The sequence below is a fragment of the Anomaloglossus baeobatrachus genome, chromosome 2 (genome assembly GCF_048569485.1).
Source record: "Anomaloglossus baeobatrachus isolate aAnoBae1 chromosome 2, aAnoBae1.hap1, whole genome shotgun sequence".
Lineage (NCBI taxonomy): Eukaryota > Metazoa > Chordata > Amphibia > Anura > Aromobatidae > Anomaloglossus > Anomaloglossus baeobatrachus.
In genome coordinates, this window is record NC_134354.1 from 353,174,660 (window position 1) to 353,463,017 (window position 288,358).

General features: G+C 45.2%; 1 protein-coding gene and 2 non-coding genes across 3 annotated transcripts; 2 read left to right on the forward strand and 1 right to left on the reverse strand.

Moving 5' to 3' along the window:
- Positions 1-21,057: 21,057 nt before the first annotated feature.
- SDC3 (syndecan 3) lies at positions 21,058-181,175 on the reverse strand. The gene is made up of 5 exons (XM_075336004.1): positions 180,818-181,175; positions 56,218-56,338; positions 36,258-36,784; positions 28,968-29,262; positions 21,058-23,706 (listed from the first exon to the last, which is right to left on the reverse strand). The coding sequence occupies exons 1-5, from the start codon at positions 180,881-180,883 to the stop codon at positions 23,540-23,542; spliced, it is 1,176 nt and encodes a 391-aa protein (XP_075192119.1). The 5' UTR covers positions 180,884-181,175; the 3' UTR covers positions 21,058-23,539.
- A 58,340-nt stretch (positions 181,176-239,515) lies between these two features.
- Positions 239,516-239,588, forward strand: TRNAD-AUC (transfer RNA aspartic acid (anticodon AUC)). The gene has a single exon. It is a non-coding gene; the product is annotated as a tRNA-Asp (tRNA).
- A 21,968-nt stretch (positions 239,589-261,556) lies between these two features.
- On the forward strand, positions 261,557-261,629 carry TRNAV-CAC (transfer RNA valine (anticodon CAC)). Its single transcript has one exon. It is a non-coding gene; the product is annotated as a tRNA-Val (tRNA).
- The last annotated feature ends 26,729 nt before the right edge of the window (positions 261,630-288,358 follow it).

Below are 288,358 nucleotides of genomic sequence, written 5' to 3' on the forward strand. Positions count from 1 at the left end.
GATTGACAAAAGCATTTATCAGGTTAACAGCTTGCTCCACTCACGGCTGTTAGACGCAGATGACGGCTGAATAATAGCCATCATCTGTTGGCGAAGATATGGGCTCACTTCTTGAAGCCACATCAGAGAACGGAACCAATATACAGTGTGTCCACCCATATCCTGTCCACCGCCATTAACTTGAGAACGGCGGCAGCTATATGCATAGAAGTGGTGTCTAGGTATTGTACAGTAGCCATGCGCTACGCAATGAAACCACCTATAGCGTCACCTGGTGGACAACAACGGAGTTAGCGGAAAAAAAGTTAATTAAAAAATTGTAGGGCATCATCAATTCAATACGAATCGACACCTTGAATACAGAAATGCTATGATATGAAACCCATGACCCTTCCAAAACATTGAATTCTGGTCACGCATATGGCACACATTTAACTTTGATTCTCAAAGTGGCCACCGTCAGCTGCAATGCACATCTGGACTCTGGACAGCATACTGTATCTTGCTGCACATTGTGCAATATGGTAGGTGACACGTTTTCCCAAGCATCTGTGATACGTCGTCGTAGGTCCTGCAATGTTGGTGGAATGGTCGCATACACCTGCTGTTTGATGTGACCTCACAGAAAGAAGTCCAATGGGGTCAAGTCAGGTGAGCGTGGAGGCCACTCCATGCAGCCACCAACACCCAATGACTTGTAGGAAGGTCTCCATGAGGTATCGCTTCACGTCTGCAGCCTTGTAAGTTTTACACATTCTAATCATAGCATTTCTGTATGCAAGGTATTGATTCGCATTGAATTGATGATGCCCTACAGCTTTGTAATTCACTATTTTTCTCTCTCTCGTTCCGTTTTTAAGTTACAAATGCTAACTCCGTTGTTTTCCACCAGGTGGCGCAATACACTGTGTGCAGAATTATTAGGCAAATGAGTATTTTATATATATATATATATATATATATATATATAATATATATATATATATATATATATATATATATATATATATATATATATCATTTTTATACTTGTCCTACTCCAAGCTGTATAGGCTTGAGAGCCAACTACCAATTAAGTAAATCAGGTGATGTGCATCCCTGTAATGAGGAGGGGTGTGGTGTAATGACATCAACACCCTATATAAGGTGTGCTTAATTATTAGGCAACTTCCTTTCCTTTGGTAAAATGGGTCAGAAGAGAGATTTGACGGGCTCTGAAAAGTCCAAAATTGTGAGATGTCTTGCAGTGGAATGCAGCAGTCTTGAAATTGCCAAACTTTTGAAGCATGATCACCGAACAATCAAGCGTTTCATGGCAAATAGCCAACAGGGTCGCAAAAAGTGTGTTGGGCAAAAAAGGCTCAAAATAACTGCCCATGAATTGAGGAAAATCAAGTGTGAAGCTGCCAAGATGCCCTTTGCCACCAGTTTGGCCATATTTCAGAGCTGCAATGTTACTGGAGTATCAAAAAGCACAAGGTGTGTCATACTCAGGGACATGGCCAAGGTAAGGAAGGCTGAAAAACGACCACCTTTGAACAAGAAGCAGAAGAAAAAATATATAGACTGGGCCAAGAAATATCTTAAGACTGATTTTTCAAAGATTTTATGGACTGATGAAATGAGAGTGACTCTTGAAGGGCTGGATCATTAAAGGGCAGAGAGCTCCACTCCGACTCAGACGCCAGCAAGGTGGAGGTGGGGTACTGGTATGGGCTGGTATCATCAAAGATGAACTTGTGGGACCTTTTCGGGTTGAGGATGGAGCGAAGCTCAACTCCCAGAACTACTGCCAGTTTCTGGAAGACAACTTCTTCAAGCAGTGGTACAGGAAGCAAGTCGGTATCGTTAAAAAAAACCCCATGATTTTCATGCAGGACAATGCTCCATCACATGCATCAAACTACTCCACAGCGTGGCTGGCCAGTAAAGGTCTAAAAGATGAAAAAATAATGATATGACCCTTTTGTTCACGTGATCTGAACCCCATAGAGAACCTGTGGTCCCTCATAAAATGTAAAATCTACAGGGAGGGAAAACAGTACACCTCTTGGAACAGTGTCTGGGAGGCTGTGGTGGCTGCTGCACGCAATGTTGATCGTAAACAGATCAAGCAGCTGACAGAATCTATGGATGGAAGGCTGTTGAGTGTCATCATAAAGAAAGGTGGCTATATTGGTCACTATTTTTTTGAAATTTTGTTTTTGCATGTCAGAAATGTTTATATCTAAATTTTGTGCAGTTATATTTGGTTTACCTGGTGAAAATAAACAAGTGAGATGGGAATATATTTATTTTTTATTAAGTTGCCTAATAATTCTGCACAGTAATAGTTACCTGCACGAACAGATATCTTCTTAAGATAGCCAAATCTAAAAAAAACCCCACTCCAACTTCCAAAAATAGTAAGCTTTGATATTTATGAGTCTTTTGGGTTGATTGAGAACATAGTTGTTGATCAATAATAAAAAAAATCCTCTAAAATACAACTTTGCTAATAATTCTGCACACAGTGTAGGTGGTTTCATTGCGTAGCGCATGGCTACTTTACTATACCTAGACACCACTTCTATGCCTATAGCTGCCGCCGTTCTCAAGTTAATGGTGGTGGACAGGATATGGGTGGACACACTGTATAACATGCCATCACGTCTTATGTCAGTAAGGGGTTAATTTTTATGTGTCTATATTTGGGGCATGGTAACATAAGGCTGCTTACACACATGAGGTTTTTGCTGTGTGGCACAATCCGGCGCTTTGCGGGAAAAACGCATCCGGTTTCTTTTGCCGCCGGGTGCGTTTTTTCCTCATAGACTTTTATTAGCGCCGGATTGTGCCGCATGTACTTGCGTTTTATCCGTTTTTTGCCGGTTGCGGCAAAAATCGTCACTCCGGCGGCCGCACAGGACGCAGAAAGGAACTTTTTTGCCAGCGGCAAAAAACTGCATAGCAATGCATGCGGCGCTGTGCGGCATGGTGCATAATGAAAGTCTATGCACGCTGAATCCGGTGGCATGCATCAAACGCCGGAAGCATGTACCGGATTAGTTTTTTACTTCTGAGCATGCCCAGAAGTGATATAAATTAATTGCTTGTCAGAAAATCAATCACTCATACTCTCTCTCACACATTCACTCACTCTGATTCTCTCTCTCTGACACTCTTACCCAATCACGGGTGCGGCGCTGCACGGCTGTCACACTGCTCCGGCGGCTTCTCCTGATTTCAAAATGCCCAATCCCATTATTCAATCTCATATTCATTGCTTTCCCCGCCCACCGGCGCCCATGATTGGTTGCAGTCAGACACGCCCCAACGCTGAATGACAGCTGTCTCACTGCAACCAATCACAGCCGCCGGTGGGCGTGTCTATATCATGTCTATATCGTGCAGTAAAATAAATAAATAAATTTAAAAAAAAAACGGCGTGCGGTCCCCCCCTATTTTGATACCAGCCAAGATAAAGCCACACGGCTGAAGGCTGGTATTCTCAGGATGGGGAGCTCCACATTATGGGGAGTCCCCCAGCCTAAAAATATCAGCCAGCAGACGCCCGGAATTGTCCATTAGATGCGACAGTCCCGGGACTCTACCCAGCTTATCCCGAATTGCCCTGGTGCGGTGGCAATCGGGGTAATAAGGGGTTAATCATAGCAGGCGTCTATGACACCCCCCCAATGATTAACCTGTAAGTGAAAGTAAATAAACACACACACACGAAAAAATACTTTATTTGGAAAAAAAGACAAAAAAACACCTTCTTTTACCATTTTATTAAAATCCCCAAATACCCCTGCAGGTCCGACGTTAACCACAGAGGTCCCGCAATGCATCCAGCTCTGCTACATGAAGCTGACAGGAGCGGCAGTAGAACAACGCCGCTCCTGGGAGCTTCACGCAGCAACTGAAGGGAGCCGCGCTGTCAGCGGAGACGTCACTGAGGTAGTGCCGGGGCATGTGCGGTGATGATGGCGGTTGTAGTTCCGGGGTGTGTGCGGGAATGATGCGTGCGGTAGTGCCAGGGCATCTGCGGGAATGATGCGTGCAGTAGTGTCTGCGTGTGCGGTGGTGATGCGTGCAGTAGTGCCTGCGTGTGCGGAGATGATGCGTGCGGTAGTGCCTGCGTGTGCGGTGATGATGCGTGCGGCAGTGCAGGGGTGTGCGGGGATGATGCATGCGGTAGTGCAGGGGTGTGCAGAGATGATGCGTACGGTAGTGCAGGGGTGTGCGGTGATGGTGGGGGCGGTAGTGCCGGTGTTTGTGCGGTGATGCTGGGGTCTCTCTCTCTCTCAGTATAAAAAAAAACAAACAGATCCGTTTTTTACCGGATCCGTCGCATCAGTTTTTACACAATTAGAGATGGATCCGTTGCATCAGGCACAAACCGGATTGTGCCTGATTGCAAAAAACTGATGTGTGAAAGTAGCATAACAGAAAATATATATTCATACTTTTACCACACGGGGGTTTTGTTTTAGTGACCATTTTACCGAGTATAGCATATTAAAGTCATGGCCGAAAGTGTTGGCACCATTGCAATTGTTCCAGAATATGAAGTACACTGACGAGAAAATTAATAATGTTTTGAATATTTGACTTTCAGGGTCCATATCTTCATTTTATAGACAATCATCTTGGCCATCTCATACAGAAATTTGACTTGCAACTATTTAGCATATGATTAGTTATCCAGATTTTTGTCCTGCCACTGCATTCTTTTTATTTTTATTATTTTTTAAGTATTTTATAAATCCATCTTTGGCTTGCAACACTGCCTGAATCCTTCTGGACATGCTCTCGACCAAATTCAAGCATGTCTCAACCAAAATCTGATCCCAGGTGTCTTCTACACGTTCCCAATGTTGGTGTATACTGGTCGACCCACTTGGATGTGTATACAGCTTTTTCTTCAACTCTACCCATAAGTGTTCAATTAGGTTGTCTGAGAGCTGTGAGGGCAATTCAGTACTTTTTCTTTATTTTCACTGATTTTCAGCATATGCTTCGGGTCATTGTCCTGCTGGAACACTATGTTGCACTTTTCACACCCATAGTACTTGAGTGTACAAAGTAGCTCGTCTTGTAGTATACTCACATATAGCTCAGTATTGAGACCACCATTCATCCTGATCTAGTATCCAACGCATTTGGCTGTGAAACAACCCCATATCATCAGACTTCCTCTTTCGAACTTGACAGTTCCTTAAATTTCTCGATCTGTTAGCCCTTTTTCCCTTCTTTCTTCCAGACCCATTTGCACCCATCAGAGCCTTGTCTATTGACTTTTGTTTCATTGCTCCAAATCCATCTGTTTCCAATATTCTACGGTCCACTTTTGTACTATTTTGCAAAAACGGGCAGATGCTTCTCATGACAATATTGAAGTTGAGGCTTATTCACCTTTTTTAGGGCCACCATTCCAGACTTGTGTACTGTGCATCATACAGTGCTTGCATTGACATCTTTTACCTTACTATTACAAAGCAAACAAACCCCCTCCACAGCCATGTTTGGTGCGCCAGTACTGATAAACCTTGTGATTAGCCAACTTGTTGACTCCGATATTTTGCCTGGATGTCCACCTCTTGGCTTTTGGATGAATGGACTTCATTTTGTATTCTTCCAATGGTCATTGCACTGACATTATGCAATTAGTTTATTTCTTGGCCGACAAACCGCTATTAATGAGCTGGATTATGCAGTTTCCTTTTTCTTGTGAAATATTCTTCGTGCTGCTCCTTGATTCGAACCAGTGACCTTTAGCTTTAGAATCAACCTAATAACACACTGAACTATTAGGGAATGTGAGAACATGTTGTAATTTGTAGTACAGAAGAAGAAAAAGATTTTTCCACCACTAGGAGCAAAATAGTAACAATGCAGTAACAACAATCTGCATAACTAATCATATGCTAAATAGTTGGAAGTCAAATTTATGTATGAGATAGCCAAGATTGTCTATAAAATGATAGTATTTTCACGGTCAAAGCTGTAGTGAATGGGGAGATATGGAGTCCACCATTTACCGAAAACAGAATGAGGCCTACAAAGAGAACAACACAGTACCTACAGTGAAATATTTTGGCAGTTCAAAGATGTTTTGGGGCTGTTTTGCTCCCCTGGCACTGGATGCCTTGACTGTGTGCAAGGCATCATGAAATTTGAAGATTACCAAACAATTTTGGGTCGCAATGTAGTGCCCAGTGTCAGAATGCTGGGTTTGCTTCCTAAGCCATAGGGTCTTCCAGCAGGACAATAACCCCAAACATACTACAAGAAGCCTCCAGAAATGGATGGAAACAAAGTGCTGGAGACTTCTGATGTGGCCAGCAATGATTCCGGATCTAAATCCCAATTGAACACCTGTGGAGAGTTCTTAAAATTGCTGTTGGGAGAAGGCACCCTTCAAATATGAGAGACCTGAAGCAGTTTACAAAAGAAGAGTCCAAAATTCCAGTTGAGGGGTGTAAGAAGCTTTATCATAGTTATAGGAAGCGATTGATTGCAGTTATTTATTCCAAAGATGTGCAATCAAATATTAAGTTGAGTGTGCTAACAATTTTGTTCAGCCATTTTTGGAGTTTTGTGTGCCTTTTTTTTTATGCTGTTCCAATACAAAGGAAATAAATATGTGTATGATAAAACGTGTAACTGCAACAATTTTAGATATTGTTGATTCTCTTGGTCCTGAAGAAGGGGTCTGGATCCCAGAAACGCATCGACCTATGGAATAAAGATATTATCATTAATCAACAATTTTTTCCTTATTGGCAATAGCGCGGCGTTAAACCCCATTCTTCTCCCCAGCACTGAATATTAACCGATGTGGGGCTGCGGCAGCTGCCATTATCTCTTATACCTTCATAGGGAGTTGTGCCTTTCCACAACCCTGCCAGGTGAGTGTTTTCCTTCACACACCACTATTTTTAATCTGGTAAAACCCTATTGTGCTCTCTCCTTTTTAGCTAGAATTACATTTTTAGTTGCTGCAACATTGTATTAAAATGCATACCAGGTAATAAAAAGATCACATCTTTCCAAAAATAGTATAATTAAAAACGTTAGCTCAAGATGCACAAAATAAGCCATCACTGAGCCCCAGATCCCGAAAAATGAGAATTCTACGGGTCTCGGAAAATGGCGACAAAAGCGCTATTATTTTTTTTACAAGTTTCTACTATTTTTTTCACTACTTAGATAAAAGCAAAACTATACATGTTTGGTTTCTAAGAACTCGAGCCGACCTGGAGAATGAGACTGCCAGGTCAGTTTTACTGGATAGTGAACACGGTAAAATAAAACAATAAATAATAATCGTGGTATGCAGCTTTTTTGCAATTTCACTGCACTTGTAATTTTTTTCCCGTTTTGCAGTACAATATGGGGCAGAATGAATGGTGTCATTCACAAGTACAACTCATACTGCAAAGAACAAGCCCTTATATGGCTATACTGACGGAAAAATAAAAAACAATTATGGCTCTTGGAAGAAAGAGAGGAAAAAACAAAAAAATGGAAAAATGCCCGAAGGTGAATAATATGTTTGACAGTTTTTTAATGTGGTCTTTTTTATCTACTTTTATGACTTGTGTGAAAATCTGATGTCACTGTAGGCTCACAAACTTATACTAATATCACAAGAAGTAAAGCATGGAGCACAGCATTATAAAAAATCTCACAAGCTAACACCAGAGGGAGCTCTGTATATATTTAACTAGAGATGTAAAAGCACATCTGTCACCAGATTTCACACTACAAGCTCTACATCTAACTAGATCTCTTGGACCTGATAAGATAGGTGTATTAACTGAAAATCCCCGTCAGGATGGATCTGTATTATTGATTTGATATTAAGATCTTCTAGGCACAGTGCCTTGCGAAAGTATTTGGCCCCCTTGCATTTTTCAACCTTTTCCCACATTTCAGGCTTAAAACATACAGATAAAAATTTTAATGTTATCGTGAAGAATCAACAACAAGTGGGACACAATTGTGAAGTTGAACGATATTTATTGCTTATTTTAAACTTTTATAAACAATAAGCTGAAAATTGGGGCGTGCAATATTATTCGTTCCCTTTACTTTCAGTGCAGCAAACTCATTCCAGAAGTTCATTGAGGATCTCTGAATGATTCAATGTTGTCCTAAATGACTGATGATGATAAATATAAGCCACCTGTGTGTAATAAAGTCTCCGTATAAATGCACCTGCTCTTTGATAGTCTCAGTGTTCTGTTTAAAGCACAGATAGCATCATGAAGACCAAGGAACACAACAGGCAGGCCCGAGATACTGTTGTGGAGAAGTTTAAAGCCGGATTTGGTTACAAAAAGATTTCCTCAACTTTAAACATCCCAAGAAGCACTGTGCAAGCGATCATATTGAAATGGAAGGACTATCATACCACTGCAAATCTACCAAGACTCGGCCGTCCCTCAAAAATGTCATCTCAAACAAGGAGAAGACTGATCAGAGATGCAGCCAAGAGGCCCATGATCACTTTGGATGAACTGCAGAGATCTACAGCTGAGGTGGGAGAGTCTGTCCATAGGACAACAATCAGTCGTGCACTGCACAAATCTGGCTTTTATGGAAGAGTGGCAAGGATTAAGCCAGTTCTCAAAGATATCCATAAAAAGTGTTTAAAGTTTGCCACAAGCCACCTGGGAGACACACTAAACATGTGGAAGAAGGTGCTCTGGTCAGATGAAACCAAAATCGAACTATTTGGGCACGATGTGTTTGGCGTAAAAGCAACACAGCTCATCACCCTGAACACACCATCCTCACTGTCAAACATAGTGGTGGTAGCATCATGGTTTGGGCTGCTTTTCTTCAGCAGGGACAGTGAAGATGGTTAAAATTGATGGGAAGATGGATGGAGCCAAATACAGCATCATTCTTGAAGAAAACCTGTTGGAGTCTGCAAAAGACCTGAGACTGGGACGGAGATTTGTCTTCCAACTAGACAATGATCCCAAACATAAAGCAAAATCTACAATGGAATTCACAAATAAACGTATCCAGGTGTTAGAATGGCCAAGTCAAAGCCAAGACCTGAATGCAATCGAGAATCTGTGGAAAGAACTGAAAACTGCTGTTCATAAATGCTCTACATCCAACCTCACTTAGCTCGAGCTGTTTGCAAAGGAAGAATCGGCAAGAATTTCAGTCTGTTGATGTGCAAAACTGATAGAGACATACCCCAAGCGACTTGCAGATGTAATCGCAGCAAAAGGTGGCGCTACAAAGTATTAACTTAAAGGGGACGAATAATATTGCATGCCCCAATTTTCAGTTTATTATTTTTTATAAAAGTTTAAAATAAGCAATAAATATCGTTCAACTTCACAATTGTGTGCCACTTGTTCATTCTTCACCATAAAATTTAAATATTTTATCTTTATTTTTGAAGCCTGAAATGTGGGAAGAGGTTGAAAAATTCAAAGGGGCTGAATACTCTCACAAGGCACTGTATAGAATGAAAATGTTATGGGTCCAGCCTGTAACTTGCATTGAGCAGTGTGAGCTCTCAGCAGCAAGGAGGAGGGATATTGAGGAGCTATCAATCAGGCTGGGTTGAAACTGAATTAAACATTCATAAAGAATAATTCAGCTATTCTAAGATGAATTTTAGTAAGATCTACTTGGTAATGTATGCAGCTTGACTTATGAAATCTGGTGACAGATTCACCATCATGAATGTGTTGTATTGTGTTATCAGATTCTGACTATGAGACTGACCTTTGTAAATGGCAATAAGCTTACTGAGTATTATTAATGCATACACTGAGTACTGTTATATGGCATCAGTCACAGTTTATGCATAACACCACAATATATAAGAAAAACAAGAAAACACAAGATTGCGGTGCTATCAACATGGTCGTGAGCGGCTTATACACCACTCTCGAGTGGACATAGACAGAAAAAAGGGCCTTATGCAAGAACAATACAGTCATGGCCAAAAGTGTTGGCCCCCTTGAAATTGTTTCAGAAAATGAAGTATTTCACGTTTTGTTAGACACATGCTTAGTTTCTTTGTGTGTATTGCAACACAAAAAAAACTGAAAAAAAGGCAAATTGGACATAAAACACCAAATATAGGTCAAACAAAATTGTTGGCACCTTCAACTTAATATTTGGTTGCACACCCTTTGGAATAAACAACTGGACTCAATCGCTTCCTGTAACCATCTAAAAGCTTCTTACACTGTTCATCTGGAAGTTTGGACTACTCTTCTTTTGCAAACGGCTCCAGGTCTCTCATATTTGAAAGTGCCTTCTCCCAACAGCAATTTTAAGATTTCTCCACAGGTGTTCAATGGGATTTGCATCTGAACTAATTTCTGGCCACTTCAGGACTCTCCAGCATTCTGTTTCCATCCTTTTCTTGAAGTATGTTTGGGGTTATGGTCCTGCTGGAAGACCCATGATCTTTGACATTAACCCAGCTTTCTGACACTGGGCTCTACATTGCGACCGAAAATCTTTTGGTAATCTTCAGATTTCATGATGCCTTGCACAGTCAAGGCACCTAGTGCCAGACACAGCAAAACAATCCAAACACATCTTTGAATTTTTTTTAGAACTTAATTGGGGCTAGTTATTCACCATTCGGACTATCCTGCGTTGTAACCTGCCATCATTTTTTTTGTCTGCCGTCTACATTCAGAGATATTAGCTTTGGTGATGGACTTGTAATGTTGAGATTGGTGATATTTTTCAAGAATTTTGGTTGTTACACTAGCGAGTGTGGACCGAGTCTACCCTGGAGGGACATGACGAAGTGCCTACTTGGTTTTCACAAGACCCTCTGATAAACAATAGGAGTTGCACACCAGTCACAATGTATAGCTGAATGAAAAGCAAAAATGCTATGGGAATACTAGACTGAAAAATACAATGGACTATCTGAAAAAAGTGAAAAACATGAAAAAGGTATCTGCATAACTGCTATGAATAATAGGAATGAGAGATATTTAGCCATTGTATTGATCAATGCAAAGGAGCCCTAAAACCAAACGCCAAGGTAATCTCTATTTTTGGGGTCCCTAACCTATGTGTAACATCACCTGCAGTTAAAAAACTTGCTCTGTATGGGAAGCAAAGGACCAAGCTATATATATATATATATATATATATATATATATATATATATATATATATATATATATATATTGGATATATATATCCAATTCAAACTACTAGCCCTGACCTACAAAGCTATCCATAATCTGTCTCCTCCATATATCTCTGAACTAATCTCTCGCTACACTCCAAAACGTAACCTCCGGTCCTCCCAAGATCTCCTTCTCTCCTCCTCTCTCATTCGCTCCTCATGCAACCGACTCCAAGACTTCTCCCGAGCATCCCCAGTCTCCTGGAACTCGCTGCCTCAACACGTCAGACTATCTACTACACTTGCAAACTTCAAACGGACCCTGAAAACTCATCTGTTCAGAAATGCCTATAATCTACAATGACCTCACTGCCCCACCACCGTGCGGAGCTGCCGCCCCACCACCGTGCGGAGCTGCCGCCCCACCACCGTGCGGAGCTGCCGCCCCACCACCGTCGGAGCTCCCGCCCCACCACCGTGCGGAGCTGCCGCCCCACCACCGTGCGGAGCTCCCGCCCCACCACCGTGCGGAGCTGCCGCCCCACCACCATGCGGAGCTGCCGCCCAACCTACACCCCACCTACTGTCTCCTCCCCAAAATCCTTTAGGATGTAAGCCCGCAAGGGCAGGGCCCTCTTCCCTCTGTGATAGTCTGTCTATTGTAACGTGTATATGTATTCTGTATGTAACCCCCTCATGTACAGCACCATGGAATCAATGGTGCTCTATAAATAAACAATAATAATAATAATATATGTGAAATGAGACATGGCTATAGGTGGGGCAGGGTTCTCAGACAGAAAATGCATACTAATTAAAGAATGTACGCCTGGAACACCATGGTGTGTGAACAGGGTGCAAGACTCAAAAATATACAATTAAACAATAGGATAAAGACTTGCACACCAGTCACAATGTATAGGGGAATAATGAAAAGCAAAACTGCTATGGGAATACTAGACTGAAAAATACAATGGACTATCTGAAAAAAGTGAAAAACATGAAAATGGTATCTGCATAACTGCTATGAATAATAGGAATGAGAGATATTTAGCCATTGTATTGATCAATGCAAAGGAGCCCCAAAACCAAACGCCAAGGTAATCTCTATTTTTGGGGTCCCTAACCTATGTGTAACATCACCTGCAGTTAAAAAACTTGCTCTGTATGGGAAGCAAAGGACCAAGCTATATATGTGAAATGAGACATGGCTATGGGCGGGGCAGGGTTCTCAGACAGAAAATGCATACTAATTAAAGAATGTACACCTGGAACACCATGGTGTGTGAACAGGGTGCAAGACTCAAAAATATACAACTAAACAATAGGATAAAGACTTGCACACCAGTCACAATGTATAGGGGAATAATGAAAAGCAAAACTGCTATGGGAATACTAGACTGAAAAATACAATGGACTATCTGAAAAAAGTGAAAAACATGAAAATGGTATCTGCATAACTGCTATGAATAATAGGAATGAGATATTTAGCCATTGTATTGATCAATGCAAAGGAGCCCCAAAACCAAACGCAAAGGTAATCTCTATTTTTGGGGTCCCTAACCTATGTGTAACCTCACCTGCAGTTAAGTGCAGTTTTCTGTCTGAGAACCCTGCCCCACCCATAGCCATGTCTCATTTCACATATATAGCTTGGTCCTTTGCTTCCCATACAGAGCAAGTTTTTTAACTGCAGTTGAGGTTACATATAAGTTAGGGACCCCAAAAATAGAGAGTTGCCAGGAGACGATGTGCATAGGCCATGGAGAATGGAGACCAGACCAGGGAATAAGCAGGGCAATGAGTATGTCTGTATCCCTACCAGGTAAAGGATATAAGACAGTACAGGGACGCCAATATTACAAATTCTCAAGTCCACAGACAGATCTCTTCTTTTCTTTCTGTTCTCCTTGCTTAGTGTTGCACAAACAGGCACACAATGCAAAGATTGAGTCAATTTGTCCCTTTTTTATCTGGTTTCAGGTGTCATTTTCATATTGCCCACACCTGTTACTTGTCACAGGTGAGCTTGAACGTGCATCACATGGTTGAAACAAAGTTGTTTTCCCACATTTTCTTAAAAGGTACCAACTATGTTGTCCGACTCATTTGGAGGTTGTGTGTGAAATTATGTCCACCGAGCCTTTTTTCCCTCTGTTTTTTGTGTTGTTCCAAAACTCACAAAGGAAATAAATATGTGCTCATCATAATGCACATTCCACCTGCTTTGGAGGCGAGAGTCGGCCTCTTACCACTTGGGTGCCCCAATGGCATGCCTGTCATTGACTCTCGTAAAGTATGTTCTGCCAATCTAGGCTTGACAGCCTTTTCACAGAAAAATACAGTGTGAGCATTATTGTCTCAGATGAACTGTGGATCATGTATTGTGTATAGTGGTTCATACTTTGCAATATTCTGCTATTGGATCTATTACTTCAGTTCTGGTTTTATGCATAATAAAAGCAATTATAAAGTTATACAATGAAGAACCAACGAGTGTTGACTCCTGTGCAGAAGCACCTTCTTTGGATAATTTTTGTATCATATTTTACACCAATGGTCACAGTTTAAACTCCTGTATCTCTAAACACAGTGACCTCGGCACAGGCCAGTAAGCATGCCCACAAAACAGCAACAGAAGACACCTCCTGATACCGATTGTTAAAGTCCATGTGGCTGCTGTATAACAAATTTCTGAACAAAGCAGTAGCTTCGGCAAGATGGCTCCCTCCCATTATTATGTATAGAAAATCTACAAACCCGAGAAAAAACGATAACAAAAACAAGTGTTCTCCATTGTAGTTTTAGTTAATAATAAAAAAATCTAGGAGACGCCTTTTTTGTAGAAGATTGAAAAAGCAGACATTTAAATATTCATAAAGTTGCTCTGAATGAGAAGGAAGCCGCGCTGCTATCTACATGCTGAATGTCTGCAGACTTCAAATGAACGTTCCCTAAAATATAATCATGTGGAGTGACTTCACAATTATAGTGAATGGGCCTGCTGCAGACAATCGACACTATCTATACTGATACTGAATAAGGTTTATTTTCTCTTCAAATCGTCTTGTGGTAATTTTCCAAACCAGTTAATTAGCCCCTGGCAGGCTGACATGCCGCTAATTGCATGAGCTGTTAATTAGCTCTCAGCCTTATTTCCCAGTAAATGGTACTGCAACTCCTGTAAGAAAACTAGGCAATGATGATATAGATAAGTATGCAGCTCCAGTTATTTTCTTACATTCTCATTGTGATCTAGCTTTATCGGCAGCGAATACGGCAATCATCAGATCCCTTTCTTACAAGACACAAGTCTTCCATTACTTACCCAAAAAGAAACAAGTAAGGAGCTTTAGCTTCCTAATATGCAGAATTTACAACAAATGCACTGATACAAGAAAATTACTCATTTTGAATACAAATAATTCTTTATAATACTCTTAAAGTGATTTCCCTACATAAGCCAGTTATAGCATAATACTAAGATGCCAGTGGGTGGTGTCTCATACTCTCCCGAGAACATATTTTTCTTATACAGAGCTGTGCTGATGGCCGAATGCTATGGGGAGAAAGTCTCCACTCCTGACATCTTCTGTCTGTATTGTGGCCTTCTCAAGCCTTCTATGGCTAGGTTCACACCACATTTAGCCAGTCCACATCTAGAAATAAAACAAAAAGTACATATTGTTTTAGAGCAACCGACATTATACAAATGCCATGCTTATTACAGTCTACAGAAAGTGTTGAAGTACTGACCACCCCTCCTCCCACCGCCTAGAAACCAAGGAGTGAGAGATAAGACTTGTACAGAGCCTTTTAGGTATGTATACTATTGCTTTCCCGAATAACCCAGCCCTTCAACTGTAAAACAGAGCTGTCATTAAATCCTCTTGCCTTTAATGATGATGAGTTGACTCCATTATTTCCCAGCTAACACAACAAAATTAACAATTACAGATGTGTGAACCCTTAGGCCTCATGTTTCACGTACGTGTTAGAAGAACAAGTGCTGATTCCATTTTTAGGGTATTTTCTACTGTCTAGTTTTGTTTTGTTGTCTACTAATAATGCACAAAAAAGAGACTGTTTTTGCATATAGAAAAAACGGGTCAATGTGTCAATTTTTACCATCCACATCATTACTGATGAAAATCCAATCTAGAACAATGATAAAAATTGTTCTGTCGATTAGTAAACGAGAAAAAACAATCTGACGTGTGAATGTGGCCTTACGTTTTTTTTTATTTACTTCAAGGGAATCTGTCAGCAGGTTTTTGCTTTGTAAGTTGTAGACAGCATGCTGCAAGGGTTTACACAGAATGTTCAGGCATGTGTGTTTTGTCACAGTCCGATCTTTTGTTTATTTGCTATGTTTGTGTAAGTAGCAGGACCCTTATTACAGGACTAGAAACTCACTGTAACACCCATACCGGCGTCCCTGTACTTTCCTGACCCCATCCCCTGGCGTGGACGTCGGCTCTCTCACCTGTCTAGCTGTCCCATCCCGGGTTCATGCTGCTGTCTCCCAGAGGCTGCGCACACCTCACAGGCCTCCTGGAACTGCCCGTAGCATGCACGCAGGGACTCACCCCTTTTCCTAAACGGCCAGTGCACCCCGACCCGAAAGTGACCTCTCAGCTCTGCCGAGGGTTACAGATATTTAAGGCACTTTCCACTTAAGGGAAGTTCATGGGCAACGTGTCAGATACGTTGCTATTTCTCAGGTCCATTGCTAGTTCTCAGGTCCTATAGCACTGTTGCTGCTGTCTTTACTGCTGCTGATCTGTGTCTGTGTTTCAGTGTTATGCTGTAATCCCAAGTCCACCGCTGCTGCTACAAGCTGTAACGCCGGCCACCTACCATGTTACCCCCTGTTGCAAGTACCCTTACCGGACGCTGCTACTACACCCATCCATCCTGGCTGGAACCTCTACACCTGCTGTTGATACTCACCATCAGAGACTGTCCTAACCATACCCCTGGGGCAAGCTGTAGCAGCATCAGTCTTCTCAAGTGGCACCTGTCTCACACCTGCAGCGTAACATCATCCCCATTAGAGGCTCTGGTGAGAAACAGGTGTGGTTCTGCAGTCAAGGCCCTCAGGGTTTTCTGTGCTGTAGCCCAGTGGGCCCACTTGTCCCCTGCTCGCCCAGTGAGCATAACACTCACCTACAGGGTAGTCCAATGCACCTCCTGCTGTGATTGAAAGCTCACAGTCAATGCACAATCTCTATTGAGAGCCTGGTGTGGGTGAGACACCTCCCTGAGCTAAGCTATATGACTAAATCTAAAAATTCAGATTGTGTAAGAACGGTTGCAGCCAGTAATCCATGAGATACACCACTGGATTCAGAATCTATTTGTCTACATCATGCTGCTCTCAGATCAGGTAGCAAAAACTTGATGACAGATTCCCTTTAAGAACAATAATTTCCTACTAAATAAACTTAAGACTCAATCAGATGAGCTTATAAAATCAAACCTTTTGTAATATCAGCCCATGACCAATTATAGCTAGGGCACATGGCTGATTTTCTACAGGGACTGATTGGCTGCATGAAAAAAACTGTAGCGTAAACTGGTGTATTTTTTGTAAAGGTATTGTTGGCACAGGGACAAGCAGCTGCACACATAGCCGATCACATCTACAATTAGGGAACACATCTAGCTCATTGCAGGAGTCTGAACCTGGCCTTATACAATAACATGGCATGGTAGTAAAAAATTTATCAGGCTGCAGAACAGATCACAACTACTGGGTACCCACGTATAACATAGACATAGAGAGTAAAACAAACCTTTTATAATTCACCAGCATGTAAGGTAATCATTAAAAACAATGTAGCAAAAAATGACAATAAAATAAAAAGTTCAAATGTTTTAAGTTTTATTTCCTTAATGGATACAGCACAGAGATAATTATAAAATTATTAAGATACATTAACTGCAACATTGCGTAAGATCATTGGCAAAGTTATAGTTTTCTTTTTAAGTGAACCATTTTTGTTTGCTTGTTGCTCATGTTGCCTTAGCTTTTGGCTTTAAAGTCTGTGCTATGAGACACATTCAGAACAGACTTTAAGAAGCAAATTTTTAATGCTAAAATCCTAGTGAATTACATACTGTACATACAAAAAATGCTCTATTACAGTAGAACCCCAGTAACCAACCCCTTCTAGAAATTATTTCACCACTTACAACATATGTTTTGTAAGAAATGAACCCACTTTGTAATTACAGGTAGACTGGCAACATAATGTACAAAATGAATATATCCCAAGTCTTGATATGGACCAGTCAAGAAAGTTTCTAAGAAAGGAGTGCTTCATGTTATTGAGAGTTACAACAGGGTTGCCGTAAAGACACTCCTTGGTAAGTTACATTCGGTCTCCAAAGGGAAAATAACAAATACATAGACTGCCACAGAAATGACATTCAGCTTGCTTGAGAGAAACTCTACTTTGGACGAGATTATCATCTCATAATTCCTTTTTAATGTCCTAATCCTAAAAGTGTTTAGTCATTTTATCAGTTATAGTTATGATGAAATATCTTCTTTAACCTCAAAGCCAACGTATCACCCCACTGTCAGTAGCCTGTGTGAAACCCTCCAACCCAAAGTTTCTGGGAAAAGGACTAAGGCCTCATTTTTCCCTTCTTTGGTGCTCCATTTCATTTACTTAGAGGTGAACAGCAGATAGAAAATAACCTTTAGATCTTTCTGAAAAGTATGAGACAGTAGAAAGGAAAAAATATAATCAAGGAATATGAAAGCATGAAAGAAAAAGATATTTTATTCCTAAAATGTAATCCTTTAGCCAATTGTTGTTGTAAAACTGGGCCTCCCAACATGTCCTGACAACATGTGGCTGGAGGCCTACCAGTTGCAGACCACTACTTTATGTTTTTATCTTCCCAAGTCAGTGTGATCCAGTGATGGCATATCACCAGGGTATATACAGTATAATCATTGGGATTGTGACCTCTAAGGATGAGTGACTTCACAGCTACAGTGACGAGCAAAAGGGTAACAATGTTTTGAACTTTTACCTTTCAGACTCCATATCTCTTCATCCACTACAGCTTTCAGTGTGAGACTACCATCATTTTATAGACAATCATCTTGGCTAGCTTATATATAAATTTGACTTGCAACAATTTATCATTTGATCAGTTAATCAGATTCTTGTCATATCACTGTATTATTACTGTTTTGCTCCAGGTGTTTCCCAAAACTTATTCTTCCTGTATACTACAAATTACAACCTGGTCTCACATTCCTTAATAGCTCAGTAGATTCCCAAGAGACCTTGCTGGTTCAAATCGAGGAGCAGCCATGAACAAGAAAAGAAAAAGACCATCATCATCCAGCTCATCGATAGCGGTGTCTCAGCCAAGAAGATGGCCAAACTGCATCATGTGAGTGCAATAACAGGTGGGAGAATACGAAATGAAGTCCGTCCCTCCATTCAAAAAACAAGAGGTGGACATCAAGGCAAAATATCGGGGTCAACAAGATGACTCATCACATGGTCTATCAGTTCTGGAGAGACAAACCCGGTAGTGGAGGTGGCTCATATGCTTTGTAATAGTGAGATCACAGATGTCCATGCAAGAACCATGCAATGTACATTATACAAATCTGGAATGGTGGCCCGAAAAAGGTGAAGAAGCATCGGCTCAAGTTTGCAAAGAAATACGAAAAGTCGGCAGTAGAAGATTGGAAATGGGTGATTTGGAGCAATTAAATGAAAGTCAATAGACTAGACTAATTTGTGCAAATGGGTGTGGAAGAAACTAGGAAAAAGGGGCTGGAGAATCGAGAAATTGAAGGAACTGTCAAGTTCGGTAGAGGAAACGTGATCATTTGGGGTTGTTTCGCAATGAAAGGCACTGGACACTTGACTAGGATTAATGGTGGTCTCAATGCTGAGCTATATGTGAGTATCTTACAAGACAAATATCTTTGTATACTTGAGTTCTATGGGTATGAAGATATCGACATAGCTTCAAGCATGACAATGTCGAGAAGCAAACGTAGACATTGGTGAAGAAATGGTTCAATGACAATGAAAAAGAAGTACTGGATTAGCCCCCACAGTCCCCAGTCCTCAACCCAAACTCTTGTAGGTACAGTTGAAGAAAAAGATGTATACATACCCAAGTGAGTCTACCAACATGCACCAACATTGGGGATGTGTAGAAGAGACATGGGATCAGATATTGGTTGAGTCATGCTTGAATCTGATACAGTATGCCCTGAAGAATTCAGGCAATGATGAAAGTCAAAGGTGGCTTTACAAAATACTAACAAAATAATAAAAATTTAAATTTTTAGGCGCAAACAGTAACAATGCAGTGACATGACTATAATCTGCATAACTAATCATATGCTAAATAGTTGAAAGTCAAATTTATGTATGAGATAGCCAAGATGACTGTCTAGAAAATGAAGGTAGTTCCATGCTGACAGCTGTAGTGGACGGTGAGATATGGAGCCTGAAAGTCAAAGTTCAAAACAATGTTACCCTTTTCCTTGACAGCATACTTTAATGCTGTATTCATTTGACCGTTTTTCCTTGTACATTAGTAAAGAGAACTTGGATCCTTTTCTTAAATTGCAATGTATTACTGCTCTGGTGACAGGTACTGTGCAGTAAATGTGGCAGGAAGCTGGAATACTCGCTGTGGTGACAGGTACTGTGCAGTAAATGCAGCAGGAAGCTGGGATAATCGCTCTGGTGACAGGTACTGTGCAGTAAATGCAGCAGGAAGCTGAGATAATCGCTCTGGTGACAGGTACTGTGCAGTAAATGCAGCAGGAAGCTGGGATAATCGCTCTGGTGACAGGTACTGTGCAGTAAATGTGGCAGGAAGCTGGGATACTCGCTGTGGTGACAGGTACTGTGCAGTAAATGCAGCAGGAAGCTGGGATAATCACTCTGGTGACAGGTACTGTGCAGTAAATGCAGCAGGAAGCTGAGATAATCGCTCTGGTGACAGGTACTGTGCAGTAAATGCAGCAGGAAGCTGGGATAATCGCTCTGGTGACAGGTACTGTGCAGTAAATGCAGCAGTAAGCTGGGATAATCGCTCTGGTGACAGGTACTGTGCAGTAAATGCAGCAGTAAGCTGGGATAATCGCTCTGGTGACAGGTACTGTGCAGTAAATGCAGCAGGAAGCTGGAATAATAATCACTCTGGTGACACGTACTGTGCAGTAAATGCAGCAGGAATGTGGAATAATAATCGCTCCGGTGACAGGTACTGTGCAGCAAATGTGGCAGGAAGCTAGGATAATCGCTCTGGTGACAGGTACTGTGCAGTAAATGCAACAGGAAGCTGAGATAATCGCTCTGGTGACAGGTACTGTGCAGGAAATGCAGCAGGAAGCTGGAATAATCACTCTGGTGACAGGTACTGTGCAATAAATGCAGCAGGAAGCTGGGATAATCACTCTGGTGACAGGTACTGTGCAGTAAATTCAGCAGGAAGCTGGAATAATCGCTCTGGTGATAGATAATGTGCAGTAAATTCAGCAGGAAGCTGGGATAATCGCTCTGGTGACAGGTACTGTGCAGTAAATGCAGCAGGAAGCTGGAATAATAATCGCTCTGGTGAGAGGTAATGTGCAGTAAATGCAGCAGGAAGCTGGGATTATCACTCTGGGGAACGGTACTGTGCAGTAAATGCAGCAGGATTCTAATTATTCAGTGGAACCTTGGTTTATGAGTAATGTGGTGTGTGAAAATTTCGCAATACGAGCAAAGCATACACCGCACACACTTCCGGTTCCGTACTTTCACCGCACTCTGACCCGCTCTTGCAGTCCGCACAAACACACACACACACACATTATGCTTACCTACCCTCCGCTCTCTTGGCGGCCTCTAACCTGGATCTTGTAGTCCGCAGGTATGTGTATCCGGTAACCATTGCGACCGATGCAGGAGCTTCCGCTGTCAGCGTTTCACAAAGGCAGATCAGAGGCAAGTGGCTCATGCGTATGTCATCCGCTGCTGAAGCGCTGACGGCAGAAGCTCCTGCATCGTGCGCGATGGTTACTGGATACACATACCTGCGGACTACAAGAACCAGGTTAGAGGCCGCCGAGGGAATTGGGGGTAGGTGAGCATAATATGTGTGTGTGTGTGTGTGTTTGTGCATGTGTGGAATGGCACAATAGGGGACCAGGATGGGACATTGCACAAGTTGTGGAACGAATTGTCTGAGTTTCAATTATTTCCTATGGGAAATTTTGCTTTGCTAGAAGAGTAACTTGGTTTACAAGCAGACTCACAGAACGGATTGTTCTCGTAAACCAAGGTTCAAGTGCATAAGCTTCCTGCTGCATGTGTTACACAGTACCATCCAACACAGTATTTTTTACTGTTAATCACTGCACTTCTTTATTGCATTCTGATTACCTCCTATAGTCAGATGCTTGAAAAAAATAAGTTATCTAACCAATATGTCATGTTTTTGCATTGCCTAACAATAAACAGAGCAACTATGCTTTGCAATTTGGTAAAGAGATCAGATTTCTTTTTACTGAATAAGGGCTGGGACCCTATTTAAGCGCCTTGTATTGGGATTGGAGTGCAACGCTCCCTCCTACACTGGCCCCACAGCCACCGGCTGTGCAGGGAAAATGTAGAAACTCACGCAGTGTGAAATTTTTCAATCTCAGATTATTGGCATTCCAAAAGCATGTGCCGTTTCACCGATCCTATTTAGAAGGTCCTTTTTAAACCCAGCAAACTGATTGCTGAGATCAAAATATTTGGAATGGTTTACAAACCTAAAAAGTAATTAAAGGTTTCTGGCAGAATAAGACCTGTGATAAACTAGAAGGAGAACTGCTGTTTAAACTCTGTTGTTGACGGACAAACAACTCAGATTTTCATCCAGGTTCAAAATAGCTTCCAATTAGCTGTGCACCCATCTGCATAAAAATATCCCGAATCCTTGGCTGAGGCCAAATTGATGCATCACAAAGGCATTTTTTTGATTTAGTAAAACAAGCATATTGTTGGTTGAACTGTGCTCTTTATAGTTTGTGTTTCATTAGACTTTATTGCGCCTCTAAGTAAATAAAGCAGAGGTTATAGTGTAAAGAGGGCTTTACACGCAACGACATAGCTAACGAGATGTCGTTGGGGTCACGGAATTCGTGACGCACATCCGGCCTCGTTAGCGTCATCGTTGCGTGTGAAACGCAGGAACGACCGATAACGATCGAAATTACTTACCTAATCGTTGATCGTTGACACGTCGTTCCTTTCCCGAATATCGTTGCTGTTGCAGGACGCAGATTGTTCGTCGTTCCTGCGGCAGCACACATCGCTATGTGTGACGCCGCAGGAATGAGGAACATCACCGTACCTGCGGTCGCCCGCAATGAGGAAGGAAGGAGGTGGGCGGGATGTTTGGCCCGCTCATCTCCGCCCCTCCGCTTCTATTGGGCGGCCGCATAGTGACGCCGCTGTGACGCCGAAAAAACAGCCCCCTTAGAAAGGAGGCGGTTCGCCGGCCACAGCAACGTTGCTAGGCAGGTAAGCCCGCTTTAGAACTGATGGGGACAAGAGTAACCATTGCAAAATGAAAATTGCACCTTGTGAGGTTGGAGCAAAAACATTTCAACCAAATCCCTTTTTATGGCACTACATTTACCCACCACACTAATCTCATCCCTTCACAACCACAGTACCATTTCAGTAATAAAGATGTATCCCTATTTTAGTCTTGATTTCCACATAAGTACATTTGCTGGAGAATGTTTTGTCTAAATCTTTAAAAAAGTTCTTTTTTTCCAATAAGACTCCCTAAAATTTCTTAATTTACACCAGATCATATTTACAGCTTAATGGCAGAGCCTGTGGTCGGATTAGAAATTCATTTCTATAGGTCTAATAGGAAGATAAATAGGATTTCTGTACAACATTCCTAATTCCCATTAGCATGTACATAAACTTCTTACTTTGGAAATATTATTAAAAGCAGATGGCGACCTGGGGCTGCAGAACATATTTCCTAGTATATGCCAATACTGCAATATAAGGTGATCTAAAAGGCATCACTTGTGCTTTTGTGGGTCCTGAATCTGCCACGTGATGGCCACAACAGCATTATCAGTCAAACATGGCAAAAGTACCCTCAAGGAAGCACCGCGAGTTGTGGCCCTTTTCAGTGTACAAACGCAAAGAGGAATTGATGGAGTAGAAATCCCACTACAAGAGTGGTGACATATCCTGATCTGATTTCATGTGGCCGCACTTCAGGTAGTTGTGATGTAAAAATGAAGAAAGAGCCCACATCCAGGATCATTGAACATGGGAGCCATTAAAGGAAGATCCGTCCACAGGCCCATTGATCATCATAACTGGAAAAAGAGAGAGAAGGGCACATTCCTCTCTACTATGCGTAGAATTCCTCATGATTGTCCGGTTTTTGATAGGAAACGCTAGCTGGTTTGGGCTCTTCCAGAGCATAACTTCCTTCATCTTTCTTTTTCATGCGGTAAATCAACAGCATCACTAAAAATGCAGCAAATAGGGCTCCGACCACTCCTCCTACTATCACCGCTAGAAAAGAAGACAAAGTTCATTAGAATTGGGTTATGATTGCTATGAAAACATCATCTACTTAAAAGGAATCTGTAAGAAGGTTTTGGCTATGCAATCTGAGAGCACCATAATGAAGGAGCAATGATGATGATTGATTACATCGATGGGTCACTTACTGGGCTGTGTTTTGCTGTTTCAATACACTCTGTGATTTATCAGCAGGAGATTATCATTACAAGACAACTGACCTCATGTACTCTGGTCCAACCACGCCACCAGGACTGTTTAGCAGCTCTTTGTTAGTAAACAATGTAAACAAAGAGCTGTGATATGGGGGTGTATACACAGCCCAACAACTAAGCTCTATCATAACTGCTGCATCCAGTATACTAAAGGGTCTCTGTCTCTACCCCATGGTGCTGTCAGATTATACAGCAAAAGCCTGCTGACAGATTCCCTTGAAAGACAAATGCATAACAACTGAAATCAGAATAGAAAACTAAGATCCTTAAAGAAGCTCTGCCATAAAGGGTTTTTTCATTAAATTTATGAATATGTGCTTGTAGTTTAGTATTTGTGTGTGTGTTAATATATTCATCTACTGCCACTTTTTCTGGGATCCACGGCCGTTCTGCTCCTCTTCTCAGTGATGTAACAGCTCTTCAGATTCTCCATGTTACACTGCGTTTACGTAATCTGGAAGTGGCTGTTACAATGAAAACCTATGAAGCATTAGAACGAGACTCTATAGGTTTACTTTCTGAGAGACTTCTGACTTACACATAGAGCATATAGTGAACCGAAGATTCTGAGGAGCGGTGATGTCACTGAGAAGAGGAGCAGAACGGCTGTGAATACTGGAGAAATGTGAGTATATTAATACACTCGCACTACACTACAGATAGAATGAAAAAAATCTTCATGAAACTGTTTCCTTAATGTAACTAGGACATCATAATTCAAGGCTATTACATGTAAAGGGAAGATGCTGATCATATGTAATACATACAAGGCTTAAAGGGAATTTCCCATGAAAAAGTTGATTTTAATCAATAAATCTTGACATAATAGCTAGTTCCACAATTGGATGTGTTATACAAAATGTTCCTGTGCTGAGATAATGTTATATACTTGTCCCTGCTATGTACTGTAGAACAGGTGCAAAACTGAACATGATATATAATAACAAAAAAAGACAGTTGCACTCTGAAATGCTAAAGCATGTAAACTATGAATGAATGAATATGTATTACTGCTTAAGGAAATCTAGGAAAATTTTAGTTATTTGGCATACAAAAATGGCCATTTCTATATCTGCCCAGTTGCCACGTCACAGCATATCTCGTTACTGGGAACCTACACTAAACTGAAGCCTCTCTCTGGGTTACAAACCTCCATGTGTATGTACATGTAGGAACCTGCCATCCTTAATTCTGCTGCCCGACTGATCTACCTCTCGCCTCAATACCACCCCACTTCTCCTCTCTGCAAGTCCCTCCACTGGCTCCCAATCTTCCACCGTATCCAATTCGAACTACTGACCTACAAAGCCGTCCATAATCTGTCTCCTCCGTATATCTCTGAACTAATCTCCCACTATACCCCAACACGCCACCTCCGGTCCTCCCAAGATCTCCTTCTCTCCTCCTCTCTCATTCGCTCCTCATGCAACCGACTCCAAGACTTCTTCCGAGCATCCCCAGTCTTTTGGAACTCACTGCCTCAACACGTCAGATTATCTGCTACCCTTGCAAGCTTCAAACGGAACCTGAAAACTCATCTGTTCAGAAATGCCTATAATCTACGACCTCACTGCTTCACCACCGTGCGGAGCTGCCTCCCCACCACCGTGCGGAGCTGCCGCCCGACCACCGTGCGGAGCTGCCGCCCGACCACCGTGCGGAGCTGCCGCCCGACCACTGTGCGGAGCTGCCGCCCGACCACCGTGCGGAGCTGCCCTCCGACCTAAACCCCACCTACTGTCTCCTCCCCAAAATCCTATAGAATGTAAGCCCGCAAGGGCAGGGCCCTCTTCTCTCTGTACTAGTCTGTCTACTGTAACTTGTATATGTGTTCTGCATGTAACCCCTTCTCATATACAGCACCATGGAATTAATGGTGCTATATAAATAAATAATAATTATAATAATAATTTCATTTGAGTACTGGTGAGATAAGCAATGATAGGATAAGTGGGTATGAGTCCTTTTACATAGGAAAAGTTACCTGCAGTGAGCGCTGCTCGATGGCATGAAAGTCAGATACCGCTAGTTTACTTTTACTGACATTACTGATAGCAGTACAAGCCATATTTACATGAGGGGATGTTCTGCCGACCAAAATTAATTTGTATGAATGAATAAGGCTACTTTCACACTTGCGTTGAACGGTATCCGTTGCATTGCGTTGTGTAACGGATGCAACGGATGTGTTGCATATAGTGACACAACGGATGCAACGGATGCTGCAAAACAACGCAATTCGTTTTGATTTTTTTTTTTTTTTTTTCCCGGTTTTACCAGCGGCAGACTATAGTGAACGATCAGCTGATCGTTCCCTGCAGCCGGCCGCTGGGTGATCAGCTGATTGCTCCCAGTAGCCGGCCGCCGGGTGATCAGCTGATCGCTCCCGGCTGCCGGGTGATCAGCTGATCGCTCCCTGCAGCCGGCTGCCGGGTGATCAGCTGATCGCTCCCGGCCGCCGGGTGATCAGCTGATCGCTCCCGGCCGCCGGGTGATCAGCTGATCGCTCCCTGCAGCCGGCCGCCGGGTGATCAGCTGATCGCTCCCTGCAGCCGGCCGCCGGGTGATCAGCTGATCGCTCCCTGCAGCCGGCCGCCGGGTGATCAGCTGATCGCTCCCTGCAGCCGGCCGCCGGGTGATCAGCTGATCGCTCCCTGCAGCCGGCCGCCGGGTGATCAGCTGATCGCTCCCTGCAGCCGGCCGCCGGGTGATCAGCTGATCGCTCCCTGCAGCCGGCCGCCGGGTGATCAGCTGATCGCTGTCACTTGCCGGCGCCCGGGCATGCCGGCGGGCGGGCGCTCAGCTGAGCGCTGTGACTTGCCGGCGGCCGGGCATGCTGGTGGCCGGTCATTCAGCTGAGCGCTGTCGCTTGCCGGCAGCCGGGCGCTCAGCTGAACGTTCGGCCACCGCGAGCCAAAATAAAGTTTGATTTAAAAAAAAAAAAAAAAAAAAAAAAAAAAAAAAGAGCATGCGCAGTGAAATCCAGAGGATTCCGCTGCTCAAAATAACGTTACATGCTGCGTTGCTCCCGCTGGGCGGAAGCAACGGAGCGTCGCCCAGCGGAAGCAACGCAGCTCCTTTTGGTACAATCCGTCACCCATACAAGTCTATGGGAAACAGCGGAATCCGTTAACGGATTCCGCTGTTTCCCAAAAGGGCGGATTGTAACGGAAGGAAAATAACGCAAGTGTGAAAGTACCCTAAAAGGGATGTCCAGTTTATGAAGTGACACTAGACTGCCCAATTTAGTTTGCTTTCACACTTACGTCTTTTTGTATCAGTCAAAATCCGTCGCCTTCAGTATATACGGTATCCTGCAAAATATTTTGCAGGATTCAGTTTTTTCCCCATAGAATTCTATTAACGACGGATTGAGACTGATGGCCCTGTGTTGCATTTGCTGTGCGACGAATCAGTCGTGGAGTGACTGACCGTCAGGCGAAAGCAATGCAGACTGTAACGCTTTTTTTTTGTGCAGCGAAAATACTGACAGCGACGGATGCGTTGGCGTCCGTCGTGTGTTATAATGGAAGCCTGTGGGCGTCGGAATCCGTCAAATGACGGATTTCGGTGATGGTTCCGTCTTTTAGCAACCGAGCATGCTCAGATGTGTAAATTCCTTTCTGGTTAGAAAATCTCTCTCGGGATGGCGATCCATTGCATCACTTTTACAACAATCTGCCACGCATCCGTCCCATCAGTCCCAAAACGGATTGTGACTAATGCAAAAAAACGGAAGTGTGAATGTCCCCACACACAGGGTATACAGGGAAATTGTGATATTGTGCACATCGCACACTATAATTCGTAAGTCTGCAGTCACAGAGAGTGCTCCAATTTGTAATGGGGATAAAACTGCCCTATCAGGAATAAAAACTGCTGATTCTGCCTATAGGTGTGGGACCCAGAGGTCAGACCTCCATCAATCAATAAAGTATCTCTTTAAGGATGTGGTAGCTTTTTGTTAGTGCAAACAGCAAAATCTTAAGATAACATGTAAGATATCACATTATTACTGCAAAAAGGGCCATGGAGGGTTGACCGATCCCGTTATACCTGGTGAGATCTCACAACCTGGAAATTCTGAGCTGATGACTGCTAGACACTCGGACATTTTTTTAGGAGGCATTAGGGATCCTTTTGGATACCTTTTTAAATAATTCAGATATTCACCAGTCTAGGTACTTTAAAAACACTATCCTGTCCTGGTGATGTGCAATTTATCTTACAGTAAGTTGTATATACAGTACATTGTACAAATGCAGACAGCTTGGTATAAAAATAAATAAAATATTTGGTGTAGGGTCCCCTCATATTATGAAACCCAGCAGATAAAGCCTACAGCTACAGGCTGCAGCACCCAGCCGTCCTCTTATCCTGGCTGTGTATCAATATAGGAGGTACCGCATGCTGCCTTTTTTAAAATTATTTAAATAAATAATTTAAAAAAACAACATGCAGTCCCCCCCCACTTTTGATACCCAGTCATGATAAAGCCTGACAGCTGGGGGCTGGTATTCTCAGGCTGCGGAGACCCATGCTTATTGGGCCACCCACAGCATAAAAATAGCAGCCTGAAGCCACCCACTACATGCGACAGTCCCGGCACTTCCCAATTGCCCTGGTGCGATAGACTTCCCAATTGCCCTGGTGCGATGGCAATTGGGGTAATAAGGGGTTACTTTTGCATGATTTTAAACTGTTTACTTATTAGTTGTACCAAAAATATTAATACTATTGCAATTTTGAATTCTTTTTAATCATATTACATTAACTATTAAATATCTCAGAAACTAGAGCCAACCTGGTAAAACTGAAGTAATTTTTAATTAGCACCATAAACTTAATATAAAACCGTTCAGACATTGTTGTCACCAAAATCAGTGTATATGAATGTAATAAGTGTGGGATCAGTGAGGTCCAAATACTGGGATACCCACCAATCAGAAGAATGGGAGTCTGTGAGCATTGGCCGTGTGCGCATGCAATTTGCTAGGAAAATAAACCTGTGAGTGCAGATCAATAGCAAGCACTTACCTATTAACACTTCTCTTCTCTCCAGAATATTCTTTTGAGGCATCTGTGCCAGGGTATTCCCAGAATCTATAGTGTTATCAATGAGACCAGTGTCTAATTTCCTTCCTCGACCATGATCAGTGGGTGGTGTGCCAGGTGGTAACACTTCATTGCCTAGATCAAAAACTGTGGTTGGCTGTGTCTTAGATGTTTCTTCTTCCTCTTGGATCTCAAAGTCACCACTTGGGCCTCCGATCACAGGCACCTCTACATCACCCTCATGAGTAGTAGCTATGGTCACCACCCAGCTGTCTGTCTGTCAACGAAACAAGAGAAAGTATGGATTACTGAGGTGGTCGAATACTTCTTCAAAATGAAACATTTGGCAAAAAATTAAACACTTTTCTCTTCCATTACTTACATTATTATTATTTATTATATCATCGCTATTTATTCCATGACAATTTACATGTAAAAAGGGGTGTGGTATACTGTACATAAAATAAAGTACAATATTCATGAACAATACAAGGAACAGACTGGTACAGGAGAAAAGAGGACCCTGCCCGCGAGGGCTCACAATCTACAGGGGATGGGGGAGAATACAGTAGCTGAGGGTAAAGCTGGTCATGCAGCAGTTTAGTGAAATGAAAGTTATTGCAGGTTGTAGGCTTGTTGGAAAAGATAGGTCTTCAGGTTCCTTTTGAAGGTTTCCACAACAGGCTAAAATCTGATATGTTGGGGTAGAGAGTTCAATAGTATGGGGGTTGAGTAGGAGAAATCTTGTATGCGATTATGGGAAGAAGAGATAAGATGGGAGGTGAGAAGGAGATTTTGTGAGGATCGGAGGTTGCATGCAGGTAAGTACTGGGAGACTTAAGGGTACTTTACACGCCGCGATATCGGTAACAATATATCGCCGGGGTCACGTCGGTAGTGACGCATTTCCGGCGCCGTTACCGGCATCGCAGCATGTAACACCAATGAGCGACGATCAACGAGCACAAAAACGTAACAAATCGTTGTTTGTTGACACGTCGCTCGTTTCCTTAATGTCGTTGCTGCTGCCGGTACGATGTTGTTTGTCGTTCTTGCGGCAGCACACAACGCTGTGTGTGACACCGCAGGAGCGACGAACATCTCCTTACCTGCCTCCACCGGCAATGCAGAAGGAAGGAGGTGGGCGGGAGGTTACATCCCGCTCATCTCCGCCCCTCCACTTTTATTGGATGCCTGCCGTGTGGCGTCGCTGTGACGCCGCACGAACCACCCCCCTTAGAAAGGAGGCGGTTCGCCGGCCAGAGCGACGTCGCAGGGCAGGTAATTCCGTGTGACGGGGACTAACAAGGTTGTGTGCCACGGGCAGCGATTTGCCCGTGTCGCACAAACGACGGGGGCGGGTACGCTCGCTTGCGATCTCGCTAGTGAGATCGCAGCATGTAAAGTACCCTTTAGTCACAGATGTATGGAGGAGACAGGCTGGCTTTGTATATCATTTTTAGGTTTTGAACTGAAGTCTTTGGGCAATGGGAAAACATTGAAGGGATTGGCAAAGAGAAGAAGGCGGGGAATAGCGGGGGGCAGATGGATTAGTTGGGCAGCAGAGTTTAGGATAGAATTGAGAGGTGCAAGAGTCTTAGAAGACTACAGAGCAGGAAGTGTAGTAGTCAAGGCAGAAGATGATGAGGTATGTATGGATACGAGAAATATTTTTTGAGCTGGCAACGGTAGAAGGTAGAAAGAGCTTGGATATGTGGCTTGAAGTAGGTAGCAGAGTCAAGGGTTACCCTGAGGCACCGAGATTGAGGGACTGGGGAGAATGAGCAGCCATTGATTATGATGGATAGGTCTGTTGGGTTGATTGATTGAGATGGAGGAAAGATGATGAGTTCTGTTTTGTCCACATTAAGCTTTAGAAATTGAGCAGAGAAAAAGGATGAAATAGCAGGCATATAACTGTTTTTTTGTTTAGTAATGAGGTGATATTAGATCCAAAGAGGTAGATCTGTGTATAATCAGCATAAAGATGATACTGAGAGCTGTAGGACTCTCTGAGCTGTTACAGTCCGAATGTGTAGATGGAAAAGAGAAGGGGTCCAAAGATGAAACTTTGGGAAATACTGACAGATAAGGAGTGAAATGAGGAGGTAGTTTGAGAGTGGAGGATACTGTATGTCCTATTGGTTAGATAAGAAGAGATCCAAGATAGGGCCAAGTCTGTGATGCCAATAGAAGAGAGGATCTGCAGTAGGAGGGAATGGTCCATGGTGTCGAAGGTGGAGGACAGGTCCAGGAGGAGGAAGACAGAGTAGTGTCGTTTGGCTTTGGCGGTTAGTAGGTCATTGGTGACTTTAGTTAGAGCATTTTCAGTTGAATGATGTGGTCAGAAGCCAGATTTAAACAGTCAAAGAGGGAGCAGGAGGAGAAGTGGGAGGACAGTTCAAGAAGGACATGCTGTTCCAGTAGCTTTTAGGCGCAGAAGAGAAGTGATATGGAGAGGCTGGGTCAAGTGAAGGTTTTTTGAGGATAAGTGTGATCGAAGCGCATTTAAAGCATGAAGGGAAGACACCAGTTTTAGTGATTGCTTGAAGAGATGGGTTAGAGTTGAGATGAAGACTGTGGTGAGGTTGGGGATGAGGTGGGATGGGATTGGGTCAAGTGCACAGGTGGTGACATATAATTTGGACAGTAGAGAGGATAGTTTATCCTGTCATGGTGGAGAAGCTGGTTTTGGAGGAAGAGGGCGGAAAATTTATGAGGAGGTGCTGTAGGGACTGTAGAGCAAAGCTTTCTCTGATGTTGTTAATCTTCTGCTTGAAGAATGAGGTAAAGTCTTCAGCTGCGATGAGAGGAGAAGGAGGAAGTGCAGGAGTACAGAAGAGAGTATTGAAGGTGTTGAATAGATGTTTAGGGTTGTGAGTGTTATGTTTAGGGTTGGCGGCTTAGAGGGAGAGGATGCTTCAATACCACTCTAAGCGAATCCCGGGGTCCACCATGCTATGGATATAGCTGCTAAGAGCTCAAAGAGCTGGACAGACAACGTCCGACTACAGTATTACTGGGTTTATAAAAGAAAGGCACAAAACGGTCAGTGTTATTTGCACACAAACACTACAGTAAACGACAGTGAGGTCAAGATGACCACACAACGGTGGAGAACCTAGCGCCAATTAGTGAACAGAATTGCAAATGCAGTAGAACCACTATATACGCACCTGCGCAGTAGCACCTGCTATAAATAATAAAGTTCAGGACAGCAGTCCGCTTAACCAGCGCTGCTGCCTGCTAACGTAAAGGCAATTAAAGGCATTTGGATAACAGTACGCTAAACCTGTGCTGTTACACAGATAAAGGTGAGGCAGGCTAGAGATAGCAGTGGTTTCCCCAGCACTATCACTGCTTTTATATACAGTATATATATATATATATCTATATATATATATATATAATTGCCTTATTCTGTCTGTCTGTCTGTCTTGCTCCAAAATTGTGTCCTTACCGTGACATGCCCTTACGGTGACAAACAGCTGATTGGCCGCTGGCCTCGCCATGGCCCCGCCCCCCGCACGGATTGGCCGCTCGGCTTCACGGATTCGCCATGGCCCCGCCCCCCCGCAAGGATTGGCCGCTCGCCTTGGCTCTGCCCCCTGCACGGATTGGCCGCTCGCCCAGGCTCCGCCCCCCACACGGAATGGCCTCTCGCCCCGAGGTGAGCGCATCAAGGTCCTGCAGCGGCGGACACACACACACACACACACACTTTTGGGAGTGCGCAGCACGGGGGATAGAGCACGATGGGGAGTGCGCAGCATGGGGGATGGAGCACGTTTGGGAGTAAGCAGCATGGGGGATGGAGCACGTTTGGGAGTAAGCAGCATGGGGGATGGAGCACGATGGGGAATGCGCAGCATGGGGGATGGAGTACAATGGGGAGTGCGCAGCATGGGGGATGGAGCACAATGGGGGGTTCGCAGCATGGGGGATAGAGCACGATGGGGAGTGCGCAGCATGGGGGATGGAGCACGATGGGGAGTGCGCAGCATGGGGGATGGAGCACGATGGGGAGTGCGCAGCATGGGGGATGGAGCACGATGGGAAGTGCGCAGCATGGGGGATGGAGCACGTTTGGGAGTGCGCAGCATGGGGGATGGAGCACGATGGGGAATGCGCAGCATGGGGGATGGAGCACGATGGGGAATGCGCAGCATGGGGGATGGAGCACGATGGGGAGTGGGGATGGAGCACGATGGGGGGTGCGCAGCATGGGGGATGGAGCACGATGGGGGGTGCACACCTCCCCCCAAAACACACACACAGCCACACACGCACTGCACAACACACCACACACACACTGGGAAACACAAACACTGCCCTACACAGACACCCACACACACAGACAACGCCGCACACACACAACACCCAACACACAAATACCGCGGCACACACAAATATACGCACATACCGCACAACACACACATTGCACAAAACATACCTCCCCCCAAAAAACACACCCCACACCCACACAAACCGCGCAACACACATACACAACGATACAGACACACAGCGCTCCACAAATAACGACACAACGCAACACACAAACACCGCTCTCACCCCCCGCCACACCCAGACAACACCCAGAACATGTACAGCCCCTACACAAACACTTGGTAACTACAGACAACAACATATATATATATATATATATATATATATATATATAAAACAAAAATCATACATTAACTACACAATACGTAAATTCTAGAATACCCGATGCGTAGAATCGGGCCACCTTCTAGTATATATATATATATATATATATATATGTATATATATATACATATATATATATATATATATATATATATATATATATATATATATAAATAAAGAGGACTGTGGTAACCTGTACGCCTGGCAGAAGCTGTTAACAGCTAAGATTTTTCAGTAGCAGGATTAGTATAGAGAGCCCGATAAAATAATTGCATGGTGGAAAGGTGAAGAGACCTGCCTAACTAAACCTCACGCCACATGGCAAGAAAAGACTGAGCATCGTCCGACGACGGCGGTATACATATATAACATAAGAACCGCCTAGTCTCAGCTAACGCCCTATCAGCATAGCTGACGTCCAACGGCCAATCCCGAGAAGCCATGTCATCAGGGTAGCTGACGTCCAACCCAAATATGCCAAGTCACGAGTATGTGCATTGGCCAAAGAGTAAGACTTAGAAAAAGACTCAGCCCGTGGATGCGCACTCGCCCAATTTCCACACTTAGACTCTGGCGGCTGAACAGTCACCAGTAACATAGCACAGGATTAGGCCAAATGTCGAGATCGGCGCCGAAGGCGGAGAAGAACCCACAGAGTGAGTCTTGGGCAACGAAGAGACAGGACGCACCCAAGAAGGAGGACGCCTTTGGCGTATAGCCGTGACAGTGAGGATATGAGAAATACCAGTGAGTGTGGACTTGAAAGTGGTGAGGGACTGTTTGTATATGATGAAGTGTTCTGTGCTCAGCAACTCTGGAAACCTGTCTTAGTTCTTTTGTCAGGCTGGTGTGCCAGGGTTGGTGGTTGATGTTGTGCAGCTCTTGGTATGTGAGTGGGGCGATTTATTTGAGAGCTGCAGCTATTGTGGTATTATATAAAGTGGAAGCAGCATCTGCATCGTGTATGGAACCTATGTCTACAAGAAGGAGAAGGGACTCAGAAAGTGAGTGTAAATCAAGATGTTTGTGATTTCTGCTAGGATTTATACGTTTGTGTGGTGGGGAGTCTGCACTTGGAAAGGAGAGTGAAAAGAATGTGAGTAGGTTGTAGTCAGACAGGGGAAGAGAAAGGGGAAGAGATGAGTTAGAGAGGTTAGCTAGGGATCAGAGGCAGGTGAAGATGAGGTCCAGTGTGTGGCCATTTTTGTGGGTGGCTGAGGAGAACCATTGGACAAGGCTGAAGGAGGAAGTGAGCATTACAGGCTTAGAGACAGCTGAGTGGCTTATATGCCTCTTTTGCTTCTGAGTTGTCTCCATTTCCTTGTAATTACATTACCTATGCTCTAATTGTAAAATATATTGGGTGTGCACAACCCTATGCTTCAAAGGCCACATGCGGCCTAGGATGCCATTCCATGCAGTCCTTGACCATCTGGTCAGAAATTCTTGTCTGTGTCTGTGGACATGTAGGATTCTTGCCAGACAGAAGAGGAGAGCGTATATTGCAGTATATCAACTACAGAAGAAAGTAAAAGTGATTCCTTATTTTTGTGACAGGTGAGTGTCCAGGAACTGGAACTTATAAATATTTGACATTTATGGATTTTAATTACAATATTCTATAAAATGTCTCAGATCATTTTATTGTAGTTTTTGTAATGGGTCCAATCTGGCAATATGGTAATTGGAGAAGAAATTGTGGTGCACACTTCATTTACACTGAAGCCTTATTCTATCAGCAGACAATCAAGCAGTGGTTTAAATACTTGCTCTGAGCATCTGACAGACAGTACCATAGGAACAATCATTGGGGAAACCTATGAAAAGTCTGGGATGCAGAACAATCAAAGGAAGAATAAAACCATTGATTCTGGCCCTCGAAATGCTTCCCTCAAATCCTTATGATCCACTTTCTTTAACTCCAGTTTTTAAACTCACAAATTCACTGGATGAATAATAGAGCACTATTTTGCCATCAATCCGATGGATACTGAAGCAGAACTTAGCAGACTGCACAAGTCAACGGAGTTGTACCCATTTCCCACTGAGCAACATGCACCTGTATTGTGTTGTCGTCCTAGTTCATGACAGAAACTCCAACATAGATTCAAAAAGAACCTAAATCTAAAGATCCATTCATCTAAACTTCTGTTGTTCCCTTCTAAAAGCCAACACATTTGAAAGGCATAAAATCTAATATACATTTAGCACAAAGATTTAAACCCTTAAAGGGAACCTGTCACCGGATGTTCATAATACTTACCTAACTGTCGTTGCAGAGCTGGGCAAATAAAAGTGCGCCTGCGAAGGACCTCACTGTCGGCTAGTGTAGATGATGTAGAACACGTCATCCACACTAGCTTCAGAAGGAGGACAAAGATGGCCAAAAGAGGAGGCGCGGGACCCAGAGAAGGGAGATGCCCATCCGACCTGTCTGCTCTGCACTGACCGTTAGGTAAGTATTATAAACATCGGGTGACAGATTCCCTTTAAATGAGTTTTCCCAAAATCACTTAATTATACTATAAAATATATATTATACTCTACAAAAATCTACTTCCATACCGTGCAGACTCTATTTCTGGCGGCCTGAATCCTCACCTGGGGTTGCTGAGTTGGAGACACTTCTTCCAAGTCCTTTATGTCAATATCATCTGCAGTTGTCGGTACTGTTCTGTAATCTTGAGTAGACCACTGCATGCTGCTTCCCTGGTCTGGAATGGTCCCAATGCTTTCAGTAATATCATCCCATTCATTTGCCTCTTCCTCTGTAGTAGTAGGCATCAGTGTTGTTAATGTGGAAACTATAATCACAGGCTGTAACCGGCGAACCTCGGTTGTCCTAGCTGTTGCCTGTGTTACAGCAGCAGGAGTTGCTGCTTCTTTGGTAGGTATAGTTGGTGTAGGTGCAGGAGTTATTGATGGCGTTTCTGGGGCTTCAGGAAGAACCCATGGGTGGTGTCGATGTACTAATGTTGCTTGTGTTGTTGGAGGAAGCCAAGTTGTCTGTACAGGAGGAATAGGGTATACTGTAGGTGCAGGTTTTAATGCTGTGGCTGTGGGAGGAGCAATGGGTGTTTCTGTAGTGAATCTGACACCAAAATCCAGCCGGGACTCCATCTCAAAATCTAAAAGCAGATAAACAGAACAATTTATTTCTTCACTGAGCAAGAACAAATGGTTTTATAAAAGTATAAAATTTATCAGATTACTGACATTACTTAAGAAAATTAGCCTAGTAGTCCATTGACCTACCGGTGGCACGATACAACCACAGATCAGTGAACATTTGCCGATCGGTGGCCTGTTTTATAGTTCTTTGCAGTGTGAGTACCGTTTACACTGGATGATGCACCACTGTGAGCGACGGATTGTTGGGCTGAAAAAGCTCAATTCTCCCAATGACTCTCTCATTCACTGAGTCATTGGCGTTTTTAACAACACTTACTCACGATTATCTAGGCGTGTAAATGCACCTTACCTGAAATGTGGATATTGGATAAAAATAAGTTACTTTTGGTATCTTAATACATGCAGACCGTTGATTTCATTGAAAAGATTGCAGGTAAGGTTTTCTTCTCACTCTTATATGTGCGCAAATGATTCCATAAGAAACAACACCAACAGGATCAGGGCACTACCAAGAGATAGTTTTCTCTTCATCTTCCAGATGTAAAATAACATATTTTAAGTAGCGCTCCAGCAATGTTTTGCATATATAATGTGGATTCCCAATTAATATTAAGGCTGTTCCCTAATAATGAGATAGAATGGCATCCCTGGTAACATTTAAACTGCAGCCCATCCTAGGCAAGTGTCAGTATCGGCGGTAGATTGAAAATATATGGCTCCCAAGACCTGAGAAGCTGTATAGCACATACGGTACTTCTGTCAGGCTGTCATATGGGAAGAAATATTAATTCCTTACTGAGAACAATCCACGTTCTCTCCAGGATCATTCTCACCAATGTGAATTTGTTTTCCAGTTGGGCGCAGTCAGTCTCTGTGCCCTGATAGAAAGCTGTCAGACTGACAGAGAAGGGGGATGGAGCTGGAGATCTCCTTGTGAAGCACGACATGGGTTAAAATATTTATTCACAAATCACAGTCAGCAGCTGACGGAGGTATGTGACAAAGCTGATGAGTTGAGAAACAGGAGCTGTATATCTTCGGTCTGCAGCCCGTGCTAGCATATGACTAGGAAAGGCGACAGAATGATATAAGGAACGCCATTTTATCTCATTCTCAGAGAATCCCTTTAATTGCATTTACAAATTTATTGTGGACAGCTGAGACATGTGACCTCCAGTCTGACAACAAAACAAGTACATGATGTCATGTGCAGACAGGTCAGTCTCTAACCTCGTATGTACTAGTGACATCACCTACAGAAGGACAAATCCCTGCTGACATCTCCCCACCCTATCCAGCTACACCTTTCTTGCGCCTTTGTATGTCCTCAGCAACTGAAGATATCATTTCAGCTTTATTGAGCGCTGATCTAGTCAGTGAGTTCCTATAATGATCAGCTGCAGTTCTAAAAGTGCTTGACTCACACTGTCTGGCTATATTATCTATAGGGGATTTGTATAGAATCTCCAGTGCATGTTATGAGATACAGTTTCACCCACAGGAGGACTTTTTCATCAGTGCAAGGCAGAGGTGACATACAAGTGCATCTCAATAAATTAGAAAATCATTCAAAAGTTAATTTATTTTTCAGTAATTCAATACAAAAAGGTAAACGCATATATTATATAACGTTATTACAAACAGAGGGATCTATTTCAAGTGTTTATTTCTGTTAATGTTGATGATTATGGCTTACAGCCAATGAAAGCCCAAATCCATTATCTCAGAAAATTAGAATATTATATAAGACCCAACTGAAAAAATGATTTCAAACTCAGAAATGATGGCGTCTACTGAAAAGTCTGTACAGTAAATGCCCTCAATACTTGGTCGGGCTCCTTTTGCATGAATTATTGCATCAACGCGGCGTGGCATGGAGGTGAGCAGCCTGTGGCACTGCTGAGGTAATATGGAAGCCCAGGTTGCTTTGATAGCAGCCTTCAGCTTGTCTGCATTGTTTGGTCTGAGGTCTCTCATCTCTCTCTTGACAATATCCCATAGATTCTCTATGGGGTTTAGATCAGGCGGTTTGCTGGCCAATCAAGCACAGTGATACTGTGGTTATTAAACTAAGTATTGGCAGTTTTGGCAGTGTGGACAGGTGCAAAGTCCTGCTGGAAAATTAAATTTCCATCTCCAAAAAGTTTCTCAGCAGAGGGAAGCATAAAGAGCTCTAAAATTTCCTTGTAGACGGCTGCGCTGACTTTGGTCTTGATAAAACACAGTGGACCTACATCAGTAGATGACATGGCTCCCCAAATCATCACTGATTGTGGCAACTTCACACTAGACCTCAAGCAGCTTGGATTGTGGCCTCTTCACTCATCCTCCAGACTCTGGGACCGTGATTTCCAAATGAAATGCAAAATTTACTTTCATCTGCAAACAACACCTTGGACCACTGAACAACAGTCTAGTTTTTTTCCTAGTTGGCCCAGGTAAGATGCTTCTGGTGTTGTCTATTGGTCATGAGTGGCTTGACACAAGGAATGTAACACTTGTAGCCCATGTCCTGGATACATCTGTGTGTGGTGGCTCTTGCAGCACTGACTCCAGCAGCAGTCCACTCCTTGTAAACCTCCTCCAAATTTTTGAGTGGCCTTTTCTTAACAATCCTATCAAGGCTGCAGTTATCCCGGTTGCTTGTGTACCATTTTCTACCAAACATTTTCCTTCCACTCAACTTTCCATTAATATGCTTGGATACAGCACTCTGTGAACAGCCAGCTTCTTTAGCAATGACCTTTTGTGGCTTACCCTCCTTGTGGAGTGTGTCAATGACTGCCTTCTGGATATCTGTCAAGTAAGCAGTCTTCCCCGTGATTGTGTAGCCTACTGAACCAGACTAAGGGACAATTTTAAACGCTTAGGAAGCCTTTGCAAGTGTTTTGTGGTAATTATTCTAATTTTCTGAGATAATGACTTTTGGGTTTCATTGGCTGTAAGCCATAATCATCAACATTAACAGAAATAAACACTTGAAATAGATCATTCTGTTTGTAATGAGTCTATATAAAATATGTGCTTCCCTTTTTGTATTGAATTACTGAAATAAATTAACTTTTTGATGATATTCTAATTTATTGAGATGCACTTCTATTTCAGCTGTATCACATAGGAGGAAACTCACCTGTATACATCACTGGACAGCACTTATCTAACAAACTGCAAGCACACGCCATTAGAGGATATTTACAGCTTTCCTCTGCTCTGCCAGCATTTATCATTTGTTTTGATTTTCGGTGTTAGCACAAACACCTGACAGGCTCTGGTGCGAAAGGGTAAAACCTGCTGACACCTTCCTGACCAGGACAATTTTTACAATTCTGACCAGTGTCACTTTATGAAGTAATAACTCTGGAACGCTTCAATGGATCCCAGTGATTCTGAGATTGTTTTTTCAGGACATAATGTACTTCATAACTGCAATACAGTAGTACATACAACCACACTCTAGAATCCTAACAATGAATAAGGGAACTCTGGTATTTTATTACTGCTATAGGAATATTTGAAAAAAGAGATACTTAACTTATGTCGTGGTTACCAGGCTCACATGCATCGGCAACACAGTACATAAGCTAAATATCTCTGCTTTGAAATATTCCTATAGCAGTAATCGAAAACCAGAGTTCCCTTATTCATTGTTAGCATTTTAGTGTGTAGCTGTATGTGTTTTTGTATTTATATTGTTTTCAGCTCACACCTGTTCAGACCTGTTGGATGTGCAGTTCAGTCTTTTTTGATATATTGTACTTCATGTTAGTGGTAAATTTTGGTAAATACAATTTGCGTAAAAAAAAAAGAAAAAACAACATTTTTTGAAAATTTTGCAGTTTTCTAACTTTTTAATTTGTATGCCCTTAAACCAGATAGTTATAACACAAAATTATTAATAACATTTTCCACAAGTCTACTACATTAGGACAATTTTCAAACATAGTTTTTTTTGTTAGGAACTTAGAAGGTTTAACAGTCCATGTGCCAGAAAATACCCAAAAGTGACACCAGTCTATAGACTGTACCCCTCAAACCCACATTCAAGAAGTTTATTAAACTTTAGGTACTTCACAGGAATTAAAACTATGTGGAAGGAAAAAAATTATAATATTTTTTCCAATAAAAATAAATGCATTTTCACAAGAGTACGGTAACTGGAAAAATTGCAGAACAAATTGAACGGTGCATTTTCTCTTGAGGACGCTGATACCCCTTATGTGGTGGTAAACTAAGTTTTGGGTGTGCGACAGGGCTCGGAAGGGAAGGAGAGCCATTTGACTTTTGGAGCACAAAATTGTCTGAAATTGTTAGCGGACGCCGTGATACGTTTGCAGAGCTCATGAAGTGCTTAAACAGTGGAAACCGCCCCACAAATGACCCTATTTTGGAAACTACACCCCTCAAAAAATGTATCTAGATGTTTGGTGCGCATCTTGAACCAACAAGTGCTTCACTGAATTTCATAATGCTGAGCCGTGGAAATGAGAAGACATTTTTTGTCACAAACATCTGGTTTTAATCCCATACTTTTTGTTTTCACAAGGGTAATAGGAGAAAATGAACAGTATAATTTGTTGTGGAATTTCTCCCAATACTCCATATCTGGTGGCAAACTAATGTTTGGGCAAACGGTAGGGCTCAGAAGGGAAGGAGCGCCATCTTGAGTGAAATAGAGATTGCGGACGCCATGTCACATATGAAGAGCCCCTGACATGCCAAATAGCATAAACCCCCACAAGTGACCAAGTGACCTCAGTTTGGAAAATACACCTCTCGAGGAGTTAATTAAGGGGAGTAGTGAGCATTTTTAAACCCCAGATGGTTCACAAAATTGTATAACACTGGGCTGAGTAAATGTAAAATTATCATGTTTTAATTTTCAAAAGGGTTAATAGAAGGAAAAGTAGAATGGTACAATTTGTACACCAATACCCCATATGTGGTCAAAAACTACTTTTGATGCAAAGTACACAGTGAAGAAGAGAAGGAGTGCCACACTGCAGTTCAGATTTTGCTGGAATGGTTTGAGGGTGCCATGACACATTTACAGAGCTCCTGAGATGCCAGAACAGCAGAGCCCCCCAAAAGTTATGTCATTTTACACACTACACCCTTCAATGAATTCATCTAGGGGTGCAGTGAGCAAATTAACACCACAGGTGATTCACAGAATTTTATACCATTTGGTAGTAGAGAAAAAATAATTACATTTTTTTCACCCAAATGTTTTAGCGCCACGTTTTTAATTTTTAAAAGGGCTAATAGGAAAAAATGAACCTTAGAGTTTGTTTTACAATTTCTCTTGTGTATAACAGTACCACACATGTGGTCAGAAACTACAGTACTTTTCAGGCACAGTGCAAACACAAAAGGGGAAGAGCGCCAAATTATAGAATAGATTTTGCTGTTATAGCTTGAAGGTGCCATGTCACATTGGCAGAGCCCCTTAAGTGCCAGAACAGCAGAAATCCCCCACAAATTACCCCATTTTACAAACTGCACCCCTCAATGAATTGATCTAGGAGTGCAGTGAGTATATTGATATCACAGGTTCTTCACAGAATTTTAAGCCATTGGGCAGTAAAGAAAACAATTACATTTTTGGCACTTAAATTTTGTTTTAGCCCAAGATTTTACATCTTCACTAGAGGTAATAGGTAAAAATGGCACCAAAATTTGTTAAGACATTTTCTGCTGAACCTAGCAATACCCCATATATGCCTATATAGTACTGTTTGGCCACACTGCAGGATTCAGGAGGGAAGGAGCACTATTTGAATTTTGGAGAGCAGATTTTCCTAGAAAAGTTTGTAGACTCCATTTACAGAGCCCCTACATGCCAGAAGATAAGAATTCCCCTCAAATGAATCCATTTTGGAAATCACCCCCCTACGGGTGTAGTGACTATTTTCACTCCGTGGGTGATTTCCAGAAACGAGCAGAGGATTTTGCAGAATGAAGATTGTAAATATGCCATTGTAGTGCCCGTAAAATGTAATGTCCATACATTGTGCCTAGTTTGTGCTTCTGGAGAAATGTACCCAGTAATTATGTGGTCTCTTCTCGCTACTATACTGAGAAACATGTTGACGCCAACTGTGGGGTAAAGAAGGAGGGGGGGCACTTTGAATTTGGGAAAGCAGATTTGGCTGGATTTCTTTTGGGGGTTGGAGAAAGATAAGCTATGGCATCTTCCAGAGCCTTTCGGCTACAAGTAGTGTTGAAACCCCTGTATTTTTTGTTAACAGATGACAAAGCGGGTGTTACGGAGGGCTGTCTGATATTAAAACCTACAGGAATATCAGACAGTCAGGGTCCACCGTGCAAAGACTCTGCTGCAGACTATGGCAGAGTGCAATACCTCTGTTAAACTCACAGATTTATATAATTAGTAAATAAGGCAATTCCTCCCTTACTTGGAGGGTGTGTGGAATGATCTCTGTTAATGATCACAGAGACAAAAGCAGTGAGTGTGAAATGGCACCTACCTAGGTCCGCTCTTCTAGTGGTGCAAAAGAGACGGACAGCAGCGTAAGCTGCACAAAGCTCCTACCTGCGTTCGCTCCACTAGTGTGCGAGGACACGAACCACTAGATATGGCACCTGCCTAGGTCCGCTCTTCTAGTGGTGCAAAAGAGACGGACAGCAGCATAAGCCGCACAAAGCTCCTACCTCTGTTCGCTCCCCTAGTGTGCGAGGATACGAACAACTGCCAGACGCAGTATAAGGAACGTTACCCTAGCGGCAACGTCCATCTACGAGTAGAATCACAAGGCCCAGCCGGACCATGTGCCTCAGGCACCTGCCTATGTCCGCTCCACTAAAATGTAAGGATACGGACTCCAGCCGAAGCTGTAAGGTATAAGAACGCTACCCTGCCGGTAGCGCTCACCTAACATAGACAGAGAGATGCCTAGAGGGACGTGCACAGGGTGTCTACCCTCATGCATGAACCAAGAGGACTGAGCGCCGGGCGGCGTGCGTCAGGGTCTTATATAGACTTTGTGCCTCATCCAAGATGGAGGACACCAGAGCCAATCCGCTGCCAGAACGACAGGAATGACATCACGCTGGCCTATCACCGAGCAAAGCGTCACAAGCACATGACCAGCGGCCAATCAGCTTAGAAGGTGTCAGAGACATGTGACCTCGTGTCAGCGATGATGTCACCCGCACATGTGCAATGGCTCCAAGATAGGACTTAGTCTCCAGCGCTTGCACATGTGCAGTAGCAAGAAATCCGAAGATAGTCTCCAGAGCCACAGCAACTGTAACAGCGGGGACTTGCTGTATTTTTGTAGAATGAGTTGAAGCTTTACTGAGAACATTTTACATTATATTTTGGATCAAAATTATCCTGTGCTCTACACTGAGCACTTATATTGGGGTTTATATCCACATTTCTGAATGATGTGATACAGATGAACCCCACAATGGATCCAGTCACTATAATGAGGCAGCAGGGTTACATTGGACTTTGAACTCAGTTCAACTGTCTTTTTTTTCAGAAGTGCACAACAATGTGGCTGACCGCACTTATAAAAAGACAGACAAGGTCAAACCATAGGCCAGAGAACGTCCAAAATTACTTCCTCTTCCTCATTATAGTGAATGTTCCATTCATGATTCGTCTGAATCAAGTATTTCACAGATTTACATGTAAACCCTGCTGTAAGTGCTCGGCATAGAGCGCAAGATAAATGTGAGCCACGTATTACCGCGATCTTTGGGAGGAAGTATGAACAATTCAACAGCAGTCAAGAATTGCATTTATTTATTTTTTACACCGTTTCACCATGCGGTATCAGTGATAAGACGGCTGTGATGATAGTCACTACACGGACCCATCCAAGAGATAGACAAGTCGAAGGCTCCGAGGTCAGGTACCAGGACAGCACGTCAAGATAAAGGGAATAGATGCGGGGGTAGTCAGGTCACAGTCCGGAGTCAGAATATCTGCAGGGTAGCAGATCAGAGCAAAAAAACAAGGCAAAAGGTCAAAATCAGAGGTCTGGCAGCAAATTATCAATCCACAGGGCACAGATAACTGAGAACAACAAGCCTGACTGAACAGAAGGCTAACGCTGGTTTCACATTAGTGGTATTCTTCTGCACTGCCGGATCCGGCACAAGTGCAGTACAGTTTAATACAGTTCATAGGCATCGCGGCAAGCTCCGGTCACATGCTGTCACATGCTCCGCTCACATGTGACCGGAGCTTGCCAGTGAACTGTATTGAACTGTACTGCACTTATGCCGGATCCGGCAGCGCGGCAGAATACTGCTAATGTGAAACCAGCGTAAGACTGGCAGTGATCTGGGATAAACTGCTCAGCTATATAGCTGGCCAGTAATCGGGAACTGAGAACACCTGCAAAAGCCCAGAACCTCCCAGTATGAAATGGATGACAGAATTGTCACTCACCCAACTGACAGCACAGCAAGACCTGATCACTGAAAAGAGGAATTGTGACAACAGCTTTATTAGAGTCAGTATCGGTATGATTATAGTGATACCAGATTTTATATGGGGTTTTTATGTTTGACAACTATCACATACTAAAACAACAACTTAAAAAAACTTTTTGCATCGCCATATTTTGAGAGCTATAATTTTCCTATATTCCTACTGACATGTGACTCATGTGAAGGCTTGCTTTTTGAAGAGTTGCTGTTTATATTTGTATAATTTTAAGGCACATAACATTTTTTTTTTATTGTTTTCTATGATGATTTTTGGGAGGAAGAATGAACAAAAACCAGCAATTCAAAAAATGCTCTTTGTTTTTTTTTTACGCTGTTCACAGTGTGGTATAAGTAATAAGACAGCTTTATTCTTCGGCTCAGTACGATTACATTGATATCACAATTATATCATTTATGTTTTGCTGCTTTTACACAATGAAAACAATTTTATAGAAGAAAGAATTGTTTTTGCATCGTTACAGTGGTGTGAAAACGTGTTTGCCCCTTCCTGATTTCTTATTCTTTTCCATGTTTGTCAAACTTAAATGTTTCAGATCACCAAACTAATGTAAATATTAGACAAAGATAACACAAGTGAACACAAAATGCAGTTTATAAATGAATGTCTTTATATTAAGGGAAAACGAAAGCCAAACCCGACAAGGCCCTGTGCGAAAAAGTTATTGATCTGTAAACTTAATAACTGGTTGGGCCAACCTTAGCAGCAACAACTGCAAACAAGCATTTTAAATATCTGGCAATGACTCTTTTACAATGCTCTTAAAGAAGTTTGGCTAACACATCTCGCAGAATTGTTGCAATTCAGCCACTTTGGATCGTTTCCAAGAATGAACCGCCTTTTTAAGGTTATGCCCCAGGATCTCAATCCTGATTAAGGTAAGGACTTTTACTGTCAGGCGTGCATATTGCTAATCCCTGCCTTGCCTAGCAGTCCCAGTACATAGTAGCACAGATAAAGAGATCTTTAGAAAAAGTATTTCTAAAGATCCTTCATTATATGCTAATGAGGCCTGCGACTAGTCGCAAGGGCGTTAGTTCCCTTGGCTAGCTGGCCCTTTAAGCATGTAAGCACGCCCCATGTGCCAACATGCTAATGAATGCACAGATTCAGAGGCATGGTCACGCTCACTTCTGATGCCACACTGGATTTCGGTTCAGTGTGCATGATCCCCGGACTTCCGATCAAATTAGTGTAGTGCGCATGACCGGAAGTGATGGGGACTGCTGATCATGCAGACTGACCTTATGGGCGTGCATATCATAGAAGATCTTAAGAAAAACTTTTTCTAAAGATCTCTTTATGTGTGCTACTAGATACAGGGATTAGAAATATGCACCCAGAACTGCTTGTGGTTCTGAGTGCATATTGCACTTAAATATGCACCCAGAACTGCTTGTGGTTCTGAGTGCATATTGCACTTGACAGGTTCCCTTTAATTTTGTTTTTCTTAAGCCATTCAGAGGTGGACTTGCTGTTGTGTTTTGTATCACTGTCCTACTCCATATTCCAGGTGCGCTTCAGCTTGAGGTTACAAAAAGATGGCCAGACATTCTTCTTCAGGATTTTTTGGAGGACAACAGAATTCATGGTTTCATTTACCACAGAAAGTCTTGAAAGTCCTGAAGCAGCAAAACAGCCACAGACCTTCACACTACCACCGCATTTTACTGTTGGTATGATGTTCCTTTTCTGAAATTCTTTGTTATTTCTACACCAGATATAATGGGACATACACCTTCCAAAAAGTTGAATTTTTGTCTCGTCAGTCCACAGAATATTGGGATCATCAAGATATTTTCTGGCAAATCTGAGATGTGCCTTTATTTTATTATTGATCAGCAGTGGTTTTAGTCTTGGAACTCTGCCATGCAGGCCATTTTTGTCTCTTTCTTATGTTGGAGTCATGAACACTGACCTTAACTGAGGCAAGTGAGGCCATCAGTTCTTTGGATGTTGTTGTGGGGTCTTTTGTGACCTAATTGATGTGTCATCACTGCACTCTTGGGGTAATTTTGGTTGGCCGGCTACTCCTGGGAAGGTTCACCATGATTCCTTGTTTTCGCCATTTGTGGATAATGGCTCTCACTGTGGTTGCTGGTGTCCCAAAGCTTCAAAAATGGCTTTATAACCTTATTCAGATTGATAGATTTCATTTTGTTCTTGATTTTCTTTGGATCACAGTATGATGTTTAGTTTATAAATCTCTTTTGGTCTACTTCACTTTGTCAGTCAGGTCCTATTTAAGTGATTTCCTTATTGACAACAGGTGTGGCAGTAAACAGGCTTGGATGTGGCTAGGAAAATTGATCTCAGCTTCCCAAAGACGTGATAAACCTCAGGTAATTTATGTTTGGGCGGGGGGAGGGGCTTGCAATCACTTTTTCACACAGCACCCTGTATGTATGGATTTCTTTTTCTTTTAATAATAAAGAACTTAATTTATAAGCTGCATTTTGTGAGTGCACTGAATGACAGCTTCTTTTTTTAAGAAAAACGCAACAAAAAAAGAGAAATAAAAGCAGCTATTTGCTGCGTTTTATACTAACAATTTTTGTTACGAAGAGTGAAGGTTTTGACAGAAAGAAAAACAAAAGCTAAAAAAATGCCACATGTGAACATAGGCTTAGAATATCTCACACGTTAAATATTTGCGGCAGATTTTTCAACTATAAATACTGGATTGTTGGCAGAACAACTCTGCTTAAGATATATACATTTATGCATTTTTTTCATTCATTTGAATAAGCAATAAATGCTACAAAAATGCTGAACAATTGACATGCAACTAGAGTTGAACGAGCACCTAACTATTCGTACTTGCTACGAATAGTAGCGGGGAATAATCGCAATGTAACTAGAAACCTCAATGCCGTACTATTCACTACTCGCACAAATAGTACAGCATTCGGGTTACTCGTTACTTTGCGAGTATTCCCTATTGACTTGCATTGCACATTATTTGAAATGAATACGCGAGTATTAGACAGCACTCGTTATGAGTATAGCAAGTACGAATGGTTAGATACTCAACTCTACATGTAACGTTGAAAATACGCTTTGACGGCTTAAATCTGCAAAAAAAAGCAGCATGAGATTTGAGAAATCTCACCCATTTTGCCAACACCATAAAAGACTGCGTTTTTTTCATTGCAAGAATGTGTGAAAAAAAACTGAACAAAGCCCCTAAAGAGGTTGCCTCGTCAAATAAAATGTACAGTAAATGCACGGTTGTGGCCAAATGTGTGATGCTTCTATTTGGCTTCAGTGATGATAGTGAAGAAAGCTTATCGCATTTGTGGGATTTGCAGAGAGCTGGCAATGACCGCGGCTCTCTGCAAATCATGTTATCACGCCCACAGGGCGGAAATGGCAGACAAGTTTGGAGAACTAACGCCCCATTGACTAGTCAAAGGGTTAATTTGCATATGAAAAGGATTTTATAAAGACTTTTTTTCCCTTTTTTCAATATGTGTTTAAGTGTCAGGCTGTATAAATGGCTGTATAAATACAAGAGAACAAGAGTCTCAAAGTGCAACAAAATTTATTACGTGCAAAAAAACAGTGATATGTTTGTTATTTAAGGACTGATATCTTCAGAGGCGGGGCACGGCGATGGGCGCAGCCTGGGCGCCTTCGTACGCCAACCTCTTCCTGGGTTACTGGGAGAGGTTGTTTTTTGGTGACGGAGGGGCTGGGGCTAGCGCCCATGTGCAGTGTTGGCTAAGATATATCGATGACGTTTTCATTTTTTGACAGGGCACGGTGGAGCAACTTGAGACATTCATGGGGGAATTGAACAATACAATTTTTAACATCATATTGACGTTCAAGCATAGCAACAGTTATGTTGACTTCTTGGACATTAAAATATCAGTAGGTCCCGAGCGGGTCATACAAACCGATGTCTTATGAAAAGATACATCTGTCAACACACTGCTGCATGCTTCATCTGCTCATACCCCCTCCACTATCCAAGACATACCGACTGGACAATTTTTAAGGATGAAGCGGATCTGCTCGTCAGATACCACCTTTGAGCATCAATCGGCCGACCTTAAGCGTCATTTCCAGGACCATGGTTACAGCAATTGTACCATCAGGGGGTTACTTAAGGGCTAAGAGGACACATAGATCTCAGTTGCTCTGTTACACATCTAGATGGATATCTCCGGAGCCTGAAGTACGATTTATAGGTACATACAATCACGAGTGGGGCACTATGAGGGAGGTCCTAAACAAACACTGGCCAGTACTTTTGTCTGACCCGGTGTTGTCGAATCTCCTATCAGAAGCCCCACTCGTGACGGAACGTCGTGCCAGAAATTTGAAGGATATCTTGGTGGAGAGCCACTACGTCCCCCAGTCCAGAACCCTTTCTGTACTAGAGGCCCGATGGTGGGCTGCTTTAAATGCGGTTATTGCATCGCATGTAGGAACATAGTCCGTAGTAAGAATTTCTCTTCCTCTGATGGACTCAGAACATTTGACATCAGGAAATACATCATATGCAATACTACACATGTGGTGTATTATGCGAAATGTACATGCTCTCTGGTCTATGTGGGGCTCACTTCCCGTGACCTCCGCATTAGGGTCAGGGAACATTGAGGCAGCGAGTTCAATTACGGACATTACATTATTCAAGACACTGCCTCGACATTTCAAGGCCTCTCATAAATGTGATTTATTATTGCTTGAGGTGCGGGGTATCGATAGTGTCAATTGTGGATTCAGAGGTGGAAACGTCAGGAAGAAATTAGCCCAATGTGAGGCACACTGGATCCACACTTTGGACACATTGGTCCCGAAAGGACTTCATGAAAGTTTAAGTTTTGGTCTGTTCCTCTAGCAATCCTTTAATCGTTGGAGTGCGTCTTTTCTTAATTTATTTTGCGCGGTTAATTTTTAGTTTTTGTATACTATTCTCTTACTTCCCCCTTTCTTTTCCGCTCTGTGCCACTTTATGCTCGATTATTATAATATTGATGCATATCAACTGTGTTATCCTTAGTTACTATCTGTCTGTTTGCATATTATAATGCATTTTTATATATCTATTACACCCAGAATTACATAAAAACAATGAACAACCACCAGCCATTATCCTAGGGTCATTATCCTTATGACAGAATGTTATCCATGGACTATATTGCTACAGGACAAGAAACAATAAGAAAGGGAAAAATAGAAATTTCTATGGTGGAAAAGAAATGTGTTACTATGCATACTGCATGTCCTGTTTGGGGAACATGTCTTGTCATATATTATTGCTCTAGGTTCTATGTATTTTCCATACAATTGTACTGTCCCTTTATGGTTTGTTTGGGCACATGACGTCCCACGTGTAGAGATTGCTATGGTTACCTACATACACTTCTCTGTACGCACAACGCGTCCGCGCCTTCTTGCCGCCGGCACGCTCGCCGCCAATATGGCGGCCGTGCATGCGCAGGAGTGGGATGACTCGTTCCTGCTCTCAAGCGTGCGCGGTCCCGCCTGATGGCTCGCCTGCCCGCGTCATGACATCAGTGGACGTGCGCATACGTCGTTCAGGAGAGTGACGCAGGTGGAAACACTACGAGTTACCATTTAAATACCAGGCGGCACGGAGCGTGGGTACACTCTTCTCCCTCCCTGAAAAAGCTGAATGTGGGTATATTTACCACAAGGCGAAACGTACGTCGGTGGATGATGGGGGAGTATTTCATTCTTTTTGCAAACAGAACTGATGCACGGGTCAGTTTAGTTAGCACCTGGCACTTTACTATCTTGCTTTCCCATGGGGTTATTATATGTAGGCTTTATGTATAGATTACATGGCCATTGTAAATTAGCAAAACAACTTTTGCACTATGCACTTTTTTGAGCCTTTGTACTGCCTCATATAATTTATATATGACTGTTTTCATCCCAATGTTTAACTGTTTTATATCTGGATGAACATCACCATGCCAAATTACTTTTGTGCTGCTACTCTTGTTCTGTTTTTATAACTTTGTTCACTCTTTTATCAACATATCACTGATTTTTTTGCACGTAATAAATTCTGTTGCACTTTGAGACTCTTGTTCTCTTGTATTTATGCTTATTTATGAGTCTGTGCTGATGGTCATGTGACCTCTTCAGCCAATAGCCTGTGATTATGTCATACATCGCTATTCGGGGCTTTTTGCTTATAACTTGTATAAATGGCTAGACAGGGTATTTAGTAGTAAAGCTCTGTTTATCTTTTTTAACCCCATAACTAGCTTGCAATTTTCCGGGGGGGGGGGGGGGGGCTTGTTTTCCTCCCCTTCTTCAAAGAGCCAGAACTTTCTTAATTTTAGCTGTGCGAGAGCTTGTTTTTTGAGGAACGCTTTTTACTTTTGAATTACATTATTTATTTTATCATGTGATGTGCTGGAAAGCAAGAAAAAAAATCCAAGTGTGTTGATATTGAAAATAAAGTGCAATTTCACAATTATTTTGTTTTCTTTACCATGTTCATTATATGGTAAAACTGATATGGCAATATGATTCCCCAGGTCAGTATGAGTTCACAGATACTAAATGTGTATGATTTTTTTGTCTATTTAAAGTGGTGGAAAAAAATGGAAATTTGTAAGAAAAAACATTCTGCTTGTGTGGCCACTTTCTGAGTCCTGTAATGTTTTCATTTTTCGGGATCTGAGGCTGTGCGAGAGCCTATGTTTTTGCCCTCAGTAGACATCTTTACAGGTACCATTTTGAAAGCGATACAACGTTTTAATCACCACTTTTCATTGCAATGTTGTGGCAGGAATAAAATTGTGATTCTGGTGTTTTGATTTTTTTTTCTTGTTACATTGTTTACGGATTAATTTATTGTATATTTTGATAAACAAGACATTTACGAATGCAGCAATACCAAATATATATTTTTTGTACTGTTTTATTTTTAATGGGGAAAAAGGAAAGTGATTTGAACTTGTTTTTACGAGTACAAACATGAAAAAAAACCTTTTTTTTCTCTCTTTTTACAGTCTTCGACTTGAAGCTGCAATCGTCCGATTGCTTGTACTGTACATAGCAGTGCATTAGCACTGCTATGTATAGCTAAAATCACGATCTCTAGGGCCCTGCATTCAGAGGAGAATAATATGGCAGACACGTGGCTGTCATGGCATCCCACCAACGCACCGCGATACCGTCACGTTACAGCGTGGAATGACGCGCTAGTCTGCCAGTACGTGTTAAATGCCACTGTCAGAGATTGATTTATCAGGTTAACAGTAGTGGACAGAGCTCTGATCCAACCACGGCTGTTAGAGGCACATGATGGCTGATTAAATCACCCATCTTGTGCAGAGAAAAATGCAGGCTTGGAGTTGAACCCTCCTCGTGAAGGAGTTAACAGATAAATGGACAGACACAATTAGGATCCTCTGAATTCCAGGTTCAAATGCAAGCAGGGACCCCATTGATTTAAATGGGTCTAGCTTGATTATATTTGTTGTTTATTTTTACAACAGAAGAAAAAGTTTGACGTGCTGGACTTTTTCTTCCTTTTTAAAAAAGGAACATCAAACGGGAACCAGACAGACCTCATGTCGGTCAATGAGGTGCCTATGCTTCCATTTGAAACAGGAATGCAACAGATTTCAAATCCGTTGGTCTGTTCTAAATGGAGGGGATAAACAAAAAGTATAACTGGATCCGTGAACAGATCCTCATTCCCAAACAACAAATTGATAATGCTCTTGTTTTTAGATCCCAATTTCAAGGTGCTTCATGTAATTTTGAGAGTATTCTGAGTAGAGAGGGTAAAATATATGAACACATGCTTAAATGCATGCATTTTTGCAATTGGATTTCACTAAAATATATGCACTGTTTTTTATTATTATTATTATTATTATTATTATTTATTATTATTATTGCGCCATTAATTCCATGGCGCTATACAAGTGAAAAAGGGTATACATAAAAACTAGTACAACAATCATTAACAGTACAAAACATACTGGTACAGGAGGAGAGAGGACCCTGCCCTCGAGGGCTCACAGTCTACAGGGAATGGGTGAGTGTACAATAGGTGAGGACAGAGCTGGTTGCGCAGTGGTGTACTGGACTGAGGGTTATTGTAGGTTGTAGGCTTGTCAGAAGAGGTGGCTCTTCAGATTCCTCTTGAAGCTTTTATGGTAGGAGAGAGTATGATATGCTGGGGTAGAGCGTTCCAGAGTATGGGGAGGCACGGGAGAAATCTTGTATGCAGTTGTGGGAAAAGGAGATAAGAAAGGAGTAGAGAAGGAGCTCTTGTGAGGATCTGAGGTTGCGTGCAGGTAGGTATCGGGAGAGTAGGTCACAGATGTAAGGAGGAGACAGGTTGTGGATGGCTTTGTAGGTCATGGTTAATGTTTTGAACTGGAGTCTTTGGGCAATGAGAAGCCAGTGAAGGGATTGGCAGATTGGTGAGGCTAGGGAATAGCAAGCGGAGAGGTGGATTAAGCGGGTTGCAGAGTTCAGGATAGATTGGAGGGGTGCAAGACTGTTGGAAGGGAGGCCAGAGAGCAGGAGGTTGCAGTAGTCAAGGCAGGAGATGATGAGGGCATGTACTAATGTTTTTGCTGATTCTTGGTTAAGGAAGGCACGGATCCGGGAGATATTTTTGAGTTTTAGTCGTCAGGAGGCGAAGAGCGCTTAAATGTGCGGCTGGAAGGATAGAGCAGAGTCGAGGGTTACTCCAAGGTAACGAGCTTGTGAGACTGGGGAGAGTGAGCAGCCATCAACTTTGATGGATAGGCTTGGCGGAGGAGTTGAATGAGAAGGAGGAAAGACAATGAATTCTGTTTTGTCCATGTTAAGCTTAGTAATGAGGTAACATCAGGTCCAGAGAGGTAGATCTGATTATCATCAGCATAGAGATGATACTGAAAGCCGTGGGACTCTATGAGCTGTCCCAGGCCGAAGGTGTAGATGGAGAACAGCAGGGGTCCAAGAACTGAACCTTGGGGAACACCAACAGATAGAGGGTGGGATGAGGAGGTGGTGTGAGAGTGGGAGACGCTGAAAGTTCGGTCGGTTAGGTATGAAGAGATCCAAGATAGGGCCAAGTCTGTGATGCCCAGAGAGGAGAGAATCTGTAATAGGAGGGAGTGGTCTACTGTGTCGATGGCAGAGGACAGGTCCAGGAGGAGAAGGACAGAGTAGTGTCGCTTGGCTTTGGCAGTTAGTAGGTAGTAGTGACTTTAGTTAGGGCAGTTTCAGTAGAGTGATGCGGTCGGAAGCCAGATTGTAGCTGGTCAAAGAGGAAGCAAGAGGAGAGGTATAAGGACCGTTCAAAATGGATATGCTGTTCCAGTAGTTTTGAGGCATAGGGGAGAAGGGATATGGGGCGGTAGCTAGACACAGAGGAAGGGTCAAGAGAGGGCTTTTTAAGGATGGGTGTGATCGAAGCATGTTTAAAGCATGAAGGGAATACACCAGTTGATCGTGATAGGTTGAAGAGATGGGTTAGGGCTTGGATGAGGACTGCGGTGATGTTGGGGATGAGGTGCGACGGGAGCGGGTCAAGTGCACAGGTAGTTAGATGTGATCTGGAGAGTAGAGTGGAAAGATGATCTTCTGTCATGGGGAGAAACTGGATTTGGAGGAAAAGGGCTGAGTAGCTATGATGAGGGGCTGTGGGGATTGTGGGCCAAAGCTTGCTCTGATGTTGTCAATCTTCTGCTTGAAGAAAGAGGCAAAGTCTTCAACTGAGATGAGAGGAGAGGGAGGTGGTGCTGAGAGACAGAGGAGAGAATTGAAAGTGTTGAATAGCTGTTTAGGGTTCTGAGATAGAGAGGATATGAGGGATGAGAAGTAGGTTTGTTTTGCCGCAGTGAGTGCAGACTTGAAAGTGGTGAGGGACTCTTTATATGCACCGAAGTGCTCAGTGGAATGAGACCTCTTCCATCTGCATTCAGCAATTCTGGAAGCCCGTCTCAGTTCTTTAGTATGGCTCGTGTACCAAAGTTGCCTGTTGATTTTGCGAGTTTTGGTATGTGTGAGCGGGGCGGCCAATTCAAGAGCTGCAGAGATTGTAGTTTTATATAAAGTGGCTGCAGCATTTGCATCATGTAAGGAAGCAATGTCTGCGAGAGCGAGAAGGGACTGAGAAAGGGAGTGTAAATCAAGGTGATTGAGATTTCTGCGAGGGTGCGAAAGTTTTTGAAGGGGGGAATTGTGTATTTGGAGAAGAGAGGGAAGAGAATATGAGTGGGTTGTTGTAGCTGTTTTCCATTTATAGCCTCTGTTTTATTGCTGGCTATAGAATGAGTAACTGAGAATCCGTCAGTGAGCTTTTTAGTTCTGAGTTACGACAGTTGGTTTTTACTCTTGAGAAAGAAGCCAATCAGAAGTGGAAATGCATTGTGAAATAAAACACACTTCATTATAATACTGGATCAAAGATTCTCAATCTCGGTTAGAACAGTCCAAAACCATGATTTCTTCTGAGCTCCAGCAGATTTGGGGCCACATGAAAGTTGAGCTGAACTTTGTCTTCATAAATCACCTTCTAAATCACACATGAATTATAAACGCCAAATGGGCTGAATGACGGATTCTCAGATAAATAATTCTGCAGCCAGCAACAGACAGTGCATATAGAGGATATAGAAGGCAAAGTGATAATTTCAGCCAAGACTACATGGATAATGAAATAAATGCCCCAAAGTGACATTTTCTTTTAATATCCTGTGGTCTGGAAGCTTGAGAGGCACAATAGATATCTGAACATTACCAAAGCTGGAAGAAAGAAGCTCTTTTATAACATGTACAAGATTAATGAAGAGGCTCTCTGACATGCTTCTCTAAATAACGCGGCCACATTTTTACATCTATTACATGAGCATGAGCCGAATGTACTTTCAGTGTATGACATCTGTACTAAATATAGAGTATAAAAATGTAGGTGGAAGTGTATATTGTCCTAACGTTTACCTCCAGATCCTGATCCAGAATAAACATCGTCTGTATCATCCTCATCAAGGAAATCGTCATCTCCAGAACTTTCCAGATCAAATGGTTTTTCATCTTCAAATTCCTTGCGCCATCGTTGACCCTAAAAGAAGTAAAGAAATACTATTACATCTACAGGTAACAAATAATTGGACATTATGACAGGGGTTCAACCACTTTGGAGACTTTTGTGATATTCAGCTTATAGGAGAGCATTTAAGTCTAATAGCACATGCTAAATATACAAGTCCAGCTGGAATGTAAAGTGATGTGAATTCATTAAAATATCACTTTCATCCATACTGTAAAATACTATCCATAAAAAGCTGTTCCTTTTATTATAAGATCATGTCATATTATCCAGGCGGGTAGGTAGCAGCTTGGTTATTCATCATTTCTCTACAGCAATTATGGGAATGGCCGGTGTCCCCCCTTAGTTTAGCTCAGCCAGTGATAGTGTTTTCTCTTGCTGTCAATAACACAGGGATAATGGAGTCATTCTATAAGTACAAGAAAAATTCACTCTTTAAGAATACATGATGGGGGAATTAGGTAATTATATGGGGGGGGGGTTGTAGGAAAAGGTGTGCTAGAATTGAAATATTTTAAGAATAGAACTCACTTGTTAAATCAGTCCATTAGTGCTGCTACATTCAGCATGTACAATATATCACAAAGGTGAGTACACCCCTCACATTTTTTGTAAATATTTTATGATATATTTTCATGGGATAACACTGAAGATATGATACTTTGATACAATATAATGTAGTCAGTGTACAGCTTGTATAACAGTGTAAATTTGGTGTGCCCTCTAAATAACACAACACACAGCCATTAATGTCTAAACCGCCGGTAACAAAGGTGAGTTTACCCCTAAGTGACAATGGCCAAATTGTGCCCAAAGTGTGAATATTTTGTGTGGACACCATTATGTTCAAGCATTGTCTTAACTCTCTTGGGCATGGAGTTCACTAAAGCTTTACAGGAGCCACTGAATCCTCTTCCACTCCTTTACGATGACAGCATTGAGCTTGTGGGTGTTAGACCTTGCGTTCCTCTACTTTCCATTAGAGGAAGCTCCACAGATGGTCAATAAGGTGTTGGTCTGAGACATGCTTGGCCAGTCTAGCACCTTTGCCCTCAATTTCTTTAGAAAAGCAATGGTGGTCTTCAAGGTGTGTTTGGGGTCATTATCATATTTGAATATGAAGGGAGGGGATCATGCTCTGCTTCAGTTTGTCACAATACATGTTGACATTCATGGTTCCCTAAATGAACTGCAGCTTCTCACAGCCGGCAGCATTCATGCAGCCTCAAACCATGACACTTCCACCACCAGTGGCGTACCGTCAATAGAGGAAGACCACGCCGCTGCTATGGGGCCCGTGAGCTGGAGGCAGGAGGGGGGGCCCGCAGCTAACAGCCCAGGCTCCTTCCCTTTCATCCCTCAGCTCACCGGGCCCCAGGGGGCGGGGCCGCCATCAGGGCAATGAGGGGGCCCGAGTCGCTCATAGAGAGCTGCCCTCTCTCTTCCTGCACTGATCTATTTGATCGGTACCGTGCAGGACAGGAAATGTACTATGGAGGCTGCGGTGAAGGACCGGTCATCTAACTAATCATGTGCCTGATCACATGACCAGTGAACATGCAGGTCCTGCTGTTCAGCAGCTGCAGCCTCTGTGCAAGTCCCCGTGGTTTCTCTCCTGCTCTTCATTGATCAGAAACTGCAAGATGAGGTAATGTGTAGTGTGTGTAACTGTGCATGTAGTCTGTGTCTCTCTCATTCCCTGTCTGTCTCTGTTTCTCTCTCTCTCTCATTCCCTATCTGTCTGTCTCTCTCTCTCATTCCCTGTCTGTCTGTCTCTATCTCTCTGTCTCTCTCATTCCCTATCTGTCTGTCTCTCTCTCTCTCTCTCAATCCCTGTCTCTGTCACTTTCTCTCTCTCATTCCCTGTCTGTCTGTCTCTGTCTGTCTCTCTCATTTTCTGTCTGTCTGTCTCTGTCTCTCTCATTCCCTATCTGTCTGTCTGTCTCTCTCTCTCTCTCATTCCCTGTCTGTCTCTCTATCCGTCTCCCCACCAATATCATATTACCTCACACATAAAGGGCACGTTACACGCTACGATATATCAAACGATATGTCGTCGGTGTCACGTCGTAAGTGAAGCACATCCGACGCCGTTTGACATATCGTAGCGTGTGACAGCTATGAGTGTCTGTTAACGAGCAAAAATACTCACCTTATCGTTGCTCGTTGACACGTCGCTCATTTTCTAAAAATTGCACGTCCTTCTGCGCGCCGGTTGTTCATCGTTCCTGGGGCAGCACACATCGCTCCGTGTGACACTCCGGGAACGACGAACACAGTTTACCTGCATCCCGCCGGCAATGCGGAAGGAAGGAGGTGGGCGGGATGTTTACGTCCCGCTCATCTCCGCCCCTCCGCTACTATTGGCCAGCCGCTGTGTGAGGTCGCTGTGACACCGAATGTCCCTCCCCCTTCAGGAAGAGGATGTTCGCCACCCACAGCGAGGTTGTTTGGAAGGTAAGTACGTGTGACAGTGGGTTTACGGCTTTGTGCGACACGGGCAACAAATGCAATCGCAGGAGAAATTGATACGTGTAAAGCAGGCTTAAGCTTCTTACACTAGCAATGTCCTTTGTTGCCCATAATAATCCTCACCTCCTAGCTCCATTGACTTTAATGAAAGGAATTTTTTTGGAGAGTAACTGTAAGGCTTAAGCCACACGGCATGATAATCCTGCACTCGCAGTACACCGGTGTACCGAGTGCAGTGCGAGAATGGCAATAGCCAGCTATGGAGGAGAGAGGGAAATAAATCCCTCCCTCCCCTCCTGAGTGCCAACCCGTTCCCCACAGCTGAGGTCCGATCGCATGATCGGACCTCAGTCGCAGTGACACTCGGCTCTTGCTGTGCTTCCAGCATGAGCAGAGTGTCATGCGAGGATCGCACTAGTGCCCTGTGTGGCCCCAGCCTAAAGCGTGGGGTTAAATTTTCTCTTCAAAAAATAGTCTATGACTTTCCCTGAGTCACATGAGGTATCTGTGCAAAATATCATGATTGTAAATGAGACGGTGCAAATTCCTATAGCGGACACACATATACATATACATATATATATATATATATATATATATATATATATATATATATACACACACATGCACACCTTTATATATTAGATATACACATATGCCTGACGATTCTGTCTGGGGTTCGTCATTTTAATGACCCAAAAAATGGTGCATTCAGCTTTTTTCGGGCTGTCAAGATGACGACTAGCGGTTAATGTTTGATTGGTGAGGACTGTAGAATTGGAGATTTATAAAGAGTGATGGAGGGACTGTGAAAGGTTGGAAATCAGTATGCAAAGGAGGAGCTCAGCTCCCCCAGTAAAGGCATCACCTGGGTCCTCTCTCTGAGGCCTGCAACACACATCCGTAGAAAACGTGCGTGTTTGGTCCGTTTCCGTATATACCGGAGACACGGCCAAACGTGCACCAATGTTATTTAATGTTTGAGGACACATGTGCGTTTTTCATTAAGGTCCGTGTGCGTGCTACGTTTGTGTCTCCGTTTTGCACGGAAGCATGTCCGTTTTCAGCACACAACACGCAGCACGGACCCAATGAAAGTCAATGGGTCTGTGTGCACGTCCGAGTGACATGGACGCATCTCTGTTTGTTCCCTGTACGTTTTGTGCTTTTTTCATGTGATGTTGGTCTTTTTTCTTTTTCTGTTTCGTTCTCTCCCTCAGTCCGTCGGTCGGTCGGTCTTTCTCTATGTCTGTCGGTCGGTCTCTCTGTCTTATCTGTCCCTCTCGCTGTCTGTCGGTCAGTTCCCCCTCTCTCTCATACTTACCGTTCCCCGATCTCCGATGCGGCGCTGAACTGCTGTTATAAAAGCTCCCCGACTTCATTGTCATGCCGTGGCTCTGTCTGTGTGCTGTGTACTGATTAGCGGTCACCCGTGAAGGACTCACCGGTGACCGCTAATCCCCCGAGTGACTGAAGTGAGCAGCCCTCTCTCATACTCACTGCTCCCCGATCCCCGGCGCGGCTCTGCACTGCTCTTATAAAAGCTCCGGCGGCTTTTACTATTTTGAAAAAGCCGGCTGCTCATTAATCAATCTCGTATTCCCTGCTTTACCCGCCCACAGGCGCCTGTGATTGGTTGCAGTCACACACGCCCACCACGCTGAGTGACAGCTGTCTCACTGCACCCAATCACAGCAGCCGGTGGGCGTGCCTATACTGTGCAGTAAAATAAATAAATAAATAATTAAAAAAAACGGCGTGCGGTCCCCCCCAATTTTAATACCAGCCAGATAAAGCCATACGGCTGAAGGCTGGTATTCTCAGGATGGGGAGCCCCACGTTATGGGGAGCCCCCCAGCCTAACAATATCAGTCAGCAGCCACTCAGAATTGCCGCATACATTATATGCGACAGTTCTGGGACTGTACCCGGCTCTTCCCGATTTTCCCTGGTGCGTTGGCAAATCGGGGTAATAAGGAGTTAATGGCAGCCCATAGCTGCCACTAAATCCTAGATTAATCATGTCAGGCGTCTCCCCGAGATACCTTCCATGATTAATCTGTAAATTACAGTTAAAAAACACACACACCCGAACAATCCTTTATTAGAAATAAAAAACACTAACAAAGTCCCTCATCACCAATTTATTAACCCAGACAAAGCCCTCCATGTCCGGCGTAATCCACGGACCTCCAGCGTCGCATCCAGCACTGCTGCATGCAGGTGACAGGAGCAGCAGAAGACACCGCGGCTCCTGTCACCTCCACGCAACAAATGAGGTGAGTAGCGCGATCAGCTGTGCTGTCACTGAGGTTACTGGATCCAGCGGTGGCCGCGATTAACCTCAGTGACAGCAGCTGATCACGCTCACCTCATTTGTTGCGTGGAGGTGACAGGAGCGGCGGTGTCTTCTGCTGCTCCTGTCACCTGCATGCAGCAGAGCTGGATGCGACGCTGGAGGTCCGTGGATTACGCCGGACATGGAGGGCTTTGTCGGGGTTAATAAATTGGTGATGAGGGACTTTGTTAGTGTTTTTTATTTCTAATAAAGGATTGTTCGGGTGTGTGTGTTTTTTAACTGTAATTTACAGATTAATCATGGAAGGTATCTCGGGGAGACACCTGACATGATTAATCTAGGATTTAGTGGCAGCTATGGGCTGCCATTAACTCCCTATTACCCCGATTTGACAACGCACCAGGGCAAATCGGGAAGAGCCGGGTACAGTCCCAGAACTGTCGCATATAATGTATGCGGCAGTTCTGGGTGGCTGATGACTGATATTGTTAGGCTGGGGGGCTCCCCATAACGTGGGGCTCCCCATCCTGAGAATACCAGCCTTCAGCCGTATGGCTTTATCTGGCTGGTATTAAAATTGGGGGGGACCGCACGCCGTTTTTTTTAATTATTTATTTATTTATTTTACTGCACAGTATAGACACGCCCACCGGCTGCTGTGATTGGGTGCAGTGAGACAGCTGTCACTCAGCGTGGTGGGCGTGTGTGACTGCAACCAATCACAGGCGCCTGTGGGCGGGTAAAGCAGGGAATACGAGATTGATTAATGAGCGGCCGGCTTTTTCAAAATAGTAAAAGCCGCCTGAGCTTTTATAAGAGCAGTGCAGAGCCGCGCCGGGGATCGGGGAGCAGTGAGTATGAGAGAGGGCTGCTCACTTCAGTCACTCGGGGGATTAGCGGTCACCGGTGAGTCCTTCACGGGTGACCGCTAATCAGTACACAGCACACAGACAGAGCCACGGCATGACAATGAAGTCGGGTGAAGTTCACCCGAGTTCATTCTCATCGCGCAACTCTGTCTGCTGTCTGCCGACATGTATCAACGACATTGTGCATCACACACACACACACACACACACACACACGGAACATTTCACACGGACAACACACACACGTCAGTTATTTCACTCACGCACACACGGACATTCCACACGCACATACGGCTAGCATACGGGATACACACGCAGGCCACACATACCATAAAAACGGACCTAAAAAACGGAAAACGGACCCGAAAAACGGCCCGTTTTACACGGACGTGGTTTTAACGGATGTGTGTTTTCAGCCTGAGGGACGGTGCAGGGAGGTCAGCTCCGTGTTCAAAGAGGCAAAGTCCAGCAATAGAAAAAAGTTGTTTCTAGCATCACGTCCAAGAAATAAGGTTAAAAAACAATTTTATTCCATAACTTACTTGTGCAGATCTAGCAGGATATACCTGAGACTAAGAACCTCCGTTAGGTGTGAAACGTGTAAGCCATTGTTTTATACTTCATGGACGTCCATCCGGCCTAGTGTTGGTTTTAACCTTATGGAATAAAATTGTTTTTTAACCTTTTCTTGGACGTGATGCTGGAAACAACTTTTTTCTATTGCCAAAGGTTCGAGGGGTAGAGGTGGAGCGGTGGTGGAGTCTGAAGGGGGCCCGAAAATTTTGTCAGTATCGGGCCCGGAAATTCCTGGTGGCAGCCCTTGCTGGAGGGGCCCGGGGCGGCTGCCCATGGTGTGTGTGTTTTCACTTTCATGCATCATGCCCCCGGGGCCGTCACCAAGCAGCTGATTAATGCCGCTGGGAGCCGAAACTGTTTGTATAACTGCAGACTAGCCAACGCAGAGATTCACACTCGCCCACACTGCACACTGTGCACGGACTGTGCTGAAGAGGAGGGAATGGCCAGGCAGCAGCTTCTTCTAGTAAGAGATGCCAGGAGGAGAACAGCCAATCAGGAGAGGGGGTGGAGCTTGTTCAGTACAGCCGCGGGAGAATGAAATGATGAAAAGAAAAACAGTGCAGGAGTGAAGAAGGAGTAGAGACCACAGAAAAGAGAGAAAAGCAAACAGAGAGCAGAAAAACAGTGAGAAGCGGAGAACAGAAGGAATAGAAAGAAAAAGCAGAGGACAGGAGGAGCAGTCAGGAAGACTCACAGGACGTGCAGCAGGGAGGCCTGAGCCACTATCATCATCTCTCACAGCACAGGAGCAGGTGAATATTATAATATACAAACATCTGCCTGTAACACTACAGAAAAACTGCCCTGTGCTGTGCCATCACTCTGTGTGTGTGTATGTGTGTGTGTGTGTGTGTGTGTGTGTGTGTTGCCCCTGTGCCAATACTGTGTGTTTGTTGCTCCTGTGCTGTGCAATCACTGTGTGTGTGTTGCCCCTGTGCCAATGCTGTGTGTGTTGCCCCTGTGCTGTGCCATCACTGTGTGCGTTGCTCCTGTGCTGTGCCATCACTGTGTGTGTGTGTGTTGCCCCTGTGCCAATGTTGTGTGTGTGTTGCCCCGGTTCTGTGCCATCACTGTGTGTGTTGCCCCTGTGCTGTGCCATCAGTGTGTGTGTGTGTGTGTGTATTATCCCTGTACTTTGCAGAGTTTTACTATAGATCCTAAAGCTGTGAAGAGGGTCATAATCATTACCATTAAATGGGGGGAGACAGATGTGAAAATTTATATGGTGTGTAGTGAGGGGCACGAAGAAGGACATCCCTACTTTAAGCCAAGTTCACATATTGCAGATTTTTTAGGGATTTGCGGTGTGAATCCACTGGTCTTGGTGCAGTGGCCTTTGCTCAGTAACAGGATGGTGGTTATATTCAGACTCTGTGGTGATATTTGGTCATGGTGTGGCGGCATTATTTTGCAATATAATAATACATTGCAAACCTTTATATGGTAGGTGTTGTTCAGTAACACTATGTAGTAGTATGTGTTATTTCTGACTATAAGCCGCCCCCAGTAACGCATGCCGGCCCCCAGTAACATGTATAATGATTATTATGATAATATTTTGTTTGTTTTTTTATCGGTGGGGGGACCCCATTCAGACTTTTGCTATGGGGCCCCATGATTTCTATGTACGCCCCTGTCCACCACCATGCTTGACTGTAGGCAAGACACACTTGTCTTTGTATTCCTCACCTGGTTGCCGGCACTCATACTTAGCACCATCTGAACCAAAGAAGTTTATCTTGGTCTCAGCAGACCACAGGACAGGGTTTCCATTAATTCATGTCCTTACTCTGTACACGTAGCATAAATGCTGCATTTTTTTCTGCAGGTGTCTGCAGCCCGCAACACAATAACAATCTTCTCTGATTATCGTGTATTTGCTGTGTTTTTTATGCGATTTCCATGACATTTGATACATGTTTTATGCAGATGTGAATCTGGGTTTTTAATATTACAGAAAAGCTTTGATTTTGCGTTTAAAAATGAAACGCACTTTTTTCGCTTCCATTTTTTTTCAGGCTCCACAAAGAAGCTTATAGAGAAAAAAAACACCAAGACCGCACAGTTCAGCGGTGTCTTTATGCGCACCGAGGGCGGAGAGTTCATGACGTCTCATCCACTTTACTTGGACACTTAGTCCGTGTTCACATGTAGTGTAAATGTTGCCTTTTTTTCTGCTGCTTTTTTGCACATATATTCTGCTGTGTTTAAATGTCCAAGCAAAGTGGATGTGATTCCATGAAAAGACGCCGCTGAACTCTGAGGTTTTGGTGATTTCTTTTTCTCTAGAGGTTTCTATGTGGAGGTTAAAAAATGCATTTTCTGTACAATAAAAACACTTAAAAACACAGATTCTCATCTGCACCAAAAACGCACAAAATAATTGCGAAAAAGCATAAAAATGCAGCAAAGATTCAATAATCAGAGAAGATTGTTATTGTATAATTTGGTGCAGACACCAACAGAAAACATAAAACACCGGATTTATACAACATGTGAACACCGCCTTATAGACACAAAAAAGCAATGTCATATAGTGACGCTTATATAAATATGATAAAGTTCTCGCTGCTATGAATGAATGAACAGTCTGCAGTCTGCGTCTGTTGAACCTCTCTCACTGCCAAATGGGTGTGGTTTGAGGTGTGGCTAGGGGCGTGACCATAATTTGCCACAGCGCGCTGCGGGCCACATGCTTTGTCCCGCTTTCTCTTCTTCAAAAGTTGGGAGGTATGATGTATCAAATGTAGTATATTAAACTAGTACTTTAACATATTAATCAAAATGATATTGTAAATAATTGACATGACTTTACCTTCCTCGTTCCCTATTCTTAATTTAAGACTTGTTACTGGCTGTAGTGGCGTGATCTGTAATTAGATTGCCCTGAGAGTACTGCATATATTTGGTTAAACCCCAAGTTCACACAAACCAATAATCAATCTAGCACAGACATCCATTATAATAATAGAACACGATCTTCTGCCAATAGCTGTTGGGTCGATGTCTCTTTTCCTGTCTCCTCGGCACAAGCCCCTCGATAGTAGTGCGCGTGGGTCAATGTCAGCAGGTCAGTGCTCCGTCTGTGGCTGCTCACCTCTGATTATATGAAGCTGCTCACATCTGAAACACCTTCCCCAAGCGAGCAGCTTCCTCATCAGCTCCACTTGTCTTGTTTCCTATTTTGAATTGCAACCGAAATGCTTCCTGACACTGTCATTAATCCCTTCTGGCCTGGCCTGTATCTATCTTATCCTGTTGATTGAACTCTTGCCAGCCATAACTCGGATTTGCAAGACCAGGTTTATGTTTATGTATTGGTCCCCTGCTTTGGAGACACAATCTGCAATCTGTTAGCGGTTTTGGAAATGATCCTCTGCATAAAATCCTCTTGACTCCTCCCTGTTTAGTAGTGACATTTACATAAGGAAGCATTAGCGCTGATGTAAACAGAGCCTTAGGCGCCAGTAGCCCCTTTTCTGTCACTCCTGGGTTTTCCCAGCCCTGTACTAGTCAGCGGGAAAATAGATATTTGGAGCCTGATGATATGCGGTTATCAGTGCAATTCAATCTAAGGTAGGTAAACAAGATGGACATTCCTTAATGGAGTTTTCCAACATGGGCTAAGGAGCAGCTTTCACTATGATGAACTTGGACACCCACTCAACTGTATGGATACTGTGTAATATTGTTGTCTAATCCACCCCTTTTCTGTGAAATAATATCCCCTTAAAAGCACCACTCCAGTATTTTCTTTTGTTCAGTGTTGGAGTGGTAATAGTAATATACTCACCCTCCAGGGTCTTCACCTTTTTTGGGCGTTGATCCAGTCCAGTCCAACGGCATCATCTTGTGACTGCAACTTCTGAGTGGCTGGAAGTCATAAGTTATGTCACAAGCTCCCAATCCAACTCTATGAGAGCCAGAACAAGGCTCTCATAGATTTGTATTGAGTTGTGACCTTCGGTGCTCCATGAAACACTGAAGCTGCTGGCAGAACAAAAAAAAAACTGCAGAAGACCCGCTGGAGCAACACTGATAACAGGTGAAGACACTGGAGGTTGAGTATTGAGTAGTACTTTAAAAAAAAGTTACATCATCGTTTAGAACTAAATTTGAAAATCATAAGATACCCATTTCTGATCAATTCTCATTAAGGAATAGGTTTCCAGCATTTAGCTGCCTAGAATATTCAGTAATTAGAAGGATGTTAATATTACTAAAGAGTATAACCCATTCACTGACATCCCGAGCTGTGTAAATTACATTAGGCTGAAGTGATTCAGCAGTTCCATATTGCTCTTATAAAGCAGTGGTAGAATAAGGATATGCAGATAATTAGGCTAATAACAGCGTGAGATCATTTCCAAGTGAATATTGTGTAGCTGAGGCTTTAGATGATAGTCTCAGAATACTCTGACATCTAGTCTACTAACCCAATTAGACACTCACAGCATACAAAAATCAGTTTATCCCACACATTCACATGTACACGATCTTTCATCATATCCTATGTCTGTTCTCTCTCTCTTTTTTATTTTTTAATTTAAAGATGTTGTCCACTACTTTAACATTGATGGCCTATCCTTGGGATGGTAATCAATGTTAGATCGGTCAGGGGGCCAACATGCCCGCTGGTCAACCGTGCTCGGTGCTGGCAGCAGGCAGGCGGAAATGCTCAGTTCTGGAGCTGCCCCGTCAATTGATTGTTGCTGCGGCCGGGTATTGCACATCTGCCTCCTATTCAAATTAAAGAGACAAATGTGCAGTACCTGCCACGTACGCTATCAGAAGATGGGCCAGCTCCAGAACTGAGCATTTCTCGCCACCTGCTGCCGAGAAGAGCTGAAGATGGCCACCCAATTCCATGAAGAGTGTAATGGAAAGTCTAAACCACACCTCTCCTGGTTTTCCTGTGCTGTGGGATAGGAAGGCAGGGCTGGCATGTTTTAAACTGTCCACTGCACTCCCCAAGCCACTATGGCATTCACTTGTAAGCAGACTCAGAGTAATGGATCAAAGCAGAAGAAGAGGCAGCAGGAGGCAAATGGAGGCCACCAGTTAGGGTAAGTGTAGATGAGAAATATATGGTCATGTTTCTGTCTTAGCTCATACACATTAGACTAAGGTCGGCCGAGCATGGCGGCATCAACAGATGTGACTGACAGTCTAATGTGTAAGACAGCTAGACAGATGATGTCAGGGAAAATAAGCATCAGTCATGTCTGATTCCGGACTGCCAACGCTTTTGTTCTCTAAAGCCGGTGTCACACTTGCGATTGCCTCACGTGTATCTCATGCGAGTCTCGCGTTGCATCACCCGGCACGGACTCACCCTCTCCTCACAGGAGTGGGTCAATTGCATGCATCTCTTTGCAGCTAAGACGCTCCTGTGAGCAGAGTGTGAGTCCGTGCCGGGTGATGCAACGCGAGACTCGCATGAGATACACGTGAGGCAATCGCAAGAGTGACACGGGCCTAAAGGTCCAGTCACACTAAGCAACTTACCAGCGATCCCAACAACGATAGGGATCGCTGGTAAGTTGCTAGGAGGTTGATGGTGAGATGTCACACTGCGACGCTCCAGCGATCCCACCAGCAACCTGACCTGGCAGGGATCGCTGGAGCGTGGCTACACGAGTTGCTGGTGAGCTCACCAGCAACCAGTGACCAGCCCCCAGCGCCGCGTGGAAGATGCTGCGCTTGGTAACTAAGGTAAATATCGGGTAACCAACCCGATATTTACCTTGGTTACCAGCACACGGAGCTACACGTGCAGAGAACAGGGAGCAGCGCACACTGAGCGCTGGCTCCCTGCTCTCCTAGTTACAGCACACATCGGGTTAATTACCCGATGTGTGCTGCAGCTAAATGTGCACAGAGCAGGGAGCAGCGCACACTGCTTAGCGCTGGCTCCCTGCTCTCCTGGCTACAGCACACATCGGGTTAATTAACCCGATGTGTCCTGCAGCTACATGTGCACAGAGCAGGAGCCGGCACTGACAGTGAGAGCGGCGGAGGCTGGTATCAAAGGTAAATATCGGGTAACCAAGGACAGGGCTTCTTGGTTACCCGATGTTTACATTGGTTACCAGCCTCCGCAGAAGCCGGCTCCTGCTGCCTGCACATTTAGTTGTTGCTGTCTCGCTGTCACACACAGCGATCTGTGCTTCACAGCTGGACAGCAACAACTAAAAAATGGCCCAGGACATTCAGCAACAACCAACGACCTCACAGCAGGGGCCAGGTTGTTGCTGGATGTCACACACAGCAACATCGCTAGCAACGTCACAAAAGTTGTTCGTTAGCAGCGATGTTGCTAGCGATGTTGCTTAGTGTGACGGGGCCTTTAGAGATAAACTGCCACCAAAGATGTCAGCCATAGAGAATACAGGGACAATCGGCAGAGTAAGCACTCAAGTCAGGTGAGATAGCTGCCAGACAATGATTAGCCAAACCATGGCCAACACTAATCAAAATGTATGGGGTGCTACACTGTCACAATGCAAGCTTATGTTACTTGAAAAAGAATTTACGAATAGTTGTCACCTTCCATTTGCTATGTCATACAGGAGATGTCCTCTATCCCTACATATATTACATGATCCACTATTCACTTGAAAGGCTGCCATTTAACACTACATGCACCAGGGTTTTGAGGCTGGACCTGTGACAATGTGTTGATCCTGAACCTAAATTTTAAAAAGGCTTTGTCTTCCTGAGATAACCACTTTAAATGTTCCCTATTGTAATGAACAGAAATGTTGTAGAATAACATTTACTGAACATTTAAAGCTACGATTTACTCACTTAATACACAGAATATTGAAAACCAAGCTGTGACTCCACATAGATTCCAAAGTAAATATCAAGCCTTCTCTTATGTGCACAGCATCCAGAACTAATCCGGTGTCAAATAATCCTGCACCGGATTCTTAGCTATTCCGCTTTATTTTCCTTCACATGTCTTTTACATGTACAATAATATTCTTTGTGCCTAGCCATAAATGATAGATATTTTCTTGAATACATTTATTTTCAGTGGATTCATATGGAATGCAATAACAAATACCTTTGTATTAAATTAAAGGTATAAGAACGTACAATAGAGGCGTTATGCACCTCTGTGACAAACCTATTATGGCTTTAAACAAAACAGGCACGATATGAAAGCAGTGTACATTGTTGAATATGGTGACAGATCCTCTTAACCTTACCCATCAGCCACCAGCTCAGTTCTGATGCTTGCCGGACTCCTAATCTCTGCACTACCCCACAGCTGTCCACGTGCTGTCTAGCGGATCACTGGTTGGCTGCAGCAGTGACATGACTACATATGCGTGATCAGGTACTGGAACTGTAGAGACTTCTCGTGCCATGAAGTAATTGGCTGCAGCAGTCACATGGCTATATAATACGTGATCAGATACAGGAACTGTAGAGACTTCACGTGCCATCAAGTAATTGGCTGCAGCAGTCATATGACTATATAACACGTGATCAGATACAGGAACTGTAGAGACTTCACGTGCCATCAGGTAATTGGCAGCAGCAGTCATATGACTATATAATGCGTGATCAGCTACAGTAGGAACTACAGAAAGTTAACGTGCCATCAAGAAATTGGCTGCAGCAGTCACATGACGAATAGTGCGTGATCAGCTACATGAACTGCAGAGACTTCACATGCCATCAAGTAATTGGCTGCAGCAGTCACATGACTAAATAGTGTGTGATCAGCCACAGGTACTGCAGAGTCTTCACGTACCAACAAGTAATTGGCTGCAGCAGTCACATGACTATATGGCACGTGATCTGCTACAGGAACTGCAGAGATTTCACGTGCCATCAAGTAATTGGCTCCAGCAGTCACATGACTATATGACATGTGATTAGCTTCTGGGGGAGGAAACAGGAGGCACCGGCACCGGACACGCAGGCAATTGTTGCTTCTGATTGATTTTTTTCATTTTATAACATTCTAAGCTGTAGTCGGACAAAAACTTACTTTAACCAGGTTTCTTAATAAATAAGACTACAGTTTCATACAGAGGAAGACAGTTAAGATTTCCTTTCCTTAGATACACATTTAATCCAGATCTTCCACAGCAGCCACATGTGCAGCAGCAGCCCTTCTGTAAAGCCTCATTCACATGGCCGTATTATGCCCCATAGGATGTTGCATAAATATATGATACAGACAGTGCTGCACAGCATTCTGCATTACTGAGGTAGCCTCATGTAATCACCAAGTGGCAGCAAAAGACATTCCACTGACTGCCCAAATAGTATTCTCATAGGTTACAGCCAAACAGCAACTCTAATCACCTACCTAACCATTCTGACAATAATTAGTCAAGAAACATATGGAGGCAGAGAAGTCCGCACTATTGCAAAATGTGGAATTTAATAGATTCATTTTTCAAGAGTTGATGAAAAACATTTACAAAAAAAGGTAATGCTAATAATACAAAAAAGATACACACAAAGGAAATTCTAAAAGCATAAAGAGTTAATACAGGTATGGAAGGCTTAATAGAAAGCTCAGTAGGACCGCCATGATTTCCTGGTGTTTAATCATTTCCAGATTCTTTCTTCCCTCTGCAATTGCAACCAGATGGGAGGCAGAGACCCACACTCACATTTTATGTCCCATACATTTCTAAGAAAGTGCAGCGACTTCCCAAGACTATTCCCAAGTATCCCAGCACTGAAGGCGTTAAGCAGATTAATTCTCACATGGCAAGACAGAAATCTAATCCCATCAACAGCGGGTGCCATATAGAAGCGGCAGAGTACAGCAAATGGAATTAGCGTACAAGGTGCGGTAATACATTCAGCCGAGTGTCTGGAAGCTGGAGAGGCCGCTGCCAGGGCACGAACAAGAGTGCTGGGGTAAATGTGTGACGGAACACTGAGTACACGAGTCACAAGCCTACAACCTGCCGTAACCCTCAGGCTGATGCAGCGCCGCACGACCAGCTCTACCCTTACCTACTGTATCCTCACCCATCCTCTGCAGACTGTGAGCCCTCGCGGGCAGGGACCTCCATCCTCCTGTACCTGTCTGTGTCTTGTACTGTTTATGATTATTGTACCTGTCCCTATTATGTATACCCCTTTCATATGTAAAGCGCCATGGAATTGATGGCGCTATAATAAATAATAATTATTAGCATCGGGAGCAGAATACTACTTGTAAGCAGATAGCAGCATATTCCTTACTGCAGATGTTTTCCTGTGGATTAGCCAGAACATCATTTCAATGTCATATACTGAAATGGTTGTCAAATCCACAGCAGAAAGAAGAGCAGTTATATGAATGGAGGTAGTTAGTACATGCTGTTAAATATTGCTTCCCAAAAATAATACAGGGCATTATATTATTCTTTGTTCTGAAAGATGCGCTGGGACTTATTTTCAGGGGATGTCTTATATTTCACCATGAACAACAATCCATATCTATTCTTGAACAAAAAAAAAATCAACATTTATTCAAATATAGTCATATCACATTCTTGAACATCAACTTTTTGTGTTAATCCTATTACTGGGTCAGATGCACATTTTCTGATCTGCTATTCTCATGGTGCAGAACTAGTCCTATAGTGGTGGGTAGATACCATATTTACAATGGTTTTAATTACCTGCTTACATTTGTTATTCTCTATATACTGCTAGGTTTACCCTCAAGAAAAAGTAGACACCCCCTAAAAGAATTATACTTACCAGACCCCAAACAATTAGAGGTGGCAAGTGAATAGGCTCTCACATACAAATCTGAATCACTGTCAGGTCCCCATGCGATCTACAGCAGCTGGCTCCCGCAGGTGACTGGTGGCAGTATCACTCGAGAGAAGTGATACTGGTACCCGATCTGTTTGTGAGAGCTGCAGTGCAATGCAGCTGGAACAGCGAGGACCTGACAGCAACGCAGATCTCTGTGTGAGAGCCCATCTACCATCGGCACTTGCCAACTGTAATTGTTTGGGGTAAGGTTAGTGAAATTTCTTTGGGGGGGCGAGGGGTTTGCTTTCTGTTGGGGATGTCTGCATTCTTTTTAGGATGTCTGCTTTCTTTGATGAAGAGTCCTGCTGTATTCTTTAAGTCTTTTAGCTGCTTGTATACTTCCTTATGGAACTGCAGCTAGGGCTTATTTTGGAGTAAAGCTTATATTTTAAGCATACTAAAACAAAATAACAAAATCCTACTGGGGCTTATATCCAGGGTAGCTCTTATTTTCAGGGTATGATCACACAAAAGCACTCTTTTGTATCTTTTCTGTTTTTATACTTTTTTTGCAGCCTTTTGACTTGACGGTGTGAAGCTTGGAGCAGATTCTGCAAGAAATCCGACTTAAAGAAGTGACATTTCATTTTTTTTTTCAGTAGTGAGGTTTAGAAAGCATCACGGAAAATAAAAAAAATGAACAGTAATTTTCTATTGAAATCAATAGGAAGACTATTCAAAATCTATTTAAAGTGTTTTTTTATGTGAATTTTGAAGCAAATTTTTAAAAAAATTCTCCTCAAATATCTTCTTGTGAGCATATCCTTATTCTAGGATTAATCACTATTTCCAAAGACTCAAGAGTTTGCAGGATATTTGCCTTACCAAGGGTTAAATCTGCAATAAAATCGACATATAAGGCTACTGAAGTTTTCTGGATGCAATCCGCTCAGAAAAAAAAAACACACCACAAAAATCACTTAAAAATGCTTGAAAAACTCCTGCTATTCATTTCAATGTTAATCCATATACAGGGGAACCTTGGATTAAGAGTAACTTGGTTTGAGAGCGTTTTGCAAGACAAGCAAAGCTTTTTACAAATTTGTAACTTGGTTTAAGAGCAATGCTTTGCAATAAGAGCAAATACTCACCATACACACGTCTGGTTCCGTCCTTTCACCGCGCTCTGAAGGTAAATTTCTGTACAAATACTGTATACAGTATACCATTGCACATTACTGTATATACTATATAGCATGTCTACGAATTTTCATTTGTGGATACAGTACTGTACTTTCTTTCTGCTAACCAGTACAGCACATTGCTTGTACTGTAATTTGCCTGGACAGTATTCCTCCTACCCCACATTTGGCTTAGCTCTGCCCTTATTTTGGGGAGAATAGATTTGGGGGGTGTTTTCTTGTCTATTGTACTAGAATAAAGATTGTCATATTTATACATCATTTTTCCTCTCTATTGTACACCTCTCGCACACCAACAATTTTATTGTAAGATAATGTCCAGTTTGATCTATTTTATATGTTCTTTACTGTACAGTATTTTATACTAGTGTACTGTAATAATTTTATATGAATACAGAACATTATTTTGTATTACTGTAATAAATTTTTATAAATACAGTAAATATTTTTGGGTTGTGGAACGAATTGTCTGCCTTTCAATTATTTCCTATGGGAAAATTTGCTTTGATATAAGAGTAACTTGGTTAAAGAGCACCGTCCCAGAACCAATTATGCTCGTAATCCAAGGTTCCACTGTATAGACAAATACTGCAAAAACGCTGAAAGAATGAACATGCTGCAGATATGAATCAGCTTCAAATCTGCAAGGAAAAAATAGGCAACATGAACATGAAACTCCAGCAATGCCATTCACTTTGCCGGTACTGTAAAATGCTGCGTTTTTTCCATAATAAGAAAAACTAATCAAAAATGGATGGTGTGCACCCCCTAATGTTACAGCTATGATTTGAAAATCCAAATAACCTGATATTCTGTGACATTTGGCCAAATTGCAGGGAAATAGGGAAGGGATTGTTAGGGAAGGCATGCAATATCAGGCTGTACATAACAGTGGATGAGATCATGCTTCATACTAATACATGCAGTGTAAATGCAGTGATCTTGTGTTATCAAGAGAGTGATTTTCTGCATTAATACAGCGAGGTGCAGCTCACTGCAGGGAGGATAGAGAGGAATGAGAAGGCGCAGGCGGGGGTGCGGATATCCATGATGCTGTTCACGGGGGTCATTTCCTCAGTGATACATAATCTGCTGAGGCTGCATATATAGAAAGCGCTGAAAGCAGCACATAATGAAGCGATCTGCAGAGGAAGCCATGGAGAATGAGCAGTAATAAAGACATCTTCTGCCAGGTCATGGTTTGCGTGCATCATCATATACATTGGAGGAACTCATCTAACCTGTGAAAAGCATTTGCATCATAAATTACTGCTTATGTTTATATTTACTAAGTGAATATTATATAAAGAACAACAAAAAAAACACTGCACACGGGCATACAGAAAAGGTCTTATATCGCCCCATGGGATCCATTTCTCCACTGCCTCCTCCTCTCAGGTGCCATTTCTATCTCTAGATTACAAGTTGAACATCCTTTTCTAGGCCTAGGTCCCTAGTGCCGTTTCCATAGTGACCATAACCATGGCAACCGCCTACTGCATCCTAGGAGTATGTGTGTAATGGGGGAGATGCTCTTTAACTGTTTGCTTTCCATTCTACCTGCCCATTACTTAGTGATACCTTACGGAAGGAGGACAGTGATGCCAGGGAAGGACAAATCCCTGTCTGAGACAAGAAGTCATCAAAATGGTTAATGCTCTGTCCAGCTAACAATGACAAGAGATGTTAGCTGAAAATATCCTCCAGAGTAAGATGAGACACCCTTGGCATTGGTACGCATTGTCTAAGGTGTGCGGTAAGGCAATGTTACCATTCAGAAAAGAAGGGAAATTCTATATGTAAAAGTCGTATGGATGTGATGGCAGAAGGCTACATTGGTAAGCCAGAGCCATGGCGAGCAACACAAAGGATTCTCAATCGGGCCCAGCTGGAGATACACAGAGGGCCTGACTCATTACACCTGACTTTTCTCCAGTTTTTAGTGTTTCAGTAGAAAGGTTTAATGCACACGCTCAAAATGATGCAAACATGAAGTGATTTACTCAGATGAGGAGGAGTCATGTAGGTTCATAAGTTTTAAGGTAAAAAGTCCAATGAGTTCAATAGCCTAACATAGAGGAAGCCAAAAACTCCATGGGGCAGAGGCTTATTGGCCCGTATTAGGGGAAACATTCATGACTCCACATACAGCAATCAGACAAGATCTCTGGATCAATGTCCCATACATTTCTCAAGAAAGGCCTTGGTGGGTGAGACCCCAGTGCCACCATGCTGCCCCATGAAGATATCTCAATGACATATTAGAACATTCATTTTATGTTTCGACCCTTCCAAGTCTTTGTCAAGATGTTGTTGCCCTGATGTGGAAAGAAAGAATGTGGAGGTGGAAGCAGGGGGCTATACAGTGCCAGGTGGTAGCAGAGAAACCGCTTCTCTCAGCCCTTCTCTCTTCTTCACAAAGCCCTGGGAGGGTCGAAACAGAAGAATGTTACAAGAATCGCTGTATTTTCTAAGATGTCGGTAAGATATCCTCATATGACGCTTCATGTTTACATCATTCTGAGTGTGTGCAGTGAAGTTTTCTACTTGAGAAAAGGGTTCATACCCAGGTCTACGTGCACATCTCCTCCAACATAAGGGCACTACATTTTTTTTTTACTTTTTTAAATCTATTTTATATGTGTTTGCCTGATTGTTTACTTTTTCTTTGTTTACTTTTTCTGATTAATCAATTGTGACATGTTAAAAAGTTGCACAATTTGTTGCAAATGTACTCCAGTCCCCCCAACACTGTGGAGAAATTTCAGGTACACCAGAATTGTTTAAGCAAATTTTGTGAAATGTGTGACTTTTCACTAAAAAAAAGGAAAAACTGATCGACAGATAAAAAGTCATTGACCATTAATTGACTGTGTGTGCCACTTTCATGAATGAAAAAGAAAAAAAACAGCACAAGAAAAAAAAGTGACTTAAAGGGAACAATCACCAGGATTTTTGTAGACAACCTAAAGCCAGTGCTATACTGGCACTATCAGGCTGATTCTATACATACCTGTTGTGGACAGCTCGGATGTTTAGGTATTGAAATCCAAAAAAGTTAAGTTTATAAAATCATCAGATTCTTGAGTGACAGCAGCTGAGGATCAGATAATATCTGGGGGGTATTCATAGTTATCACCTCCCCCTGTTAGAATTAACATAAGTATTATACAAATAATTCACTTTTTCCCTTGCAGGACCTGTGTGAGGTCATACCCATGTGACCAAAAGGGGCGGGGCCTCATCCAACAAAGCTGATACCAGGAAGCAACATTTTTGTATGTTGAGGCCCCTTCTGGTCACATGGGTATAACCTCACACAGGTCCGGGTAGTGAAAAGTTAAATTGATTGTATAATACTTATGCTAATTGTAAGAGGGGGAGGGGATAACTATGAATACCCCCAGATATTATCTGATCCTCAGCTGCTGTCACTCAAGAAGCTGCTGATTTTATAAACCTTACTTTCTTGGATTAAACCCTAAACATCCGAGCTGACCACTATAGGTATGTATAGAATCAGCCTGATAGTGCCACTATAGCACTGGCTTTAGCTTATATAGGAAAATCCTGGTGATTGGTTCCCTTTAAAAAAATCCTGAATTGGGGTGATAGATTCTGTACAGGCTACTACTGTGTAGCTCAATGTATGGACTGTGACTGCTGCATTTATACACCATAGAATAAATAGCACTATAATAATAAATAAAGCAGGGCACCCCTAGATCAGTTCTTAGACAAAAGGAAAAAGAAATGCCGTTAGCAGTTTCTGCATTCAAATCTAGGAGAAAACTGAGTTCCTTTCCAAATATTTGGCTCCATTTAGTTTATATAATCTTGTAAAGTGCTGCTGCTCTCTTTTGGAGATAATCAGCGTCATCCTGCTATCATGACACTTCACATATTAGCTCTAAAGGCTCCGAGACCAATTGGTTTATGCCGACCAAACTGTCCGACTTTCCACAGGACAAGCTGACCATCTCAATGTGTATGGGGTGTGTTGGGGAAGGGTGGGGAATGCTGAGCACCCAATCCTTTGGTTTCTGTGGGAGGTCACAGCCACCAGACGTAGACTGACCACGACTTCCTCTGCTCTCCAACAACACACGTGCACACTCAACAAAATCCAGTAAAAGGGAAATTTGGGTAGATTTCTTCTCTGTAGTGTTAGAAATTGTTGATGAAACATAAAACTTTATGAAATAGTCATATATTCACTGCCCACGGAGTGGGATAAGAAAGTAAAATAAATATTTTGTTGGTATAAATTAAAACTTTGAATAAAGTTCCTATGCTATTCCCATTTTTCCTAGTTAATGTGCGATAGAGCTGGCACACTGGTGGCATATGTCTTTGGAGTATTTAAGCACATCGGTGCAAACAAATGCACGAATTTTTACCCTTCTCAATCTATTCAAGGAGCCTTTTCTAATCCATCCGTCTGGTGGTATATATGCGTGACTGGTCATATTACAAGTATTCATAAAGGCTAGCTTGAACTAAAGCAAAAACTTTGGTGGGCTTCACGAGTGTACATCTAGGGGTGTACATCTATGATCATCACAAGTTTTGGTTGAACTGTAAATTTAATGGCCCAAACTAAAAGCAGATACTTTATTTGCAAAACAGTGTAAAGGCCGCTTTACACGCTGCGACATCGCTCAAACGATCTCGTTGGGGTCACGGAATTTGTGACGCACATCCGGCCGCTGTAGCGATGCCGTTGCGTGTGACATCTTTGAGCGATTTTGCATCGTTGCAAAAACGTGCAAAATCGCTCATCGGTGACATGGGGATCCATTCTCTAATATCGTTGCTGCTGCAGTAACGATGTTGTTTGTCATTCCTGCGGCAGCACACATCGGTACGTGTGACACCGCAGGAACGAGGAGCCTCTCCTTACCTGCGGCCGCCCGCAATGCGGAAGGAAAGAGGTGGGTGGGATGTTCGTCTCGCTCATCTCTGCCCCTCCGCTTCTATTGGGCGGCGGTTCAGTGACGCAGCTGTGACATCGCTGTGACGCTGAACGAACCGCCCCCTTAGAAAGGAGGCCTTTCGCCGGTCACAGCGACGTTGCAGGGCAGGTAAGTAGTGTGACAGGACTGGGCGATGTTGTGTGCCACGGGCAGCGATTTGCCCATGTCGCACAACCAATGGGGGGGGTACGCCCGCTAGCGATATTGGTTACGATATCACAGTGTGTAAAGCGGCCTTTAGGCCTTATGCACACAGAGAAGTTGGTATACAAATTCTTGCAATTCATCAGGCACTCCCTGTGCCATAAGGCACCTCTGTTACAGTGTAATAGTATGACAGATAATGTCACAGTTTTACTTCTCATAGAATTTGTACAAGTTTGTGACAATAGTCCTGTGTGCTTCTGTTTGAAATCACATGCATATGGAAGTAGACTATGGCCCCACGTCAAATATGTAGAGATCCTTAAATGGAACCTACTATGTCTCCAAACGGTATTAACCTGGAGGTATAGGGTTAATCTACTTTAAGCTGCCCAGCCGCAGCTCTGAAAGCAGGGCTATCCGGATGACAGAACTTTATTCCTCTTGGCAGCTTCCGGCTTTCAGTCATAACAGCGTGGCTTCAATCACCGCTAAGCACATAGTGAGCTGTGGCTGTGCCAATACCCCGGCACCAATTGACAGCCATGTCTGTCATGATTAACTGCTGAGCCACCTGTCAGTCAGTGTCAAGGACACAATTACAACCGCTGCTCCCTATATACTGAATGATGACTGAAACCTCGCCTGTATAACTGAAAGCCAGGGGAATTATGGTAATATTCTCCCCGGTAAGTAGTCAACCAGTGCAGCGGTTAGACAGCTTTAGAACCTTATTGGCCTGCAGGTTAACCCCATATCTGCAGGTTAATAGTGTTTTTGCTGTGTTTTTTGCTGCGTTTTTACCTTGTTTTTGTGCTGAAAACGCTGTGACATTGCTTCCCCAGCAATGTCTATGGGTTTTCAGAAGGGCTGTCCGCACACAGCGTTTTTTTATAGCTGCGTTTTTGTGGTGACCACAAAAACGCAGCATATCAATTATTTCTGCGTTTTTCACTCATTGAATGCAGTGCACAAAAACTCAGCCAAAAACGCAGTTTTTTGCGCTTTTGTGTGTTTTTTGCGGACAAAACGCACAAAAAACGCTGCGTGAAAAAAACGCCCAGTGTGCACATAGTCTTTAACAACAACGTGCATGAATCTGAAGTACTGTGCTTATAACATGTTTGAAATTCTTAGGCTGTGTGCCCACGATCAGGGTTCACAGTGTTTTGGATGCAGCATGTTTCAGCGTTCACCACAGGGAGAACAGAAGAGAGACCCCGCAGCTGCCCAAACACTGATCGTGGGCACGGGTAGCTGTGGTCTCCTGCGGAGAAGACTCGCAGCCCAGGTCAGGACTCAACGTGTCCAGGTCTTGATCTAGGGCATGTACCCTAACAGTCTTACAAAGGCAGTAAAAAATGCATACAAAAATTCTAATTTTACTCTAAATTTACTCTAAAACTGTGCAAACGATTTTGACAGAAGAAACAATTCTACAGCTCCTCAACCACCACTGTTACCAAAATGTACATTATAATAAATATCCATGAAACGCCACATTTTATGCCAACGACTCCCAAATGTCAAACACGCACAGTTCATTCAATGTGGCGTTAATTGGCTAACTTGGTCACAGAGGGTTGATTTACGAAATTAATTTGTAAAAGCAGCTCTATCAAATCAAATACTCTTTTGCTTTTATAAGAAACAAGCTTCAGTAGAATCACTATTTGGGGCAGTGGTTACCAAAACAATTGGCAGAGAGCCTAAAAACAGCATTTATCCATTAATGGACCTGTCTACATAAAGTAGGCATGGCTGAAGGAAAGTGAGCTTTCTAATGGATACTGATGACTGCTGACCTCAGCAGATGAAATCTATGGGAGAAATGATAGCCTTAAAGATGTTAGTTTATGGCAGATATATATATACACGGTCTTAATATTTCATGATGTACAATAAGAAGTGAGGAAGTGCATGGCCTAAGACAAGCGTTGTATCTAAAGCAGTTGTGTCAGCAGGCAGACAGAAGCCACATTGTATCTATAAACTTGTGAGGCCGTGGAATAGACTGGACTGTGTTCAGCAATTTTGTGTCCCATGACCTACACAATGATCAGCCCACATTTCTAAAGAAGCCCCAAACTGTTCTATTTTCAATAAAGTGAATGGAGTGAAAATGTATGCAGAAAATCCTCAAGTGCCTCAATTTCATTTCATGTTCCTGATTTCATAGATTAGTAGAAGTAGGTTACTAACCAAGTATCAAATCTGGTACCAATCAGTCTTTCTTCATGGATCTGACCGGCAATAAAGACTCTAAAGGGATCCAGATCAACCATTTGACAGCTTTGCTTAAGAACCCTATATTCTGTGCGCTTTGTGTAAGATAAAAAAAGAAATGGAAGCCATATACAGAAACTAAGATTTCAAGAATGGTGGGAAACTCTGGACCTCCATTAATGGATGATCATACCATAAATACACACAATGTTTATAGTCTTCCAATGATTCCAACGTACCCAGAGAGCTTAGGCAAATGAATACCGAAAAGGTAATCTGGCAGCCACCACTCTCCCCTTCCCACATACAAATAACATGTTTGCCTACTACAGCTAACTTCACATCACTCATCATTTCCAGGTTTTTGCTCATTTATGGGAACAGAAAACTGATGATAGGGAGTACAATAACGTCACGCGATACATTCCCCAACAAGTCCCAGTGTCCACCCAAGGTCTGATGGATTCTGTTATGGTATCAGTCACTTTCACAGAAAGAATAGTGGTGCAATGGAGACTCCTAAGCTAAACAGGCTTGTTAATAGGAGAGTCGAGAGAGTTGAAAGCTGAAAGATTATTCTTCTTACAGTTAACTTATCTCTTTTACCAACCAAAAAAATAAAATAAAGAGAAGCAGGAGAAGTTCTTCAAAGCAATTCAGCCAGAATTCTGGTGTAACTTTCTTTGAAAAGTCGCATAATGTTGGCGCAGCTTGGAGTTGGCTTGGAGCAGCTTCTCCCAGCTCCACTAAAATGGGCACAGCTGGGGTAGGAGGTGACGTCACAGCTCGTCAAAATTCATGATGAGTTTCCACAGGTCCTATATTTCAGAGGAGAAGCAGTAGGACGGGCCACTGAATAACATCTGCTTGAGACAAACATCGGGTGACTGCAGTGGCCTGTCAGGCATCGTGAACGCACATTCCTCTGTTCAGTCCACCTGACAGGACACCAAGTTGAGTCGACTAGAGGAGAAGATAAACACCTCAGCTGACTGATAGTGAACATCCATCTCAGGCAACCTTTTTTTAGTGCTTCTGTTTCTGTCTTCATGCAGTCTAGGACGGCTGCACACTGCTAGATGGAAGTTGCCATCTTTAAAATCCTGACAGCGTGCACTAGATAAAGCATACCATTTTTCTAAAAAAGGTATTTACAGTGCCTAGCGAAAGTATTCGGCCCCCTTGAATTTTTCAACCTTTTCCCACATTAAAGGCTTCAAACATAAAGATAAAAATTTTAATGTTATGGTGAAGAGTAGTACAGGAAAAGCACTATGGAGCTCAGCTTTATAGTTTTTAAGGTAATGGCCATTATAAGAATTTCTGCATCTCCCTGAAGTACTTTGACACATGTATATATGCTTTGATCTAAACCATTCCATTGTAGCTCTGGCAGTATGTTTAGGATCCTTCTTACAGGATTGTCCTGTATTTTAGCTCCATCCATCATCCCATCATCTCTGACCAACTTCTCTGTATCTACGTAGTTTTTTTTAAATTATTTAAATAATAATAATAAAACAAAAAAAACGCCATGTGTCCACCCTTACTTTTGATAACCAGCCAAGGTAAAGCAGACAGCTGGGGGCTGGTATTATGCTGGGAAGGCCCAAGGCCCATGGTTATATGGCCCTTCCCAGCCTAAAAATAGCAGCCTACAGCCACTTCATAAGCCACTTCATTAGATATGCCAATTCTAGAAATTTGCTCTTCTTGATTGCCCTGGTTGAGTGGCAAATCAGGGTAATACTTTTGAGGTTATGTCAGCTGTGAATTGACAGCTGGCATCAAGCCCAAGGGTTAGCAATGGAGAGGCATCTATCAGACACCCCCATTACTAAGCAGGCAAATGTTCAGTTAAAAAACAAAGGAAAAAAATAGTTTATTTGAATAAAGACTCTCCACACTCCCTTGTTTCTCAACAATTTATTAATAAAAAAAATCCTCTAAGTTTTTACTTAATCAAGTGGTGAATAAAGACAGCCATGCTCTGTCCTTGCGTGCTGTGAATATGCAATGTGCACAATGACAGTGTGGTCAATGCTACTGGTTTAGATCAGCTATAATGAGCCGGCAACAGAGCAGAGTAGCCAGTCAGGGCGCGTTGTCAGTTTACCGGTGGCGCTCGGAGATCAGCGCCATCCCTGCAAGTGATATCACTTGCGGGGGCGACACTGGTCTCTGAAAGCCAGGGATACTGTCAATGTGCTCTGTCTGCTTTGTTGCTGGCAACAGAGTGCACTGATATTGTGCACATGGCACAATGACAGCGTGCAAGGAAAGAGCAGGGACTAGATCCACCCTTTAAACAAGCAACACTGATAATGCTTTGTTTGATGGGGCAGGGGCTGTGGCAGCCCCCTAATGATGCTTCGCTTGAGAATCCCAGCATGCACTGGGATTCTCAAATGAAGCATCATCAGACAGGAAATAGGAAAAAAAAAAATCAGTAACAATTGGTGTAGTTAGTGAACAGTAGGACATTTTTAATGCAACCAGATTAGAAATTAGTTTAGATTACCCCAATAGATAAATAGTAACAGGTAAAATATTCCAGCGAAGGATCATGTTGAAATATAAGATAAAAATTCCCCTTTTATTATAAATATAGAAGTAATCCTGACAATACGCTCTTTAAACCATAACGCATTATCTGATTTGTCCACCATGGACTGCATTTAACGTATTGCCAGGATTACTTCAGTACTTTTGTTTTTTAAATATATTTATAATAAAATGAATTTTTGTCTTCTATTTCAATGTGATCCCTGGCTGGAATCTTTTTCCTGCTGTGTGGTGGCTGCTGCCTCTTCCGAGCGTGGATTACTGAAGACTAAAGATTTCCATCCAAACGACTTGAACTGGTGAGCTGAATATATTTTTTAATAAATAAATAGGGATTTGGCTGATATTTGTTTAGCCTTCGGACCACCCCTTTAATTGTTAAGTTCTGTAATCACAAATTCTAATGAAATAACAAACATGAAAATAGGAAATGTGCTAATGGGGAGCCTGGGGATGGCAGCAGTAGGACATAAGGAGGTGCACTTTATTAAAAGCTCTTGACCTTCACTTTCACACTTTCCGTTATAATACCATTGATATATTTTTGTTCCCTGTGTGAATGATCTATTAACCGAGTGGTCCTCTGCCTGTTTGTGATAACAAACTGTGCTTGTTGCTGTGCAGTGGCAATGAGGAAGTTAAAAACGAGCATGCAATCATTTTTTGTACACTCAGAGGAAGAGGACACAGGGCAGCTCTGTCGTCTCAAGTGACTTTGTCACTCTTAGTAACAATGGTACGGAACAAAGACTGCATTCACGCTCTGTGTTTGAAGATGGCAAAGAGAATGAGGGGGAGAGAAGACATGGGAAAATTTGCACTCCATGCTCATATTTGCAGAAGGGCACTGTATAGAGAAGTCGACTTGTTTATTATGATCTGGTGATACAGTGATCCAAAGTCAAAAATCTCAATCATGATCTCTCCAGAAGTATATAAACTTGTGTGAATATACACTGCTCCAAAAAGTGAAGGGAACACCTGCACAACACAGCCCATGACAATTAATCTGTAATGATATCAATGTGTCCAGTTAGGCCCCTTTCCCCAGGGCTGTGGAGTCGGTAAGCCAAACCTGCGACTCAGACTCCTCAATTTCCCTTGCTCCGACTCCGACTCCCACATATATTGCTTATATTTAAATGAAAAATGTATTGTAGTGCAATGTGAACATCAGACATTTAATCATTTTTATGATACAATAATTAAAATATTTGGATAGAACATAAAATATATTTATTGGAATACAACTTTAGAACACAAAAAAAACTAATAAAAATTGTAAATACCATTTGTGCAGTCTATGAATTTGTTGTAAGATCTTCCTTCGCAGATGACCTAAAATCTGACCTAATAATTTTAAGGATGGAGAACAACCTCTCTACAGTAACTTGGGTTGGAGGCAAAGCCATAACATGGGCAACATCTCTAACAATTTCCAAGTATAAAGGAATTGCCTCATGCACAGTCAGTTTTGATGAACGGTTGCATTTTTCTATTTCTTTGAGAGCAAGTGAAAAATTTTGCTGAAATCTGGTCAATCTGCTGCTATAGGAGACGGAGTGAAATCTTTTTCCTTGCGGCAACACTTTGCCTGCTCCATGTCATCCAAATACTTGTCAAAAGTTAAACTCCTCATTGATGAGGATGAAGATATGGCAGCAGTAGCACTGTCAGGACCCAAGTCCTCTTGCGCCTGGTAGTCCTGTAGGCCGCTCATCCTAACTGCTGCCTCAGTCAGAGCTTCTTTTCCTTTAGTAAGCTGTTGATCATCAAGCAGTATACAATGACTTGGGTCCACATAAACAGCTGCAAGTAGAATTTTATTTTCCAATAGCTGTGTCTCTCTCCGTTTCATTGAAGCAGAAATGCCATCTGCAATTAGACTTCCTCTTTGGGACAGGCAAAATAGCAAGTTCTTCCACTCCCTTATGAAAATGCCATGAGTTAAATCCTCAGTTTGTAATTTTTTAGTCACGGTAAATGGGTGATTAAGCAATTCCTTCAGTTCAGCCACCTGTGTCCATTGACCTTCATTTAGGATTACCTGAGGGTTCACCATATCTATTAGAAATGGTTTTAGTTCAATCATTAAATAAGGTCTTCCCCACCGAGTGACTTAATTGACAATTGCCCCTTTCCCAGCACCTCTCTTCAAGATGGAATCAATTTTAGGGGCTCTGGCGGCAATAACCAATTTCCTTACTTTTCCAATTAGATTTCCAGCATGTCCCTTTTGCAGACTATCTCTTCTTGCCAGCTGCAGCGTGTGCACAACACAGCGCATGTGATGAATATGAAAGGGTTTTGAAGCAGCTTCAACAAGATAATCTAATTCTAAAGTATCATTTTGCTGCTCTTCTGTTGTAATATCTGTTTGTTCCTCAGTTACATGAACAGCACTGTGGCTCCATCTCTAACATACTGAATCCTAAATGTTCTTCTAGCTGTTGTTCATTACTCTCATTCATCAGTTTAATTGTACTTATCATGTTTGAAGCATTGTCCGTTATTTTTCTAATCTGCTTTTGCTATTGAAAACATTATCTATGAGCTCAACAATCATTCAGGTGATGCGGTTTTTTTAAAAGCTGATCTGCTTTTGCAGCTGAAAAACGTATCCTCAAAAAACGCAGCAAAAACGCTGTGTGTGAATGAAGCCTTAGATCAGGAATAGAGCAGCCATTTATAGGACATTTCATAACTTTCCCAAATTCCTATGAAAAAATATTAAGCACATTCTGCATTGAAGTACTGTACCCAATTTATTATATATTTTAGGAGTCGATCCATTTTATACCGACTCCGACTCCACCAAAATGAGCACCGACTCCACGACTCCGACTCCACAGCCCTGCCTTTCACACATCAGTTTTTTGCCATCAGTCACAATCCGTTTTCTCAACGGATCCGTCGCAGATTGTGGCTAAACTGATGCGACGAATCCTTTTCTCGATAGATCCGACTAGCTGGGGGCTAAATAATAAATTGAATTCTGTCATTTGACGGATTACGACAGATTTTGCGCCCATAGCCTTCCATTCTACCAAAGGACGGACGGCGACAGATCCGTCGCTGTTTGTTTTTTCGACGTACACAAAAAATGTTCCTGTGGCCATCTTCTCCGTCCGACGGACAAACATTTTTCGACGGATCCGTTGAAGGACGGATGAAACGTGAGGCCATCTGTCGCAATCCGTCGCTAATACAAGTCGATGAGAAAAATACGAATCCAGCGGCATCAGTCGCCGGGTCCATTTTTTTCAAAATTCGACGGATTGTGACTGACGGCAAAAAACTGATGTGTGAAAGGGGCCTTAGGAGGCATAAGTGATTGCTAATCAACTTTACCTGCTTTGATGAAAATAAGTGACTGCAGCTGCAATGGTGAGGCAAGAGAGGTCTCAGAAAGGGAATGGCTTTACAGGTGGTGACCACAGACAATTATTCTCTCTTTATTCTCCCTGCCTATTTTTTAGGGTCCTTGTCACTACTGGTAGCATGAGGCAGGTCCCTGGTGGCTTCCCCCTGCCCACTACCAATGACAGACAGGTCAAACATACCTGGAGAAAATCACAGAGGCAGTGTCAATACATACTGCCCGAACCATGGCAGCATTTATCAAACAGTCAGGTTCTCTTTAATATTTTGAGCAGTATACTGTAGTATATAAAGAATGCTGGAAAGAAAACTAAAAATAACCACCAAATGTTACTGATTGACGTTGCCTTTCACAACTACTTTTTTCTTCTGTTGTTGCTACTAAAACGTCCAAGCAAGTATCATTTCTCTAACAGAATCAATGTCAAAATGGACCTGAAAATACCAGGCTCCACAAAGACAAGATGTTCAGAGCCGCAGAAAACCCTATATTCAAAAGGAATTTTGGCATTAGTAGAGCCTTTCAGAAAAAAAAGGTCAAAGTACTCAACAAATTTATGGATCATTGGTATTTGATGTTATTCTGTCATCTAATATAAAGTTCATGTAATCTATAATTTCCATACGAACAAGAAGCAGCACTGCAATATCTACTTGTGAGAAAAAGCTGTGGACCAAGTGGAAAGGATGAACTCTCCTTTATCTCTCTAGTCCTGCTCTTTTTGAAGGTGAGCAAAAATGCACATAAACACAAGAGAAAACTGCTCTTTGTGAAGCTAGACTAACACAATTTTTATATCTGTAATTTACAAGAACACTCCAGATAAAACTGATGTGAAAACTTGTACAGGGCCTGATGGGGCAGAGCAGGATTTTCTCTATTTTGTCTTAAGTATAAGAATGCCAAGGTTATACGCTGTGCATGCTGAATATTAAAAATAATGCTACTAATCGTAAAAATGCTGCTATAGGACTACAAAACAAAGTGTGCTGTGTGGCGCATGTTTTAAATCTTAATCCCCTGGTCACTGAATGCTGCTGAAAGGGGTGTGCACAATCTGCCATACACATACTGTACTGTGATGTATATGTTCCAGCATCTCCTGTGATGTATATACCCCAATGTTTCCTGTGATGTATATACCCCAGCCTCACCACTGATGTATATGCCCTAACATCTCCTGTGGTATATATACCCCACCTTCACCACTGATGTATATACCCCAGCCTCCCCAGTGATGTATATGCCCCAGCCTCCCCACTGATTTATATACCCCAGCCTCCACAGTGATGTATATGCCCCAGTGTCTCCTGTGATGTATATAACTCAGTGTCTCCTGTGATGTATATACCCCAGCCTCACCACTGATGTATATGCCCTAACATCTCCTGTGGTGTATATACCCCACCTTCACCACTGATGTACAGTATATACCCCAGCCTCTCCAGTGATGTATATGCCCCAGCCTCCCCAGTGATGTATATGCCCCATTGTCTCCTGTGATGTATGTGCTTCAGTGTCTCCAGTGATATATATGCCCCAGCATCTCCTGTGATGTACATGCACCAGTCTCCTCAGTGATGTATATGCCCCAATGACTCCTGTGATGTATATGCTTTAGTCTTACTAGTGATGTACAGTATATGCCCAAGCCATCACAGTGACTTATATGCCCCAGCCTTACCACTGATGTATATACCCCTATTGTATCTTGTGATGTACACGGAAAAGCAAAAGGGTAACAATGTTTTGAACTTTTGAATTTCAGTCTCCATATCTCACCACCCACTGTAGCTTCAAACATGAAACTACCTTCATTTATTAGACAAACATCTTGGCTATTTCATGCATAAATTTGACTAGCAGCTGTTTAGCATATGATTAGTTATGCAAATTCTTGTCATATCACTGCACTGTTTTGCTCCTGGTGGTGGAAAAAAAAAATCTTCCTGTTTACTACAAATTATAACCTGTTCTCACATTCCTTAATATCTCAGTCTGCCATTAGGTTGATTGACAAGCGAAAGATCACTGGTTAGGATCAAGGAACTGCCAAGAAGAAGATTTCGCAAGAAAAGAGAACTGGCATCGTCCAGTTCATCGATAGCGGTTTCTCACCCAAGAAAAATGCTAAGCTGCATCATGTGAGTGCCATGACAGTTGGAAGAATATGAAAACAAATTCTTCCATCCATTCAAAAGCCAAGAGGTGAATGTCCAGACAAAATATCAGAGTCAACAAGTCGGCTCATCTCAAGGTCTATCAGTTCTGGTGCGACAAACACTGCAGTGGAGGTGGCTTTTATGCTTCGTAATAGTGAAATCATAGACATCCATGCAAGCACCGTACAATGCACATTACACAAGTCTGGAATGGGGGCCCGAAAAAAGGTGAAGAAGCCTGGACTTCAATATTGTTAAACGAAGCGTCGGCTCAAGTTTGCTCAAAAGTGGACAGTAGAAGATTGAAACGAGTAATTTGGAGCGATGAGGCAAAAGTCAATAGACTAGACTGATGGGTGCAAATGGGTCTGGAAGAAAAAAGATAAAAAGGGGCTAACAGATCGAGAAATTGAAGGAACTGTCAAGCTCAGTGGAGGAAACCTGATGATATGGGGTTGTTTCACAGTCAAAGACGGCTACTTCACCAGGATCGATGGTGGTTTCAATGTTTTGCTATATGTGAGTATACTACAAGACGAATAACTTTGTACACTCGAGTACTATGGGTATAAAAAGGACTACATAGTGTTCCAGTAGAGCAGCGACCCGAAGCATACGTCGAGATTGGTGAAGAAATGGTTCAAAGGCAATGAAGTAGAGGTGCTGGATTGGCCCCCACAGCCTCCAGACCTCAACCCAATCGAATACTTGTGGATAGAGTTGAAGAAAAAGTTATATACATATCCAAATGAGTCAACCAGCATGCATCAACCTTGGAAATGTGTAGAAGGAACCTAGGATCAGATTTTGGTCGAGACATTCTTGAATCTGATCGAGAGCATGCCCAGAATGATTTAGCCAGTGTTGAAAGCCAAAATTGGATTTACAAAATACTAACAAAATAGTAAAAATGTATATTTTTAGGCGCAAAACACTAACAATGCAGTGAAATGACAAGAATGTGCATAACTAATCATATGCTAATTAGCTGCAAGTCAAATTTAGATATGAGATAGCCAAAATAATTGTCTGAAAAATTAAGGTAGTCTCACAATCGAAGCGGTGGTGGATGGTGACATATGGAACTTGAAAGTAAAAAGTTCAAAACATTTATATCCTTTTGCTCGTCAGGGTACATGCCCCAGCGTCATCATTGATGTATATGCTGCAGCCTCAGCATCTCATGTGATGTATATGGTCCATCACATTATGGGTAAGATAACTGTTTGACCAAATATACTACTAACAAAAAGGTAAGGATATTTGACTTTCAGGTGAAATTTCAGGATGGTCCTAAAATGCCCTCTAACCTTTTCAGGTTAACTTAATATGACCTTCTCTAAACTTTTCAATGTACATATCAAACTTTTCAATATTTCAGGACTTTTTTCACATCTTGCTTTTCTCTAACAAAGAGCTAAATGGTAAAATTCACAATAGGTGTTTGATCCATGAATCACCCAAAAATGGCAGGTTCATAAAGAATTGGTATTTAAACAGTCCTCATCATGCTTTTCACATTTTAACATCATGAGGCCAAGACACCTAACAATTGAACAACAGTACCTCGCCATTGCGAGGCTTCAAGCAGGATGTTCTCAGAAAGAAGTGGCCACTGAGTTTAGAGTGTCACACAGTGTCATCAGCAGGTTCCACCACAGATACAGAGAGACTGGAAGAGCCACACACAGTCATAGAAGTGGACGTTATTTGTTCACATCACACACTGATGACTGCTTCATAGTTAACAATGTCACTTGGAACCTGATGATAAATGCCACAAAACTCCAGGCACATTTAAAAAAGGTGAGAGGCACCCAAGCGTCACATCAGACCATTCAAAACCATTTACAACAGCGTGGTCTGTGTGCTAGATGACCTTCCATAGTACCTGACTACACCATTAGGCACAGGGAGCATCTACGTTGGATGAGGAAACAGTGATCCTCAGTGCTGTTCACTGATAAGTCAATTCATGCTGAGCAGAAATGATAGCCATTAAGGAGACATCAAGGAGAATGCTATGCATCAGCCACTGTGGCAGGTGTGTCTAGTCAATACACAACTGCCCTACCCTTTCTGAATGGTACAATGACAAGAACCTACTACTTGATTAACATTATTAATCCAGTCATTGTGTCTCTGTATGAATAACACCGGCCTAATTTCATCTTCATGGACAACAATGCTCCAGCTCATCGAGGTTGCATCATTAGGAAACAGCTGGTGAAGACTGGGATACCTCAAATGGAGCGGCCTGCACTTTGTCCAGACTTGAATTCCATAAAAAACCTAGGGAAATCAGTTGAGTCGCCGTGTAGAGGCTCCTAACTCTGTACCCCAGAACCTCAATGACCTGAGGGCCACCCTTTAAGAAGAGTGGGATGCCATGCCTCAGCAGACAATAATTTGCCTTGTGAATAGCATGAGACATCATTGTCAAGCTGTAATTGATGGCCAAGGCCACATGACAAGGTATTAACATTTTGGGGGGAATACCCACCACTATTGTTGGCTTTTGTTTCAATAAATTGCTTGAGATGAGGATATCATCATTGCATGCTTCTACTTAAATGCCCTACCTCATGATAAAATATCACTGCAGTGTAAACTTTTTATGATTTCCATTAATTTTACCAGAAAGCCAAATATCCCTAACTTTGTGAATAGTGTATAGTAGGGTAATTTTCAAGTTGAGCATTTTGTGCGGCCTTCAAATGACTGTATAAATATCCAAATGGCTCTTAGCAGGAAAAAGTTCCCCACCCCTCAAGTAGATGGCGACTGCAGTTTAGACACATTATAAGACCTGAAGAGATGGGAATTTGGGAATGCACAGTTAATTGGATATTTTATGTGAAAAGTCATGTCGCATTTCCCGAACGTGTGTGCGACCAGTAATGTGGAAGCCCTTTATTTTTCCTTTGACAGTTGCAGGAATAAGAAGTGCATTGTTTTTGCGAGATGCATTGACGTTTCTATTGGTACCATTTTTAAGTACAGAATATTTTAGAATCATTTTTTATGCCGAATTTTTTTTTTAATATGCAGAAGGAACTAAACCCAACAATACAGGAATTTTTGTTTTTTACATCACTGTGATAAAAATGATAGACGCCTGCCAATACCAATCTAAGGCTTAGTGCCAGCTGTGATCTGAAATTAACCCCTTATTACTCCGATTGCCAACACACCAGGGCAATCGAGAAGAGCTGGGTAAAGTGCTGGTGTTATCGCATCTAATGGATGCAACGATCCTGGGTGGATGCAGGCTGATATTTTTAGGCTGGGTGGGCTCCCAATAACATGGGTCTCCCCAGCTTGAGAATGCCAGCCCCCAGCTGTCTTGCTTTATCTTGCCTGGTTATCAAAATTGGGGGGACAACACACCGTTTTTTAAATTTGTTTGTTTTTACTGTACGCTATAGACCCGCACACTGCGTCTGTCATTGAAAGCTACAGACAGGCTGTCCCACAGTGTGTGGGGCGCGTCTTTCTTCAACCAATCACAGACGCTGGTGGGCAGGGGAAACAGTGACTATGTATGAGCCTAATAAGCGAATGAGAATGACAAGAATGAGAGGCCACGGGACCGGTGATTCTGTAAGTATTAAGCGCTTGCTCCTACCCCCTTTGCACTTCTGGTCCCCATAGATTGTATGGGGATCGGCTTCCGGCCTGATACCGGGGATTAATCCCCCGCCAACCCCGAGTTGGCAGGGGATTGGTCTGCGAATCCTCCCATCACTAGTGAAAAATGCTGGGACAAAACACAAAAAAATAGAACATGCTGCATTTTTTGTCAGAAGTTTGTGACAAATAAACTGCAGACAAAAAAACTGCACCATGCGCACAGCAAATCTGAATTCTCAGACTTTGCTGGGATGTCAAAAGTCAGAACAAAATGGCACTAATAAAACGCGACAAAAAACGCAGCGTGCGCATACAGACTAAGGGTTTCTGCCCCTAGGTGATTTTATATACGCTAATGTGAGCACACCCTAAAAAGAAGTATCGGCAGTCGTCATGGGGTTAATATTAATAAACTTAAAATATCAAAATAACAACAGAATACCATGGAACAAGTGTTGTTTCTATGTCTGAAAGATTTATACGAATCCATCAAAAGAAAACTACTATGGCTTTGTATGCCTCGGATTTGCACAAGTCAAAGCAGATTTCCAGCTGTTTCCTTCCATTTAAAAAGTCATTACTTATGTTTACCTGTGATGTATTTCCTTCAGTGTTTGCTACCTTAGGCTTTTAAGCTCGGCTTTATTAACACACAGCTAATGGGAGTTGAAGGTGTCCTTGCCTCCAGATTACTGGAATCATAGGAGCCCGGTAATTATTTAATAGACTGCAAAACTACAGTATTGCAGTGTATTGTATAGGCAATCAAGCCATGACAGGCTCTAGTCCCCTGGCGAGACTAATAAAAAAATTGTAAAAACAAACAAGCAAATAGAAATAACAAAAAAATCTGTCTTTAAAATAACCAGATTAGTTTGCTCACTGTTTTGCGTCTTTTTTTAACTCCTTATCGATATCTGCTTTTCATATATGGCACAAGTCAAAAATGGGTGTATAGAGCCGAAGCTCAGGGGCTGGGCCCGCACCATACCTGGCACATAGTGGCTGTGGCACAATGATAGGATCTGCTGCTAACAGTCACCGGTGGAGCGGAGCTCCTCCGCGGCTGCTAACCTTCCTAATGCTGCTGTTAATCTGTGACAGTGACATTTACATACGCCAGCGAGGGGGGCTGCAACTCAATTATGGATCGCCAATTGGTTGCTATGGCAGCCATGGGTGTGCTGAAGACCCCCATGACTGCCATCACAACACTCTGTCGAAAACCAGCCTGTGCTGAGCTTCAAAAGGAGACTGTGATTTTCTCTATAAAAAGCAATAATGAAGAATAAGTGCAAGCGTTCGGATGATCAATGTCCCAAGAGAGAACTAACATACAGTAAAATAAATAAACATGAACATTCAAATCACCCTGTTTTCCCTCCATTAAAAAAAAGAAAAAAGTATTAAAAAGATTAAAAAATACACAAATTTTCAATCATATCCATAAAAGTCTAATATATCAACATGTAAAATTAATTAAACTGACCAGGAAACAATGTAAACAGAAAAAATTAACAATTTAATTTTAAAACTGCAATGATTTTTGGGCATTGCAAAAAAAATGAATAAGCAATTAGTGATGATGCACTCGTATGGGCATGAATCATGTACCAAGTATAATGGAAGTCTATGGGGAACTCAAGCATTTTCTGAGAGTTCAAGATCACCATTGACTTCCATATACTTGGGTACTCAAGTCGCGCCCATCCGAGAATCCGACTGCTTATTACAAGTGCCGAAATTCCGAGCATGGTAGTGCACACTCATCACTGGTTACGAGTACTGAACACCCGAGCATGGTAGTGCACACTCATCACTGGTTACCAGTACTGAGCACCCGAGCATGGTAGTGCTCACTCATCACTAGTTACGAGTACTGAGCACCTGAGCATGGTAGTGCTCACTCATCACTAGTTACGAGTACTGAGCACCCGAGCATGGTAGTGCTCACTCATCACTAGTTACGAGTACTGAGCACCTGAGCATGGTAGTGCTCACTCATCACTAGTTACGAGTACTGAGCACCCGAGCATGGTAGTGCTCACTCATCACTAGTTACGAGTACTGAGCACCCGAGCATGGTAGTGCTCGCTCATCACTAGTTACGAGTACTGAGCACCCGAGCATGGTAGTGCTCGCTCATCACTAGTTACGAGTACTGAGCACCCGAGCATGGTAGTGCTCACTCATCACTAGTTCCGAGTACTGAGCACCCGAGCATGGTAGTGCTCGCTCATCACTAGTTACGAGTACTGAGCACCCGAGCATGGTAGTGCTCACTCATCACTAGTTACGAGTACTGAACACCCGAGCATGGTAGTGCTCACTCATCACTAGTTACGAGTACTGAGCACCCGAGCATGGTAGTGCTCACTCATCACTAGTTACCAGTACTGAGCACCCGAGCATAGTAGTTCTCACTCATCACTAGTTACGAGTACTGAGTACCCGAGCATGGTAGTGCCCGCTCATCACTAGTTACCAGTACCGAGCACCTGAGCATGGTAGTGCTCACTCATCACTAGTTACGAGTACTGAGCTTCCGAGCATGGTAGTGCTTACTCATCACTAGTTACGAGTACTGAGCACCTGAGCATGGTAGTGCTCACTCATCACTAGTTACGAGTACTGAGCTTTCGAGCATGGTAGTGCTTACTCATCACTAGTTATGAGTACTGAACACCCGAGCATGGTAGTGCTCACTCGTCACTGGTTACGAGTACTGAACACCCAAGCATGGTAGTGCCCGCTCATCACTAGTTACGAATACTGAGCACCTGAGCATGGTAGTGCCCGCTCATCACTAGTTATGAGTACTGAGCTTCCGAGCATGGTAGTGGTCGCTCATCACTAGTTACGAGTACTGAGCACCCGAGCATGGTAGTGCTTACTCATCACTAGTTACGAGTACTGAGCACCCGAGCATGGTAGTGCTCACTCATCACTAGTTACGAGTACTGAGCACCCGAGCATGGTAGTGCTTACTCATCACTAGTTACGAGTACTGAGCACCCGAGCATAGTAGTGCTCGCTCATCACTACAAATTGAAAAAATGAAGGAACGCCAAATTAGAGTTCAGATTTAGTTGGAATGGTTTGTGGGTGCCATGTTACATTGGTAGAGCCTTTGAGGTGCCAGAACAGCAGAAATCCCAAACAAGTGACCTTTTTTTACATAATGCACCCCTCGATAAATTCATCTACCTGTACAATTAACATATTGACACTAGAGGTGTGTCACAAACTTTTATGCTACTCAGTAGTAAAGAAAAAATAGTTACATTTTTACCACTAAAATGTTGCTTTAGCCCCAGATTTCCAATTTTCACAAGGGGAATAGGTAAAAAAAACCTCATAATGTTACACAATTTCTCCTGAATGGGGCAATATCCCACATGTGACTGTACAGTAATGTTTGGCCACATGGCAGGGCCTAGGTGGGAAGGAGCCAGTTGACTTTTGGAGCACAGATTTTCCTAGAAACGTTTGCAGACTCCATTTGCAGAGTCTCTAAGTGCCAGAACAGAAGAAATCCCCCTCAGGTGACCACATTTTGGAAATTACAATAGCCCCCTCTGGGAATTCATCTATGTGTGTAGCAATGATTTTGCTTCTGGAAAACACCCATGGAGTCAAACACAGTGATTGTTGCAGAATTAAAAATTGCAAATAAGTCCTTATTGTGCTGAGTAAATTGTAGTGCCCGTACATTGTGCAAAACTCATGCTTCTGAAGACACACACCCCATAATGTAATGCAGTCTTTCCTGGTTACAACAATGCCAAACATGTGGATGATAACTGTAGTTAGGCATACTGTGGGGCTCAGAAGGGAAGGGGGCATTTGGATTTGGGAGTGCAGATTTTGCTGGATTTCTTTTTGAGGGGGGAGCCATAGCACTTCTCCAGAGCTTTTGTGCAGCCAATAACGTGGAAGCCCTCGTCAATTAACAAATGACTAACCTGAGTGGGGACTTGTGTTTTTGTGTGTTGAGCTGAATGCTATTTGGTGGCAATTTAGGTACAGAACATTTTGGATCAGTTTCCATTTATCCTGTGCTCTATGCTGAGCACTTACATTAGGGTTTCCATTCCAACTACATCTCCGAAATACATTATTCAGGTGAAATCCTCAAGGGATCCATTCAATAAAATGACACAGCAGAATTACTCCGGACTTCTTTTACCCTCTGTTTAGCGGTATCCTTCTTTTCTAAAGGTTCACAAAAATTTTGTGCACACCTAAAAAGACGTGTAAAAAGATGGAAAACCCTGGACTACAGGCGAGAGGGAAATTCAAAGTGAAGGAATTTTGTTGAACCACATTTTTCAGAGATTTACACATAATCCCCGATGTAAGCGCTCAGCATAGAGCACAGGATAAATGTGAGCCGAGCTTTAGTGTGATCTTTGGGAGGAAGAATGAACAAAAACAGCAGTTAAAGAATTGACTTTATTACTATTTTTTACGCCATTCACCTTACAGTATAAGTGATTAGGCGGCTTTATTCCACAATTCAATGGGATTACATGGATACCAGATTTATATAGATTGTTTTAGGTTTGGCTGCTATCACGCTAAAAGATGACACTTTTTTTTACAAAATAAGGGGTTTGTTTGCATCACCGTTTCTTCAAGGCTATAGTTTTTTTTATCTACAGTCATAGTCGTGTAAGGGCTGTTTTTTTGCAGGATGGGTTGGAGTTTTTATTAGTACCATTTTAGGCCACATCATATTTTTTGATTGCTTTCTATTCCACTTATTGTGAGGCAGGAGCAAGTAGAAACAGCAATGCAGGAATTATTTCTTTGTTTTCTTTTGCTGTTCACATTGTTGTAAAAGTGATAAGACAACTTGCTGTGCCGCTTTTATACCATAAAAACAATTTTTTAGATCTATAGCTTTCTTATTGTTTCTCTGATGGAGCTGTATGGTGGCTTGTGTTTTATGGGAGTAGATTACGTTTTGAGAGGTACCATTTTTATTTACATATTTCTTTATTTAGTTTTATTCCACTTCATCAGCTGTATCATGAAAAGACATAGTTTTTGCTAAGTTTTTGGTTTTTCATGGTGTTCACTTAAGGGGTTAACCAGTGTGACAGTTTTATAGACGGGTTGTTCCGGAGGCACTCGCTCTCCCAGTCCCCTAACTTATATCGATTGCGACATTTAGAGGATTAAAGAGCCAGAGACAGCACGGGGACTGACCCTGGCTGCCACAGCCCTGACTCGGCTGTCATGTAAGCCGAGTTCCCACCGACAGTCGTGTGGGCACAACTCCTGTGCCCACACAATCACCAGGACATACCGCTACGTCCCGGACAAATAGGACGTACCGGTACGTCAAGAGTTGTGAAGGGATTAAAGAGAATCTGTCAGCAGGCTTTTGCTATGTAATCTGAGAGTACCATAATGTAGGAGCAGAGTCCCTAAGCGATGTGTCATTTACTGGGCCGTGTTTTGCTGTTTCAATGCAATCTGCATTTTATCAGCAGGAGACTATCATTACAGGGCAACTTGGCATATGCAGGACAGTCAAATAGCACACTCAGCAGCTCTCTGCCACTGTACAATGCAAACAAAGCTGTGGTGTGGGGTTATATACAGATCAACAACTGAGCTTTATTATAAATGCTGCATCCAGTATACTAAGTGATACATCGCTGGAATCTGGGTCAGGGTATCTTATATCCAGCCTATATAGAGTTGGCTCTATATGTATTTGCACAGTGATGGAAGTACAGTGGATTTAATAGACATTTGACTAATAAAACATTTCATGTTCTGGGGTGAGACGTTACATAATTGTTTCACAGCAAATTACAGATATAAAAAGGTATGAAGTTAATGCTAAATTTAGAATGTGCATTTGGTAGCTGCTCATGGGAACTTTCAATATCTGATCCAAATATGAAAGAGGCCCTCATTAGGCTGAAAGGAAAATTACTTTCAAGGAACTTTTCAAAATAACTTGTCTTATGTGTGTACATGAGGAATAACACTCTGCAAGGAGTTTGTATGTTCTCCCCAAGTTTGGGTTTCCTCCAGGTTCTCCGGCTTCCACACTCCAAAGACATAAAGATAGGGAACTTACATTGTGGAATTAATAGTGCTATATAAGTGAGTAAAATGAATTATATGACATGCGCTCCTGTGTTCTCTAGGAGAGAGTCATTGCCAGAATCATCCAGCAGTGGCTTATCTCCATTAAAAACAAAAGGTTCAGCAGTTGAAATTCAACAGGTTGGATCCATTTCCCCCTTGAAATCATCTCCTGTGGGAGAGTCGTGAGATCTCTAAACACATTAGTTGGTAGGGTATCCAATTCAAACCACTAACACTGACCTACAAAGCCGTCCATAATCTGTCTCCTCCGTATACAGTATCTCCGAAATAATCTCCCGCTACACTCTAACACGTAATCTCCGGTCCTCCCAAGACCTCCTTCTCTCCTCCGCACTCATTCGCTCCTCAAGCAACCGCCTCCAAGACGTCTCCCAGGCATCCCCTGTTTTCTGGAATTCACTGCCTCAACATGTCAGATTATCTGCTACACTTGCAGGCTTCAAACGGAGCTTGAAAACTCATCTGTTCAGAAATGCCTATAATCTACAATGACCTCACTGCTTCACCACCACCACCGTGCAGAGCTGACGTCTCAACACCGTGCGGAGCTGCCGCCTCCCCACCATGAGGAGCTGCCGCCCAACCACCGTGCGGAGCTGCCGCCTCACCACCGTGCTGGAACTGCCGCCTCACCACCGTGCTGGAACTGCCACCTAACCAACACCCCACCTACTGTCTCCTCCCCAATATCCAATAGAATGTACGCCCACAAGGGAAGGGTCGTCTGTATATTGTAACTTGCATATGTACTCTGTATCTAACCCCTTCTAATGGAATCAATGGTGCTCTATAAATAAATATTAATAATAATAATAGGAGGATTCTGCCAAAATTAGTGGATTCCACCAACTTTTATCTTAAAGGGAACCGGTCACCAGATTTGGTGACTATAAGCTGCGGCCACCACCAGTGAGCTCTTATATACAGTATTCCAGAATGCTGTATATAAGAGCCCAAGCCGCTGTGTAGAACGGAAAAATCACTTTTATTATACTCACCTAGAGGGAGGTCTGGTCTGATGGTGTGGATAACGTAGGCTGTGTTATGCACTCAGGCCTCAGAAGAAGGAGGATGAAGATCACTGCAGAGAGGAGGCGCTGGACCCACCCATCGGACCGGACCGTCCCCTAGATGAGTATAATAAAAGTGATTTTTATGTTATACCAGCCTGGGCTCTTATATACAGTATTCTAGAAAGCCGTATATAAAGGTTCACTGGTGGTGGCTGCCAATTAAAGGGGACACGCTTTAAATGTTGAGGTGTGCTATGGTGTTAACATAATATGCCTGTGCAATTTGTGGATTAATACTTTGCATTGCCGGGGGAGTAATATGAGAATTGTGTATGAACATTCGCAGTGCCTAACAAGAGTTTGACTGCTACAGTTTGTATAGGCCGGGGCCACACGGGGCACTAGTGCGATCCTCGCATGACACTCGGCTCCTGCTGGCAGCACAGCGGGAGCCGAGTGTCAAGCAAGTGTCCCTGCAACTGAGGTCCGACTGTGCGAGCGGACCTCAGCTGCAGGGGGCTCCTCCGTAGCCGGCTATTGCGATTCTCGCCCTGCACTCGTGGTAAACCGGTGCACCGCAAGTGCAGTGCGATTTTTCTTTTGCCCCATTCACTTGAATAGGTGTGAGAGAAAGAGTTTTGCATTGCACCCGCAGCATGCTGCGACTATTTTCTCGGTCCGATTAGGGCTGAGAAAAAAATCGCTCATGTGTGCTGGCACATAGGCTAATATTGGTCCGAGGGGAATGCGATGTTTTATCACACTCCACTCGCACCGTTTTTCTCGCCATGTGGCTTAGGCCATATCTGTACATTCAGCTCAGTCCAAAGCTGCAAAACTGATAGAATGGTGCTTCATACTACAGATGGATGATGACCATGGAAGTATACACATGATATATGTACAGTTAGTGTGTGTATACTGTATATTGTTTGTGTCAGTCCACGGGCAAATGTGTTTAATGCAAAAAGACAAACCATGAGAGTGATGTGTGAATACAGGCTTGTGTAAACACTTTCAATAAAACAGAAACATGGCCGCATGACTGAAAGTGAAAGATAAAAGAAATGTGCTGTGCTAAATCCATAAAAAAGGGAAAAATATGATGGAATGAAATGAGATCCCAAACTCCCCCCTCACAGGCACCCTCTCCAATATCCAGCAATCACTTCCAGATGGGAGGCCGGGTCTGCAGACAGAGGGTGAGGGTCTCTCCCAGCCACAGATTAGGGCTGTGTGAGGAAGAAAAGACGAGAGCGAAGGCTACAACATGGCAGGGAGAAGTAAACAGACAGGAGAGGAAGAATGGAGGCCAAAGTAACGGAAAGGACGCAAACAAGTGAAGAGGAGGGGGAAAAGGGCAACTAACTACTAGAAATGAAAGGGCGGGGGGAGGGGAGGGAATGTAAACAAAAAGCCGCTTTATTCTGCAATATGTCCAAGAAATGCCGAGGGCTCCCTCTGTAGCTATACTAGACCAGGGCAGGGAGGATCCGTACAAATCCTATAAGAAAGTTTGGAAAGCGTTATACAAGTTATGTTCTCCTCTGTGATCTGCTAATAGCAGAAATCACACTGACTACTTGTGTATTTCCTTGTCTGAATATGAAAACCCAGTGTGTCCTGAAATCTGCAGCATGTCAATTCTTTCCGTTTCTGCAATATCTTTTCACTCATAGAAAGCAGTGAGAAAGTGGAAATACACTGCAAAAGAACGGCATTTTTTGCTGCGTTTTTGGTGAATAAAATGAACTTTATTATACGTACTATAGACAAAGTAAACTTATTCTGCACCCAAAAAATGCCGCAAGAACCCAAACAAGAAAAATGGAGCAAAAATGATGAAAAATGGGTGTTTTGAATGCATTTTTACTGCTATGACAACAGGTTTTGGCTGCAGAAAAAAATGCATCAAAAACAGTGTGTGAACATAGCCTAAGACATATAGAAATAAGGTATATCAGTGGCATGATAAGCAACATCAGGTAACAGGAGAGGGCACGTCATACACACCATAGCTTACAAAATAATACTATGTATTAGATTTAGCTCACAATCGTCTTGTCATAAATGCATCCTCTGGAAAACTCACCTTTTGGGAGTATGTGGGTATGTGCCAATCCCATCAAAACAAATTCTCCATACACTTATATAATACTTATCAACTCCATTGGCCGTGAGGGTGGCTACTGGTAACATCGAGTTGGCAAGTCTCAACATTTCCAAATATATACATGTTCTCAAGATGCAAACACAGCTGAAAACTATGGTGGATCAGAGGGCCACTGCCTCTCTGCCTCACCACTTTAGGCCTCTTTCACATGTCCTTGTCGTCGGCACGTGTTTGGTCCTTTTCCTCACGTATCGGAGACACGGGCACACGTAGACCCATTAAAATCAATGGGTCTGCGCTCACGTGCGTGTTCTGCCATGGACCGTGTGTACGTGTAGAGCATATGTGTGTCCGTGTGCTCCACACGACATGTCCGTTTTTCTCCGGCATCGCGGGTGTCACACGGAACACAAACGGACCACACGGAGGTGTTCCGTGTGACACGTGCCGGAGAAAACACACGTGTTTGAGAGAAAAAAAAAAACTTTACTCACCCTCTCCAGCGCTGCTATCTCTGCCGCTGCTGTCACTTTCTTCCGACCGCCGCTCATTATGCTCATTGAATATTCACTTCACTGTGGCCGGAAGCTGCAGCAGCGGGGAGTCGGGAGGACCAGAGACCGAAGATCAGCACCACGGACAGCGACGCAGAAAGTTCCCGTTCTCCGTGTGTTATCACGGATAACACACGGAGAACACACGTAGGCCATAAACACGGCTCACGGAGGGCAAAACGCACCTCTGACACGTCCGTGAAAAATGTGCGTCATGAAAGAGGCCTAACTACTATTGCTTTTTTCTCCTATTTCCTGTGATGACGCTTTGTTTGAGAATCCCACTGCATGCTGGGATACTCAAAGCGCCATCAGGTGGCAGAGGCTGTGGTCACTGCAACAGCCTCCACCTCTGGCTGAAATGAAGTGTCATCAGGCATGTTTCCAAAATGTGGAGACTTGTGTGGAGGTTTCCACTGTTTCTGCACATCAGGGGCTCTCCAATCATGACATGGCGTCAGCTATTGATTCTAGCCAATTTTTCACTCCAAAAATCAAATGATGCTCCTTCCATTCTAAAGGCCACTTTACACGCTGCGATATCGGTACCAATATCGCTAGCGTGGGTACCCGCCCCCATCGGTTGTGCGACACGGGCAAATCGCTGCCCGTGGCGCACAACATCGCCTGGACCCATCACACTACTTACCTGCTCTGCGATGTCGCTGTGACCGGCGAAAAAAGGAGGCGGAGGAGGAAAGGAGGCGGTCCTTGCGGAGTCGGAGGAGGCGGAGGAGGAAAGTAGGCCTTAGAAAGGAGGCGGTCCGTGCGGCGTGACAGCGACGTCACTAAGCGGCCGCCCAATCAAAGCGGAGGGGCGGAGATGAGCGAGACGTAACATCCCGCCCACCTTCTTCCTTCCGCATTGCGGGCGGTGGCAGGTAAGGTGAGGTTGCTCGTTCCTGCGGCATCACACGGAGCGATGTGTGCTGCCGCAGGAGCGACGAACTACATCGTACACGCTGCAGCAGTGATATTTGAGAAGTGACCCCCATGTCACCGATGAGCGATTTTGAACGTTTTTGCGACGATTCAAAATCGCTCATAGGTGTCACACGCAACGACATCGCTAATGCGGCCGGATGTGCGTCACAAATTCTGTGACCCCCAACGACATCGCATTAGCGATCTCGTAGCGTGTAAAGCGGCCTTTAGGCTATGTGCGCACTACAAAGTGCCTTTTTCTCAAAAAAATCTGGACCCTCTTAAAGAATCCCGTACCCTCGGTAAAAAAACGCACCAAAACCGCAACGAAATCAGCATGCAGTTTTGCCATGGTTTGTTGAGGTTTTTTTGCGGATTTGCCGCAGATTTACTACGGATTTTCTGCAGGTTGGTCCCTGCAGATTTTTACCATTATCTATGGCAAAAACTGCAGGTACCTGTGGAAAAGAAGTGACGTGCTCATTAATTCCGCAGCGGAAAATCCGCGGGTAAATCCGCGGGTATGAAGAAACGCAGTGTGTGCACAGCATTTTTTTTTAAAACCCATAGGATTTGCTGAGGAATGACTGCAGCAATGTTAGACACATTTTCTGCAGCAAATCCGTGGTAAATCCGCAGCGTGCGCACAAGGCCTAAACCCTGCCATGAGCCCAAACAGTAGTTTTCCACCACATATGAGGTATCGGCATACTCAGGAGAAATTGCACAACAAATTGTATGGTCTATGCTCTCTTGTTACCTTTCTGAAACTGCAAAATTTGGGGTTAAAGTAACATTTTTGTTGGAAAAAGTACAATTTACATTTTTTCCTTACACGATGCTTTAATTCCTGTGAAGCACCTGAAGGGTTAATAAATGTATTGATTGTGGTTTTGAGCATTTTGAGGGGTGCAGTTTTTAGAAAGGTGTCACTTTTGGGTATTTTCTGTCACATAGGCTTCTCAAACTCACTTCAAATGTGATATGGCCCCCCCAAAAAAATGTTTTTTTAAATGTTGTTGGAAAAGTGAGACATTGCTGATAAATTTTTAATTCTTCTAACAATAAAAAATATGTTTCAAAAATGGTGCTTATGTAAAGTACCCATGTGACCAGAAGGAGCGGGGCCTCAGCCAACATAGCTGATACCAGGAAGCAACATTATTTTTCTGTTGGCTGAGGCCCCGCCCCTTCTGGTCACATTGGTCTCACATCAGCACAGGTCCATCTAGTAAAACGCTTATATTATAGAATTAGCATAAATAACAGACAGGGGGAGGACGGACAGGCAGGGGGGCAGGAATTACTATGAAAACCCACCCCAGCTATCAGCTGATTGGTAGCTGCTATCATTAAAAAAGCTGCTCATTTTACAAACTTTACTTGTGTTTCAAAACCTAAACATCCGAGCGGACACCTACAGGTACAGCCTGATAGTGCCAGTATAGCACAGGCTTTAGCTTATATACAAAAATCCTGGCGATTGTTCCCTTTAATATAAAGTACCAAGGATCTCTTCCTTCCTTCTACTGTCACTAACATCACGTCCTTCTATCTGAATCTGAATCTCTCCAAAACTGAACTTGTGTTTCCTGCATCTACTAACCTACCTATATCCAAAATTGCAATTTCCTTGGGTGATTCAACCATGACTCCCAAGCAGCACACTCACTGTCTTGAGGTCATATTTAAAGGGAACATGTGGTAATTTATGTGTTCTAACCTAGTAGCAGTGTGATGTGTGTCCTAGTAACCCCTTCCTACCCATCCCTGTGTTGTTATATTGTGCAATGTGCATGTATAGAAATATGTTTTATTACTTACGCATCCTACGTCATGCACACGCACCGGCATTGAGGTCCTACACAGCCGCACTTTGATTTGCCCTGAGCAGGGCAAATCAAACTATTAAGCTATGTGCGCACTGGAAAATGGAATTTTCTCAAGAAAATTCCGCAGGCATTCAAAGATTACCGCACCCGCGGTAAAAAACCGCGGCAAACCACACCCGAAAACCGCATGCGGTTTGCCGCGGTTTCCTGCGGTTTTACCGCGGTATTGTTCGCGGTATTGCCGCGTGCGGGTTGGTACATGTGCTTTATTGCATTCAATGCAATAAAGCACATTGAAAAAAAAAAAAATAAATAATTTCCTTCTGAGATAGATAGTAGATAGATAGATAAATAGATAGAAGAATAGATAGAGGGATAGATAGATAGAGGGATAGATAGATCGTTGCATTTCTCACGGTCGGCAGTGAGTTCACATTACCGGCCGTGGGAAATGCCCTGTGGTTACCTCTGCTGTCTCGCTGCGAGGCTGCATTCAGCGCTGTGTGTCAGTCATGGCTGAATGTAAGCAGGAAGAGCTGGGGACACTCCGGTTCTGTCGCATAATGGATACGACAGTCCCGGGGCAGCTGCGGCTGATATTCTCGGCTGCGGGAGGTGGGAGGGAGGCGGGGGACATTAACCCTGCCCCTCTCCCTCCCCAGCCTGAGAATACCGGGCCGCCGCTGTGTGCTTACCTCGGCTGGACGGTAAATATACAGCGGAGCCCACGTGTTTTGTTTTCTATATTTCTGTTTGCTTTCTATGTGTGTTCTATGTGTCTGCGTCTATGTGTTCTATGTCTGTGATGTCTGTGTGTGTCTGTGATCTGTGTGGGTTTACTCTCTGTTCCGCTTCCTCTTCTTGTCATAATGACATCACTTCCCTGCAAAACCGCAAGCAGCGATGTACATTACCGCAGGTAAACCGCGAAATACCGCAGGGAATAACGCAGGAAAACGTGGTGAACCACAAAAAATTTGCTGCCTGCGTTACTCCCTGCGGGATTTCACGATTACATGGCAGTCAATGGAGTGAAATCCCACAGCGACGTGCGGAAAAGAAGTGACATGCAATTGTTTTTGCTGCGGGATTCCCGCAGCAAAACATGCAGCTGTCAAATTCCGCTTAGTGCGCACAGGATTTTTTTTTCCCATAGGTTTTGCTGGTGAATCACTGCAGAGATGTTATGAACATTTTCTGCAGCGAAACATGCAGCAAAACCGCAGAAAATCTGCGGCAAAATCCGGTAAGTGCGCACAGGGCCTTATAGTGTGCCTGTGTAGGACCTCAATGCTGGCCTGTGTGCATGATGTAGGACGCGTCATGCACCCTGGCTTCAGAAGAAGGAGGACAAAGATGGCCGAAAGAGGAGGCACCGCACCCGGAGAACGGAAACACCTATTTAAACTATCTGCACCACACCGACGGTTTAGGTAAATATTATAAAGTGATTTTTCCATTCTACACAGTGGCCTGGGCTCTTATATACAGCATGTTAGAATGCTGTATATAAGATCCCCCTGGTGGTGGCCGCAGCTTATAGGCCCCAAATCTGGTGACAGGTTCCCTTTAAGCATGCTTAAAAAAATCCATCACTTTAGACAGGCCTGTCACATCATTAATCTAACTCTTCGATGTTCACCATTTCTAAATTTTCCTCATAATCTGGTCACTCCTAATGATCTGTCTCCGCACTCTCCACCAACCCAATAGCAATAGCCAATCCATGGCTGGGACTTGGTCGCTTTGTGTGGCCTTGCCCAGTACTTAATTGATTGTCTGGGCAAACAAAACAGGATGCTTTGTGATTTGTGTAGAGATAGGAAGTGTTGATGTCACCGTTCAACCATCCTCCTGGGATATGATGCTGACTAATGTGACTGAGCAGATGAATTATGATGACGTGATAGTCAAGTCACCTGATGGCTGCACCACTCATAGGCTGCAGCGAGCCAGCAGTTAGGAACTGGTGACATCATAGGTCCCACTATCTCTACAAAGACCATGGAGCGGCCTCCATGTGGCTGCTGGTCAATTACAGAATTTGCTATATTCTACATCAGGGGTCTCAAACACGCGGCCCGCGGGCCGCATGCGGCCCGTCAGGCTGATTCGTGCGGCCCCCAGGCTCGGGACCCTGTTACTATCGCGGCCGGTGCAGGGGTCGCAGCCACTGTCTGCACTTTGTTAGATGAATGTTTTGCCGGCGCTGATCTGAGTCAAGGACTCTGCGCTCTCGCGCCGGCAATACAATCATCTGACAGAAATCACTGACAGGGGCTGCGGCCCCTGCAGCGGCCGCGATAGTAACAGGGGCACGGGTTTGGGGGCCGCACGAAGCAGAGATGACGAGCCGAGGGAGCGCGGGACAGGTGAGAAGAATGGTGTGTGTGTGTGTGTGTCTGTGTGTGTGTGTGTCTGTGTGTCTGTGTCGTTAACCCCTTAGCAACCTATGCGCACTGGGTATATCATGGCTCCCTGGTACTTAAGGACCCATGACGTACCCAGTATGTCATGGCGAGATCACAGCCCCGGAGCCCCGGTGGCTGCGATCGCTTTGCATTGCAAATACCTTAGATTCGGGGAGGAGGGGACCTCAGGAGGGGTGGTGTCTCCTCCCCGGACCTACGGAGGCTGTGATTGGCTGACGAACGCCGCTCAGCCAATCACAGCCACTAATGTTTCAGCCATTGAAAACGGCTGAAACATTGAAATCCAGTCAAGATTAGTGCAGCTGTAGCCCTGATCATTGCCTGGAGCTGGGTGACCTCAGTTTCACCCGCCCTCAGCTCTGATTGGAGAGACCGGCCTTGTGACCGATCTCTCCAATCACTGTGGATCTGGGGCCAGAGACCGCCCCCTCAGCTTCACTCAGGAATCTGTGGAAGCTGAGAGTGATCGGTAAGTTAGCCACTGCCCCTGCCCACTTTCAGCCACCGCCGCCACCCATTACTACAGGATGGGCACATGGCTATAGGATGGGGACAAGGTGGGCACATGACTATAGGATGGGGAGAAGGTGGGCACATGACTACAGGATGGGGAGAAGGTGGGCACATGACTATAGGATGGGGACAAGGTGGTCACATCACTATAGGATGGGGAGAAGGTGGGCACATGACTATAGGATAGGGAGAAGGTGGGCACATGACTATAGGATAGGGAGAAGGTGGGCACGTGTCTATAGGATAGGGAGAAGGTGGGCACATGACTATAGGATGGGGAGAAGGTGGGCACATGACTATAGGATAGGGAGAAGGTGGGCACATGACTATAGGATAGGGAGAAGGTGGGCACATGACTATAGGATAGGGAGAAGGTGGGCACATGACTATAGGATGGGGAGAAGGTGGGCACATGACTATAGGATAGGGAGAAGGTGGGCACATGACCATAGGATAGGGACAAGGTGGGCACATGACTATAGGATAGGGACAAGGTGGGCACATGACTATAGGATAGGGACAAGGTGGGCACATGACTATAGGATGGGGAGAAGGTGGGCACATGACTATAGGATGGGGACAAGGTGGGCACATGACTATAGGATGGGGAGAAGGTGGGCACATGACTACAGGATGGGGACAAGGTGGGCACATGACTATAGGATGGGGAGAAGGTGGGCACGTGTCTATAGGATAGGGAGAAGGTGGGCACATGACTATAGGATGGGGAGAAGGTGGGCACATGACTATAGGATAGGGAGAAGGTGGGCACATGACTATAGGATAGGGAGAAGGTGGGCACATGACTATAGGATAGGGAGAAGGTGGGCACATGACTATAGGATGGGGACAAGGTGGGCACATGACTATAGGATAGGGACAAGGTGGGCACATGACTATAGGATGGGGAGAAGGTGGGCACATGACTATAGGATGGGGAGAAGGTGGGCACATGACTATAGGATGGGGAGAAGGTGGGCACATGACTATAGGATGGGGACAAGGTGGGCACATGACTATAGGATGGGGAGAAGGTGGGCACATGACTACAGGATGGGGACAAGGTGGGCACATGATTATAGAATAGGGACAAGGTGGGCACATGACTATAGGATGGGGACAAGGTGGGCACATGATTATAGGATGGGGAGAAGGTGGGCACATGATTATAGAATAAGGTCAAGGTGGGCACATGACTACAGGATGGGGACAAGGTGGGCACATGACTATAGGATAGGGACAAGGTGGACACATTACTAAAGGATGGGGACATTACAAGGATGGGCATAATACTATTGGATGGGGACATTACTATAGGATGGGCACAGTACTACAGCATAGGGACATTACTACAAGGGAACAAGGATGAGAAACTTTACTATAGGATAGGGATAAGGCTGGGCACATTACTATAGGATAGGGACATTACTGTAGGATGGGCACATTACTATAGAATGGGACAACTATATGATGGGGACAGTAGTACAGGATAGGGAGACTGCTACAAGGGGACAAAGATGGGGAACATTACTATAAGATGGGGGGCAAGGCTGGACACATTACTACAGGATGGGCACATTACAACAAGATGGGGAACATTACTAAAAGATGTTGGCCAAAATTTCTATATAGTGATAATTGTAACACTAGTTACAAGAAAGGAATAAAATGTAAAAGAAAAAAAATAAGGCATGACTTTTTTTCACCATCACAATTTTTTATATATATATATATATATATATATATATAAATATATATATATTTATTTTTTTTAAACAAAGAATGTGCACATTTATTATAATAAGTGAAAAATGTTCAAAATCAGTGATCCACAGGAGTGTAAAAAAAAAAAATATATGGTACCAATAAATATGTCACTTTGTCCTGCAAAGAATACGGCCCCCCCAAATTATTTTTCTCCTCTGTGCGGCCCATACACCCAGCCGAGTTTGAGACCCCTGTTCTACATAGTCAGTCTCCTCTGTAAAGTTTTCTTTTGCTCGGAAAACCCCTTACTTGTGCATCAGAGGGAAAACTATTATCATCTAGCTGCTTTTTATGATGTAATTGCAATAGAGGAAGAGCTGGATCCACTGTTACTCATCATTCAAGGAGAAAGCCCCTTCACCATGTCATATGCTGTTGTCTTCTTATGTATAGCTTCCCCTTAGTCTCAATGTTTCAGTTCACTAAAAGCATAAACAATGCATCAGCAGGTTCAGGATATTCTCTCCTGGGCAGCGTTTGATGAGTAGTACATAAGGGGTATGTTCACACGCAGCGTTTTTTGCCAGTTTCTTTTTTTAATGCAATTACAAAGTGTGCGTCACAGTACCAGTAAGAAACATGAGCGTTCAGAAATCCCACATACACGCTTATTTACGGTAATTTTTCCTGACTCATTGAGCACTGCAGCCTTATTGAAATCTGAAACGTTACTAATTTCAGTCGGTGCTGCATTTTTACACCCATTAAAAGCAATGAGAATCCAAAAACACTGCAAAATAACTGCAGACAGGTTTTGCTGTATTTGTTTGCTGCATATTTGGTGAATAAAACTAACTTTATTAAAGATGTACTGTGGACAAAACACACAAGTAACCCGCACAAAAAAATGCTGCATGTGAACAGATTTATGCTCCAGATGAGGTATTTTAGAATAGCAAAATCAGCAAGTGAACATACAGTATGTTACCATTTCTGTCTAATAGTCCGATATCCCTAAATAAAGTCCTGAGTAACCAGTTGCCTCCACAAGTCACATAATTAGTAAATTAGGTCCACCTGTTTGTAATATTTTCTCAATATAACTACAGCTGTTGTATGAAAGCCTCAGGGTTTTATTTGAGAACATTAGAAATCACAACATCATGAAAATCAAGGAACACATCAGACAGGTCAGGGATAAAGTTGTGGAGAACAGTAAATCAGAGTTAGGTTATAAAAAAATAGCTCAAGCTCTGAACATCTCACCGAGCACTGTTCAATCCATGATCCAAAACTGGAAGGCATATATCTCAACTGCAAACCTCCCCAAATGTAGCTTCCCACCTAAACTGACATCCCAAGCAAGGAGAGCATTAATTAGAGAAGCAGCTAAGAGGTATATGGTCACTCTGGAGGAGCTGCAGAGATAAACAGCTCAGGTGGAAGAATCTAGCCACAGGACAACTATTAGGGCTCCCTCACACCAGCGTAAAACACGGACGAATGTTATCCAATATTTTATCAGATAGCACTTGCTCCAGTGTTATACTATGGAGCAGTGTCGATCAGCGTGAGAAAAAAAATCCCTACATGCTGTGACTGATTGTGTATCTCGTCAGCACACACCCATATAAGTCTATGAGTGAGTGTGAAACATCAGACTGCACTGATGACATCCGAATGCAGTATATGTAATGCAATATACACGTACAATGGAGAAGAGGGAGAGATCAATCTCTCCTCCTCACATACGAGAGAATTCAATAACAGTAGATGACTTGGATCCTGCTCACAGCAGAATATGAGCCAAGTGTAATTAGCATACAACATCCAATTCTTTCCCATCTGATGCTATATGCCAGTGTGACTCCGTCACATATCACGCCTTTAAGGAAGAGTGACAAGAAGAAAGCCATTTTTGAAAGCAAGCCATAAGACGTCCTGTTTTAGTTTGCAAAAAAGCCATGTAGGGGACACAGCTAGCATGTAAAGAAGGTGCACTGCTTAGATAAGCCAAAGAAGGGCTAATTGCAAAATGCTATATGTAGCGCAAAGCTAACACCGCACATGACACTGAAAACACCACCCCCACCGTCAAACATGGTGGTGGCAGCATCATGCTGTGGGGATGCTTCTCTCCAACAGGGATATAAAAGCTGGTCAGAGTTGATGGGAAAATGGATGGAGCTAAATAGAGGGGAATTCTGGGAAAAAAAGCCTATTAGAGGCTGCAAAAGTCTTGAGTCTGGGGCATACATTCACCTACCAACAGGACGCCGGCCCTAAACATACTGCCAGAGCAAAAAAAAATTGTTTAGATCAAAGTTTATTCTTGGCCCAGTCAAAGTCCAGACCTAAATCTTGTTAAGAATCTGTGGCAAGACTGTTCACAGGCGTTCTCCATCCGGTCTCACTGAGTTACAACTATTTTGCAAAAGAAGAGTGGTCAAACATTTCAGCCTCTAGATGTGGAAAGCTGGTAGAGACGTACCCAACAGACTTGCATCATTAATTGCAGTGAAAGGTGGTCCTACAAAGTATTGACTTGGGGTGGGGAGTTGGGGGGGGGACTGAATACAAATACAAATTCCAATTTTAAGATCAATATTTTTAAAATATTTAGAAAAACGTATTATTTCCTTTACACTTCACAAATACATTTGGAAACGTTCACAGGGCATGAATACTTTTTAGGGTACTGTATATAGTAAATGGATATGGCTGTTTAGATCATACATGTTTGCGGTGCTATAAAACGATCTATACCAATAAATATCCCCTGACACGCATTTGATTTTTATATCACAATATATTACTTTAACCCATATCAGGATATATACACACAGTGAAACCTCTCTAAGAGACCTCTTTGAGAAGACCTCTCCTTATTTCCACTAGATTTCCACTCACAGGTTTTAAGTTGCCTCATAAACAGCGAAACGTCCTAGAAACAAATTGCCATTGAAAAGCGGGGTGTGAACGTGTTCCGTATGCATAATATTTGGAAAAATTCAGAATGTCATATGAAATCTAGGGTGGATATGGGGTGATCTTCTCAGCCGTTTGGAGAGGTTTTACTGTACAGTATAATGCAAACTGGCCCCCAACCACGCCGTGAGCATTTGTCATGACCTCCAGACTTCTGATGGAATAGGCAGGGGAAGTATCTAACATCATCAATTGCAGATTCAGATTGAATGGTAAGAGGAACCAATGTCTAACACACCCTGTTTCTGTTTTTCAAAAACTGATAGAATCTGCAGAGAAGACGCAATAAAATATTTGATTCATCAGAAATCAGCATTTTTTGCCTATGGGGCAGTTGTTCATATTGTGATTTCTGCAGTGTATACGGGTGATTCTGTCTCAATACTCCTAAAAATGGGATCTGGGGACCAATAGACTGCAATGACATGAACGGAATTTCTGAATGTGTGCTATGCTTCCATGCCTGTCTGAACAAACACACAGAACACTTCAGAACTCCGTTCATGTCATAACAGTCTATGGCGCCGTTGGGAGTCCGTCTGTTTTTAGGGGGATTCAGGTAGACCCACCTGAACCGCCCTGTAGAAATGCAGCATGAACCGGTGACAACTGGGCTCCCTATTAACACAGAGATGATATTCACATTAAGAAAAAATAATTGGAACGCCTTTTAAAGTCAATGACAAGTTATACAATTTTCCATTATACTAACCATTTAGTGACATATAGGGTTCATGCACACCCATTCTCTGTTCTGTAAAACCCTCACACATTTTTCCCTCAATACTATCTTCTCACACTGTTCCCCTCAATAGTGTTCTAACACATTCCCCCTCCATACTGTCTCCTCACATATTTACCCGCTTCACTCTTCATACTATTTCCTCATCTCACACATCCACCTGTTCCCCATATTTTTTTCAGCACCCATTTCCCTTACTCCCTTTTCTCATACTCTTTCCTAACACATTCCCCAAACTATCTCCTTATACATTTCCCTCTCCGCTTACCATATTTTGTCCCCTCACACAAGCTCCCCGGCACACTCTCCATATTGTCTCCTCATACTTCCCCCATACTGTTTCCACACCCATGTTTCCCTTCTCCTTAAGCTGTTTCCTTACACATTGCATACTCCCCATACAGTCTCCTCACATATTCTTCCTACCACTTTCCATATTGTTTCCTTGTATATCCCTCCATACTGTTTCTGCACCCATTTCCCACCTCACTCCTCATACAGTTTCCTCATATATTCCCCCCTCGCTTTTCATACTCAGTCCACATCCATTCACTCCCTCTCCATACTGTTTCCAAAAATATTCCCCCCTTGATTCGCATCTATTTCCCCATCTATTACCCTCCCTGCTCCCCATTTATTTCTCCATCTATTACCCCCTCTGCGACCCATACTGTTTCTTCACAAATTCTCTCCATACTGTCTCCTCAAATTTCCCTCCCAATGACAAGAAATCTTTGTTATTTTTTTCAGCTACGTTGGAGCGTTTACCATACCAACATTCTTCGCACCTGTGCTGTACCAGAGGGTGACGTCAACAGTGTGATCAGATAACCTCATCATGCTGCTGACATTGTTCTGACACTGGAGTGCCAACAGTCAGGGCTTCAATTGTATTCCGCTTGGAAAACACGAGTGCAATTGATTGTTGTGAGCTGGTGTCCTACACCTTATCAGAACGGCTGAATCCCATTACGGGGGTGATAGGGTGTGGGCGACAAAATGCAGCAGCTAGAGAGGCACCTTGGACTGCTGCATCAGGTATCCGATTGCCGCATGTCACCCATAGATATACCACTGAAGTTGGTGCTTATAAGATTCCATGAAGAGGGAAGGTTGAGGGGGGAGGAACAGAAGACAGACACAGACAATGTTCTGCAAGCTCTCCTGAAACAAATACAATTTTCCATAGAATGTTATGAGTACCGTCAGTAAGGGGAAAATCTGTTTTCAGTGAAGACAAATTTTACCCATTGTGATGTAACTGTCTTGTGGTGTTGGTCTGTTTGTGGCACACAAAGATGATTCTGGAAGTAGCAATGCTTTTAAGGCTCGCTCACACTGCTGTATAATATGGAGGAGTGCAATGAAGCCAGTGTCACACTTGTGATTGCCTCGCGGGTATCTCGCGCGAGTTTCGCGGTGCATCACCCGTCACGGACTCACACTCTCCTCACAGGAGTGGGCTGGCTGCATAGAGATGCATGCAACCGACCTGCTCCTGTGAGGAGAGTGTGAGTCCGTGACGGGTGATGCACCGCGAAACTCGCGCGAGACAATCGCAAGTGTGACACCGGCCTGAGAGAAAATCTAGCATTACTCTCTGACCAATGTTAGTCAATGATGCAGGTCAGATCTGCAATTGTCAGCATGTCTTGGATCACGCGTATCCATACAAGTGTATAGGTGTGAAACATTGGACTGCACTCGGGTGTCATCTGTGACAGTTTTATTTTTTCTGTGCTGTGCAGCCAGTGAAATAAAACTATAAACACAAAATTACTAGCCTTGTCCAGGCACTAACTAAACAGTATAAAACCCTGAAGCACGGCTTGTCTAGTTCCAGTTCAGGCACAAAAAACAATTGTTGTATATTTGCAGTTTTTAAACACATGGCCTGCGTAGTCACCTTATGGCTTTTTGATGCGATTGTTTTTTTTTTCATTGCCTGCAATGGTGAAAAACGCAAGCAAAAATGCTGAAAGAATTTGCATGCTGTAAATTGTTTTCTGCATCAAATCTGCAAGAAAAAAAACTCAACATGTGAGCTAGACTTCAGGTTTCTCATGGACTTTGCTGGCATAAGGATTTGGTTGCAGCAGTTTAGTGACAAAAGCGCACTAGAAAAGGCATAAAAAACACAATAAAAACGCACTGTGTGCAGACATCCATTACTAACACCTGGGTTTGATGCCAGCTGATAATTCACCATTGAGATCAACTTAAAAAGTATTACCCCAATTGCCACCATACCAGAGCAATCGAGCAAAGCGCCAGAATTGGTGCATCTAATGGCTGTGGGCTGCTATTTTTAGGCTAGGAGGGACCAAGTAACCATGGGCCTTCCCACCCATATAATACCAGCCCCAAGCTGTCTGCTTTACCTTGGTTGGTAATCAAAAAAAAGGGGACCTCACACTGTTTTTAAAATAATTTAAATAAATAATTTAAAATAAAAACCGTGTGGGGTCCCCTTTATTTTTATAACCAGCCAAGGTAAAGCAGACAGCTGAGGGTTACTTGTCTGCTTTTCCTGTGCTGGTTATCAAAAATAGGGGTGACCCCACATAATTTTTTTTATTTATTCCCTATTCGCATATGTTTAAAGTGTAATGTCGTCCCCCCACCCCCCGTTTTGCTTTCTTCTGCAGCCCCCTAGCCCTTACTACGACCATATGGTATTTGGGTCAAGTTTGGGTTCTGAACTAACAAGACAAAGTTGGGTGCCGGCTCACCCTTGGAAGTGTAGTGGAGAGGAATCACCAAGTCCGCACGAATCACATCCTAGCTTAGGGCGCAGCTTCAGAAGAAACAAAAAAATGGTTCTAGTGGCGAAGGCAGCAATAAAATCTTCAGGCTTTATTAGAATATATTAAAAAAGAATAACAGTGGCACTGGCACTCACAAGACCACTTAGGGAGCATGTCTAACACGTTTCGACACAGGTAGGATCTTATTCATAGATATCATATGGAATAAAGCTGGAACCATTTATTTGTTTCTTCTGAAACTTTTAACTAAAGTCTGGCCAAACCCAACTTTTAGGGGTCCGCTCATCCATGATCATGCTCTTTATTTGTACTTTAAACCGGTTGTCCCGAACTTAACTGATGGCCTATCCTTAGCTAGGTACGCTGAAAGCAGCTATTAGCTGATTGGTGTTGGTGTGCGACCGCCACCGATCTGACATTGATTGCCTATCCTAAAAATAGGCCGTTAATTGAAAATCCACGACAACCCTTTTATTGTCTAATATCATGATATTTATTAAAATCAGATGTATGTTTTTCAAATCTTTTAAAGGAAGACTATATCTAGGCTAAAAAAGTGAATCCTTTAGTAAGATGCTATTTTAATGTACACATGGGATATTAATGTTTTTGCAGATTTTCAAAACTGGATATATGTAAAATCTAGTATTGTCTGAAGAATGAGCTTTAGCATTATCCATGTCTTGATGTATGTCTCTCCTTCACAGTATGGAGCATGGTATAGCACCACGGTTACTTACGATGGTATATTCCATATTTGAAAAGAGAACAAAAGGCCAATAGAAGAGCATAGAACAGTTTATAAAAACCTCAGTCTCAGCTCACAGTTCTCTCGTAAAACACATACCAATCCCGGTTTTATCACAGAACACCCTTCTTCTCATCTGGACTGCCTCCCAGGCTGCAAACATATGATTTAAAAGTCCTGAAGTAAACTACCCGCTCTTCAAATATTATGGTAACACAAATGTGAATATAGAAATCACAGTGGACTGCCAAATGCTTCATTTTAATGCAGTAAAAGTAGTATGGCTTTGTTCGCAAGCAGCATTTTTCTGAGTTTTTTAACCGTAGCAGATGGCAATCCATCGACGCCCCATGATGACGTCATAAGCGCGCAGATGGGAGCGAGAGTCATGCGTCTGTCTGCCGGCGCGTGGTAAATGCCGCTACCAGAGATTGGCAGAGGCACTGAACAGGTTAAGAGCTGCGGGCGAAGCTCCAATCCACCGACACATGATAATTGATTAAATCAGTCATGTGCAGGGAAAGATGCGGGCATGGCGTTTGAGCCCGCATCAAAGGCAGGGACACTACATTTGACGTACATGTAAGTCAAGGTAGTGAAAGGGTTAAAAGACATGCTGCAGTTCTCAAATTCCATCAGGAAAAAACAAGCAGGTGCAAGAGATTGCTGAATGCTCATAGCTTTTGCTGGTACTGTAAATGGCAGCTTTAAATCTGTATTAAAAAAGCTTGTCGGATGAAATGATTTCTATAGGGAATTTGCCACAGACTTTTGCCACCTAATCTAATTGATTTTATCAAAATGATAGTAAGCAGTGCCCTTATTGTCCTAAAGGTACCGTCTCACTAAGCGACGCAACCAGCGATGCCACCAGCGATCTGACCTGGCAGGGATTGTTGGTGCGTCGCTACATGGTCACTGGTGAGCTGTCAATAAGGCAGATCTCCACAGCAATCAGAGATCAGCCACCAGCCACTAGCGACCTGTGTAACGACATTCTGCTTCGTATCTATGGTACATATCGGGGTACTAAGCAAAGCGCCTTGCTTGGATACCCGATATGTACCTTGGTTACCAGCTTACTGCAAGCTGCCAGAAGCCGGCTCCCTGCTCCTTGCACATTCAGATCGTTGGCTCCCGCTGTCAAACACAGCGATGTGTGCTTCACAGCGGGAGAGCAACGTCAAAAATGGTCCAGGACATTCAGCAACGACCGACGACCTCACAGCAGGGGCCAGGTCATTGCTGGATGTCACACACAGCGACATCACTAGCAAGATCGCTGTGGCGTCATAAAAACTGTGACTCAGCAGCGAGTCATGGCCTTTAGAGCTAGTGTCAGATGGGGCAGTAAAAACCTGATGGCAAATTCCCTTTTAAGTAGGTTTATCCCTCCTATGCTGTCTCTATGTGCAATATTACAGAGAAATCCATATTTTTCCTAATATGTAAATTAGCTGTTAAGATGCATGCGTCGGACAAAGATCTCCCTGAGAATATGCCTGCGGTGTTTATTTTATATGAATGGCGTTGTTAACAAGTGTAGGACTTGTAGCTCAGGAAAGAACGGACTGTCAGTCATTACATGTCTCATAAATAGTAACACCCCTGTTCATTTAAAATAAGCTCTGGAGGCAAATTCTCAGCGAGATCTATGTCCGGCCCATAGTTCTTAAAGGGGTTGCCAAGTCTACAATAAAATGTCTGCAGTCACTCTGTATGACTGCAGACTTGTGAATCCCCATAGGGAAGGCAGTCTGTGCGGTGAGGATTCGCTGGTGTCTGTGCTGGGAATGGCGGTCATGTATGCGATATGCAGACTCCTGGCCAGGAGTCAACTAGTCAGCGCGACCTCACTCAATACAACTGTTTCTATATAACTCCTTAAACAGCTCATTTACATATTAAGAGAAATGTTGATTCCTCTGGAATAAGACATCAAATCACATATATTTTTATATCATTTTAATCAACTTTCTATGACCTGTATGCCAATAAAGACAGCTCAGGACGGTTGATCCTACTGATATATTCCTTTTAGGAGAATCTGTCACCAGGTTTTTGCCACCTCATCTTAGAGAAGCATGATATAGGCAGAGAGACCCTGAATCCAATAATGCATTACTTACTTTACTGGATGCAGTGGTTCTGTCATAATAAGAGTTTTTAGATTTCTCATGCAGCAGAGGATAATCCCCACAGGAGATGTGTTGGACTACCAGGCACAAGGCAATGTAGTCTAAGCAATGATAAGGTCCTGGTACTAAAACAATCATTGCAGGTAAACAACAGCACGTAGCTTGATAAGAGATGCATTGCTGAAATCTATGTTTCAACCCTTACAGCATGCTGTCCTCAGATTACATAGCAAAAATCTGCTCACTTAAAAGTCTTCCTGTGTAAACAAGACCATGTGCTGCCGAGAATAATGGCAGTCTATGCGGACAAAAAAAAAACATTACCACTCGTTCTGTGAAAATCAAAAGCACTTTTGGCCTGTCTAAAAAGGCTTCTAAACAGCTGTTGTTTAGCAAACGTATATCCGATGGTCAGTCGATTTTGGCTGCAATGTAAACAGCCTTTAGGATGAATTTACATTACCCAACCTGCGGCCAACTGGCTACATGTTTCACAGCCTGCTTAGACAGGCCAACCACATTTCCATACACAAAACGGTGGCTAATAGATTGTTCTGTGCACAACAGTCATTTTTCTTGGCAGCATATGTTCTGTATATGGGACAATGTACTGCCGAGGGCCTAAAAGTAATTTTGTCTGACGAATGAGTGTTTTGCGTGTTCACTGAGTGATTAACAGCCTTTTAGCCTCGAATGCTTATTATTGGGAAACAAGCCTTCCAATTACTTGTTACACAGAGATCTCCGACTAGGATCTCCACAGATTACACACTGATCTATTATGAAGATAGGACAGTGTTTGAAAGAGTTTCTATGCTGAGTACCTCTAGCGGGAATAAATGGCATCAAAGACCTCCCAGAACTGTGACTATAAGGGCCTGTACGCACTAGAAAATTGAATTTTCTTAAGAAAATTCCCGTACCTGCAGTAAAAAACCGCACCAAAATCCGCATGTCCATTTGCCGTGGCTTGGTGCGGCTTTGGTGCGGAGTTGCCGCGGTTTTTCCGCGGGTTGGTCCCTGCGGGTTTTCTATTATTATCCATGGCAAAAACCGCAGGTTCCTGCGGAAATTAAGTGACATGCACATTAATTCCGCAGCGGAAATTCCACGGCAAAACCCGCAGGGACAAAAAAACGCAGTGTGCGCACAGCATTTTTTAATCCCCATAGGTTTTGCTGGAGAAGGACTGCAGAAATGTTATAAACATTTTCTGCAGCATTCCTTCAGCGAAATCCACAGCAATTCCGCGGGTAAATCCGCAGCGTGCACACAGGGCCTAAAGGGGGCGGCATATTTACATCACAGTATTACGGTAGGAGTGCAAGGACTATTTACAGACATGGCATGTACCTCCTGGTGTGCAAGGCCCTTGGGGACAAACAATCAACACTTTATTCATAGAACATCTAATCGATCACTGAAAACTTACTGTAGAATAGCCGGCAAAAAGAGTTTTCTTCTACTAATTCTACATTTCTTTAAAGGAACTCTGTCCGCAAAAAAATGACTGTTCAAACCAAGCACAGCATCATGTAAGAAAATTGGATTATTGGTGTCCAAAACCAACTGCGTTTGCCAGAAATCTTATTTTAATTCATTTTCTTGGGGCATCCTGAGCTTGGTCATGCAGGGACGTACTCCTTCACCCCTCTTCCTTGATTGACAGCTCTGGTTTTCTGTTAAGAGGAGGACGGAGATGGAAGTTAAACTGTTAAGTAGGAAGCTGCACTGAACTGCTTCCCCACGCCCAGAGCACTGAAAACCTTAGTAGTATAGCTGAACAAAGAACACATTCTGGGAGATGAAGAAACAGATTTGCATGGCGTATAAGTGTCCTGACACTGGCATGTCATTCTACACAAGAAAAGGCATTACTCCTTAGTGCCCAATCAGAAGCCTCACACACGGGGGAGGGGAAACACCCTGAAACACGTGTCTGCAAATAGACATTCTTGTTTGGCTTTTATCCTAAGTCAGCTGGCAAAGCTAGTTAAAGCGTCGATAGAGACTAGTAGGATTACTATTTCCACCTGTATGGTGCAGTGCTTGGTTTGAACAGTCATTTTGTGCTGAATCCCATCAACATGCCTAAAATGTGATAAAAACAAATGATACTTGGCTTATTAATGTAATGTGATTCCGGTCCACCTATAAATAGACCTTCGGTTCCCGTGTATGCTATACTATGCCCAAATGACAAGGTCACTATTACTATTTCTATAGGGTGTTAATTCATGTTATCTCACTATTTGGGGTGTTGAATGGGGCTGTACTTTTTTAAAGGTGAGATAAATTGACAAATACAGGAGCCATTGGGAAAAAGGATGTAAATACTTTTCCACGGCACCGTAGGTCAGACACAGATGACAGGTGTGAATTGGGTTAGACAATAAGGGGCATAGGTCCGCCAGCACACACCTGTGATTTCCTCAACTTTGAAAGACTGTGGAAATGAATCCCATAAAGCAGGGAATGTATATCTGCATTCTATAAATACATGACATGGTCACCTGAATCCGGCAACCTCCATACAGACAAAAAGCTGGCAGAATTCCTGCAAGTCATGCTCTAATGTCTTGTCATGGCCGGCAGCTTGGCAGAAAACTGCAAAGATTCTCACTGAAATGGAGAGCACGTCAGTTAGACCCTGGAGGGAAACATGTCCTGATGAACGGCCAATGTCCATGCCTGCTTTCTAACCTTTCCAGGTGCTGCGTGAGATAACACCATGTAGAACGTTCATTTTCCAGTTTTTGATGAAAGGAATTATTTCATCCCAGCTAGCTATGATAGAGACCAGCCCTGGAAAGTCACAGCATTTTTCAACCGCACATTTTTTCCCATGTAACATAAACCAGTCGCTGTCAGCTTGTACTGCTCTGGTGGCGGGGAAAGAACGCACGCTGTGGGGTCTACTGGAAACGCTAATTGGCTGCATATTTATCAGCATGACATAAAACGTGTAAGATTACATATAAGGCTGTGTTCACACACTGCGTTTTTTACCTGCGTTTTTGGTCCGTTTTTGGTCCGTTTTTGCTGCAGAAATTTCTTGAGAAATTCTTGTAACCTTTCTGCAGACATTCCCCAGCAAAACCTATGGCAAAAAAAATTAGCTGTGCACACACTGCGTTTTTTTCTTAAGAAAATTCTTTCAGTAGATTTTCTTAAGAAAAAGAATGAGCATGTCACTTCTTTTCTGCAGCTAACTGCGTTTTTTGCCATAGATAATTGGCACAATAACGCAGGGAACAACCAGCGGTAAAAACGCACCAAAAACGGACCGAAAACGCACCAAAAACGCACCGAAAACGCGGCAAAAACGCAGGTGCGTTTTTGGTGCGTTTTTTTAACACAGGTGCACTCTTAAGAAATTTCTTAAGAAATTTCTTAAGAAAAATCATTTTTCTAGTGTGAACATAGCCTTAACCCCTTCACGACCGCGGGCCGTAAAATTACGTCCTATTTTAACGTGACTTAACGACCAGGGACGTAATTTTACGGCCTAAACTTCATTTGATTGCCGTGGCCATAGCAACGGCTTTCAAATGATGTCCCCTGCTGTTTCTTACAGCAGGGGACCTTTGCTTGACCCCAGGGGGGGTGGCATCGCCACCCCCTATCGACGATCGATGTGATTGGCTGTTCAAATCTGAACCGCCAACCACATCGATCGCACTAATTTCGGCAAAAATAATGCCCGAATTAGTGCGATCCTGTGAGATCCAGCTATGAGATGCCGCAGCTGCAGCAGCATATCATAGATGGACCTCAAACATGCCGCCCCCAGCCCCTGCAGCACTGATTGGAGCGATCGTGCTATGACGCGCAATCGCTCCAATCAGTGTGCAGTGGGGCGGTCTGATCTGCCGGTGGCCGCCCTCCCCAGGCCTGTGCTGGCCTGTGAGCCCTCCCCCAACATGTCTGCAGCGTGGAGTGGCTGGTACTTTTGGTACCACGCCACCGCTGCTGCTGCCGCCGCCGCCTCTGATGTCTCTGCCGCTGGTAATTATTCCGCTCCCTGCGCGCTCCCGTGAAGGCCCCTGCGCGCTCCCGTGAAGGCCCCTGCCCGTGCCCCCCCCGATCTGCCCCCCTACGCCCCGATCTGCCCCCCTACGCCCCGATCTGCCCCCCGGCATCCCGATCTGCTACCACCGCTGCTGCTGAGGTCACCGCTGCTGCTGCAAAGTGAGTACTGTGCTCACTTTGCAGCCCGTGCGCGCTCCCGTGGTGCCCCTGCGCGCTGCCGTGATAGCCCCTGCCGTGCCCCCCCCCGCGATCTGCTCCCCCCAACCCCCCCCCCCCCCGACATCCCGATCCGCTCCCCCCGCGATCTGACTGCCTCCCCCATTATTTCTATTCTGCTTCTGCAGCTCCCTCTCCGGTCTCCCCCTCTGCTCTTCCCCCTCCCCCTCTGCTCTCAACCCCCCCTCTGCTCTCACCCCCCCCCTCTGCTCTCAACCCCCCCTCTCCCCCTCTGCTCTCCCCCGACGTCCTCTTACCTGTCTTCACCGGCCTGATCACATCTGCGTCCATCGCTGGGTCCTTCCTGGGCATTCTGCTGATCTGCCTGCTGCTCCTGTAAAGCTGTCCATCTCTCTGCCATCTGTTCCTCTGCAGCTCTTCTGGTCAGTGATCCTCCTGCTAGTCCTATGGGTACTGTGAGTATAACTTTTTTTTTTTTTTTTTCCGTATCCCCTGTCCATTTTTACACCTCATCCGTCCGTGCGTCCCGCCAAGCGCTGATCAGGGATGCAGATAACGGATCGGCATCCCTGCTCAATTTTTGGCGTGACTTTTTTTTCCGTATCCCCGACGCTTTTTGTATCGCATCCGTCCGTGCGTCCCGCCAAGCGCTGATCAGGGATGCAGATAACGGATCGGCATCCCTGCTCAATTTTTGGCGTGACTTTTTTTTCCGTATTCACGACGCTTTTTGTATCGCATCCGTCCGTGCGTCCCGCCAAGCGCTGATCAGGGATGCAGATAACGGATCGGCATCCCTGCTCAATTTTTGGCGTGACTTTTTTTTCCGTATCCCCGACGCTTTTTGTATCGCATCCGTCCGTGCGTCCCGCCAAGCGCTGATCAGGAATGCAGATAACGGATCGGCATCCCTGCTCAATTTTTGGCGTGACTTTTTTTTCCGTATCCCCGACGCTTTTTGTATCGCATCCGTCCGTGCGTCCCGCCAAGCGCTGATCAGGGATGCAGATAACGGATCGGCATCCCTGCTCAATTTTTGGCGTGACTTTTTTTTCCGTATTCATGACGCTTTTTGTATCGCATCCGTCCGTGCGTCCCGCCAAGTGCTGATCAGGGATGCACATAACGAATCTGCATCCATGGTCAATTTTTAGCGTGACTTTTTTCCGTATTTGCGACGCTTTTTGTATCGCATCCGTCCGTGCGTCCCGCCAAGCGCTGATCAGGGATGCAGATAACAGATCGGCATCCCTGCTCAATTTTTGGCGTGACTTTTTTTTTTTACGTATCCCCGACGCTTTTTTTTATCGCATCCGACCGTGCGTCCTGCAGCGGCCGATCAGTGCACTGCGTCTGTGCGTTTGAAAAGTCAAATGGCGCTCCTTCTCTTCTGAGCCCTGCCATGCGCTCAAACAATTACTTTCCACCACATATGAGGTATCTGCGTACTCAGGAGAAATTGCACAATACATTTTATGGTGCATTTTTTCCTGATACCCTTGTGAAAAAAAAAGCTACCTAGTTGAAGCAACCGTTTTGTGGTAAAAAAAAATTTTTTTCTTTTCACGGCTCAACGCTATAAACTTCTGTGAAGCCCCCAGGTGTTCAAAGTGCTCACCAAACATCTAGAACAATTATTTGAGGTCTCTAGTTTCCAAAATGGTGTCACTTGTGGGGGAGCTCCACTGTTTAGGCACCATAGGGGGTCTCCAAACGTGACATGGCGTCCGCTAATGATTCCAACCAATTTTGCTGTCAAATGGCGCTCCTTCTCTTCTGAGCCCCGCCATGCGCCCAAACAATTACTTTCCACCACATATGAGGTATCTGCGTACTCAGGAGAAAATGCACAATACATTTTATGGTGCATTTTTTCCTGATAGCCTTGTGAAAAAAAAAGCTACCTAGTTGAAGCAACCGTTTTGTGGTAAAAAAAATTTTTTTTCTTTTCACGGCTCAACGCTATAAACTTCTGTGAAGCCCCCAGGTGTTCAAAGTGCTCACCAAACATCTAGAACAATTATTTGAGGGCTCTAGTTTCCAAAATGGGGTCACTTGTGGGGGAGCTCCATTGTTTAGGCACCTCAGGGGGTCTTCAAACCCGACATGGCGTCCGCTAACAGGTGCAGCTAATTTTGCACTCAAAAATTCAAATGGCGCTCCTTGCCTTCCGAGCACTGCTGTGTGTCCAAACATTTGATTTCCACCACATATGAGGTATCTGCGTACTCAGGAGAAAATGCACAATACATTTTATGGTGCATTTTTTCCTGTTACCCTTGTGAAAAAAAAAGCTACCTAGTTGAAGCAACCGTTTTGTGGTAAAAAAGTTTTTTTTTCTTTTCACGGCTCAACGCTATAAACTTTTGTGAAGCCCCCAGGGGTTCAAAGTGCTCACCAAACATCTAGAAAAATTATTTGAGGCCTCTAGTTTCCAAAATGGGGTCACTTGTGGGGGAGCTCCATTGTTTAGGCACCTCAGGGGGTCTTCAAACCCGACATGGCGTCCGCTAACAGGTGCAGCTAATTTTGCACTCAAAAATTCAAATGGCGCTCCTTGCCTTCTGAGCACTGCTGTGTGTCCAAACATTTGATTTCCACCACATATGAGGTATCTGCGTACTCAGGAGAAAATGCACAATACATTTTATGGTGCATTTTTTCCTGTTACCCTTGTGAAAAAAAAAGCTACCTAGTTGAAGCAACTGTTTTGTGGTAAAAAAATTTTTTTTTCTTTTCACGGCTCAACGCTATAAACTTTTGTGAAGCCCCCAGGGGTTCAAAGTGCTCACCAAACATCTAGAAAAATTATTTGAGGCCTCTAGTTTCCAAAATGGGGTCACTTGTGGGAGAGCTCCATTGTTTAGGCACCTCAGGGGGTCTTCAAACCCGACATGGCGTCCGCTAATGAGTGCAGCTAATTTTGCGTTCAAAAATTCAAATGGCGCTCCTTCCCTTCCGAGCTCTGCCGTGCGCCCAAACAATTGATTTTTACCACATATGGGGTATCAGCGTACTCAGGAGAACATGCACAATAAATTGTATTGTGTACTTTCTCTTTTCTCCCTTGTAAAAATGAAAATTTTATGGCTAAAGTAACATTTTTGTGTTAAAAAGTAAAATTTTCATTTTTTCCTTCCACATTGCTTTGGTTCCTGTGAAGCACCTAAAGGGTTAATAAACTACTTGGATGTGGTTTTGAGCAGTGTGAGGGGTGTAGTTTTTAGAATGGGGTCACTTTTGGGTATTTTCTGTCACCTAGGCCTCTCAAAGTCACCTCAAATGTAATGTGGTCCCTAAAAAAATTATTTTGTAAATTTTGTTGGAAAAATGAGAATTTGCTGATGACCTTTGACCCCTTCTAACTTCCTAACGGAAAAAAAATTTGTTTCGAAAATTGCGCTGATGTAAAGTAGACAAGTGGGAAATGTTATTTAGTAACTATTTTGTGTGACATATCTCTCAGATTTATGGGCATAAATTTTCAAAGTTTGAAATTTGCGAAATTTTCAAAATTTTCGCCAAATTTCCTAAATTTTCACAAATAAACGCAAAACATATCGGCCTAAATTTACCACTGACATGAAGTACAATATGTCACGAAAAAACAATCTCAGAATCGCCAGGATCCGTTGAAGCGTTCCAGAGTTATAACCTGTCAAAGTGACACTGGTCAGAATTGCAAAAAATGGCCCGGTCATTAGGGTGTTTTAGTGGCCGGGGGTGAAGGGGTTAAGGTACAAAAAAGGTGTAAGCAGTAACTCGTGCAATCAAGTGCATTACATGCAGATTTACATAGAAGGGGCAGAATTCAGTGTAACATTTCATGCCATTTCTGTAACATTACGAGAATGCTGTGAAAACCCATCCATAGGTATTGTAATAGAATTTGCTGAATTGTAATCTCCAAAATCTTAACACCCCGTAAAGCGCACCAATCACCAGGATTTTCCTATATAAGCTAAAGCCAATGTTGTACTTGCACTATCAGGCTGATTCTATACATACCTGTTGTGGTCAGCACGGATGTTTAAGTTTTGAAATCCAAGAAAGTAAAGTTTATAAAATCGGCAGCTTCTTGAGTGACAGCAGCTGAGGGTCAGATAAAATCTGAGGGGTATTCATAGTCATCCCCTCCCCCTGTTAGAATGAGCGTAAGTATTATACAATCGATTCACTTTTTCATTAGCAGGACCTGTGTGAGATCATACCCATGTGACAAGAAGGGGCGGGGCCTCAGCCAACAGAAAAATGTTGCTTTCTGGTATCAGCGTTGTTGGCTGAGGACCCGCCCTTTCTGGTCACATGGGTATGACCTCACACATGTCCTGCAAGTCAAAAATTAAATCAATTATATAATACTTCTGCTAATTCTAATAGGGAGGGAATAAATATGAATACCCCCCACATATTATCTGATCCTCAGCTACTGTCACTGAAGAATCTGGTGATTTTATGAACTTTAGATTCTTGGATTTCAAAACCTAAACATCTGAGCTGACCACTACAGGTATGTATAGAATCAGCCTGATAGTGCCAGTATAGCACTGCATTTAGCTTATATACAAAAATCCTGTGATTGGTTCCCTTTAAACAGGACCAACCACCAGGATTTTCCTATATAAACTAAAGCCAGTGCTTTACTAATGCTATCATGCTAATTCTATACATACCTTTAGTTTTAAGATTGGATGTATAATTTTTTTAAATACAGGCAAGTAAAGTTAGTGAAATGCACTGGTATTTGATGATAGGTGCAACAAAATAACTAATAGGTGGGTTGGGTTTTGCTAATTGTTTTGCTAGATATTCCTGCCCCTGACTGCCTTGCTCTCCCTGTCCTTCCCCCCCCCCCCCCCGTAATAACAGAGACAGGGAAGGAAGGAAAGGCTGGCAGACAGGGGCGGGAATAAGTAGCAAAACCCAACCCGCTTATTACATATTACGTTGCACCTATCATCAAATAACAGGGCATTTCACAAACTATACTTGCCTATATTTCAGAAAGTAAACATCCAATCTCACAACTAAAGGTATGTTTAGAATCAGCCTGATAGCGCCAGTATAGCGCTGGATTTAGTTTATATAGGAAAATACTGGTGGTCGAGATTGGCTACGCCAGTCACGCAAGTCAGGCTGGTAGTGCACTGGGGATTGTGCAATGCACATGTAATGCTTCTCCCAAACACATTCACATGCTCTCGCTGCAGCTTCAGCCTGATTTCAATATGGATTCTGTACCAGAAATGTGTGCTCCAACCATATAAGTAACGATATTTACCATGTGAATGTAATGAGTTAATCGGGTGTATTCAGATATCTCCACCCAGAATAGCAGAGAAATATATCAGTACATCAGGCTTTCATCCATGATGCTCTCATATTTAAACACATCTGATTCCCCTGTGTGAGATGTAAATCCTCTAAATCTCCTTAGAAGAGTCCCTCCCTCCAGCCTCACCCTGAGCTCGCAGCATGCACCCACCGCCATGAGGTGCTGGGAGGTCTGATACATTCAGCGTAAGTGGAAAAATCTCCATCGCACGCTGCTGCCAAATCACACATCTACTGTTAATACAGCTCGAATAATAAAGCGCTTATCAGCATAGAGGAGCTGTAATTGCAGTTCTGCTTCTGTTGTGTAATTAGACATGGGAGGAATATCTACGGTAAATAGCAGTAATAATAGGAAGAGGGTTGATGTCCACGATACTGATATAAAGGCACATGGTAGAGCTGAGTGCAGGAGGATCACAATACCATATTGTGGATGAATCGGATGAAGCATGGCCACAATCTCTACATGTATTCATAAGAAATCAGATGTACATGATTCAGTACAATTCAGTGATTATACAGAGCCATTATCCGGCTGAGCACAGGATCAGCATCACTAGTTACACGTCTCAAGGTGCATTTAAGGTGCACTTACACTGAAAGATTACTGTGAAGGAGCGATCTTGAGCATGCTTGTTTACTGATAATCCTTCAGTGTAAACAGGCGGGCAGAACAAAGGTCCTCAGCAACGCATTGTCCACCGTAAACAGGATTGGTGCTCTCGAGAACAATGGCAGCGTGTGTGCTTGATCTGTGCTTGATCTGTTACAGATTGGTAAATATTTACTGACCGGCGGTCATTTAGTGTCCAGGTCACCACAACCTGCTCTGTGAATTGCTCCTCTATGTATCTATATCACTCACATTCATCTATACACAATTTCAGTACGGCAGCCGGGAGAAGAGTAGATTTCACATATGTATGTATTATCACAAGGCTGATACTAAGAAAATAACAGTGAGGAACGTCATGTACAGTACCGAGAAATGCTACATATGTGGTAGGACCATGGCAATATATCAACAATCGGCTTAGGTTATAGACTTCCCTTCTATGAATAAATTAGGTTTGGAGACAATAGGAAAAGGAATAATTCTATATGGATCCATATGCCTTAAAATAATATGCCTCGATAAAAGAAATGAATGACTTATCCTCTAAATCAGCGTAGGTGGAAGCAGAATGGGATGACACGGTATTCTCGTGTGCGTGCTGTAACATCATTTTGTTCGACAACAGAGAATTATGCTATTATCTGGCTTTTCAGAAAATCTGCACAAATCCTGCAGAGCAAGAGAAAGCCATGGAGATGATCACAATCCGACTGTTTTCCATCCATCAAAGCCTTTCCTCATAGCTAAGAGAAAGCACATCTATTAGGAATGTAGGAAAGAGGATCCGTCCACCAACTCCCAGGAGTCTTGGTGAATTGTGGGGCACTCCGGAAGAACGGCAAGACAGTAGGAAGGTCACAGTAGTACAGTATAATAGGACGGCAGGAAAAGGTGCTTATCCTGAGAGGTAACATAATGCATAAATGTGGCCAGAGAAAACCACATCAGGCAGTAATAGCAAGTAGGTGGCAACCGACCATGGCGGACACACTACTGAGGCAGTGGTCTAAGAGGTAGGGGCCATTATCACCTCCAAAGCAGGGGGAACTGGCATTTATTAGACTACAAAGGCCCCACATATTGTTCTTGTACAGGGATCTAAGAGGTAGCGGCTATTATCCCCTCCAAAGCAGGGGTGTAACGCCTGCCTGGATCAACAGACTCAGGGGGGGATGTAATGGACAGACTAGAGGGAAGTCACTCACCAAGCAGGACCCCCAGAACCCTGAAACCCTTTAACCCCTATACAGGGATTTGGAATTACACAGGGCCCTGGAGATCACTACCTGAGGAAGGCTCCAGTCCGATGAGAGTAGTTGTCAGGCAGGGTCAAACCAGGAATAGCAGAACAGGGACAGAATCGGCAGACAAGGACGTAATCAGAAAACGGAGCAGAGGTTAAATCCGGATCGGGCAGCGAGGTACAAAAGCAGCAGGCAGAAGGGTAGTCAGAAAACACGCAGAAGTCAGCACACAGGAATCACAAAACAGAATAGGGCGGATCAGGAGCCAGGAAATCAAAACTATCTCTGGCAGTGGTCATGTGACAGGAGGGGGAATAAGAAGGGTGTGGTGTCTTCCCATTGGCTGTAGCTGAACGCTGGCAACTTCAGCTGGAAGACACACGCCACCCACAATCAGCCAGCGGTACTGCAGATCCCAAGATAACTCAGCCCAGTGGATGATCGAAGCCTGCGCCCACCGGTGCCGCTGGCATCGACTCCTCTCCCATCACTAGCACCATCCACGGCAGGAACACGGCATCGCCTGGCGATCGGAGCAGAAGTCGCTGGAGCAGACTCCGGCGGTGACGTAACAAGGGGGAATTGGCATTTATTAGACTGCAAAGGGCCCATATATTGTTCTTGCACAGAGGTGTAAGAGGTAGGGGGCTATTATCCCCTCCAAAGGAGGGAGAATTGGCATATATTAGACTGCAATGGGCCCATATATTGTTCTTGCACAGAGGTGTAAGAGGTAGGGGGCTATTATCCCCTCCAAAGCAGGGAGAATTGGCATATATTAGACTGCAATGGGCCCATATATTGTTCTTGTACAGGGGCCCTCTTCTGTCTCTGTCCACTTGAGAGACTTTATGCACAGTGGTATTTGATACTTATATGCTTAATAATCCGTAAATTCCATATACAAAATGCAGTCACAGGACAATTATTAAGACAGAACTGTAAGATGCATGCATTTAGAAGCTGGCACAAATCCCCCTCGAACTCAACAGCTTGCTAGCCATGTTAGGCACATTTCTGCCCTTATAATGATGGATGGCTAGCATACACCAATATCTTTCAACAAAGAAACTCTTAAAGCGCACCAATCACCAGGATTTTCCTATATAACCTAAATCCAGTGCTATATTGGCACAATCAGGCTGATTCTATACATACCTGCAGTGGTCAGATCGGATGTATAGTTTCTGAAATACAGGCAAGTAAAGTTACAGAAATGTACAGCTTTTGATTGTCAGCAGCTGCAGAATAGGTAATAAGTGGGTTGGGTTTTGCTATCTATTCCCGCCCCGTCTGCTGCCTGGCCTCTGTAGATCCTACACTGTATGGGCTGCATTTCTAACAAGCCCCTATCACGTGACAGAAATGAATTATACCTGGAAGGAGCCCATACAGTGTAGCATCTACAGAGGCCAGGCAGCAGACGGAGCAGGAATAGATAGCAATACCCAACCCATATATTAGATATTCTGTAGCTGCTGCCAATCAGAAAGCTGTACATTTCTGTTACTTTACTTGCCTGTATTTCAGAAAGTATACATCCGATCTCACAACTAGAGGTATGTATAGAATCAGCATGATAGTGCCAGTATAGCACTGGATTTAGTTGATATAGGAAAATCCTGGTGAATTGTGTGCTTTAAATGTAGGGCACCTTCTAACCACTCTTAGCCATACCTGACATTTCTTTAATAGCCTGTAAGACACATAATAAACTTAACGCGTGCCATGTACCCATTTTTCATCCACAGATTATCTTAGTAAATCTTCTCATTTATGGTCCCTTTAAACTGTTAAATGAACGGCCATGATACAATAGCCTGTACTTTGGTTCACCTTTGGTTAAAGCTTCAGTAATATATTAGGGTTTTGCATTATTACTCACATTCCAAGAATACAACAGACAAGCCTGGGGACGGCATTTCCTCTGGTAGAAGATTTGCAGGAGAGCAGCGGGGTATTTGAAAAGGCGTGCTGTCTGCATCTTATTATCAGAATGGTCCTGCTGCCAAGGCAAAGGAATTCCAATAATAAGTCTACATCAAAGATAAATGCCATTTATGCAGTTTGCTATTATTTTACTCCAGGGTCACTAAAAACTAAAGCTACACATTATATATCCAGATTATTACACTGTAACAGCGGTACAAGAGGTGAGGCCATGTACAGACCTCAGAATAATGTGCGGTGTACTCTTAGGTATGAACATTGTGTTACAATGTAACACAATAGTAAAAATTAGGAAGACACCCAGTGAATACACAGCAGCTGTCAATGAAAATCACTGGTGTAGAACAAAAGGCAGTTATCAGGAGGCTAGTCCTTACCTGACTGCGTCAGATTTTGCTCCCACTTTGTGATCCCTGCCTTTCATTTAACATTGAGAAGTGATATGTGGAATGCTAATGCCGCACCAGTTATTTCCCCTGATATGTATTCGGATACTACACAACTCAACTCCAGTCAATTCCCTAGTTTAATCTGAAGAAAAACTGCCGCATTCTGCAGTCTTCTGCCAGGGCTATTGTGCTGGTGAAGCCTTTATTTCAGCACTTCAGATCATTTACAGAATAGAAAAATGGAAAGCTACAAGGAAAAGATTATTGGTGACAAGCAGACAGTCATGGGGTCAATCAGCGATGCCCTGACTGCACCTCTGTGTTTAAGACTATATACACACTGATCATTTTTGGGATTGATGATCACGTTTCCCCTCCTGGAAAAGCGGGTACTACAATAATATAATATTAGGACACTGTAAACTAACTCTACAGTTTATTATATACTAGCGGTAATATCCAGCGTTGCCCGGGACAGTAAGTGTCTCTCTCCCACTCGCCCTCTTTCACTTTCTCACTCTCCCTCTCTGTCTGCTTGTCCCTCTCTGTCTGTCTCCCTCTCTGTCTGTCTGTTTGTCCCTCTCTGTCTGTTTGTCCCTCTCTGTCTGTTTGTCCCTCTCTGTCTGTCTCCCTCTCTGTCTGTTTGTCCCTCTCTGTCTGTTTGTCCCTCTCTGTCTGTCTCCCTCTCTGTCTGTTTGTCCCTCTCTGTCTGTTTGTCCCTCTCTGTCTGTTTGTCCCTCTCTGTCTGTCTCCCTCTCTGTCTGTTTGTCCCTCTCTGTCTGTTTGTCCCTCTCTGTCTGTCTCCCTCTCTGTCTGTTTGTCCCTCTCTGTCTGTTTGTCCCTCTCTGTCTGTTTGTCCCTCTCTGTCTGTCTCCCTCTCTGTCTGTTTGTCCCTCTCTGTCTGTTTGTCCCTCTCTGTCTGTCTCCCTCTCTGTCTGTTTGTCCCTCTCTGTCTGTTTGTCCCTCTCTGTCTGTTTGTCCCTCTCTGTCTGTTTGTCCCTCTCTGTCTGTTTGTCCCTCTCTGTCTGTCTCCCTCTCTGTCTGTTTTTTCTCCCTCTGTCTCTCTCTCTTTCTGTCTGTCTCCCTCTCTGTCTGTTTGTCTCCCTCTGTCTCTCTTTCTGTCTGTCTGTCTCCCTCTCTGTCTGTCTGTCTCCCTCTGTCTCTCTTTCTGTCTGTCTGTCTCCCTCTCTGTCTGTCTGTCTCCCTCTGTCTGTCTGTCTCCCTCTGTCTCTCTGTCTCCCTCTCTGTCTGTCTGTGTCCCTCTCTGTCTGTTTCCCTCTCGGTCTCCCTCTCTAAATGTCTGTCTCTCTGTCTATCCGTGTTTCTGTCGATTCATCTCCATCTCTGTTTGCCTCGGTTTGCCTCTCTCTGTCTCGATCTCTCTCTATATTTATCTGTCTGTCTGTCTCTATCCGTCTCTCTCTATCCATCCTGTCTCTCTGTCTTCCTGTCTGCCTCCCTGTCTGCCTCTCTGTCTCTCTGCCTGTCTCTGTCTACCTGTCTCTGTCTGTCTCTCTCTAGCTCTCTATCCATCTCTCAACCGATATCCTATTACCTCACACATAAGATGTCTTATACTAAGAAAGTCCTTCGCTGCCTATAGCAACCAATCAGAGCTCCTATTAATGACCTGTAACTCCCAGCTCCATTGACTTTAATGGAGGCACGTTTTTTGGAGAGTAAGGCTGTGTGCGCGCGTTGCGTAATTTCATGTGTTTATGCTGCATATGGCACTGCAGCATAAACTTATGCGTCCTGCATCCTCAGCACAATCTATGAAGAGTGTGCATAATCCATCCGCACGTTGCGTTTGAGAGCGCAGCGATTTGCATGCTGAAATTTTGATCCAAATCGCTGCGCTCAAAAAAGCAACATGTCGCTTATTTGGTGCGCTTTGGATGCAGCTCCCACTCTGTCTATGGTGGGGGCAGCATCCCGAGAGCATGAAAATCGGCATCTATTCTGCAGACACTGCATCCATTATGCAGTGTTTCTGCAGTGATTTGAAGAGCACATGCGCTGCCAAATTGCGGCAGAATATTTGTCATGGCAGTACGCAACATGAGCACACAGCCTAACTGTAAAGCGTGGGGTTAAATTTTCAGGTCAAACATAGTCTATGATGTTCCCTGAGTCACATGGGGTGTCTGTGCAAAATGTTTTGATTGTAAATGCGACGGTGCGGATTCTTTTAGTGGGGACACACACACATACTGTAAATACTGTATATTCATACATACACACACATATATACACACATACATATATTCATACATATACACACACACACACACACATACATACATACACACATATACTCATACACACACACGCACACATATGTACATATATGTATACACATGCAGTATACTCATACACACACATACAGCTTTATAAATGAGATCAAATATTTCAGCCTAAAGATATTGATAGCCTTTAAACTGCTGCAAAAAATAAGTGTATTTTCCTGAGGTTTGCTCTGGTATGGTAATGTAACACTGTCAGGGCGCTGCCTGAATACCTTGTGTTGAATTTTTCGATGCTTTGCAAAAATCCCCAAGCTTGTGAAAATCTGCAAATGCGAGCTCTAAAAGTGGTTCTGCCCAGTTTACATGCGTCCAAACAGATGGCACAGGCGAGCTTGATTGGAGCCGGTCAAATCCTCGCTGCGTGGAAAACCTTCCAATCGGGTTTGCATAGATGAGATGAAAATTTCAGATGAGATAAACGAAAAGCTATCAGAAAGTAAAGTGTTAAAAAGCTTTCTAAGCCTCTGGGACTCAATCAAATCAGGGGGAAAGCTATTATCTCCAAATGGAAACTTGGAATAGTGGTGATTCGACCTATCAGTTTGCTGCCTGACCAAGAAAAACCATCCCAAAAGGACATCCAAAGAACGGCAGAACTCTATAGCTGAATGCAAAGTCAGTGGAGAGCAGAAAAACACTGTTAGGCTATGTGCACACAGTGCGTTTTTCGGGTGCGTTTTTGGGCTCAAAACTGCATGACTGCTTCCCCAGCAAAGTCTATGAGTTTTCATTTTTGCTGTTCGCACACAACTTTTTTTTTTTAAGCTGTGTTTTTGAGTTTAAAAAAAATGGACATGTCAATTCTTTCCTGCGTTTTTCTGCGTTTCCCCCCCCCATTCAATGCATTGGAAAAACGCTGCAAAACGCATAGATCCAAAACGCAGTTAAAACATGGTAAAACCGATGCGTTTTTTTTGTGCGTTTTTGCCGTGGGTGCGTTTTTTTTCATGTACGGTATTTTCTTTGTTCCCGGCATTTTTCCCAAACAGATCATACCCTAGGTATAACATTTTTTCCCATAAATGTCCTACAGACATCTCTGTAGCAATGAAAAAAACAATAACACATGTATGTATAAAAAAAAATTTGCTACATAAAAGATTTGCAAAAAATGTATGAAAATCAAGGTACGTGAAAGAAGCCTAAATGTGGCTGTATCTGAATCCTGGTGAAAATGAAGACCGGTTTCACACGAGCAGATATTGGACGCATTTGTGGACCGTATTATGGATGTAAAGCCCAGGCAGACGTAGGTGTGTCCCCAATATTCTGCGTCTGAACCTGTCATTATTTAGGACAAGGAAAATACGGTAACTGTTTTGGGGCAATGTATGTTAATTGTGCTTGTAAACTATAGTACACTGGATGTGAATAACGATTCTTTGGGTATATGCACACATTTTTTAGCAGGTTTTGAAGCAGAAACAATGTGGAAACTGAGCTCTCCCGATCCTCTTCTCAAAGTCTTGGCAGGTCCTGCACTGTTCCTGTTCTGAAACCTCAGTAAAGACACTCCATGTGCACATACTCTGACGCTATGTGCAAATGGGTTCTTTTTTTGCAGTTTTTGCAGCAGAACCTACATTCAGGGTAAATTGACACAACGTCAATGATACACTGATGCAGACATTTTTTCTGGTGAAGCTGCTTCAATGAAACGCTGGTGGTCATTTTCCACAGGCATCTTCGCCGGAGACTTTATCGTTGCCATTGTGGCAGCTTTTATCCTATACTATTAAACATAGAGAATGGGTGACTGTCACGGGTGGGTCACTGGCAACTGACAGTCCTGTGGTGTCCTGCTATAGAAGGTCGCAGCGCTTGAATGCGTACACTACTCCCTGACCTTCTATTTTTCTCCTCCTTGATGTATATGGTATCTCATGTATCGCGTCTGGTTAGGGTTGATCCCTTTCCCGTTAGGGCCCTGCAGAGTTCCTCACCCTTTCAGCTGTTTCCAACAGCACTTCCATTTGTGTCCTTAAAATCCTTCATTCCCTTCTGGTCTGTGCTGGTGATAACTCTAATGATTGCCGGCTTGCAATCATCTGGAGTAACTTTTTGCATTTTGCAGTCCCTCTCCCTGAATCTTCTTGGAGATAATTTGTTATTTTCCCTTGTTTGTTTTCCCTGTGTGTCCTTTAGCTCCTAGTGGGGTTGACGAAGAGCTCATCCCATCTGTTCCTTACCTAGGGCCCAGATCAGGGTCGGCCTAGGGCCAGGTATTCTGCTTGGCGCATAGGAGGTGTGTAACCTATTTAAGGCAGTGAGGGAAGCCAGGGCTTAAATGTAGGCTTTGTCAGGGGTCATCAACTCTCCCTTCCCTAAACACAGGATCTCCCTTCCCTTTCGCCGTTCGCTGGGTACTTCCCAGTAAATAGCGTGACTTCCCATCAAAGCCGCACAAAGAATGACCATGTCACTTCTATACACCGCTTTGGGAAGTGACATAGGGTGGAACAAAATGACATTGCTGTGCATTATGATGATTTTATTGGCCATTTTTGTGGTGCTTTTTCAAGGGGATTTCAAGCAAAATTAGGCTGCAAAAAACATCATGGCCACATACCCTAGAGACTTTCCACTCAGTTTCTGCTCCAAAAGACTCTGCATACCCTAAGGCTATGTGCGCACGTTGCGTACAGTTCACTGCAGAAATTTCTGCAGCGATCTGAAGAGCACATGTGCGCTTTAGATCGCTGCAGAAATGTCCGTAGTGAGCGCCGATTCCATGCGCTCTGCCTGCAGCTCCTGCCATAGACAGAGCAGGAGCTGCCGGCAAAGCGCAGGAAAGAAGTGACATGTCACTTCTTTTTGCGCAGCGCTTCGGCAGTAGCCGAAGCGCTGCGCTCTTAGACGCCACGTGCGCACGGCCCCTGCACAATCTCCATAGACTGTGCAGGGGCCGCAGGACGCATGCAGTTACGCTGCGCTACAAAGCGCAGCGTAACTGCATGTTTTTACGCAACGTGCGCACATAGCCTTAGGGGGACTTTGGTAAAATAAAAGTTGTGAAACTGGCCTAAAAATCTGCATGTGTTACAAATGGATACGGTTCTGGACTTGGCTTTTTATTTGATCCACAGAAAAATCTACAATATATGAAGCAGGCTCTGTAAATAGCTGCCACATACCATACATTTTCTACATAACAGCTTAGGAATGAGTTTTATTAAAAGTCTATTCACTTACATAGTCCTGTATTTTTTACCAGGTTTTGGTGTGGATACCGCTACTGAAATTTTGAACTACATATGAACCGATATGAGGGCCTATTTGTCTTACAACTTGTTAGATGAGATGAATCTTGAATCTTGGACATTTTTGTTCTTTAAATGGGTCATCTCGTTACACATTTGCACCATAAATCTTGAAGTACTGTTAATAGTAACTTTAATTTAATTTGGTTCAAGCAAAAAAAAAAAAACCCTTTCATTTTTGAGCTACATATGTCCTCTCCGGTCGTGTAGACTCTGAAGTGAAGCAATCTCCTTCCCTCTCTGGCAGTGACAAGAGTCCATCCTTATTTCACGTGTCATTTTACTGTCCTCTTACATTTATGAATCACTACTTTACACTTACATTTAGTAAGTAAATGTCATCACTATACAATGGATCATTTTTCTAGCAGCAAGGAAATGGAAAACATTGTTAATTTTTATGCTATGTGCAAAGCTCCACTATTGTCATTAGAAATATGAAGATAATGGTGGCATTTTAAATAACAGGAATAAAAAGATAAACACTGTTTTCTTCTATTCTCCTTGCCTGATATTTTTACCCAGTAACTACAATATGAGAAATCAATAGTTCTACAGTCAAACTGATTCAGAAATGAAAACACTTGAGCGTAAATAATTGTGTGGTGCTGAAAACTAATAGGATGCTTACATTTGCTCATTACCTCTAATTTTCATGATCAAGAGGAGGTTATAATTACTTATGACACCTTTCATGCAGGTTTTATAGAAAAATTGTGTGCTTATTTCATCATCATCATCATTATTACATTGTTAGTAGCTAGTCTATTACAGCATCTATTTAGTCTATTGAGCCTTCAGTTTTCTATAATCTTAGTGTGACCAATCAAAGACCCCGAACTCAGGTCCAATGATGTAATCATCACCTACATTCATAAATGCTCTTTGTGTAAAGTATAAAGTTTTGGGATTTCTTAGCTTTGTTTTTTAGCATAATGAAATGTTCCGATATGTTTTTCCATATATGCCGCCTTGTTCTTGCATTAACAAAGCTAATAGTTTTTGCTACTAATCTGGAGAAGTCACTTTTGCGTCACAAAGGCGAAACTTGACTACCATGATAAGGAAAGCCTACAACCTGTATTTGGGCTGCAGAATAGGAAATCAGGACTAAAGTTGTGCTCAACACATATACTGCAATAGATGTGCACCACATCTTACCCAGTGGTTACATGGGAAGAGCCAATCTATGCTTATTGCAGTCCCAATGATCTGGCGAGAGCCAACTGATCACACCACCTATTGCTATTTCTGCATGATGCCCCCATTATGAAAGGAGTTTCAATGAAGAAGTGGACTTTAGGCTATGTGCCCACGTTGTGTTCTATTACGCAGCGTGTAAGTCACTGCATGTGCGTCTCAGAACGCATCCGAAAAGCTGCGTTCTGAGATGCATTATAAGTGAAGAATTCCTGTAGAATTCATGCGTTCTGGATGCTTGCTCTGCCATGGGCAAAGCATGCAGAACGCACATTTTTGACATTGCGGTCCCAGTCGGCTCTGCTGAATCCCCATAGACTTGCAGCAGAGCCGAGTGGGACCGCACTGTCAAAAAGAGCATGGCTGGCTGCAAGACAGAGCCGCGCGATCAGAATGAACTCGGATGAACTTCACCCGACTTCATTGTGATCGCGCGGCTCTGTGCGTGTGCCGCGGCTTAATTTGCGGTCACAGGTGAAGGACTCACCGTAGACCACAAATCTCCTGAGTGACTGAAGTGACCCGCGCCCACAGGTCTCTCACTCAGGTTACCCGCGGCCACAGTTCTCGAGTGGAAGACTCGAGCTGGCCACGGGTAACCTGAGTGACGTCTCCACTGACAGTGCGACTCACTTCAGTTGCTGCGTGGAGCTCACAGGAGCGGTGGTGTTCTAAGGCCGCTCCTGTCAGCTTCATGTAGCAGAGCTGGATGCGTCATGAGACCTCGTGAAGATTATGCCAGACATGTGTTGTTTTGTCTTTTATTTCAAATAAAAGATTTTTTGGGTGTATGTGTTTATTTACTTTCACTTACAGGTTAATCATTGGGGGTGTCTCATAGACGCCGGCAATGATTAACGTAGGACTTAGTGGCAGCTATGGGCTGCCATTAACTCCTTATTATCCCGATTGCCACCGCACCAGGTCAGTTCTGGATGAGCCGGGTAGAGTCCCGGGACTGTCGCATCTAATCGATGCGGCAATTCCGGGCGGCTGCTGGCTGATATTTTTAGGCTGGGGGACTCCCCATAACGTGGGGCTCCCCATCCTGAGAATACCAGCCTTCAGCCGTGTGGCTTTATCTTGGCTCGTATCAAAATTGGGGGGGACCGCACGCCGTTTTTTTTAATTATTTATTTATTTATTTAACTGCACTACTTAGACTCGCCCACCGGCGGCTGTGATTGGTTGGAGTGAGACAGCTGTCACTCAGCATGGGGGAGCGTCTGACTGCAAGTAATCATAGGCGCCGGTGGGCGGGAGAAGCAGTGAATACGAGACGGAATAATGAGCGGACGGCATTTTCAAAAGCTGGAGAAGCCGCCGCAGTGTGATAGACGTGCAGCGCCGCGCCGGTGTTCGGTCAGTGATCGTTGCGTATGACAGAGGGGGGAGAGGGATAGACCGACAAAGAGAGAGACTGACCGACAGACAGACAGAGAGAGAGACCGACATTGAAACCAAAACGCACAAAAGAAGTGACATGTTGCTTTTTAGAATGCAGCGTCTTAGCAGCAGCCGAAACGCTGGATGGAATTTGCAATCTTCATAGATTGTGCTGGGGACACAGGACGCATGCAGTGCAATACGCAGCATAACTGCATGCAAATACGCAACGTGGGCACACAGCCTTACAGTATCCAAACATTCCATCTGCAATACACCCAGTACCACATACAAACGAACTACTGGTTCCAGAAGCACCAGAAACATTTTCACTCTAGTCAAGTGAGGAAGAAGAAGGCACTTGGTGTCCTCTCATGACCCAGAATTAAGGCCCAGTCACACACAACGACTTAGCAGTGATCCCGAAAACGATGCAACCTGATAGGGATCGCTGGTAAGTCGCTGGGAGGTCGCTAATGAGATGTCACATAGTCAGACTTCACCAACGATGCAGGAACAATACAGGTCGCAGTAGCGACCTGTATAACGATCTCAGCAGTCACTGTGACCCTGTCACACAGTGTCAAACACAGCGATGTGTCCTGCCCAGCAGGACGTCGCCTTTGAAGAAAATGGCCTGGACCATTCTGCAACGACTAGCGACCTCACAGCAGGGGCCTGATCGCTGGTAGATGTCATACATAACAAGATCGCTAACAGGATCGCTACTGCGTCACAGAAACCGACTCAGCAGCGATCTCGCTAGCAATCTCGTTATGTGTGACGGTACCTTTACAGTCAGCAACCTCAACTGAACCACATCTTGTAACACAAAGTGAATTGAACCATCTTTTTATAAATTTGGATAAGCCCAAGAGTGAGGATGAGGTCTTTTTAACCCCTTCACGACCGGCCGATTTTTCGCTTTCCGTTTTTTTTTTCGCCATTCTTTTTCTGAGAGACGTAACTTTTTTATTTTTCAGTCAATATGGTCATGTGAGGGCTCATTTTTTGCGGAACGAGCTGTACTTTTAAATGAAACCATCAGTTTTACCATATAGTGTACTAGAAAACGGCAAAAAAATTCCAAATGCTGAAAAATTGCAAAAAAAGTGCGATAGCACTATGGTTTTTGAGATATTTTATTCACTGTGTTCACTACATGGTAAAACTGATGTGTGGGTGTGATGCCTCAGGTCAGTGCGAGTTCATAGACACCAAACATGTATAGGTTTACTTTTATATAAGGGGTTAAAAAAAATCGGAAGTTTATCCGAAAAAAGTGGTGCACGTTTTACGCCATATTCCGTGACCCGTAGCGTTCTCATTTTTCGGGATCTATGGCTCAATGACAGCTTATTTTTTGCGTCTCGAGCTGACGTTTTTAACGGTACAATTTTTGCGCAGATGCTACGTTTTGATCGCCTCTTATTGCATTTTGCGCAAAAGTTGTGGCGACAAAAAAACATCGTTTTGGCGTTTGGAAATTTTTTGCCGCTACGCCGTATACTGATCAGATTAATTGATTTTATATTTTGATAGATCGGGCGTTTCTGAACGCGGCGATACCAAATGTGTGTATATTTTTTATTTTTTTAACCCTTTAATTTTCAATGGGGTGAATGGGGGGTGATTTGAACTTTTAGGTTTTTTTGTTTTTTTTTAATTTTTTAAAACTTTTTTTTAACGTTTTTTTTTTATTTTACTAGTCCCCCTAGGGAGCTATTGCGATCAGCATTCCGATCGCTCTGCAGTATCTGCTGATCACAGCTACAAGGCTGTAAACAGCAGATACGCTCTCTTTCTCTTTTGCTGTGCCGCTGGCACAGCGAAAGTGAAAGCAAGTCAAGTGTAGTACAGGAGTCATCACATGACCCTGTGCTACCATGACAACTATCGGGAGTCACGTGATCGCGTCACGTGACTTCCGGTTCCGGGCGGTAAGGAAATGTTTACCGCGATCGCGCTTATAATGGCGCTGTCACATATTGACAGCGCCATATAAGGGTTTAAACGGCACGAGCAGAAAACGATTCTGCTCGTGCCTAGCAGGCACACATCTCAGCTGTGAAAATCAGCTAAGATGTGGGCCGATCGCAGCATGATGCTGCCAGCAGACCGCGGGCAGTAACATTATGACATTTAGGACGTAATTTTACTGCCCGGGGTTAAGGTACCGTCACACATAACGAGATCGCTAGCGAGATCGCTGATGAGGCACGGTTTCTGTGACGCAGTAGCGATCCCGTTAGCGATCTTGTTATGTGTGACATCTACCAGCGATCAGGCCCCTGCTGTGAGATCTCTAGTCGTTGCAGAATGGTCCAGGCCATTTTCTTCAAAGGCGATGTCCTGCTGGGCAGGACCCATCGCTGTGTTTGACACTGTGTGACAGGGTCACAGTGACTGCTGAGATTGTTATAAAGGTCGCTACTGCGACCTGTATTGTTCCTGCATCATTCGTAAGGTCTGACCGTGTGACATCTCACCAGCGACTTACCAGCGATTCCTATCAGGTCGCATCGTTTTCGGGATCGCTGGTAAGCTGTTGTGTGTGACTGGGCCTTTAGGTTCCACGGTGAGACATTTTAGCAAGATATTGCGACTATAGAGGAAAGATATCAAGGAAAATGAAATCAATCAATGCTTGCAGATTACTGTTGGACAATTGTAAGAGATGATCCGATGCAGGAGCACAAGAGACAAGAAAAAAAGTCACTGAACGAGGAGAACATTTTGTAGTGTAATTTCTGTAACTGTTTATAATTCACAATAATGTTTAGACAGGTTTCAGTTATATGAATTGTTACTACGTTTCTTCTAAATATATATCAGAAAATTGACATAAATATTCTGCAACTTTATATTTGCAAAAATAATAATGTTTCAAAGTACTGATAGTTTGATGCATGAATTATATGTAGCAGTAAAAGGAAAACTCTATTCAATGTCAGATTTGAATTCAGAAATGAATCATTTCATATGTAGAACAGTTCCCTTTATAATTAAAGGGAACCTGTCATCGGATAACAGTATTTACTTGCAGTCATAGTGTTAATCTACAAGTAAATACCATTCCAAACATATTTGGCTGTCTAACCTAATGCTTGGCTGCAGGGAAAATATTAAGTTATAGTCTCCCTGCAACCACTTGCTTTCAGCAAACACGGTGGCACCTGTGGCAGTTAGCAGTTAAAGCTTGGTATACAGTTAGGTCCAGAAATATTTGGACAGTGACACAAGTTTTGTTATTTTAGCTGTTTACAAAAACATGTTCAGAAATACAATTATATATATATAATATGGGCTGAAAGTGCACACTCCCAGCTGCAATATGAGAGTTTTCACATCCAAATCGGAGAAAGGGTTTAGGAATCATAGCTCTGTAATGCATAGCCTCCTCTTTTTCAAGGGACCAAAAGTAATTGGACAAGGGACTCTAAGGGCTGCAATTAACTCTGAAGGCGTCTCCCTCGTTAACCTGTAATCAATGAAGTAGTTAAAAGGTCTGGGGTTGATTACAGGTGTGTGGTTTTGCATTTGGAAGCTGTTGCTGTGACCAGACAACATGCGGGCTAAGGAACTCTCAATTGAGGTGAAGCAGAACATCCTGAGGCTGAAAAAAAAGAAAAAATCCATCAGAGAGATAGCAGACATGCTTGGAGTAGCAAAATCCACAGTCGGGTACATTCTGAGAAAAAAGGAATTGACTGGTGAGCTTGGGAACTCAAAAAGGCCTGGGTGTCCATGGATGACAACAGTGGTGGATGATCGCCGCATACTTTCTTTGGTGAAGAAGAACCCGTTCACAACATCAACTGAAGTCCAGAACACTCTCAGTGAAGTAGGTGTATCTGTCTCTAAGTCAACAGTAAAGAGAAGACTCCATGAAAGTAAATACAAAGGGTTCACATCTAGATGCAAACCATTCATCAATTCCAAAAATAGACAAGCCAGAGTTAAATTTGCTGAAAAACACCTCATGAAGCCAGCTCAGTTCTGGAAAAGTATTCTATGGACAGATGAGACCAAGATCAACCTGTACCAGAATGATGGGAAGAAAAAAGTTTGGAGAAGAAAGGGAACGGCACATGATCCAAGGCACACCACATCCTCTGTAAAACATGGTGGAGGCAACGTGATGGCATGGGCATGCATGGCTTTCAATGGCACTGGGTCACTTATGTTTATTGATGACATAACAGCAGACAAGAGTAGCCGGATGAATTCTGAAGTGTACCGGAATATACTTTCAGCCCAGATTCAGCCAAATGCCGCAAAGTTGATCGGACGGCGCTTCATAGTACAGATGGACAATGACCCCAAGCATACAGCCAAAGCTACCCAGGAGTTCATGAGTGCAAAAAAGTGGAACATTCTGCAATAGCCAAGTCAATCACCAGATCTTAACCCAATTGAGCATGCATTTCACTTGCTCAAATCCAGACTTAAGACGGAAAGACCCACAAACAAGCAAGACCTGAAGGCTGCGGCTGTAAAGGCCTGGCAAAGCATTAAGAAGGAGGAAACCCAGCGTTTGGTGATGTCCATGGGTTCCAGACTTAAGGCAGTGATTGCCTCCAAAGGATTCGCAACAAAATATTGAAAATAAAAATATTTTTTTTGGGTTTGATTTATTTGTCCAATTACTTTTGACCTCCTAAAATGTGGAGTGTTTGTAAAGAAATGTGTACAATTCCTACAATTTCTATCAGATATTTTTGTTCAAACCTTCAAATAAACGTTACAATCTGCACTTGAACTCTGTTGTAGAGGTTTCATTTCAAATCCAATGTGGTGGCATGCAGAGCCCAACTCGCGAAAATTGTGTCACTGTCCAAATATTTCTGGACCTAACTGTATATAGTGAGCGCACACTAATCTTTGAATGACATCCTGATCAGTACATACACTGTGGAGCAGGATGGTGGTCAAGAAGGAAGGGGAGTGATTACAGCGCTATCACTGTAGAGAGTGGGGTGGCTGCTCAATGCCGCTGGCGCTGTCCTATGCTGACTGAAAGCGAATACTTATCTACCTACAGCCGAACATCAGGTTAGACTGCCAAATAGGTCTGGAACGGTATCAGCACCATGGCTGCAGATAAATGCTGTTTTCCTAATGACAGGTTCCTTTTAAACACTGAAGACTGGAGACAGATTAAGCAGTCTAAACTGTCCACACAACAGGTGCTACGTACATGCTGTGTGTAGGTGTCACAAACATATTTTTCTTTACTTTCCTCATTTAACTCTATATAGATGATATCACTCTCGCTGGAGGTAGATCACGTATGTGATGTGGGTGGAAAATAAAAGGTTCCAGCGAAAATGTCTTTTATGCCTCAATTCTAGTTTCTGATAGGCAACTGAGAGCACTGTACAGCCAGACGACTGTTGTACAAGAGACAGGCCAGGCGTCATGTGTGACATTTCAGGGAATATGTATAAGCAATAAATAGCACACATATATGAATGTAAGCGAAGAAAGATGTGTGTCTGAAGAAATGGGGATGTTACAAAAATGTTACATGTTACCAATGCTAAGAAACTAATCAGAGTCTAGTTTTTATCAGCACAGGAACTGAACTGATTGATCTGACAGGTTCCTCAATTTAGTATCTAGTGTATTCCTACAATTATATGAAAACTCTAAGGGCCGGCGTTTTACATGCCAATCTTAATAAAGCCACCGCTGAAGTAAGATGAGCCTAATTCAATAAGACTGCTGTGCGTCTCCGCCAGAAATGTTACTTCTTTGGATTTCTGATGTTCTTTATGCCACTAAAGTGGTATAAATGTTGATCAATCCGCGAGGCGGCCTTGCCCATTTGGGTGGAGCTGGTCCGGACTAGTGTAAAAACGGTATACGTAACAACATTATATGCACAACTTCGAGTTACACAACTATTTTGTGACATTTCCAGCTGCTTTATGTCAGAAAACTGGTATATTCACCTTAATGAATCGGACGCCAAATGTTTCTCTTTGCCAAATACCTGGCAGAAAGGAATGATCCTCATCCCCAGCACATAATATAAATATATACTGTAGAAAGTACGTTCCTACAAATCAGCATTATGCTCAGAACCTAGTATGCTCTATAAAACGAGAGCTAATGCCAACATATTTCAGCTTCTATCTCTGGACTTGACATTCCGGGCAGTTCATCACCACAGGGATGACTGTTGACTTGTATATAACACTATGTTACAGTATGATTTATATTATATTGTATTGCTGACCTCGGGCTACAGATATTCTCCTTTGTACAGAAGTAAAATATTCTCCTTCTAAATAATTCATACAAATAGGTCGGTTTTCTTCACATACGCAACTATCAACAGATCAAGATGTAGAGCAGGTAAGCTTAGAGACTAAAAATGGATCCAAACACAGAGAACGTGGAAAAGATAAGAAATATGAAAGGATTGATATAAAATTCATCTCCCCATGTACAGTGACAATCCTGACGTGTCCAACAAGTCAGTATTAGAGTAAACATTTCCGGCTAGCACCGTGCTCTCCGTAGGTTGGCGTGTGCTGCATTGATGTTCGCTATATTGAAGATCTGGTGGACAGACGACAATTATTATCTATATATATTTCTAAAGTGAGAGAACAAAGAAGTCAATAATTAAAGCCTTGAATTTCTGTTAGAAGGCACATGAGAAATGAATTTATCAAACCTTACCAATCATTCAATTCCAACATTTGTACATCCATTACTTATTGAAATAAGTGCACAGAAGCAAAGTCTCTTATTCCCAGCAATAGCTGGTGCCACTTATGTACAAGATTGGCGCAGTTTCTGGAGTGGGGGGGAGGGGACAAACAGTCTGAAGGCAAGAGTTGGGTTGATACACACAGCACTTCTGAGGTGGTGCTCAAGTAGGGTCCAAAACCGTCTCAAGTAGATGTAGAAACTTGGCACTCAAGAGGGTCCTCAGAAAGTATAGCAACTCTGCACGCACACTGATGAAGGTCTTTGACCGAAACGTCTGTGCTTGTGCTGGTCCTACAAGTTCTTCTCAATAAAAAACACTATTCACATTGATCTTGAGTGCCAAGCTTCTACATCTACTTGTGAAGGCAAGAGTTGTCACAAAATACGTGCATGTGCTGCCCAAAAGAAACCAGATTCCAGTTTTTAAGAGCACAGAATGTAACTGTCATTTCCTACACATCGTATCGTCAGTATTTCTACAATTTCTATTGGATTCATCGCTGAAAATACCACAAATACTTTCACTCTGAGCTTTTGCTAGCAGTTGGTAAAAAAAACACCTTAGCCATGGAGATTAATCAATCTACAAAGCTGGTTCTTCATCATTGACTTTAAGATTGCTAAGAGATTAAGGCCCTGATTCATAAAAGCAATTTCGCCAGAATTCTGACATAAATTGCATTGAAACATTGCAAAATTTGGCGCAACCTTGTCTTATGCAAAAAATATTTATATTTTCACGCAAGTTTCTCAAAGATATGCCAAAATGGGCCAAGTAGGCGTATGACGGTGGCGCTGCAAACCGTGGTGTTTCTTATGACCAAAATCTTACTTCACTTAAAGACTCGTGTAAGATTCTTTGGAGTGGCACACAGAGGTGCATGTCATTCAGACGCTCCAGAATCATGAAGAGGCGTGCACCTGATTCCACAACCCCTCTCTCAACAAGACCAACGAGAAAATCACTGGTTTTGATGAACCAAGGCCTAAAACTTTAACTTAAGATGTCCATCATAATCTCACGTTTTACTTCAGACTGGTAATCAAAATCCTTGGTCACGTTTAGGCACAGTTGAACAAATATGTAATGTCCATGAGAAGTAATGCTGCCATTATTTATCTATTCATCTGTTTATTATTATTGTGCTTCTTTGACTTACTAACATGCCCAGTCTAAACCTGGTCCATTTGGTTCAATTTGGCTCAACCTGGTTACACTCAAGGAGAAGCAGTATGAAGAACTGATCGGCTATAGTTTCTAAAGCCAAAATAAGGAGAGAAACCCCTTTTAATTAGTTACCGTATTTTTCAGACAATAAGACGCATATTTGCCCCCCAAATTTGGGAGGAAATTGGGGGGAGCGTCTTATAGTGTGACAGTGGCTGACTTGCTGTAGGGGGAGAGGAGTCGGTGGTGGAGCAGGGTCACACTGCAGGAAGCCATGACTGGGGCAAAGACGTGTACCTGCTATTAAAGAAAATGAATATTCACCGTTTCCCATGCCCATAATCTTGCACAGCTATCAGCACTGAAACCAGCACTAAGAGGTGGCCAGGAGCAGTGAATATTCATTTTGGATTAGCCGGTATCTGACGTTGGCATGTAACTGGGGGTGCATGGCAGTGACGTCATTCGCTGGCTGTCACTTACACGCTGAATCAGTTGCGGGCATCAGAAGAGGACAACGCACATAGGTGGAGCGGAGGGAAGGTGAGTGGAATTGTTTATTTTTTTACGTGTGCGGAATAACGGGTGTCATACATACCAAGATGGGCCCATGATGGGGATCATATATATTCCAGGATGGGTCATATATATACCAGGATGGGGGACATATACCAGGATGGGTCACATATATACCAAGATGGGGGACATACATACCTAGAAGGGGTTGAGGATGGGGCATATTAGTACAGAACTGGGGGACATTACCACCATAACTGTGTCAGCAGCAGATCCCCTCCATAACAGTGCGTCATGACCACATTATTTGCTTTTCCCTATTTTACGCTTCTAAAACCTAGGTGCATCTTATGGTCCAGTGTGTCTTATAGTCTGAAAAATACGGTATCTATGGATTTCAGTACTCAATTTACAGTTAGGCTATGTGCGCACGTTGCGTATTTACATGCAGTTACGCTGCGATCTGCACCGGAGCGTAACTGCATGTGTCCTGCATCCCCAGCATAATCTATGAAGATTATGCAGGAGCCGTGCGCACGTAGCGTATTAGAGCGCCGCGCTTCAGCTGCTGCCCAAAGCGCACGTTCTAAGAAGTGACATGTCACTTCTTTTGTGCGTATTGGTTTGGTCTCTTTCTCTCTCTGTCGGTCTATCCCTCTCCCCCCTCTCTCATACTCACCGATCAGCTGCACGGCGTTCACACTGCTCCGGCGGCTTCTCTTGCTTTTGAAAATGCCGGCCGCCCATTATTCAATCTGGTATTCCCTGCTTCCCCCGCCCACCGATGCCTATGATTGGTTGCAGTCAGACACGCCCCCATGCTGAGTGACAGCTGTCTCACTGCAACCAATCACAGCCGCCGGTGGGCGGGTCTATGTAGTGCAGTAAAATAAATAAATAAATAATTTAAAAGAAAACGGCGTGCGGTCCCCCCAAATTTTGATACCAGCCAGGGTAAAGCCACACGGCTGAAGGCTGGTATTCTCAGGATGGGGAGCCCCACGTTATGGGGCGCCCTCCAGCCTAAAAATATCAGCCAGCAACCGCCCGGAATTGTCGCATAGATTAGATGCGACAGTCCCGGGACTGTACTCGGCTCATCCAGAACTGACCTGGTGCGGTGGCAATCTGGGTAATAAGGACTTAATGGCAGCAGCCCATAGCTGCCACTAAGTCCTAGTTAATCGTTGCAGGCATCTATGAGACACCCCCAATAATTAACCTGGTGAAAGTAAATAAACACACACCCGAAAAATCCTTTATTTGAAATAAAAGACAAAAAACACCCTCTTTCACCACTTTATTAAAATTCCCAAACACACCTCCAGGTCCGGCGTAATCCACGAGGTCCCGCGACACATCCAGCTCTGCTACATGAAGCTGACAGGAGCAGCCGTAGAACACCGCCGCTCCTGTCCGCTCCATGCAGCAACTAAAGTGAGTCGCGCTGTCAGCGGGGACATCACTGAGGTAATGCCGGTGTGTGTGCGGGGTCGATGAGGGCTGTAGTGTCGGAATGTGTGTGGTAATGTCAGGATGTGTGCGGGGATGTCGGGATGTGTGCGGGGATGTAGGCGGTAATGTCGGGATGTGTGCGGGGATGTAGGCGGTAATGTCGGGATGTGTGCGGGTATGTCGGGATGTGTGCGGGGATGTAGGCGGTAATGTCGGGATGTGTGCGGGGATGTCGGGATGTGTGCGGGGATGTAGGCGGTAATGTCGGGATGTGTGCGGGAATGTGTGCGGGGATGTCGGGATGTGTGCGGGGATGTCGGGATGTGTTCGGGGATGTCGGGATGTGTGCGGGGATGTCGGGATGTGTGCGGGGATGTCGGGATGTGTGCGGGGATGTCGGGATGTGTTCGGGGATGTCGGGATGTGTGCGGGGATGTCGGGATGTGTGCGGGGATGTCGGGATGTGTGCGGGAATGTGTGTGGTAATGTTGGGATGTGTGCGGTGATGTCGGGTTGTGTGCGGGGATGTCGGGATGTGTGCGGGGATGTCGGGATGTGTGCGGGGATGTAGGCGGTAATGTTGGGATGTGTGCGGGGATGTAGGCGGTAATGTCGAGATGTGTGCGGGGATGTAGGCGGTAATGTCGGGATGTGTGCGGGGATGTCGGGATGTGTGCGGGGATGTCGGGATGAGTGCGGGGATGTCGGGATGTGTGCGGTAATGTCGGGATGTGTGCGGGAATGTGTGCGGCAATGTTGGGATGTGTGCGGGGATGTCGGGTTGTGTGCGGGGATGTCGGGATGTGTGCGGGGATGTCGGGATGTGTGCGGGGATGTCGGGATGTGTGCGGGGATGTCGGGATGTGTGCGGGGATGTAGGCGGTAATGTCGGGATGTGTGCGGGGATGTCGGGATGTGTGCGGGGATGTAGGTGGTAATGTCGGGATGTGTGCGGGGATGTCAGAGGTAATGTCGGGATGTGTGCGGGGACGTCGGTGGTAATGTCGGGATGTGTGCGGGGACGTCTCTCAGGTTATCCGCGGCCACAGGTCTCGGATGGAGGACTCGAGCTGGCCACGGGTAACCTGAGTGACGGCACCGGTGATCGCGTGGCTCACTGCAGTCACTCAGAATTGCGGTCACAGGTGAGTCCTTCACCTGTGACTGCAAATCAAGCCGCGGCACACGGACAGAGCCACACAATCACAATGAAGTCGGGTGAAGTTCACCCGAGTTCATTCTGATCGCGCGGCTGTCTCCGGAAGCCAGCCATGTGCTCTTTTTGACATTCCGGTCCCAGTCGGCTCTGCTGCAAGTCTATGGGGATGCAGCAGAGCCGAGTGGGACCGCACTGTCAAAAATGTGCGCTCTGGATGCTTTTCCCATGGCAGAGCAAGCATCCAGAACGCATGAATTCTGCAGGAATGTGCGCACATTGCGTTCTGTCGAATGCGTCTCAGAACGCAGATTTTCGGCTGCGTTCTGAGACGCACATGCAGTGACTATTTTACGCTGCGTAATAGAACGCAACGTGTGCACATAGCCTTACTGTGAGCCAGCGACTCAGGATTCCACCTGTAGGACTCCCATGGTTTGTACACGACCCTTTGTTGTACCTGATGTAATGTGTGGTTTGTTAATGAACTAAACAGTTCTAAAAGTAAAAATCTTCAAAAGACGAACTGTGAATTAGAGTGGACATAAAAGTCTACACAACCCTGTTAAAATGCCAGATTTTCAGCATGTAAAAATTATGCTAAGAAGAATCATTTAATAACTTTGTCCACCTGTAATGTCATCCATAATCTGTGCAATTTAATTTGGAAAAAAAACAATAAAGAACTAAAATAACGTGGCTGATTAAATTTGCCTACCCTTAGGTGGGCTTTGCACACTACGATATCGCAGGTGCGATGTCGGTGGGGTCAAATTGAAAGTGACGCACATCCGGCATCGCATGCGACATCGTACTGTGTAAAGCCTAGATGATACGATTAGCGAGCGCAAAATCGTCGTAATCGTATCATCGGTGCAGCGTCGGCGTAATCCATAATTACGCTGACGCGACGGTCCGATGTTGTTCCTCGTTCCTGCGGCAGCACATATCGCTGTGTGTGAAGTCGCAGGAGCGAGGAACATCTCCTACCGGTGTCACCGTGGCTTCCGTAGGATATGCGGAAGGAAGGAGGTGGGCAGGATGTTTACATCCTGCTCATCTCCGCCCCTCCGCCGCTATTGGCCGCCTGCCATGTGACGTCGCTATGATGCCGCACGACCCGCCCCCTTAGGAAGGAGGCGGGTCGCCGGCCACAGCGACGGTCGCAGGGCAGGTGAGTGCGTGTGAAGCTGGCGTAGCGATAATTTTCGCTACGCCAGCTATCACACGATATCGTACCTGCGACAGGGGCGGGGACTATCGCGTGCGACATTGCAGCATCGGCTTGCGATGTCACAACGTGCAAAGCCCGCCTTAGACTAATACGTTGTTGACATACCCTTTGAATGTATGCATACTGTCCATCTTCTTTGAGAAGACCACTCTTGTCCACACCAAATTTGCTAGCACACATTTTGCATAGCGGCCATTTTTTTTGAGAAGAAGATCCCACTAACGGAGACTGTAAAATAAAAACTGATCTTTCTGATGCAGCGTCTTCAGTGCCTGCATGCTGAGTACTGAGCATTTCTTGAATACCTTGTATAACAGCCAGCAGTAAGGTGTTACACTCTCTTTCATGGTGGTAGGTTTCCAGAATATTGAGCATAGGGGAGTGAACCGCTAAAAAATGGTCCTCTTTACTTTCCTCACCACTTTTGGAAGACCTTCCCCATCGTATTCTTGAGGCTTCTTTCACATGTCAGTGATTCTGGTACGTATGTGCTACTTTTTATACGTACCAGAATCACTGACATACGCAGGACCCATTAAAATCAATGGGTCTGCTCATACATCGGTGATTTCTCACTGACCGTGTCTTCGTGCGGTGTACATGCGTGTCCGTGATTGCCGCACGGAGACATGTCCGTTTTTTTCTGGCATCACTGATGTCCCACGGACCACACTATGGTATGGAAACACGTACCAAAAAAAAAATGTGCATTGAAAGTAAAAAGCTTTTTCAACTCACCCGTCTCCAGTGATGCTGTGTTCGGCAGCTGCTCTCTGCTTATTCCTGGCCGGCTCATTAATGTTCATATACTTATACTGTTCATATACATTACTGTACATATTCATGTATGCAGCCAGAGCTGACCTGGAAGTAGCTGCAGAGGTGACACAGCGAAGGCCAGATGCAGCAGAGCCAGAGCAATCATGGAGTACGGATCAAGGATTGCACATGGACATAGGCGTTTTTAACACGTCAGTGAAAAACGTCTGTGTTTTTCACTGACGTGTGAAACAGGCCTTAAACACACACAGTCAGTCAGTCTACAGTCTAATGGAAATGCTGCCAACTAAGGCTGCTTTCACACATCCGGCTTGAGCTCTGCGGCTCAATCCGGCTGTGCAAGCTATGCAACGGATGCGGTGAAAACACCGCATCCTTTGCATAAGTTTTTCCTTTGCGGCCCGTCCGGTTTTTGCCGCTTGCGGCATGCTACTGAGCATGCGCAATGGCAAAAACCGCATGCGGTGGCCGGATGCGGTTATTGCCGCATCGCGCCGCATCCGGCCGCCATAGGCATGCATTGAAAAATGCGCCGCATCGGCCGAATGCGGCGCGATGCGTTTTTTTTTTGCCGCACGAAAAAACGTGCCAGGCAACGTTCCATCCGGCCGCCGCATTGGCTAAATCTGCCGCATGCGGCAAAAACCGGATGGAACACAAGGCCATGCGGCACAATGCGGCACTAATTAAAGTCTATGCAGGAAAATCGCAACCGGCAGCAAAAAAAAACGGTTGCGATTTTCCTGCAAAGTGCCGGAGTGTGCCGCACAGGAAAAACCGGAGGTGTGAAAGCAGCCTAAAAAACATTTGCACTTTTTTTAGACCAAGTGTTTTGGGGGTCTTTATAAGCACTACTTAGCTATACAAATGTTCCATGCTTATAGAGAAATTACAGCCATGTAGAGAGGATTCATCATGTCAGTAAGCTGTTGATGGGCTACAGGGAAACAGCAGGGAATTGGATTTCCCTATGGCTTCCTTGCTTCAGATCCTGCTAGTGGCAGTATATTAGTGAGCTGCTGATAAGACAATTACCTAGGCGGGTATTAGTTGGGTGCTGCTGAAACTAAGGAATGCTTTGTATACGGTAAGTACTTTGACAATAAAGTCTCTGATCCATTTTGCATACCACGTGTTGCATAAGGCTCTGTTCACTTCTGTGTAAGGGTGCGTTTTGTGTCAGGGGTCCCATCGGCTCATACAAATCCAAATCCCGTTTCGCGGGAGGTTCAGGCGTAAGCCCTGATGGGACCAACGAACGGGGGACAAAAGTCAGTGAGAAAGCAGCCTTAATTATTTCCGGATTTCTATTTCTTAATAAAGGACCAAACATACAAAATGAGAAAACCAGAAAAAATAAGTGCGGTAAACTGTATTCTGTAATAAAGCAATATAGAGCCTGCAATATAGACGTGAACACAGCCTTCCTTACACGTATATGTGACAATGACTGGCATGCCAGGCACAACATCAAAAAAAAGGACATTTTGTACATGGAGACCAAAGGCTTTTTGAGCTTCATGGTTCAGAACTCTAAAATCACCATGGCAACATAGAATTTACTAGATTGACTGCTTGCTTATTTACCGGCCATAGCGGTGTCTGTGTGACAGCACTGACTACCAGATTACTCTATACAGTATATAAATAATAGCAAACACAGAATAACACAAATCAAGGTCTGTTTCCTTCCTTAATAACACAGCACTTCCCACTAAGTCAATGTCAGTATCTTATATCGATACTTCTCAAACGTCTAACAAACCTAATCAAAAAAGGAACCTGATCATCTCATCTGAACCCAATAGAACCTTTTAAGATCCATGACAAAAAAAAGCCATCAATTTACGTGAGTACCATTACTCACTAGTGAAGGCCAATCTAAGAAATTGTAAAATACAGTCAAGGCTGGAAGTGTTGGCACCCTAGAAGTTGTTCCAGAGAGTAAATTATTTATTCTAGAAAATGATTGCAATTACACATGATTTCTCATACACGTTTATTTCCTTGTCCAATACGACCAATACAAAACAGACAAAAAAAGAGGCGAATAGCAAATAATTGTACACAAATCCCCCAAAATGATCCAGATGAAATTGTTGACACCCTCAACTTCATATTTGGTTGCCCACCCTTTGGAATAAACAACTGCAACAAATCACTTCCTATAACCATTAACAAGCATCTTAGATCTCTCACCTGCAATTTTGGACTCTTCTTTTGTAAACGGCTCTAGGTCTTCCATACAGTATATGAAGGGAGCTCTCCACAGGTGATCAATGGGATTTAGATCCAGACTCAGTGCTGCCACTTCAGAACTTTCCAGCGCTTTGTTTCCATCCATTTCTGAGGACTTCTTGAAGTATGTTTGAGGTCATTGTCCTGCTGGAAGACCCATGATCTAGGACGCAAACCCAGCTTTTCTTCATTGTGCCTAGCACACAGTCAAGGCAACAAGTGTCAGAAGCCGTAAAACAACCATAAAACATCTTTGAATCTCCCTCATATTTGACTGTAGATACTGTGTTCTTTTCTTTGTAGGCTTCATTCCATTTTCAGTAAACAGTAGAATGATGTACTTTACCAAAAAGTATCTATCTATCTTGGTCTCATGTATCCACAAGACACTTTCCCAGAAGGATTTTGGCTAAGTACATACATTGTGGAAAACTGCAGTCTAGCTTTTTTATGTCTCTGTCAGCAGTGGGGTCCTCCTGGGTCTTATGTGATAGCATTTCATTCAAATGTCGACAGATAGTTCACGCTGACACTGATGCACCCTGAGCCTGCATGGCACCTTGAATTTCTTTGCAACTTGATTGGGGCTGCTTATCCACCATCCAGACTATTATGCATTGCAAACCTTTAACAATTTTCTCTGCTACAGTTGCATGGGTTGTAAACTTCTTGAGTATGTTGCTCACCATGGACAAAGGAACAAGATCTCTGGAGATGGCTTCTAGTCTTGAGATTGTTGATATTTTTCAATCATTTTGGTTCTCAAGTCCTCAAGTTCTCTTGTCCTCTTTCTATTCTCCATGCTTAGTGTGGCACACACAGACACACAATGCAAAGATTGAGTCAACTTCTCCCCTTTATATCTGGTTTCAGTTGTGATTTTCATATTGCCCATACCCAGGGCTGTATTTTGCCTTCGTGCTGCCCTAGGCACTTTAAGTGGTCGCGCCCCTTATTGACAACGTAAAACTGAGTTTTCGCACACGACATCTGTTTAAGGCAGATCTACTCTGTAAAACACTTTAAGGCTATGTGCGCACGTTGCGTACAGTTCACTGCAGAAATTTCTGCAGCGATCTGAAGAGCACATGTGCGCTTCTAATCGCTGCAGAAAATGTCCGTAGTGAGCGCCGATTCCATGCGCTCTGCCTGCAGCTCCTGCCATAGACAGAGCAGGAGCTGCCAGAAAAGCGCAGGAAAGAAGTGACATGTCACTTCTTTTTACGCAGCGCTTCGGCAGTAGCCGAAGCGCTGCGCTCTAAAGCGCCATGTGCGCACGGCCCCTGCACAATATCCATAGACTGTGCAGGGGACGCAGGACGCATGCAGTTACGCATGTATTTGCGCAACGTGCACATATAGCCTAAAAAGTATCAATGAGAAACGAAGGGCACTAACCCCCCCCCCCAATGGGGATCACCACGGGCACATCAAAACATAGCATAGCATGGGTATAAAATATTCCCACCACACCGTCCCCACTTATATACTGTGACTGTCACACTGCCCCTAATAAACTACACACTGCCCTCCCTTATAAATTATACCCACCACACCTTCCTCAATTATGAAATATGATCTGCACATTGTCCTCACATCATGCTGCCCCCTCCTCACAATGTCCCATGCATGCTGCCCCCTCCTCACAATGTCCCATGCATGCTGCTCCCTCCTCACAATGTCCCATGCATGCTGCCCCCTCCTCACAGTGTCCCATGCATGCTGCCCCCTCCTCACAGTGTCCCATGCATGCTGCCCCCTCCTCACAGTGTCCCATGCATGCTGCCCCCTCCTCCCAATGTCCCATGCATGCTGCTCCCTCCTCACAATGTCCCATGCATGCTGCCCCCTCCTCACAATGTCCCATGCATGCTGCCCCCTCCTCACAGTGTCCCATGCATGCTGCCCCCTCCTCACAGTGTCCCATGCATGCTGCCCCCTCCTCACAGTGTCCCATGCATGCTGCCCCCTCCTCACAATGTCCCATGCATTCTGCCCCCTCCTCACAGTGTCCCATGCATGCTGCCCCCTCCTCACAGTGTCCCATGCATGCTGCCCCCTCCTCACAGTGTCCCATGCATGCTGCCCCCTCCTCACAGTGTCCCATGCATGCTGCCCCCTCCTCACAGTGTCCCATGCATGCTGCCCCCTCCTCACAGTGTCCCATGCATGCTGCCCCCTCCTCACAGTGTCCCGTGCATGCTGCCCCCTCCTCACAGTGTCCCGTGCATGCTGCCCCCTCCTCACAGTGTCCCGTGCATGCTGCCCCTCTCCATGAGCTCCTAATGCTGCCTTCCTCTTTTCCATAATGACACTTCCATGCTGCCCCATTCATCATACTAAGACCACCACACTAACGCTTATGCTGAGACCCACACACACACACACACACACACTACCCTACTCTTGATATTGACTCCCCCTACATTGTTCCACTCCGTACTGAGCTCACACATGCTGTTCCTTCTCCATAATGAGCTCCCAATGCTGCCCCCCTCTTATTCTCCCCCCGCCTCCAGCAGCAGCCTCTCCCCCAGCATCAGCCTCTCTCCCCCCAGCCTCCCCCAGCATCAGCCTCTCTCCCCCCAGCCTCCCTCAGCATCAGCCTCCTCCAGCATCAGCCTCTCTCCTCCCAGCATGAGCCTCCTCCAGCATCAGCCTCTCTCCTCCCAGCCTCCCCCAGCATGAGCCTCCTCCAGCATCAGCCTCTCTCCTCCCAGCCTCCCCCAGCATGAGCCTCCTCCAGCATCAGCCTCTCTCCTCCCAGCCTCCCCCAGCATCAGCCTCCCTGCTCCCAGCATCAGCCTCCCTCCTCCCAGCCCCCCTCCTCCAAGCCTCCCCCAGCATCAGCCTCCCAGCCTCCCTGAGCATCAGCCTCCCTCCTCCAAGCCTCCCCTTCCCAGCCTCCTCCAGCATCAGCCTCTCTCCCCCAGCCTCCCACAGCATCAGCCTCCCTCCTCCCAGCCTCCCCCAGCATCAGCCTCCCTCCTCCCAGCCTCCCCCAGCATCAGCCTCCCTCCTCCCAGCCTCCCCCAGCATCAGCCTCCCTCCTCCAAGCCTCCCCCAGCATCAGCCTCCCTCCTCCCAGTATCCCCCAGCATCAGCCTCCCTTCTACCAGCCTCCCCCAGCATCAGCCTCCCTTTTCCCAGCCTCCCCCAGCATCAGCCTCCCCCAGCATCAGCTTCCCCCAGCATCAGCCTCCCAGCCTCCCCCAGCATCAGCCTCCCGCCTCCCCCAGCATCAGCCTCTCGCCTCCCACAGCATCAGCCTCTCGCCTCCCAGCCTCCCACAGCATCAGCCTCTCTCCTCCCAGCCTCCCACAGCATCAGCCTCCCTCCTCCCAGCCTCCCCCAGCATCAGCCTCCCTCCTCCCAGCCTCCCCCAGCATCAGCCTCCCTCCTCCCCCAGCATCAGCCTCTCGCCTCCCCCAGCATCAGCCTCTCTCCTCCCAGCCTCCCACAGCATCAGCCTCTCTCCTCCCAGCCTCCCACAGCATCAGCCTCTCTCCTCCCAGCCTCCCACAGCATCAGCCTCCCTCCTCCCAGCCTCCCCCAGCATCAGCCTCCCTCCTCCCAGCCTCCCCCAGCATCAGCCTCCCTCCTCCCAGCCTCCCCCAGCATCAGCCTCCCTCCTCCCAGCCTCCTCCAGCATCAGCCTCCCTCCTCCCAGCCTCCCCCAGCATCAGCCTCCCTTCTCCCAGCCTCCCCCAGCATCAGCCTCCCTTCTCCCAGCCTCCCCCAGCATCAGCCTCCCTTCTCCCAGCCTCCCCCAGCATTAGCCTCCCTTCTCCCAGCCTCCCCCAGCATCAGCCTCCCTCAGCATCAGCCTCCCTCAGCATCAGCCTCCCTCAGCATCAGCCTCCCTCCTCCAAGCCTCCCCCTCCCAGCCTCCCCAAGCATCAGCCTCCCTCCTCCCAGCCTCCCTCAGTATCAGCCTCCCTCCTCCAAGCCTCACCTTCCCCCTCCCAGCCTCCCCCTCTCTCCTCCCAGCCTCCCCCAGCCTCAGCCTCCCTCCTCCCAGCCTCCCCCAGCCTCAGCCTCCCTCCTCCCAGCCTCCCCCAGCATCAGCCTCCCTCCTCCCAGCCTCCCCCAGCATCAGCCTCCCTCAGCATCAGCCTCCCTCCTCCAAGCCTCCCTCAGCATCAGCTTCCCTCCTCCAAGCCTCACCCTCCCAGCTTCCCCCAGCATCAGCCTCTCTCCTCCCAGCCTCCCTCCTCCCCCAGCATCAGCCTCCCTCCTCCCAGCCTCCCCCAGCCTCAGCCTCCCTCCTCCCAGCCTCCCCCAGCCTCAGCCTCCCTCCTCCCAGCCTCCCCCAGCATCAGCCTCCCTCCTCCCAGCCTCCCCCAGCATCAGCCTCCCTCAGCATCAGCCTCCCTCCTCCAAGCCTCCCTCAGCATCAGCTTCCCTCCTCCAAGCCTCACCCTCCCAGCTTCCCCCAGCATCAGCCTCTCTCCTCCCAGCCTCCCTCCTCCCCCAGCATCAGCCTCCCTCCTCCCAGCCTCCCCCAGCATCAGCCTCCCTCCTCCCAGCCTCCCCCAGCATCAGCCAGCCTCCCCCAGCATCAGCCTCCCTCCTCCCAGCCTCCCCCAGCATCAGCCTCCCTCCTCCCAGCCTCCCCCAGCATCAGCCTCCCTCCTCCCAGCCTCCCCCAGCATCAGCCTCCCTCCTCCCAGCCTCCCCCAGCATCAGCCTCCCTCCTCCCAGCCTCCCCCAGCATCAGCCTCCCTCCTCCCAGCCTCCCCCAGCATCAGCCTCCCTCCTCCCAGCCTCCCCCAGCATCAGCCTCCCTTCTCCCAGCCTCCCCCAGCATCAGCCTCCCTTCTCCCAGCCTCCCCCAGCATCAGCCTCCCTCAGCATCAGCCTCCCTCCTCATCAGCCTCCCTCCTCATCAGCCTCCCTCCTCATCAGCCTCCCTCCTCCAAGCCTCCCCCTCCCCCTCCCAGCCTGCCCAAGCATCAGCCTCCCTCCTCCCAGCCTCCCTCAGCATCAGCCTCCCTCCTCCAAACCTCACCTTCCCCCTCCCAGCCTCCCCCAGCATCAGCCTCTCTCCTCCCAGCCTCCCCCAGCCTCAGCCTCCCTCCTCCCAGCCTCCCCCAGCCTCAGCCTCCCTCCTCCCAGCCTCCCCCAGCCTCAGCCTCCCTCCTCCCAGCCTCCCCCAGCATCAGCCTCCCTCCTCCCAGCCTCCCCCAGCATCAGCCTCCTTCTCCCAGCCTCCCCCAGCATCAGCCTCCCTCAGCCTCAGCCTCCCTCCTCATCAGCCTCCCTCCTCATCAGCCTCCCTCCTCCAAGCCTCCCCCTCTCAGCCTGCCCAAGCATCAGCCTCCCTCCTCCCAGCCTCCCTCAGCATCAGCCTCCCTCCTCCAAGCCTCACCTTCCCCCTCCCAGCCTCCCCCAGCATCAGCCTCTCTCCTCCCAGCCTCCCCCAGCCTCAGCCTCCCTCCTCCCAGCATCCCCCAGCCTCAGCCTCCCAGCCTCCCCCAGCATCAGCCTCCCTCCTCCCAGCCTCCCCCAGCATCAGCCTCCCTCCTCCCAGCCTCCCCCAGCATCAGCCTTCCTGCTCCCAGCCTCCCCCAGCATCAGCCTCCCTCCTCCCTCAGCATCAGCCTCCCTCCTCCAAGCCTCCCTCAGCATCAGCTTCCCTCCTCCAAGCCTCACCCTCCCAGCTTCCCCCAGCATCAGCCTCTCTCCTCCCAGCCTCCCCCAGCATCAGCCTCCCTCCTCCCTCAGCATCAGCCTCCCTCCTCCAAGCCTCCCTCAGCATCAGCTTCCCTCCTCCAAGCCTCACCCTCCCAGCCTCCCCCAGCATCAGCCTCTCTCCTCCCAGCCTCCCCCAGCATCAGCCTCCCCAAGCCTCAGCCTCCCTCCTCCCCCAGCCTCAGCCTCCCTCCTCCCCCAGCCTCAGCCTCCCTCCTCCCCCAGCCTCAGCCTCCCTCCTCCCCCAGCCTCCCTCCTCCAAGTCTCCCTCAGCATCAGCTTCCCTCCTCCAAGCCTCACCCTCCCCCTCCCAGCCTCCCCCAGCATCAGCCTCCCTCAGCATCAGCCTCCCCCTCCCAGCCTCCCCCAGAATCAGCCTCTCTTCTCCCAGCCTCCCCCCCAGCTTCAGCCTCTCTCTCCCCCCAGCCTCAGCCTCTCTTTCCCCCCAGCCTTAGCCTCTCTCTCCCCCCCAGCCTTAGCCTCTCTCTCCCCCCAGCCTTAGCCTCTCTCTCCCCCCAGCCTCCCCCCCAGCCTCAGCCTCTCTCCCCCCAGCCTCAGCCTCCCTCTCTTCCCAGACTCCCCCCAGCCTCAGCCTTTCTCTTCCCAGCCTCTCTCTCTTCCCAGCCTCCCCCCAGCCTCAGCCTCTCGCTTCCCAGCCTCCCCCCAGTCTCAGTCTCTCTCTCTTCCCAGCCTCAGCCTCTCTCTCTTCCCAGCCTCCCCTCAGCCTCTCTCTTCCCAGCCTCAGCCTCTCTCTCTTCCCAGCCTCCCCCCAGCCTCTCTCTCTTCCCAGCCTCCCCCAGCCTCAGCCTCTCTCCCCCCAGCCTCCCCTTGCATGATTACAGTGGACAAAAAGAGGCATCGCAATTTGCAACGATCAGCAACTAACCTGTAAGGAGCCCATACATTCTAGGCTCTGCCTCTGCCTTACCTGCTCCGGTGCTCGCCGCCCTGCTCTGGCTGGCTCCTCTTCTGGCTTGCTCCAGCTGCAGACGCGTCCTCCTCCGCGGCGTGTGTCATCTGCAGGATTGGACGCTGCAGCATGGGGCAGTGAGCTGACTGTCGCGCCCGCGCGCCTCTGACCCCGGAAGTGCAGGCCATGGAACTTCCGGGGTTAGTCAGCTCACTATGCCTGGCGCCCGCCATGTATTTAAATAGACAGCAGAAGTGCGCCTGTCCTCCCAACCCAACCCCCCCCCCCCCCCCGGAACACAGCCGAGTGTAACGGAGGGAGGGACGGGGGGCGGGGATGTAAAAAAAAAAAAAAAAATTTATATATATTTTTTTTTTTTTTTTTTTTTGCTGCCAGAAAGTGCCGCCCCCCGCAACGTGCCGCCCTAGGCACGGGACCACGGGTGCCTAGTGGCAAATACGGCCCTGCCCATACCTGTAATTTGCCACAGGTGAGTGTAAACAAGCAGCACATTCTTGAAAGTTGTTTACCTACAATTTTTTAAATGTGCCAACAATTTTGTCTGGCCCGTTTTGTCCAATTTGCTTTTTTTTTCCTTTGTTTTTTTTGTGCTGTTTTAATACACACAAAGGAAATAAACACGTGAATAAAAAGAAAACAAAACGTGTAATTGCAATAATTTTCTGGTATACATGTTCTGGAAATCCTGCAAAGGTGCCAACACTTCGCCCGTGAATGTATTTTATATGAGAGAGTTTGCTTCTTGCCCTCTCCCTTGCCTCCTGAACTCAGTCTAAGGATTCCTGCCCACGAGCGTATGGGTCTAGTTTCCAAAATGGGGTCACTTGTGGGGGGGTCTCTAATTTTTAATGTTTAGGTACCTTAGGGTCCCTGCAAATGGTGCCCACAGTCTATTTTAGCCAAATTTGTATTTCACAATGTTGCTCCTTCACTTCCAAGCCCTCCTGTTGGTCCAAAAAGAGGTTTCTGACCACATGTGGGGTATCAGCGTGCCCAGAAGAAACTGGGTAACAAAGTTTGGTGTCCATTTTGTTGTGCTATACCTTGTAAAAGTGAATAAATGGGGGCTAATGCAAACATTTTAGGAAAGATGTAAATGTATTGTTTTTTTTTAATTGCACTTTGCATTAAATCCTGTGAAGTACCAGAAGGGTTAATAAACTTCTTGGATGTAGTTTTAAGCACTTTGAGATGTACAGTTTTTAGAATGGTGTCACTTTTGGGTATTTTCTGTCATCTAGGCCTCTCAAAGTCTCTTCAAATGTGATGTGGTCCCTAAAATAATGGTTTTGTGTTACATATTGTTGGAAAACTGAAAAATTGCTGATAAACTTTTAACTCTTCTAACTTTCTAACAAAAAAATGATGTTTCAAAAATTGCTCTGATCTGAGAAGACATGTGGGAAATGTAATTTATTAACTATTTTATGTGATAAGAGCATAAAAGCGAAAAGTTTGAAAATTGTGACATTTTTGCCAAATTTCCAATTTGTTCACAAATAAATGCAAAAGATATCATCCTAAATTTTCCACTATCATGGAGTACAATATGTCACAAAAAACAGTCTCAGAATCTCTGGGATCCTTTGAAGCGTTCCAGAGTTATAACCTCATAAAGTGACACTGGTCAAATATTTGGCCTGGTCATTAAGGTCAAAATTGCCTCCGTCACTAAGGGTTAAAGATGTACTGTGGACAAGTCACACAAGTAATTTGCACAAAAAAAATGCAGCAAACATGTGTAAAGAAGAACCCCTGTAAAAACAGTATTTTATTCGATATATTTTAAAAAACAACAAAAAACACAGAATAAAGACACACAATTATTAGACCAGTAAGGCTTAAGGTCCAGTCACACTAAGCAACTTACCAGCGATCCCAACAACGATAGGGATCGCTGGTAAGTTGCTAGGAGGTTGCTGGTGAGATGTCACACTGCGACACTCCAGCGATCCCACCAGCAACCTGACCTGGCAGGGATCGCTGGAGCGTGGCTACACGAGTTGCTGGTGAGCTCACCAGCAACCAGTGACCAGCCCCCAGTCTCCTAGTTACAGCACACATCAGGTTAATTAACCCGATGTGTGCTGCAGCTAAATGTGCACAGAGCAGGGAGCAGCGCACACTGAGCGCTGGCTCCTTGCTCTCCTAGTTACAGCACACATCGGGTTAATTGCCTGATGTGTGCTGCAGCTAAATGTGCACAGAGCAGGGAGCAGCGCACACTGAGCGCTGGCTCCTTGCTCTCCTAGTTACAGCACACATCGGGTTAATTGCCTGATGTGTGCTGCAGCTATCTGTGCACAGAGCAGGAGCCGGCAGCACAGGCAGTGAGAGCGGAGGAGGCTGGTATCAAAGGTAAATATCGGGTAACCAAGGACAGGGCTTCTTGGTTACCCGATGTTTACATTGGTTACCAGCCTCAGCAGAAGCCGGCTCCTGCTCACTGCACATTAGTTGTTGCTGTCTCGCTGTCACACACAGCGATCTGTGCTTCACAGCGGGACAGCAACAACTAAAAAATGGCCCAGGACATTCAGCAACAACCAACGACCTCACAGCAGGGGCCAGGTTGTTGCTGGATGTCACACACAGCAACATCGCTAGCAACGTCACAAAAGTTGTTCGTTAGCAGCGATGTTGCTAGCGATGTTGCTTAGTGTGACGGGGCCTTTACTGTGAAGATAAATAGATCTAGACGGGATACAAAGATATTCTATCCCTCATAAGATACCTGACAAATTAGCTCTGCAAATCCGTGGATGTTGGCAGCCAAGAAATTGTGCAAGTGGCGTCCCCCGCACCTCGGCAGCTGTACCTATGTCACCCTAGATGACCCTGTGACTACTCTTTAGATATGATACATAATAAAAATATGTCACAAGCATATTAAAGTATCACGTTTGATATCTCAGGGAAATGACCCCAATCTTCCTTCTCAGTGTTGAGCCCGCCAGTCTTAATGACGTGTTGGGAGTCAGAGGCAAATGATTCATTAAGGCTAGTTTCACACTTGCGTTGGACGGCTTCCGTAGCATTGCGTTGTGTGACGGATGCAACGGATGCGTTGCATATAGTGGCACAACAAATGCTACGGATCGTACAAAACAACAGAAAGCTTTTTTTTTTTTTTCTTTTTTTTTTCTTCTTTACAGTTTTACCGGCAGCAGACTATTGTGAACGATCAGCTGATCGCTCTCAATAGCCGGCTGGCGGGCGCTCAGCTGAGCGCTCTCACATGCCGGCGGCCGGGCGCTCAGCTGAGCGCTCTCACATGCCGGCGGCCGGTCGATCAGCTGAGCGCTCTCACATGCCGGCGGCCGGGCGCTGAGCTGAGAGCTCTCACATGCCGGCGGCCGGGCGCTCAGCTGAGCGCTCTCACATGCCGGCGGCCGGGCGTTCAGCTGATCGTTCGGCCGCCGAGAATGTGTGCGGGGGGCAGAGTGCGGAGTTGGTGGAGCCGAGCAGGCCATGGCGCTGAGGACAGGTGAGTGTGTGTGTGTGTGTGTGTGTGTGTGCGTGTGTACATACATGCGGAGTGGAGTGCGGGAGGGGGCGGAGCCAAGCAGGGAACTGTCGAGCTTCCTGCACACGTAGCGAGGGTAAATATCGGCAAAGCACTTTGCTTGGTTACCCGATATTTACCTTGGTTACGGGTGCAGGGAGCCAGAGAGAGCATGCGCAGTGAAATCCTACGGATTGCGCTGCTCAAAAAAACGTTACATGCTGCGTTCCTCCCGCCCGGTGCAGCATCAAAATAACGACAGACAAGTCTATGGAGAATAGCGCAGTGCGTTAACGGACTGCGCTATTCTCCATAGTGACGGACTGCGCTGAACGCAAGTGTGAAAGTACCCTAAAATGTTCCTGATTCATTCACATCGCTCCAAACCTTAGAATTATGGTCTACGGTATGCCATAACTTGCCATGAATTAGATGAAGGGCCATTGCCACTCCTAGTTCCAAGTCCAGCCATTTTGGTGGATCTTGCTGAAACTGACATAAAAAAGCCAAAAGTCGGAACATTTATGCGCAACCTCGACTTGGGATTTTAAGTGTTTTACGCAACATTTCTGAGGCAAACACTTTGTTAAATTGGGGTTTCAGACTTGGAGGTTTTCAATAGTAATAATAAGTAGGGAAGAAAATTTCTATTGTGTTATAAGCCATAGCATGATTTTACAGGATATTTGAAGAATGCTTGAAATATAAGGCCTACTACAAATAGAAGCCTTAGATACAGTCAAAGCCGGAGTTAGGGGGAGGGCCCCACTCTCTTAGGGACCCCAGCAGTTGTATTCTAAGATTCAGATTGTTTAAGGACGTTTGATGACTTCACAGTCATGTCACCAAATGTCTCTCAATTGCAGAAGTCTAAAAGAACTGAACAGGCTGGTATGCAGGACTGGCATTAAGGGGATGGGAAAGCACACTGAGAAATTTCACAGCCACTCCCCTATTCTCCTTGAGCTGAAGAGGAAACAGGCTAGTATGTATGTGCAGTGTGTGTGTGTGTGTGTGTGTGGATGCATGGATGGATGGATGGCTAAGGCCCCTTTCACACATCAGATTTTTGCCATCAGTCACAATCCGTTTTCTCGACGGATCCGTCGCAGATTGTGGCTAAACTGATGCGACGGATCCGTTTTTCGACGGATTTGACTAGCTGGAGACTAAATTGGAACATGGTCTTAAAAAAAACGGAATCCGTCACCGGATTCTGTCATCTGACAGATTACGATGGATCCTGCGCCCATAGGCTTCCATTCTACCAAATGACGGACAGCGACGGATCTGTCACTGTCTGTTTTTTCGACGTACACAAAAAATGTTACTTTGGCTGTTGTCTCCTTTTTTGACGGACCCGTCGAACGACGGATGAAACATGAGGCCATCTGTCGCAATCCGTCGCTAACATAAGTCGATGAGAAAAAAACGGATCCAGCGGCATCAGTCGTCGGATCCGTTTTTTTTCAAAATTCGATGGATTGTGACTGATGGCAAAAAACTGATGTGTGAAAGGGGCCTTAGAGATATATAAATAGACAATGACACGTTTTAAGCCGCTTTCACATTGCGTTCCGATCTCCATTCAGTGGTTCCGTCGGAGCTTCCGTTCAAACCCCCTGCAAGACAGATTTCAGATGTATGCGTCGACATTGGGGGGATGGGAGAGTACACTGAGAAATTTCACAGCCCCCCCATTCTCCTTGAAGCCCCAGGGTTTATATCTTGATAACATTGCTTGAGGACCTTTGTGACATCACATCATGTCACCAAAGGCCATTGTAGGGTTCTAAAGCTGAGGAGGAGACAGGCTGGTATGTATGTGCACTGCACTGTGTGTGTGTATGCATGGATGGATGGATGAACAGATTTCAGACGTATGCGTTGAAGGGGGACATTGACTAAAATGGTGCAGTCACTGTGTGCTCTGTTGTGCGACATTTTCCGGAGTATACACTTTCCAGAGGTGGACACCCAGACACAGTCTACTACATGGATTGTAGTTTATGGAAAAAAATAAAACATCCCCTGAAAATAAGCCCTTGCCCATTTTTCAGAGCAAAACATAATATAAGACCCTCTTATTTTCAGGGACACACGGTACATAGTAAGTTAGTTCTAAAGCAATGTAAAAATATTATTTGGTGATGAGCGGACCTGTTGAAGTTTGATTCTACAGCTTACGCTGGACTTTAGATAAAGTTTGGTTTGGCTCCCAGACTTAATCTGAACCCCAATGGAAGTCCCTAATTGGGCAGTTCAGGTCTCCACCCACATACAGCCAGCCATAAACAGAACACTTCCGGGGGCAGGTGGGCAGGGGTTTTCCTATTTTTTTGGGTGCACACTACATCCGATCACGCTGTTGTTACTCCCAGTACAAGCCGTTCAAACACTGGAAGCAGCTCGCACTCGGTGTAATACTTATTCTCTGTTCTGAGGATTTCGATAGCGTAGGGCAATGACAACCAGAGACGAGTTCCGGGTACAAGATGTTTTATAGTATGTCACCACGGTAGAAAACAGAACAAACACAATAACACATACAATACTATCCGGAATAGACGCGCAGGGAATTCCCGGGACCACGCACCGGACTCCCCCAGGGAGACCACCAGAGCGAACCCCTATACAGGGACTGTCCGGTAATCTACCCCGGAAGGCCTAAATGCGCAGCAGCCGGGATAAGGAGCAAGCGGTAAAGTCAATGAGTGTCCGTACGGAAATGTCTGTCCAAAATGGTTACGAACCAAAAGAGAACCAGGCGGAGTGCTGACCGAAGATGGTAAACGGAATCCGGGCACAGCCTTGAGAGCCGGGTACAGTCCAGAGTCAATCGGTAGGCAATCCTTTTAGGGGAATCCAGAGGCAATCCGGAATAAGCAGTAAACACAGCAGGAGCACACAGCAGGCAGTAGCACACAGCAGGCAGTATACTCAGGCACTGGACTGGGCTGGGAGGCGGCCTTTTAAGCCGCTGGACAGGAAGTAGGGCAACAGAACGGCAATCTCCATGTTAACCGAGGGCAAGGGCAGTCAAAAGAGAACTGGAAAACCTGGAAACCTGACACTCGGCAGAGCACCAAGCATACCCGAGCACAGCGATGCTTGAGAGAGTGGTTTGCATACGTAATGTACCTGAACTTCGAACCAGAACACTGTTTTTTGGGTAAAGGCTGTGTTCAGTATGAACACCAAACACCAAAGCTTGAGTTCGCTTATCTATAGTTACAATATGTCCAAATTTAGTGTGTCGTTTGGCCTACGTCTGCCACCTGAATCCTATTTATTTCACTGTATAGGAGAGCACAGCAGACTGCACTTTCTTATACAATGGACAGCTGCAAAAAAAGTATACTGTAAGGTATTCAGTTTGGGTTTTTTTTTATTTCCAATGGGATATATAACTCCTAAACAAATGCACCACCCGCTAGTAGCCATAAATATAGTGTCCTTAGGTTTCAAGTACTTTTCAGAAATATATGTCAATGAATAGTATGGCTCACCTTCATTGTACTCCATGAAACATATAATGTTGATGTGATCTAGTTTTCCATGTCTACTAAGTGCAGCTTTGCCATCAGTCAATAAAGCAATTCCAGCTTTCATATCCTCTCCACTGTCACCTCTTTGAGCTGGGCTTGCTATACCTCCTCTACTGTCATTATGTCTATGGCTGACTCATGGTAATTACGATCTTTTATGGTAAGCTTCCTATAATGCACAGTTATGTATGATAAAAGTCTACCATCGACCCTTTATGTTATTGATTCACTTGGATTGTTTGAGGTTGACTGTTTTGACATTAGCAGAACAAATAGCCAATACTATGCAGATTTAATAGCACACAAATGAAACATGTATAGATCCCGTATCTGTGTATACAGACATCTGACGAGTTGTAACATTTCCATATTCTGCAATATAGTTATACAGGATGTACATTTTACAGCTAAGACAGCGATTGTGGGCAAGGAGAAATGTACAAGTATAGAAAACCTAAGAATCAAGGATCTTTTGTGGAGGTGTCCAATTTCCGCGGAGTGGAAGCAAGCACAATAGTAATTTCTCCAGCTATTGTATCAGAAAGAACATGAGGCCATCACCTTCCCTTCTCACCTCAGCACAGTTTCCGTCACAATCCTGAATCAATGTCGTTTTCCCATTGTTGCACGTAAAGAAGGAATACAGGGAAGTCATCTGGGGTCTGCTGCACATGAATATGCTTGGTACTTCTTTGGTGACTTCATACACTTTCTATGGCTGTCCTGTGAGCTAGCACTCATATATACATAGGACAGGCATTTTGTTCAACACAGGAGAGAGATAAGACGTAGCAAGATACAACCAGAGCAGCACACAATCAGATGAGCTAATATCCGACATCTCAGATCCCCGTGTGCCCCAACACCACCCCATACATATGAGCATGTCAGAGGATCCCAGCCACCAAATTTACTAAGGCCAGCTTCCTTCACATATTGTACCAGTGGATACAATATTAAGGAATTCCTGCATCACTATGTGGAAAATAAAGAAGAAGGAGGTTATGGTAAACGTCTTGGCACTCTAGAATACCATTAGTGGCTAGAGATGCAATACTTTCATGTACAGTAATGAACTTACACATCAATCATCTCTCCAACAATAAATTCAGCTACTGATCAAAGGTGCCCTGTTGCCCAGTCAGTAAAGGGTCATTTACTTGGCAGCTATTAATAAGGAACGTTTGTGCTATCGTCTAAGCAGGACTTTTCTGAAGACCTCAATGGCTAGTAATGCATAGTTACCATATGCCAACTAGAGTATACACAGCAAAAAAAGTCATGCTTCCATGAACAATCCCCATCCTGAGAAATGATGCCATGCATAGCCTTCAGCTGAGCTCTGCTGGAGTACGTACAATATATCATAGGTAGCAACCAAAACCAGCTAGGCAATGTATTGACAAAGAACATGGGATTGCATTCGAAACACGTTGTCTTTGAGCTTCCAGCTCTTCCACTCCATTTTCCTCATGGTGTACGCATGTAATTTTTAAAGAATGAAATAAAGACTATTTTTAAACATTAAAAGAAGCTGGAACCACAGTTTTTTCTTCAGGCAAGGTATTGCTTATCCACAGAAAAACTTGCCAATACCGGGCAGGGATGTGAACAGCCCTGTTAGAATGGAGTTTTCGTTGTACATGCTTTCCACCACTCAACTATACAAATATGGGATAACTGGAGTTAGCTAATGAATGGAGCTCGGCCGTCGTTCCTTTCCAACGGACAACAAACCATTGGTAATAATCCTTCATTTTAGGCAAAACCTTTTCTTATAACTCTCCACTTTCCTGAGTAAGTCAGATAATATTTTATAGAAATCTAAAGACATCTTTCATGTTTGATTAATAATGCCTGTCTATTTATACAAAGCGAAGGGAAACATTTTCCCCTTGTGAAAAAGAAACATGTGTTATTATTAACAAGAAATTGTAGCTGTAAGATGTTGTCTCGTGAAATGATCTCTACCGGTTAGACCTAGAAGACACAGAATATGTTCTGTGAAATAATTACGGATAATTACACATTATGACTAGATTGATTAACAAGTGTCAAAACCTCAAGACAACCCAAACGAGGTGTGAGCATTGAAAGTTAGAAGAGAAAACGTGCTTCCATCCTAGGTGTCTGAGACATCTCTGCTTCCAACACATTAAGATGATTCCATTAGTATAATGAAGTAAATGATAGCATGCGGTCATCTGAAAAGACAACCTTGTATTCATGCCTACTTAAGGAAGGAAGCCAAAGCCTGGGGCCCATCCAAAGTCAATGACACTGGAACAAATCGAGAGGTCCTGAATGATGATGTGTACTGAGAGGAGCTTTTCAGCACAGGATATCAGGGCGCAAGTTTACCCTGTACATGTCTCATCAGCTATTTATAGCAGATCTTTTCACTTACTATGGAAGGACAGTAAATTACAGCTACTGCACTATACTAGTAGCCAAAATGGCCCAAAAGTGTTGTGTTAGACCACACTGAAGACATACAGTCCTTTCTAATCTTGAAGAGCATTCCCCCGCCGCCAGCCATGCATACACAGCAGCCTGTCAATCACTTCCCCGAGCTCTCGCCATCAATTCACCGGACCCACAAACTACATGCTTAGCGTTTTCTTTCATTACTTCTAGTAATAAGAGGCATAACATTGTTTGTGTGGTTTTGTCTACTAGGAGTAAGGACTTGTAGTTACAGATGTAACAAGCGCTAGTTACACAGATGACGAGCTACTCTGCAGCCGCTTCCAAACACAGGAAAAAGCGTAGGCGCACTACAATACTGTATCATGTCGTTCGCCAACAGAGGCACGCCACAGACATGGATCCCAGATCGCCAGGGCAGCAAATCCAGATTCACATTACATCCTAACACAATTAGACACCGATGATGTAAACCAAAACTACTAATGACGATTAAAATGAATGGCCCAGGGTGCTCTAGAGGGCTCCTGAACCCCTCTGACTCCACTCAATTATGACCTATTCTGTCATTACCTGTGGCTGCAATATTTGTCAAATGGCAGCCAACCAATTGTGTAAATGCACCCCGTCTTCTAGATGGTGTCATCAATCATTGGGGAAGCAGGGCTATCTCAGGATTGCACAACCTGATTAACGGAACGCTGGGAATTTGTAGTGTTGGCCGGGGAAACTCAAAAAAGGCTGGAAAAGAAAGAAATGAAACCACTAGGGTGGAGAAAATGAGATACAACCTGCACCGCTGCCAACCAATGTAGTGATGAGGAATGATCCAGTACAATAGAGGCGTAATTATAGTCACATTTCTCTTACATACCTGTATGATGGACCTTGGAGAAGGCAGAGAGAATACACATCAATTCTTCACATACATGTATGCAAATAGACATATGTATACAAGAAAGGATAGATGATAGGTTGATAGATAGATAGATAGATAGATAGATGATGAAGGGATAGATAGATAGATAGATAGATAAATAGAGGGATAGATAGATAGATAGATAGATAGATAAATAGAGGGATAGATAGATAGATAGATGGATAGACAGATAGATAATGGATAGACAGATAGATACATGATTGATAGATGGATAGACAGATAGATAGATAGACAGATGGACAGATGGATAGACAGATAGATACATGATTGATAGATGGATAGATATATAATAGACGAGATAGATAGATAGACAGATAGATAGATAGAAAGATAGATGGATAGACAGATAGATAGATACATAGATAGATAGATACAGTTAGGTCCAGAAATATTTGGACAGTGACACAAGTTTTGTTATTTTAGCTGTTTACAAAACCATGTTCAGAAATACAATTATATATATAATATGGGCTGAAAGTGCACACTCCCAGCTGCAATATGAGAGTTTTCACATCCAAATCGGAGAAAGGGTTTAGGAATCATAGCTCTGTAATGCATAGCCTCCTCTTTTTAAAGGGACCAAAAGTAATTGGACAAGGGACTCTAAGGGCTGCAATTAACTCTGAAGGCGTCTCCCTCGTTAACCTGTAATCAATGAAGTAGTTAAAAGGTCTGGGGTTGATTACAGGTGTGTGGTTTTGCATTTGGAAGCTTTTGCAGTGACCAGACAACATGCGGTCTAAGGAACTCTCAATTGAGGTGAAGCAGAACATCCTGAGGCTGAAAAAAAAGAAGAAATCCATCAGAGAGATAGCAGACATGCTTGGAGTAGCAAAATCAACAGTCGGGTACATTCTGAGAAAAAAGGAATTGACTGGTGAGCTTGGGAACTCAAAAAGGCCTGGGCGTCCACGGATGACAACAGTGGTGGATGATCGCCGCATACTTTCTTTGGTGAAGAAGAACCCGTTCACAACATCAACTGAAGTCCAGAACACTCTCAGTGAAGTAGGTGTATCTGTCTCTAAGTCAACAGTAAAGAGAAGACTCCATGAAAGTAAATACAAAGAGTTCACATCTAGATGCAAACCATTCATCAATTCCAAAAATAGACAGGCCAGAGTTAAATTTGCTGAAAAACACCTCATGAAGCCAGCTCAGTTCTGGAAAAGTATTCTATGGACAGATGAGACAAAGATCAACCTGTACCAGAATGATGGGAAGAAAAAAGTTTGGAGAAGAAAGGGAACGGCACATGATCCAAGGCACACCACATCCTCTGTAAAACATGGTGGAGGCAACGTGATGGCATGGGCATGCATGGCTTTCAATGGCACTGGTTCACTTGTGTTTATTGATGACATAACAGCAGACAAGAGTAGCCGGATGAATTCTGAAGTGTACCGGGATATACTTTCAGCCCAGATTCAGCCAAAAGCTGCAAAGTTGATCGGGCGGCGCTTCATAGTACAGATGGACAATGACCCCAAGCATACAGCCAAAGGTACCCATGAGTTCATGAGTGCAAAAAAGTGGAACATTCTGCAATGGCCAAGTCAATCACCAGATCTTAACCCAATTGAGCATGCATTTCACTTGCTCAAATCCAGACTTAAGACGGAAAGACCCACAAACAAGCAAGACCTGAAGGCTGCGGCTGTAAAGGCCTGGCAAAGCATTAAGAAGGAGGAAATTCAGCGTTTGGTGATGTCCATGGGTTCCAGACTTAAGGCAGTGATTGCCTCCAAAGGATTCGCAACAAAATATTGAAAATAAAAATATTTTGTTTGGGTTTGGTTTATTTATTACTTTTGACCTCCTAAAATGTGGAGTGTTTGTAAAGAAATGTGTACAATTCCTACAATTTCTATCAGATATTTTTGTTCAAACCTTCAAATTAAACGTTACAATCTGCACTTGAATTCTGTTGTAGAGGTTTCATTTCAAATCCAATGTGGTGGCATGCAGAGCCCAACTCGCGAAAATTGTGTCACTGTCCAAATATTTCTGGACCTAACTGTAGATAGATAGATAGATAGATAGATAGATAAATAGATAGATGATGGATAGATAGATAGATAGATAGATGATGGATAGATAGATAATGGATAGATAGATAGATAGATGATAGATAGAGGGATAGATAGATAGATAGAGGGATAGATAGATAGATAGATAGATAGATAGATAGATGGATAGACAGATAGATAGATAGATAATGGATAGACAGATAGATAGATGATTGATAGATGGATAGAGAGATAGATAGATAAACAGATGGATAGATGGATAGACAGATAGATACATGATTGATAGATGGATAGATATATAATAGACGAGATAGATAGACAGATGGATAGACAGATAGATAGATACATAGATAGATAGATAGATAGATAGATGATGGATAGATAGATAGATGATGGATAGATAGATAGATGATGGATAGATAGATAGATGATGGATAGATAGATAGATAGATGATGGATAGATAGATAGATGATGGATAGATAGATAGATAGATAGATGATGGATAGATAGATAGATAGATAGATAGATAGATAGATAGATAGATAGATGATGGATAGATAGATAGATAGATAGATAGATGATGGATAGATAGATAGATAGATGATGGATAGATAGATACATGGATAGATAGATAGATAGATAGATAGATAGATGATGGATAGATAGATAGATAGATAGATAGATAATGGATAGATAGATAGATGATAGATAGATAGAATCATAGATAGATAGATAATGGATAGATAGATAGATAGATAGATAGATAGATAGATAGATGATAGATAGAGGGATAGATAGATAGAATCATAGATAGATAGATAATGGATAGATGATAGATAGATGATAGATAGATAGATAGATAGATAGATAGATAGATAGATAGATGATAGATAGAGGGATAGATAGATAGATAGATAGATAGATAGATAGATAATGGATAGATAGATAGATAGATGATAGATAGATAGAGGGATAGATGATAGATAGATAGATAGATAGATAGATAATGGATAGATAGATAGATAGATAGATGATAGATAGATAGATAGATAGATAGATAGATAGATAGATAGAGGGATAGATAGAATCATAGATAGATAATCCCCAAAAAAATAAAACAGCCGCACTCCACAATCATCTATGTATTGGCGGACTTTAGCCCCAATGTGATGTCTCAGCGCAGACAACTAGGACTTTTTTAAGTAGTGCTGCTCTACTCTTTGCCTTGTATAGATGGATAGTTACACCCTCAAAATGCTTTGCAACCTTTACCAAGCTATATCAAAATAACTCATTCCCATGATCTGAGATTTCACCCTATGCATTGCAAGAGTGAAGACATAAAGAATTAAAGTCCACAAAGAGGGTCAATTTATGTGCGAAAAATGTCCACAATATATAGATGAGATCTTTAAAATCTCATTATCTTTGCTGGCGCTCTATGATGCTCCTGCATGGAAATCCACATGGAGAGTCTGCAATGAATCTGCAACACGTGCGCACTGCCTTAGGATACATGGACACAGTATGTATTTGGTGTCAAATTTCTACATGGATTTCCGTTAGAAAAAAATGTGGTGCAATACAGCACCAACTAAGTAATGAGTTTCCAGAAATCCCATCTACATTTGCTGCACCCCAATTGACCTAATGATCAAATGTTAAAATCCACAGTGTGCCAATTACTTGTGCAGAATTCACTGCAATGCAACAAAATCCCCATGTAATATGTGAAACACTTCTTGCAGGTATGCAGAGAAAAATCAAATCCTTAACGAGTGCGGTCGGTCTTAAAAAACGCTATTAACCTGAAGATATGATGTTACGCTGCAGGTTATTATCATAGCATTCTGAAGCTGCCCGATGCTGGGAGGAAATAAACATTATTCCTCCAGGCAGCCTTGGGTGCCCAGTTATAGGAGTGGTGCCCGCACAGTTTCAGCCACCACTTAGTAGGTATAACCACACCCACAGCAGTGACTGACAGCCGGCTCAGCATTAGAGGAGGCTGTCAGTTAATGCCAGGGTGTGAATAAAGCCTCGGTGCACTATGCGCTGACTGGTGGCTAAAAGTGGGCTGAGCCAGCCCTATTACTGAGTGCCCGAGGCTGCCAGGAGAAATAGAGTTCATTTCCACCCGGCTCTCACATGGAAAATGTTCCTTAAAACCTTTGTCCATTCTGGGCCTAGGCATCCAGTGAGCACTGTCTCAATTACTGACAATCTTCTGTGGATGCCCAATCACACAGATACTATTGATATCTTTACCACAATCCGCGATATAATGCACTATCCAACAGTCTTATTTTAATGGTTCATTTCAAAGGCCCAGAATCCGTGGAGATTCCAGCAGTAGGACCCCCGACCCGCAAGAAGTCACTTAGGCTACTTTCACACTTGCGTTCAGCGCATTCCGTCACTATGGAGAATAGCACAGTCCGTTAACGCACTGCGCTATTCTCCATAGACTTGTATGGATGACGCACTGTAACGCAAGTGCCTGCGTTGCATCCGCTGGACGACGCAGCGTCGTTATTTTGACGCTGCGTCGGGCGGATGGAACGCAGCATGTAACGTTTTTCTGCGCTTGGAGTGTCAAAAAAACGCAACCTGCAGGAATCCGTTTGGCGTCTGTTGTTTTTATAATGGACGCCTATGGTGGCGGATTCCGCTAGAATGCGTCATTTGACGGATTCCGTTAACGCATCCGTTTTTACACAACTGCGCATGCCCAGATGTGTAAAGTAAAGGAAAAAAACCTATAACGGATTGCGTTATTTTGTACGATCCGTAGCATCCGTTGTACCACTATATGCAACGCATCCGTTGCATGCGTCACACAACGCAATACTACGGATCCCGTCCAACGCAAGTGTGAAACTGGCCTTATCTGGTGCAGAAGTGATAACTTCCAGGTGGGACAACCCTATCTGCTCCACTTCTCCTGCTCTGTCGGCTGCCTGTAGATCAGACACTTGGCTTCCCATCATGATGGCCTCCTGGACTCTGAGAATGGCAGCGTCTAATAAACACTATCAGTATTGCCGATGGGTTTATTTTCATGGTTAAATTGATAAATATTTTAGAATTACTCTTATTAGTTCACACATTTATCACAGCCTAATGGGAGTATTATTTGGAGAGTCAGATGAATACAAAAGTAAGACAAGTCATTATACATGTTATCCTCCACTGCCGCCGGTTGGCCCCCTGTACCGGGCCTTTGATTACAATACTTAGTAGAGGTGTGGTTACTGGGGAAGGACATCCCTATGCCATGTTTATGCCCCTGTGGGCCGATAAGTTGCTGATACACATGATGCCTTATAGCCGCTCTTTAGCCTCATTGTCTGAGTTATCGGTTATTTGGGGCATGAGTGCAGTATGGGGTCTATTAAAGGGGTTGTCCAATATTCAGACAGCCATTTCTCACCCTGTAAAATAACACACTCACCCCCGGTGCTGATGCTATTCCAGTGGTGCTTCTCCTATGATTCGACCTGTGGCCCGTTCACTATCCCCTCCTTCACAAAGAAAACATCCAGAGGAAGTAAGAAGCAGTTGCAGCTCTCACTTCCTCCGGATGTCAATTATGCCTGAAGGCAGGGAGAGTGAAGGGGCCGCTGACTGGCCGCAGGGATTGCATGACATAACAATGTCACACGATCCCCAGGAGGGGCAGTGCTGAAACCACTGGATCGGCACCAGCACCGGAGGCAAGTATAGGTGTTATTATTTTACTGGGGAAACATAGGGATTGAGAAGGGGTTGTCCATTTAGGTGGACAACTCCTTAATTATGGGATTTTATGATATGATTGCTCCGTTTCTTATTATATGCAGATTAAAGCCAGAAAGAAAATATATTCACAAAGGCATTTTCGATAGTTTTCTGGTGTAAAACACATTAAAATGTAACAACATTTTGCATAATGAAAATGTTTCACCTTTTACTATTTAAATGTCAATATTGGCAAAAAGAAGGGAAGAGCTGGGGTGGGACAGGGTGTGGTAGACCCGCCATTGAAATTCATCAGAACTGACATCACTTTGGTGGCATAGATTGTGTACCATATTTCTGGAGGAGGCGCACGCCCACTGTAAGGCTATACCTAAATCACTGGGTGCCCCTCCTAATGATCTGGGGACACAAAGCCAGACTTCATCTGGCATTAACCTTTCCTGTTTTACCATTACAGGACAGCCGAAAAGAATGTGGACCTTTGCCATAGGGATCACATTATATTATCGCATGGACCTTTGCCATAGGGATCACATTATATTATCGCATGGACCTTTGCCATAGGGATCACATTATATTATCAAATTGACCTCTGCCATAGGGATCACATTATATTATCGCATGGACCTTTGCCATAGGAATCACATTAGTTTATCACATGGACCTTTGCCATAGGGATCACATTATATTATCACATGGACCTTTGCCATAGGGATCACATTATATTATCACATGGACCTTTGTCATAAGGATCACATTATATTATCGCATGGACCTTTGCCATAGGAATCACATTATATTATCGCATGGACCTTTGCCATAGGAATCACAGTATATTATCACATGGACCTTTGCCATAGGGATCACATTATATTATCACATGGACCTTTGCCATAGGAATCACATTATTTTATCATATGGACCTTTGCCATAATGATCACATTATTTTATCACATGGACCTTTGCCATAGGAATCACATTATTTTATCACATGGACCTTTGCCATAGGGATCACATTATATTATCGCATGGACCTTTGCCATAGGGATCACATTATATTATTGCATGGACCTTTGCCATAGGGATCACATTATATTATCACATGGACCTTTGCCATAGGGATCACATTATATTATCGCATGGACCTTTGCCATAGGGATCACATTATATTATCGCATGGACCTTTGCCATAGGGATCACATTATATTATCGCATGGACCTTTGCCATAGGGATCACATTATATTATCGCATGGACCTTTGCCATAGGAATAACATTATATTATCACATTATTCACTGCCAATCTAAAAAATACCTTCCGCTTTATACAAATCAGCGTCCCCGTAAGATGGCTACTGGGTGTACCACGTGGCCATATTTATTGGCCCTACTTAATAATTCAGATCTGAAGTGCGGCCCTTAGCTTGAATGGTCCAAGTAACTTAAATATTCCAGCAGTATACGGGAATCCATCTTGTCAGGAAGCACAGACCACCCCCCAGATATTGACAGCCATTCACTGGGAAAGACCACTGAAATGGAAATATGGGACGCAGCTCTGCACATATCTAATAAAGTGATATGGCAGACCCCATGATAATGACACAATGACCCCCACCCCCCCGGTCTTGATGAATGGGCGCGATGTGATGTTACTTACCAGAGCAGTCTGTGAAATGAGGAGCAGCAGCCCTGCGCCATGTATAATTCCAAAGGCAAGATGCATCCTTGTGCCTGAGAGCTGCCTGCGGAGAGCCGGGTGTCTGGTCCTAATACACTGAGCTAGCAGCTCCTATTATTCCTCCATGGGGCAGGACAGCGCCTTCACTATGACAAATCCCTCTCCTCAGCGTCTCCTCCACCCTTCCCCTCACTTCTCCTCTGCTTTCTCCGACCTCAGCCTCTTATCCCTCTCCCCTTACTTCCCTTTCACCTACAGTATTGTGGTCGCCTTCTCCCACCCGCTACCGTCTTCCTCCCTCTCCTCGTCCTCCTTCTCTTTACCGTTCAGCAGGAAATGTCTCCCCTCCCTCTTTCCCTAGCGATCAATGTGAAGAAGGTAGATGAAGGAGAGGCATGCTGGGCGCCATCTAGTGGGCACACGCGGGCGCTGCACAAGAAGGGTCTCCGCGCCATTAGTCATCATGATACAATACCTGTCCCTCACTAGGTTGACCTCATCCCCGGGATATAAAGCAGCGTGCTCCTCCAGGGAATCAGGCTGCTTAATATGGCATTTCATGTTCAATGGGGCAGGCAGGGGAAGCAGTAACATGTCTGCACTCTGTGGGTATATTATACACAAAGGGGGTGAGGGGAGGATATTACATGGGGATTTGTGAGAAGCAGCGTGAACAATATACAAAGCCAACAGACATCTTTATTATATAGCACCTCACAAAGGTCATATACATGTAGCAGGGGGACAATGTGCTGCCACAGAACCTGAGCACTGCTATCACTGGAGAGCACAAGGTCCATGGTACACTATGGGAAAGAAAAAGGGGATATCATATAAGAGAAGCTATGACAACTCAAGAAGTCATAAGGGTGCAAGCTCCAGCCCTAGGTAATACGCAGCAGACATCAATGGTTGCAAAGGGCACCCAGTGACAGCAGCAGAATACACAGGGGTATGAAGACTTGTAGGAAGGCTGTCATTCATGAAGGTGTTTCTATACGTTTTCGGGCATAAAACACCTTCAAAAGTCGCAAAAAAAAAATTCACAACTGATGACCTATGATTTTTGCCATTTTCACATCCATCCTGGCTAGCCTAGCCAAACCAGGTGTAAGCCTGCCCATCCAATTCAGCAAAAGATATGCCAAATTAGTAATGTAACTTACACCAGGAATATGCTCCGATCCCCCGACTAAAATATATTTCTGGTGGAGGCGCACACCAGTTATCAGATGCGCCTAAGTCATTAAGGGCCGGGGTGTGCGCCTCTTAATGAATTGGGTGCATCGAAGGCCGGTTTCACACATCCGGCTTTTCGCCGGTTTGCCGGATCCGGCGCTCTCCCATACAGTGACTACAGTACAGTGACAGCGCAACAAGCGCCGGTCACATGCTGTCATGTGACCGGCGCATGTGACCCGGAAGTTACAGCGCTGTCACTGTACTGTATTGTCTGTACGGGAGAGCGCCGGATCCGGCAAACCAGCGAAAAGCCGGATGTGTGAAACCGGCCTTACTCCATCAGTACTGGTCATTAGGACTGGCGTGCCCAGTGCCAGTCTAAGGCTGCTTTCACACATCCGGCTTGAGCTCTGCGGCTCAATCCGGCTGTGCAAGCTATGCAACGGATGCGGTGAACACACCGCATCCTTTGCATAAGTTTTTCCTTTGCGGCCAGTCCGTTTTTTGCCGCTTGCGGCATGCTACTGAGCATGCGCAGTGACAAAAACCGCATGCGGCGGCCGGATGCGGTTATTGCCGCATTGCGCCGCATCCGGCCGTCATAGGCATGCATTGAAAAATGCGCCGCATCGGCCGAATGCGGCGCGATGCGGTTTTTTTTGCCGCACGAAAAAACGTGCCAGGCAACGTTCCATCCGGCACAATGCGGCACTAATTAAAGTCTATGCAGGAAAATCGCAACCGGCAGCAAAAAAAAACGGTTGCGATTTTCCTGCAAAGTGCCGGATTGTGCCGCATTGCAGAAACCGGAGGTGTGAAAGCAGCCTTAATGAATCTGGGCTCATAGTGTTAACAACCTCTGTAGTGCTTTATATAGCATAATATCAGGTAACATAACAATCGTAAAAAATTCATTCAACTGAAACCCATAGAGGATGGTTTCATTTCCTACCTAGTTTTGCCCTCAAAATGGTATGGGCAGTGGCATAACTAGAGGGCAGGCAGGGCGTTTGACCTGGGTCTAGCTAGCAGGAGGCACTGTTGGGTTGCCTGATGCCACATCGCTCCGATCCAGACGTTCTCCCAGCAGATTGTCAAACTGACAGCCAACAAGGAGAACATTCAATTGTGACAGCCGACAAGAACGTTCAATTATACTTGTATCTTTCAAGGGTGAGTACACTGATTACCCTGCTGACGTCACTTTTGCATCACAGAGGAGGTGACCAGCAGCAATATAAGCACTCCCATGGAGAGTGGGAGCTGAAGAAACATTTTTATTGGCAGAGGAATCTTTTGAAGACATTGTATGAGAATGAATGATTTAAAATTGTGCTCAAAAGTTTACATACCCCTGCAGATTTTTTGCTTTCTTGGCGTTTTTTCAGAGAATATGAATGATAACACAAAATCTTTTTTTCCACTCATGGTTAGTGGTTGGGTGAAGCCATTTATTGTTAAACTACTGGGTTTTCTCTTCTTAAATCTTAATGACAACCAAACATCCAAATGACCCTGATCAAAGGTTCACATACCTCAGTTCTTCATACCGTGTATTGCCCCTCTAACATCAATGAAAGCTTGAAGTCTTTTGTGGTAGCTGTTGATGATGCTCTTTATTTTCTCAGATGGTAAAGCTGCCCATTCTTCTTGGAAAAAAAGCCTCCAGTTCCTGTAAATTCCTGGACTTTCTTGCATGAACTGCTCGCTTGAGTTCTCCGCAGAGTGGCTCAATGATATTGAGGTCAGGAGACTGAGATGGCCACTCCAGAACCTTCCCTTTGTTCTGCTGTAGCCAATAACAGGTCAACTTGGACTTGTGTTTTGGATCGTTCTCATGTTGGAATGTCCAAGCACGTCCCATGCGCAGCTTCTGGGCTGATGAGTGCAAATTTGCCTCCAGTATTTGTGATAACATGCTGCATTCATCTTTCCTTCAACTTTGACCAAGTTTCCTATGCCTTTGTAGCTCACATTTCCCCACATCATTAGAGATCCACCTCCATGCTTTACGGTAGGAATGGTGTTGCTTTGATCGTAGGCCATATTGTCCAAATGTAACGTTTATGGTTTTGGCCAAAAAGTTCGATTTTGTTCTCATCACTCCAAATTACCTTGTTCCAGAAGTTTGGAGGTTTGTCTCTGTGCTGTTTGGCATATTGTACACGAGATACTTTGTGGCATTTGCGTAGTAATGGTTTTCTTCTGGTGACTTGACCATGCAACCCATTTTTCTTCAAGTGCCTCTTAATTGGGCATCTTGAAAGAGCCACACCGTTAGTTTTCCGTGAGCCCTGTATCTCAACTGATGTTATTTATGGGTTTTTCTTTGCTTCCCAAACAATTTTCCTGGCAGTTGTGGCCAAACGTTTTGTTGTTCTACCTGATCATGGTTTGGTTTTTACAGAGCCTCTGATTTTCCATTCGTAAATCAGAGTTTGAACACTGCTGACTGGCATTATCAGTTCCTTGGATATCTCTTTGTATCCCTTTCCTGTTTTATACAGTTCAACAATATTTTCCGGTAGATCTGTTGACAATTCTTTTGCTTTCCCCATGACTCACAATCCAGAAACGTCAGTGGCTGGATGAAAAATGCAAGAGTCTGTCTAGATCCGAGAAACTCCCTCAGCTTTTATGCATACACTGATTTCAAACAAGTAAACAGGTCACAGGTGAGGATGTTACCTTTATTAGCCATTCAAACCTATTTGTGTGAACTTCTATGCATGTTCTATTGCATGTTCTATTGCATGTTCTATTGTAGGCCAAAATCACCAGGGTATGTGAACTTTTGATCAGGGTCATTTGGATGTTTTTGGTTGGCATTATGATTTAAAAAGAGAAAACACAGTAGTTTGACAATAAATGGCTTCACCCAACCGCTAACCATGAGTGGAAAAAAAGATTTTGTGTTATCATTCATATTCTTTGAAAAAAGACTAAGAAAGCAAAAAATCTGCCAGAGTAAACTTTTGAGCACAACTGTATATAGAGAAACAGTATAGGGAGAGGGAGAGTGTGTGAAGAGACAGTATGGGGAAGGGGAAATGTGCAAGGAGAGAATATGGGAAGTGCGAAATGTGTTAGCTGACAGAATTGGGGGAATTTGTGAGGAGACAGTATGGGTAGTAATGGGGAATGTGTTAGGGGTCAGTAGGGGGTCAGTAAGTGGGCGCGTACAGAGACAGTATACTGTGAAAAATGTGTGAGAGGAGAGTATAGGGGGAGAAAAGTGTGAGGGCACACAGTAAAGAGACTGGCTAGTGTGGGGGGCAGTATAGAGAGGGGGCAACGTGAGGGGAGAAAATTGTGAAGGGACAATATGGGAGAAGTGTGAAGGGTCAATTTTGAGAAGAACAGTGTGAAGAGACACTAAAAATGTAGAAAAGTGTGGGGGCACAGTCCAGACCATAGGTAGTGTGTGAGGCTGTATAGAGATAGAGAGGTGGTAGCATGGGAAGACAGTGTGAAGGCACAGTATGCGGAGAACAATATGAGATGTGTGAGAAGGGGGCACAGTATAAAGACTGGGTAGTATAGTGGGGATGTGAAAGGTCGTCATTGCATCTGGACAAGATGTAGAAGAAAAGAAAGAACAACTCCAATCAGAGAAGATGTCATCTATAAGGTACCTCAATGTAAATGTCTATTTGTGATACTGGCTACGTCTAATCAGTACTGGGATTCCTGTATGATCCGCTGTCTGGTAATGTCTATTAACTAGAGATGAGCGAACCGGTCCCGGTTCGGCTCGAGGTCGGTTCGCCGAACGGAGGTCCCGTTCGAGTTCGGTTCGTCGAACGTTCGACGAACCGTACTCGAACTGCATAGGAAACAATGGCAGGCAATCACAAACACAGAAAAACACCTAGAAAACACCCTCAAAGGTGTCCAAAAGGTGACAAACAACTCACAACACAACACAAACACATGGGAAAGTGACAAGGACATATACTCATGCGAAAACAAAACAGCTGGACAAGGAAAAAGAGGAGGACACACAGATATAGGCATGGCACGCCCTTCTAAAGTCATGTAAAACACCGCAAGGTGACTCCAAGCGGAGTCTCCCTTTTTTCCAAAAATTGGGCCCCACACACACCCACCCCTTCAGTGGCAGCAGTTGAGCCCCAGTTGTACACTTCACAGCTAGATTTGCATCAAGCACATTCAAAAATATGCCATAATTAACCGTCCCCAGCATGACACCGGGGTAGGTAGATAAAGTCTTTGCTGAACCATGACTTGTTCATCTTGGCTTCTTTTAAAAACAATGTAAGCAAGGGTTACTCCAAGCGGAGTCTCCCTTTTTTCCAAAAATTGGGCCCCACACACACCCACCCCTTCAGTGGCAGCAGTTGTGCCCCAGTTGTACACTTCACAGCTAGATTTGCATCAAGCACATTCAAAAATACGCTATTCTTAACCGTCCCCAGGATGACACCGGGATAGGTAGCAAAGTCTTTCCTGATCCCAGCTCTGTTCATCTTGGCTTCTTTTAAAAACACATCAAGCAAGGGTTACTCCAAGCGGAGTCTCCCTTTTTTCCAAAAATTGGGCCCCACACACACCCACCCCTTCAGTGGCAGCAGTTGTGCCCCAGTTGTACACTTCACAGCTAGATTTGCATCAAGCACATTCAAAAATACGCTATTCTTAACTGTCCCCAGGATGACACCGGGATAGGTAGCAAAGTCTTTCCTGATCCCAGCTCTGTTCATCTTGGCTTCTTTTAAAAACACATCAAGCAAGGGTTACTCCAAGCGGAGTCTCCCTTTTTTCCAAAAATTGGGCCCCACACACACCCACCCCTTCAGTGGCAGCAGTTGTGCCCCAGTTGTACACTTCACAGCTAGATTTGCATCAAGCACATTCAAAAATACGCTATTCTTAACCGTCCCCAGGATGACACCGGGATAGGTAGCAAAGTCTTTCCTGATCCCAGCTCTGTTCATCTTGGCTTCTTTTAAAAACACATCAAGCAAGGGTTACTCCAAGCGGAGTCTCCCTTTTTTCCAAAAACTGGGCCCCACACACACCCACCCCTTCAGTGGCAGCAGTTGTGCCCCAGTTGTACACTTCACAGCTAGATTTGCATCAAGCACATTCAAAAATACGCCATAATTAACCGTCCCCAGCATGACACCGGGGTAGGTAGATAAAGTCTTTGCTGAACCATGACTTGTTCATCTTGGCTTCTTTTAAAAACAATGTAAGCAAGGGTTACTCCAAGCGGAGTCTCCCTTTTTTCCAAAAATTGGGCCCCACACACACCCACCCCTTCAGTGGCAGCAGTTGTGCCCTAGTTGCAAACAGGATGTTTTGATTTGCATCAAGCACATTCCAAATCCACAAGCATTTACTCTCCCCAGGATGACACAGGGGTAGTAAATTCCTTCTGGATCCATGACTTGTTCATTTTGATGAACGTCAGTCTGTCCACATTGTCACTGGACAGACGCGTGCGCTTATCTGTCAGCACACACCCAGCAGCACTGAAGACACGTTCAGAGACAACGCTGGCAGCTGGACACGACAAAATCTCCAAGGCGTAACTGGAGAGCTCTGGCCATTTTTCTAGATTTGAAGCCCAAAAGGAGCAAGGCTCCATTTGCAAAGTCATGGCATCGATGTTCATTTGGAGATACTCCTGTATCATCCTCTCCAGCCGTTGACTATGTGTCAGACTTGTTGTCTCTGGTGGCCTTGCAAAGGAGGGTCTAAAAAAATTATGAAAAGATTCCATAAAATTGCTGTTACCAGCACCAGATACGGTCCTACTGGTACGGGTAGACTGTTGAAGATGACGAGACCGTCCCATGTTTGTCAAGTTACAACTGGGAGATTCACTCCCTGCACCTGCACGGTTGTTTGGTGGAAAAGCCGATCTAAGATCGAGTAACAGCTTCTGCTGATACTCCTGCATACGTGCGTCCCTTTCTATGGCTGGAATTATGTCACAAAATTTGGACTTGTACCGGGGATCTAATAGTGTGGCAAGCCAGTAGTCATCATCACTTCTAATTTTGACAATACGAGGGTCATGTTTGAGGTAGTGCAACAAGAAGGCACTCATGTGTCTTGCACAGCCATGCGGACCAAGTCCACGCTGTGTTTGTGGCATAGAGGTGCTAACCGTTCTTTCTTCCTCTGACATCTCCCCCCAACCTCTTTCAACTGAAATTTGACCAAGGTCTCCCTCATCTGCTGAGTCTTCCATGTCCATGGACACTTCGTCCTCCATTTCTTCATGTCCTCCTGCACCTTCCTCAACATCTCGCCTGCTACCATGCGCCCTTGTTGATCCCTGTCCCCCATGGTCCCATGCCTGGCGCCTTGGTGATGATGAACGTCTGGACCTTGGTGATGTTGTTGTGTCTTGCGCATGTGAATCCTCCTGTAGTTCCTCCCCTTCCTGTTGTCCCACCCCCTGACTCCGAATAGTGTTTAGCGTCTGCTCCAGCATGTAAATGACTGGAATCGTCATGCTGATAATGGCATTGTCAGCGCTAAACATATTCGTCGCCATGTCGAAACTGTGCAGAAGGGTGCATAGGTCCTTGATCTGAGACCACTCCATCAGGGTGATCTGCCCCACCTCTGCATCTCGTTGGCCCAGGCTATACGTCATGACGTATTGCACCAGGGCTCGGCGGTGCTGCCACAGTCGCTGTAACATGTGGAGAGTCGAATTCCAGCGTGTCGCCACATCGCATTTCAGACGATGAACCGGCAGGCCGAAAGACTTCTGGAGCGATGCAAGTCGCTCAGCTGCGGCGCTTGAACGGCTGAAGTGAGCAGACAGTTTTCGTGCCCTGTTCAGAAGGCCATCTAGGCCGGGATAGTGTGTTAAAAATTGCTGCACGACAAGGTTCAACACGTGAGCCATACAAGGTACGTGTGTCACCTTGCCCAGGCGAAGGGCCGCACCCAGGTTTGCAGCATTGTCGCACACGGCCTTACCAGGCTGCAGGTTGAGTGGAGACAACCATTTATTAAACTCGGACCGCAGAGCTGACCACAACTCCTCAGCTGTGTGACTCTTATTCCCAAGACATGTCAAGCAAAAGACCGCCTGATGCCGTTGTGCTCTGCTGCCAGCATAGTAATGAGGGGTGCGTGATTCCTTCTGCGCAGTGAGAACGCTGGTGGCCTGACCAGGCAGGCTTGGGGCGGAGGTGGAGGACCCAGATGAGGTGGAGGATGCAGAAGCAGTGGCGGAACTTGGACAGACAGAGGATTGACACACAAGTCGTGGGGACGGCAAGACTTGTGCAGCAGACCCTTCACCATCTATCACCATAGTTACCCAGTGCCCAGTCAGCGACATGTAACGTCCCTGTCCATGCTTACTGGTCCAAGTATCGGTGGTGAAATGCACCCGTTGACACACAGAGTTTCTCAAGGAAGCGGTGATGTTGTGTGCGACATGCTGGTGTAGCGCGGGCACACCTTTCTTAGAGAAGTAGTGGCGACTAGGCATCTGGTACTGGGGCACAGCGACAGACATAAGGTCTCTAAAATCCTGTGTGTCCACTAGGCGGAAAGGCAGCATTTCGGTAGCCAACAGCTTACAGAGGGATAGAGTCAACCTCTTAGCTTTGTCATGGGTCGCAGGAAGTGGCCTTTTATTTGACCACATCTGAGGGACAGAGATCTTGCTGCTGTGTGTAGACGGTGTTGAGTAGGGTGTCCCTGGAAAAATGCAGGTTTGTGAGGAAAGTGCAGGCGGAGACATGATGTTGCCTTCATCCAACGTTGGTGCAATTGATGTCTGAGAGAGCTGTACACACTCACTTGTTTCCCCTTCCAAACCAACTGATGACCTACCAAGCAAACTGCCTGTTGCGGTTACAGTGGTGGAAGTTGTGGGTGGAAAAACAGGTGTGACAGCTGTCCCCAGAGTCCTAGAAGATGACGAGCGCGCGGATGCCATAGAAGGGGCAGACGGTGGATGGTTCGCTCCGCTAGGCCGCATTGCAGCACGGTGAGCTTCCCACCGGGCCATATGATATTTATTCATGTGACGATTCATGCAAGAAGTTGTCAAACAGCTGAGGTTTTGACCTCTACTAAGAGAACCCTGACAAATTTTACAGATCACATAATTTGGCCGATCTTTTTCTATGTCAAAAAAGGACCAGGCTAGGCAAGGCTTAGAGGCCATGCGACCTGTTGATCCACCCCGAATAATGCTCAGAGGCAGAGTGGTGGCTGAGGATGCAGTTGTAGACGTGCTACCAGTACTCCGACTCTGTCCAGGAAGGCGCAAGGTAACTTCGTCATCAGTTGCATCCTCCTCCACCACCTCTGTTGACCTCCTCGAGTGCCTGACTGTGGGTTGACAGTAGGTGGGATCTAGAACTTCATCATCAATTGTTGTGTTTGCACTCCCCTCCCCCTCAGACCGAGCCTCTTCTTGCCCTGACCGAATATTTAAGTTGTCATCCCAATCGGGTATCTGAGTCTCATCTTCATCAGTATGTTCCTCATTGTCTATAACCACAGGTGTTACAGTTTGTGACAAAGGGTCAACATTATGCTCAGAAACTTGGTCCTCACGGCCTGAATCAGAGTCACAAAGGTTCTGGGCATCACTGCAGACCATTTTCTGTTCTGTACTCACTGTAGCTTGGGAGCAGACCTCTGATTCCCAGGCTATAGTGTGACTGAACAGCTCTGCAGACTCAGCCATCTCAGTTCCACCATACTGTGCAGGGCTGATGGAGACTTCAGAGCTGGGAGAAAGCAAGTTTGATTGGGATGACAACTCAAAGGACTGGTGTTTTTTGGATGCGGTACTTGAAGTGGCTGAGAGGGCACTTGTTGGACCACTTGAGATCCATTCAAGCATTTTCCTTTTTTGGCCATCATCTACCTTTGTTCCTGTTGTTCGTGTCCGTAAAAAAGGGAGCACATCGGATTGTCCACGGTAAGTAGTAGACATCTTACTTTTGCTGGTAGATGGTCTATCTTCAGCAGATGATAATGGAGCTTTGCCACCTTCCCCACGGACAAAACCTTTTTTGCCTTTTCCACCACGCCTCTTCCCCTTTCCACCAGCATCTGACATTTTGCCACTCATGTTGATTGCGACAAGATTGTGCACTGAAAATGTGATAGTAAAAATTGAGAGGTGGTGTAGATTGCAGTGGTGGTCTAGCTTTATTAACAGCAGAATAATAAAGAATAAATATCCCTGACAATGCAACTACAGCCCTTAAACTGGCAGCAAAAATACTAGTATAATGGCTTAGTTATCATGAGTTGGAGTGTGCAATGCAGGTAGAGGTGCTGCAAATGTCTTTGCACTAGTGTGACTATAGCAAAGTCCAATAGCCACGTATAGGATGCCACTAGGTACACTGAGTGTTTGCTAGTATAATGGCTTAGTTATCATGAGTTGGAGTGTGCAATGCAGGCAGACGCGCTCTGCAAATGTCTTTGCACTAGTGTGACTATAGCAAAGTCCAATAGCCACGTATAGGATGCCACTAGGTACACTGAGTGTTTGCTAGTATAATGGCTTAGTTATAATGAGTTGGAGTGTGCAATGCAGGAAGAGGTGCTGCAAATGTCTTTGCACTAGTGTGACTATAGCAAAGTCCAATAGCCACGTATAGGATGCCACTAGGTACACTGAGTGTTTGCTAGTATAATGGCTTAGTTATAATGAGTTGGAGTGTGTAATGCAGGTAGAGGTGCTGCAAATGTCTTTGCACTAGTGTGACTATAGCAAAGTCCAATAGCCACGTATAGGATGCCACTAGGTACACTGAGTGTTTGCTAGTATAATGGCTTAGTTATAATGAGTTGGAGTGTGCAATGCAGGCAGACGCGCTCTGCAAATGTCTTTGCACTAGTGTGACTATAGCAAAGTCCAATAGCCACGTATAGGGTGCCACTAGGTACACTGAGTGTTTGCTAGTATAATGGCTTAGTTATCATGAGTTGGAGTGTGCAATGCAGGCAGACGCGCTCTGCAAATGTCTTTGCACTAGTGTGACTATAGCAAAGTCCAATAGCCACGTATAGGATGCCACTAGGTACACTGAGTGTTTGCTAGTATAATGGCTTAGTTATAATGAGTTGGAGTGTGCAATGCAGGTAGAGGTGCTGCAAATGTCTTTGCACTAGTGTGACTATAGCAAAGTCCAATAGCCACGTATAGGATGCCACTAGGTACACTGAGTGTTTGCTAGTATAATGGCTTAGCTATCATGAGTTGGAGTGTGCAATGCAGGCAGACGCGCTCTGCAAATGTCTTTGCACTAGTGTGACTATAGCAAAGTCCAATAGCCACGTATAGGATGCCACTAGGTACACTGAGTGTTTGCTAGTATAATGGCTTAGTTATAATGAGTTGGAGTGTGCAATGCAGGTAGAGGTGCTGCAAATGTCTTTGCACTAGTGTGACTATAGCAAAGTCCAATAGCCACGTATAGGATGCCACTAGGTACACTGAGTGTTTGCTAGTATAATGGCTTAGTTATCATGAGTTGGAGTGTGCAATGCAGGCAGACGCGCTCTGCAAATGTCTTTGCACTAGTGTGACTATAGCAAAGTCCAATAGCCACGTATAGGATGCCACTAGGTACACTGAGTGTTTGCTAGTATAATGGCTTAGTTATAATGAGTTGGAGTGTGCAATGCAGGTAGAGGTGCTGCAAATGTCTTTGCACTAGTGTGACTATAGCAAAGTCCAATAGCCACGTATAGGATGCCACTAGGTACACTGAGTGTTTGCTAGTATAATGGCTTAGTTATAATGAGTTGGAGTGTGCAATGCAGGTAGAGGTGCTGCAAATGTCTTTGCACTAGTGTGACTATAGCAAAGTCCAATAGCCACGTATAGGATGCCACTAGGTACACTGAGTGTTTGCTAGTATAATGGCTTAGTTATAATGAGTTGGAGTGTGCAATGCAGGCAGACGCGCTCTGCAAATGTCTTTGCACTAGGGTGACTATAGCAAAGTCCAATAGCCACGTATAGGATGCCACTAGGTACACTGAGTGTTTGCTAGTATAATGGCTTAGTTATCATGAGTTGGAGTGTGCAATGCAGGCAGACGCGCTCTGCAAATGTCTTTGCACTAGTGTGACTATAGCAAAGTCCAATAGCCACGTATAGGATGCCACTAGGTACACTGAGTGTTTGCTAGTATAATGGCTTAGTTATCATGAGTTGGAGTGTGCAATGCAGGCAGACGCGCTCTGCAAATGTCTTTGCACTAGTGTGACTATAGCAAAGTCCAATAGCCACGTATAGGATGCCACTAGGTACACTGAGTGTTTGCTAGTATAATGGCTTAGTTATAATGAGTTGGAGTGTGCAATGCAGGTAGAGGTGCTGCAAATGTCTTTGCACTAGTGTGATTATAGCAAAGTCCAATAGCCACGTATAGGATGCCACTAGGTACACTGAGTGTTTGCTAGTATAATGGCTTAGTTATAATGAGTTGGAGTGTGCAATGCAGGCAGACGCGCTCTGCAAATGTCTTTGCACTAGTGTGACTATAGCAAAGTCCAATAGCCACGTATAGGATGCCACTAGGTACACTGAGTGTTTGCTAGTATAATGGCTTAGTTATCATGAGTTGGAGTGTGCAATGCAGGCAGACGCGCTCTGCAAATGTCTTTGCACTAGTGTGACTATAGCAAAGTCCAATAGCCACGTATAGGATGCCACTAGGTACACTGAGTGTTTGCTAGTATAATGGCTTAGTTATCATGAGTTGGAGTGTGCAATGCAGGCAGACGCGCTCTGCAAATGTCTTTGCACTAGTGTGACTATAGCAAAGTCCAATAGCCACGTATAGGATGCCACTAAGTACACTGAGTGTTTGCTAGTATAATGGCTTAGTTATCATGAGTTGGAGTGTGCAATGCAGGCAGACGCGCTCTGCAAATGTTTTTGCACTAGTGTGACTATAGCAAAGTCCAATAGCCACGTATAGGATGCCACTAGGTACACTGAGTGTTTGCTAGTATAATGGCTTAGTTATAATGAGTTGGAGTGTGCAATGCAGGTAGAGGTGCTGCAAATGTCTTTGCACTAGTGTGACTATAGCAAAGTCCAATAGCCACGTATAGGATGCCACTAGGTACACTGAGTGTTTGCTAGTATAATGGCTTAGTTATCATGAGTTGGAGTGTGCAATGCAGGCAGACGCGCTCTGCAAATGTCTTTGTACTAGTGTGACTATAGCAAAGTCCAATAGCCACGTATAGGATGCCACTAGGTACACTGAGTGTTTGCTAGTATAATGGCTTAGTTATAATGAGTTGGAGTGTGCAATGCAGGTAGAGGTGCTGCAAATGTCTTTGCACTAGTGTGACTATAGCAAAGTCCAATAGCCACGTATAGGATGCCACTAGGTACACTGAGTGTTTGCTAGTATAATGGCTTAGTTATAATGAGTTGGAGTGTGCAATGCAGGTAGAGGTGCTGCAAATGTCTTTGCACTAGTGTGACTATAGCAAAGTCCAATAGCCACGTATAGGATGCCACTAGGTACACTGAGTGTTTGCTAGTATAATGGCTTAGTTATCATGAGTTGGAGTGTGCAATGCAGGCAGACGCGCTCTGCAAATGTCTTTGCACAAGTGTGACTATAGCAAAGTCCAATAGCCACGTATAGGATGCCACTAGGTACACTGAGTGTTTGCTAGTATAATGGCTTAGTTATCATGAGTTGGGGTGTGCAATGCAGGCAGACGCGCTCTGCAAATGTCTTTGCACTAGTGTGACTATAGCAAGTCCAATAGCCACGTATAGGATGCCACTAGGTACACTGAGTGTTTGCTAGTATAATGGCTTAGTTATAATGAGTTGGAGTGTGCAATGCAGGTAGAGGTGCTGCAAATGTCTTTGCACTAGTGTGACTATAGCAAAGTCCAATAGCCACGTATAGGATGCCACTAGGTACACTGAGTGTTTGCTAGTATAATGGCTTAGTTATAATGAGTTGGAGTGTGCAATGCAGGCAGACGCGCTCTGCAAATGTCTTTGCACTAGTGTGACTATAGCAAAGTCCAATAGCCACGTATAGGATGCCACTAGGTACACTGAGTGTTTGCTAGTATAATGGCTTAGTTATCATGAGTTGGAGTGTGCAATGCAGGCAGACGCGCTCTGCAAATGTCTTTGCACTAGTGTGACTATAGCAAAGTCCAATAGCCACGTATAGGATGCCACTAGGTACACTGAGTGTTTGCTAGTATAATGGCTTAGTTATAATGAGTTGGAGTGTGCAATGCAGGTAGAGGTGCTGCAAATGTCTTTGCACTAGTGTGACTATAGCAAAGTCAAATAGCCACGTATAGGATGCCACTAGGTACACTGAGTGTTTGCTAGTATAATGGCTTAGTTATCATGAGTTGGAGTGTGCAATGCAGGCAGACGCGCTCTGCAAATGTCTTTGCACTAGTGTGACTATAGCAAAGTCCAATAGCCACGTATAGGTTGCCACTAGGTACACTGAGTGTTTGCTAGTATAATGGCTTAGTTATCATGAGTTGGAGTGTGCAATGCAGGCAGACGCGCTCTGCAAATGTCTTTGCACTAGTGTGACTATAGCAAAGTCCAATAGCCACGTATAGGATGCCACTAGGTACACTGAGTGTTTGCTAGTATAATGGCTTAGTTATAATGAGTTGGAGTGTGCAATGCAGGCAGACGCGCTCTGCAAATGTCTTTGCACTAGTGTGACTATAGCAAAGTCCAATAGCCACGTATAGGATGCCACTAGGTACACTGAGTGTTTGCTAGTATAATGGCTTAGTTATCATGAGTTGGAGTGTGCAATGCAGGCAGACGTGCTCTGCAAATGTCTTTGCACTAGTGTGACTATAGCAAAGTCCAATAGCCACGTATAGGATGCCACTAGGTACACTGAGTGTTTGCTAGTATAATGGCTTAGTTATGAGTTGGAGTGTGCAGAGGACACGAGGGTACAGTGCCAGGATTTTGGGGCTCTGGGTAGAGGAATGGAAGCCTGCCTTTCTATCCCTCCTAATAGGGAAATGCAGGGAGGAAATCCCTGACCTTGGCTACACAGACGCTGGCGCTGTTTTCAGGACCTGTCACCTTAACTCTGACCCTGCCGGTTTGAGCCCTTAAAAGGACTGCTAGAAAGTGCTATCCCTATGCTGTCCAGCGCTGTGTATGGAGCGCATACAGCAGTATCGGCGATATGACTCAGGAAGGAGCTGCGACAGTGATGTCTGACACCAAAGACGCAGAAGAGATAATGGCGTCCTGGAGGAAAATGTCCGTTTTTATAATGCAGGGACATGTGACATGGACATCCTATCACACATGCCGTTGCTTCTCTGGCTAAAAGTCCACTTAGCTGTGTGTGTGTCTGGGATTGGCTGACATGCTGGCCCGCCCCACAAGACGCGCGCGCTTAGGGAAGGAAGACAAGAAAAAAAAAAAAAAAATGGCGATCGCCATTATAGAAACAGCAGTGATCTGAAGGCGCTGTTCACGCACACTATACATTGAAATGTCATAATAGTGTGATTCACAGAGTGACTTACACTATTACAGCAGAAACCAAGCTAGGATTTAGCTGGTTTTTTGCTGCTAGAACCGTTCTCGAACGTTTCTAGAACTATCGAGCTTTTGCAAAAAGCTCGAGTTCTAGTTCGATCTAGAACATGCCCCAAAATCACTCGAGCCTAGAACTGGAGAACCACGAACCACGAACCGCGCTCAACTCTACTGAAGACACGTTCAGAGACAACGCTGGCAGCTGGACACGACAAGATCTCCAAGGCATAAGTGGAGAGCTCTGGCCATTTTTCAAGATTTGAAGCCCAAAATGAGCAAGGCTCCATTTGCAAAGTCATGGCATCGATGTGCATTTGGAGATACTCCTGTATCATCCTCTCCAGCCGTTGACTATGTGTCAGACTTGTTGTCTCTGGTGGCCTTGCAAAGGATGGTCTAAAAAAATTCTGAAAAGATTCAATAAAATTGCTGTTACCAGCACCAGATACGGTGCTGCTGGTACGGGTAGACTGTTGAAGATGACAAGACCGTCCCATGTTTGTCGAGTTACAACTGGAAGATTCACTCCGTGCACCACGGGTGTTTGGTGGAAAAGCCGAGTTAAGATCGAGTAACAGCTTTTGCTGATACTCCTGCATACGTCCGTCCCTTTCTATGGCTGGAATTATGTCACAAAATTTGGACTTGTACCGGGGATCTAATAGTGTGGCAAGTAGAGTTGAGCGCGGTTCGTGGTTCATGGTTCTCCAGTTCTAGGCTCGAGTGATTTTGGGGCATGTTCTAGATCGAACTAGAACTCGAGCGTTTTGCAAAAGCTCGATAGTTCTAGAAACGTTCGAGAACGGTTCTAGCAGCAAAAAAACAGCTAAATCCTAGCTTGGTTTCTGCTGTAATAGTGTAAGTCACTCTGTGAATCACACTATTATGACATTTCAGTGTATAGTGTGCGTGAACAGCGCCCTCAGATCACTGCTGTTTCTATAATGGCGATCGCCATTTTTTTTTTTTTTTTCTTGTCTTCCTTCCCTAAGCGCGCGCGTCTTGTGGGGCGGGCCAGCATGTCAGCCAATCCCAGACACACACACAGCTAAGTGGACTTTTAGCCAGAGAAGCAACGGCATGTGTGATAGGATGTCCATGTCACATGTCCCTGCATTATAAAAACGGACATTTTCCTCCAGGACGCCATTATCTCTTCTGCGTCTTTGGTGTCAGACATCACTGTCGCAGCTCCGTCCTGAGTCATATCGCCGATACTGCTGTATGCGCTCCATACACAGCGCTGGACAGCATAGGGATAGCACTTTCTAGCAGTCCTTTTAAGGGCTCAAACCGGCAGGGTCAGAGTTAAGGTGACAGGTCCTGAAAACAGCGCCAGCGTCTGTGTAGCCAAGGTCAGGGATTTCCTCCCTGCATTTCCCTATTAGGAGGGATAGAAAGGCAGGCTTCCATTCCTCTACCCAGAGCCCCAAAATCCTGGCACTGTACCCTCCTGTCCTCTGCACACTCCAACTCATAACTAAGCCATTTTACTAGCAAACACTCAGTGTACCTAGTGGCATCCTATACGTGGCTATTGGACTTTGCTATAGTCACACTAGTGCAAAGACATTTGCAGAGCGCGTCTGTCTGCATTGCACACTCCAACTCATAACTAAGCCATTATACTAGCAAACACTCAGTGTACCTAGTGGCATCCTATACGTGGCTATTGGACTTTGCTATAGTCACACTAGTGCAAAGACATTTGCAGAGCGCGTCTGCCTGCATTGCACACTCCAACTCATTATAACTAAGCCATTATACTAGCAAACACTCAGTGTACCTAGTGGCATCCTATACGTGGCTATTGGACTTTGCTATAGTCACACTAGTGCAAAGACATTTGCAGCACCTCTACCTGCATTGCACACTCCAACTCATTATAACTAAGCCATTATACTAGCAAACACTCAGTGTACCTAGTGGCATCCTATACGTGGCTATTGGACTTTGCTATAGTCACACTAGTGCAAAGACATTTGCAGAGCGCGTCTGCCTGCATTGCACACTCCAACTCATGATAACTAAGCCATTATACTAGCAAACACTCAGTGTACCTAGTGGCATCCTATACGTGGCTATTGGACTTTGCTATAGTCACACTAGTGCAAAGACATTTGCAGAGCGCGTCTGCCTGCATTGCACACTCCAACTCATGATAACTAAGCCATTATACTAGCAAACACTCAGTGTACCTAGTGGCATCCTATACGTGGCTATTGGACTTTGCTATAGTCACACTAGTGCAAAGACATTTGCAGCACCTCTACCTGCATTGCACACTCCAACTCATTATAACTAAGCCATTATACTAGCAAACACTCAGTGTACCTAGTGGCATCCTATACGTGGCTATTGGACTTTGCTATAGTCACACTAGTGCAAAGACATTTGCAGCACCTCTACCTGCATTGCACACTCCAACTCATTATAACTAAGCCATTATACTAGCAAACACTCAGTGTACCTAGTGGCATCCTATACGTGGCTATTGGACTTTGCTATAGTCACACTAGTGCAAAGACATTTGCAGAGCGCGTCTGCCTGCATTGCACACTCCAACTCATGATAACTAAGCCATTATACTAGCAAACACTCAGTGTACCTAGTGGCATCCTATACGTGGCTATTGGACTTTGCTATAGTCACACTAGTGCAAAGACATTTGCAGCACCTCTACCTGCATTGCACACTCCAACTCATTATAACTAAGCCATTATACTAGCAAACACTCAGTGTACCTAGTGGCATCCTATACGTGGCTATTGGACTTTGCTATAGTCACACTAGTGCAAAGACATTTGCAGAGCGCGTCTGCCTGCATTGCACACTCCAACTCATGATAACTAAGCCATTATACTAGCAAACACTCAGTGTACCTAGTGGCATCCTATACGTGGCTATTGGACTTTGCTATAGTCACACTAGTGCAAAGACATTTGCAGAGCGCGTCTGCCTGCATTGCACACTCCAACTCATGATAACTAAGCCATTATACTAGCAAACACTCAGTGTACCTAGTGGCATCCTATACGTGGCTATTGGACTTTGCTATAGTCACACTAGTGCAAAGACATTTGCAGCACCTCTACCTGCATTGCACACTCCAACTCATGATAACTAAGCCATTATACTAGCAAACACTCAGTGTACCTAGTGGCATCCTATACGTGGCTATTGGACTTTGCTATAGTCACACTAGTGCAAAGACATTTGCAGAGCGCGTCTGCCTGCATTGCACACTCCAACTCATTATAACTAAGCCATTATACTAGCAAACACTCAGTGTACCTAGTGGCATCCTATACGTGGCTATTGGACTTTGCTATAGTCACACTTGTGCAAAGACATTTGCAGAGCGCGTCTGCCTGCATTGCACACTCCAACTCATGATAACTAAGCCATTATACTAGCAAACACTCAGTGTACCTAGTGGCATCCTATACGTGGCTATTGGACTTTGCTATAGTCACACTAGTGCAAAGACATTTGCAGCACCTCTACCTGCATTGCACACTCCAACTCATTATAACTAAGCCATTATACTAGCAAACACTCAGTGTACCTAGTGGCATCCTATACGTGGCTATTGGACTTTGCTATAGTCACACTAGTGCAAAGACATTTGCAGAGCGCGTCTGCCTGCATTGCACACTCCAACTCATTATAACTAAGCCATTATACTAGCAAACACTCAGTGTACCTAGTGGCATCCTATACGTGGCTATTGGACTTTGCTATAGTCACACTAGTGCAAAGACATTTGCAGCACCTCTACCTGCATTGCACACTCCAACTCATTATAACTAAGCCATTATACTAGTATTTTTGCTGCCAGTTTAAGGGCTGTAGTTGCATTGTCAGGGATATTTATTCTTTATTATTCTGCTGTTAATAAAGCTAGACCACCACTGCAATCTACACCACCTCTCAATTTTTACTACCACATTTTCTGTGCACAATCTTGTCGCAATCAACATGAGTGGCAAAATGTCAGATGCTGGTGGAAAGGGGAAGAGGCGTGGTGGAAAAGGCAAAAAAGGTTTTGTCCATGGGGAAGGTGGCAAAGCTCCATTATCATCTGCTGAAGATAGACCATCTACCAGCAAAAGTAAGATGTCTACTACTTACCGTGGACAATCCGATGTGCTCCATTTTTTACGGACACGAACAACAGGAACAAAGGTAGATGATGGCCAAAAAAGGAAAATGCTTGAATGGATCTCAAGTGGTCCAACAAGTGCCCTCTCAGCCACTTCAAGTACCGCATCCAAAAAACACCAGTCCTCTGAGTTGTCATCCCAATCAAACTTGCTTTCTCCCAGCTCTGAAGTCTCCATCAGCCCTGCACAGTATGGTGGAACTGAGATGGCTGAGTCTGCAGAGCTGTTCAGTCACACTATAGCCTGGGAATCAGAGGTCTGCTCCCAAGCTACAGTGAGTACAGAACAGAAAATGGTCTGCAGTGATGCCCAGAACCTTTGTGACTCTGATTCAGGCCGTGAGGACCACGTTTCTGAGCATAATGTTGACCCTTTGTCACAAACTGTAACACCTGTGGTTATAGACAATGAGGAACATACTGATGAAGATGAGACTCAGATACCCGATTGGGATGACAACTTAAATATTCGGTCAGGACAAGAAGATGCTCGGTCTGAGGGGGAGGGGAGTGCAAACACAACAATTGATGATGAAGTCCTAGATCCCACCTACAGTCAACCCACAGTCAGGCACTCGAGGAGGTAAACAGAGGTGGTGGAGGAGGATGCAACTGATGACGAAGTTACCTTGCGCCTTCCTGGACAGAGTCGGAGTACTGGTAGCACGTCTACAACTGCATCCTCAGCCACCACTCTGCCTCTGAGCATTATTCGGGGTGGATCAACAGGTCGCATGGCCTCTAAGCCTTGCCTAGCCTGGTCCTTTTTTGACATAGAAAAAGATCGGCCAAATTATGTGATCTGTAAAATTTGTCAGGGTTCTCTTAGTAGAGGTCAAAACCTCAGCTGTTTGACAACTTCTTGCATGAATCGTCACATGAATAAATATCATATGGCCCGGTGGGAAGCTCACCGTGCTGCAATGCGGCCTAGCGGAGCGAACCATCCACCGCCTGCCCCTTCCATGGCATCCGCGCGCTCGTCATCTTCTAGGACTGTGGGGACAGCTGTCACACCTGTTTTTCCACCCACAACTTCCACCACTGTAACCGCAACAGGCAGTTTGCTTGGTAGGTCATCAGTTGGTTTGGAAGGGGAAACAAGTGAGTGTGTACAGCTCTCTCAGACATCAATTGCACCAACGTTGGATGAAGGCAACATCATGTCTCCGCCTGCACTTTCCTCACAAACCTGCATTTTTCCAGGGACACCCTACTCAACACCGTCTACACACAGCAGCCAGATCTCTGTCCCTCAGATGTGGTCAAATAAAAGGCCACTTCCTGCGACCCATGACAAAGCTAAGAGGTTGACTCTATCCCTCTGTAAGCTGTTGGCTACCGAAATGCTGCCTTTCCGCCTAGTGGACACACAGGATTTTAGAGACCTTATGTCTGTCGCTGTGCCCCAGTACCAGATGCCTAGTCGCCACTACTTCTCTAAGAAAGGTGTGCCCGCGCTACACCAGCATGTCGCACACAACATCACCGCTTCCTTGAGAAACTCTGTGTGTCAACGGGTGCATTTCACCACCGATACTTGGACCAGTAAGCATGGACAGGGACGTTACATGTCGCTGACTGGGCACTGGGTAACTATGGTGATAGATGGTGAAGGGTCTGCTGCACAAGTCTTGCCGTCCCCACGACTTGTGTGTCAATCCTCTGTCTGTCCAAGTTCCGCCACTGCTTCTGCATCCTCCACCTCATCTGGGTCCTCCACCTCCGCCCCAAGCCTGCCTGGTCAGGCCACCAGCGTTCTCACTGCGCAGAAGGAATCACGCACCCCTCATTACTATGCTGGCAGCAGAGCACAACGGCATCAGGCGGTCTTTTGCTTGACATGTCTTGGGAATAAGAGTCACACAGCTGAGGAGTTGTGGTCAGCTCTGCGGTCCGAGTTTAATAAATGGTTGTCTCCACTCAACCTGCAGCCTGGTAAGGCCGTGTGCGACAATGCTGCAAACCTGGGTGCGGCCCTTCGCCTGGGCAAGGTGACACACGTACCTTGTATGGCTCACGTGTTGAACCTTGTCGTGCAGCAATTTTTAACACACTATCCCGGCCTAGATGGCCTTCTGAACAGGGCACGAAAACTGTCTGCTCACTTCCGCCGTTCAAGCGCCGCAGCTGAGCGACTTGCATCTCTCCAGAAGTCTTTCGGCCTGCCGGTTCATCGTCTGAAATGCGATGTGGCGACACGCTGGAATTCGACTCTCCACATGTTACAGCGACTGTGGCAGCACCGCCGAGCCCTGGTGCAATACGTCATGACGTATAGCCTGGGCCAACGAGATGCAGAGGTGGGGAAGATCACCCTGATGGAGTGGTCTCAGATCAAGGACCTATGCACCCTTCTGCACAGTTTCGACATGGCGACGAATATGTTTAGCGCTGACAATGCCATTATCAGCATGACGATTCCAGTCATTTACATGCTGGAGCAGACGCTAAACACTATTCGGAGTCAGGGGGTGGGACAACAGGAAGGGGAGGAACTACAGGAGGATTCACATGCGCAAGACACAACAACATCACCAAGGTCCAGACGTTCATCATCACCAAGGCGCCAGGCATGGGACCATGGGGGACAGGGATCAACAAGGGCGCATGGTAGCAGGCGAGATGTTGAGGAAGGTGCAGGAGGACATGAAGAAATGGAGGACGAAGTGTCCATGGACATGGAAGACTCAGCAGATGAGGGAGACCTTGGTCAAATTTCAGTTGAAAGAGGTTGGGGGGAGATGTCAGAGGAAGAAAGAACAGTTAGCACCTCTATGCCACAAACACAGCGTGGACTTGGTCCGCATGGCTGCGCAAGACACATGAGTGCCTTCTTGTTGCACTACCTCAAACATGACCCTCGTATTGTCAAAATTAGAAGTGATGATGACTACTGGCTTGCCACACTATTAGATCCCCGGTACAAGTCCAAATTTTGTGACATAATTCCAGCCATAGAAAGGGACGCACGTATGCAGGAGTATCAGCAGAAGCTGTTACTCGATCTTAGATCGGCTTTTCCACCAAACAACCGTGCAGGTGCAGGGAGTGAATCTCCCAGTTGTAACTTGACAAACATGGGACGGTCTCGTCATCTTCAACAGTCTACCCGTACCAGTAGGACCGTATCTGGTGCTGGTAACAGCAATTTTATGGAATCTTTTCATAATTTTTTTAGACCCTCCTTTGCAAGGCCACCAGAGACAACAAGTCTGACACATAGTCAACGGCTGGAGAGGATGATACAGGAGTATCTCCAAATGAACATCGATGCCATGACTTTGCAAATGGAGCCTTGCTCCTTTTGGGCTTCAAATCTAGAAAAATGGCCAGAGCTCTCCAGTTACGCCTTGGAGATTTTGTCGTGTCCAGCTGCCAGCGTTGTCTCTGAACGTGTCTTCAGTGCTGCTGGGTGTGTGCTGACAGATAAGCGCACGTGTCTGTCCAGTGACAATGTGGACAGACTGACGTTCATCAAAATGAACAAGTCATGGATCCAGAAGGAATTTACTACCCCTGTGTCATCCTGGGGAGAGTAAATGCTTGTGGATTTGGAATGTGCTTGATGCAAATCAAAACATCCTGTTTGCAACTAGGGCACAACTGCTGCCACTGAAGGGGTGGGTGTGTGTGGGGCCCAATTTTTGGAAAAAAGGGAGACTCCGCTTGGAGTAACCCTTGCTTACATTGTTTTTAAAAGAAGCCAAGATGAACAAGTCATGGTTCAGCAAAGACTTTATCTACCTACCCCGGTGTCATGCTGGGGACGGTTAATTATGGCGTATTTTTGAATGTGCTTGATGCAAATCTAGCTGTGAAGTGTACAAATGGGGCACAACTGCTGCCACTGAAGGGGTGGGTGTGTGTGGGGCCCAATTTTTTGAAAAAAGGGAGACTCCGCTTGGAGTAACCCTTGCTTGATGTGTTTTTAAAATAAGCCAAGATGAACAGAGCTGGGATCAGGAAAGACTTTGCTACCTATCCCGGTGTCATCCTGGGGACGGTTAAGAATAGCGTATTTTTGAATGTGCTTGATGCAAATCTAGCTGTGAAGTGTACAACTGGGGCACAACTGCTGCCACTGAAGGGGTGGGTGTGTGTGGGGCCCAATTTTTGGAAAAAAGGGAGACTCCGCTTGGAGTAACCCTTGCTTGATGTGTTTTTAAAAGAAGCCAAGATGAACAGAGCTGGGATCAGGAAAGACTTTGCTACCTATCCCGGTGTCATCCTGGGGACGGTTAAGAATAGCGTATTTTTGAAGGTGCTTGATGCAAATCTAGCTGTGAAATGTACAACTGGGGCACAACTGCTGCCACTGAAGGGGTGGGTGTGTGTGGGGCCCAATTTTTGGAAAAAAGGGAGACTCCGCTTGGAGTAACCCTTGCTTACATTGTTTTTAAAAGAAGCCAAGATGAACAAGTCATGGTTCAGCAAAGACTTTATCTACCTACCCCGGTGTCATGCTGGGGACGGTTAATTATGGCGTATTTTTGAATGTGCTTGATGCAAATCAAGCTGTGAAGTGTACAACTGGGGCACAACTGCTGCCACTGAAGGGGTGGGTGTGTGTGGGGCCCAATTTTTGGAAAAAAGGGAGACTCCGCTTGGAGTAACCCTTGCTTACATTGTTTTTAAAAGAAGCCAAGATGAACAAGTCATGGTTCAGCAAAGACTTTATCTACCTACCCCGGTGTCATGCTGGGGACGGTTAATTATGGCGTATTTTTGAATGTGCTTGATGCAAATCTAGCTGTGAAGTGTACAACTGGGGCACAACTGCTGCCACTGAAGGGGTGGGTGTGTGTGGGGCCCAATTTTTGGAAAAAAGGGAGACTCCGCTTGGAATAACCCTTGCTTGATGTGTTTTTAAAAGAAGCCAGAATGAACAGAGCTGGGATCAGGAAAGACTTTGCTACCTATCCCGGTGTCATCCTGGGGACGGTTAAGAATAGCGTATTTTTGAATGTGCTTGATGCAAATCTAGCTGTGAAGTGTACAACTGGGGCACAACTGCTGCCACTGAAGGGGTGGGTGTGTGTGGGGCCCAATTTTTGGAAAAAAGGGAGACTCCGCTTGGAGTAACCCTTGCTTGATGTGTTTTTAAAAGAAGCCAAGATGAACAGAGCTGGGATCAGGAAAGACTTTGCTACCTATCCCGGTGTCATCCTGGGGACGGTTAAGAATAGCGTATTTTTGAATGTGCTTGATGCAAATCTAGCTGTGAAGTGTACAACTGGGGCACAACTGCTGCCACTGAAGGGGTGGGTGTGTGTGGGGCCCAATTTTTGGAAAAAAGGGAGACTCCGCTTGGAGTAACCCTTGCTTACATTGTTTTTAAAAGAAGCCAAGATGAACAAGTCATGGTTCAGCAAAGACTTTATCTACCTACCCCGGTGTCATGCTGGGGACGGTTAATTATGGCGTATTTTTGAATGTGCTTGATGCAAATCTAGCTGTGAAGTGTACAACTGGGGCACAACTGCTGCCACTGAAGGGGTGGGTGTGTGTGGGGCCCAATTTTTGGAAAAAAGGGAGACTCCGCTTGGAGTAACCCTTGCTTACATTGTTTTTAAAAGAAGCCAAGATGAACAAGTCATGGTTCAGCAAAGACTTTATCTACCTACCCCGGTGTCATGCTGGGGACGGTTAATTATGGCGTATTTTTGAATGTGCTTGATGCAAATCTAGCTGTGAAGTGTACAACTGGGGCACAACTGCTGCCACTGAAGGGGTGGGTGTGTGTGGGGCCCAATATTTGGAAAAAAGGGAGACTCCGCTTGGAGTAACCCTTGCTTGATGTGTTTTTAAAAGAAGCCAAGATGAACAGAGCTGGGATCAGGAAAGACTTTGCTACCTATCCCGGTGTCATCCTGGGGACGGTTAAGAATAGCGTATTTTTGAATGTGCTTGATGCAAATCTAGCTGTGAAGTGTACAACTGGGGCACAACTGCTGCCACTGAAGGGGTGGGTGTGTGTGGGGCCCAATTTTTGGAAAAAAGGGAGACTCCGCTTGGAGTAACCCTTGCTTGATGTGATTTTAAAAGAAGCCAAGATGAACAGAGCTGGGATCAGGAAAGACTTTGCTACCTATCCCGGTGTCATCCTGGGGACGGTTAAGAATAGCGTATTTTTGAATGTGCTTGATGCAAATCTAGCTGTGAAGTGTACAACTGGGGCACAACTGCTGCCACTGAAGGGGTGGGTGTGTGTGGGGCCCAATTTTTGGAAAAAAGGGAGACTCCGCTTGGAGTAACCCTTGCTTGATGTGTTTTTAAAAGAAGCCAAGATGAACAGAGCTGGGATCAGGAAAGACTTTGCTACCTATCCCGGTGTCATCCTGGGGACGGTTAAGAATAGCGTATTTTTGAATGTGCTTGATGCAAATCTAGCTGTGAAGTGTACAACTGGGGCACAACTGCTGCCACTGAAGGGGTGGGTGTGTGTGGGGCCCAATTTTTGGAAAAAAGGGAGACTCCGCTTGGAGTAACCCTTGCTTACATTGTTTTTAAAAGAAGCCAAGATGAACAAGTCATGGTTCAGCAAAGACTTTATCTACCTACCCCGGTGTCATGCTGGGGACGGTTAATTATGGCGTATTTTTGAATGTGCTTGATGCAAATCTAGCTGTGAAGTGTACAACTGGGGCACAACTGCTGCCACTGAAGGGGTGGGTGTGTGTGGGGCCCAATTTTTGGAAAAAAGGGAGACTCCGCTTGGAGTAACCCTTGCTTGATGTGTTTTTAAAAGAAGCCAAGATGAACAGAGCTGGGATTAGGAAAGACTTTGCTACCTATCCCGGTGTCATCCTGGGGACGGTTAAGAATAGCGTATTTTTGAATGTGCTTGATGCAAATCTAGCTGTGAAGTGTACAACTGGGGCACAACTGCTGCCACTAAAGGGGTGGGTGTGTGTGGGGCCCAATTTTTGGAAAAAAGGGAGACTCCGCTTGGAGTAACCCTTGCTTACATTGTTTTTAAAAGAAGCCAAGATGAACAAGTCATGGTTCAGCAAAGACTTTATCTACCTACCCCGGTGTCATGCTGGGGACGGTTAATTATGGCGTATTTTTGAATGTGCTTGATGCAAATCTAGCTGTGAAGTGTACAACTGGGGCACAACTGCTGCCACTGAAGGGGTGGGTGTGTGTGGGGCCCAATTTTTGGAAAAAAGGGAGACTCCGCTTGGAGTAACCCTTGCTTACATTGTTTTTAAAAGAAGCCAAGATGAACAAGTCATGGTTCAGCAAAGACTTTATCTACCTACCCCGGTGTCATGCTGGGGACGGTTAATTATGGCGTATTTTTGAATGTGCTTGATGCAAATCTAGCTGTGAAGTGTACAACTGGGGCACAACTGCTGCCACTGAAGGGGTGGGTGTGTGTGGCGCCCAATTTTTGGAAAAAAGGGAGACTCCGCTTGGAGTAACCCTTGCTTACATTGTTTTTAAAAGAAGCCAAGATGAACAAGTCATGGTTCAGCAAAGACTTTATCTACCTACCCCGGTGTCATGCTGGGGACGGTTAATTATGGCGTATTTTTGAATGTGCTTGATGCAAATCTAGCTGTGAAGTGTACAACTGGGGCACAACTGCTGCCACTGAAGGGGTGGGTGTGTGTGGGGCCCAATTTTTGGAAAAAAGGGAGACTCCGCTTGGAGTAACCCTTGCTTACATTGTTTTTAAAAGAAGCCAAGATGAACAAGTCATGGTTCAGCAAAGACTTTATCTACCTACCCCGGTGTCATGCTGGGGACGGTTAATTATGGCGTATTTTTGAATGTGCTTGATGCAAATCTAGCTGTGAAGTGTACAACTGGGGCACAACTGCTGCCACTGAAAGGGTGGGTGTGTGTGGGGCCCAATTTTTGGAAAAAAGGGAGACTCCGCTTGGAGTAACCCTTGCTTGATGTGTTTTTAAAAGAAGCCAAGATGAACAGAGCTGGGATCAGGAAAGACTTTGCTACTTATCCCGGTGTCATCCTGGGGACGGTTAAGAATAGCGTATTTTTGAATGTGCTTGATGCAAATCTAGCTGTGAAGTGTACAACTGGGGCACAACTTCTGCCACTGAAGGGGTGGGTGTGTGTGGGGCCCAATTTTTGGAAAAAAGGGAGACTCCGCTTGGAGTAACCCTTGCTTACATTGTTTTAAAAGAAGCCAAGATGAACAAGTCATGGTTCAGCAAAGACTTTATCTACCTACCCCGGTGTCATGCTGGGGACGGTTAATTATGGCGTATTTTTGAATGTGCTTGATGAAAATCTAGCTGTGAAGTGTACAACTGGGGCACAACTGCTGCCACTGAAGGGGTGGGTGTGTGTGGGGCCCAATTTTTGGAAAAAAGGGAGACTCCGCTTGGAGTAACCCTTGCTTGATGTGTTTTTAAAAGAAGCCAAGATGAACAGAGCTGGGATCAGGAAAGACTTTGCTACCTATCCCGGTGTCATCCTGGGGACGGTTAAGAATAGCGTATTTTTGAATGTGCTTGATGCAAATCTAGCTGTGAAGTGTACAACTGGGGCACAACTGCTGCCACTGAAGGGGTGGGTGTGTGTGGGGCCCAATTTTTGGAAAAAAAGGGAGACTCCGCTTGGAGTAACCCTTGCTTACATTGTTTTTAAAAGAAGCCAAGATGAACAAGTCATGGTTCAGCAAAGACTTTATCTACCTACCCCGGTGTCATGCTGGGGACGGTTAATTATGGCGTATTTTTGAATGTGCTTGATGCAAATCTAGCTGTGAAGTGTACAACTGGGGCACAACTGCTGCCACTGAAGGGGTGGGTGTGTGTGGGGCCCAATTTTTGGAAAAAAGGGAGACTCCGCTTGGAGTAACCCTTGCTTGATGTGTTTTTAAAAGAAGCCAAGATGAACAGAGCTGGGATCAGGAAAGACTTTGCTACCTATCCCGGTGTCATCCTGGGGACGGTTAAGAATAGCGTATTTTTGAATGTGCTTGATGCAAATCTAGCTGTGAAGTGTACAACTGGGGCACAACTGCTGCCACTGAAGGGGTGGGTGTGTGTGGGGCCCAATTTTTGGAAAAAAGGGAGACTCCACTTGGAGTAACCCTTGCTTGATGTGTTTTTAAAAGAAGCCAAGATGAACAGAGCTGGGATCAGGAAAGACTTTGCTACCTATCCCGGTGTCATCCTGGGGACGGTTAAGAATAGCGTATTTTTGAATGTGCTTGATGCAAATCTAGCTGTGAAGTGTACAACTGGGGCACAACTGCTGCCACTGAAGGGGTGGGTGTGTGTGGGGCCCAATTTTTGGAAAAAAGGGAGACTCCGCTTGGAGTAACCCTTGCTTACATTGTTTTTAAAAGAAGCCAAGATGAACAAGTCATGGTTCAGCAAAGACTTTATCTACCTACCCCGGTGTCATGCTGGGGACGGTTAATTATGGCGTATTTTTGAATGTGCTTGATGCAAATCTAGCTGTGAAGTGTACAACTGGGGCACAACTGCTGCCACTGAAGGGGTGGGTGTGTGTGGGGCCCAATTTTTGGAAAAAAGGGAGACTCCGCTTGGAGTAACCCTTGCTTGATGTGTTTTTAAAAGAAGCCAAGATGAACAGAGCTGGGATCAGGAAAGACTTTGCTACCTATCCCGGTGTCATCCTGGGGACGGTTAAAAATAGCGTATTTTTGAATGTGCTTGATGCAAATCTAGCTGTGAAGTGTACAACTGGGGCACAACTGCTGCCACTGAAGGGGTGGGTGTGTGTGGGGCCCAATATTTGGAAAAAAGGGAGACTCCGCTTGGAGTAACCCTTGCTTACATTGTTTTTAAAAGAAGCCAAGATGAACAAGTCATGGTTCAGCAAAGACTTTATCTACCTACCCCGGTGTCATGCTGGGGACGGTTAATTATGGCGTATTTTTGAATGTGCTTGATGCAAATCTAGCTGTGAAGTGTACAACTGGGGCACAACTGCTGCCACTGAAGGGGTGGGTGTGTGTGGGGCCCAATTTTTGGAAAAAAGGGAGACTCCGCTTGGAGTAACCCTAGCTTGATGTGTTTTTAAAAGAAGCCAAGATGAACAGAGCTGGGATCAGGAAAGACTTTGCTACCTATCCCGGTGTCATCCTGGGGACGGTTAAGAATAGCGTATTTTTGAATGTGCTTGATGCAAATCTAGCTGTGAAGTGTACAACTGGGGCACAACTGCTGCCACTGAAGGGGTGGGTGTGTGTGGGGCCCAATATTTGGAAAAAAGGGAGACTCCGCTTGGAGTAACCCTTGCTTACATTGTTTTTAAAAGAAGCCAAGATGAACAAGTCATGGTTCAGCAAAGACTTTATCTACCTACCCCGGTGTCATGCTGGGGACGGTTAATTATGGCGTATTTTTGAATGTGCTTGATGCAAATCTAGCTGTGAAGTGTACAACTGGGGCACAACTGCTGCCACTGAAGGGGTGGGTGTGTGTGGGGCCCAATTTTTGGAAAAAAGGGAGACTCCGCTTGGAGTAACCCTTGCTTGATGTGTTTTTAAAAGAAGCCAAGATGAACAGAGCTGGGATCAGGAAAGACTTTGCTACCTATCCCGGTGTCATCCTGGGGACGGTTAAGAATAGCGTATTTTTGAATGTGCTTGATGCAAATCTAGCTGTGAAGTGTACAACTGGGGCACAACTGCTGCCACTGAAGGGGTGGGTGTGTGTGGGGCCCAATTTTTGGAAAAAAGGGAGACTCCGCTTGGAGTAACCCTTGCTTAATGTGTTTTTAAAAGAAGCCAAGATGAACAGAGCTGGGATCAGGAAGGACTTTGCTACCTATCCCGGTGTCATCCTGGGGACGGTTAAGAATAGCATATTTTTGAATGTGCTTGATGCAAATCTAGCTGTGAAGTGTACAACTGGGGCACAACTGCTGCCACTGAAGGGGTGGGTGTGTGTGGGGCCCAATTTTTGGAAAAAAGGGAGACTCCGCTTGGAGTAACCCTTGCTTACATTGTTTTTAAAAGAAGCCAAGATGAACAAGTCATGGTTCAGCAAAGACTTTATCTACCTACCCCGGTGTCATGCTGGGGACGGTTAATTATGGCGTATTTTTGAATGTGCTTGATGCAAATCTAGCTGTGAAGTGTACAACTGGGGCACAACTGCTGCCACTGAAGGGGTGGGTGTGTGTGGGGCCCAATTTTTGGAAAAAAGGGAGACTCCGCTTGGAGTAACCCTTGCTTACATTGTTTTTAAAAGAAGCCAAGATGAACAAGTCATGGTTCAGCAAAGACTTTATCTACCTACCCCGGTGTCATGCTGGGGACGGTTAATTATGGCGTATTTTTGAATGTGCTTGATGCAAATCTAGCTGTGAAGTGTACAACTGGGGCACAACTGCTGCCACTGAAGGGGTGGGTGTGTGTGGGGCCCAATTTTTGGAAAAAAGGGAGACTCCGCTTGGAGTAACCCTTGCTTGATGTGTTTTTAAAAGAAGCCAAGATGAACAGAGCTGGGATCAGGAAAGACTTTGCTACCTATCCCGGTGTCATCCTGGGGACGGTTAAGAATAGCGTATTTTTGAATGTGCTTGATGCAAATCTAGCTGTGAAGTGTACAACTGGGGCACAACTGCTGCCACTGAAGGGGTGGGTGTGTGTGGGGCCCAATATTTGGAAAAAAGGGAGACTCCGCTTGGAGTAACCCTTGCTTACATTGTTTTTAAAAGAAGCCAAGATGAACAAGTCATGGTTTACCAAAGACTTTATCTACCTACCCCGGTGTCATGCTGGGGACGGTTAATTATGGCGTATTTTTGAATGTGCTTGATGCAAATCTAGCTGTGAAGTGTACAACTGGGGCACAACTGCTGCCACTGAAGGGGTGGGTGTGTGTGGGGCCCAATTTTTGGAAAAAAGGGAGACTCCGCTTGGAGTAACCCTTGCTTGATGTGTTTTTAAAAGAAGCCAAGATGAACAGAGCTGGGATCAGGAAAGACTTTGCTACCTATCCCGGTGTCATCCTGGGGACGGTTAAGAATAGCGTATTTTTGAATGTGCTTGATGCAAATCTAGCTGTGAAGTGTACAACTGGGGCACAACTGCTGCCACTGAAGGGGTGGGTGTGTGTGGGGCCCAATTTTTGGAAAAAAGGGAGACTCCGCTTGGAGTAACCCTTGCTTGATGTGTTTTTAAAAGAAGCCAAGATGAACAGAGCTGGAATCAGGAAAGACTTTGCTACCTATCCCGGTGTCATCCTGGGGACGGTTAAGAATAGCGTATTTTTGAATGTGCTTGATGCAAATCTAGCTGTGAAGTGTACAACTGGGGCACAACTGCTGCCACTGAAGGGGTGGGTGTGTGTGGGGCCCAATTTTTGGAAAAAAGGGAGACTCCGCTTGGAGTAACCCTTGCTTGATGTGTTTTTAAAAGAAGCCAAGATGAACAGAGCTGGGATCAGGAAAGACTTTGCTACCTATCCCGGTGTCATCCTGGGGACGGTTAAGAATAGCATATTTTTGAATGTGCTTGATGCAAATCTAGCTGTGAAGTGTACAACTGGGGCACAACTGCTGCCACTGAAGGGGTGGGTGTGTGTGGGGCCCAATTTTTGGAAAAAAAGGGAGACTCCGCTTGGAGTAACCCTTGTTTACATTGTTTTTAAAAGAAGCCAAGATGAACAAGTCATGGTTCAGCAAAGACTTTATCTACCTACCCCGGTGTCATGCTGGGGACGGTTAATTATGGCGTATTTTTGAATGTGCTTGATGCAAATCTAGCTGTGAAGTGTACAACTGGGGCACAACTGCTGCCACTGAAGGGGTGGGTGTGTGTGGGGCCCAATTTTTGGAAAAAAGGGAGACTCCGCTTGGAGTAACCCTTGCTTGCTGCGTTTTTAAAAAGGAGCCAAGATGAACAAGTCATGGTTCAGCAAAGACTTTGCTACCTACCCCGGTGTCATCCTGGGGACAGTTAAGGATGTCGTATTTTTGAATGTGCTTGATGCAAATCTACCTGTGAAGTGTACAACTGGGGCACAAGTGCTGCCACTGAAGGGGTGGGTGTCTGCGTGGCCCATATTTTGGAAAAAAGGGAGACTCCGCTTGGAGTAACCCTTGCTTGCTGTGTTTTTAAAAGGAGCCAAGATGAACAAGTCATGGTTCAGCAAAGACTTTGCTACCTACCCCGGGGTCATCCTGGGGACGGTTAAGGATGGCGTATTTTTGAATGTGCTTGATGCAAATCTACCTGTGAAGTGTTCAACTGGGGCACAAGTGCTGCCACTGAAGGGGTGGGAGTCTGTATGGCCCAATTTTTGGAAAAAAGGGAGACTCCGCTTGGAGTAACCCTTGCTTGCTGTGCTTTTAAAAAGGAGCCAAGATGAACAAGTCATGGTTCAGCAAAGACTTTGCTACCTACCCCGGTGTCATCCTGGGGACAGTTAAGGATGTCGTATTTCTGAATGTGCTTGATGCAAATCTACCTGTGAAGTGTACAACTGGGGCACAAGTGCTGCCACTGAAGGGGTGGGTGTCTGTGTGGCCCAATTTTTGGAAAAAAGGGAGACTCCGCTTGGAGTAACCCTTGCTTGCTGTGTTTTTAAAAAGGAGCCAAGATGAACAAGTCATGGTTCAGCAAAGACTTTGCTACCTACCCCGGTGTCATCCTGGGGACAGTTAAGGATGTCGTATTTCTGAATGTGCTTGATGCAAATCTACCTGTGAAGTGTACTACTGGGGCACAAGTGCTGCCACTGAAGGGGTGGGTGTCTGTGTGGCCCAATTTTTGGAAAAAAGGGAGACTCCGCTTGGAGTAACCCTTGCTTGCTGTGTTTTTAAAAAGGAGCCAAGATGAACAAGTCATGGTTCAGCAAAGACTTTGCTACCTACCCCGGGGTCATCCTGGGGACGGTTAAGGATGGCGTATTTTTGAATGTGCTTGATGCAAATCTACCTGTGAAGCGTACAACTGGGGCACAAGTGCTGCCACTGAAGGGGTGGGTGTCTGTGTGGCCCAATTTTTGGAAAAAGGGAGACTCCGCTTGGAGTCCCCTTGCGGTGTTTTGCATGATTTTAGAAGGGCATGCCATGCCTATATCTGTGTCTCGTCCTCCTTTTCCTCGTCAAGCTGTTTTGTTTTCGCATGAGAATTTGTTCTTGTCACTTTCCCATGTGTTTGTGTTGTGAGTTTTTTGTTACCTTTTGGACACCTTTGAGGGTGTTTTCTAGGTGTTTTTATGTGTTTGTGATTGCCTGCCATTGTTTCCTATGGGTTCGAGTGGTTCGCCGAACTGAACTCGAACTAGACCTCAGTTCGACGAACCGAACTCAAGCCGAACCGTGACCGGTTCGCTCATCTCTAGTTAGGATTTGCATGCTGATGGAGCAATACCAAAGGTTAGGATCCCAAAACCATGGGGGGTTGAGTCCTGCACCAAAAGGAAAGGGTTGCAGTACCCTGTGACACCCTGACTAGTTCAGGGGCGTCAAATTCACATGACACATTATTTATAAAAGATGTAGGGCACAATTCACATAACAATACAGTAACTCGATTGGTTCATGGAAAGGAATGAGCCAGTTCACCACCTTTTACGTACCAGAATCGTGTCCTGGTTGCCAGTGTGCCTACTGGATGCGACTCAGCTGGATGAGCTCTGCACTGGGATGCCCCACCTGACAAAATACCACTGGGATTTGCGGACATCAGGGCTCGGCCGAGGTGCAGACCTCTGCCCTAAAGGAGATTCTGCGCCAAAAAAACGCACTCGAACCACTGGGGTAATATATAGAGGTAGTAATTTTCTAAGAACACCACTAATAAGTCTACTCTCATAAAAATATTGTTTTATTAAGTTTCATAAATATTAAAACAGAACAGTTGTATTGTTCTTCTCATCGACCATATTTTAAGATCACATATAAACACACGTACAAAGTGCAGGTGTCAGACAGATATTATACCCTCACCTGAGAACAGCCTCAGACAATGGTTCTTGAGGAGGATAGAGTGAAGACGTTAGTAGGTCACTGTCAGGGTGATACTGATATATATATAACTGCTGTATCTACCTTCCTTGATAATGGTTAGGTATCTTCACTTTCAGTGAGCCTATCTCTACTGGAGGTATTCGTCAGCCTCACCGTCCTTGCTACCCTCTAGCGGGGGTAACCACCACCAGAAAAAGTGATTTAGAGTGTAATACATAAAAAACAGAACCATAGACAACAAAGACAATTATGCATTAGATGTCCAGGGTTCTTCTGTTTGGTATAGTTTCCCTAGTTAAGAAGTACTGGATTAGTTAGGTAAGAGCTCGGAGCCCCACTTAGCTTATGGACCCCCCAGCTCTCCCGACGCGTTTTACCCCCCCTAACGCAATAAAGGGGATCATCAGGGGATATGAACAGAATCACTCCTTGGAAAGAAGGACACAAGGGGGTTGATCCTTGCAGTTAGGATCGTACTGCTTGTATCCTTTTTGGTATATATTATAGTTAGATGACTATCTCATGTCCGGTTGTTCAAGTTTTCATTGGTTAGTTCCTGGACTAGATAGAGTTGTACAATCACAGGTAGTGAGCTGGTCTGAGTAGACAGGGTATTCGTGTCCACTCTTATTATTCAGACTGTAATATGTATCTGGGCTGTGTTAAAGTCCTATTGGCAGAAATCAAGGGAAAAAGTGTTTACTATCCTTGAGGGATATTGGTAACGTAGTTCCTCAGGGTGTAGATGACCGCTGGTATTTCCTGTAAGTGAAATAGAATATAGACAGGGAACCAGGTGAGAGGAGAGTTTCTGCCTGACTCCGGAGTGTGTTAGATAGCTTAGTTCTAGATATATCCAGATATATATCTTTCTCCTGTAGGGAAGAGAAAGGAAGGCGAGCAGAAGCCTGTCCTGTGACTGTGGAGATGTATAATCCCAGGTATATATGTTTCCTAATGGTGAGCTCAACCAGTAAGGACTGTGAGTCCCGAGTTACTGCCACTCTATGCACACTGGGAGCCCACGGTCTGGATGATTCCAGAGGAGCCGTAACGCCCTCTATTTCCTTTGCTGTTCGAACCGAGAACCGTTTATATGTGATCTTAAAATATGGTCGATGAGAAGAACAATACAACTGTTCTGTTTTAATATTTATGAAACTTAATAAAACAATATTTTTATGAGAGTAGACTTATTAGTTACCAAAAAAACACACCCAGAAAAGTATATCTTCAGCAGCCTGAAGCTCATTGTGACGAGAGGTACATCTCTCTCTTGGATCTTCCTGGTGGTGTGGGAAATAGGATTTTTGCATGGTGAGGCACTGTCCTACCTAAGCTGGACCGAGGTAGCAAAGTGTCCAATATCCTGGAACTACTAGGAGAATGTGGTCGCTGGATTCATCCTTATGTTGGTTGATCTGCTTTTTTATTGCTCTTTAGTGCCATCTTGTAGTCATTTTTTGATACTGCAACAGCGATTGGGCCAAATAGTCTGGAACTGCCGGCAAGATTCACTTTGAGATATGCTCGTGTGAACGTACCCTATGAATCAGACGAGTGCAATGCGAGAAAATCTCGCATTGCACTCGGACTAATGTTAGTCAATGAGGCAGAGCAGTTGGTCAGCTTTTTTGTCATCCAGATTCTGGATGAGAGAAAAGTCGCAACGTGCTGCGATTTGCTGCCAAATCATCCGAGACTTGCCAATACAAGTCAATGGGTGCGAGTCCTAGTGATGTCCGTTTTTTCGGATACAATCCTATCACAAAGCAGAGAACACTGTAAATCAGAGGTCTCAAACTCAGCTTGGGGAATGGGCCGCATATAGAAAAAAAAATATTGAGAGGGCCCGCATTATTTGCAGAACTAAGTGAACATTTTAATGATTCCATGTTTTTTTCTATACACCTTTGGGTCACTTTTTTAAACATTTTTTGCTTATATATTATAGCAAGCGTGCACTTTTTTTTTAAATAAGTTTATATATAAAAAAGCATTTTTAATGGCAGAAAAAAAATGTCATGCTTTATTATGAATTTTTTTTACATTTTGTCACCTTCTTGTAATATTGTTTTACAATTAGCAGCATCATATAGTAATCTTAGCCAACATCTTGTAGTAATGTGCCCATGCTGCAGTAATGTCCCCATCCGTGTTCCCTGTAGTAAGGTGCTCATCCTTGTGGTATTGTGCCCAGTAGTATTCTGCCCATCCTTGTAGTATGTGCCCAGTAGTATAGTGCCCTGTAGTATTGTTCCCAGTAATATTGTGCCCCTCATTGTGCCTTATGGTACTGTGCTCATCCCTGTAGTACTGTGCCCATCCCTGTAGTACTGTGCCCACCCCGGAAGTACTGTGCCCATCCTTTTAGTATTTTGCCCATCTTTGTAGTATTGTGCCCTGTAGTATTGTGCCCATCCTTTTAGTATATAGGCCATCCCTGTAGTATTTTGGCCATCCCTGTAGTATTGTGGCCATCCCTGTAGTATTGTGGCCATTCCTGTAGTATTGTGTCCATCCCTGTAGTATTGTGTTCTGTAATATTCTGCCCACCCTTGTAGTATTGTGCTCTGTGTTATTGTGGCCATCCCTGTGGTATTCCGCCCATCCTTTAGTAATACGCAAAAAAAAAAAAAATCTCACCTTTCCTCAGTTCCCTGTGTGCCCACGATTAGTATTTTCAGAGTTTTGAATGCAGCATGCTTCAGTTGCATCCAATACCCTGCTATGTACAGTACAAGCAGAATGGATGGGATTTCTTAAAATCCCATTCCACTGTGCGTGTACAACCAGCAGTGAAAACGGACCTGCGGTGCGGCTTGCAGAGGCCGCAGCATGTAAGTTTATGCTGCGGAGTCTGAAGCGTCCTCCCTAGGCAGAGCACAGCGAGGAGACCACAGCGGCCTGAACCCTGATCGTGGGCACAGGCAGCTGCGGCCTCCTAAGGAGGAGACTTGCGGCCCCGCCGATGAGGACCCACTGCGTCCAGGACGCAGCGGGTCCTGATCTTGAGCACATACCTTACCTGCTTGTTGCGGCCTGGGACGATCGTGGCTCTATGCTGAGGGTCGGCGCCGGCAGGAACTTTACTGCATTTGAATCCATTTGCAGTGCCGGGCAGAGGAGCTGTGTCTGGACCAATGGCTGCGGCCTGCCAACCAGATGCAAGGAAGTGACGTCGCTGTATGATGTCACCTCCTTGCATCTGATTGGCAGACAGCAGCAGAAACTGGAATAGAGCTCACAGCTCCTCTGCGCGGCACCGCAAATGGATTCAAATGCAGTAAAGTCCTGCTGGCGCCGACCCTCAGCATAGAGCCGCGATTGTCACGGGGTCTGCGGGTCGCAATAAGCAGCCTCAGGGGCCGCATGTGGCCCACGGGCCACGTGTTTGAGACCTCTGCTGTAAATGGTCCTGTAAATGACTGTAAATCACTAATAGCTGTTAAGAAAAAAACAGATAACACACGTACAGCACACGGATGACAAGTGAGAAAAAAAATCGTCCTACTCTCCTGGATGAGAATGGGACCATTTTTTCATACGTTCATGTGAGTCCAGCCTAAGGCCTCTTTCAAACGCCCGTGAAAATCACGCATGTGTTTTATGGAAGTGTCAAAGATGTGTATTGCTCTCGGTGTGCTGTGTGTATGGCACACGTGTGTTCTCCGTGATAACACACGGAGAACGGGAACTTTCTACTCACCTGTTCCTGGCGTCGCTGTCCGTGGTGCTGATCTTTGGTCTCCAGTCCTGCAGACTCCCCGCTGCTGTTGCTTCCGGCCGCAGTGAAGTGAATATTAAATGAGCATAATGAGCGGCGGTCGGCAGCAAGTGACAGCAGCGGCAGAGACAGGAGGGCAGAGAAGGTGAGTAATGTTTTTTTTTTTAATAGACACATGTCTTTTCTCCGGTGTGTGTCACACGGAACACATCCGTTTGGTCAGTGTGTGTTACGTGTGGCACGTTTGCGTTACGTGTGACACCCATAATGCCGGAGAAAAAAAACGGACATGTCGGTGTGTGGGGCACACGTAAGTACGGAACGGAAACACGTTCCGTGCAAAAATACTTAAGTGTGCCCGAAACTATAGGAAAACATATGTCAACGTGTGCCCGTGTCTCCGGTACGTGAGAAAACTGTCCATACACGTACCAGAGACACGGACGTGTGAAAGAGGCCTTAACCTGTTTTTAGATTTACCAAGGCAGGATTCCCCTCTTCTGTAGAGATGAGCAAACCTTTCAAAGTTTGGTTCGCTGAGCCTTACCAAACAAATGCTACGTTCAACAAACCGTTCGCTGAATCGAACTCCAAACTTTTTTTAGCCCCATTAGATTTTATGGGAGGCCAAAAGTAAAACAGAGAAAACACCTTCACGGGGGTCGAAAAGCTTCCAACATAGCAAAAATTCGTTTTACAGTGCAGCACCACTGTTTTTGCATTGCAATTAGCTTCCTAGATTCTTGACATAAGACATATAGAAGTGATGAGAGACAGGTGTAGGCTTGGTGCTCCTATTGCCCTGCCAGTACAGCCAAGACACAACTTGGAAACCCATCTTTGAGTCTTGAGATTTAAAGACATTTCAGGCAGACAGCAGGACAATGGCCTCAATTGCCCACCGCTCCACCCCCATCATTTCCACATAGTGTCTTTGCAAAGCAGGACAGTATGGTCCACGTAATAAAGGATGTAGCCTGGCATTTCCATTTCAAAAAGTGAGTACACAACGATGGGGACTACTGCAGCAACGCATCCAGGCTGTAATAGTGCCCTAGAAATATCTGTACAACCAGGTTGAGGATGTGAGCCATTCAATGCACATATGAAGTCGCCCACCAGGCATTAGAAACAAAAGACAATTTGGAGATCCTACTTAGATTCTCCACATTTCCAAAAATTAAGGTCAGGCAGCAGGAAAAGTGGCAACAATTGGCACAGACTCCAAATACTCCAACAAGGCAACATGGATGCTTGGGACTGGAGCGTACTGTAAATTTGCTAGTGAACCAAGTAAAAAGGTCTTGGCGGTTTTCATTGCCTTGTCAACAAGACATGAATTAACATTTCTACCTTTTTTTTTTTAATCAGATAAATTTTTAATTTTTCACCAAGTATACAAAACATGTGTTTATATTTTCAGCAATAACAAGCAGAACTATAAACTTTCCCTCCCCAACATCCCCTCCCCCTCCCCCCTCAGCGTACATATTACCCATATCAATATCAAAGATCTTACATTTTAACCCTTCAATAGCATATATTGGAATGTATAGAACTAACTATCTCTACCCCTAGTCCAACATCTCCCAACTCTAATATTTATCCATATTGCATCCACGAATTCCACAATCTATCAAAAAGTGCAAGTTGTTTCCTTTTCCCATATATGCTTCTCTCCATTCGAACAATATGATTAACATATGCAACAAATTCCCCTCTAGTCGGTGGGTCCCCCTGCATCCAGTGTTTGGCAATTACTTTCCTTGCCGCATACAGCACTCTGGCTATCACTATTTTAAAATTGTTGTCTACTCTTATTTCTTCCACGTAACCTAAAAGACATACCAGGGGTTGTCTGGGAAGTTTACATCTATAAGCTCTTTCTATTCTATTAGGAACAGTTATCCAAAAGGGTGCCAACCTGGGTCACATCCACATCATGTGGAAAATGCCGGCACCTTCTCCATTACATCTAGGACAGTCGGAGTTACTCCTCAATCCTATTTTACACATAATTAGCGGGGATCTATATGCCCTATGCACCACGTAGAGGTGGGATAATCTTGCTGGTTCACTCATTGATAATTTCGGTATGTAATCCAATACACTATCCCATACCTCATCAGTGATCTCGTCTATCTCTGCCTCCCATTTAGTCATAGTGTTTACAGGGTGATCAAGCAAATATGTATGCAGTAGGTCCCTATATATAGTAGATATGATTCCTCTTGTGGGTCCACTACTACACACATATTTCAGTACTAGGTCTGCCTGTACCAGCAATGATTGCTTAACCCCCTGAGCCACCACTGCATGCGCCAACCGTCTGTACTGGTACCACCCAAGTGGGGATATCCCAAACTCATCCTGTATTTGTGTAAACGATTTCAGACTAGTGATGAGCGAGTACTAAAAAGCTCGGGTGCTCGAGGCTCGGGCCGAGCATCCCAAGATACTCGTGTACTCGGCCCGAGCACCGAGCCCAATGTTATCCTATGGGAGACCCGAGTATTTTTATGAAATGACCCCCGGCAGCATGTAGAAACCCTAAAAATGTCACAAAAGTCTCAGAAGAGTGCTCAAATGACATGGCAACAGCATGGGGAAGACCCCTTGAAGCATTTATCACTCAAAAGTCACAGCTGTGAACAATTTTGTCCGCGTTTTACGCCATTTTTATGGACTCACCAGAAAACCTTCAAAAATGACACCAAAATGAATTTTCATGCCGGAAATGTTAAGGGCACATACCCAATAGTGAGATAGAGCTGGTGTATGTTACTTTTGGAGATTACATGAAAGAATTTACGTGAAAACATTGTGTGGCACTCCGATGTCCCTGAGAAGAGACGTACATGAAGGCCTCTTGAGTCTAATGTGCCCATTTTGAGGAAGTGAGTCTTTGTAGTATTTTCCTTTGCCAGGGCAGTCCAAAATTGTGAGGTTCACCAATGCCCCTGCATACAGACGTGCATGAGGGCCTGTAAACCTGAAGTGCCCATTGTAAGAAGGTGGGTCTATTGTAGTATAGCCCTTTGGCAGGGCAGCCAAAAATTGGGAGGCTCCACGTTGTCCCTGGATAGAGACGTGCATGAGGGCCTGTAAACCTGAAGTGCCCATTGTAAGGAAGTGGGTCTATTGTAGTATAGCCCTTTGGCAGGGCAGCCAAAAATTGGGAGGCTCCACATTGTCCCTGGATAGAGACGTGCATGAGGGCCTGTAAACCTGAAGTGCCCATTGTAAGGAAGTGGGTCTATTGTAGTATAGCCCTTTGGCAGGGCAGCCAAAAATTGGGAGGCTCCACGTTGTCCCTGGATAGAGACGTGCATGATGGCCTGTAAACCTGAAGTGCCCATTGTAAGGAAGTGGGTCTATTGTAGTATAGCCCTTTGGCAGGGCAGCCAAAAATTGGGAGGCTCCACGTTGTCCCTGGATAGAGACGTGCATGAGGGCCTGTAAACCTGAAGTGTCCATTGTCAGGAATGGGTGTATTGTAGTATAGCCCTTAGGCAGGGCAGCCAAAAATTGGGAGGCTCCACATTGTCCCTGGATAGAGACGTGCATGAGGGCCTCAAAACATTGTTCCCATTGCAAAGGAGCGGGTCTCCTGTCGTTGTAATGTCCATTCTGAAAGAATGGGCGAAAAAATTTACCACTGGGGGTATACCTGAAACAAAGGCCTAACTATTGTAACGGTCATCATGGTGGTGCATGAGGAGAAGGAGGAGCAGTCCAGCGATTATCCAAAGTCCAGAAGTGTGTACCCATGGGTGAGTGGAGGTACATGGCAAATTCCCGTTACAAATTTTAAATTCCGCTCTCATTTGCTGGTGGTGTGGTGAAGTCTGGCCCAATCCAACCCTTGTTCATCTTGATCAGAGTCAGCCTGTCAGCATTTTCAGTTGACAGGCGGGTGCGTTTATCTGGAATGATTCCACCTGCGGCACTAAAAACACGCTCTGACAAAACGCTAGCGGCAGGGCAGGCCAGGACTTCCAAGGCGTAGAGAGCCAATTCATGCCACGTGTCCACCTTGGATACCCAATAATTGTAAGGCACAGAGGAATGTCGGAGTACAGTTGTTCGATCTGCAAGGTACTCCTTGAGCATCTGGGCAAACTTAGGATTTCTTGTGGCACTACCCCGCACCTCAGGGGCTGTGGTACGTGAGGGGCTGAGAAAACTGTCCCACATCTTAAAGACTGTTCCCCTACCTCTGGCGGATTGGACTTGTGCCTCTCTCGGCTGTACGCTTTGGTTGTCCACTGATTCCTGACCTATGCCGCTAATGTGAGGGGAATGCTTTGCCTACTTCCGTGACTATGGCCTTCCGGAACTGCTGCATTTTGGTTGACCTCTCCGCCTCGGGAATAAGAGACATAAAGTTCTCCTTGTAGCGTGGGTCTAACAGTGTTACCAACCAGTAATGATTGTCGGCCAAGATGTTCTTAACGCGAGGGTCACGAGACAGGCAGCTTACCATAAAGTCAGCCATGTGCGCCAGACTCTTAACAGCCAGTACTTCAGTATCCTGACCAACACGATGACTGAACATGCTGTCCTCCTCCTCCTCCTCCTCCTCATCTACCCTGTCCTCTGGCCAGCCACGCTGAACCGAGGATATGACTGGTGTGCATGTCATATCCTCAATTTGGCCGGAGAGTTGCTCCATGTCTTCATCCTCCTCCTCGTCATAGTCCTCCACTGCACGTTGTGATGAGACGAGGCTGGGCTGTGTGTTATCACCCACACCCACTACTGTTTCTTGCTCCAACTCATCGCGCTCCGCCTGCAATGCATCATGTTTGTTTTTGAGCAGAGACCGTTTTAGAAAGCAGAGAAGCGGTATGGTGACGCTAATAATGGCGTCATCACCACTCACCATCTTGGTGGAGTCCTCAAAGTTTTGGAGGATGGTACATAGGTCGGACATCCATCTCCACTCCTCAGGTGTTATGTGTGGAGTTTGACCCATTTCCCGACGGCTTAGGTGATGCAGGTACTCAACAACTGCCCTCTTCTGCTCACATATCCTAACCAACATGTGCAGAGTTGAATTCCAATGCGTGGGGACATCACACACCAGTCTGTGAGCCGGAAGATGCAAACGGCGCTGAAAGCCGGCAAGGCCGGCTGAAGCAGTAGGTGACTTTCGAAAATGTGCAGACAGGCGGCAAACTTTTACCAGCAGATCAGACAGCTCTGGGTATGACTTTAGAAACCGCTGAACCACGAGGTTGAGCACATGGGCCACGCATGGAACATGTGTCAGCTGGCCTCGCCTCAAAGCCGCCACCAGGTTCCGGCCATTGTCACACACGACCTTTCCTGGCTTTAGGTTCAGAGGTGTGAGCCAGTGATCTGCCTGCTGTTTCAGAGCTGTCCACACCTCTTCTGCATTGTGGGGTTTGTCACCTATGCAGATTAGCTTCAGCACAGCCTGTTGCCGCTTCGCCGAGGCAGTGCTGCAGTGCTTCTAGCTTGGGACTGGTGTGGAGGGTAAAGTGGATGAGGATGCGCAGGAGGAGGAGGAGGCTGAAGAGCATGACATTCCGGAGCTGTAGAGTTTGGGTGAAACCCTGACTGAGGTAGGGCCTGCAAACCTTGGTGTGGGAAGGACGTGTTCCGTCCCTCGCTCAGACTGGGTCCCAGCTTCCACAATATTAACCCAGTGTGCCGTCAACGAGATGTAGCGGCCTTGCCCACAAGCACTTGTCCACGTGTCTGTGGTTAGGTGGACTTTGGGTGAAACAGCGTTGTTCAGGGCACGTGTGATGTTTTGTGACACGTGGTTATGCAACGCGTGGACGGCACACCGGGAGAAATAGTGGCGGCTGGGGACCGAGTAACGTGGGACAGCTGCCGCCATCAGGTCGCGGAATGCTTCTGTCTCCACCAGCCTAAAAGGCAACATTTCCAGCGCAAGCAGTCGCGAAATGTTAGCATTTAGAACTGTGGCATGTAGGGCATTGGCAGTGTATTTGCGCCTGCGTTCAAAGGTTTGCTGAATGGATAACTGAACGCTGCGCTGGAACAAGGACGTGCTTGATGATGGTGTTATTTCTGCGTAGGCAACTGCAGGTGCAGGACCGGAGGAGGCTTGTTCGCAGGCAGCATGGACAGGGGATTGGCTCGCATGCACAACAAGCGAAGACGTAGCAGTGACATCAGCAAGCACTGCTCCTCGACTCTGTTGTACTTCCCACAAAGTCGGGTGCTTGGCTGACATGTGCCTGATCATGCTGGTGGTGGTCAGGCTGCTAGTTTTGGTACCCCTGCTGATGCTGGCAAGGCAGGTGTTGCAAATGGCCTTTTTAGAATCATCTGGAGCCAACTTAAAAAACTGCCAGACTCGGGAAGACCTAACATTTGTACAGGCACCTTGTGTCGTGTTGTTGTTCCGGGGAACGGTTGCCTGACTTCTGCCTGGAGCCACCACCCTGCTTCTTACTGCCTGTTGGGATGATACGCCTCCCTCCCCCTGTGCACTGCTGTCCTCGCTCTGCATATCCTCCTGCCAGGTTGGGTCAGTTACTGGATCATCCACCACGTCGTCTTCCTCTTCCGCACCCTGCTCCTCCTCCTGACTTCCTGACAATTGTGTCTCATCATCGTCCACCCCTTGTTGAGACACGTTGCCAACTTCGTGAGAACGTGGCTGCTCAAATATTTGGGCATCTGTACATACGATCTCCTCATGACCCACTTCAACATGAGCTGGCGAGAGGCCAGAATGTGCGAATGGAAACGTGAACAGCTCTTCCGAGTGTCCAAGTGTGGGATCAGTAATGTCCGAGGACGTGTACTCAGCCTTGTGGTAGGAAGGAGGATCAGGTTCTGAAATGTGCGGTGCAGTATCACGGCTACTGACACTTGACCGTGTGGAAGACAGAGTGTTTGTGGTGGTGCCAATCTGACTGGAAGCATTATCCGCTATCCAACTAACAACCTGTTGACACTGGTCTTGGTTCAAGAGCGGTGTACTGCTGCGGTCCCCAAGAATTTGGGACAGGACATGCGAGCGACTAGATGTGGCCCTTTGTTGTGGCGAAATTAAAGCTTGCCCACGACCTCGGCCTCTGCCTGCACCACCATCACGTCCACTTCCTTGTTCGTTGCCAACGCCCTTGCGCATTTTGCAATGCTGTGCTGACTTGTATTCACTAGACTTGTGCGTTATATCCAAGTTTGTGCAAAACGTGCACCTGTACGCTGCCACTGACAGGCACACACGTGCGGTTTTTAAATGCAAGCACGGACGCACTAAGAACCTAACAGGTTTTTAGGAGCGACAATTACTGAGAAGTCTGACACTATCAGACACTGCTGACTGACGTGTATTATACACTACACTTGTGCGTTATATAATAGTTTGTGCAAAACGTGCACCTGTACGCTGCCACTGACAGGCACACACGTGCGGTTTTTAAATGCAAGCACGGACGCACTAAGAACCTAACAGGTTTTTAGGAGCAACAATTACTGAGAAGTCTGACACTATCTGGACTGTTTTAGACTGTGTACACCAGCCCCAGATATGATGAAGGCTGGTATACGGTCTCCACTAGGAATGGCTATATACCCTGCCTGCCTGCCTGCCTACCTGTATACTGCTACAATAGTCCTGACAAGGACTTTTCTGGTCACTAGCCTGTATTCCGACCTGGCTATACCCTGCCTGTATACAGCAACAATAGTCCTGAGAAGGACTCTGCTCCTGTACTCCGACCTGGCTATACCCTGCCTACCTGTATACAACTACAATAGTCCTGAGAAGGACTTCTGGTCACACTGTTTGCAGCCCTGCTACGGAAATAGCTATAAAGGGCCGCAAACCTTTCCCTGAAGCAGCAACACTCTCCCTGCACTCACTGTCTGGATGGCTGTGTGCAGAGCACAGCGCGCCCGCCGGTATAAAGGCTCGGTCACGCTGTGAAGGCCGGCCAATCACTGCAATTCCACAACTAACAGGGCTGTGGCATTGCAGTGGTCTGCCAGCCAATCCCTGCATGAGGGCTGGCTCTCAAAAGAGCGCCAACATGCAGGGATGAAGACCACGAGTACAGCACGAGTATCGCGAGATTACTCGGTCCCCGCCGAGTAGCCCGAGTACAGTGATACTCGTGCGAGTACCGAGTAGTAACAAGCATACTCGCTCATCACTATTTCAGACGTCCCTGGCTAAGAATTTGTCCCATATACCATATACCTTTACGTGCCCATTCCTTAATTTTGTATATCTCAGAGCAGTTTTCATTGTCCCACAACGGAGAGAATTCAGTTATTGCTGTAATCCCTCTTATTTGCTTGATCTTCCTCCAGATTCTATTCATCAGGCTAAAGCTGGTGTCACACACAGCGACAACGACAACGACGTCGCTGCTACGTCACCATTTTCTGTGACGTTGCAGCGACGTCCCGTCGCTGTCGCTGTGTGTGACATCCAGCAACGACCTGGCCCCTGCTGTGAGGTCGCCGGTCGTTGCTGAATGTCCAGCTTCATTTTTTGGTCGTCACTCTCCCGCTGTGACACACACATCGCTGTGTGTGACAGCGAGAGAGCGACGAAATGAAGCGAGCAGAGAGCAGGAGCCGGTGTCTGGCAGCTGCGGTAAGCTGTAACCAGCGTAAACATCGGGTAACCAAGGGAAGACCTTTCCCTGGTTACCCGATATTTACCTTCGTTACCAGCGTCCGCCCTGCTGCCACATGCCGGCTCCTGCTCTGTGCACATGTGGCTGCAGTACACATCGGGTAATTAACCCGATGTATACTGTAGCAAGGAGAGCAAGGAGCCAGCGCTAAGCAGTGCGCGTGGCTCCCTGCTCTCTGCACTGTGACATGTAGCTGCAGTACACATCGGGTTAATTAACCCGATGTGTACTGTACCTAGGAGAGCAAGGAGCCAGCGCTAAGCAGTGCGCGCGGCTCCCTGCTCTCTGCACTGTGACATGTAGCTGCAGTACACATCGGGTTAATTAACCCGATGTGTACTGTACCTAGGAGAGCAAGGAGCCAGCGCTAAGCAGTGCGCGCGGCTCCCTGCTCTCTGCACTGTGACATGTAGCTGCAGTACACATCGGGTTAATTAACCCGATGTGTACTGTACCTAGGAGAGCAAGGAGCCAGCGCTAAGCGCGGCTCCCTGCTCTCTGCACATGTAGCACAGCGACGTTATGATCGCTGCTTCTGCTGTGTTTGACAGCTAAGCAGCGATCATAACAGCGACTTACAAGGTCGCTGCTACGTCACAGAAAATGGTGACGTAACAGCGACGTCGCTGTCGCTTAGTGTGAACCCAGCTTAAGTGTGGGGCTCGTTTTTCCTATTCTCCCAAATGATCCGTCCTCCAGAATTCGAACACTAATGGTTTCCGATGCAGAACATGCCCTAACAGTCTGGATGCTGGGTCTATCAACCCTGAATCTGTCCATCCCCTGAAATGTTGACTCTGAGCTGCCAGATAATATATTCCCGGATTTGGTAGTGCTAGCCCCCCCTCATCCTTCGGTCTCTGTAGCATCTCGAGTTTAAGTCTGGTTTGTTTGTTCTTCCATATTAGAACACGGAACATGGAATCAATCTCCTTAAAGTGACTCTGAGACATCCAAACAGGAGAATTGTGCACCACATAGAGTATCTTGGGCATAAGCACCATTTTAATAAGATTAATCCGTCCTATTACTGATAAAATAAAGCTTATTCCAAGCAGATCTTACTTCGCAGTTGCTTCAGCAAAGGGACTAGATTAATAGTAATGTAATTCCCAATTGGCATGGATACCTGAATGCCCAGATATCTAAACTGGTCCACAACCCGCAGTCTGTTGACTTCATCACCCAGGATCGACCTATCCACTCCCGCGTCCACCTGAAACAGATTCGATTTGGTCCAATTGATAGTCAGTCCAGAGATTCCCCCCGTACCGCTCGATCACCTGCATGGCACAGCTCAACAATGCCCCTGGGTCTCCCAGAAACAATAGAATGTCGTCTGCATAGAGGGCTATCTTCCCTTCTAGATGGCCATATACAAATCCCTTTATGTGTCTGTTCTGCCATATAGCAGCCGCCAGTGCTTCCACTGCCAGAGCATAAAGGAAAGGCGAGAGCGGACATCCTTGGCGAGTACCCCTTTGTAGATCCACCGTGTGTGACAACATTCCATTAATCCTCACTTTAGCTACTGGTCTAGTATATAACAGCTGTATTCAGGATATAAGATTAGGGCCAAATCCCATATGTCTTAGCACTCCCCACAGTTATCCCCATTCCACACTGTCAAATGCTTTATGACTCTTATGAGCATCTAATGAAGCTATTACTCTCTGTCCCGGATTGTCCACCGGCAGTTGCATGTTAAGGTATAATCGTCGTATATTTTTTGCCGTGGATCTATTAGGCATAAAACCAGACTGATCCTGGTGGATTAGGGTAGATATAACTTCTGTTAATCGATTAGAGAGTACTTTGGCCAAAATTTTTACATCCGTCGTTAACAGTGAGATGGGCCTGTATGATTCGGGGAGTTTTGGATCCTTATCCTCTTTAGGTATTACTGTTATTATCGCCTCCCTCATAGATTCTGGCAGTATCCACCTCTCCCTAGCCTCGTCCAAGACACTCAGCAAATTGGGTAAGAGTATGTCTTCCAAAGATTTGTATACCTGCACTGGTAGACCATCTACCCCCGGGGCTTTTTCATTTGCCATGCCATGCAAAGCTCTCTCTATCGCCTCAAGTAAATTGAAAAGGTCCGTGGAGCCTCTGTTAGGAGTCTCAACACAGAAACCAGCAAGATATCCCTCCGGGAAGGGCCCAGCCAAGGGGTGACTCTTTTTAGGAGACCACCATGACCACCATATTAAGTGGCCCTTTTAGTCAATATCCAACTTTTTGACAAGTTTAAAGATATGACAAGGGAAATACCAAGGCCAGGTATCCATCCACAGACAGTTGTTTTGGGGTATTGCCCCTCATCAGTTGTTAGGACCAGGAGGACGAGTAGGCCCAGGAGATGGATCCACTGGACTGAGCACCCCACCGAGGGCAAGGTGCCCGGTAGCCGGAGCACTATGGGTAGCAGGACAGTCTGTTCAGAGGAGTGGAGTGAAGAAGTCCCTGGGACCACGGAGTCTCTGAAGGTAGTCCGGGTGACGGAGCTCAGGTTCGGAGGCTGAGATGATGTCAGGCAGAGTCCGGAACCAGCTGAGCGAGGAGGTCAGTCACCACACGGAACCAGGGATCGGAGATGGTAAGGACTGACGAGATGGCGGACAGGCACCGTTCGGGGTTCTGGAACCGTCAGGACCGGTTGGCGAGACAGGAGCGGTTCTACAAGAGAGATAGGTGAGTACGGGACAAGGCACAGGGAGACCTGACTCCTAGCTTAGCAAACACGAAGAACAGGCCCCGCCCACTTGGAAAGGATCCCCCTATATACCCTGTACCTGATTCTTCAATATCCTGTTGGAGGACGCTGGCCCTTTAAGAGAGGGTCAATGACCTCGCGCGCGCCCTAATGCGCATGCGCGAGGCCCGGGTGCCAGAAGCCAGAGCAGGAAGCGGTGCACAGGAGGCAGGAGTGCCAGGCTGGCTCAGCATCGCAGACGGGCGCCGGGAGCGGGGACCGGGATGCCTGGAGGACGCAGGTGAGGGAGCATGGAGGCTGTGGAGCGGGGGACCGGGAAGCGTGGCACAGGAGCCGGGAAGCGTAGCACAGGAGCCGGGGAGCGTGACCGGGGAGCCGTGGAGCATGGCCAGGGAGCCGGGGAGCCGTGGAGCGTGGCAGGGGAGCCGGGGAGCGTGGCAGGGGAGCCGGGGAGCGTGGCAGGGGAGCCGGGGAGCATGACAGTACCCCCTCCCCCAAGCCCCCCTTCCCGAAACCGGGACAGGAAGGCACGTATCAGAGGAGTACCCACATTCTCCTGGGGTTCCCAGGACCTTTCTTCAGGACCATACCCAGCCCAGTCCACCAGGAAGAACTGTCGGCCCCGCACGGTCTTCATGGCCACGATATCCCTTACCGCATAGATGTCATTGTCAGCAATAGGAGGAGGAGCAGAACTGGCAGCAGCGGAGAAGGGACCAAGGACAACCGGCTTGAGCAGGGAGACGTGGAAGGAGTTGGGCATCCTCATCGTGGCCGGGAGCTGCAGCTTGTAGGAGACCTCATTGATCTTGCCGATGACTTTAAACGGCCCGATGTATCGAGGACCCAGCTTGTACGATGGTAGCTTCAATCGGACATATTTGGAAGCAAGCCAGACCAGATCTCCTAAAGAGAAACACGGAGGATCCAGACGCCTCTTGTCCGCGTGTCTCTTCATCCGCAGGGAAGCGCGTCCAAGGGACGTCTTGACAGAGTCCCAAATTGTTCAAAAGTCACGGACTACGGTATCAGCAGCAGGGACGTCCGAGGAAGAAGATACCGGCAATGGGACGGAAGGCTGAAGTCCGTAAACGACATGGAAGGGAGAGCTGGAGGAGGACTCACTGACATGATGGTTGTGGGAGAATTCAGCCCAGGGAAGGAGCGTGGACCAATCGTCGTGATGGGTGTTAACGTAGTGACGCAAGAAGGAGGTCAGGATCTGATTGACTCATTCCACTTGGCCATTCGACTGAGGATGGTAGGCCGAAGAAAAGTCCAGAGCCACTCCCAGATGTTTGCAGAAAGCCCTCCAGAAGCGCGAGGTAAATTGAGTTCCTCTGTCGGACACAATGTGTGATGGAAAGCCATGCAACTGGAAGATGTGCTGTATGTAGGCGTCAACGAGCTCCTGGGCAGAGGGCAGTCCAGCCATAGGGACGAAATGAGCCATCTTGGAGAAACGGTCCACCATGACCCATATGACCGTGTGTCCGGAGGACAAGGGCAAGTCTGTAATAAAGTCCATTGCAATGTGTTGCCACGGAACGGAGGGAATTGGCAGCGGCAGAAGACGACCATATGGCAGGTGTTTGGGCGTCTTGTTCCGGGCACAAGAGGAGCAGGCTGAAACAAAGGACGTGACATCCGTGCGAAGGGATGGCCACCAATAGTGACGTACAATTATACTCCATGTTCTCTTCTGACCAGAATGGCCGGCTATTTTCGAGGCATGGCCCCAGTGCAAGACTTTTTGTCTGTCAGTTTCAGAGACATAGGTCTTCCCGGGCGGTATCTGGGCCAGAGTGACAGGAGCCACCGGAATGACTTTACTTGGGCAGATTATGGGTTGGGATGTCTCCTCCTCCTTTTCCATGGGCACGAATGACCTGGACAAGGCATCTGCTCGCACATTCTTATCCGCGGGCCGAAAATGGAGTTGGAAATCGAACCTGGCAAAGAACAAGGACCACCTGGCTTGTCGTGGGTTCAGTCGCTGAGCAGACCGCAGATATTCCAGGTTCTTGTGGTCCGTGTAAATGATCCCCGGGGTACACTGCTCCCTCCAGAAGGTAGCGCCATTCTTCCAGAGCCAGCTTGACTGCTAATAGCTCTCGGTCACCGATGGTGTAGTTGCGTTCAGGCGCTGAGAAGCTCTTGGAGAAGAAACCGTAAGTAACCGTCTTCCCGGTGGAGGACTTCTGCATGAGCACTGCCCCGGCTCCAGAGGAGGACACATCCACCTCCAAGGTGAACTGTCGGTTTAACTCAGGACGGTGGAGCACAGGAGAGGAAGCAAATGCACGCTTCAGGGAGCCAAACGCGGCGTCGGCCGCAGGTGACCAGTCCTTCAGATTAGCCCCCTTCTTGGTCAAGGCAGAGAGAGGCGCAGTCAGGGCAGAGAAGTGAGGGATGAACTGACGGTAATAGTTCACAAAGCCAAGAAAATGTTGAATTGCCTTCAGTCCGGAAGGAGGGGGCTAGTTGAGAATAGAAGAGACCTTCTCCGGGTCCATCTGCAGGCCGGTATCGGAGATTACGTAACCCAGGAAGGGAAGAGAGGACTGCTCGAAGACACACTTCTCGTACTTGGCGTACAGGCGATTCTCTCTCAGTCTTTGTAGTACCAGCTGCACGTTCTCTCTGTGGGTCTGGAGGTCCAGAAAGAAGACCAGGATGTCATCCAGATATACCACCACACAGACGTAGAGAAGGTCCCGGAACACGTCGTTCACTAATTCTTGAAAGACTGCCGGTGCGTTACACAGGCCGAAGGGCATCACACAATACTCGTAGTGCCCGTCGCGAGTGTTAAATGTGGTCTTCCATTCGTCCCCAGAGCGGATGCGGACCAGGTTGTAGGCACCACGAAGATCCAACTTGGTAAACACACGAGCTCCTCTAAGCCGATCAAACAATTCGGGGATGAGCGGCAGGGGGTATTTATTCTTTACGGTGATTTGGTTTAATCCTCGGTAGTCAATGCAGGGGCGCAGGTCGCCCTCTTTCTTCTCAATGAAGAAGAAGCCTGCTCCAGAAGGAGAGGAGAATCTCCGGACGAATCCCCTTGCCAGGTTCTCAGAGATGTAGGCAGACATGGCCCTTGTTTCAGCAGGGGACAAAGGATATATCCGTCCTCGAGGTGGTGTGGTTCCCGGAAGTAGGTCGATGGCACAGTCGTAAGGACGATGTGGCGGCAGTACCTCTGACTCTTTTTTATCAAAAACGTCCACGAATGACCAATAGGCCAAAGGCAGTCCTGGTAGGGACTCCGGAACCGGAGGTCGTCGGATGGGCTGTATGGACTTCAGGCAGTTCTCGTGGCAAAAGGAGCCCCAACGGGTATTTTCGCCAGCACGCCAGCTGACCGACGATTCGTGTGTCCGTAACCAAGGGAGTCCCAGCAGGATTTGATGAGACATGTGCGGGAGGACGTAGACAGTGATTTTCTCAGTGTGCAGGGCACCGATACGTAGTTCTACAGGTTTGGTGATCCACGAGATGGTGTCAGAGAGGGGTCTCCCATCTACAGAGGCAATCACGAGGGGTTTGTCGAGTGGAGTAACCGGCACCTGGTACTTGTCCACCGTGTCCTGCTGGATGAAATTACCTGCTGCCCCGGAATCGAGGTACGCCTCTGCCGTGAACCGTGTCTCTCCCGCTGTCACTTGAACAGTCCACGTAATCGGGTCTGAGAGAGTCCCAGTACCTAGGCTGGCCTCTCCTACCAACCCTAGGCTTTGGAGTTTCCCGGCCTCTCTGGACAGGAACGTAGCAGGTGTGTGTCCTCTCCGCAGTAGAAGCAGAGGCCCTTGGCGAGCCGTTCTGCTCGGCGTTGTTCAGACTGCCGCAAACGATCAATCTGCATGGGCTCGTGGACAGAGACGCCAGATGACGCCGACTGAGGTACGGCGGGCTTCTGCGGACCTGCCGCTGTCACAGTGCCGGCTCCCTGCTCCGTGCACACATAGCCAGACTACACATTGGGTAAAATTAACCTGATGTGTACTCTGGCTAGATCGCTTCCACGCGTCGCTGCTGGCTGGGGGCTGGTAACTGGTTGCTGGTGAGATCTGCCTGACAGCTCACCAGCAACCCGTGTAGCGACGCTCCAGCGATCGCTGCCAGGTCAGGTTGCTGATGGGATCGCTGGAGCATAACAGAGAGATGCAATGACAGGTCCTAGCATGTCAGCGTCATAGTCATGTGACCAGTCTGTAGCCAATGAGATAATAGACACATGACTGGTCACATGGCTATTTTGACGTCACGATACGTCCTGCATCCCTGCTGGCAGTGCTGGTTACCGGGAAGATTCAGCGATCATCAGATGGAATAGCGGCAGGAGACAGAGTGCAGGACAGATCACAGGGACAGGTAAGTGTTATGGCAATGTTTATTAACTGTATGTGTACATTTATAATGTGTATTTATGAGTTTGTGAGTGCCTCCCATTGTTTCCTATGGGGTTCGAGCGGTTCGCCGAACCGGTTTGCTGAAACGAACTTGAACCAGACCTCGGTTCGGCGAGCCGAACCGCAGCCGGTTCGCTCATCTCTACATATGAAGTTCTTAGCTTCATAGCCGGATAACAGTACGTTTAGGCTTCCATCACCAAGAGAACTACAAATTTTGGTTTAGTTCCCTGGCAGTCAAAACTCGTCTCTAATTGCCATTACTTTTCACAGGTTTCTTAGTGTAGTGGAAATGACATCTGCTTCACATGCAAAAGGTCCTGGCTTCAATCCCCAGTGAAACCAATCTGTTTTCAATGTTGAGATAATTTCCTATCAACCTGCAATATATAAATTTCTTGGCATCGTTGCCAAATGACGATACATTTTGGCTTCCATCACCAAGAGAACTACGATTTTGGGTTTCTTTTTTATTGACCATTTTAGCAGAAAACATAATCCCATATTATAAAAATCCTGTTTGTTTCAAAATATATAGTTCCCATAAATACAAAAGCAAAAGACCAAACTATGTAGAAAAAGTAACACGTTCAATATAAACTTCAATTTAAACAAAATCCCTTTGTAGGAATAAAACTGGTAAAATATGTAATAAAAATTGTAAATGTTTCATTAATCAAAAATACTTTCCTTCAGCAATAAAAAGGCCCCGTCAGTCACAATTCTGCTCCGATAGCCAATACTCTATAACTTTTTGTCAGATTTCATAGTTTAGTGATAATCATGTCTGCTTTAAACGCAGAAGGTACTAGATTTAACCCTCAGTGAAACCAATCTGATCTCGGTGTTGAAATAATACCCTATCAACCAGCAATATATGAAGTTCTTGGCTTTGTTGCTGAATGATGGGATGTTTTGGCTTCCATCACCAACAGAGCTACAAATTTGTTTTTTTTACCTGGCGGTCAAAACTCATCTCTAATTGCCCTTACTTTGCAGAATTTCACAGGTTTCTTAGTGTAGTGGTCATCACGTCTGCTTCACATGAGAAAGGTCCTGGGTTCAATCCCCAGTGAAACCAATCTGTTTTCGTTGTTGAGATATTTTCCTATCAACCTGCAATATATAAAATTCTTGGCTTTGTTGCCAAATGACGATACATTTTCGCTTCCATCACCAAGAGAACTACGATTTTGGGTTTCTTTTTTATTGACCATTTTAGCAGAAAACATAATCCCACATTATAAAAATCCTGTTTGTTTCAAAATATATAGTTCCCATAAATACAAAAGCAAAATACCAAACTATGTAGAAAAAGTAACACATTCAATATAAGCTTTAATTTAAGCAAAATCCCTTTGTAGGAATAAAACTGGTAAAATATGTAATAAAAATTGTAAATATTTCATTAACCAAAAATACTTTCCTTCAGCAATAAAAAGGCCCCGTCAGTCACAATTCTGCTGCGCTAGCCAATACACTATGACTTTTCAGCAGGTTTCATAGTGTAGTGGTCATCACATCTGCTTAACACGCAGAAGGTACTGGCTTCAATCCCCAGTGAAGCCAATCTGTTCTTGGTGTAGAAATAACACCCTATCGCCCTGCAATATATGAAGTTCTTGGCTTTGTTGCCGAATGATGGGATGTTTTGGCTTCCATCACCATTAGAACTACGAATTTGTTTTTTTTTTTCCTGGTGGCCAAAACTTGTCTCTAATTGCCATTACTTCGCAGGATTTCATATAAAAAACATAAAAGGAGCCCGAAATTACAATTAGATAATGTGCCAGTCTGGAACCTATCTGCTTATATCCTTTCAGAGAATCAAATTTCACTATTAAGCAAGGGCTTGGGATTATCACCTAATACTAATTTTGTTGTCTTCCATACCATCTTAGACCTGAAAAAATTAGCCAGAAATATAACATTAAAGCGACACTTCTTTCAAGATACAGAGACAACAGAAAATATCCGAGAGACTATTGTACCAACTGATAAACCTTATATTGCAAATGACTACCCATTGTTCCAAGAACAAAAAGCCATCATGGACCTCCGTCTACTCCAGTCGGACCAGAATCAGCAATTTTACTCTGAAGACATTAGATCAAAAATTCAGTTGTCTAATTAGACATATTATCCAGTTCAATCACGACTAATGATAATGGACACTTTTCAAGAACTGATAGTCCAAGAATTAACAGAGCTGAGCAGGATACTCTCCCCCCACAGAGATAATCTCACAGAAGGAGAAAGAACCACATTGTCTGATCTAATTCATAATACTAACATAGTGATCAGACAAGCAGATAAAGGGGGGTTGATTGTCCTGCTCGACTCTGGCCTATATAAGAAATTAACTCTCTCTGATCTACAGGACCCGGATACCTATATGGAACTACGAAAGGATCCTACTGACCATTACAATATTCTTATGTTAAAAATCTTGGAAGAGGGTGTTTGTATGGGAGCCATTGATAGTAAAATAAAAGACAATCTATTTGTGTCATTTCCTGTGGTACCAATTTACCATTCATTACCTAAAATACATAAAAACATTTTTCCTCCCCCCCTCAGGCCCATTGTCTCCGGTATAGGGTCTTTGGGGGAAAAATTAGGAGGTCGGGTGGATCAATTTTTGCAACCATTGGTTTATAACATCCCAGGTTTTATCAAAGACACGAAAGAGATTGTCAAAGCATTAGATAAATTTCATTGGCAAAAAAACTATCGATGGCTCTCATGCGATGTAATTTCATTGTACCCTTCAATACCACACAATATGGCAATAAGATCTCTGTCACAACATCTGGACAGATTCAGCACTTATGAAACTGAACTTAAGGATTTTATTTTGATGGCTGTACAGTTTCTCTTACAACACAATTATTTTACCTTTGATGGACAGTATTCTTTGCAGTGTAGGGGAGTCAGTATGGGAGCTCGATTCTCCCCCTCGCTGGCTAATATTGTCATGGCGAGGTGGGAGGAACAGTTTTTATACGGTGATGCCAACCCATTCAGCAGCAGCAGCAGTAGCATCCTTTGGTATGGCAGATACCTGGATGACATGCAACTGATTTGGGTTAGTCCACCAGAAGAAATCACAAACTTTTCTGCTTCACACCCAGAAGTTCCTGCGTTCAATCCCCAGTGAAACCAATCCGTTTTCGGTGTTGAAGTAATTTCCTATCAACCTGTAAAATATGAAATTCTTGGTTTTGTTGCCAAATGACAATACATTTTGGCTTCCATCACCAAGAGAACTACGATTTTGGGTTTCATTTTTATTGACCATTTTAGCAGAAAACATAATCACATATTATAAAAATCCTGTTTGTTTCAAAATATATAGTTTCCATAATTACAAAAGCAAAAGACCAAACTCTGTAGAAAAAAGTAACACATTCAATTTAAACTTCAATTTAAACAAGATCCCTTTGTAAGAATAAAACTGGTAAAATATGTAATAAAAATTGTAAATGTTTCATTAACCAAAAATACTTTCCTTCAGCAATAAAAAGGCCCCATCAGTCTTAATTCTGCTCTAATAGCCAATGCACTATAATTTTCCCTCAGGTTTCATAGTGTAGTGGTCGTCACGTCTGCTTAACATGCAGAAGGTCTTGGGATCAATCCCCAGTAAAACCAATCTGTTCTTGGTGTTGAAATAATACCCTAATAAACTACAATATGTGAAGTTCTAGGCTTTGTTGCTGAATGACGGGATGTTTCGGATTCCATCACCAACAGAACTACTAATTTGTTTTTTTTTCATCGCGGTCAAAACTCATCTCTAATTGCCATTACTTTGCAGGACTTCACAGGTTTCATAGTGTAGTGGGCATCACGTCTGCTTCACAAGCAGAAGGTCCTTGGTTCAATCCCCAGTGAAGCCAATCCGTTTTCAGTGTTGAAGTATTTTCCTAACGACTTGTGATGTATGAAATTCTTGGTTTCGTTGCAAAATGACAATACATTTTGGCTTCCATCACCAAGAGAACTACGATTTTGGGTTTCTTTTTTATTGACCATTTTAGCAGAAAACATAATCCCATATTATAAAAATCCTGTTTGTTTCAAAATATATAGTTACCATAAATACAAAAGCAAAAGACCAAACTATGTAGAAAAAAGTAACACATTCAATATAAACTTCAATTTAGGCAAAATCCATTTGTAGGAATAAAACTGGTAAAATTTGAAAAAAAATTGTAAATGTTTCATTAACCAAAAATACTTTCCTTCAGCAAAAAAAAAGGACCCGTCAGTCACAATTCTGCTCTGCTAGCTAATACACTATATCTTTCCAGCAGGTTTCATAGTGTAGTGGTCATCACATCTGCTTATCACGCAGAAGGTCCTGGGTTCAAATCCCTGCGAAACCAATCTGTTCTTGGTGTTGAAATAATACCGTATTAATCTACAATATGTGAAGTTCTTAGCTTTGTTGCCGAATGATGGGATGTTTTGGCTTCCATCACCAACAGAAGTACGAATTATTTTTTTTTTCCCCTGGCGGTCAAAACTCGTCTCTAATTGCCATTACTTTGCAGGATTTCACAGGTTTCATAGTGTAGTGGTCATCACGTCTGCTTCACAAGCAGAAGGTCCTGGGTTAAATTCCCAGTGAAACCAATCCTTTTTCGGTGTTAAAGTAATTTCCTATAGACTTGTAATATATGAAATTCTTTGTTTCGTTGCCAAATGACAATACATTTTGGCTTCCATCACTAAGAGAACTACGATTTTGGGTTTCTTTTTTATTGACCATTTTAGCAGAAAACATATTCTTATATTATAAAAATCCTGTTTGTTTCAAAAAATATAGTTCCCATAAATACAAAAGCAAAAGACCAAACTATGTAGAAAAAAGTAACACATTCAATATAAACTTTAATTTAAGCAAAATCCCTTTGAAGGAATAAAACTAGTAAAATATGTAATAAAAATTGTAAATGTTTCATTAACCAAAAATACTTTCCTTCAGCAATTAAAAGGCCCCGTCAGTCACAATTCTGCTCTGCTAGCCAATACACAGTAGCTTTCCATTAGGTTTATAGTGTAGTGGTCATCACTTCTGCTTAACACACAGAAGGTCCTAGGTTCAATCCCTAGTAAAACCAATCTGTTCAGGGTGTTGAAATAGAATCCTATCAACCTGCAATATATGAAGTTCTTGGCTTTGTTGCCGAATGACGGGATGTTTTGGCTTCCATCACCAACAGAGCTACGAATTTGTTTTTTTTTCCCTGGCGGTCAAAACTCGTGTCTAATTGCCATTATTTTGCAGGATTTCAAAGGTTTCTTAGTGTAGTGGTCATCACATCTGCTTTACACACAGAAGGTCCTGGGTTCAATCCCCAGTAAAACTAATCTGTTTTTGGTGTTGAAGTAATTTCCTATCGACTTGTAATATATGACATTCTTGGTTTCGTTGCCAAATGACAATACATTTTGGCTTCCATCACCAAGAGAACTACGATTTTGGGTTTCTTTTTTATTGACCATTTTAGCAGAAAACATAATCCCATAATATAAAAATCCTGTTTGTTTCAAAATTTATAGTTCCCATAAATACAAAAGCAAACGACTAAACTATGTAGAAAAAAGTAACACATTCAATGTAAACTTCAATTTAAGCAAAATCCCTTTGTAGGAATAAAACTGGTAAAATATGTAATAAAAATTGTAAATGTTTCATTAACCAAAAATACTTTCCTTCAGCAATAAAAAGGCCCCGTCAGTCACAATTCTGCTCTGCTAGCCAATACACAGTAACTTTCCATTAGGTTTCATAATGTAGTGGTCATCACTAGTGATGAGCGAGTATGCTTGTTACTACTCGGTACTCGCACGAGTATCACTGTACTCGGGCTACTCGGCGGGGACCGAGTAATTTCACGATACTCGTGCTGTACTCGTGATTTTCATGTTGGCGCTCTTTTTAGAGCCAGCCCTTATGCAGGGATTGGCTGGCAGACCACTGCAATGCCACAGCCATGTTACTTGAGGAATTGCAGTGATTGGCCGGCCCTCACAGCATGACCGTGCCTTTAGCCCGACACTTCCCCGCTCAGCTACGGCCCCTCCCGCACTCCACTCCGCGTGTATATATATATGCACGCTTACACACACACGCACGTTTTTTTTTTAATTTACAGTTTTATGGTTTATACATGCTGCCGGGGGACATTTCATAAAAATACTCGGGTCTCCCATAGGTTAACATTGGGCTCGGTGCTCGGGCCGAGTACAAGAGTATCTTGGGATGCTCGGCCCGAGCCTCGAGCACACGAGCATTTTAGTACTCGCTCATCACTAGTCATCACTAGAGTTGAGCGCGGTTCGCGGTTCTCCAGTTCTAGGCTCGAGTGATTTTGGGGGCTGTTCGAGATCGAACTAGAACTCGAGCTTTTTGCAAAAGCTCGATAGTTCTAGATACGTTCGAGAACGGTTCTAGCAGCAAAAAGCAGGGCTTTTTACAGCTACAGTGTGCAGGAGCCATCGCTGGCAGCCTGCCACAAGCTGGTAACCAAGATAAACATCGGGTATCCAAGCAAAGCGCTTTGGTTAGTAACCCGATGTTTATCCTAGTTACGTGCAGGAAGCCCACACTTCCCCGCTCAGCTCGCTCCGCCCCCTCCATGTATTGTACACACATACACACACACACACACACACACATGGTCCCGCTCGGCTTACCTGCGCTGTCACTGTCCTCCATGGCCGCTGCTTGTCACATCACCTTCTCTCGCTTCTGACCCGAGACTGACTAGCGGTGACGTCACGGGCCTCTCGCGATTCTTGGCTGTGAAGGCGGCGGTCATTGAACTCAGTGACAGGGGCTGTCAGCAGTGCTGGAGATCAGCGCAGGTAATGTACCTCGCTGACAGCAGCACTTGTCATGCCCTGCAGTGACCTGGGCTGACCCATTGATGTTAGCTCAGGTCACTGCACTGCTCTCCCAGCCAATGGGGAACATCCTGCTCTTCATTGACTGGGACAGTGTGGATCATTATGGCAACCCCTTGGATTACAGCAGACCTGGATTTGTTTTTCATTCTAATAAATTGGTTAAAGAGGGAATGTTTTGGGGAGTGTTTTTTCAAATAAAAATGTGTTTGTCGTCTATTTTTTTTTATTACTGACTGGGTTGGTGATGTCGGGTATCTGATAGACGCCTGACCTCACCAACCCCAGGGCTTGATGCCAGGTGACATTACACATCTGGTATTAACCCCATATATTACCCCGTTTGCCACCGCACCAGGGTGCGGGATGAGCTGGGGCGAAGCACCAGGATTGGCGCATCTAATGGATGCGCCACTTCTGGGGCGGCTGCGGCCTGCTATTTTTAGGCTGGGGAGAGTCCAATAACCATGGACCTCCCTAGTCTGAGAATATCAGGCCCCAGCTGTCTGCTTTACCTTGGCTGGTGATCCAATTTTGGGGGACCCCTACGTGTTTTTTTTTTAATTATTTATTTAATTTAAAATAACAGCGTGGGGTGCCCTCAGTTATGGATTACCAGCCAAGGTGAGGTTGCCAGCTGTGGTCTGCAGGCTGCAGCCGTCTGCTTTACCCTAGCTGGCTACAAAACTAGGGGGAACCCTACGTCATTTTTTTTTCATTTTTTTGGCTAAATACAAAGCTAAGCACCCCTTAGTGCCACATGAAAGGCACCAAAGGGTGCTCCACTTTTTCTCCACTTTTTATCCACTTTTTATCCACTTTTTATCCATTTTTTTCTCCACCTTTTCTCCACCTTTTCTCCACTTTTTCTCCACTTTTTCTCCACTTTTTCTCCATTTTTTCTCCACTTTTTCTCCACTTATTCTCCACTTATTCTCCACTTTTTCTCAATTTTTTCTCCACTTTTTCTCCGTTCTTTTTCTATGGTCGGTCTACCCATTAGCTCTGCCATGCATACTGTAGCTCTACACCTACTGCACATGTTACTTTATGATTGACATCTCTTTCGTACCAGAGCTGTCTAAGCCTACTCTGACGCCATATTTGTCATTACTATATTGTCCTTGTACTGTATTATGACATTTGTATCATGTGTTTCATTTCTTGCTGTGTTGCAATTTTTTTGCTGCATCCCAATTGTACCTCTACATTGTTCGAGTTTATGTTATTGTTCTCTCACTCTTATGTGATACTGATTATTGTCATTTTTCATGATTACATGCAGATAAGTCCAATCTGACAAAGGCTCAGGCCGAAACGTCATTTGTAACTTGTTTTGGACAAAAACATATATGCTTATGAAAAAATTTTTTTTCTTAATACGGACCAATAAAGAGTGATTTTGCATTACTATCCGTTGTGACTTACTGACTTAGTCTGGGAGATTTAGAGTGCCGAGGTTACTCACTAATTTTATCTATTATTACCTCTGAGCACCTATATACCAGTGAGCAGAGCTTCCTCTACAGTAGTTCTCCTGATTAGGCATGCCCTTACCTCATGAGCAGGGCATTGCACCTTTGGTAGCAACCATTACGACATGTACTCTGCTGCTGTGGACCTGAGAAGAGTGAGTGCAGATTCATTGCACCCACACTACTCACATGAAGGGTCCGCACTCCTAGAAAATGGGGGATACGTTCCCTGAGTGTCTCCCCCCCATATTCTAGACAGTCCAGAGTCGTCGTGGGACCCCTTTATTTTTTTTCTTACAATAAATTGGTGAAAGAGGAAATGTTTTGGGGACTGTTTTTTCAAATAAATTTCTTTTGTCGATTTTTTTTTTTTTGTTAGTACTGATAGTTTATGATGTTGGGTATCTAATAGACGCCATGACATCACAAACTGCTGGGCTTGATCTCAGGTGACTTTACAGCTAGTATCAACCCGATTTATTACCCCGTTTGCCACTGCACCAGGGCACGGGATGAGCTGGGGTTGTCACGCTCCCCGGGTCCCGACGTCGTTCCTCACTCACCGCTCCGGTCCCCGGGCCTCCTGCCTCCAGTCACACGTCCTCCTCGGCACCGCTCCCTGCTCTCGCCTCCGGCACCCGGGCGTCGCGCACGTGCATTAGGGCGCACGCGCGGTCACTGACCTCCTCTTTAAGGCCCAGCACTCCCTAAACAGGATATTGCATCAGCCAGGGTCAGCTATATTAGGAGCTTCCTGCCTGGAGGGCGTCGCCTGTTCTACGTGTCTAGCAAGCTAGTGTTCAGGTCCCTATTGCTTTGCCTTGTGCTTTGCCTGCTTTAACCCTGTCCTGTCTCGTAGAGCCTGTCCTGCCACGCCAGCCGCTCCGAACCACGCTCATTCCCGTACCCTCACGGTGACCTCGGCGGATGTTCCACCATCTCTGCAGCTCCGCCAGTCTCCAGTCCCTGGCTCCGTTTGGTGACCCGTACCATCGCTCAGCAGGTTCCGGATCCCGCCTGACCTTACCACCTGGCCTCGGACTCTGAGCTTCGTCACCCGGACTACCGTCCATAACTCCATCCACCTTTCCTGCTCCCCTACGGACTGTCCGGCTACCAATAGTGCTTCGGCTGCCGTGCACCCAGACCCTCTGGCGGGGTGACCTGCCTGGCTGCCTCCTCAGGGGAAACCGGTGTACGGTCCAGAGGTTCCACCACCCGGACGTTACAGCTAGAACAGGCCATGGATCCCGCCGAAGCACTAGCGGCCCTGCAGCAGGAACTCACACGACAGCACGAGACCCAGACCCGCATGCTGAACTTCATGTCTTCTGTGGATACCCGTCTGAACGCGCTACAAGCAGCGGCCACGCCTGTGGCATCTCAGGATCTCACTGCACAATCCACGGCCGCAGCTCCCGTGGCAGTCTCCTCGGATGCTTCCAAGCTTCGTTTGGCCTCACCACCCCGGTACGCTGGAGATCCCAAGACCTGCAGGGGATTTATAAACCAATGCTCTCTCCATTTCCAGCTGCTGCCGCACCTTTTTGCCTCCGACCAAGCCAAGGTCGCGTTCATGATGTCCCATCTAGAGGGAGAGGCACTGGCCTGGATGAACCCCTTGTGGGAGAAGGAGGATCCGGCGACCACTGATATCCAGTAATTCCTGCGGGCTTTCCGTAACACCTTTGACGAGCCCGGACGCACCGCCGCTTCTGCTTCATCCCTTCTCCGGCTACGTCAAGGGACTCTGACGGTGGGCCAATACGCCATTCGTTTCCGCACCTTGGCCTCGGAACTCGGGTGGAACATCGAGGCCCTAACCGCCGCCTTCTGGGAAGGACTCTCTGCTCGCATTAAAGATGAGTTGGCTGGTCGTGACGTGCCTTCCACCTTGGATGCCCTGATTGCTCTGGCGACTCGCGTGGATCTTCGCTTTCAGGAACGATCCAAAGAGGTGTCCCGCGAGAGGCGTCCAATACGGCACTCTTCCCCACCACAGAAGTCCAACGCTCCTCAGTCGGCGCCCCCTGGCGCGTCTACCTACGAGCCCATGCAGATTGACCGCCTGAGGCAGCCGGAGCAACGCCGAGCAGAACGACTAGCAAAGGGTCTCTGCTTCTACTGCGGTGATGGCTCACACCTGCTACGCTCTTGTCCCGAGAAGCCGGGAAACTCCAAAGCCTAGGCTTGGTAGGAGAGGCCACCCTAGGTGCTGGGACACTCTCAGACTCCGTTACCTGGACTATTCAAGTCACTACAGAAGAGACCCGGTTCACGGCAGAGGCGTATCTTGATTCCGGAGCAGCAGGCAACTTCATCCAGCAGGCCACGGTGGATAAGTACCAGGTGCCTGTCCTCCCACTAGAGAAACCGCTGGTGATCGCCTCTGTAGATGGGAGACCCCTCTCTGACACCGTCTCACTGATCACCAAGCCTGTGGAAGTACGGATCGGTGCCCTGCACACCAAGAAGATCACCTTCTACGTCCTCCCGCGCATGTCTCATCAGATCCTGCTGGGACTCCCATGGTTACGGACACACGAACCGTCGGTCAACTGGAGTACAGGTGAAATCACCCGATGGGGCTCCTCGTGCCACGAGAGGTGTCTGAAGACCATCCAGCCCGTTCGACGTCCTCCGGTTCCAGAGTCTCTACCAGGACTGCCTTCTGCCTACTGGCCCTTCTCGGACGTTTTTGATAAAAAGGAGTCAGAGGTGCTACCGCCTCATCGTCCCTACGACTGCGCCATTGATTTACTGCCAGGAACCACGCCTCCTAGAGGAAGAATATACCCCTTGTCCCCTGCGGAGACACGAGCTATGTCTGCCTATATTACCGAGAGCCTGGCAAAGGGGTTCATTCGGAGGTCCTCATCCCCTGCCGGAGCAGGGTTTTTCTTCGTCAAGAAAAAGGAAGGTGATCTGCGCCCTTGCATCGACTACCGGGGTTTAAACCAGATCACCGTAAAGAACAAATACCCTCTGCCGCTTATCCCCGAACTATTCGATCGGCTCCGAGGAGCCCGTGTATTCACCAAGTTGGACCTCCGTGGGGCTTATAACCTGGTTCGCATTCGCTCTGGAGACGAATGGAAAAGTGCATTCAACACTCGGGATGGGCACTACGAGTATTGTGTCATGCCCTTTGGTCTGTGTAATGCTCCGGCAATCTTCCAAGAACTGGTGAACGACGTGTTCAGAGACCTCCTCTATGTCTGTGTCGTGGTATATCTGGATGACATCCTGGTCTTCTCTCCGGATCTACAGACCCACCGAGAAAACGTGCAGTTAGTTCTCCAGAGGCTTAGAGAAAACCGTCTGTATGCCAAGTACGAGAAATGCATCTTTGAAAAGTCATCTCTTCCCTTCCTGGGTTATGTAATCTTGGACACTGGCCTGCAGAGGGACCCTGAGAAAGTGTCTGCCATCATCAACTGGCCTCCTCCTTCTGGACTGAAGGCTATCCAACGCTTTCTCGGCTTTGCGAACTATTATCGGCAATTCATCCCGCATTTCTCTGCCTTAACTGCGCCTCTCTCTGCCTTGACTAAGAAAGGAGCTAATCCTAAGGACTGGCCCCCGGCGGCCGATGCCGCGTTCTGCTCCTTGAAACAGGCGTTTGCTTCTTCCCCGGTTCTCCATCGCCCTGAATTGAACCGACAGTTCACCTTGGAGGTGGATGCCTCTTCCTCAGGAGCCGGAGCAGTGTTGATGCAGAACTCCCCCTCCGGCAAGATGGTCACTTGTGGATTCTTCTCCAAGAGCTTCTCGGCACCTGAACGCAACTACACCATCGGGGATCGGGAGCTACTGGCCGTGAAGCTTGCCTTGGAGGAATGGCGCTACCTCTTGGAGGGAGCAGTATACCCTGTAATCATATACACGGACCACAAAAATCTGGAGTACCTGCGGTCAGCCCAAAGACTGAACCCACGACAAGCCCGCTGGTCCTTGTTCTTTGCTCGATTTGATTTCCAACTCCATTTCCGGCCTGCGGACAAAAACGTGCGGGCAGACGCTTTGTCCAGGCCCTTCGTGCCCGTGGAGTTGGAGGAGGAGACGTTCTAGCCCATCATCAACCCCAGCAAAATCATTCCGGTGAATCCTGTCGCTTTAACTCAGATACCCCCTGGGAAAACCTATGTCTCAGATTCTTACAGACAGAGAGTCCTGCACTAGGGCCATGCCTCGAAGATCGCCGGCCATGCTGGTCAGAAGAAGACGTGGAGCACGATTGTCCGTCACTACTGGTGGCCGTCCCTCCGTAAAGACGTCTCAACCTTCATCTCGGCCTGTCCATCCTGTGCCCGGAACAAGACACCCAAGCACCTACCATATGGACGTCTCCTGCCGCTGCCCATTCCTTCTGTTCCGTGGCAACATATCGCAATGGACTTCATTACGGACTTACCCTTATCCTCCGGACACACAGTCATATGGGTTGTGGTGGACCGTTTCTCAAAAATGGCTCACTTCATTCCCATGGCCGGGCTGCCCTCTGCCCAGGAACTAGCTGACTGCTTCATACAACATATATTCCGATTGCATGGCTTTCCCGCACACATTGTGTCCGACAGAGGAACTCAGTTTACCTGGCGCTTCTGGAGGGCCCTCTGCAAACATCTGGGAGTGTCTCTGGACTTTTCTTCGGCCTACTATCCTCAGTCGAATGGGCAAGTGGAACGGGTCAATCAAATCCTGACCTCCTTCCTGCGCCACTACGTTAATGCCCATCACGATGACTGGTCCACGCTTCTTCCTTGGGCTGAGTTCTCCCACAACCATAACATCAGCGAGTCCACCTCCAGCTCTCCATTCCGAGTCGTTTACGGACATCAGCCTTCAGTTCCGTTGCCGGTATCCTCGGCTTCCGATGTCCCCGCAGCAGATGCTCTGGTCCAGGACTTCTCAGCCATATGGAGCTCTGTCAAGACCTCCCTTGAGCGGGCTTCTTTGCGGATGAAGAGACATGCGGACAAAAGGCGCCTGGATCCCCCGTGTTTCTCCCCTGGTGATCTGGTCTGGCTTGCATCCAAGTATGTCCGATTGAAGTTGCCATCGTACAAGTTGGGTCCTCGTTACATCGGGCCGTTTAAAGTCATCAGCAAGATCAATGCAGTCTCCTACAAGCTGCAGCTCCCGGCCACGATGCGGATACCCAACTCTTTCCATGTCTCCTTGCTTAAGCCTGTTGTCCTTGGTCCCTTCTCCGCTGAGGTCGGTACTGCTCCTCCTCCCATCGCTGACGATGACATCTATGCGGTAAGGGATATCGTGGCCATGAAGACCGTACGAGGTCGGCAGTATTTCTTGGTGGACTGGGCGGGTTATGGTCCCGAGGATAGGTCCTGGGAGCCCCGGGAGAATGTGGGTACTCCTCTGATTCGTGCCTTTCTGTCCCGGTTGCGGGGAGGGGGGACTGGGGGGGGGGTACTGTCACGCTCCCCGGATCCCGACGTCGTTCCTCACTCACCGCTCCGGTCCCCGGGCCTCCTGCCTCCAGTCACACGTCCTCCTCGGCACCGCTCCCTGCTCTCGCCTCCGGCACCCGGGCGTCGCGCACGCGCATTAGGGCGCGCGCGCGGTCACTGACCTCCTCTTTAAGGCCCAGCACTCCCTAAACAGGATATTGCATCAGCCAGGGTCAGGTATATTAGGAGCTTCCTGCCTGGAGGGCGTCGCCTGTTCTACGTGTCTAGCAAGCTAGTGTTCAGGTCCCTATTGCTTTGCCTTGTGCTTTGCCTGCTTTAACCCTGTCCTGTCTCGTAGAGCCTGTCCTGCCACGCCAGCCGCTCCGAACCACGCTCATTCCCGTACCCTGACGGTGACCTCGGCGGATGTTCCACCATCTCTGCAGCTCCGCCAGTCTCCAGTCCCTGGCTCCGTTTGGTGACCCGTACCATCGCTCAGCAGGTTCCGGATCCCGCCTGACCTTACCACCTGGCCTCGGACTCTGAGCCTCGTCACCCCGGACTACCGTCCATAACTCCATCCACCTTTCCTGCTCCCCTACGGACTGTCCGGCTACCAATAGTGCTTCGGCTGCCGTGCACCCAGACCCTCTGGCGGGGTGACCTGCCTGGCTGCCTCCTCAGGGGAAACCGGTGTACGGTCCAGAGGTTCCACCACCCGGACGTTACAGGGGTGAAGCGCCAGGATTGGCGCATTTAGTGGATGCGCCACGTCTGGGGTGCCTGCGGCCTGCTATTTTTAGGCTGTGAAGGCCCAATAACTATGGACCTTCCCACCCTGAGAATACCAGACCACAGCTGTCCGCTTTACCTTGGCTGGTGATCCAATTTGGGGGGGACCCTACTTTTATTGTGTAATTATTAATATTTATAAAATAATTATAAAAAAGAGCCTGAGGGGACCTCCACATTGGATCCCCAACCACGGTAAAGCTGCCAGCTGTGGTTTTCAGGCTACAGCCGTCTGCTTTACCCTAGCTGGCTATCAAAAATGGGGTGACCCAACGTCATTTTTTTTTTTAACTATTTTTTAAATAGAAAAAATTAATGGGCTTCCCTGTATTTTGATTGCCAACCAAGGTAACGGCAGGCATATGGGGGGGCAACCCATAGCTGTCTGCTTTATCTGCGCTGAGAATCAAAAATACCGCGGAGCGCTACGTCATTTTTTAAAAGATTTATTTTTACATCACTGTGATGTCCAGCAATCAAAATACAGGGAAGCCCATTTTATTTTTAGTTATTTAAATAAATAATTAAAAAAAAGATATATGGGCTCCTGCTGCATTTTTTGTATTGCTAGTTAAGGGTAATCCAAGCAGCTACTGGCTGCTAACCCCCACTGCTTGGTGTTACCTTCACTGGCAATGGAAAATCCAGGGAAGCATTTTTTATTTTTTTTGCCAAAAAACTACAAAAAAGGACGTGAGTTGGATACAGCGCCAGAAGGTGGCGCTTCTATGAAAATGCCATTTTCTGAGGTGGCTGCAGACTGCAATTCGCAGCAGTGGGGCCCAGAAAGCTCAGGCCAACCTGTGCTGCGGATTCCAATCCCCAGCTGCCTAGTTGTACCTGGCTGGACACAAAAATGGGGCGAAGCCTACGTAATTTGTTTTCTAATTATTTCATGAAATTCATGAAATAATAAAAAAAGGGCTTCCCTTTATTTTTGGTTCCCAGCCGGGTACAAATAGGCAACTGGGGGTTGGGGGCAGCCGTACCTGCCTGCTGTACCTGGCTAGCATACAAAAATATGGCGAAGCCCACATAATTTTTTCAGGGGGCAAAAAACTTCTGCATACAGTCCTGGATGGAGTATGCTGAGCCTTGTAGTTCTGCAGCTGCTGTCTGTCTGTATGGAGAAGAGCAGACAGCAGCTGCAGAACTACAAGGCTCAGCATACTCCATCCAGGACTGTATGCAGAATTTTTTTGCCCACCAAAAAAATGACGTGGGCTTCGCCATATTTTTGTATGCTAGCCAGGTACAGCAGGCAGCCACGGGCTGCCTCCAACCCCCAGTTGCCTATTTGTACCTGGCTGGGAACCAAAAATATAGGGAAGCCCGTTTTTTTTTAATTATTTCACTTATTTCATGAAATAATTAAAAAACAAATGACGTGGGCTTCGCCCCATTTTTGTGTCCAGCCGGGTACAACTAGGCAGCTGGGGATTGGAATCCGCAGCACAGGTTAGCCCGAGGTTTCTGGGCGCCTCTGCTGCGGATTTCAGTCTGCAGCCATCCCAGAAAATGGCGCTCTCATAGAAGCGCCATCATCTGGCGCTGTATCCAACTCTTCCAACAGCCCTGGAGCCGGGTGGCTTGTTGGGTAATCATGAGTTAATACTAGCTTTGTTTTACTAGCCAGTATTAAGCCAGAGATTCTTAATTAGAGTTGAGCGCGGTTCGTGGTTCTCCAGTTCGCGGTTCAAGTGATTTTGGGGGGTGTTCTAGATCGAACTAGAACTCGAGCTTTTTGCTAAAATTCGATAGTTCTAGATACGTTCGAGAACGGTTCTAGCAGCAAAAAGCAAGGCTTTTTACAGCTACAGTGAGCAGGAGCCATCGCTGGCAGCCTGCCAGAAGCTGGTAACCAAGATAAACATCGGGTATCCAACCAAAGCGCTTTGGTTAGTAACCCGATGTTTATCCTAGTTACGTGCAGGAAGCCCACACTTCCCCGCTCAGCTCGCTCCGCCCCCTCCTGCCCGCGGCATGTACACACGTACACACACACACACACTCACACACACACACACACACACACGGTCCCGCTTGGCTTACCTGCGGTCGGCCCGGGGGCAGCAGTCCTTGGCACTGGAAACTGTGGCTGCTGGCCCTTTAAGGCCCGCAGACCACAGCGTTCACTGTGTTCTCCTGCATTGAGCATCATCTGTGGGCGGAGCTACTGCCCTGCGTCCTGCTTGGTCGCACAGATGAAGGAGTCACAGTGCCTGCCAGCGACCCCCAGCACATCGCTTCCCTCCGGTGCTGTGTGGGCCCCATCTGCACCGTGACCTGATCAGTATGTGGGACATCACTCCCTCCCCGCCCCTCCCTGTCCCCCCGTGCGTGTGTGGGTTCCGCAGAGCCGTGTGTGTGACCCCCGGAGCCGCGTGTGTGGGCCCCGCAGAGTAAGGTGTGTGTTTGTATGTATGCATGCAGCAGAGCAGTATGCGTGTCTATATGTATGTATATATGCAGCAGAGCAGTATGCGTGTCTGTATGTATGTATATATGCAGCAGAGCAGTATGCGTGTCTGTATGTATGTATATATGCAGCAGAGCAGTATGCGTGTCTGTATGTATGTATGCGTGTGTGTATGCAGCAGAGCAGTATGCGTGTCTGTCTGTATGTATGTATGTATATATGCAGCAGAGCAGTATGCGTGTCTGTATGTATCTATGTATATATGTAGCAGAGTAGTATGCGTGTCTGTATGTATGTATATATATATGCAGCAGAGCAATATGCGTGTCTGTCTTGTGAGACTGTGACCGGGGTTATCTATGACGGCCGGTATGTCTCGCCCCGGTTGTGCTCACTCCATGATAGAAAGTAAATCCACTCTAGGGTTAATGCTGTTTCCCTACAGGCTGAAGGAAGGGTTAAATGGAAACAGGAACGAGGGCAGGTGTGCCGGGTGTGGGGGAGTGAACAGAACTCCCTGAGTTCTCTGCTGGAGAGGCACATGTATATTGTTGTGGACTTTTGTTTGGACATTAAACCGTGTGCTGTGAACCTTAATGCCTGGATCCCGTGTCTTCTGCTGCGCAGCCGACCACGCTACCTCACAGTCTGTATGTATGCATGTATGTATGCAGCAGAGCAGTATACGTGTATGTATGTATATATGCAGCAGAGCAATATGCGTGTCTGTCTGTATGTATGCATGTATGTATGCAGCAGAGCAGTATACGAGTCTGTATGTATGTATGTATATATGCAGCAGAGCAGTATGCGTGTCTGTATGTATGTATGTATATATGCAGCAGAGCAGTATGCGTGTCTGTATGTATGTATGTATATATGCAGCAGAGCAGTATGCATGTATGTATGTATATATGCAGCAGAGCAGTATGCGTGTCTGTATGTATGTATGTATATATGCAGCAGAGAAGTATGCGTGTCTGTATGTATATATATGCAGCAGAGCAATATGCGTGTCTGTCTGTATGTATGCATGTATGTATGCAGCAGAGCAGTATACGTGTCTGTATGTATGTATATATGTAGCAGAGTAGTATGTGTGTCTGTATGTATATATATATGCAGCAGAGCAATATGCGTGTCTGTCTGTATGTATGCATGTATGTATGCAGCAGAGCAGTATGCGTGTCTGTATGTATGCATGTATGTATGCATCAGAGCAGTATGCGTGTCTGTATGTATGCATGTATGTATGCAGCAGAGCAGTATACTTGTCTGTATGTATGTATGTATATATGCATCAGAGCAGTATGCGTGTCTGTATGTATGCATGTATGTATGCAGCAGAGCAGTATGCGTGTCTGTATGTATGCATGTATGTATGCAGCAGAGCAGTATGCGTGTCTGTATGTATGCATGCAGAGCAGTATGCGTGTCTGTCTGTATGTATGTATGTATGTATGCAGAAGAGCAGTATGCGTGTCTGTCTGTATGTATGTATGCATGTATGTATGCAGCAGAGCAGTATGCGTGTCTGTCTGTATGTATGTATGCAGCAGAGCAGTGTGTGTGTGTGTCAGAAACATGAAACTGATATCAAAATCCTTTTCTTTTTATTTCGTGGTGAAAAACGTGTGTCAAAAAGTGCTGTACAATAGTCCGCCAATCACAACGTTTCGGCCAATCTGGCCTTCTTCAGGTCGGACGGGCTGATAATATATACAATAAAACAAAACAAAAATACAGGACATCCATCAGTATAGAATAATAGAACAAATAAGAGTTTCACTAAGGGCATGTTGAGATGACAAGAGAACAAATTTGAGAGACAATGACATGGAATCATGGGTACAGTGAGCAAATAAATGCATGAACGTCACTACTTGTGAACGAATAGGAAGAAAGATATTAGAAGAAGTATTTGAACAAATTTGTGGCTAACTACGGTGGATGTTACCAGGTATCCAAAGTGGCATGTGCGCATTCGTGTAGCGTAAATACTGTATGACGTACATGGTAAAGAGGCTCACCTTAAGGATGAAAGGACATTAAGCGGATGAATATGCACAGGACACTATTGTTAGACCTACGGTATAATGAGAATAGTCATTTCCTTGAAATAGTAATGTAAGAATAGAATTCTTAAGGGATTATTGTATAGCCGTACCAATGCTGAGATGCCATATGGATTAGGGAATGCAGGGTAATCAGTATCGGGATACACTGTGCGTGGAAGATGGCAGATAGTACTGGGAAAAGATAATGTATGTTTAGAATAAAGAAAATCCAGACTATGTATGGTTGAACGTGCAGTCATTACCTTTTGTCAAGATATGTGAGTCCCAAAATTTTACATTAAATCAATAGTATAGTGATGCCAGATCATGCGCAACGGGTCTGGATTACATTAAGGCCATCACCTGTAGTAGATGAAATGTATCATAGTAAATGTAATTCATAGTAGAGTTGTCACAAAGGATAACTAGGGATCGTAAATTACCTCAGTGATCCATAGTATGTGGTTTGGTCTATGACGTGGTCAGACATCTAGGGTGGCCTATTAGCTATGGTGATTTCTATTGATGACTGGAAAAAGTAGAGAAAAAGAAAAGAGAGAAAAAGAAAGAAAAAGAGAGAGAGAGAGAGAGAAAAGGAAAGAGAGAAAGAGAGAGGAGAAAAAGTAAGAAAAAAGAAGAAAAAGAGAGAGAGAGAACAAGAGAGAGAGAGAAAGAGGAAAGAAGGAGAAAAAAGAAAGAGAGAAAGAAGGAAAGAAAAAGGGGGGGAAGGGATACATTTCATCTACTACAGGTGATGGCCTTAATGTAATCCAGACCCGTTGCGCATGATCTGGCATCACTATACTATTGATTTAATGTAAAATTTTGGGACTCACATATCTTGACAAAAGGTAATGACTGCACGTTCAACCATACATAGTCTGGATTTTCTTTATTCTAAACATACATTATCTTTTCCCAGTACTATCTGCCATCTTCCGCGCACAGTGTATCCCGATACTGATTACCCTGCATTCCCTAATCCATATGGCATTTCAGCATTGGTACGGCTATACAATAATCCCTTAAGAATTCTATTCTTACATTACTATTTCAAGGAAATGACTATTCTCATTATACCGTAGGTCTAACAATAGTGTCCTGTGCATATTCATCCGCTTTATGTACTTTCATCCTTAAGGTGAGCCTCTTTACCATGTACGTCATACAGTATTTACGCTACACGAATGCGCACATGCCACTTTGGATACCTGGTAACATCCACCGTAGTTAGCCACAAATTTGTTCAAATACTTCTTCTAATATCTTTCTTCCTATTCGTTCACAAGTAGTGACGTTCATGCATTTATTTGCTCACTGTACCCATGATTCCATGTCATTGTCTCTCAAATTTGTTCTCTTGTCATCTCAACATGCCCTTAGTGAAACTCTTATTTGTTCTATTATTCTATACTGATGGATGTCCTGTATTTTTGTTTTGTTTTATTGTATATATTATCAGCCCGTCCGACCTGAAGAAGGCCAGATTGGCCGAAACGTGTGATTGGCGGACTATTGTACAGCACTTTTTGACACACGTTTTTCACCACGAAATAAAAAGAAAAGGATTTTGATATCAGTTTCATGTTTCTGACTTTCTGTGTCTCCAAGGGTGATAGTGAGTGTGCCTGAGTTCCAATTGCTTGACTCATTTTTCTCCAGAGCACCCACGAGAGGTGATGCGAGGTTTTCTCTGCAACATTGTGTGTGTGTGTCTGTATGTATGTATGCAGCAGAGCAGTATGTGTGTGTCTGTCTATATGTATGTATGTAGCAGAGCAGTGTGTGTGTCTGTCTATATGTATGTATGCATGCAGAGCAGTATGTGTGTGTCTGTATGTATGTATGTATGCAGCATAGCAGTGTGTGTCTCTGTATGTATGCATGTATGATGTGTATCTATGTATGTCAGTGTATATGACTGTATAGATTTGTCTGTTTATATGTATTTTTGTGAGTTTGTCTTTAAATATGTATATGTACGTGTATGTATCTGTGTATGTGTGTGTGTCTGCGTGTGTATGGGACCCACTGGGACTCTTCCGCCCGGGGCCCATAAAAACCTGGAGCCGGCCCTGCCTGCGGTGATGAGGTCCCGCCATCCGGACCTCAATGCTGTCACTGTCCTCCATGGCCGACGCTTGTCACATCACCTTCTCTCGCTTCCGACCCGAGACTGACTAGCGGTGACGTCACGGGCCTCTCGCGATTCTTGGCTGTGAAGGCGGCGGTCATTGAACTTAGTGACAGGGGCTGTCAGCAGTGCTGGAGATCAGCGCAGGTAATGTACCTCGCTGATAGCAGCACTTGTCATCCCCTGCAGTGACCTGGGCTGACCCATTGATGTTAGCTCAGGTCACTGCACTGCTCTCCCAGCCAATGGGGAACATCCTGCTCTTCATTGACTGGGACAGTGTGGATCGTCATGGCAACCCCTTGGATTACACCAGACCTGGATTTGTTTTTCATTCTAATAAATTGGTTAAAGAGGGAATGTTTTGGGGAGTGTTTTTTCAAATAAAAATGTGTTTGTCGTCTATATTTTTTTATTACTGACTGGGTTGGTGATGTCGGGTATCTGATAGACGCCTGACCTCACCAACCCCAGGGCTTGATGCCAGGTGACATTACACATCTGGTATTAACCCCATATATTACCCCGTTTTCCACTGCACCAGGGCGCGGGATGAGCTGGGGCGAAGCACCAGGATTGGCGCATCTAATGGATGCGCCACTTCTGGGGCGGCTGCGGCCTGCTATTTTTTGGCTGGGGAGAGTCCAATAACCATGGACCTCCCTAGTCTGAGAATATCAGGCCTCAGCTGTCTGCTTTACCTTGGCTGGTGATCCAATTTTGGGGGACCCCTACGTGTTTTTTTTTTAAATTATTTATTTAATTTAAAATAACAGCGTGGGGTGCCCTCAGTTTTGGATTACCAGCCAAGGTGAGGTTGCCAGCTGTGGCCTGCAGGCTGCAGCCGTCTGCTTTACCCTAGCTGACTACAAAACTAGGGGGAACCCTGCGTCATTTTTTTTTCATTTTTTTGGCTAAATACAAAGCTAAGCACCCCTTAGTGCCACATGAAAGGCACCAAAGGGTGCTCCACTTTTTCTCCACTTTTTCTCCACTTCTCCACTTCTCCACTTTTTCTCCACTTTTTCTCCACTTTTTATCCATTTTTTTTTTCCACTTTTTCTCCACTTTTTCTCCACTTTTTATCCATTTTTTTCTCCACTTTTTCTCCACTTTTTCTCCACTTTTTCTTCACTTTTTCTCCACTTTTTATCCATTTTTTCTCCACTTTTTCTCCGTTCTTTTTCTATGGTCGGTCTACCCATTAGCTCTGCCATGCATACTGTAGCTCTACACCTACTGCACATGTTACTTTATGATTGACATCTCTTTCGTACCAGAGCTGTCTAAGCCTACTCTGACGCCATATTTGTCATTACTATATTGTCCTTGTACTGTATTATGACATTTGTATCATGTGTCTCATTTCTTGCTGTGTTGCAATTTTTTTGCTGCATCCCAATTGTACCTCTACATTGTTCGAGTTTGTTATTGTTCTCTCACTCTTATGTGATACTGATTATTGTCATTTTTCATGATTACATGCAGATAAGTCCAATCTGACGAAGGCTCAGGCCGAAACGTCATTTGTAACTTGTTTTGGACAAAAACATATATGCTTATGAAAAAAATGTTTTTCTTAATACGGACCAATAAAGAGTGATTTTGCATTACTATCCGTTTTGACTTACTGACTTAGTCTGGGAGATTTAGAGTGCCGAGGCTACTCACTAATTTTATCTATTATTACCTCTGAGCACCTATATACCAGTGAGCAGAGCTTCCTCTACAGTAGTTCTCCTGATTAGGCATGTCCTTACCTCACGAGCAGGGCATTGCAGCTTTGGTAGCAACCATTACGACATGGACTCTGCTGCTGTGGACCCGGGGAGAGTGAGTGCAGATTCATTGCACCCACACTCCTCACATGAAGGGTCCGCACTCCTAGAAAATGGGGGATACGTTCCCTGAGTGTCTCCCCCCCATATTCTAGACGGTCCAGAGTCGTCGTGGGACCCCTTTATTTTTTTTCTTACAATAAATTGGTGAAAGAGGAAATGTTTTGGGGACTGTTTTTTCAAATAAATTTCTTTTGTCGATTTTTTTTTTTTTTGTTACTACTGACAGTTTATGATGTTGGGTATCTAATAGACGCCATGACATCACAAACTGCTGGGCTTGATCTCAGGTGACTTTACAGCTAGTATCAACCCGATTTATTACCCCGTTTGCCACTGCACCAGGGCACGAGATGAGCTGGGGTGAAGCGCCAGGATTGGCGCATCTAGTGGATGCGCCACGTCTGGGGTGCCTGCGGCCTGCTATTTTTAGGCTGTGAAGGCCCAATAACTATGGACCTTCCCACCCTGAGAATACCAGACCACAGCTGTCCGCTTTACCTTGGCTGGTGATCCAATTTGGGGGGGACCCTACTTTTATTGTGTAATTATTAATATTTATAAAATAATTATAAAAAAGAGCCTGAGGGGACCTCCACATTGGATCCCCAACCACGGTAAAGCTGCCAGCTTTGGTTTTCAGGCTACTGCCGTCTGCTTTACCCTAGCTGGCTATCAAAAAGGGGGGGACCCAACGTCATTTTTTTTTTAACTATTCTTTAAATAGAAAAAATTAATGGGCTTCCCTGTATTTTGATTGCCAACCAAGGTAACGGCAGGCAGATGGGGGTGGCAACCCATAGCTGTCTGCTTTATCTGCGCTGAGAATCAAAAATACCGCGGAGCGCTACGTCATTTTTGTAAAGATTTATTTTTACATCACTGTGATGTCCAGCAATCAAAATACAGGGAAGCCCATTTTATTTTTAGTTATTTAAATAAATAATTAAAAAAAATATATATGGGCTCCCGAAGCATTTTTTGTATTGCTAGCTAAGGGTAATCCACGCAGCTACTGGCTGCTAACCCCCACTGCTTGGTGTTACCTTCACTGGCAATGGAAAATCCAGGGAAGCATTTTTTATTCTTTTTGCCAAAAAACTACAAAAAAAGGACGTGAGCTTCGCCATATTTTTGTATGCTAGCCAGGTATAGCAGGCAGGTGCTGGAAGAGTTGGATACAGCGCCAGAAGATGGCGCTTCTATGAAAATGCCATTTTCTGAGGCGGCTGCAGACTGCAATTCGCAGCAGTGGGGCCCAGAAAGCTCAGGCCAACCTGTGCTGCGGATTCCAATCCCCAGCTGCCTAGTTGTACCTGGCTGGACACAAAAATGGGGCGAAGCCCACGTCATTTGTTTTCTAATTATTTCATGAAATTCATGAAATAATAAAAAACGGGCTTCCCTTTATTTTTGGTTCCCAGCCGGGTACAAATAGGCAACTGGTGGTTGGGGGCAGCCGTACCTTTCTGCTGTACCTGGCTAGCATACAAAAATATGGCGAAGCCCACATAATTTTTTCAGGGGGCAAAAAACTTCTGCATACAGTCCTGGATGGAGTATGCTGAACCTTGTAGTTCTGCAGCTGCTGTCTGTCTGTATGGAGAAGAGCAGACAGCAGCTGCAGAACTACAAGGCTCAGCATACTCCACCCAGGACTGTATGCAGAATTTTTTTGCCCACCAAAAAAATGACGTGGGCTTCGCCATATTTTTGTATGCTAGCCAGGTACAGCAGGCAGTCACGGGCTGCCTCCAACCCCCAGTTGCCTATTTGTACCCGGCTGCGAACCAAAAATATAGGGAAGCCCGTTTTTTTTTAATTATTTCACTTATTTCATGAAATAATTAAAAAACAAATGACGTGGGCTTCGCCCCATTTTTGTGTCCAGCCGGGTACAACTAGGCAGCTGGGGATTGGAATCCGCAGCACAGGTTAGCCCGAGGTTTCTGGGCGCCTCTGCTGCGATTTTCAGTCCGCAGCCGTCCCAGAAAATGGCGCTCTCATAGAAGTGCCATCATCTGGCGCTGTATCCAACTCTTCCAACAGCCCTGGAGCCGGGTGGCTTGTTGGGTAATCATGAGTTAATACTGGCTTTGTTTTACTAGCCAGTATTAAGCCAGAGATTCTTAATGTCAGGCACGTTTGACCCGGACATTAAGAATCTCCAATAAAGGGTTAAAAAAAACACCACACAGAGAAAAAATACTTTAATAGAAATAAATACACAGACACATTAGAGACTCCATCTTTTTTACCCCCTGTCAGCCCTCCACGATCCTGCTCTTCTGTCTTCTTTCTTTCTAGTGTAGTAGTAGTGACGATTGTAGTGAGGATGAGGTTCACCAGCTCATCACTTGGGGCTGGGGAACCTCATCCTCACTACAATCCTCACTACAATCGGGAAGCAGCGTGCAGCCTTCACTCCGTGAGTGATCAGTGCTGGCTGTCAGCGGTAACAGCGGTAACGCTGACAGACGCGTTACCATAGCAATGGTGCTCTCGGAGCCGCGGTTAGCGGTGACGTCACCGCTAACTGCGTTGCTATGGCAACGGTGATCTCCGTTAATGACCGGCTGTGTCAGCCGGTCCCTAACGGAACGGGGAGTCGACCGTGTGCTAGAGCATGTCGCCGGTACACGGCGATACACATATGTGCACCGTGTACCAAAGAGATTCACTCGCAGGTCCAACATGACGCGTCATAGTCATGTGACCAGTCTGTAGCCAATGAGATAATAGCCACGTGACTGGTCACATGGCTATTTTGACGTCACGATAGGTCCTGCATCTCTGCTGGCAGTGCTGGTCACGGGGAGGATTCAGCGATCATCGGATGGAATAGCGGCAGGAGACAGAGTGCAGGAGGGATCGCGGGGACCGGTAAGTGTTATGGCAATGTTTATTAACTGTTTGTGTACATTTATAATGCATTTTTATGTGTTTGTGATTGCCTCCCATTATAGCCTATTGGTTCGAGTTCGGTTCGTCGAACGTTCGACGAACCGAACTCGAGCAGGACCCCCGTTCGGCGAACCGACCTCGAGCCGAACCGCGACCGGTTCGCTCATCTCTAGTCATCACGTCTGCTTAACATGCAAAAAGGTCCTGGTTTCAATCCCCTGTAAAACCAATCTGTTCTTTGTGTTGAAATAATACCCTATCAAACTACAAAGTATGAAGTTCTTGGTTTGGTTGCCGAATGATGGGATGTTTTGGCTTCCATCACCAACAGAACTACGAATTATTTTTTTTTTTTTCCCCTCTGGTCAAAACTCGTCTCCAATTGCCACTGCTTTGCAGGACTTCTCAGGTTTCATAGTGTAGTGGTCATCACGTCTGCTTCACACGCAGAAGGTCCTGGGTTCAATCCCCAGTGAAACCAATCCAGTTTTGGTGTTGAAGTAATTTCCTATCGACTTGTAATATATGAAATTATTGGTTTCGTTGCCAAATGACAATTCATTTTGGCTTCCATCACCAAGAGAACTACGATTTTGGGTTTCCTTTTTATTGACCATTTAAGCAGAAAACATAATCCCATATTATAAAAATACTGGTAGTTTCAAAAAATATAGTTCCCATAAATACAAAAGGAAAAGACCAAACTATGTAGAAAAAGTAACACATTCAATATAAACTTTAATTTAAGCAAAATCCCATTGTAGGAATAAAACTGGTAAAATATGTAATAAAAATTGTAAATGTTTCATTAACCAAAAATACTTTCCTTCAGCAATTAAAAGGCCCCGTCAGTCACAATTCTGCTCTGCTAGCCAATACACAGTAGCTTTCCACCAGGTTTCATAGTGTAGTGGTCATCACTTCTGCTTAACACGCAGAAGGTCCTAGGTTCAATTCCCAGTAAAACCAATTTGTTCATGGTGTTGAAATAAAACCCTGTCAACCTGCAATATATGAAGTTCTTGGCTTTGTTGCCGAATGACGGGATGTTTTGGCTTCCATCACCAACAGAGCTATGAATATGTTTTTTTTCCCCTGGCGGTCAAAACTCGTGTCTAATTGCCATTACTTTGCAAGATTTTAAAGGTTTCATAGTGTAGTGGTCATCACGTCTGCTTTTCACACAAAAGGTCCTGGGTTTAATCCCCAGTGAAACCAATCCGTTTTTTGTGTTGAAGTAATTTCCTATCGACTTGTAATATATGACATTCTTGGTTTCGTTGCCAAATGACAATATATTTTGGCTTCCATCACCAAGAGAACTACGATTTTGGGTTTCTTTTTTATTGACCATTTTAGCAGAAAACATATTCCCATAATATAAAAATCCTGTTTGTTTCAAAACTTATAGTTCCCATAAATACAAACGCAAACGACTAAACTATGTAAAAAAAAGTAACACATTCAATGTAAACTTCAATTTAAGCAAAATCCCTTTGTAGGAATAAAACTGGTAAAATATGTAATAAAAATTGTAAATGTTTCATTAACCAAAAATTTTTTCCTTCAGCAATAAAAAGGTCCCGTCAGTCACAATTCTGCTCTGCTAGCCAATACACAGTAGCTTTCCACCAGGTTTCATAGTGTAGTGGTCATCACTTCTGCACAACACGCAGAAGGTCCTAGTATCAATCCCCAGTAAAACTAATCTGTTCATGGCGTTCAAATAAAGCCCTATCAACCTGCAATATATGAAATTCTTGACTTTGTTGCCGAATGAAGGGATGTTTTGGCTTCCATCACCAACAGAGCTATGAATTTGGTTTTTTTTTCCCTGGCGGTCAAAACTCGTCTCTAATTGCCATTACTTTGCAAGATTTTAAAGGTTTCATAGTGTAGTGGTCATCACATCTGCTTCACATGCAGAACGTCTTTGGTTCAATCCCCAGTGAAACCAAACTGTTTTCGGTGTTGAATAGAGTTGAGCGCGGTTCGAGGTTCTTCAGTTCGCGGCTCCAGTGATATTGGGGGCTGTTCAAGATCGAACTAGAACTCGAGCTTTTTGCTAAAGGCTCGATAGTTCTAAATACGTTCGAGAACGGTTCTAGCAGCAAAAAGCAGGGCTTTTTACAGCTACAGTGTGCAGGAGCCATCGCTGGCAGCCTGCCACAAGCTGGTAACCAAGATAAACATCGGGTATCCAACCAAAGCACTTTGGTTACTAACCCGATGTTTATCCTAGTTACATGCAGGAAGCCCACACTTCCCCGCTCAGCTCGCTCCGCCCCTCCTGCCCGCGGCATGTACACACGTACACACACACACACACACTCTGCACACATGGCCCCGCTCGGCTTACCTGCGGTGATGAAGTCCCGCCATCCCGACCTCAGCGCTGTCACTGTCCTCCATGGCCTCCGCTTGTCACATTACCTTCTCTTCTTCCGACCCGAGACTGACTAGCGGTGACGTCCCAGGCTTCTCGCGATACTGGGCTGTGAAGGCGGCGGTCATTGAACTCAGTGACAGGTGCTGTCAGTGTGCTGGAGATCAGTGCAGGTAATGTACCTTGCTGACAGCAGCACTTGTCATGCCCTGTAGTGACCTGGGCTGACCTATTGATGTTAGCTCAGGTCATTGCACTGCTCTCCCAGCCAATGGGGAACATTCTGCTCTTCATTGACTGGGACAGTGTGGATCGTCATGGCAACCCCTTGGATTACACCAGACCTGGATTTGTTTTTCTTTCTAATAAATTGGTTAAAGAGGGAATGTTTTGGGGAGTGTTTTTTTAAATAAAAATGTGTTTGTCGTCTATTTTTTTTTTTATTACTGACTGGGTTTGTGATGTCGGGTATCTGTTAGACGCCTGACATCACGAACCCCAGGGCTTGATGCCAGGTGACATTACACATCTGGTATTAACCCCATATATTACCCCGTTTGCCACCGCACCAGGGCGCGGGATGAGCTAAGGCGAAGTACCAGGATTGGCGCATCTAATGGATGCGCCACTTCTGGGGCGGCTGCGGCCTGCTATTTTTAGGCTGGGGAGAGTCCAATAACCATGGACCTCCCTAGTCTGAGAATATCAGACCCCAGCTGTCTGTTTTACCTTGGCTGGTGATCCAATTTTGCGGGGACCCCTACATGTTTTTTTTTTAATTATTTATTTAATTTAAAATAACAGCGTGGGGTGCCCTCAGTTTTGGATTACCAGCCAAGGTGAGGTTGGCAGCGGTGGTCTGCAGGCTGCAGCCGTCTGCTTTACCCTAGCTGGCTACAAAACTAGGGGGAACCCTACGTCATTTTTTTTTTTCATTTTTTTGGCTAAATGCAAAGCTAAGCACCCCTTAGTGCCACATGAAAGGCACCAAAGGGTGCAAAATTACAAAATGCAGGAGAGTGGGACATTATGTGTCTTTCTGCCATTATAATGACAGAAAAGACTGATATGAAGTGCACAAGCACAAGAAAATGACCAGAGTGCTCTACGCTTTGAAAAGCAGTAGAAAATGGCACTGGAGTGAACATGTGACCGCCTCATGTAGGATGAAGCTATGGATCCTGGGTAAATTTATGCATTTACCCTCCTTCAGTTTTTTTGCAGTACACAAAAAAAACGGAAGGCACACGGATGACAAACAGATGACATACGGACCGTCTACGGAACGGAAACAAATGCCACACGGATGCACCCGTGAAAAAAAACGGACTGTTTTTTGCAGACCGCAAAAATGTATCGGTCATGTTAATGTAGCCTTATTCTGATCTGCCGTTTATAAACAGCAGGCAGAAATAAGTGAATAACGCCCCCCAGCGTCAGAAAATCTCAGGGGTTTCAGGGCTAGCTGAGACCCTGGAGATCATGATTCAGGACGGTTTTTCCGGTCCCCGCTTACGTGATCACAGGTATACACCGTACACCGATGATCACGTTACAGTAAATGACAGCGCCGGTAAAAAATTATTTATCTCCCATCTGGCATGAACAAACACTTCTTCTCCACTTTTTCTCCACTTTTTCTCCACTTTTTCTCCATTTTTTCTCCACTTTTTCTCCATTTTTTTCTCCATTTTTTCTCCACTTTTTCTCCACTTTTTCTCCACTTTTTCTCCATTTTTTTCTCCACTTTTTCTCCATTTTTTCTCCACTTTTTCTCCACTTTTTCTCCACTTTTTCTCCATTTTTTCTCCACTTTTTCTCTACTTTTTCTCCACTTTTTCTCCACTTTTTCTCCATTTTTTCTCCACTTTTTCTCTACTTTTTCTCCACTTTTTCTCCACTTTTTCTCCACTTTTTCTCCATTTTTTCTCCACTTTTTCTCCACTTTTTCTCCATTTTTTTCTCCACTTTTTCTCCATTTTTTCTCCACTTTTTCTCCACTTTTTCTCCACTTTTTCTCCATTTTTTCTCCACTTTTTCTCTACTTTTTCTCCACTTTTTCTCCACTTTTTCTCCATTTTTTCTCCACTTTTTCTCTACTTTTTCTCCACTTTTTCTCCACTTTTTCTCCATTTTTTCTCCATTTTTTCTCCACTTTTTCTCCACTTTTTCTCCATTTTTTCTCCACTTTTTCTCCATTTTTTTCTCCACTTTTTCTCCACTTTTTCTCCATTTTTTCTCCACTTTTTCTCCACTTTTTCTCCACTTTTTCTCCATTTTTTCTCCACTTTTTCTCTACTTTTTCTCTACTTTTTCTCCACTTTTTCTCCACTTTTTCTTCACTTTTTCTCCATTTTTTCTCCACTTTTTCTCCACTTTTTCTTCACTTTTTCTCCATTTTTTCTCCACTTTTTCTCCACTTTTTCTTCGTTCTTTTTCTATGGTCGGTCTACCCATTAGCTCTGCCATGCATAGTGTAGCTCTACACCTACTGCACATGTTACTTTATGATTGACATCTCTTTCGTACCAGAGCTGTCTAAGCCTACTCTGACCCCATATTTGTTATTACTATATTGTCCTTGTACTATATTATGACATTTGTATCATGTGTTTCATTTCTTGCTGTGTTGCAATTTTTTTGCTGCATCCCAATTGTACCTCTACATTGTTCGAGTTTATGTTATTGTTCTCTCACTCTTATGTGATACTGATTATTGTCATTTTTCATGATTACATGCAGATAAGTCCAATCTGACGAAGGCTCAGGCCAAAACGTCATTTGTAACTTGTTTTGGACAAAAACATATATGCTTATGAAAAATTTTTTTTTCTTAATACGGACCAATAAAGAGTGATTTTGCATTACTATCCGTTGTGACTTACTGACTTAGTCTGGGAGTTTTAGAGTGCCGAGGTTACTCACTAATTTTATCTATTATTACCTCTGAGCACTTATATACCAGTGAGCAGAGCTTCCTCTACAGTAGTTCTCCTGATTAGGCATGCCCTTACCTCATGAGCAGGGCATTGCAGCTTTGGTAGCAACCATTACGACATGGACTCTGCTGCTGTGGACCCGGGGAGAGTGAGTGCAGATTCATTGCACCCACACTCCTCACATGAAGGGTCCGCTCTCCTAGAAAATGGGGGATACGTTCCCTGAGTGTCTCCCCCCATATTCTAGACGGTCCAGAGTCGTCGTGGGACCCCTTTATTTTTTTACTTACAATAAATTGGTGAAAGAGGAAATGTTTTGGGGACTGTTTTTTCAAATAAATTTCTTTTGTCGAATTTTTTTTTTTGTTAGTACTGACAGTTTATGATGTTGGGTGTCACGCTTCCCGGTTCCCGGTCCCATCTCTCCGGTCCCCGTGGTCCGCCCCCCGGTTCCCGGCGGCGTTCCTTGCTCACCTCCCCGGTCCCGGTTCCATCCTCCTCGCCTGCACCCTCCATGTGTCCTGCTTCCCGCTCCCGGCGCTCCTCTGTGATAGTGGACACACAGCCGGGCACTCCTGCTTCCTCCTAATCGCTCCCTGGACTGGCTTCTGGCACACAGGCCTCGCGCATGCGCATTAGGGCGCGCGCGCGGTCACTGACCCTCTCTTAAAGGGCCAGCACCCAGAAACAGGATATTGCTTAGACAGGTACAGGGTATATAAGGTTTCTCTTTCCTGGTGGGCGGGGCCTGTTCTACGTGTTTAGTAAGCTAGTGTTCAGGTCCCCTATTGCTTTGCCTTGTGCTTTGCCTGCATTAACCCTGTCCTGTCTCGTAGAGCCTGTCCTGCCACGCCAGCCGCTCCGAACCACGCACATTCCCGTACCCAGACGGTGACTTCGGCGGATGTTCCACCATCTCTGCAGCTCCGCCAGTCTCCAGTCCCTGGCTCCGTTTGGTGACCCGTTCCATCGCTCAGCAGGTTCCAGATCCCGCCTGACCTTACCACCTGGCCTCGGACTCTGAGCCTCGTCACCCGGACTACCGTCCAGAACTCCATCCACCTTTCCTGCTCCCCTACGGACTGTCTGACTACCACCAGTGCTTCGGCTGCCGTACATCCAGTCCCTCTGGCGGGGTGACCTGCCTGGCTGCCACCTCAAGGGAAACCAGAGGTTCCACCACCCGGTCGTTACATTGGATATCTAATAGACGCCATGACATCACAAACTGCTGGGCTTGATCTCAGGTGACTTTACAGCTAGTATCAACCCGATTTATTACCCCGTTTGCCACTGCACCAGGGCACGGGATGAGCTGGGGTGAAGCGCCAGGATTGGCGCATCTAGTGGATGCGCCACATCTGGGGTGCTTGCGGCCTGCTATTTTTAGGCTGTGAAGGTCCAATAACTATGGACCTTCCCACCCTGAGAATACCAGACCACAGCTGTCCGCTTTACCTTCGCTGGTGATCCCATTTGGGGGGGACCCTACTTTTATTGTGTAATTATTAATATTTATAAAATAATTATAAAAAAGAGCCTGAGGGGACCTCCACATTGGATCCCCAACCGCGGTAAAGCTGCCAACTGTGGTTTTCAGGCTACAGCCGTCTGCTTTACCCTAGCTGGCTATCAAAAATGGGGGGACCCAACGTAATTTTTTTTTTTAACTATTTTTTAAATAGAAAAAATTAATGGGCTTCCCTGTATTTTGATTGCCAACCAAGGTAACGGCAGGCAGATGGGGGTGGCAACTCATAGCTGTCTGCTTTATCTGCGCTGAGAATCAAAAATACCGCGGAGCGCTACGTCATTTTCTTAAAGATTTATTTTTACAGCACTGTGATGTCCAGCAATCAAAATACAGGGAAGCCCATTTTGTTTTTAGTTATTTAAATAAATAATTAAAAAAAATATATATGGGCTCCCGCTGAATTTTTTGTATTGCTAGCTAATGGTAATCCAAGCAGCTACTGGCTGCTAACCCCCACTGCTTGGTGTTACCTTCACTGGCAATGGAAAATCCAGGGAAGCATTTTTTATTTTTTTTGCCAAAAAACTTCAAAAAAAGGACGTGAGCTTCGCCATATTTTTGTATGCTAGCCAGGTATAGCAGGCAGGTGCTGGAAGAGTTGGATACAGCGCCAGAAGATGGCGCTTCTATGAAAATGCCATTTTCTGAGGCGGCTGCAGACTGCAATTCGCAGCAGTGGGGCCCAGAAAGCTCAGGCCAACCTGTGCTGCGGATTCCAATCCCCAGCTGCCTAGTTGTACTAGTTGTAAAATATAGTTCCCATAAATACAAAAGCAAAAGACAAAACTATGTAGAAAAAAGTAACACATTCAATATAAACTTTAATTTAAGCAAAATCCCTTTGTAGGAATAAAACTAGTAAAATATGTAATAAAAATTGTAAATGTTTCATTAACCAAAAATACTTTCCTTCAGCAATAAAAAGGCCCCGTCAGTCACAATTCTGCTCTGCTAGCCAATACACAGTAACTTTCTGTTAGGTTTCATAATGTAGTGGTCATCACGTCTGCTTGACATGCAAAAGGTCCAGGTTTCAGTCCCCTGTAAAACCAATCTGTTTTTTGTGTTGAAATAATACCGTATTAAGCTACAATGTATAAAGTTCTTGGCTTGGTTGCCGAATGATGGGATGTTTTGGCTTCCATCACCAACAGAACTACGAATTGTTTTTTTTTTCCCCTAGCGGTCAAAACTCGTCTCCAATTGCCACTGCTTTGCAGGATTTCACAGGTTTCATAGTGTAGTGGTCATCACGTCTGCTTCACACGCAGAAGGTTCTGGGTTCAATCCGTAGTGAAACCAATCCTGTTTTGGTGTTGAAGTAATTTCCTATCGACTTGTAATATATGAAATTATTGGTTTCGTTGCCAAATGACAATTCATTTTGGCTTCCATCACCAAGAGAACTACGATTTTGGATTTCTTTTTTATTTACCATTTAAGCAGAAAACATAATCCCATATTACAAAAATCCTGTTTGTTTCAAAAAATATAGTTCCCATAAATACAAAAGCAAAAGACAAAACTATGTAGAAAAAAGTAACACATTTAATATAAACTTTAATTTAAGCAAAATCTCTTTGTAGGAATAAAACTGGTAAAATATGTAATAAAAATTGTAAATGTTTCATTAACCAAAAATACTTTCCTTCAGCAATTAAAAGGCCCCGTCAGTCACAATTCTGCTCTGCTAGCCAATACACAGTATCTTTTCACCAGGATTCATAGTGTAGTGGTCATCACTTCTGCTTAACATGCAGAAGGTCCTAGGTTCCAGTAAAAACAATCTGTTCATGGTGTTCAAATAAAACCTTATCAACCTGCAATATATGAAATTCTTGGCTTTGTAGCCGAATGAAGGGATGTTTTGGCTTCCATCACCAACAGCTACGAATTTGTTTTTTTTTCCCCATGCGGTCAAAACTCGTCTCTAATTGCCATTACTTTGCAAGATTTTAAAGGTTTCATAGTGAAGTGGTCATCACATCTGCATCACATGCAAAACATCTTGGGTTCAATCCCCAGCAAAACCAATCTGTTCATGGTGTTGAAGAAAACCCCCTATCAACCTGCAATATATGAAGTTTTTGGCTTTGTTGCCGAATGATGGGATGTTTTGGCTTCCATCTCTAACAGAGCTACGAATTTGGTTTTTTTTTTTCCCTGGCGGTCAAAACTCGTCTCTAATTGCCATTACTTTGCAGGATTTTAAAGGTTTCATAGTGTACTGGTCATCACATCTGCTTCACATGCAGAACATCTTGGGTTTAATCCCCAGTAAAACCAATCTGTTCATGGTGTTGAAAAAAAACCCCTATCAACCTGCAATATATGAAGTTTTTGGCTTTGTTGCCGAATGATGGGATGTTTTGGCTTCCATCACCAACAGAGCTACGAGTTTGTTTTTTTTCCCTGGCGGTCAAAACTCATGTCTAATTGCCATTACTTTGCATGATTTCACAGGTTTCATAGTGTAGTGGTCATCACATCTGCTTCACATGCAGAACGTCCTGGGTTCAATCCCCAATGAAACCAGTCTGTTTTCGGTGTTGAAGTAATTTTCTATTCACCTGTAAGGTAGGATATTCTTGGTTTCGTTGCCAAATGATAATACATTTTGGCTTCCATCACCAAGAGAACTACGATTTTGGGTTTCTTTTTTATTAACTATTTTAGCAGAAAACATAATCCATATTACAAAAATCCTGTTTGTTTCAAAATATATAGTTCCCATAAATACAAAAGCAAAAGACCAAACTATGTAGAAAAAAGAAACACATTCAATATAAACTTCAATTTAAGCAAAATCCCTTTGTAGAAATAAAACTCGTAAAATATGTAATAAAAATTGTAAATGTTTTATTAACCAATAATACTTTCCTTCAGCAATAAAAAGGCCCTGCCAGTCACAAATCTGCTCTGCTAGCCAATACACTATAAGTTTACACCAGGGTTCTTAGTGTAGTGGTCATCATGTATGCTTAACACGCAGAAGGTCATGGGTGCAATCTCCAGTGTAACCTATCTGTTCTTGGTGTTGAAATAATATTTATCAACCTGCAATATATGAAGTTATTGGCTTTGTTGCTAAATGACGGGATGTTTTGGCTTCTATCACCAACAGAACTACGAATTTGGTTTTTTTCCCTGGCGGTCAAAACTCGTCTCTAATTGCCATTACTTTGCAGGATTTCAAAGGTTACCTAGTGAAGTGGTCATCACGTCTGCTTCACATGCAGAAGGTTCTTGGTTTAATCTCGAGTGAAAACAATCTGTTTTTATTCCTACAAAGGGATTTTGCTTAAATTGAAGTTTATATTGAATGTGTTACTTTTTTCTACATAGTTTGGTCTTTTGCTTTTGTATTTATGGTAACTATATATTTTGAAACAAACAATATTTTTATAATATGGGATTATGTTTTCTGCTAAAATGATCAATAAAAAAGAAACCCAAAATCGTAGATCTCTTGGTGATGGAAGCCAAAATGTATTGTCATTTGGCAACAAAACTAAGAATTTCATATATTACAGGTTGATAGGAAATTTTTTCATTAACCAAAAGTACTTTCCTTCAGCAATAAAAAGGCCCCGTCAGTCACAATTCTGCTACGATAGCCAATACTCTATAATTTTTTGTCAGGTTTCATAGTGTAGTGGTAGTCCTGTCTGCTTTTCACGCAGCAGGTCTTGGGCTCAATCCCCAGTGAAACCAATCTGTTCTTGGTGTTGAAATTATACCCTGTCAACCTGCAATATATGAAGTTCTTGGCTTTGTTGCCGAATGACGGGATGTTTTGGCTTCCATCTTTAACAAAACTACGAATTTGGGTTTTTTTTCCCTGGCGGTCAAAACTCGTCTCTAAATGCCATTACTTTGCAGAATTTCCCATGTTTCCTAGTGTAGTGGTCATCACATCTGCTTCATATGCAGAAAGTCTTGGGTTTAATCCCAAGTGAAACCAATCCGTTTTTGGTGTTGAAGTAATTTCCTATCAACCTGTAAGATATGAAATTCTTTGTTTTGTTGCCAAATGACAATACATTTTGGCTTCCATCACCAAGAGAACTACAATTTTGGGTTTCTTTTTTATTGACCATTTTAGCAGAAAACATAATTCCATATTATAAAAATCCTGTTTGTTTCAAAATATATAGTTCCCATAAATACAAAAGCAAAAGACCAAACTATGTAGAAAAAAGTAACACATTCAATATAAACTTCAATTTATGTAAAGTCCCTTTGTAGGAATAAAACTGGTAAAATATATAATAAAAATTGTAAACTTTTTATTAACAAAACATACTTTCCTTCAGCAGTAAATAGGCCCCATCAGTCATAATTCTGCTCTGCTAGCCAATACACTATAACTTTCCATCAGGCTTTATAGTGTAGTGGTCATCACGTCAGCTTAACACGCAAAAAGTCCTGGGTTCAATCCCCAGTGAAACCAATCTTTTCTTGGTGTTGAAATAATACCCTATCAACCTCCAATATATGAAGTTCTTGTCTTTGTTGCCGAATGACGGGATGTTTTGGCTTCCATCACCAACAGAACTACGAATTACAAATACTTTCGTTCAGCAATAAAAAGGCCCCGTCAGTCACATTTCTGCTCCGATAACCAATACTTTATAACTTTTTGTCAGGTTTTATAGTTTAGTGGTAATCTTGTCTCCTTTACACGCATAACATCCAGGGTTCAATCCTCAGTGAAACCAATCTGATTTCGTTGTTGAAATAATACCCTATCAACCAGCAATATATGGAAGTTCTTAGCTTCATAGCCGGATAACAGTACGTTTTGGCTTCCATCACCAAGAAAACTACAAATTTTGGTTTAGTTCTCTGGCAGTCAAAACTCGTCTCTAATTGCCATTACTTCCCTGAATGTCAAAGATTTCTTAGTGTAGTGGTCATCACATCTGCTTCATATGCAAAAGGTCCTGGGTTCAATCCCCAATGAAACCAACCTGTTTTCGGTGTTGAGATAATTTCCTATCAACCTGCAATAAATAAAATTCTTGGCTTCATTGCTAAATGACGATACATTTTGGCTTCCATCACCAAGAGAACTATGATTTTGGCTTTCTTTTTTATTGACCATTTTAGCAGAAAACATAATCCCATATTATAAAAATCCTGTTTGTTTCAAAATATATAGTTACCATAAATACAAAAGCAAAAGACCAAACTATGTAGAAAAAAGTAACACATTCAATATAAACTTCAATTTAAGCAAAATCCCTTTGTGGGAATTGTGGAGACACGGGGCTCAGTGGGTGCTCTCGTCCACTAAAACCCGCCGCCTTTAGAAAGACAGCGTGGCTCAGGGCTCATCCCAACTGAACGCCGGCCTCCTTAACCGTGGGCGTAACACTACTCAGACAGCACAGGGTGAGGGAACCACAATAATTAGACTTTATTGGATCCCCAAACAATTAACAGCACTAGTGATGAGCGAGTACTGAAAAGCTCAGGTGCTCGAGGCTCGGGCCGAGCATCCCAAGATACTCGTGTACTCGGCCCGAGCACCAAGCCCAATGTTATCCTATGGGAGACCCGAGTATTTTTATGAAATGACCCCCGGCAGCATGTAGAAACCCTAAAAATGTCACAAAAGTCTCAGAAGAGTGCTCAAATGACATGGCAACAGCATGGGGAAGACCCCTTGAAGCATTTATCACTCAAAAGTCACAGCTGTGAACAATTTTGTCCACGTTTTACGCCATTTTTACGGACTCACCAGAAAACCTTCAAAATGACACCAAAATGAATTTTCATGGCGGAAATGTTAAGGGCACATACCCAATAGTGAGATAGAGCTGGTGTATGTTACTTTTTGAGATTAATACATGAAAGATTTTACGTAAAACATTGTGTGGCACTGTAATACTACTGTATGTTCTGAGGATTTCGATTGCGTTAGGGCAATGACAACAGAGACGAGTTCTTGGTACAAGATGTTATATAATATGTCACCACGGTATATACACAACGGGAATAAACACAGTAAAACAACACACAAAACGGAGCGAAGGGGATTCCCGGGGCCACGCACCGGACTCCCCCAGGGAGACCACCAGAGCGAACCCCTGTACAGGGACTGTCCGGCAATCAACCCCGGAAGGCCTAAATGTGCGGCAGCCGGTACACAAGGGGCAAGTGGTATAGTCCAGGAGTGTCCGTACGGGATGATTGTCCAGAGTGGTTACGAACCGGGCAGAGTGCTGATCAAAGACGGCAGACGGAGTCCGGGCACAGCTTGAAGAACACCGGGTATGGTCCAGAGTCGGTCGGTAGAGTTTCAGGAGAATCCAAGGCAATCAGGAAGTAGAAACAGCAAAGCAGGAGCACACAGCAAGCAGTATACTCAGGCACTGGACTGGGCTGAGAGGCGGCCTTTTAAGCAGCTGAACAGGAAGTAGGGCAACAGAACCTTAAACTCCATGTTAACTGAGGGCAAGCTCATTCAAAAGAGAACTGGAAAACCTGGAAACCTGACATTACTCCCCCCCCAGAGACGGCCTCAGGACGGATCAGGGCCCGGCTTGTCCGGGAACCGTCGATGAAACTGAGCGATCTTCCGGGGTGCCCGAATGCTACCCACCGGTTCCCAGGAATCGTCCTCGGGGGCGTACCCCTGCCAACGTACCAGATATTGAAGCCGACGACGATGGAGCCGGGAGTCAATAATGTCCTCAACCACGAACTGCTCCTCGCCGTCGACCATCACAGGCGGAGGAGGAGGCACAACACGACCACGAAACGTATTAGGGGAGACAGGTTTGAGGAGAGACACATGAAAGACCGGGTGTACCTTTAGATGGTGCGGAAACCGTAGCCGACAGGCCACAGGGCTCACGATCCCGGTGATCTTAAACGGACCGATGAATTTTTGTCCCAGCTTCTGCGAAGGAACACCCAATCTCAGGTTTTTGGTGGATAACCATACAGAGTCCCCTACCTTGTACATGGGTGCCGGTTTCCGGTGAGTGTCTGCCGACCTCTTGTAACGCTCCTGGGCCGTAGCCACAGTGTCCTTTAGAACCTCCAGATTCTGTCGAAGCTCTGTCAATCTGTCCTCCACCGCCGGCACCGAAACCGCAACCGGTGACCTAGGCCAAACATTCGGATGATAACCCAAGTTAGCAAAAAAGGGCGTTACCTTAGTGGAGCTGCTCTGAGTGTTGTTATAGGAGAACTCCGCCAACGGAAGCATCTTCAACCAATCGTCTTGGAGATGGCTGACATAACATCGAAGGTATTGTTCCAGGGTTTGATTCGTCCGTTCGGTTTGCCCATTTGTCTGAGGATGGTATGCAGAAGACAAACAGACATCAATCTGGAGTGCCGTACAAAAGCCCTTCCAGAACCTAGACGTGAACTGCACGCCCCGGTCAGAGATGATCTCGTCTGGTACCCCATGCAATCGGAATACGTTCTGGATAACCAAATCCACTGTCTCTGCGGCTGAGGGAAGACCGGTACACGGAATGAAGTGAGCAGCTTTAGTCAATCGATCCACCACCACTAAGATGGTATTGTGCCCGCCTGAGACTGGCAACTCCACAATAAAATCCATGGAGATAGACCCCCAAGGGCGAGATGGCACGGGTAACGGTTGGAGGAGTCCCGTAGGAGCCACACGAGGGACCTTGCACCGGGCACAAACCACGCATGAGTGGACATAGTCCTTTACATCCTTTAGACAGGTAGGCCACCAGAAAAAACGGCTCAGAAATTCCTGCGTCTTCTGTACCCCCCTATGACCAGCCAACACGGAGTCATGGACCAACTTGAGAACCCGAAGTCTTACGGCCTCCGGGACATAAATGCGTCGCTCTCTCAACCACACACCATTCCGAAGAACAAGAGTTACATCATTCGGGGGGGCAGCAAGAAATACGTCACCATCATAGGCCAGCTTGATGTCCTTCCACAAGTCCTGGTCCTGGATTACTCCAACGAAATTGGCATCCGATAACACGGTCTGAGACGGGGTTCCAGGCACGGAGTCCACGGCGTGGATTCGGGACAAGGCATCGGCTTTCCCATTACGTGAACCTGGACGGTATGTAACGACAAAATTGAACTGGTTAAGGAATAGGCTCCAACGGGCTTGCCGTGGAGACAGGCACCTGGCAGACTTAAGAAATTCCAAGTTACGATGATCTGTGAGTACTATCACTTGCTGCGCGGCTCCCTGTAAGTGGTGTCTCCATTCCTTCAAAGCGGAAATAATCGCTAACAATTCCTTGTCCGCAATGTCATAGTTCCTTTCTGCAGGGGACAACCGGCGGGAAAAGAAAGCACACGGATGTAAGAGACTCTTGTCCCCAGTCCTTTGAGAAAGGATGGCCCCTAATGCGTAGTCGGAAGCGTCGACTTCCACGATAAAGGGAAGTGCGGGATTCGGATGTACCAATATAGGCGCTGAGGTAAAACAAACCTTGAGACGATGGAAGGCTTCCTGGGCCTGGGCGGACCACACAAACTTCTGTCCTTTCTTGGTTAACAGAGTGATGGGACGAACGATTTCTGAAAAATTACGGATAAAACGTCGGTAAAAGTTGGCAAAACCGACAAAGCGTTGTACCTCTTTGACGTTACCCGGTTCCGGCCAGTCCAGAATTGCTTGTATCTTGCCAGACTCCATGTTCAGTCCCTGAGGAGAGATGACATACCCTAAGAATTGTATCTGTGAGCAATGGAATTCGCATTTCTCCAGTTTAATGTACAGGTGATTTTCCCTCAGCCGGGTAAGTACGGTCTTGACGTGCTCCTGGTGTTCCTGTAAGGAATCAGAAAAGATTAGGATATCGTCCAGATAAATCACCATGAATTGGTCCATGATATCCCTAAAAATATCGTTAACTAGATGTTGGAAAGCCGCGGGAGCGTTACAAAGTCCAAAAGGCATCACTAGGTACTCAAAATGTCCATACCGACATCGGAACGCGGTCTTCCACTCGTCTCCGGGACGTATGCGAAGTAGATTATATGCCCCACGGAGATCCAATTTGGTGAATATTTTTGCCTGTTGGACCCTCTCCAATAGCTCAGGAATCAACGGTAACGGATACCGGTTCCGGATGGTTATTTTATTCAGTTCCCGGTAGTCAATACAGGGTCTCAGAGTCCCCTCTTTCTTTTTCACGAAAAAGATGGGTGCCCCTGCTGGTGAGGTAGACGGGCGAATAAATCCCTTGGCTAGGCTCTCATCAATGTATTCTTTTAGTGCTTCTAGCTCAGGTGCCGCCAACGGGTAGACATGGCCAAACGGAATCTCCGCCCCTGGAAGTAAGTCTATGGGGCAATCATACGGTCTATGCGGGGGAAGCCGATCGGCTTTTCTTTTGTCGCATATGTCAGCAAAGTCATCATAAACCGGGGGTAGAACAGGTACCTGTACAGTGCCCTCCGCATTCGGTGTTACTGGAACCGGAACAGTTGGACTAATGGTCGGACCACTCTGCGGTGGGAAGGTTATTTCCTTAGTTTCCCAATCGATGACCGGATTCGTAGACCGTAGCCACGGAATACCTAAAATAAATCGGAAAATGAGGAGAAGAAATTATCATGAAAACAAGGGTCTCCTGCTGACCTGGCTTCATCACGCATTCTAGCGGTACTGTTTCCCGATCCACTGGTCCAGAGCTTAACGGAGATCCGTCTACCGTCTCCATGGTAACCGGTGAGGATCTTTGCTGAGTCCGGATACCGTGTTTCCTGGCAAAAGAGGAGTCCATGAAATTTCCCCCTGCCCCAGAATCTATCATTGCAGAGGTAGGTATTAGATGCCCCTCCCACCGGATCTGAATGGGGAGCGAGCAATGGGTATATTTCCCTTCTGAGTCCTTCGGTGAGGTTGACATTACAGTCAAGGGAAATACCGCATCCAAGTGCCCACTTGCCTCAGAGATATCGGACTCTGCGTCCGTGTTGTCACACTCTGCCATGGCTGCCAATACCTTATTTGGGCGATTCGGACGTTTCGGGCAGTCGATCAAGAAATGATCCGATTGACCGCAATAGAAACACAAACGCTCACGGAGCCGGTGTTCGCGACGTTCGTTGGTCTCTCGCTTTTGCAGAGAGTCCACTTGCATAGGAACGTCCTCGGCCTCCCGTGGTGTCCTGAGAGCGGGTTCTCTAGAAGGAAACGCAAAGTTGTTTACACGGTTTACAGCTGCCCATTTTTCCTGTCTACGCTCCGTCAAGCGGGTATCAATACGCACACAGTGCTGGAGAAACAGTTCAAAATCCCCTGGAGATTCGGAACGAGCTAACTCGTCCTTGATGGTACCGGACAAACCTTTTCTGAATACAGACAATAATGCATTGTTTCCCCAGTCGGTGTCTACCACTAACCTCTTGAACTCAGTGGCGTATTCAACGACAGAACGCTTTCCCTGACGTAAGGAAAGGAGAGCCGATTCAGCGGTAGCACGGCGATTCGGATCATCAAACATTTGCGCCATTGCGTTCAGAAAGTCATCCAGGTGATTTAAACGGATGTCCCGATTCTCTATCATAGGATTAGCCCAAGCCAGTGCTCGTGAGGTTAATAACATGATTATACATAACACTTTGGACCGGTCAGAACGGTAATAATCAGCATGTACATCAAAAAACAGTATACATTGGTTCACAAATCCACGAAACTGACTACGATCACCATTGAAACGGAATGGGGGTAACCTAGGCATACCGGCAGCTGATACGGACGTAGTGGGGACGGCTTCCTGAGCCTCCACTCTGACTTGCAAATCCTGAATAGCCGGACCCAGTACCTGGTGATCATGGCCCAGCTGTGCCTCCACATCTCTGAGTTTAGTTTGCACCGCCTCCATCTCCTGCTGCAAGGAGTTGATCATGGAAAAGAGCTGATCTACTCGTGTCTCAGTCATTGCCCCAGCGAAATCCTCTTATGGCCTGAGTATAATGTAATACTACTGTATGTTCTGAGGATTTCGATTGCGTTAGGGCAATGACAACAGAGACGAGTTCTTGGTACAAGATGTTATATAATATGTCACCACGGTATATACACAACGGGAATAAACACAGTAAAACAACACACAAAACGGAGCGAAGGGGATTCCCGGGGCCACGCACCGGACTCCCCCAGGGAGACCACCAGAGCGAACCCCTGTACAGGGACTGTCCGGCAATCAACCCCGGAAGGCCTAAATGTGCGGCAGCCGGTACACAAGGGGCAAGTGGTATAGTCCAGGAGTGTCCGTACGGGATGATTGTCCAGAGTGGTTACGAACCGGGCAGAGTGCTGATCAAAGACGGCAGACGGAGTCCGGGCACAGCTTGAAGAACACCGGGTATGGTCCAGAGTCGGTCGGTAGAGTTTCAGGAGAATCCAAGGCAATCAGGAAGTAGAAACAGCAAAGCAGGAGCACACAGCAAGCAGTATACTCAGGCACTGGACTGGGCTGAGAGGCGGCCTTTTAAGCAGCTGAACAGGAAGTAGGGCAACAGAACCTTAAACTCCATGTTAACTGAGGGCAAGCTCATTCAAAAGAGAACTGGAAAACCTGGAAACCTGACAGGCACTCCGATGTCCCTGAGAAGAGACGTACATGAAGGCCTCTTGAGTCTAATGTGCCCATTTTGAGGAAGTGAGTCTTTGTAGTATTTTCCTTTGCCAGGGCAGTCCAAAATTGTGAGGTTCACTAATGCCCCTGCATACAGACGTGAATGAGGGCCTGTAAACCTGAAGTGCCCATTGTAAGGAAGTGGGTCTATTGTAGTATAGCCCTTTGGCAGGGCAGCCAAAAATTGGGAGGCTCCACATTGTCCCTGGATAGAGACGTGCATGAGGGCCTGTAAACCTGAAGTGCCCATTGTAAGGAAGTGGGTCTATTGTAGTATAGCCCTTTGGCAGGGCAGCCAAAAATTGGGAGGCTCCACGTTGTCCCTGGATAGAGACGTGCATGAGGGCCTGTAAACCTGAAGTGCCCATTGTAAGGAAGTGGGTCTATTGTAGTATAGCCCTTTGGCAGGGCAGCCAAAAATTGGGAGGCTCCACGTTGTCCCTGGATAGAGACGTGCATGAGGGCCTGTAAACCTGAAGTGCCCATTGTAAGGAAGTGGGTCTATTGTAGTATAGCCCTTTGGCAGGGCAGCCAAAAATTGGGAGGCTCCACATTGTCCCTGGATAGAGACCTGTTAGGTTCTTAGTGCGTCCGTGCTTACATTTAAAAACCGCACGTGTGTGCCTGTTGGTGGCAGCGTTCAGGTGCACTCGTGTGCGTTTTGCAAAAACATGGATATAACGCACAAGTCTAGTGAATACACATCAGCACAGCATTGCAAAATGCGCAAGGGCGTTGGCAACGAACAAGGAAGTGGACGTGATGGTGGTGCAGGCAGAGACCGAGGTCGTGTGCAAGCTCTAATTTCGCCACAACAAAGGGCCACATCTACTCGCTCGCACGTCCTGTCCCAAATTCTTGGGGACCGCAGCAGTACACCACTCTTGAACCAAGACCAGTGTCAACAGGTTGTTAGTTGGATAGCGGATAATGCTTCCAGTCAGATTGGCACCACCACAAACACTCTGTCTTCCACACGGTCAAGTGTCAGTAGCCGTGATACTGCACCACAGATTTCAGAACCTGATCCTCCTTCCTACCACCAGGCCGAGTACACATCCACGGACATTACTGATCCCACACTTGGACACTCGGAAGAGCTGTTCACGTTTCCATTCACACATTCTGGCCTCTCGCCAGCTCCTGTTGAAGTGGGCCATGACGAGATTGTATGTACAGATGCCCAAATATTTGAGCAGCCACATTCTCACGAAGTTGGCAACGTGTCTCAACAAGGGGTGGACGATGATGAGACACAATTGTCAGGAAGTCAGGAGGAGGAGCAGGGTGCGGAAGAGGAAGACTACATGGTGGATGATCCAGTAACTGACCCAACCTGGCAGGAGGATATGCAGAGCAAGGACAGCAGTGCACAGGGGGAGGGAGGTGTAGCATCCCAACAGGCAGTAAGAAGCTGGGTGGTGGCCCCAGGCAGACGTCAGGCAACCGTTCCCCGGAACAACAACACGACACAAGGTGCCTGTACAAATGTTAGGTCTTCCCGAGTCTGGCAGTTTTTTAAGTTGGCTCCAGATGATTCTAAAAAGTCCATTTGCAACACGTGCCATGCCAGCATCAGCAGGGGTACCAAAACTAGCAGCCTGACCACCACCAGCATGATCAGGCACATGTCACCCAAGCACCCGACTTTGTGGGATGTACAACAGAGTCGAGGAGCAGTGCTTGCTGATGTCACTGCTACGTCTTCGCTTGTTGTGCATGCGAGCCAATCCCCTGTCCATGCTGCCCGCGAACAAGCCTCCTCCGGCCCTGCACCTGCAGTTGCCCACGCAGAAATAACACCATCATCAAGCATGTCCTTGTCCCAGCGCAGCGTTCAGTTATCCATTCATCAAACCTTTGAACGCAGGCGCAAATACACTGCCAACGCCCCACATGCCACACTTCTAAATGCTAACATTTCGCGACTGCTTGCGCTGGAAATGTTGCCTTTTAGGCTGGTGGAGACAGAAGCATTCCGCGACCTGATGGTGGCAGCTGTCCCACGTTACTCGGTCCCCAGCCGCCACTATTTCTCCCGGTGTGCCGTCCCCGCATTGCATAACCACGTGTCACAAAACATCACACGTGCCCTGAACAACGCTGTTTCAGCCAAAGTCCACCTAACCACAGACACGTGGACAAGTACTTGTGGGCAAGGCCGCTACATCTCGTTGACGGCACACTGGGTTAATATTGTGGAAGCTGGGACCCAGTCTGAGCGAGGGACGGAACACGTCCTTCCCACACCAAGTTTTGCAGGCCCTACCTCAGTCAGGGTTTCACCCACACTCTACAGCTCCGGAATGTCATACTCCTCAGCCTCCTCCTCCTCCTGCGCATCCTCATCCACTTTACCCTCCACACCAGTCCCAAGCTGGAAGTGTCTCGGGCGGAGGAGGGGACGCTGCGCTCTCCCACTGCTCGGGCTCGGCTGCCGCTGCTCTACGGCTGCTGCTACTCGGTGGCTCGAGCGATGGCCGGATCCCGGGGACTCGAGCGGCACTCCTCGCCCGTGAGTGAAAAGGGGTGGTTTGGGTTTTGGGGATATTGTCCGTGACGCCACCCACGGTTGTGGTGATTGTGTGGACACCACCGCTGCTCTGGACGGGGATCTCGGGAGCCTGTGACAGGGAGCAGCTTTGTTGTTATTTCTCCCCTCCGTGGGTAGGGGGGTTGGTTGTCCCGGGGCCCGGTGATGGGGTAGAGATGGATGACAGGCGGGTTGCGGGGCCTGATGAGGTGCAGGGTCGCAGGGGCAGCGCTGTGCCGTACGGCACGGAGGTACTCACTCAGCCCAATGATGATGACACAGTTCATGGTAAAACAAGCGGCTGGATGGACGGGTCCCTCGGACGGCTGCGGTTGTTCCTCCCTGCAGGTTAGTGATGACTGTCTCTCCCTGCACCTAAGTTCAGTGTTGGTAGTGATGGTTTCCCACCGGTAACCCGCTCCCCGACCTGGATATGGGCCGGAGGAGCCCCTTTTGCCCACAGGCGCTGGCCCTGGGAGACGGTTGCCCTTGGCGGTGGCGGTGTCTCCCCTTCACGGTTGGACGGTTGCCTTCTATCGGGACTTGGCTGTTTGGAAACGCGGAGGTCCCCTTCACTAACGGATTTGGCAAATTCATGGCGACACCAAGCCTTGCCGGGATCCGAAAGGCCCCTGCCAATGGTGCTGGCTTCTCTTTGTATACTGGTCCGGTACCGCCGGGTCACCACCCGTCCACGGTCCTTACGGCAGACTCCAATCGGCCTCCACTGCAGACGGTCACCACATCCTGCCAACCTTGCTGTCCTGTCCGGGCCACACACCCGGACCAACTTCAGGCTCTTTGCTGTCACTTTTCTCCTCTCTACTACTTTCCTCCTTCCACTTCCTTAGCTTAACTCTCACTGCCTGTGTTTTCCCTCCTCCAGGACTGTGAACTCCTTGGTGGGTGGAGACCAACCGCCTGGCTCCACCCCCTGGTGTGGACAACAGCCCCTGGGGAAGGCAACAAGGATTTTGTGTTTTGACTATGATGTGCCTGCAGGGAGTGTGTGGTGTGTAAGTGTTGTGCTCTGTGGCCCCTGGCTTGCCCAGGGCGACACAGAAGCACTGCAGCACTGCCTCGGCGAAGCGGCAACAGGCTGTGCTGAAGCTAATCTGCATAGGTGACAAACCCCACAATGCAGAAGAGGTGTGGGCAGCTCTGAAACAGCATGCAGATCACTGGCTCACACCTCTGAACCTAAAGCCAGGAAAGGTTGTGTGTGACAATGGCTGGAACCTGGTGGCGACTTTGAGGCGAGGCCAGCTGACACATGGTCCATGCGTGGCCCATGTGCTCAACCTCGTGGTTCAGCGGTTTCTAAAGTCATACCCAGAGCTGTCTGATCTGCTGGTAAAAGTTCGCCGCCTGTCTGCACATTTTCGAAAGTCACCTACTGCTTCAGCCGGCCTTGCCGGCTTTCAGCGCCATTTGCATCTTCCGGCTCACAGACTGGTGTGTGATGTCCCCACGCGTTGGAATTCAACTTTGCACATGTTGGTCAGGATTAGAGATGAGCGAGGTTGGTTCGCCGAACGGACCTCCCGTTCGAGTTCGGTTCGTCGAACGTTCGACGAACCGAACTCGAACTGCATAGGAAACAATGGCAGGCAATCACAAACACAGAAAAACACCTAGAAAACACCCTCAAAGGTGTCCTAAAGGTGACAAACAACTCAAACACAATGGAAAGTGACAAGGACATATACTCATGCGAAAACAAAACAGCTGGACAAGGAAAAAGAGGAGGACACACAGATATAGGCATGGCACGCCCTTCTAAAATCATGTAAAACACCGCAAGGTGACTCCAAGCGGAGTCTCCCTTTTTTCCAAAAATTGGGCCACACACACACCCACCCCTTCAGTGGCAGCACTTGTGCCCCAGTTGTACACTTCACAGCTACATTTGCATCAAGCACATTCAAAAATACGCCATTCTTATCCGTCCCCAGGATGACACCGGGGTAGGTAGCAAAGTCTTTCCTGATCCCAGCTCTGTTCATCTTGGCTTCTTTTAAAAACACAGCAAGCAAGGGTTACTCCAAGCGGAGTCTCCCTTTTTTCCAAAAATTGGGCCACACAGACACCCACCCCATCAGTGGCAGCACTTGGGCCCTAGTTGCAAACAGGATGTTTTGATTTGCATCAAGCACATTCAAAAATACGCCATTCTTATCCGTCCCCAGGATGACACCGGGGTACGTAGATAAAGTCTTTGTTGATCCATGACTTGTTCATCTTGGCTTCTTTTAAAAACAATGTAAGCAAGGGTTACTCCAAGCGGAGTCTCCCTTTTTTTCCAAAAATTGGGCCACACAGACACCCACCCCATCAGTGGCAGCACTTGGGCCCTAGTTGCAAACAGGATGTTTTGATTTGCATCAAGCACATTCAAAAATACGCCATTCTTATCCGTCCCCAGGATGACACCGGGGTAGGTAGCAAAGTCTTTCCTGATCCCAGCTCTGTTCATCTTGGCTTCTTTTAAAAACACAGCAAGCAAGGGTTACTCCAAGCGGAGTCTCCCTTTTTTCCAAAAATTGGGCCCACACACACCCACCCCTTCAGTGGCAGCAGTTGTGCCCCAGTTGTACACTTCACAGCTAGATTTGCATCAAGCACATTCAAAAATACGCCATTCTTATCCGTCCCCAGGATGACACCGGGGTAGGTAGCAAAGTCTTTCCTGATCCCAGCTCTGTTCATCTTGGCTTCTTTTAAAAACACAGCAAGCAAGGGTTACTCCAAGCGGAGTCTCCCTTTTTTCCAAAAATTGGGCCACACAGACACCCACCCCATCAGTGGCAGCACTTGGGCCCTAGTTGCAAACAGGATGTTTTGATTTGCATCAAGCACATTCAAAAATACGCCATTCTTATCCGTCCCCAGGATGACACCGGGGTAGGTAGCAAAGTCTTTCCTGATCCCAGCTCTGTTCATCTTGGCTTCTTTTAAAAACACAGCAAGCAAGGGTTACTCCAAGCGGAGTCTCCCTTTTTTCCAAAAATTGGGCCACACAGACACCCACCCCATCAGTGGCAGCACTTGGGCCCTAGTTGCAAACAGGATGTTTTGATTTGCATCAAGCACATTCAAAAATACGCCATTCTTATCCGTCCCCAGGATGACACCGGGGTACGTAGATAAAGTCTTTGCTGATCCATGACTTGTTCATCTTGGCTTCTTTTAAAAACAATGTAAGCAAGGGTTACTCCAAGCGGAGTCTCCCTTTTTTTCCAAAAATTGGGCCACATAGACACCCACCCCATCAGTGGCAGCACTTGGGCCCTAGTTGCAAACAGGATGTTTTGATTTGCATCAAGCACATTCAAAAATACGCCATTCTTATCCGTCCCCAGGATGACACCGGGGTAGGTAGCAAAGTCTTTCCTGATCCCAGCTCTGTTCATCTTGGCTTCTTTTAAAAACACAGCAAGCAAGGGTTACTCCAAGCGGAGTCTCCCTTTTTTCCAAAAATTGGGCCCACACACACCCACCCCTTCAGTGGCAGCAGTTGTGCCCCAGTTGTACACTTCACAGCTAGATTTGCATCAAGCACATTCAAAAATACGCCATTCTTATCCGTCCCCAGGATGACACCGGGGTAGGTAGCAAAGTCTTTCCTGATCCCAGCTCTGTTCATCTTGGCTTCTTTTAAAAACACAGCAAGCAAGGGTTACTCCAAGCGGAGTCTCCCTTTTTTCCAAAAATTGGGCCACACAGACACCCACCCCATCAGTGGCAGCACTTGGGCCCTAGTTGCAAACAGGATGTTTTGATTTGCATCAAGCACATTCAAAAATACGCCATTCTTATCCGTCCCCAGGATGACACCGGGGTAGGTAGCAAAGTCTTTCCTGATCCCAGCTCTGTTCATCTTGGCTTCTTTTAAAAACACAGCAAGCAAGGGTTACTCCAAGCGGAGTCTCCCTTTTTTCCAAAAATTGGGCCACACAGACACCCACCCCATCAGTGGCAGCACTTGGGCCCTAGTTGCAAACAGGATGTTTTGATTTGCATCAAGCACATTCAAAAATACGCCATTCTTATCCGTCCCCAGGATGACACCGGGGTACGTAGATAAAGTCTTTGCTGATCCATGACTTGTTCATCTTGGCTTCTTTTAAAAACAATGTAAGCAAGGGTTACTCCAAGCGGAGTCTCCCTTTTTTTCCAAAAATTGGGCCACACAGACACCCACCCCATCAGTGGCAGCACTTGGGCCCTAGTTGCAAACAGGATGTTTTGATTTGCATCAAGCACATTCAAAAATACGCCATTCTTATCCGTCCCCAGGATGACACCGGGGTAGGTAGCAAAGTCTTTCCTGATCCCAGCTCTGTTCATCTTGGCTTCTTTTAAAAACACAGCAAGCAAGGGTTACTCCAAGCGGAGTCTCCCTTTTTTCCAAAAATTGGGCCCACACACACCCACCCCTTCAGTGGCAGCAGTTGTGCCCCAGTTGTACACTTCACAGCTAGATTTGCATCAAGCACATTCAAAAATACGCCATTCTTATCCGTCCCCAGGATGACACCGGGGTAGGTAGCAAAGTCTTTCCTGATCCCAGCTCTGTTCATCTTGGCTTCTTTTAAAAACACAGCAAGCAAGGGTTACTCCAAGCGGAGTCTCCCTTTTTTCCAAAAATTGGGCCACACAGACACCCACCCCATCAGTGGCAGCACTTGGGCCCTAGTTGCAAACAGGATGTTTTGATTTGCATCAAGCACATTCAAAAATACGCCATTCTTATCCGTCCCCAGGATGACACCGGGGTACGTAGATAAAGTCTTTGCTGATCCATGACTTGTTCATCTTGGCTTCTTTTAAAAACAATGTAAGCAAGGGTTACTCCAAGCGGAGTCTCCCTTTTTTCCAAAAATTGGGCCCACACACACCCACCCCTTCAGTGGCAGCAGTTGTGCCCCAGTTGTACACTTCACAGCTAGATTTGCATCAAGCACATTCAAAAATACGCCATTCTTATTCGTCCCCAGGATGACACCGGGGTAGGTAGCAAAGTCTTTCCTGATCCCAGCTCTGTTCATCTTGGCTTCTTTTAAAAACACAGCAAGCAAGGGTTACTCCAAGCGGAGTCTCCCTTTTTTCCAAAAATTGGGCCACACAGACACCCACCCCATCAGTGGCAGCACTTGGGCCCTAGTTGCAAACAGGATGTTTTGATTTGCATCAAGCACATTCAAAAATACGCCATTCTTATCCGTCCCCAGGATGACACCGGGGTAGGTAGCAAAGTCTTTCCTGATCCCAGCTCTGTTCATCTTGGCTTCTTTTAAAAACACAGCAAGCAAGGGTTACTCCAAGCGGAGTCTCCCTTTTTTCCAAAAATTGGGCCACACAGACACCCACCCCATCAGTGGCAGCACTTGGGCCCTAGTTGCAAACAGGATGTTTTGATTTGCATCAAGCACATTCAAAAATACGCCATTCTTATCCGTCCCCAGGATGACACCGGGGTACGTAGATAAAGTCTTTGCTGATCCATGACTTGTTCATCTTGGCTTCTTTTAAAAACAATGTAAGCAAGGGTTACTCCAAGCGGAGTCTCCCTTTTTTTCCAAAAATTGGGCCACACAGACACCCACCCCATCAGTGGCAGCACTTGGGCCCTAGTTGCAAACAGGATGTTTTGATTTGCATCAAGCACATTCAAAAATACGCCATTCTTATCCGTCCCCAGGATGACACCGGGGTAGGTAGCAAAGTCTTTCCTGATCCCAGCTCTGTTCATCTTGGCTTCTTTTAAAAACACAGCAAGCAAGGGTTACTCCAAGCGGAGTCTCCCTTTTTTCCAAAAATTGGGCCCACACACACCCACCCCTTCAGTGGCAGCAGTTGTGCCCCAGTTGTACACTTCACAGCTAGATTTGCATCAAGCACATTCAAAAATACGCCATTCTTATCCGTCCCCAGGATGACACCGTGGTAGGTAGCAAAGTCTTTCCTGATCCCAGCTCTGTTCATCTTGGCTTCTTTTAAAAACACAGCAAGCAAGGGTTACTCCAAGCGGAGTCTCCCTTTTTTCCAAAAATTGGGCCCACACACACCCACCCCTTCAGTGGCAGCAGTTGTGCCCCAGTTGTACACTTCACAGCTAGATTTGCATCAAGCACATTCAAAAATACGCCATTCTTATCCGTCCCCAGGATGACACCGGGGTAGGTAGCAAAGTCTTTCCTGAT

What these genes read in the sequence shown, in the direction of transcription:
- SDC3 (XM_075336004.1), bottom strand. Translation starts at nt 180,883, where the DNA reads ATGCATCTTGCCTTTGGAATTATACATGGCGCAGGGCTGCTGCTCCTC. An exon ending in CTCCAACTCAGCAACCCCAG is followed by an intron (nt 29,263 to 36,257) that starts GTGAGGATTCAG and finishes TTTCGTTGACAG; the next exon opens with ACAGACAGCTGGGTGGTGAC. An exon ending in GAGAAGAGAAGTGTTAATAG is followed by an intron (nt 23,707 to 28,967) that starts GTAAGTGCTTGC and finishes CTTCTTTTCTAG; the next exon opens with CGGTGATAGTAGGAGGAGTG.